The sequence below is a fragment of the Petromyzon marinus genome, chromosome 13 (assembly GCF_048934315.1).
Source record: "Petromyzon marinus isolate PM22_M1 ecotype Great Lakes invasive population chromosome 13, UKy_Petmar_22M1.pri1.0, whole genome shotgun sequence".
NCBI classification, from domain to species: Eukaryota; Metazoa; Chordata; class Hyperoartia; order Petromyzontiformes; family Petromyzontidae; genus Petromyzon; species Petromyzon marinus.
Window position 1 is genome coordinate 14,913,628 of NC_133679.1, and position 288,358 is coordinate 15,201,985.

Consider the following 288,358-nt stretch of genomic DNA (forward strand, 5'->3'; position numbering starts at 1 on the left):
CTCTCGCCCAGGTCCCCGTGCTCCTAGGGCAGTCCGATCGTGACCCAGGTGTGGCAGGCAGGTAGACAAAACACAACCCACAGTTGCAATGTGTGAATTGTACTTGGCAGTTGGTCCGGCAGGCTGGGGAGCTGGGATGGTGCCGTCTGGCGCGGCAACACGAGGCCCCACGCCGGCCTGAGCCGGCCTGGAGCGTGTGGCTCGGCGGGGCGGGTGATGCGGCCGGGCCCACTTCACGAGGCCCGGCCTGGTTCGGAAGGCTGGCTTGGCCCATCACGGCCGACTTTTAAGCCCGATTCGCTCGGTAATCGCACCCCCCCCCAACCCTCCCCCCTCCCACCCTCCCATACCCCCCCCCCCGGACCACCGCCACCACCTCGCCAAGGCCGAAGAGGCCAGACCGGGCCTGCGTCGGCCGACGCGGTGTGGCGGCGATCAGTAGGGGCGGCTCGCGTCCTTGGGCCGTTTGAGCTGCACCTTGAGCCGCTTGGTGCCGACCTGGAAGCCGTTCATGGCCTGGATCGCGGCCTGCGCCGAGCCAGCGTTGTCAAAACTCACAAAACCTAGCGGGGCGGGAGGGGGACGGCACACAGCACCGGACATGTGACTCTGCGCGTAACGATTCACCCCGCTGCCTGTGCCCCCCGCCCTGAACCTTGGATTATGACCCCGGTGTGAGGGGTCAGGAGTGAGAGCCATGGGGTATGAGCCTGGTGTCACAAGAGTGAGGGATGAGCCGTACCGAAGCACTTGCTCTGGTTGGTAGCTCGGTCCACAAACACCTTGGAGGAGATGACGTTCCCGAAAGCGGCGAACATCTGCGTGAGCTCCACGTCCCCGAGCTCCTGCGGCAGGTGGTAGATGAAGAGGTTACATCCCTCGGGGCCTGGGGGGCGGGGGTCAGGGGTCAGGGTCAGGGGTTGAGGTCGGGGAGTGGGGGGCAGGTAGGAGGGGAGGAGTAGGAGTTTGGTGGGGGGGGGGAGGAGGAGGGAGAGGTGACAGACCGTTAACCGTTAACGCCCGTGCGACCTGGCGTGAGGTTTAAACGCAGGGTACTGTGTGCGTGTGTGCGTGCGTATGTATGTATGTATGCACGTGCATGCGTGTGCGCATGCGTGTGTGTGCGTATTCTGCACGGCTGTGTTGGTCGACGGCAGTGCTTAATTTCAGCCGGGTCTGTACGGGCCACGACCCAGGGAAATCCTTATGCACCCGGGACACCACATCCAGTGTACATCCCACAATGGCTGTGGCTACCACTGTTCACGTGCCGCCTAACCCCCGGTCTGACCGAGCGACGCGTTAAACAGTGAGCGAGAAATGAGGCCCCGGTCAACCACGACGGCCGTGCAGATCGACGGGACGCTGCGTCGCACTCGCACGCACCCTCACCCTCGCGCTGGTGCAGCACCATCGGCTGCGGCGGCGGCACCATCTGTCCCACGGGGGTGTACGCGGCCGGGTACGCCGCTGCTCACCGCACGCACAAACGCAGAGCAAGCGCCCGTCGCGCCGCGGTCACGTGCCGCCGTAAAGTTGTCGAGGCCGAGATGTGCGGGCAGGGTGGCGCGAGTGAGTCGAGCGGTGGCGCTGCGATTACGTTTGATGAGTGGTGCTGGAGTGATGAGGTTTGATGAGGTGTGTTGAGCTGGTGCTGGTGTGATGAGGTGTCAGGAATGGTGCTGGAGTGAAGATGAGGTGTGTTGGGTGTTGTTTTAGTGACGAGGTGTGATGAGGATTACCCGTGTATTGGTGCATCCCCGCGTACGCCTGCTGCATAGGGTCCGAATTACTTGGACTGGAGACTACGCGCACACACGCGCACGCATATATAAACACACGTAAATATAAATATGTAAACACACATAACCACCAGTAAACACACATATGCATAAACACATACACACATGCACACATAAACACGCTCGCGGATATATGTGCTTGCATATACACACGCATGTCAAAGACAATGATCACCCATATAGCTTGAACGGACTGTTGGGCCAAGTGCTGTTAGCGAGTAGCACCTATGAAGGCCGGCACGGTACACGAGGGGGTGGGTGGCCAGCACCACGCCCGGCCGCCTTTGTCTCCCCAGTGGCGATGTTTTTACGCACCGCACCAGGTACTCATTTGAGGCTGAGTCGACCTAGGGGAGGCCCAGAACCGGTTCAGATCATCGTCACTGGTGTCGGTGTCCGTGAGCGGGAATCGAACTCGGGTCACCAGGTTTCACCACCGCTGTCTGGGCGCATGTCACCGTGCGGGGGAGGGTGTTACCTGGGTAGGGGTGGTATCCATTGGGGTACACGTGCTCCCCCACCACCTGCCCGCTGGACGGAGGGGGGAGGGGCAGGGCGAACCCGTTGACCCCCATAGGGGTCGGGAGAGGAGGGGCTGGGGGGGCTGCCATGGCTGGGGGGGAGCTGCCTCCTGCATGGGGTGGGGGATGAAACAGGGTTAAAGGGGCGACGTCGGCCTTCATCGTTCAGTCATTAGCGGGGATGGTCATGCAGGCAGCTGCAACGTGCAGGTGTGAGCCGCGCAGGTGGACGTGTGCAGACGCCGTGCTGCGCGTGCTGTGCGTGCTGCGCGTGCTGTGCGTGCTGCGCGTGCTGTGCGTGCTGCGCGTGCTGTGCGTGCTGCGCGTGCTGTGCGTGCTGCGCGTGCTGTGCGTGCTGCGCGTGCTGTGCGTGCTGTGCGGGTGTCGCTCGCCGGCGTGCCGCTCCTTGTCGTGTAGGTGCCAAGCATGCCGACAGGGGACGCTGTGCAGGTGCGTGCTGTACGCCACGTGGGTGCGCCTTGCAAGCGCGTCATGCGGGTGCGAGTCAGGCGAGCGCCGTGCAGCTGTGAAAGTGTGCCGTGCGTGCGTGCCGTGCGGATTACGCGCTGGTGCCACGCTCGTTGACGCTAACCGGGCGACGGCGTCAGGGCGCTGGTGCCCAGGATGTTGAGGCCCAGGCTGGCGCCGTGCTGCATGTGCGCGGGCACCGGCGCGGGCACGAACGCCACTGGCGTCACGTACGCCCCGTGCGCCAGCGCCGACATCAACGCCGCCTGCTGGTGCATCAACTACGCACGAGACAGAGACAAAGATCCCCCGTGTAGCCTTTAACAGACTGCAGGAGCAAGCGCTGTTAGCGAGCACCTGTGAAGGCCGGCACGGCACACGCGGGGGTGGGTGGCGAAGACCACGCCTGGCCGCCTTTGTCTCCCCAGTTGCGATGTTTACGCACCGCACCAGGTAATGATTTGAGACCGAGTCGACCTAGGGGAGGCCCAGGACCGGTTTGCATATGTGCAGCTGGCCGTCCTCACTCCGCCTCCATGACCCCCACCACCGGCGCGAAGACGGTAGCCGCGGCAGCGGCATCATCGCTAACGCCCAACCTCCGCCGATTGACACCGGCCAACGTCGCTCCAACGTTGTGGCATGTGGTTAGAACCGCTGGACCAACTATTGGCCCAATTCTTCTTTGGTTCTTTCGGTAAAGTCACGTAGAATGAGAATAAAATAATAAATTGATAAAATAAAATAACACAAAAATATTCACACGACGTTTCGGCCACAACACAAGCGGCCTTCATCAGGTGAAGGGACGAGACTGTCTGGAGGACAGCGCTGGAGTGAAAGAGCCACGTTCAGAACGTGGCCGAAACGTCGTGAGAATATTATTGTGTTATTTTATTTTATCAATTTATTATTTTATTCTCATTCTACGTGACTTTACCGAAAGAACCAAAGAAGATGAATCATTGCAGTCACGAAAGCTTTAAATCGAAATTTATTGGCCCAATGTTCCACGTTTACTGGGAAGCCCTCGACTTCCAGAGGCAAGCAGGGGCCGCCGAACCGGAGCCCGCGGCCCGAGCGCGGCTCGATGGAGACGTCGATGGTCTCCGTGACCTTTCGAGAGAGATCCGATTTGAAACGGGAAACAAAATCTGCTGGACCAGGAGCAGTGCGGGGTGGGTGGGGGTGAGGAGGTACTCGCCCCCTGCATTAGTACTCCCAGGGCGCTCCCACAGATTTCACAACTCTGCTGCCCACCGACGTGGGCGATAGGGTCACGTGACCCCTTGTGGTCGACCGCCCCCCACGAGTCTTGTGAACGCTGTCGGCCATACAAAGGTTTCGGTTTTGCGGCTCGTAGGGTCGAAAAGCGTGGCCAGCGCTGACGCGAACCACACGAGCGAGGGCCAGAGATGTCGCGCCAGGATCCAACCCCAGGCCGGTGCTCGCTCGAGAAGGGATTCTCGAATGAAGGAGCCGTCCTGCCGGGTTCTCGCGTACGGGGTTGGCATGGCTCACTGGGGGTGTGGCTCACTGAGGGGCGTGGCTTACTAGGGGCGTGACTCGCTCATGGCATGGCTCACTGGGGGTGTGGCTCACTGGGGGTGTGGCTCACTGAGGGGCATGGCTCACTGAGGGGCGTGGCTCACGAGGCGTTACTCACTAGGGGCGTGACTCGCTCATGGCATGGCTCACTGGGGGCGTGACTCACTCATGGCATGGCTCACTGGGGGTGTGGCTCACTGAGGGGCATGGCTCACTGAGGTGCGTGGCTCACGAGGCGTTACTCACTAGGGGCGTGACTCGCTCATGGCATGGCTCACTGGGGGCGTGACTCACTCATGGCATGGCTCACTGAGGGGCGTGGCTCACTGAGGGGCGTGGCTCACTGAGGGGCGTGGCTCACGAGGCGTTACCCACTGGGGGCATGGCTCACTGAGGGGCGTGGCCCACAAGGCGTTACTCACTGGGGGCGTGACTCGCTCATGGCATGGCTCACTGAGGGGCGTGGCTCGCACGTACCACACACTGCACACACACACACGTATGCATGTACACACACACACACATGCACAGGCACATACCGCCTGCGTGTACGCGGCGTAGGGGGACAGGTGCACGGCGACGGGCGCCAGCATGCCCACCTGCCCGGCCACCTGCTGCATGCGCCGCACCGTGCGCTCGCGCTCCGAGTCGGCAAACTTAACCACCAGGCTCGAGGAGGCGCCCTGCGGAGCGAGAGAATGCGCCGGGGCGCAGTGGCACAACGCGCAACATCGTCACCACCGTCACCAGAAACACCCCCGGGGGTCATCATCTGCATTGTCGGGGTCATCATCGTCAACTTAAGGTGCGTTTGCGATTTTTGGATGAGTTCTGAAATTAAATTTGTTGTGCAACTGAAGGAGGACTATTTCCCGAAACGTCACCCGTCACAAATCTATTTGTAGGGCCACACACGCGCGCACGGTGCCACTGACGAATGCGTTGAGGTTTCTCTTTGTCCGCTGTGCTTGTGTGCACTGCCGCAGTAGCGCCGGATGATTTCGAAAAGTCCCAAAAATATTGGGTCTTGATATGAAATTTGCGGAACGATCCGAAAATGCGGCATCGCGGTGAGTGGCACCACTCCGGAGCATTTTACGCCAATCGGGCCGCTGTTATAATGAGGCATCATCCGAACCTGGAATAAATCTGTTTCCTTCTTCAGCACCTCGCTCACACGTACTGCATAGTCAGACGTGATCGCACTCGCCACGATCTCAAACCTGTCAACCAATATGGGTTTGTTTAACACGTAGGATTTCGCGATCAATATCATCCATAATGTAGGTTTTTTGGGTTAGATGGCGTCAGATCTAACCATAAAAACCTATACTATGGACAATACGGGTTACCCCGTATTCTTGTACAGGGAAATTTAGTTTTCAGGTCCATACGGCATACAGCTGTGTCAATACGGGCAAAATCTAGGTTTTTTTTGGTCTATTTGTGTTTCTCCCTTGTGATGGGACTTTGTAGGATGAACGTTGAGCTATATCAGGGCACGGGGTGACCAATAAGGCTGAATTTATTAGTAATAATTAGTAATAAGGTACTGATAAGGGGTTGACAGGCATGCGATGTCACAGTAACACTCTTTAATTGTGGGATTACAGCCCTCAGCAGCACCACCTCATGGCTCTGCCCACACTGCCCCAAAAATAACGGTGGGAAAAACGTAGCTCAGTTATTAGGAACCTGTAGTAGTACATAAGCTGTGTTGTTATTAAGAACCTGTAGTAGTATATGAACTGTGTTGTTATTAAGAACCTGTAGTAGTATATGAACTGTGTTGTTATTAAGAACCTGTAGTAGTATATGAACTGTGTTGTTATTAAGAACCTGTAGTAGTATATGAGCTGTGTTGTTATTAAGAACCTGTAGTAGTATATGAACTGTGTTGTTGTTATTAAGAACCTGTAGTAGTACAGTGAGGGAAAAAAGTATTTGATCCCCTGCTGATTTTGTACGTTTGCCCACTGACAAAGAAATGATCAGTCTATAATTTAATGGTAGGTTTATTTGAACAGTGAGAGACAGAATAACAACAACAAAAATCCAGAAAAATGCATCTCAAAAATGTTATAAATTGATTTGCATTTTAATGAGGGAAATAAGTATTTGACCCCTCTGCAAAACATGACTTAGTATTTCGTGGCAAAACCCTTGCTGGAAATCACAGAGGTCAGACGTTTCTTGTAGTTGGCCACCAGGTTGGCACACATCTCAGGAGGGATTTTGTCCCACTCCCCTTTGCAGATCTTCTCAAAGTCATGAAGGTTTCGAGGCTGACGTTTGGCAACTCAAACCTTCAGCTCCCTCCACAGATTTTCTATGGGATTAAGGTCTAGAGACTGGCTAGGCCACTCCAGGACCTTAATGTGCTTCTTCTTGAGCCACTCCTTTGTTGCCTTGGCCGTGTGTTTTGGGTCATTGTCATGCTGGAATACCCATCCACGACCCATTTTCAATGCCCTGGCTGAGGGAAGGAGGTTCTCACCCAAGATTTGACGGTACATGGCCCCGTCCATCGTCCCTTTGATGCGGTGAAGTTGTCCAGTCCCCTTAGCAGAAAAACACCCCCAAAGCATAATGTTTCCACCTCCATGTTTGACGGTGGGGATCGTGTTCTTGGGGTCATAAGCAGCATTCCTCCTCCTCCAAACATGGCGAGTTGAGTTGATGCCAAAGAGCTCCATTTTGGTCTCATCTGACCACAACACTTTCACCCAGTTGTCCTCTGAATCATTCAGATGTTCATTGGCAAACTTCAGACGGGCATGTATATGTGCTTTCTTGAGCAGGGGGACCTTGCAGGCGCTGTAGGATTTCAGTCCTTCACGGCGTAGTGTGTTACCAATTGTTTTCTTAGTGACTATGGTCCCAGCTGCCTTGAGATCATTGACAAGATCCTTTCGTGTAGTTCTGGGCTGATTCCTCACCGTTCTCATGATCATTGCAACTCCACGAGGTTGAGATCTTGCATGGAGCCCCAGGCCGAGGGAGATTGACAATTATTTTGTGTTTCTTCTATTTGCGAATAATCGCACCAACTGTTGTCACCTTCTCACCAAGCTGCTTGGCAATGGTCTTGTAGCCCATTCCAGCCTTGTGTAGGTCTACAATCTTGTCCCTGACATCCTTGGAGTGCTCTTTGGTCTTGACCATGGTGGAGAGTTTGTAACAATCTGATTGATTGATTGCTTCTGTGGACAGGTGTCATTTATACAGGTAACAAGCTGAGATTAGGAGCACTCCCTTTAAGAGTGTGCTCCTAAACTCAGCTCGTTACCTGTATAAAAGACACCTGGGAGCCAGAAATCTTTCTGATTGAGAGGGGGCAAATACTTATTTCCCTCATTAAAATGCAAATAAATTTATAACATTTTTTACATGCGTTTTTCTGGATTTTTTTGTTGTTATTCTGTCTCTCACTGTTCAAATAAACCTACCATTAAAATTATAGACTGATCATTTCTTTGTCAGTGGGCAAACGTACAAAATCAGCAGGGGATCAAATACTTTTTCCCTCACTGTATATGAGCTGTGTTGTTATTAGGAACCTGTAGTAGTATATGAACTGTGTTGTTATTAGGAACCTGTAGTAGTTTATGAACTGTGTTGTTGTTATTAGGAACCTGTAGTAGTATATGAACTGTGTTGTTGTTTTAAGAATCTGTAGTAGTATATGAACTGTGTTGTTGTTATTAAGAACCTGTAGTAGTATATGAGCTGTTTTGTTGTTATTAAGAACCTGTAGTAGTTTATGAGCTGTGTTGTTATTAGGAACCTGTAGTAGTATATGAGCTGTGTTGTTATTAGGAATCTGTAGTAGTATATGAACTGTGTTGTTGTTATTAGGAACCTGTAGTAGTTTATGAACTGTGTTGTTGTTATTAGTAACCTGTAGTAGTATATGAGCTGTGTTGTTATTAAGAACCTGTAGTAGTATATGAGCTGTGTTGTTATTAAGAACCTGTAGTAGAATATGAACTGTGTTGTTGTTATTAGTAACCTGTAGTAGTTTATGAGCTGTGTTGTTGCTACATCATAGGACCTTCTTTGCCAGTCTCAAACCGTTTGAGACGAGGCTCAAAATAAAGCTGTCTCTGGTGTGGACCAATCAGTTTCACAGACAATGCATATACTATCAGAGTATGTTTTTTGTTTGATTTCTGACCACAAGTATTGTGGTTAATGCACACATGATTCCTCGTAAGAGGTTTCAGTTTGGTGTTTTAACATCTTAACACAGCTGTTTTGTTGCCAGAAAATAGGGGGAAACCTATTTCTCAACTGTATTGCTATTAGGAACCTGTAGTATATGAGCTCTGTTGCATGATGAAAGCATTAGCACAGAGGCGGACCTAGAAGCTTGCCAGTGAAAGGGGGGGGAGATCCCGAAATTTCTAGCTTTTAATAAACAAAATCAAAGACACTCAACGTGTTTTCCCTGGTAACTATTAATAATAAAATACCAATTAAATGTTCAAGGTCTCTTGGGGGGAAGGGGGTGAATTCCACTATCACCTCCTCCCCTTTAGATCTACCACTGCATGAGCAACATCACCACTAGCACCATCATCACTACCATCATCACCACCACAACCACCACATCAGCTGGCGAGGAAACCAGCCACCCTGCACAGGGAGAGGCAACCCCGAGTCTCATTTTCCGACAACAGCTTCCAGCGAAATTCACACCTCGACAAATCCAAAGGGAAGCACTTTGGGCAACTGCGAACATTCCGGGAGGAGATCCGGCTGTGAAATTTGAGATGGCCGTCGAGTGAGCAGCCACCGAATCCCACAGGGCTCGTGGTGGCAAATACGAAACGGAGACGCGACTCTGAGAAACAAGTCCCTGCGTGCCGCAGTCACCCGGCACACACCACTTCCATCGTGCCTCTCGCTATTGTGCCTATGGCTGGCTTACTCGTCACGTGCCACCCACTCCAGTCAGTCTACCCGTGCAACCTGGAAAATATTTAGTGAGAAATTCATCCCTGATGATATACGTCAGTCGGTGGGTCCTGTGTTAGCCTATGGATGTTACTTTTGTCTATACGGGTATTATTTTAGTTTATGCGTCCTATGCTAGTCTGTGGATACGTCGTGGTGCTTAATTTCAGCTGGGTCTGTACTGGTCAGCAACCTGGAAAATATTTCCACACCTGGCACACCACATCCAGTATACCTATCGCTACGGCTGTGGTTACTACGAATAAATAATCACCTGTTTGCCCCAATGCACAGCCACCCAGAAATGATTAAGCAGGAAATTAAGCCTTTAATTGCGCGCTGCCAGCGAGCTACGGAACACGCCACCAAAACAAATTTAACGAAGCTCTGGCCATCGTCCAGTCCTGCCTTAGGGTCATCATTAAGAAGCCGGCCCGTTGTAAAGGTCACGTGACCTGGAGGAGGCCATTTTGGGGTGAATGTGATGAGATGGTGAAGACACGCATGGCAGAACACGCAAAACTTTATATTTTGTGTGTTTTTTATTTCACCGGGATTTTATTTGCTTGGGTCGACTTTATCATATATCTAGGCACGTTCAGCTTGGCTAGATGACGCCGGCTGGCATTTATTATAGTGTTGTTATCTTGCTTTGGTAGCGGTTTATTGTGTTTGCGCTGTCGACTGTTGCTCGCTCGCCGATCACATAAAAATATATTTTGTGGCGCTCAGAAAAAGCCATTGCAGATTTTTAATGCTTGATAAAAAAAAACGATTATCGTTAAAAAAACTCAGTTTTAAATCGGTGCGTAGCACTCGCAGCAACCGATACCACGAACGGAAAATTTAAACAGGGACTCAAAAGTGCGCAAAACATTCGCGGTGAGGCGAATGTTTGGGATCATCAGAGAGAGAAATGGGAAGGCCCGGATCGGAGAGAAAAACGCGAGTGGGGGACGCAGTGTTGACTGTCGAGAAAGGTGAGCAGGGGGGCTTGGGGCAGGGCGCATCGTGGCTTGGAGGGGACGATGGCCGATGGCCCGAGGGGCTGTCGACGTGAATGGCAGCAAAGGGGAGGGAACATTCCAGCTGAGGACGCCCACAGCGGAGATGGAGCGGTGAGATTGGCACGGGCGCAGCAGCGGCGGCGGCTTGACGCATTGCGGTGTCGCGGGAATGTGACAGACGGTTGCCACGTGGTGAGGCCTACGTGCAGCAGTGGATTGACCATGGACGACGATGACGATGATTGGGTGAGCTGGGTATCTGCTACTGCTGTGATCTTCCACAATTTTAGTCACTTGACTTTCATTTGAATGCAAAACTGGGTTCTGAATATTCTTGACAACGGTTTCAAGCCAAATTTCGCTGGTAAATTTAGGTGTGAGAATTACTCTATAACCCATCCACTGTGAGTGAGTGGATGAGTTGTAGAGTGAATGGGTGAGTGATTGGATGAGCGAGTGAGTGAGTGGATGAGTGAGTGACTGATCAAGTGAGCTGAAACGATAGTGATGGACGCGAGGTCAAGCGCTTGTGTACCACGTGACAATTTAATTTCGTTGCGCCGGGTGGTGGGGAGTTTCACGACATAAACTTAGCCAGATCATTATATACGTGGCCTAATGCAAATATGAATCGTATATTATATTGTCTTAATTTTAAATATGACCTTTTTATCATGGACGATATTGTCTTTGTTACGTGAATCTCAATGTCTTGTATGTTGGTAGTGTTAGCGTCCAACAGTCGTGTCAATTTATTTTTTTATGGAGAGTGCTCCGAGACACCTGAAGTGACGTAAAGCACGATGATTCACTGGACAGACCCCCAGCACCCTGCACCCAGCACCCTGCACACAGCACTCTGCACCCAGGATACCAGTACCCAGAACCCTGCACACAGCACCCTGCACCCAGGATACCAGTGCCCAGCACCCTGCACACAGCACCCTGCACCCAGGATACCAGTACCCAGCACCCTGCACCCAGCACTCTGCACCCAGGATACCAGTACCCAGAACCCTGCACACAGCACCCTGCACCCAGGATACCAGTACCCAGCACCCTGCACCCAGCACTCTGCACCCAGGATACCAGTACCCAGCACCCTGCACACAGCACCCTGCACCCAGGATACCAGTACCCAGCACCCTGCACACAGCACTCTGCACCCAGGATACCAGTACCCAGCACCCTGCACACAGCACTCTGCACCCAGGATACCAGTACCCAGCACCCTGCACCGATGCCCTTTGCTGCCGCTCACCGGCAGGGTGGTGCTGCCGTGCAGGGCGGTGATTGCCGATTGGGCCTCGGCGTGCGAAGAGAACTTCACAAATGCACATCCTGGTATCACACGGTGGGGGGGGGGGGGGGGGTTAGAGCAGAGGGGGTTAAAATGTACAACACAGGCGTCAGAATGACAGAATATGCCACCCAGCCAGAATATTTGTTCTCCCAGCCAGAATATTTGTTCTCCCAGCCAGAATATTTGTTCTCCCAGCCAGAAGCGTGGCACGGTTGGCATGTCCGGCACGGGCCCTGGTGCGATGAATTCACTGGCGGTTGCACTGCTCAATTCCGCCCCAATCGTCGCCTGGCACCCCGGGCGCTTTGGCCCCGGTGCGGCTGCACCGTCTGCACGCTCGACAGCGACCGTACCCTTGCTGGCGCCGTCCGGTCCACGCAGCACCGTGCACTCCTCCATGTTGCCGAACGGCTGGAAGAGCCGTGCCACGTCCTCCTCGGTCTGCTGTTTTCCCAGCATGCCCACGAACAGCTTCCTGTCTGCTGGGGACCGGGGGCAGCAGGGGGGGGGGCCAGCAGGGGCAAGTGGGGGGCGGTGGGGGGCGGTGGGGGGCGGTGGGGGTTGCGCGCACGCGTGCGCCCGTGTCACTCACTGCGCGCCGACGCTCCGGTTGCCGTTAGCGACGGTCGCCCACGGCAACCGGAGATGTTCAGAGCTGGCAATTGTCGTAAGATTTGAGTGAATTTGAGTGATTACGTTCAGTCAAAGCCATGAGCGACAAGTCGAGTGACCTTCTGGTATGAGAACATGATACAGATTTAGTTTAATACCTGGTAAATTGTGGAGTGCCATGATTTCAGGTCTGTATTTAGTGTAATCTCTATATCTAAACCAGCTCAAGCAACCCATAAATCACGTGACTCGGAACCCCTGCCCTGTCTACGCCACCCTCTGTCAAAACAGACGCCGCTCCACGGCGCAACAGAATCGAGGCCCTGATGCATCCTCTTCCTCCCAATCCTCATCTCTCCTGACCCTCTACTCCTATTTCTCCGCTCCTTTTCCATCCTTTTCCTCTAATTTTCCATTTCTTCTTTTTTCCCCCCCACGCATTACATCCTTGGCTCCGCTTCCCTTCCCGCGGTGCGCCACGGCTACATAGTTGCGAGTAATAATAATTTAAACTTGTACCCGCTCTCTCTTCAAGAGAGGGAGAGAACCTTCTGAAGAGGTATGATGAACCACAGACAAGCTGGAGCGCAGCCAGGATCCACTGCCAACAATTTCCCAAGCTCTGCGGTCCTTTATTTATTAAAATATGTTCAGCCAATTGATTAGCGTTCATGCACGCGAGAGGAAAACCGGAGCACCTGGAGAAACCCCCCGAGTGTGAGGGGTAAACACTCGGTACCATACAGATGGAACAGGATCACATTTTTCTGTACCGCCTTCTGCTAGCGAGCCAGGGTACGGCTCCTCACGGCATCTGTGTGCGATCCACCACCCCTCGCCACTGCCTCCGCAATGCTGGATCACAGGCAACGTGCAGCGTAGCCAACGCTGCCTGGCTATTGAGGATCCTGCATCGGTTTGCTCCGTGAAATTTTTCTTCTCCGCAAAGTAATCTCCTGCTCACGTGAGCATCGAGCCAATGGCGCTCGCCCCCCAATTGCAGCCCTGCAGATCCTGCGGTGGGAATTTGAGATTATTTGTATGGCGAGGGCGAGTCTGTCCATGGGACAACCATTTGTCGACTTCTCCACAAAGGGGAAATAATTTTATTGAGGGGCTGCGGGAAATGTCGGGTACCCTCGTGACGTTCTGCTTTAAGTAGTTTGCAGAATGTGACACCCGCAGTCACCCTCCCACCCCGTCCCACCCCTCACCCAATGGATTACCCAGCATGCCCTGCAGGTAGCTTGTTGCAGGCAGGTCATGGGGATGGTGGGGGGTGAGGGGAAGTGGATGGGGGGAGTGGGGGCGGAGTGGGGGGTGGGGGGCGGGTGAGGGGGAGTGGGGGGTGAGCGGGTGGGGTGAGGGGGAGTGGGGGGGGGGAGTTGGGGGGGGTGAGGGGGAGTGGGGGGTGAGCGGGTGGGGTGAGGGGGAGTGGGGGGGGGGGTGGGGGCGGAGTGGGGGGTGGGGGGCGGGTGAGGGGGAGTGGGGGGTGAGGGGGGTGAGCGGGTGGGGTGAGGGGGAGTTGGGGGGTGTGAGGGGGAGTGGGGGGGAGTGGATGGGGAGTGGGTAGAGTGAGGGGGTGAGGGGGAGTGGGGGGGGGATGGGGAGTGGGTGGGGGTGAATGGGGGAGTGGATGGGGGGGGGTCCGGCTTGGAGAGGGCGTTCCCATTACCGCGGGGCGTGATGCGAGGCTCTGTAACCGTGGCAACCACTCCCTACGGTTGCCACGGCAACATAATTAGCCTCATTAGCATCACAAAAAAACCCCATCGTCAGGGCTCCTCGCGTGTTCGTGCCAACGGGTTGCGTTTTAATTAGGCCTGCGCGGGGCGTCGTGCCTATCCGACGTGACGAGGTGTGCGGTGTGCGAGGCTGTTGGTGTGACGAGGTTGTGCGGGGTATGCTGAAGTATGCGAAGAGGTACGCGCACGTGGCGTCTGACGATATAAAATATCCCGTGTGTAATTTGGTCTTGTGGCGGTGTGGTTTTTGAGGGGTGTGTGACGAGGTGTGTGACGAGGTGTGTGACGAGGTGTGTGACGAGGTGTGTGACGAGGTGTGGGGATTTGGAGCGGTGGTGTAGCGGTTAGCGCGCTGCGCCACAAACCCGGCAAACCAGAATTCGATTTCCGCTCACGACCAACATCGGTGACGATTATCTGAACCAGTCCTGGGCATCCTCTAGGTCAGGGGTCGCCAACCTATGGCTCGCGACCCCTGCTCTAGGTCGACTCAGCCTCAAATGAGTACCTGGCGCGGTGTGTAAACGTCACCACTGGGGAGACAAAGGCGGTCGGGCGTGGTGCTGGCCGCCCACCCCCTCGTTTGCCACTCGCTAACAGCGCTTGCCCCAACAGTCTGTTAAGGCTGTCTTTGACGAGGCGCGACGAGGTGAATTAAGGCGTGTTGAAGGGTGTGATGAGGTGGGATGAGGTGAGAGAGGTATGACGAAGTGTGATGAGGTCAGGGGTGTGAAGAGGTGAGATGAGGTGAGAGGGGTGTGACGAGGAGAGATGAGTGTGACGAGGTGTGATGAGGTGAGAGGGGTGTGAGGAGGTGTGATGAGTTGAGAGGGGTGTGACGAGGTGTGATGAGGGGTGTGAGGAGTTGGTGATAGGGGTGTGACGAGGTGTGATGAGGTGTCTGAGGAGGTGTGATGAGGTGTCTGAGGAGGTGTGATGAGGTGAGAGGGTTGTGATGAGGTGTGTTCCGGCGTTACCTCCCCGGCTCTCGCAGTCGGCTGGTTTCACCTGAATAGGCCGTGTCATCTGCACACAAGGAGCGACACGGCCAGCCCCACCATCATCATCACCATCATCATCACCATCATCACCACCACCACCACCATCAACACCACCATCATCATCATCAACACCACCATCATCACCACCATCATCATCACCATCATCATCAACACCACCATCATCATCATCACCATCAACACCATCATCACCATCATCATCACCATCATCATCACCATCATCATCACCACCATCATCATCACCATCACCATCATCATCACCACCACCATCATCATCATCACCATCAACATCACCACCACCATCAACACCACCATCATCAACACCACCATCATCAACACCACCATCATCATCACCACCATAATCACCATCATCATCACCACCATCATCACCATCATCATTATCACCACCATCATCATCACCATCACCATCACCACCACCATCATCAACACCACCACCATCATCACCATCATCATCGCCACCACCATCATCACCACCATCATCACCACCACCATCATCATCACCATCATCATCAACACCACCATCATCATCAACACCACCATCATCATCATCATCACCACCACCACCATCATCATCAACACCACCATCATCATCATCACCACCACAATCATCACCACCATCATCATCATCACCACCACCATCATCATCATCAACACCACCATCATCACCACCATCATCATCACCACCATCATCACCACCATCATCATCATCATCACCACCACCACCACCAGCCCAGTATCAGCACCAGAATCGTCACCAACATCATCATCAGCGCCATAACCAACATAATCATCTTCATCATCATCACTATCCACTCCAAACAAAGATCCCCCGTGTAGCCTTAACAGACTGTTGGGGCAAGTGCTGTGAGCGAGCAGCACCTATGAAGGCCGGCACGGCACACGAGCGGGTGGGTGGCCAGCACCACGCCCGGCCGACTTTGTCTCCCCAGTGGCGATGTTTTTACCACCGTCACATTCAATCCCATCAACAAGACAAAGATCCCCCATTTCGCCTGTAACAGACTGTTGGGGCCAGAGCTGTTAACACCTCTTTACAACAACAACAAGAGCCGCCATTCGCCACAGAGCGGCGGACACGTCACCACGGCGCTTGTGCCAGGCTAGGTGCACTCCGAGGCCACGTGAAGTGTCGAAGTCTCCCCGACGAGAGGTCACCCGCACACCTCGGTACACAACGCGACTCACCACGGCACTTGCGCTCCCAAAGGACGTGAGCGTACGGGCGCCCCTACCGCACACCTCACGGCCCGAGCACGGCACGATTCGCACGCAGCCCCCACGAGAATCACCGTGCCGCGGCGCCTTCGCGATGGATACAATAATCGCCGAACGTCGACCCTCGCCGTTCTTGATTACGAATTGCTCCGCGCGCTGCCCGCGAACGCCGAAACGCGACCCGCGTTTATCGCGAGGGGGGGCCACTGGAACGTCGAGGGGACGTCGCGGTTCGCCGTCTGAATTAAGACACGTGATTGCGAGCGGCGCGTGGCGGCGAGGAGGCGCTTTGCCGCCTCTTCAATAAAACATGGACCGGGCGAGGAGGAGGAGGACGACGAGGAGGAGGCACGAGCGGACAGAGACAGGGGTAGGAGGCACGGACAGATTGACAGATGGGTCGAGCTCACGGACAGATGGATGGACACAGAGCGAGAGAGGTGTACGGATAGACGGACAAAGAGGCGCACGGACGGACGGACAGGCGGACAAGCGGACAGACAGGCAGACTGGGAGCCAGATGGACAGACAGACGGGCAGATGGAAATACGGACGAACAGAGGGACAACGCAGATGGACAAAATTGACACGCGGACGGACGGATGGACCGGTGGAAAGAATGGCGGAGATGTTGCATCTCACGACGTCAGGGCGCATGGCATCACACGTGTTTGTGACTGTGTGTGTGTCTGTGTGTGTGTCTGACTGTGTGTCTGTGTGTGTGTGTCTGTGTGTGTGTCTGACTGTGTGTGTCCGTGTGTGTCTGACTGTGTGTATGTGTGTCTGTGTGTGTGTGTCTGACTGTGTGTCTGTGTGTCTGTACGTGTTTGTGACTGTGTGTGTGTGTCTGTGTGTCTGTCTGTCTGACTGTATGCATGTGTGTCTGTGTGTGTGTCTGTGTGTGTGTCTGACTGTGTGTCTGTGTGTGTCTGTGTGTGTCTGACTGTGTGTATGTGTGTGTCTGTGTGTGTCTGACTGTGTGTCTGTGTGTGTGTCTGTGTGTGTGTCTGACTGTGTGTATGTGTGTGTCTGACTGTGTGTATGTATGTATGTGTGTCTGTGTGTGTCTGTGTGTGTCTGACTGTGTGTATGTGTGTGTCTGTGTGTGTGTGTCTGTGTGTCTGACTGTGTGTCTGACTGTGTGTGTCTGTGTGTGTCTGTGCGTGTTTGTGACTGTGTGTCTGTGTGTGTGTCTGTCTGACTGTATGTATGTGTGTCTGTGTGTGTGTCTGACTGTGTGTCTGTGTGTGTGTGTCTGACTGTGTGTCTGTGCGTGTTAGTGACTCTGTGTGTGTGTGTCTGTCTGACTGTATGTATGTGTGTCTGTGTGTGTGTCTGTGTGTGTGTGTCTGACTGTGTGTCTGTGTGTGTGTCTGACTGTGTGTCTGTGCGTGTTTGTGACTCTGTGTGTGTGTGTCTGTCTGACTGTATGTATGTGTGTGAGTGTGTGTGTCTGTGTGTGTCTGGGGAGCGGTAGTGTAGTGGTTAGCGCGCTGCGCTATGAACCCGGGTCGATTCCCGCTCACCGCCAACACCGGTGACGATTATTTGAACCGGTCCTGGGTTTCCCCTAGGTCGACTCGGCCTCAAATACCTGGTGTGTAAACATCGTCACTAGGGAGACGAAGGCGGTCGGGCGTGGTGTTGGCCACCCACCCCCTCGTGTGCCGTGCCGGCCTTCACAGGTGCTCGCTAACAGCACTTGCCCCTACAGTCTGTTGAGGCTACACGGGGGATCTTTGGGTGGGGGGGGGGGCACGTTACGATTCCGGTCGCGATGTTGAGGGACAGCTCCACCAACATTCCTCTCCGTGGCACGGCGAGTTGGGGCGGGGGAATCGCGACGCCTCCCAACCGCGTGGAACAAGAGGTCACGTGGAGCGAGCCTCAGATCTACCTCCGTGGCATCCGCTTCCGCGGATACCGTTCTCTCAAGAGCGCGAAGTCATCGCTCGGCGAGATGTCGGAATGGATGCATCGTCTCGTTACGCAGGATCGATCGGGGATACTATTGGAGAACAACGATGTGATGTCGAGTATTTAATATCTCGATATGTTTACCTGCATAGGGTGCAATAGAGAGACGGACGTCGCGCGGAGCTGGTATTGAGCAAGAGGCGAAATGTTAAGTCTATAAACATATACAGATGCCTTCAGCCGTGGAGATGGAGCGATGTAATCGACTCGCCTAAAAGGGTGCTACGTGCAGAGCAGTCTCTGGGGTACGGCGAATCGGGGCGACCGCCCAGGGCCCCGCGCTTTGGGGGGGGGGCTGCGCTTCGGCGTCACGGTGGTGTCGGATGCGGTGATTCCGGTTAAGTTTGAAGGCGTCGGGGGAGCCCACGCGGTGGGTGATTCGCCCCGGGCCCCACCCCAGGGCCCTCTACCCCGGGGCCCTCTACCCCGGGGCCGGCCCCCTCTACCCCGGGGCCGGCCCCTCTACCCCGGGGCCGGCCCCTCTACCCCGGAGCCGGCCCCTCTACCCCGGGGCCGGCCCTGGCTACGTGGATTATTGCATCGCAGGATCGCAAAAGATGACGGCGGCTTGGGGGGAAGCCTTCATCCAGCAGTGGAGTGACCATGGCTGATGATGAATCTGTACGCTGCATGTAGGTAGAGCACAGCGCGAGAGCGGACGACGCGTGTCATAAGGGACGCTTTTCGTGTACCCAATAGGGATGGCATTTTATATCGATTCGTATCGAGGTCTGTGTGTATCGAGGTGTACGCACGCTATATGTCTTCTAGATGCTGTAATGAGATGTGTACAGCGCTGTACTACGAACCCGGCGACCCGAGTTCGATTTCCGTTCACGATCAACACCAGTGACGATTGTCTGAACCGGTCTTGGGCCTCCCCTCGGTCGACTCAGCCTCAAATGAGTACCTGGTGCGGTGTGTAGTGAACATCGCTAGCACTGGGAGACAAAGGCGGCCGGGCGTGGTGCTGGCCACCCACTTTGTGTGCCGTGCTGGCCTTCATAGGCGCTGTTAATAGCATATGCCCTAACAGTCTGTTAAGGCTAGACGGGGGATCTTTGTCTTGTGTGTGTATAGAGGTGTGTGTGTAGGGGGTGTGTGTAGGGGTGTGTGTGTAGGGGTGTGTGTAGGGGTGTGTATATAGGGGCGTGTGTAGGGGGTGTAAATAGAGGTGTGTGTAGGTGTGTGTGTAGGGGTGTGTATATAGGGGCGTGTGTAGGGGTGTGTACATAGAGGTGTGTGTGTAGGGTGGTGTATATAGAGGTGTGTGTGTAGGGGTGTGTGTGCTTTATTGACCTGGTCAAGGCCTATGATACCATCAGTAGGCCTGGGATCTGGGTTGTTCTTCGTGCTTTTGGAGTCCCTGACCCTCTGCTCACGATCATTAAGGACCTTCATGATGGTGAGCGGGCCCGGGTAAAACTACGTGGCCGGGAGTCAGAGCCATTCCCTGTACACCTTGGGGTGCGACAGGGATGTCCTCTAGCTCCCACATTATTTAACATCTATTTTGACCACGTAGTTCGTGGAGCCTTCAATAGCTGTACCGGGGGAATCTCCATTTGGTACAGATATAATGGGAGGCTGATTGATGCCCGGGTGCAGTCAAGGGATGGCTCCCTATTGCTCAACCACGTTATGTATGCCGATGATTTGGTAATAGCTGCTCATTCAGAGGAAGAGTTGGAGACGCTGCTGCTGAGACTGGAGCGTGCGACTAAGAGATGGGGCTTTACCATCAGCCCCACCAAAACTAAGCACCTGCCTGGGTATTTTGTACCAACGGACACTCCACCCCCACAACTCCCAATCGGTGATGGGGCAGTTGTGGAGAGAGTGGAGAGTTTCCCATACCTGGGCAGTGTGCTTATGACCGGCTCCAGTTTAACAGAAGAGGTCTCACTCCGAATCAGTCGAGCGGCAATATCTTTTCATCGGTTGCGTAACGCTGTGTGGAAGCTACCTGGTCAGTCGATCCGCACTAAGCTTCAGGTCTTCTCGGCCACGGTCATTCCCTCCCTTCTCTACGCTTGCGAAACGTGGACCCCCTTAATGGAGCATCTTCGCCGGTTGGAAACATTTAGGCTGGCCTGCCTACGATCCATCCTGGGTTTAACCAGGCTGGATTGTGTGAGGAGCTCACAAATCCTTGAAAGATCTGGGCAAGGTCCCATCGGTGAGCTCCTCCGGCAGGCAAGCCTGCGTTGGCTGGGTCATGTAGCCCGCATGCCCAGCCACCGCATGCCGAAACAGCTTTTGTTCGGCCGGATCGAGGGGGCTAAACGGGCGCGGCACGGGCTAGAGAAGAGATGGAGTGATGTGGTACAGGAGGACGTGGAGCTGAGTGGACTTGCCGATGACTGGTACCAGCGGTGTCAAGATCGGCCTCTGTGGAGGAGGCTCGTGAAGGATGCTACTGAGCAGTTGGAGGTAGTCGCCCTCCAACAACAACGGAGGGCGGAGGAGCGACGCTCACAACAACGAGCGGAGCGCCGGGTGGCTAAAGCACAGCGGGTTGGCACAGTAGGGGGCACAGGTGGTGCATCAGCCAGTCATCTCAGTCAGTCGACCCGTGGCACCTGGGTCTGCCCCGTGACCTGCCAGCGGGCGTTCGACACTTCACGTGGCCTCAGGGTGCACATAGCCTGGCACAAGCGTCGTGGTGACGTCACCGCCACTTAGTGGCGAATGGCGGTTGTTGTTGTTGTGTCTATATAGGGGTGTGTGTTTATATAGGGGTGTGTGTATATATAGGGATGGGTATATATAGGGGTGTGTGTGTATATAGGGGTGGGTGTATATATAGGGGTGGGTATATATAGGGGTGTGTGTGTATATAGGGGTGTGTGTATATATAGGTGTGTGTGTATATAGGGGTGGGTGTATATATAGGGATGGGTATATATAGGGGTGGGTGTATATATAGGGGTGGGTGTATATATAGGGGTGTGTGTATATATAGGGGTGTGTGTGTGTATATATAGGGGTGTGTATATATAGGGGTGTGTGTATATATAGGGGTGTGTGTATATGTAGGGGTGTGTGTATATAGGGGTGGGTATAGCTATAGGGGTGTGTGTATATATAGGGGTGTGTGTATATATAGGGGTGTATGTATATATCTATAGGGGTGTGTATATATAGGGGTGTGTATATATAGGGGTGTGTGTATATATAGGGTGTATATATAGTGGTGTGTATAAGGGTGTGTGTGTATATATACAGGGGTGTGTGTATATATAGGGGTGTGTATATATAGGGGTGGGTGTAGCTATAGGGGTGGGTGTAGCTATAGGGGTGGGTGTAGCTATAGGGGGGTGTGTGTATATATATAGGGGTGTGTATATATAGGGGTGTGTATATATAGGGGTGGGTGTAGCTATAGGGGTGGGTGTAGCTATAGGGGTGGGTGTAGCTATAGGGGTGGGTGTAGCGGGGTGTGTATATATATAGGGGTGGGTGTAGCTATAGGGGTGGGTGTAGCTATAGGGGTGGGTGTAGCTATAGGGGTGGGTGTAGCGGGGTGTGTGCCCCCACCCTCACACACGGAGCGGCGGCACCACGTGACCTTTAAACGAGAGGGGTGTGGGGGGGGGGCTGAGGAGGAGGGGGGGCCGGAGGAATTGAGGGGGGGACCACATGAGGGGCGGGGGGGATGGGGGAAGGGGACTCACCCAAGCGGAGATGGGCATGGGGAAGGGCCGGGTAGTGAGAGGGAGAAAGTGGGGGAGGGGAGGGGGTGGTGGGGGAGGGGAGGGGGTGGTGGGGGAGGGGAGGGGGTGGAGGAGGAGAGAGCGACCGAACCAGACAGGGGGTGGGGGGAGGGGAAGCTGGGAGCGCCCATTGCCATGGCAACCACCTCCCCTGCGCGCGACAGTTGCCTAGCAACGGCTGATACAAGGAATGCACGGACACGCGCACACACACGTGCATACTAACACACGTGTACACAACACACACACGTGCATACTAACACACGTGTACACAACACACACACGTGTACAGAACACACACGTGCATACTAACACACGTGTACACAACACACACACACGTGCATACTAACACACGTGTACACAACACACACAGGTACACACGTGCATACTAACACACGTGTACACAACACACACACGTGCATACTAACACACGTGTACACAACACACACACACGTGCATACTAACACACGTGTACACAACACACACACGTGTACAGAACACACACGTGCATACTAACACACGTGTACACAACACACACACACGTGCATACTAACACACGTGTACACAACACACACACACGTGTACACAACACACACGTGCATACTAACACACGTGTACACAACACACACACGTGCATACTAACACACGTGTACACAACACACACGTGTACACAACACACACGTGCATACTAACACACGTGTACACAACACACACACACGTGCATACTAACACACGTGTACACAACACACACACGTGCATACTAACACACGTGTACACAACACACACACACACGTGCATACTAACACACGTGTACACAACACACACAGGTACACACGTGCATACTAACACACGTGTACACAACACACACACGTGCATACTAACACACGTGTACACAACGCACACACACGTGCATACTAACACACGTGTACACAACACACACACAGGCACACACGTGCATACTAACACACGTGTACACAACACACACGTGCATACTAACACACGTGTACACAACGCACACACACGTGCATACTAACACACGTGTACACAACACACACAGGCACACACGTGCATACTAACACACGTGTACACAACACACACAGGCACACGGACACACATAGGTACACTCAGACTGCGAATAAAATAACGCGTATTTCATATACATTGTGTTTAAGCACATTTTGATATGTATGCTCTATATATTGATTTACGCACGATATTTCTATATAAATATATAATCTACGCGTGTGTGTGTGTGTCTATGTGCGTCTGTGTGTATGTATAGAATTGTGTGTGTAGCTGTGTATATATCTGTTTGTATGTGTGTATTTATGGTTTATATAAACTAACACAGGGTTCTGTGTAAATGTCACCGCGCGTGCGTGTTGCGGTGTGTATATGTACGCGGGTGCACTACGGTATTGTGCACATGTACCATGATATTGTTTTACTGTGTATACATATATGTATACTTTAAATAAAATATTATATTGCGTGTAGGCGTATGTCTTTATTGGTATTGTGGATGTGTGTTATCATATTATGTAAACGCGCGTGTATACACCAGTGTGTATGCGTGCATCTTGGTGTGTACGTGTGAAATTACGTTGTGTCCACTCAGATGTATTGATGTGTGTGTATACACCATTAGTACAATGCGTTTACGTGTACGCTATTTTTTGTTCGTCATAACGGCGTTATGTAACGTATACAGGTTGTGTGTGTGTATACCCCGTAATGCTTGTACGCACTACACGTGTGTATACGTGTACGATTGTGACCGTGGTGTTGTGTACACGTGTGTGTACATACACGACGCTGGCGAGCACAAAGTAACATTTATTTCAGTGTCAGTAGAGCCCCGTTGATTGTGTCTACACTATTATGTATACACACTGTTGTGTATACGAGCGTGTGCACAGTTGTGTGTATACGATGGTGAATATACGAGTTGATGTGTACACGCTTTTGTGTACACTATATTGGGTATGTGGTCACGATTGTTTGCTTGTGAGTATACTATTGTGTGTATGTACATGATTGTGTGTGTACATGATTGTGTGTACATGATTGTGTATGCACATGATTGTGTGTGTACATGATTGTGTGTACGGTATACAAGTGTGGCGAGCGGTGGTGAAGCGGTTAGCACGCTGCGCTACGAACCTGGCGACCCGGGTTCGATTCCCGCTCAGGGCCAACACCGGTGACGATTATCTGAACGGGTACTAGGCCTCCCCTAGGTCGACTCAGCCTCAAATGAGTACCTGGTGCGGTGTGTAAAAACATCGCCACTGGGGAGACAAAGGCGGCTGGATGTGGTGCTGGCCACCAGCCGGCCTTCATAGGTGCTCGCTAACAGCATTTGCCTCAACAGTCTGTTAAAGACTAGACGGGAAATTTTGATTTAAAGCTTTCGTGACTGCAGGGATTCATATTCTTGGTTCTTTCGGTAAAGTCACGTAGAAGGGAAACAATAAAATATAAAAATATAAAACAATAAAATTCTCACGACGTTTCGACTGCAACACAAGCAACCATCATCAGGTGTGAAAACCACAGCAAGAAAATTTGAAAAAAGTGGCGGGTTTTTTTTAACGTTAGCACCACGGAGAGCGATTTGACAGTTTGTTCAGATGGACGAGTCCATCTATGTTCGGTGGCTTTCAGACCGCATCCATTATTTTTTTCCGAACATAGATGGACTCGTCCATCTGAACAAACTGTCAAATCGCTCTCCGTGGTGCTAACGTTAAAAAAACGCCACTTTTTTCAAAATTTCTTGCTGTGGTTTTCACACCTGAATATGATTGCTTGTGTTGCAGTCGAAACGTCGTGAGAATTGTATTGTTTTATATTTTTATTATTTTTTTGTTTCCCTTCTACGTGACTTTACCGAAAGAACCAAGAATATAGGGAAATCTTTGTCTTTGGTATACGAGTGTTTATATGTCGCACTTCAATGACTGCATATATTAGGGTTTAAACAGAACACATTCAACACACAACACGGATTCCAGATTCTACACAGTGCAATGGTGATTCATCACAGATACACACGCGTCTATCATACACAATCTGCACACACCTGAGGTCGTGTGTACATATAATTCACACTTGTGCGTGCGTGCGTTTATCGGCCAATGCTGCACTGTGTATCTTGATATACAGGATTGTGTTATGTGCGTTTTAGTGTACTTAATGAGTACATAAAGACACACATGTATAGCAGGCAGTGCACTAACTACGACATTTAGTGCACAGAGCACAGTACACCGCCAGCACATTCTGTAAACGTTACGCATATACGTAACGCAGACACACATACAAGATGACACATTATACATGTATGCTGAATACATTAACACACGGATTGTGTTACGGTTGTTTCCACACACGCAACAGACTGGTACACACACACACACATCAGACTCACACACGCACAAGCACCCTCCGTCACAGCCAGCCCACAGGTCGACATTGACTCTTGGGGCTGCACCGACTGAGGGCCTGAACGGTGTGGCCAGCACATGGGCAGGAATCGAACTCGGCCCACCGCCGTTCAGCCACTCAGTAACGGTGCCGTTACCATGTCGCCTGTACCAGGCTAGGTGCACTTTGAGGCCACGTGAAGTGTCGGAAGGCTCGCTGCTGACAGGAGGTCTCGGGACAGACCCAGCAGGTGCCATGGGTTGGCTGACTGGGATGACCGGTAGATGCACCACCTGTTTCTACTTGCTGCGTTTTAGCCGCCCGGCGCTCCGCTCGTTGTTGGGAGCGTCGCTCCTCTGCCCTCCGTTGTTGTTGGAGGGCGACTGCCTCCAATTGACCAGTAGCATCCTGCACGAGCCTCCTCAATACCCGTGAACACACACACGCATCTAAAGCACACATACACACGCATCTAAAGCACACATACACACGCATCTAAAGCACACACACACGCATCTAAAGCACACACATACACACGCATCTAAAGCACACACACGCATCTAAAGCACACACACACACACGCATCTAAAGCACACACACACACACGCATCTAAAGCACACACGCGCATCTAAAGCACACGCGCATCTAAAGCACACACACACGCATCAAAAGCACACACGCGCATCTAAAGTACACACACGCATCTAAAGCACACACACACGCATCTAAAGCACACACACACACGCATCTAAAGCACACACGCGCATCTAAAGCACACGCGCATCTAAAGCACACACACACACGCATCAAAAGCACACACGCGCATCTAAAGTACACACACACACGCATCTAAAGCACACACACGCATCTAAAGCACACACACAGACACCCGCATCTAAAGCACACACACACGCGCGCATCTAAAGCACACACACACATGCACATCTAAAGCACGCAAACACACGCGCATCGAAAGCACACACACATACACGCATCTCAAGCACACACACAAGCATCGAAAGCACACACACACGCGCATCTAAAGCACACACACACGTGCATCTAAAGCACACACACGCGCATCTAAAGCACACACACACACGCGCATCTAAAGCACACACACACGCATCTAAAGCACACACACACGCATCTAAAGCACACACACACGCATCTAAAGCACACACACACACGCGCATCTAAAGCACACGCATCTAAGGCACACACACACACGCATCTAAAGCACACACACACACGCATTTAAAGCACACACACACACGCATCTAAAGCACACACACGCGCATCTAAAGCACACACGCGCATTTAAAGCACACACACACGCATTTAAAGCACACACACGCATCTAAGGCACACACACACGCATCTAAAGCACACACACACGCATTTAAAGTACACACACACGCATCTAAAACACACACACAGACGTATCTAAAGAACACCCACACAGACGCATCTAAAGAACACACACACACACACGCGCATCTAAAGCACACACACACAGACACATCTATCTAAAGAACACACACACACACACGCATCTAAAGCACACACACGCATCTAAAGCACACACACACACGCATCTAAAGCACACACACACGCATCTAAAGCACACACGCGCATCTAAAGCACACACACACACGCATCTAAAGCACACACACACGCATCTAAGGCACACATACACACGCATCTAAGGCACACAACATGCATCTAAAGCACACACACACGCATCTAAAGCACACACACACGCATCTAAAGCACACACACGCGCATCTAAAGCACACACACACATCTAAAGCACGCACACACACGCATCTAAAACACACACGCATCTAAAGCACACACACACGCATCTAAAGCACACACACACGCATTTAAAGTACACACACACGCATCTAAAACACACACACACGCGCATCTAAAGCACACACGCATCTAAAGCACACACACACGCATCTAAAGCACATACACACGAATCTAAAGCACACACACACACACGCATCTAAAGCACACACACACACGCATCTAAAGCACACACACACGCGCATCTAAAGCACACACACACACGCATCTAAAGCACACACACACGCATCTAAGGCACACATACACACGCATCTAAGGCACACAACATGCATCTAAAGCACACACACACGCATCTAAAGCACACACACACGCATCTAAAGCACACACACGCGCATCTAAAGCACACACACACATCTAAAGCACGCACACACACGCATCTAAAACACACACGCATCTAAAGCACACACACACGCATCTAAAGCACACACACACGCATTTAAAGTACACACACACGCATCTAAAACACACACACACGCGCATCTAAAGCACACACGCATCTAAAGCACACACACACGCATCTAAAGCACATACACACGAATCTAAAGCACACACACACACACGCATCTAAAGCACACACACACACGCATCTAAAGCACACACACACGCGCATCTAAAGCACACACACACACGCATCTAAAGCACACACACACACGCGCTTGCTCCGCTTGTCACCGTGATTGGGGGCAGGTGGGAGCCGCGGGGGTAGGGGGACGGGTGGCTGCTCGGGAGGACAAGGGGACTCTCACCACCAACACTATGGTGGAGTGTGCCCACCAACACCATGGAGTGTGCCCACCAACACCATGGAGTGTGCCCACCAACACTATGGTGGAGTGTGCCCACCAACACCAAGGAGTGTGCCCACCAACACCAAGGAGTGTGCCCACCAACACCATGAAGTGTGCCCACCAACACCATGGAGTGTGCCCACCAACACCATGGAGTGTGCCCACCAACACCATGGAGTGTGCCCACCAACACCATGGAGTGTGCCCACCAACACCAAGGAGTGTGTCCACCAACACTATAGAGTGTGCCCACCAACACTATAGAGTGTGCCCACCAACACCATGGAGTGTGCCCACCAACACCATGGAGTGTGCCCACCAACACCATGGAGTGTGCCCACCAACACTATGGAGTGTGCCCACCAACACCAAGGAGTGTGCCCACCAACACCAAGGAGTGTGCCCACCAACACCAAGGAGTGTGCCCACCAACACTATGGAGTGCGCCCACCAACACTATGGAGTGTGCCCACCAACACCAAGGAGTGTGCCCACCAACACCAAGGAGTGTGCCCACCAACACCATGAAGTGTGCCCACCAACACTATAGAGTGTGCCCACCAACACCATGGAGTGTGCCCACCAACACCGTGGAGTATGCCCACCAACACCAAGGAGTGTGCCCACCAACACCATGAAGTGTGCCCACCAACACCATGGAGTGTGCCCACCAACACCAAGGAGTGTGCCCACCAACACCAAGGAGTGTGCCCACCAACACTATGGAGTGTGCCCACCAACACCAAGGAGTGTGCCCACCAACACCAAGGAGTGTGCCCACCAACACCATGGAGTGTGCCCACCAACACCAAGGAGTGTGCCCACCAACACCAAGGAGTGTGCCCACCAACACTATGGAGTGTGCCCACCAACACTATGGAGTGTGCCCACCAACACCAAGGAGTGTGCCCACCAACACCAAGGAGTGTGCCCACCAACACCATGGAGTGTGCCCACCAACACTATGGAGTGTGCCCACCAACACCATGGAGTGTGCCCACCAACACCAAGGAGTGTGCCCACCAACACTTTCCCACCAACACCAAGGAGTGTGCCCACCAACACCAAGGAGTGTGCCCACCAACACTATGGAGTGTGCCCACCAACACCAAGGAGTGTGCCCACCAACACTATGGAGTGTGCCCACCAACACTATGGAGTGTGCCCACCAACACCAAGGAGTGTGCCCACCAACACCAAGGAGTGTGCCCACCAACACCATGGAGTGTGCCCACCAACACTATGGAGTGTGCCCACCAACACCAAGGAGTGTGCCCACCAACACTATGGAGTGTGCCCACCAACACCATGGAGTGTGCCCACCAACACCAAGGAGTGTGCCCACCAACACTTTCCCACCAACACCAAGGAGTGTGCCCACCAACACCAAGGAGTGTGCCCACCAACACTATGGAGTGTGCCCACCAACACCAAGGAGTGTGCCCACCAACACCAAGGAGTGTGCCCACCAACACCAAGGAGTGTGCCCACCAACACCATGGAGTGTGCCCACCAACACCATGGAGTGTGCCCACCAACACTATGGAGTGTGCCCACCAACACGGCTCAGCGCCACCACCGATATGGCGTCCGAGGGCCATCACAATGGAGATTTGTGACCAGTAGAATGGTGGCAGTGACCACCAACCAGGCAGCGAATCAGAATCTTTATTCATACTGGAGGAATCCGATGAGCTATAACGCTCTTTTTCTCAGATTTACCGTAGAATCACCACCGTCACGGTCGAACGTGGCCACTAAGGCCGAGATGTGGGCCCAGCACCAACATGGTGGGCCTGATCGCCAATATGGCGGCGTGCGATGGTATAATTTGATTCCCTTGGTCTGATTTTCGAGGGTGAACGTTTCACTGGCGTGTGTGACGAAGGGCGTTGTTGTGGGGTGCTCGCGAACAGCACTTGTCCCAACAGTCTGTTCAGGCTATACGGAGGATCTTTGTGCTATGTGTGTCGGGCGTGATTCTATGCTTGCGAAACGTGGACTCCTTTAAATGCACATCTGTGCCGGTTTTAAACATTCAGGTAGGCCTGACTATGATCAATCCTGGGGTTAATCAGGTTGCCCTGTGTCCCATCAAGTGAGCTCCTCCGGCAAGCGAGGCTGCGTTGGCTGGGTCATGTAGCTCGCATGCCCAAGCAGCTTCTGGTTGGCCGGATAGAGGGGGCTAAATGGGCGCGGCACGGGCTAGAGAAGAGATGGAATAATGTGGTAATGGAGGATGTGGAGCTGAGTGGACTTGCTAAAGATAGGTACCAGCGGTGTCAAGATCGGCCTCTGTGGAGGAGGCTCGTGAAGAAAGCGACTGGGCAGTTGGAGGCAGCCGCCCTTCAACAACAGCGGAGGAACAATGCTCACAGTGTGGGGAGAACAGGCGGTGCATCTGGCAGTCATCATCTCAGTCAACCCATGGCTCCTAGGTCTGTGCCGTGACCTCCTGTCAGCAGCGAGCCTTCCACACTTCATGTGGCCTCAAAGTGCACCGAGAATGGCACACCCGGCGGTTGCTGTGTGGTGGTGTGTAGCTGTGTGTGTGTGTTGGGTTTCGTGCTGTACCGGCACCATGGAGAGCGGCAGTGTAGCAGTTAGCGCGCTGTGCTAGGAACCTGGCCACCCAGGATTGATGCCCGCTCACGCCCAACACCAGTAACGATTGTCTGAACCGGTCCTGGGCCTCCCCTAGGTCGATTCAGCCTCAAATGAGCACCTGGTGTAGTGTGTAAACATCACTACTGGGGAAACAAAGACGGCCGGGCGTGTGCCGTGCCGGCCTTCATAGGTGCTCGCTAACAGCACTTGCCCCAACAGTCTGTTCAGGCCATACAGGGATTTGCGTGTTGTTTGTGGTGTGTGTCGCTGTGTGTCGCTGTGTGTGTCGCTGTGTGTGTCGCTGTGTATGTCGCTGTGTGTGTGTCGCTGTGTGTATCGCTGTGTGTCGCTGTGTGTGTGTCGCTGTGTGTGTCGCTGTGTATGTCTGTGTGTGTCGCTGTGTGTGTCGCTGTGTGTGTGTCGCTGTGTGTGTGTCGCTGTGTGTGTCGCTGTGTGTGTCGCTGTGTGTCGCTGTGTGTGTCTGTGTGTCGCTGTGTGTGTCTGTGTGTCGCTGTGTGTGTGTCGCTGTGTGTGTGTCGCTGTGTGTCGCTGTGTGTGTCGCTGTGTGTCGCTGTGTGTGTCTGTGTGTCGCTGTGTGTGTCTGTGTGTCGCTGTGTGTGTCTGTGTGTCGCTGTGTGTGTGTCGCTGTGTGTGTGTCTGTGTGTCGCTGTGTGTCGCTGTGTGTGTCGCTGTGTGTCGCTGTATGTGTGTCGTGGCGAGTTAGTGGAACCCCCACGCTGCGCGCACACCCAGCAGGGGTCGCTCGTATGGCATTGGCCGCTTAACATTCACATCTGCAGTCAACTCCCCATCATACTCTTATATAAGCGCACAACTTTATCTGTGAAGAACGCTGCACTTTCCGTCGTCTTCATGCAGGGGGCGCTGCAAACATACGCGCCCCCTGCATGAACGACGGAGGTGCAGGGACAGACGTTCGATTACGTTGGCATCGATCTGCAGACGGCGGTCTCCTCGCACGGCCAGCAGCTCTATGTCGCCTTATCTCGATCCCGCAATCACAAATAGGTGAAAGTCCGCATCAATGAAGTCTTCCAGATGTAAAATGAGATAAGCTTTTAATGAAGAAATAAAATTATCTAATTCAAAACATAATACAATTCAAAGATTTTAAAACTTCAAAACGGAGCATCGGGTGAATGCGTCGTTCGTGTGCAATTTTTTTCGTGATTTTCCTGGCCGAAGGCCGTAAATGGCAACCCCTAATCGTCAAATAATTAATTAACACTTTCACCTATCCGGCCTACGGGGCGGATGGGTGTACCGAGACAAAGACCCCTCCCTATAGCCTTTAACAGACTGCTGGGGCAAGTGCTGTCAGCCAGCACCCATGAACAACAGGGGCAAGTGTTGGTAAGCGGCACACGAAGACACATAACGCATGCTCATTGAAATATTCACGAACATACACACTCGGAACACACACATCGTGATACCCACACACAAATAGTCTGATGTACATTGACACTCGGGCTGAACGGTTAATCGATTTCAAGTCGAAATCGCAATTTGAAACAATGCGATTAGCAAATCAAAAAGGCTGCGATTTTTTGCGATTTGAAAAGTCCTATCACTATGTTATTGGCATGGTTTTATTTTGTATTATTATAACTATATTTATTTAACTTAACAATTGTTATATGTTTGATTGTTCTATTTCAATTAAAACTTTGTAATAAATACATGTTGGAAGCAATTAATATATTTTAAGCTCCCATCCTTGCATTAGAATATATAGAGCAGTTCATATTTTGATGGTATCATGTGGTAATGCTCCATCAAATGTTTTACATCTATTACGAGGTGAATATTGAACTGAAGCTTGACTTTAAAAAAAATGTAATCGCAAATGAAATCGCCATCGCAATGTCAAAAAAAATCGCAATGAGATATTTTCCCCAAATCGTTCAGCCCTAATTGACACACGTATTCCTTTAACACACGGACATTAAACACACGTGAATAATACTGTGAACCCATGTACACACACAGCATACTGTGAAATACCCATAACAATGACACACGCAAAGACAAACGTCTCCCGTAGAGCCTTAACAGATTACTGGGGCCGAGTGCTGTTAGCGAGGAGACACGAGGAGGAGACACAGGAGGGGTCCGTGTCACTAGAACCACGCCTGGCCGCCTTTGTCTCCCCAATGTGTTCATGTTTTATACACACCGGACCAATTCCTAACTTCTAACGCTGAGTTTAACACGTAAGCTTTCTAACGCTGAATCGACCAAGGGGAGCCCAGGCCTGGTTCAGATATTTACCGCTGATATTGGATGTTAGCAGGAATCGAACACGGGTGGCCAGGTTCGAAGCGCTAACCACTGCGCCACTGTTTCCCACTAAAAACATGTACACTGGCACACAGAGATCCACACACCAATTACACACTTACATACAAAGTACCAGGCTTTTTAGACCTCCTTTGCCAGTACCAAAATGTAATAATAGGGTTTTTTTCCCCTTTTTTCTGGCAACAAAACTGAAACCTTTTTACAAGGATTCATGTCTGCATTAACCACAATACCTGCAGTCAAAATTCAAACAAAAAACATACTATGATAATATATGCCAAAAGGCGTCATCTAGTCGAGCACCAATTGGGTCGAGGCTCAAAAGAAAGCCGTCCCTTGGTGTGGACCAATCAGTTTCAAGGACAATGCATATATTATCATAGTATGTTTTTTGTTTTAATTTTGACTGCAGGTATTGTGGTTAATGCAGACATGAATCCTTGTAAAAAGGTTTCAGTTTTGTTGCCAGAAAAAAGGGGAAAAAACCCTATTATTACCACACTTTTTCCTGGTTATAAATAAAATCCATCCATCCACAAACACTCAAACACATCCACCAGACACCACACACGCACGCCTCACAACGCACACACACACTGACACTACACACACACCTCACAACGCACATACACACACTGACAGCACACACACACACCCTGATACCACACGCACAAACACACTGACACTACACACACCCCCTGCCACAAAAAAAAGATAAAAGACAAAGATCCCCCGTGTAGCCTGAACAGACTGTAAGGGCAAGTGCTGTTAGCGAGCACCTATAAAGGCCGGCACGGCACACGAGGAGGTGGGTGGCCAACACCACGCCCGGCCGCCTTTGTCTCCCTAGTCGCGATGTTTACACATTGCACCAGGTACTCACTTGAGGCTGAGTCGACCTAGGGGAGGCCCAGGACCGGTTCAAATATTCGTCACCGGTGTTGGCCGTGAGCGGGAATCAAACTCGGGACACCGGGTTCGTAACGCAGCGCTAACCGCTACACTATCGCTACACTAGACACACACACAGAGACACACACAGAGACACACACACACACAGAGACACACACAGAGACACACACAGAGACACACACACACAGAGACACACACACACAGAGACACACACACAGAGACACACACAGAGACACACACACACACATAGAGACACACACATAGAGACACACACACAGAGACACACACACACAGAGACACACACACAGAGACACACACAGAGACACACACAGAGACACACACACACCCTCATGCCACACGAAGACAAAGATCCCGCTTATAGCCTGAACAGACTTTTAGGGAAAGTGCTGTTAGCGAGCACCACAGCACGCACCACAGCACGGACCACAGCACCCACCACAGCACTCACCACAGCACGCACCACAGCACCCACCACAGCACCCACCACAGCACCCACCACAGTACGCACCACAGCACTCACCACAGCACGCACCACAGCACGCACCACAGTACCCACCACAGCACGCACCACAGCACCCACCACAGCACCCACCACAGCACGCACCACAGCACCCACCACAGCACGCACCACAGCACCCACCACAGCACCCACCACAGCACCCACCACAGCACCCACCACAGCACTCACCACAGCACGCCCCACAGCACCCACCACAGCACCCACCACAGCACCCACCACAGCACCCACCACAGCACCCACCACAGCACGCACCACAGCACCCACCACAGCACGCACCACAGCACTCACTCTCTGACATACGCCCGCCTCGCCCCCCCCCCCACCACCTCCCCCCCCCACCCTCCCCACTTCTTGATGTCGCCTCCGGGGGTTGTGGGGGGCTGGGGTCCCCGCCGGGCTGTGGGGGGCTGGCGGATTGAGCTTCACCGCCGCAGCGGGGGTCCCGCGTTTGATAACCAAATTAGGGCAGAGGGGGGCGAGGGGGCGCGCGCCTAATTACCGCGACGTGTACGTGGCCTGGCACCTCCCTTGTCCCTGCCCCCCCCCCCCCCCGCCCAATATCTCCTCCATATCCCCCAGTCCCCCCTTCATCTCCTCTCGAATATCTCCTCCATACCCCCCCTCCCCTTTCCGCTACATTTCCCGCGTTTCCTTTTCTGACAATCTCCCGCGCATCTCCACTCCGTCCCTCGCCTATCTCCCGCCACCTCCCTTCAATCTCCCTCCCAATTTTACCCTTCACCTCCCCTCCTAATCTCCCTCAAATCCTCCCCGCCCCACCTCCACCTCTCTCTCCCACATCCCCACACCCTCCCGCCCCGATCTCCCCACCATCTTTCTTCCATCTCCCCCATCTCCTCCTAATCAGATCAAGGATCATAGTCCTATCGGCACTCATTATCTCGTGAATCAATCAGGAGGTGGGCGCGCGTGAGCCGCGACCCCCTCTGCTCCCTCCTTGCTCGGCCCCCTCCCTCCCTCCACTACCCAACCCCTCCCCCCACCCCAAAGCGCCCATCCCCCCAACCCCCACCCCGCGTCCCCGTTCAGGTGTATCGCCTGTGGTGGCCGTGTTGGCGCTCCGGGTAATGGTGATGGATATTGGGCTCTGGTGAGGGCTGGGGCCAATGTTGCCGTTACACCCCCAGGGCGACAGGTCGACTGGTGCCTGTGTGAGTGTTGGGGATAGGGTCACTGTTATAGACTAGGGTCACTGTTATAGACTAGGGCCACTGTAATAGACAAGGGTCACTGTTATAGACTAGGGCCACTGTTATAGACTTGGGTCACTGTAATAGACAAGGGTCACTGTTATAGACTAGGGACAATGTTATAGACTAGGGCAACTGTTATAGACTAGGGCCACTGTAATAGACAAGGGTCACTGTTATAGACTAGGGCCAATGTTATAGACTAGGGCCACTGTTATAGACTAGGGTCACTGTTATAGACTAGGGCCGCTGTTATAGACTAGGGTCGCTGTTATAGACTAGGGTCACTGTTATAGACTAGGGCCACTGTTATAGACTAGGGTCACTGTTATAGACTAGGGCCACTGTTATAGACTAGGGTCACTGTTATAGACTAGGGTCACTGTTATAGACTAGGGCCACTGTTATAGACTAGGGCCACTGTTATAGCGTAGGGCCACTGTTATAGACTAGGGTCACTGTTATAGACTAGAGCCACTGTTATAGACTAGGGCCACTGTTATAGACTAAGGTCACTGTTATAGACTAGGGCCACTGTTATAGACTAGGGTCACTGTTATAGACTAGGGCCACTGTTATAGACTAGGGCCACTGTTATAGACTAGGGCCACTGTTATAGAATAGGGCCACTGTTATAGCCTAGAGCCACTGTTATAGACTAGGGTCACTGTTATAGACTAGGATCACTGCTATAGCCTAGGGCCACTGCTATAGCCTAGGGCCACTGTTATAGACTAGGGCCACTGTTATAGACTAGGGCCACTGTTATAGACTTGGGTCACTGTTATAGACTAGGGCCACTGTTATAGACTAGGGCAACTGTTATAGACTAGGGTCACTGTTATAGACTAGGGCTACTGTTATAGACTAGGGTCACTGTTATAGACTAGGGACACTGTTATAGACTAGGGTCACTGTTATAGACTAGGGTCACTGTTATAGACTAGGGCCACTGTTATAGCCTAGAGCCACTGTTATAGACTAGGGCCACTGTTATAGACTAGGGCCACTGTTATAGCGTAGGGCCACTGTTATAGACTAGGGTCACTGTTATAGACTAGAGCCACTGTTATAGACTAGGGCCACTGTTATAGACTAAGGTCACTGTTATAGACTAGGGCCACTGTTATAGACTAGGGTCACTGTTATAGACTAGGGCCACTGTTATAGACTAGGGCCACTGTTATAGACTAGGGCCACTGTTATAGAATAGGGCCACTGTTATAGCCTAGAGCCACTGTTATAGACTAGGGTCACTGTTATAGACTAGGATCACTGCTATAGCCTAGGGCCACTGCTATAGCCTAGGGCCACTGTTATAGACTAGGGCCACTGTTATAGACTAGGGCCACTGTTATAGACTTGGGTCACTGTTATAGACTAGGGCCACTGTTATAGACTAGGGCAACTGTTATAGACTAGGGTCACTGTTATAGACTAGGGCTACTGTTATAGACTAGGGTCACTGTTATAGACTAGGGACACTGTTATAGACTAGGGTCACTGTTATAGACTAGGGTCACTGTTATAGACTAGGGTCACTGTTATAGACTAGGGCCACTGTTATAGCCTAGAGCCACTGTTATAGACTAGGGTCACTGTTATAGACTAGGATCACTGTTATAGACTAGGGCCACTGCTATAGCCTAGGGCCACTGTTATAGACTAGGGCCACTGTTATAGACTAGGGCCACTGTTATAGACTAGGGTCACTGTTATAGACTAGGGTCACTGTTATAGACTAGGGCCACTGTTATAGACTAGGGCAACTGTTATAGACTAGGGTCACTGTTATAGACTAGGGCTACTGTTATAGACTAGGGTCACTGTTATAGACTAGGGACACTGTTATAGACTAGGGTCACTGTTATAGACTAGGGTCACTGTTATAGCCTAGGGCCACTGTTATAGACTAAGGTCACTGTTATAGACTAGGGCCACTGTTATAGACTAGGATCACTGTTATAGACTAGGACCACTGTTATAGACTAGGGCCACTGTTATAGACTAGGGCCACTGTTATAGACTAGGGTCACTGTTATAGACTAGGGCCACTGTTATAGCCTAGAGCCACTGTTATAGACTAGAGTCACTGTTATAGACTAGGGCCACTGTTATAGACGAGGGTCACTGTTATAGACTAGGGCCACTGTTATAGACTAGGGTCACTGTTATAGACTAGGGCCACTGTTATAGCCTAGGGCCACTGTTATAGCCTAGGGCCACTGTTATAGACTAGGGCCACTTTTGTAGACTAGGGCCACTGTTATAGACTAGGGCCACTGTTATAGACTAGGGTCACTGTTATAGACTAAGGCCACTGTTATAGACTAGGTCACTGTTATAGACTAGGGCTACTGTTATAGACTAGGGTCACTGTTATAGACTAGGGCCACTGCTATAGCCTAGGGCCACTGTTATAGACTAGGGCCACTGTTATAGACTAGGGCCACTGTTATAGACTAGGGCCACTGTTATAGACTAGGGCCACTGTTATAGACTAGGGTCACTGTTATAGACTAGGGCCACTGTTATAGCCTAGGGCCACTGTTATAGACTAGGGTCACTGTTATAGACTAGGGCCACTGTTGTAGACTAGGGTCACTGTTGTAGACTAGGATCACTGTTATAGACTAGGGTCACTGTTATAGACTAGGGCCACTGTTATAGACTAGGGTCACTGTTATAGACTAGGGCCACTGTTATAGCCTAGGGCCATTGTTATATACTAGGGTCACTGTCATAGACTAGGGCCACTGTTATAGACTAGGGTCACTGTTATAGACTAGGGCCACTGTTATAGACTAGGGTCACTGTTATAGACTAGGGCCACTGTTATAGACTAGGGCCAATGTTATAGACTAGGGCCACTGTTATAGACTGGGGTCACTGTTATAGACAAGGGCCACTGTTATAGACTAGGGTCACTGTTATAGACTAGGGCCACTGTTATAGACTAGGGCCACTGTTATAGACTAGGGTCACTGTTAAAGACTAGGGTCACTGTTATAGACTAGGGTCACTGTTATAGACTAGGGTCACTGTTATAGACTAGGGTCACTGTTATAGACTAGGGCCACTGTTATAGACTAGGGCCACTGTTATAGACTAGGGTCACTGTTATAGACTAGGGTCACTGTTATAGACTAGGGCCACTGTTATAGACTAGGGTCACTGTTATAGACTAGGGTCACTGTTATAGACTAGGGCCACTATTATAGACTAGGGTCACTTTTATAGACTAGGGCCACTGTTATAGACTAGGGCCACTGTTATTGACTAGGACCACTGTTATGGACTAGGGTCACTGTTATAGACTAGGGTCACTGTTATAGACTAGGGTCACTGTTATAGATTAGGGCCACTGTTATAGACTAGGGCCACTGTTATAGACTAGGGCCACTGTTATAGACTATGGTCACTGTTATAGACTAGGGCCACTGTTATAGACTTGGGTCACTGTAATAGACAAGGGTCACTGTTATAGACTAGGGACAATGTTATAGACTAGGGCAACTGTTATAGACTAGGGCCACTGTAATAGACAAGGGTCACTGTTATAGACTAGGGCCAATGTTATAGACTAGGGCCACTGTTATAGACTAGGGTCACTGTTATAGACTAGGGCCGCTGTTATAGACTAGGGTCGCTGTTATAGACTAGGGTCACTGTTATAGACTAGGGCCACTGTTATAGACTAGGGTCACTGTTATAGACTAGGGCCACTGTTATAGACTAGGGTCACTGTTATAGACTAGGGTCACTGTTATAGACTAGGGCCACTGTTATAGACTAGGGCCACTGTTATAGCGTAGGGCCACTGTTATAGACTAGGGTCACTGTTATAGACTAGAGCCACTGTTATAGACTAGGGCCACTGTTATAGACTAAGGTCACTGTTATAGACTAGGGCCACTGTTATAGACTAGGGTCACTGTTATAGACTAGGGCCACTGTTATAGACTAGGGCCACTGTTATAGACTAGGGCCACTGTTATAGAATAGGGCCACTGTTATAGCCTAGAGCCACTGTTATAGACTAGGGTCACTGTTATAGACTAGGATCACTGCTATAGCCTAGGGCCACTGCTATAGCCTAGGGCCACTGTTATAGACTAGGGCCACTGTTATAGACTAGGGCCACTGTTATAGACTTGGGTCACTGTTATAGACTAGGGCCACTGTTATAGACTAGGGCAACTGTTATAGACTAGGGTCACTGTTATAGACTAGGGCTACTGTTATAGACTAGGGTCACTGTTATAGACTAGGGACACTGTTATAGACTAGGGTCACTGTTATAGACTAGGGTCACTGTTATAGACTAGGGCCACTGTTATAGCCTAGAGCCACTGTTATAGACTAGGGCCACTGTTATAGACTAGGGCCACTGTTATAGCGTAGGGCCACTGTTATAGACTAGGGTCACTGTTATAGACTAGAGCCACTGTTATAGACTAGGGCCACTGTTATAGACTAAGGTCACTGTTATAGACTAGGGCCACTGTTATAGACTAGGGTCACTGTTATAGACTAGGGCCACTGTTATAGACTAGGGCCACTGTTATAGACTAGGGCCACTGTTATAGAATAGGGCCACTGTTATAGCCTAGAGCCACTGTTATAGACTAGGGTCACTGTTATAGACTAGGATCACTGCTATAGCCTAGGGCCACTGCTATAGCCTAGGGCCACTGTTATAGACTAGGGCCACTGTTATAGACTAGGGCCACTGTTATAGACTTGGGTCACTGTTATAGACTAGGGCCACTGTTATAGACTAGGGCAACTGTTATAGACTAGGGTCACTGTTATAGACTAGGGCTACTGTTATAGACTAGGGTCACTGTTATAGACTAGGGACACTGTTATAGACTAGGGTCACTGTTATAGACTAGGGTCACTGTTATAGACTAGGGCCACTGTTATAGCCTAGAGCCACTGTTATAGACTAGGGTCACTGTTATAGACTAGGATCACTGTTATAGACTAGGGCCACTGCTATAGCCTAGGGCCACTGTTATAGACTAGGGCCACTGTTATAGACTAGGGCCACTGTTATAGACTAGGGTCACTGTTATAGACTAGGGTCACTGTTATAGACTAGGGCCACTGTTATAGACTAGGGCAACTGTTATAGACTAGGGTCACTGTTATAGACTAGGGCTACTGTTATAGACTAGGGTCACTGTTATAGACTAGGGACACTGTTATAGACTAGGGTCACTGTTATAGACTAGGGTCACTGTTATAGCCTAGGGCCACTGTTATAGACTAAGGTCACTGTTATAGACTAGGGCCACTGTTATAGACTAGGATCACTGTTATAGACTAGGACCACTGTTATAGACTAGGGCCACTGTTATAGACTAGGGCCACTGTTATAGACTAGGGTCACTGTTATAGACTAGGGCCACTGTTATAGCCTAGAGCCACTGTTATAGACTAGAGTCACTGTTATAGACTAGGGCCACTGTTATAGACGAGGGTCACTGTTATAGACTAGGGCCACTGTTATAGACTAGGGTCACTGTTATAGACTAGGGCCACTGTTATAGCCTAGGGCCACTGTTATAGCCTAGGGCCACTGTTATAGACTAGGGCCACTTTTGTAGACTAGGGCCACTGTTATAGACTAGGGCCACTGTTATAGACTAGGGTCACTGTTATAGACTAAGGCCACTGTTATAGACTAGGTCACTGTTATAGACTAGGGCTACTGTTATAGACTAGGGTCACTGTTATAGACTAGGGCCACTGCTATAGCCTAGGGCCACTGTTATAGACTAGGGCCACTGTTATAGACTAGGGCCACTGTTATAGACTAGGGCCACTGTTATAGACTAGGGCCACTGTTATAGACTAGGGTCACTGTTATAGACTAGGGCCACTGTTATAGCCTAGGGCCACTGTTATAGACTAGGGTCACTGTTATAGACTAGGGCCACTGTTGTAGACTAGGGTCACTGTTGTAGACTAGGATCACTGTTATAGACTAGGGTCACTGTTATAGACTAGGGCCACTGTTATAGACTAGGGTCACTGTTATAGACTAGGGCCACTGTTATAGCCTAGGGCCATTGTTATATACTAGGGTCACTGTCATAGACTAGGGCCACTGTTATAGACTAGGGTCACTGTTATAGACTAGGGCCACTGTTATAGACTAGGGTCACTGTTATAGACTAGGGCCACTGTTATAGACTAGGGCCAATGTTATAGACTAGGGCCACTGTTATAGACTGGGGTCACTGTTATAGACAAGGGCCACTGTTATAGACTAGGGTCACTGTTATAGACTAGGGCCACTGTTATAGACTAGGGCCACTGTTATAGACTAGGGTCACTGTTAAAGACTAGGGTCACTGTTATAGACTAGGGTCACTGTTATAGACTAGGGTCACTGTTATAGACTAGGGTCACTGTTATAGACTAGGGCCACTGTTATAGACTAGGGCCACTGTTATAGACTAGGGTCACTGTTATAGACTAGGGTCACTGTTATAGACTAGGGCCACTGTTATAGACTAGGGTCACTGTTATAGACTAGGGTCACTGTTATAGACTAGGGCCACTATTATAGACTAGGGTCACTTTTATAGACTAGGGCCACTGTTATAGACTAGGGCCACTGTTATTGACTAGGACCACTGTTATGGACTAGGGTCACTGTTATAGACTAGGGTCACTGTTATAGACTAGGGTCACTGTTATAGATTAGGGCCACTGTTATAGACTAGGGCCACTGTTATAGACTAGGGCCACTGTTATAGACTATGGTCACTGTTATAGACTATGGTCAGTGTTATAGACTAGGGTCACTGTTATAGACTAGGGCCACTGTTATAGACTAGGGCCACTGTTATAGACTAGGGCCACTGTTATAGACTAGGACCACTGTTATAGACTAGGGCCACTGTAATAGACAAGGGTCACTGTTATAGACAAGGGTCACTGTTATAGACTAGGGTCACTGTTATAGACAAGGGTCACTGTTATAGACTAGGGCCACTGTTATAGACTAGGGCCACTGTTATAGACTAGGGTCACGATTAAAGACTAGGGCTACTGTTATAGACTAGGGCCACTGTTATAGACTAGGGTCACCGTTATAGACTAGGGCCACCGTTATAGACTAGGGCAACTGTTATAGACTAGGGTCACTGTTATAGACTAGGGCCACTGTTATAGACTAGGGCCACTGTTATAGACTAGGGTCCTTGTTATAGACTAGGGCCACTGTTATAGACTAGGGTCACTCTTATAGACTAGGGTCACTGTTATAGACTAGGGCCACTGTTATAGAGTAGGGCCACTGTTATAGACTAGGGCCACTGTTATAGACTAGGGCCACTGTTATAGACTAGGGCCACTTTTATAGACTAGGGCCACTGTTATAGACTAGGGCCACTGTTATAGACTAGGGTCACTGTTATAGACTAGGGCCACTGTTATAGCCTAGGGCCACTGTTATATACTAGGGTCACTGTCATAGACTAGGGCCACTGTTATAGACTAGGGTCACTGTTATAGACTAGGGCCACTGTTATAGACTAGGGTCACTGTTATAGACTAGGGCCACTGTTATAGACTAGGGCCAATGTTATAGACTAGGGCCACTGTTATAGACTGGGGTCACTGTTATAGACAAGGGCCACTGTTATAGACTAGGGTCACTGTTATAGACTAGGGCCACTGTTATAGACTAGGGCCACTGTTATAGACTAGGGCCACTGTTATAGACTAGGGCCACTGTTATAGACTAGGGCCACTGTTATAGACTAGGGTCACTGTTAAAGACTAGGGTCACTGTTATAGACTAGGGTCACTGTTATAGACTAGGGTCACTGTTATAGACTAGGGTCACTGTTATAGACTAGGGCCACTGTTATAGACTAGGGCCACTGTTATAGACTAGGGTCACTGTTATAGACTAGGGTCACTGTTATAGACTAGGGCCACTGTTATAGACTAGGGTCACTGTTATAGACTAGGGTCACTGTTATAGACTAGGGCCACTATTATAGACTAGGGTCACTTTTATAGACTAGGGCCACTGTTATAGACTAGGGCCACTGTTATTGACTAGGACCACTGTTATGGACTAGGGCCACTGTTATAGACTAGGGTCACTGTTATAGACTAGGGTCACTGTTATAGACTAGGGTCACTGTTATAGATTAGGGCCACTGTTATAGACTAGGGCCACTGTTATAGACTAGGGCCACTGTTATAGACTATGGTCACTGTTATAGACTATGGTCAGTGTTATAGACTAGGGTCACTGTTATAGACTAGGGCCACTGTTATAGACTAGGGCCACTGTTATAGACTAGGGCCACTGTTATAGACTAGGACCACTGTTATAGACTAGGGCCACTGTAATAGACAAGGGTCACTGTTATAGACAAGGGTCACTGTTATAGACTAGGGCCACTGTTATAGACTAGGGCCACTGTTATAGACTAGGGTCACGATTAAAGACTAGGGCTACTGTTATAGACTAGGGCCACTGTTATAGACTAGGGTCACCGTTATAGACTAGGGCCACCGTTATAGACTAGGGCAACTGTTATAGACTAGGGTCACTGTTATAGACTAGGGCCACTGTTATAGACTAGGGCCACTGTTATAGACTAGGGTCCTTGTTATAGACTAGGGCCACTGTTATAGACTAGGGTCACTCTTATAGACTAGGGTCACTGTTATAGACTAGGGCCACTGTTATAGAGTAGGGCCACTGTTATAGACTAGGGCCACTGTTATAGACTAGGGCCACTGTTATAGACTAGGGCCACTTTTATAGACTAGGGCCACTGTTATAGACTAGGGCCACTGTTATAGACTAGGACCACTGTTATAGACTAGGGCCACTGTTATAGACTAGGGCAACTGTTATAGACTAGGGTCACTGTTATAGACTAGGGCTACTGTTATAGACTAGGGTCACTGTTATAGACTAGGGTCACTGTTATAGACTAGGGCCACTGTTATAGACTAGGGCAACTGTTATAGACTAGGGTCACTTTTATAGACTAGGGCTACTGTTATAGACTAGGGTCACTGTTATAGACTAGGGTCACTCTTATAGACTAGGGACACTGTTATAGACTAGGGTCACTGTTATAGACTAGGGCCACTCTTATAGACTAGGGTCACTTTTATAGACTAGGGTCACTGTTATAGACTAGGGCCACTGTTATAGAGTAGGGCCACTGTTATAGACTAGGGCCACTGTTATAGACTAGGGCCACTGTTATAGACTAGGGTCACTTTTATAGACTAGGGCCACTGTTATAGACTAGGGCCACTGTTATAGACTAGGACCACTGTTATAGACTAGGGCCACTGTTATAGACTAGATTCACTGTTATAGACTAGGGTCACTGTTATAGACTAGGGCCACTGTTATAGACTAGGGCCACTGTTATAGACTAGGGCCACTGTTATACACTAGGGCCACTGTTATAGACTAGGGCCACTGTAATAGACAAGGGTCACTGTTATAGACTAGGGGCACTGTTATAGACTAGGGCCACTGTTATAGACTAGAGCCACTGTTATAGACTAGGGTCACTGTTATAGACTTGGGTCACTGTTATAGACTAGGGCCACTGTTATAGACTAGGGCCACTGTTATAGACTAGGGCTACTGTTATAGACTATGATCACTGTTATGGACTAGGGCCACTGTTATAGACTAGGGTCACTGTTATAGACTAGGGTCACCGTTATAGACTAGGGCCACCGTTATAGACTAGGGTCACTGTTATAGACTAGGGCCACTGTTATAGACTAGGGCCACTGTTATAGACTAGGGCCACTGTTATAGACTAGGGCCACTGTTATAGACTAGGGCCACTGTTATAGACTAGGGCCACTCTTATAGACTAGGGCCACTCTTATAGACTAGGATCACTGTTATAGACTAGGGTCACTCTTATAGACTAGGGTCACTGTTATAGACTAGGGCCACTGTTATAGAGTAGGGCCACTGTTATAGACTAGGGCCACTGTTATAGACTAGGGCCACTGTTATAGACTAGGGTCACTTTTATAGACTAGGGCCACTGTTATAGACTAGGGCCACTGTTATAGACTAGGACCACTGTTATAGACTAGGGCCACTGTTATAGACTAGATTCACTGTTATAGACTAGGGTCACTGTTATAGACTAGGGCCACTGTTATAGACTAGGGCCACTGTTATAGACTAGGGTCACTGTTAAGGACTAGGGCCACTGTTATAGACTAGGGCCACTGTTATAGACTAGGGTCACTGTTATAGACTATGATCACTGTTATAGACTAGGGCCACTGTTATAGACTAGGGCCACTGTTATAGACTAGGGCCACTGTTATAGACTAGGGTCACTGTTATAGACTAGGGCCACTGTTATAGACTATGGTCACTGTTATAGACTAGGGCCACTGTTATAGACTATGATCACTGTTATAGACTAGGGCCACTGTTATACACTAGGGCCACTGTTATAGACTAGGGCCACTGTTATACACTAGGGCCACTGTTATAGACTAGGGCCACTGTAATAGACAAGGGTCACCGTTATAGACTAGGGCCACCGTTATAGACTAGGGTCACTGTTATAGACTAGGGCCACTGTTATAGACTAGGGCCACTGTTATAGACTAGGGCCACTGTTATAGACTAGGGCCACTGTTATAGACTAGGGCCACTGTTATAGACTAGGGCCACTCTTATAGACTAGGGCCACTCTTATAGACTAGGATCACTGTTATAGACTAGGGTCACTCTTATAGACTAGGGTCACTGTTATAGACTAGGGCCACTGTTATAGAGTAGGGCCACTGTTATAGACTAGGGCCACTGTTATAGACTAGGGCCACTGTTATAGACTAGGGTCACTTTTATAGACTAGGGCCACTGTTATAGACTAGGGCCACTGTTATAGACTAGGACCACTGTTATAGACTAGGGCCACTGTTATAGACTAGATTCACTGTTATAGACTAGGGTCACTGTTATAGACTAGGGCCACTGTTATAGACTAGGGCCACTGTTATAGACTAGGGTCACTGTTAAGGACTAGGGCCACTGTTATAGACTAGGGCCACTGTTATAGACTAGGGTCACTGTTATAGACTATGATCACTGTTATAGACTAGGGCCACTGTTATAGACTAGGGCCACTGTTATAGACTAGGGCCACTGTTATAGACTAGGGTCACTGTTATAGACTAGTGCCACTGTTATAGACTATGGTCACTGTTATAGACTAGGGCCACTGTTATAGACTATGATCACTGTTATAGACTAGGGCCACTGTTATACACTAGGGCCACTGTTATAGACTAGGGCCACTGTTATACACTAGGGCCACTGTTATAGACTAGGGCCACTGTAATAGACAAGGGTCACTGTTATAGACAAGGGTCACTGTTATAGACTAGGGCCACTGTTATAGACTAGAGCCACTGTTATAGACTAGGGTCACTGTTATAGACTTGGGTCACTGTTATAGACTAGGGCCACTGTTATAGACTAGGACCACTGTTATAGACTAGGGCTACTGTTATAGACTATGATCACTGTTATGGACTAGGGCCACTGTTATAGACTAGGGTCACTGTTATAGACTAGGGCCACTGTTATAGACTAGGGTCACTGTTATAGACTATGATCACTGTTATAGACTAGGGCCACTGTTATAGACTAGGGCCACTGTTATAGACTAGGGCCACTGTTATAGACTAGGGTCACTGTTATAGACTAGGGCCACTGTTATAGACTATGGTCACTGTTATAGACTAGGGCCACTGTTATAGACTATGATCACTGTTATAGACTAGGGCCACTGTTATACACTAGGGCCACTGTTATAGACTAGGGCCACTGTTATACACTAGGGCCACTGTTATAGACTAGGGCCACTGTAATAGACAAGGGTCACTGTTATAGACAAGGGTCACTGTTATAGACTAGGGCCACTGTTATAGACTAGAGCCACTGTTATAGACTAGGGTCACTGTTATAGACTTGGGTCACTGTTATAGACTAGGGCCACTGTTATAGACTAGGACCACTGTTATAGACTAGGGCTACTGTTATAGACTATGATCACTGTTATGGACTAGGGCCACTGTTATAGACTAGGGTCACTGTTATAGACTAGGGTCACCGTTATAGACTAGGGCCACCGTTATAGACTAGGGTCACTGTTATAGATTAGGGCCACTGTTATAGACTAGGGCCACTGTTATAGACTAGGGCCACTGTTATAGAGTAGGGGCACTGTTATAGACTAGGGCCACTGTTATAGACTAGGGCCACTGTTATAGACTAGGGTCACTGTTATAGACTAGGGCCACTCTTATAGACTAGGGCCACTCTTATAGACTAGGGTCACTGTTATAGACTAGGGCCACTGTTATAGACTAGGGCCACTGTTATAGACTAGGGTCACTGTTATAGACTTGGGTCACTGTTATAGACTAGGGCCACTGTTATAGACTAGGGCCACTGTTATAGACTAGGGCTACTGTTATAGACTATGATCACTGTTATGGACTAGGGCCACTGTTATAGACTAGGGTCACTGTTATAGACTAGGGTCACCGTTATAGACTAGGGCCACCGTTATAGACTAGGGTCACTGTTATAGACTAGGGCCACTGTTATAGACTAGGGCCACTGTTATAGACTAGGGCCACTGTTATAGAGTAGGGCCACTGTTATAGACTAGGGCCACTGTTATAGACTAGGGCCACTGTTATAGACTAGGGTCACTGTTATAGACTAGGGCCACTCTTATAGACTAGGGCCACTCTTATAGACTAGGGTCACTGTTATAGACTAGGGCCACTCTTATAGACTAGGGCCACTGTTATAGACTAGGGTCACTGTTATAGACTAGGGCCACTGTTATAGACTAGGGTCACTGTTATAGACTAGGGCCACTGTTATAGACTAGGGCCACTGTTATAGACTAGGGCCACTGTTATAGACAAGGGCCACTGTTATAGACTAGGGTCACTGTTATAGACTAAGGCCACTGTTATAGACTAGGGTCACTGCTATAGACTAGGGCCCCTGTTATAGACTGGGGCCACTCTTATAGACTAGGGTCACTGTTATAGACTAGGGCCACTGTCATAGACTAGGGCCACTGTTATAGACTTGGGCCATTGTTATAGACTAGGTTCACTTTTATAGACTAGGTTCACTGTTATAGACTAGGGCTGCTGTTATAGACTAGGGTCGCTGTTATAGATTAGGGCCGCTGTTATAGACTAGGGCCGCTGTTATAGACTAGGGCCGCTGTTATAGACTAGGGTCACTGTTATGGACTAGGGTCACTGTTATAGACTAGGGTCACTGTTACAGACTAGGGCCACTGTCATAGACTAGGGTCACTGTTATAGACTAGGGTCACTGTTATAGACTAGGGCTACTGTTATAGACTAGGGTCACTGTTATAGACTAGGGCCGCTGTTATAGACTAGGGCCACTGTTATAGACTAGGGCCGCTGTTATAGACTAGGGCCGCTGTTATAGACTAGGGTCACTGTTATAGACTAGGGTCACTGTTATGGACTAGGGTCACTGTTATAGACTAGGGTCACTGTTATAGACTAAGGCCACTGTTATAGACTAGGGTCACTGTTATAGACTAGGGCTACTGTTATAGACTAGGGTCACGGTTATAGACTAGGGCCGCTGTTATAGACTAGGGCCGCTGTTATAGACTAGGGCCGCTGTTATAGACTAGGGCCACTGTTATAGACTAGGGTCCCCGTTATAGACTAGGGCCACTGTTATAGACTAGGGCAACTGTTATAGACTAGGGCCACTGTTATAGACTAGGGCCACTGTTATAGACTAGGATCACTGTTAAGGACTAGCGCCACTGTTATAGACTAGGGCCACTGTTATAGAATAGGGTCACTGTTATAGACTAGGGCCACTGTTATAGACCAGGGCCACTGTTATAGACCAGGGTCACTGTTATAGACTAGGGCCACTGTTATAGACTAGGGCCACTGTTATAGACAAGGGCCACTGTTATAGACTAGGGTCACTGTTATAGACTAAGGCCACTGTTATAGACTAGGGTCACTGCTATAGACTAGGGCCCCTGTTATAGACTAGGGCCACTGTTATAGACTAGGGTCACTGTTATAGACTAGGGCCACTGTTATAGACTAGGGCCACTGTTATAGACTTGGGCCATTGTTATAGACTAGGTTCACTTTTATAGACTAGGTTCACTGTTATAGACTAGGGCCGCTGTTATAGACTAGGGTCGCTGTTATAGACTAGGGCCGCTGTTATAGACTAGGGCCGCTGTTATAGACTAGGGCCGCTGTTATAGACTAGGGTCACTGTTATGGACTAGGGTCACTGTTATAGACTAGGGTCACTGTTATGGACTAGGGTCACTGTTATAGACTAGGGTCACTGTTATAGACTAGGGCCACTGTTATAGACTAGGGTCACTGTTATAGACTAGGGTCACTGTTATAGACTAGGGCTACTGTTATAGACTAGGGTCACTGTTATAGACTAGGGCCGCTGTTATAGACTAGGGCCGCTGTTATAGACTAGGGCCGCTGTTATAGACTAGGGCCACTGTTATAGACTAGGGTCCCCGTTATAGACTAGGGCCACTGTTATAGACTAGGGAAACTGTTATAGACTAGGGCCACTGTTATAGACTAGGGCCACTGTTATAGACTAGGATCACTGTTAAGGACTAGCGCCACTGTTATAGACTAGGGCCACTGTTATAGAATAGGGTCACTGTTATAGACTATGGTCACTGTTATAGACTAGGGCCACTGTTATAGACTAGGGCCACTGTTATAGACTAGGGCCACTGTTATAGACTAGGGCTCGTGTTAGGTCTGAGCGAATGTAAGAGGCTAGGCATAGAGTTTTAGGCTCGTGATCGTGTTATGGGATAGTGTTAATGTTAGAGGATATATATTTATTATTGGAAGATAGAGCTAGCGGATAGGGCTAGTGTTAGAGTCTAGAGCTAGTTGTCGCGGCTGGAGCGAGTGTTATGGGATAGTGCTAATGTTAACGGAGAGAACTTAGTGTCAGAGGTGAGGGATAGTGTATGGCCTAGTACTTAAGGTTTCGGTCCATCGTTTTATCCGCGAGGGATGTAACTGCTCAGACCAGTCGATTAATATTGATTCTCCAAACCCACGGTACACGCTTCTTCTTTTCGCGCGTGTCGTGTGCTATGGGATCGTTCACGTGCACCCGCGCAACCGCTAGAGGCAGCTACATTCTCCATGTGATTCTTCAATCGCTACCGCCACGACCACTGTCCCCGTGAACTTCACTCATTGATTCCTTCACCCACACTCGGTCTGCCAGACACCGACTCGTCTCATCCACACCGTGCTCAACTGCAGGCCACAATAACAACTCGCTCACTCGTCCACTCACTATCACACACAGTCACTCATACACTCACTCACCCACTCAATCACAACAATGCAGGTCACAACATCACACTCACCACATTGCAGGTCACAACAACACATCCACCCACCACACTGCAGGTCACAACATCACATCCACCCACCACATTGCAGGTCACAACATCACACTCACTCACCACACTGCAGGTCACAACATCTCAACCACCCACCACATTGCAGGTCACAACATCACACTCACTCACCACACTGCAAGTCACAACATCACTCTCATCCACCACACTGCAGGTCACAACATCACACTCACTCACCACACTGCAGATCACAACATCACACTCACTCACCACACTGCAGGTCACTACATCACACTCACTCACCACACTGCAGGTCACTACATCACACCCACCCACCACACTGCAGGTCACAACATCACACTCACTCACCACACTGCAGGTCACTACATCACACTCATCCACCACACTGCAGGTCACAACATCACACTCATCCACCACACCGCAGGTCACAACATCACACCCACTCACCACACTGCAGGTCACAACATCACACTCATCCACCACACTGCAGGTCACAACATCACACTCACTCACCACACTGCAGGTCACTACATCACACTCATCCACCACACTGCAGGTCACTACATCACACTCACTCACCACACTGCAGGTCACTACATCACACCCACCCACCACACTGCAGGTCACTACATCACACTCATCCACCACACTGCAGGTCACAACATCACACCCACCCACCACACTGCAGGTCACAACATCACACTCATCCACCACACTGCAGGTCACTACATCACACTCACTCACCACACTGCAGGTCACTACATCACACCCACCCACCACACTGCAGGTCACAACATCACACTCACTCACCACACTGCAGGTCACTACATCACACTCATCCACCACACTGCAGGTCACAACATCACACTCATCCACCACACCGCAGGTCACAACATCACACCCACTCACCACACTGCAGGTCACAACATCACACTCATCCACCACACTGCAGGTCACAACATCACACTCACTCACCACACTGCAGGTCACAACATCACACTCATCCACCACACTGCAGGTCACTACATCACACTCACTCACCACACTGCAGGTCACTACATCACACTCATCCACCACACTGCAGGTCACAACATCACACTCACTCACCACACTGCAGGTCACTACATCACACTCACTCACCACACTGCAGGTCACTACATCACACTCACTCACCACACTGCAGGTCACTACATCACACTCATCCACCACACTGCAGGTCACAACATCACACTCATCCACCACACTGCAGGTCACAACATCACACTCATCCACCACACTGCAGGTCACAACATCACACTCACTCACCACACTGCAGGTCACTACATCACACTCACTCACCACACTGCAGGTCACTACATCACACCCACCCACCACACTGCAGGTCACCTCACTTCGTTTTTCTGCTTCACCCCTCGCACTGCTCCACTGTGGAATTCCCTCTCCCCTTCATTGTCTCTCACCCCCGGCTCTCACAATCACGAACAACCTGTTTGTGGTGGTGGTGATGCTGCGTTGGCAGTGGTGAACAAGCACGCTTAACAACAACGCAACACATTCGTCCATAACACTGCGAATTTGAACGAATACATATCTAGAAATAACAGGCGACGTTTCGGTCCTTCATTGTACATTATATGACTCAGAACATACCACGAAGAAGCCTCATTTCCAAAAACGTCGCCTGTTGTATTTTTCAATGTAAGGCCACCGTGTTATTGGCGAATGTGTTGACGTTTGTTTTCGTCTTCTTCATAATAACCTCGCTCAATTCAACAAATGCGTTCACTGGTATATGTTACGACTCCGAGAACGGTGCTGTTTGTCGCTGGCCGCCTGGTGCTTTGGACCCTGTGCCCATCGACTGTTAAACCCAAGGACCGAATCCACAACCTCCGAACAAAATCAAACAGTTTTAGATTTGAAGCTTTCGTGATTGCAAGGATTCATACTCTTTGTTTTTTTTCGGTAAAGTCACGTAGGTAAAAAATAAAATAAATGAAAAAAACTAAATAAAATCACGACGTTTCGGGCGCAACACAAGCGTCCGTCATCAGGTGGGAAAGCATGGCCTACTGCTGATGCAGACTTTTAAAAAAACAGACACAAAAATAACCCCCCGTCGATTCTGAAATCGAATAAGCGATCCCAGCCAACGACGATTTTAAAATAGACTCGATTCGCCGGGGGAAGTGGGGGAACCGAGGAGGGGGAGGTCGAGGGGTAGGGGGGGGGTGATGACTCATCCCACCGCGCGAGCGAGCGAGCGAGCGGGAGCGCGCCGGAGGGATGGAGGGAGGGGGCCGCTTCAGCACCACGGACAGCGACGCCCGCCGCGCGGGACCCGGGGGAGGCGCGGGGAGCCAGGGTGGGTGGGGGGACAGGGAGGGGGATCTGGGAGTGGCACCGGGACTTGTGGGGGTGCGGACACAGGGACCCAGGAGGGGTCAGGGGACCGGGGAAGCGCAGGGATCAGGTACCCTCGTCTAGAGATCCCAGGTTAGGGGGTTCGAGTGAGAAACCCCTCGTGTAAGGGACCGCTGAAAAAGGGGGTCCGGTTAGGGAGCCCCAAGTCTAAAATCCCCGTGTGCAGAAGCCACCGTTGGGGGGGGGGGGGGGTCGGGAAAAGTCGGGATGGGTTTGGAAGGATCGGGAAGGATCGGGAAGGATCGGGAAGGGTCGGGAAGGGTCGGGAAGGGTCCAGAGTTACCTGCAGAGAAGGTTCCAGGAAGCGGGTCTGGCATAAGTGGTCAGGGTGAAGACCCTCGCATAGGGGTCCCGGGTAGGGGGTGTTGGGTAGGGACCCCTGTGTCGTAGGCCCGGTAGGCGGGGGGAGGGGGGGATAGACACCCTCCTAACAGGGACGTCTGAGTAGTGACCCCCTCACAGGAGACGAGTAGAGATCCCTAGGGAGCGACCCCCCGCTTCGGGGTGCCGCTAGGGAGGGTGTCCTGGTAGCGAGGCCTGGGAGAGAGCCCCGAGTATTGGGGCCTGGTAGGGACCCCTGTGAATGGATCCTTCGGTATGGAACCTCCCGGTTAAATACCCCCAAATGGAGACCCCTTTTAAGTACCCCTCATTGGGGACCCCTCCATAGAGACCCCGGGTTAGGGACCATTTGATAGAGAACGCAGATTGGCACTGTTCTGTAGGACCCCTGTGTGGGGGGCCCTGTGTGGGGGTCTCTGTGTGGGGGTCTCTGTGTGGGGGTCTCTGTGTGGGGGTCTCTGTGTGGGGGGCCCTGTGTGGGGGGCCCTGTGTGGGGGGCCCTGTGTGGAGGTCTCTGTGTGGGGGTCTCTGTGTGGGAGTCTCTGTGTGGGGGTCTCTTGTGAGGGTCTCTATGTGGGGGTGCGTGGTGCAGGGTGCGGGGTGCTCGTCTCACCCCCGGCAGGGTCTTCTGCTCATGCAGGGCGCTCTGAGCCTTGAGCGCCGATTCGCGCGCACAGTACGTGAGGAAGGCGCAGCCTGCGGACAGCACGCAGCCCCCACGCACACAGCCCCCCACACACAGCACGTGAGGCACCCTCCCTCACTCACACATCCACCCCCTGGCTCATCCACCCCCTCACTCCCTCTCGCTCATCCACCCCCTACTCGTCCTCCCCCTCGCTCACCCTCCCCCTCGCTCACCCTCGCTCACCCTCCCCCTCGCTCATCCACCCCCTCACTCCCCCTCGCTCATCCACCCCCTACTCACCCTCCCCCTCGCTCACCCTCGCTCATCTACCCCCTTACTCCCCCTCGCTCATCCACCCCCTACTCACCCTCCCTCTCGCTCCCCCTCCCCCTCGCTCACCCTCCCCCTCGCTCACCCTCCTCCTCGCTCATCCACCCCCTACTCACCCCCTTGCTCACTCATTCCCCCACCACTCACCCTCACCCATCCAACTCCCTACTCCTCCTCACTCGCTCATCCACCCCCTACTCCCCCCCTCCCCCGTACTCCCCCTCACCCCCCCTACCCACAACTCACCTTCCCCCTCACCCAACTTCCTCATCCACTCCCTCCCTTTCATTCATCCACCCCCCCACCCAACCCCATTCTCCCCACCCCCTTCTCCCACGGAGAGGGCGAGCCAGGGATTGCCCCGCGGCGACTTGGTCCGAGGAGGCGGGGCAGGGAGACAACGGTCTGGGCCAGATTTGTAAATTGCCTCTGTTTATGGAGTGGTGGCGCAATGGTTAGCGCACTGTGTTATGGACCTGGCGACCCCAATTCGATTCCTGCTCACGACCAATAACAATGCCAGCGAATATCTGAACCCGGTTTCGGGCCTCCTCTAGGTTTACTCAGCCCTAAACGAGTGCATTGTGGTGCGGTGTGTAAAACATCAGCACTTGGGAGACAAAGGTGGCCGGGCGTGATGTCGACCACACCACCCAATTTCTCGTGTGCCGTTCCGACCTTAATAGGTGCTCGCTGACAGCACTTGCCCCAACAGCCTGTAAAAGGCTCCACGGGGGAATCGTTGTCTTTGTGTGTGCGTGGTCAGCTATGGCCGTGATGTGGCCATGAGATGGATGTACAGCGACGGATTGAATAAATCTATGCGGTGGGGCTTTGAGCGGCTTGGTTTTTTCCCCTCCCGGGATCTCCGGTTTCCTCCCAGTGGCGAAGGCAAACAGCCGTGCACGGAATTGGACAAACGCGCCAGTGTGGCAGGACTCTCCTCTGAACCACTCATACGACTCAGCGAGCCTTTCCTGTGGAGCGGGGAGGAGTAGGAGACTGTGGGATGAAGGGGCAGTGAGGAGGAGGATGATGATGAGGAGGTGGACGTGAGCTCGGTGGTGCAGGTGGCTTCGGGGGTGGGGGGGGGATAGAGGCGGGGGGGGGGGACAAGGGGGACAGAAGGGGGACGAGAAAGGGAGATGGGGAGAGACATTCAGGAAATGATGGTAAACGATGGGGAGCTAGGAGAGACTGGGAGAATGAAGAGGAGACATGGGGAGGCGAGGCGTAGGGAGGTGGGGGATTAGGGGGGGGGGGGGGGAGAAACAAGGAATCGAGTAGAGACAAGGGGTAGGAGAGACTTGGCAGGAAAAGACGAGGAGAGACAAGGGAGAGAGACGGGGGAGACCGCGGACGATAAGGAAGAACCAAGAAGGGAGCAGGGGGCAGGAGGAGGTTAGATAATAAGAGAGGAGGGAGAGCGGGTAAGCAAGGGCGATAGCGGAGCAAGCGGAGAGAGTGGAGAGGCGAGCGCAGAGGCAAGGGAGAGGGAAAGCGAGGCGAGAGACAATGGAGACAAGAGCAGCCGAAGGGAGAGCAGAGGGAGCCAAGAGAGGCACGTGGAGGCAGCGGAGAGACAAGGGAGAGATGGGGGGGGGACGAGAGAGAGAGACTCGAGACAGCGGAGTGAGGGAGAGAGAAGGTGGAGGTAGAGGAGGAATATTGACGAGAAGGGAGAGATAGGCAAGGGAGTGAGAGGGGAGAGAGCGGATAGCGAAAGACGCGAGAGATGAGAAGAGGGGGGGGGGGGATACGAGGGAGAGAGAAGAGCGAGAGGGTAGAGAGATGGGCAAGGGGAGAGGTGGAGATAGAGAGATAGAAGGGAGAGAGAGGGAGAGAGACGGTGGAAATAAGATGTGAGAGACAAGCAGGAGAGAGAGAGAGAAAAGGCAGCACAGACAAAGCCTGAGCGTCGCTACTCTGGGGTCACGGATGATCGCGCCCCGGGTGCCCCCCCACTCCCTCCCCTAATGCCACCATCATTAACATCTCATTAATATTACCATCATCATCAGCAGCATTGTCATCATGCTATTATCATTAATATTCATATTCATCGGCACCACGCTAATGATCGGAGGAGTAGCGCCCTGCTCGTGATCTCGGCTCGTGGAGGCCGCTTTCTGTCCTCACCCCCCGATAGTAATTGACGTGACCGGAGCTACGGGGGCTGCAGGGGTGAAGAGGAGGAGGAGGTAGGGGGGGGGGGCAGTGTAATTATTATTAATTGACACCTCGCCGTCGTCGTATCGATCGATTGTGCGAGCGGCTGCCCGGTGTTTAAATCCCCCCCAAAACCCCCGCGACCATTACCGCCCCGCCGCTTCGGGGCGCACGCGGCACGCGCGCCGCCCCGGCTGCTACCCCGGCTCGAACCCGAACTCGGGAGAGGTGCGCAGGGGCTCGCAATTGTGGGGAGATGTGACCACGGCGTCGTGTCTGTGGCAACGCGGCCACAACCACCGCCACCGGGCCCCGCGCAAACACCTGTCAGAGGTAATGGGGCAGCGCAGGTGAAGGAACCTCGCCCCCCCCCCCCTTCCACCACTCGAGCCACCTGTGGAGCACCGCGCGGCTTCCCCGGCCCTCCCAGGGCTCTTTGGGCCCCGCGCTGTGCGCCAGTTTGACTCTGCGAGCCTCTCCATCGCCACCGCCGCCTCCTCCTCGGCCGGGCATGGAGGGTGAGGTCGTGGTGAGTGACTGAGTTGGTGAGGTGGATGGGGAAGGGGTGAGGTGGGGTGAGTGGTTGGGTGGGTGGGTGGATGGAGTGAGTGGATGGAGTGAGTGGGTGGAGTGAGGTGGGTGGAGTGAGGTGGGGTGAGTTGGTGGGTGGGGTGAGGTAGGGTGAGGTAGGGTGAGTAGGTGGGTGGGTGTGAGATGGGGTGGTGGGTGGGTGTGAGATGGGGTGGTGGGTGGGTGTGAGATGGGGTGGTGGGTGGGTGTGAGATGGGGTGGTGGGTGGGGGTGAGGTATGATTGACAATGGCTGAGGGTTGATAGGGGACTGATGATGGATGATTAGCGATAATGGGGGCTGGCGGGAATGATGATGATGATGGCAATGGTGTGGAAAGATGAGGAATGGATGGAAATTCATGAAGACGATGGAGGAGGAGGATTAGCGATGACGAGGAATCATGAGGGGACAGGACGAATAACGCTGAAGAGAGGTCGTTCGGGATGATGATGGTTTGGGATGATGATCGCAATGATCTTCATGATGACAATGATGAGGAATGATTTCGGATTGGCCAGGATGATGAGAGACGATGGCAGAAGGCGAGGGATGTTGATGACGACGATGAAGCAGAGATGATGAGTGAGCATTGCGATGTTCAGACGGTGTGAGGAAGAATCGTAATCATAACGGCGAGGTGAGAGTGTGGAATAGCGAGGCGATGATGATGGCGATGATGGTGATGACGATGGCTAGGGATTGCGAGGGTGATGGTGTGGCAATGGCCACCATGGCTCCCCCCATCTCTCTCTCACTGTGCCGCTCTCTCTCCCAGCCAGTCACCAACAGGGGACATCAACAGATTGCGGTGGCGATTTAATTTTTATTTAACGAGTTCTGTTTTTCAAAATCTCTCTCTCCCCTCTCTCTACCCGTGTATTTACAACGACACAATGCGAGTTCAACTGTGAATATGATCAGGCTGCTGCTCCCGCTAGTGGACATGTGTGTGTGTCTTTGTGTGTGGATGTCTCTTTGTCTGTATGTGTGTGTGGATGTGTCTTTGTATGTCTGTGTGAATGCGTGTGGATGTTGTTGTTCTTGTCGTGTGTGTGGATGTGTGTGTGTGCATGTATGTCTGTGTGTAGATGTGTGTGTGTGTGGATCGTGTGTGGATCGTGTGTGGATGTGTGTGTGTGGATGTGTGTGTATGTGTGTGTGTTTATTAGCCCTGTCGCCCAGTCCACGCTCCTGACAATGGAGGACTCTGGCTATGGTGGCGGATGTGGCGGGAGTCGCCTGTGCAGCTGATGATGCCCGTGCTGATGGTGACCGTAATGATTTATGATGATGGTGGTGGCATTGATAATGGCATTATCATCCTGATAATCCCTGTGATGATGGCGATGATGCCCATAATGAATTATGATGATGTCCAAGATTACGATGATTACACTCATTATGTCCATGATGATGCTGCTGTTTGTGATATTAATTATGGTGTTGATGTCCACGATAGTGACCTGCCTAATGATTACTCTGATGATATTGATGCTGATGATATCCATGCTGCTGGCTTATATTGTCTATTCTATCGGCGATGCCCATGCTAAACGACCTCCGCGATGCTGCTGATGATAACTAGGTTGACGAAGCTGCTGCTGATGATGATGCCCGTGATGAGGGATAATGGGGGATAGCGACAAATCATCATTGTGGTGATGATGGGAGGATTGTGGATGGCGAGAGATAAAGAGAATGAGCGAGGTATGATGAAACGAATGATGACGATGATGGTGAAGATGAGAGAATATTTCTCATGACAATGATGCTGCTGATGCCACCTATGACGCTGTCCATTCTGATGATGGTGCTGCTGATGATGGTGGTGATGATGGTGCTGATGCTGCTGGTGCTGTCCACGCTACTGGTGGTGCTGATGCCGCCGCCTGCTGCTGCTATCGCTGTTGCTGCCAGGGATGACGATGGTGCTACTGCCCATCATAATGATGCTGATGATGATGAGGCTGATTGTGCTGTCCACGCTGGTGGTGGTGCTGATGCCGCCGCCGCTACTGCTGGTGACGATGGTGCTGCTGGTGATGGTGCTGTTGATGGTGGTGCTGCTGGTGATGATGAGACTGATGGTGCTATCCACGCTGGTGGTGGTGTTGCCGCTGATGCTACCGCTACTCCTAATGCTGCTGCTGCTACCGTTGATGATGATGACGACGACGGTGATGATGTTGACGATGGTGGTCCCGCCGGTGATGGTGGTGCTGATGGTGGTGATGCCGAGGCCCCCTGCCCTGCCCCCCCCCGTCCCCACCTTTGTGCGTGCCCGTGACGCGGTCCTTGAGAACCGTCAGCTCGCGGATGCGGCCGAACTCCTCGAAGAGCGGAGCGAGGTCGCGCTCGTGCAGGTGGCGCGGGATCTGCCCCACGAACAGTTTCATGGCGCCCGGGTGCGCGTCCCTGGGTCCACCTCCTCCTCCACCTCCTCCTCCTCCTCCGTCCCGCTCGGCGTCGAGCGGCTGGTGATGCAGCTGCGCGCCGTTCGTGAGAGTGGACATGTCGGCGCTGCGCTCCGTGACTGAAGGAAGAGGCGGCCTCGCCACCGGCAGCCCGACTCCCCCACTCTCCACCGCCGCTCTCCCTTCCTTCTCTCTCTCTCGCTCTCCCCCCTGTGTCTCCCTCTCTCGATTCTTCTCTCCCTCGCTCGCTCTCCCTGTCTCCCGCTCTCCCTCGCTCGCTCTCCCTGTGTCTCCCTCGCACGCTCTCTGCTGCTCTCCCCGGTATCTCCTTCTCCCTCTCTCTCTCTCCCTCCCTCTCCCTTGCGCTCCCCCGCGTGTGTCTCTGCCCCCGCCGCCCTCCCTCCCTCTCCCCTCTCCCTTGTGTGCGTTTGTCACTCTCCCTGTCGCTCTCAGGCGCTCCCCCTGCTCCTCCTTGTCTGTGTTATTCTCGCTCTCTCCCCTCTCGCTCTCCCCCTGTGTCTCCCACTCTCACTGCTGCCCTCCCGGCCTTCCCCTGACGTATTGTGTTTGAATGGGCGCCCTCCCTCGCTCTCCCCTCGCCTCTCCCTCTCTCCCTAGATCATAATATTCTCGCTGCCGCGCTCTCCCTTGTGTTTGTCTCTCTCCCCGCTCTCTTTCTGTCTCTCCCTTCAGCATCTATCTGTGCGCCTCCCTCTCTCTCGCCCCCCCTCATTAACGTCTCTCCCTTGGAGCGCCTCTCCCTTCGCTCTCCCTTCGCTCCCTCTTCGCCGTGCTTCGCTCTCTCACTTCGCTCTCTCCCTTCGCTCTCCCCTCCAATCTCAGCAGCCACGCCCCCCCCTCGTGACGTAGAACATGAGGACCACGCCCCCTCCGCCCACGCGCCCCGAGACGAGGGGCCGCGCGGTGACGTCACGACGCTGGCGTGACGCAACCGCGTGCGTCTTGACGTCACGACGCACCGACAAAGGGCGCGCGTTTGCCGCGAATTATTATTTTTTTAAAAACGGCGTTGAGAATCCGCTGAAAATCGCGGTGATTATTCGGCGCAAAATTTACCTCATTTAATCGAGGTTCAATCGTTCGTTTTTGAAACGTCGCACGCATTTGATATGGAATTCTTCGCTTTCTCTGTGTAGGTGTCCGATTACACGAAACGTTTGGCATGGCGTGAGTCTTGCCCGCTCTGCACGGAATTTTTCTATACGGCGTTTATCCAACCCCCCCTCCCGATCCACTTAAAAAAATGCGATAAAAGGAAGAGGAAATAACGAAATGAAAACAAAAATAAAATCAGGCAGCGCGCCGGGCGTCAGCCTCGCGTCGTCATGGCGACGCGACCGCGCGAGCCCAGGACCCCAAAGGGCTCGCGCTGTTATGACGTTGCGAGGGCATTATAAAGAACAACCGCCCCGGGGGCAGGAATAGGTTAGCACTGATTTATGGATGTACCAGGCAAGTGCCCTCAAGGTGACTTTACTATTGGTTTGTTTTAACACGTGTTTTCCACGTGTTTGGTGTAATGGTCTGCTGGGAATGTGACAGCAGCGACAACAGCAGCAGTAGACACAACAGCAGCAGTAGACAGACACAACAGCAGCAGTAGACAGACACAACAGCAGCAGTAGTAACGGCAGCAGCAGTAGTAGACAACAACAGCAGCAGTAGACACAACAACAGCAGCAGTAGACACAACAGCAGCAGTAGACACAACAGCAGCAGTAGACACAACAGCAGCAGCAGTAGACACAACAACAGCAGCAGTAGACACAACAACAGCAGCAGTAGACACAACAACAGCAGCAACACTGCATCGTGAGTTGAGACTCGCGCGCCCCGGGCTCCTGGAGGAAGCGGCCGAGCCATGGAGTCCCCGCCTGGGGCGCGTGGAGCCGCTGGCCTCTCATTCACGGGGCCCTCGTCTCTGTGCCTCCACCCCGCGGAGCTCGGCGACTCGAGCAGTCAGCGCTGCCGCCTGGGCCCCGGGGCGCTGCGAGCGCTCGGGGTCCGCCTGCTGGGCGCGCCCCTGCGCCTCTCGCTGGGCCGAGACGCGGTCGGGGAGGAGCGGCTGCTGCTGTGCGCCGCGTGGCCGCGGCCCGACCTAGCAGAGGGCCACGTTGAGGTGGACGCGCGCTGCGGGAGCCTCGCCGCGTTGCTCGAGGCAGACCCCGATGACGACAACGGCGGCGGAGAGGCCGTGGGGGTGGGAGGACGCGACCCAGCGCTGCCCGCGCGGATTCCCCTTCACCGGATCCGCGCACTCCCGCGAGTCCGCGCCAAGCGCCTCTTTGTCACGGCCGTGTGCGCTGCTCCCGAGCCCGGGGGTGTCGGCGTCGGCGGCGAGACCGCGGCCGCCGCCGCCACCTCCGCGTTGCCCAGGGCGGCCGAGCTGCGCGATGTGGCGCGGGAGCTGCTGCGGGGAGCGCTCGTGTTCCCGGGCTGCGCGCTGCGCGTCGCGGGCCACGGCCACCCCCTGCTCTACGTGCTCGTGCGGCGAGCCCAAGCCGAGGCCCAGCGGGGCGGCAAGGGGGGCGAGGAGAGCAGGCCGGCTGATGGGGAGGAGGGACCCCCCGGGGATGAGACGACGGTGAAAAGAGAGGAGCCGGAGGAGGAGACCGCGTGCTCCGTGGCCATGCTCGTGCATGGTCGCACCGAGATTTTCGTGACGCGCGTCTCTCCCGTGCGCCGCTTCCTCTCGGCGCTGCGGGCCAAGCAGAGGAGGCAGCGGAGCCGCCTCGTCGGCTTCCCCCTGGGCGGCCTGGACGCCGAGGCGGAGAGGCTGCGGGAGTTGCTGCTGCTGCCCGCGAGGTTCCCGCGCGCGCTGCGGCGTCTGTGCCTGTGGGGCCCCCCGGGAGGACTCCTGCTGGCGGGGCCGCCCGGCGTGGGCAAGACGCGGCTGGTGCGCGCCGTGGCGGACGAGGTCGGGGCCGAAATGGTGGCGATCAACGCCTCGGACGTCGTGGGACCGCGGCCCGGAGACACCGAGGCCGCGCTGCGCGCCGCCTTCGCGCGAGCCCTGGCGCTGGCGACGCCTCCCGCCCAGGACGGTGGTGGTGGTGGTGATGAGGATGATGATGATGATGGAGGTGCCGGGACGCCGTGCATTCTCTTCATTGACGAGGTGGAGTCCCTGTGCCCACGGCGCGGGGAGGGAGGCGCGGTGGACACGCGCGTGGTGGCGCAGCTGCTGACCCTGATGGACGGGGCCCGCGGCGAGCGAGGGGGCCCCGGGACCGGGACCGTGCTCGTGGTGGCCGCCACCAACCGGCCAGAGGCCCTGGACCCGGCACTGAGGAGACCCGGGCGATTTGACCGCGAGGTGCTCCCTTGTGTGGATGAATGAACGAACGTGGCAGCGATGGTAGTAGTGGTGATGGTGGTGGATGTGATGGTGATCACGATGGTGGTGACGGTTATGATGGTAGCGATGGTGCCGATGGTGGTGGTGGTGATCATGATGATGGTGGTGATGGGGATTTCTGCATTGTTATTGATTGTGATGTTGTGACGTAATTGTTGGTGATGGGCCTATCAATTGTGACGACGTTAATGACGGTGATGATGCTGATGATGGTGGTGGCGGTGATGCGCGTGTCAGCTGGTGCTTGGCGTGCCCACGGAGCGGCAGCGCGTCGCCATCCTCGCGGTGCTCACGCGGGGCATGCCGCTGGCGCCGGGCGTGGGCCTCCAGGAGCTCGCGGCCCTCACGCCGGCGCACGCGGGCGCCGACCTCGCCGAGCTGTGCCGCCACGCGGCCGTCGGCGCGCTGAGACGGCTCCCGCGGGCCAAGCCGCCGGGGGTGCCCGGGCGCGACGGGGGGCCGAACGGGCGAGCTGCGGGCGGAGAGCGCGCGGCGGCGGCGGCGGCGAACCCGGTGGAGCTGGCGGACGAGCGGAGAGAGGGACGGGAGGAGGCGGATGGAGCGGAGGGGGAGGATCCGCAGCGGAGCGACGAGCTGACCTGGCGGGCGCTGCCGGCCGTGCGCGTGGAGATGAGCGACTTTCGCAGCGCGCTGCCCTTGGTGCGGCCGACCGCCACGCGGTGCGACGCCGCCGTGCCGGCCGTGGAGAGCGGTGGGGCCGGAGGCTGGGACCGCATCGTGGGGCTGGATGACGTCAAGCGCCGCCTGCTGCAGGTGATGTCTCCCCTCCTCCAGAGTCACGGTCTCCCGCGTGGGGGGTATGCCAGGAAGGGTGACTCACTCCTCACCCCTTAGAGCGGGGGAGTCGCCAAAACGAGCCTCACCAAGGTGCTGAACGTCGCGGGATGGAGCTCAAAATCTCTCCAGTATGCATTTGGTTCGCTCCGCATGCCGGGACCTTCTTTCGTGAAGAAGCTCCCAGCATCTGCAGCGAAACGTCGGCCGTCATGTCGAACAGAATGCAGCATGACCAGAATACACAGCAGAGAGCTGCACAGCAGCAGCAGCTCAGCCGTGAAAAAACGATTTGTCCGTCTAAAGCCAACAAAAATGTCGCGAGGCAGCTTACCGAGTGTTTCGAGTAGCGGAACTATTGCAGGGTGCGTAGCACAGACCAGGAATCGCTCCTGATTTTGCATCTTGTATACGCCCCAGACATTTGCTAGACTTGTCGCTCCAGCGACGTAAACACGACGACATGGTCGCCCGCTCGATCTCATGACAAACTCGGCGTGGTTGGCGGCACCGGAGCTGGGCGCGCGTCGCGACTCCTCGATTTTAAAAGTCTCAAGCCACTCGCGACGTTTGTGATCTGTGATTTCGCGTGAGGATGTGGCCACGCGACGTGCAAATGTCACAGTAGCGCGACGTCGTGTGGCACCGTGATTGCCACGTGACCTCTGTATTACACATTGGTGGGTGACGTCGTGTGGCAACGCCACGTGATGCGTTGGCGGCGGCGACGTTGGACAGGTCGTGCGACGGGTGTTGGACGCGCGACGACGTTTTGTACATCGCGAAATTCTGCGACGACGTTGGCTCTGTGATGCTGATGATGATGGCGTCTTGCGCTGCTGCTGCTGATGCCGCTGCTGCTCCTCCACAGTGCGTGGAGTGGCCCTTGCTGCACCCTGCGGCGCTGCTGCGTCTGGGCGCCCGCCTGCCGCGAGGCGCACTTCTCTACGGGCCGCCTGGCTGCGCAAAGACCTCGTTGGTGCGGGCGGTGGCGGCGCGCGCCAGCGTCTCCTTTCTCAGCGTGTCAGGCGCCCAGGTGATGTCGCCATACGTGGGCGACACCGAGAGAAACCTCGCGCAGGTTCGACTCCCAGTGCGGGCACGCCACCGCGAGCACCACCGTGGCTCGCCAACGCTCTCACCATCGCTCTCGCCACCGCCCTCACTGCCACACTCACCATTGCTCTCACCATTGCCCTCACCACCGCTCTCACTGCCACACTCACCATTGCTCTCACCATTGCTCTCACCACCGCTCTCACTGCCACACCATTGCTCTCACCATCGCTCTCGCCACCGCCCTCACTGCCACACTCACCATTGCTCTCACCATTGCTCTCACCGTCGCTTTCACCATCGCTCTCAACACCGTGATCGCCATTTTGATCATCGCCGCTCTCACCTTTCCCGCCACACTCACCACCAACCCCCGACCCTCGCCGCCATGCTCCACCCCAGGTGTTCCGTCGTGCGCGGGCTGCCGCCCCGTGCCTGCTCTTCCTGGACGAGGTGGATGCGCTGTTGGGGTCGCGGGGTCGCACCGCCGGGGTGGCGCAGCGCGCCCTCGCCACGCTACTCTGCGAGATGGACGGCGTCGGGGTCGACGCCGGCGAAAGGAGGGGGGGCGGGGGAGTGGACGGCGAGGAGGAGGAGGTGAGCGAGCGAGCGAGCGAGCGAGCGCGAGGCGGCGTCGTCGCCGGCTGCGGTCCCTTGGCCGAGCGGCTCGCGGCGCTGGAGCATCACCGACGCGGCCGAGCGGTCGCACGCTCGCTGCTCGTCCCGTAGGTTTGCCGTTGGAGCACAATGGCTGCTCCGGTTAATATAGCCAGGTCCTGCGATTCGAGTCAGGCCTTACAATTTTCATCTCAGGGCTCAACAACACATTGGGTTACTATTGAGTCGTGACAAAGCCAACACGGTGGCACAGTATCGACAAGGCTCCATTATTGCAACTCACTACAGGACGTCTGGCAAATAACATTAGAAAGCTGCAGCGTGTATAAAAGTCTTTGGCACGTGCCTTGAGGGGCACTGCAAGATCCGACCGTGTCTGTCCGGTGCTCGCCCAGCGGCATTGACTTCCGGTTGCTGAACGAATGCGTTAATGAGGTCGCACTCATTACACACGGTGCTTGTCACAAATGAACCACAATACATTGCTGCTGATCTTATCAAGGAACATAAACCATCATCACGTGAACTCCGGTCATCCTCGCAGTGGATTTTGGCTTACCATCGAATAGAGACGGTCAGTGCATCGCGTGCTTTCAGATGCGCTTCTGTGGCCGTCTGAAGCACATCTGAAAGAACTTTCTTCAAATATTCGGAAGCCGCTTGAGCCAAGCACTTTTAAATACAGCTTGAAAACTTACGTCTTGAGAACTGCTTTTTGTGTTTAGTTTGTTGTCCTTCCGCCATGCCTCCTATTAGCACGGTTGGCTATGTACGGTGTGAATGAAGTTCAACATACACACATTACACTCCCCAGCTGTCGAACGAGCACGTGCTGGTCGTCGCGGCGACCAATCGGCCCGAGGTGCTGGACGAGGCGCTGGTGCGTCCGGGCCGGCTGGACAGCGTCATCTTCGTTCCGCCGCCCGACGCCAAGGTGAAGCGGTGCCCGCCTGCTAGCTTCCAGTGCCGCGCGGCCCGGCCACGAGCGGCCCGGCCACGAGCGGCCCGGCCACGAGCGGCCCGGCCACGAGCGGCCCGGCCACGAGCGGCCGCGTCACACGGACGGCCACGGCCCCAGTCCAAACACGCGCCAGCCTAGAGACTGCAAGGCCAGGCCCCCTCGCCTGGTTGGCCCGGCCCAGGGAGGCCAGCCAGGAGATTTGGGCGTTCATTGGAAGGCCCCTTTTTGGCTGATGAATAAATAAACAATTACGTTGGCATTGTTGAGAAGTCGCTGAAGGCAAGAATAGAGATGTTGATAACGTGAACGGGGAACGAGTGTGAGATGCGTGTAGAGACAGATTAAGCTAGCTCTCTGATCGACATTTCCGTACCTCGGTTTGCGCGAGAGATTCAGCCATGTTGAACCTGTTGCCCCAGCGACCCCGGGACCCCATTCAGACAATCGTGGCGCGAGTTTCGTCGATGAATGGAAACTTTATTTCTTTTAGAGGAGTTTTTTCAAACAGAGGTCCCCCGAACGTAAATTGTGATTCTACAATAAAACATTCAATCCGTGCAATTGGAATGACACGTTGCGTACGGGGCTTAGAGCAAAGATGTTATGGAATCTTGAACAACACCTCGTTCTAAGCGTACATCCATTCCGGGCGGCCTCACGATGAGCTCCTCCCTCCGCCCCCTGCCCACAGACGCGTCTCGCTATCTTGCAGCTGCAACTGGCGCTGGTCCCCTTGGCGGAGGACGTCTCCCTGGCGGAGCTCGCCGACGCGACCCACATGTACACGGGCGCCGACCTCAAGGGGGTGTGCAGCGAGGTAACGCGCGCACGTTCACACGCACATTAACACACACGTTCACACACACACACGCACGTTCACATGCACGTTTACACCCACACACGCACGTTCACACGCACACACGCACGTTCACACGCACGTTCACACGCACACACGCACGTTCACACGCGCGCACGTTCACACGCACACACGCACGTTCACACACACACACGCACGTTCACACGCACGTTCACACCTACACACGCACGTTCACACCTACACACGCACGTTCACACACACGCACGTTCACACACACACACGCACGTTCACACGCACGTTCACACGCACGTTCACACACACACACGCACGTTCACACGCACACACGCACGTTCACACGCACACACGCACGTTCACACGCACGTTCACACGCACGTTCACACACACACACGCACGTTCACATGCACGTTCACACCTACACACGCACGTTCACACGCACACACGCACGTTCACACGCACACACGCACGTTCACACGCACGTTCACACGCACGTTCACACACACACACGCACGTTCACATGCACGTTCACACCTACACACGCACGTTCACACGCACACACGCACGTTCACACGCACACACGCCCGTTCACACACACACACGCACGTTCACATGCACGTTCACACCTACACACGCACGTTCACACGCACACACGCACGTTCACACGCACACACGCCCGTTCACACACGTACATTCACACGGACGTTCACACGCACGTTCACACGCACACACACACGTTCACACGCACACACGCACGTTCACACGCACGTTCACATGCACACACGCACGTTCACACGCACACACGCACGTTTACACGCACACACGCACGTTTACACGCACACACGCACGTTCACACACACACGCACACACGCACGTTCACACGCACACACGCACGTACACACGCACGTTCACACGCACACACGCACGTTCACACGCACGTTCACACCCACACACGCACGTTCACACCCACACACGCACGTTCACACACACACACACGCACGTTCACACACACACGCACGTTCACACACACACACGCACGTTCACACCCACACACGCACGTTCAAACGCACCCACACACGCACGTTCACACGCACCCACACACGCGCGTTCACACCCACACACGCAAATGGGTGCCCAGTAAGTGCACAGGCTGGTGGTGTGGCAACCACCACGCCTGGCCACCTTTGTCTTTCCACTGCTGATATATTTTTTTATACGCACTTCAGCAGGTACTCATTGAAGGCCGAGTTGACCTCGGAGAGGCCTAGGACAGGTCCGGACACGGCTTGCCACCGATGTCAGCCGTGTCTGGGAGCGGAACTTGGCCGTTGCGTTAACCACTGCGCTAGAACGGGCTGGCGATTTGTGTGCCGCGCGTAACGGAAATCGCGTGACCCCTGCAGCCACTAGAGGTGCTAGCTAACGCCGCAACGTTAAACAATGGAACGGACTCTTGAAACGCAGCAAGGAGACGCGCCAATCACGAGAGGGGAGGGCCACGGAGACCGTCGGCACGACGGGTCCGGTCCGATCTGGCGGTCGCCGAAATCTGTCTCTCTTCCTGCACCCCCCCCCCCCGCCGTGCAGGCGGCGCTGCTGGCCATGGCGGACGGGGGTGTGGACGTGGAGCGCGTGCGGCAGGAGCACTTCCTGCGTGCCCTGCGGCTCATCCCGCCCTCGCTCACGGCGCAGCAGGTCGCGCGCTACGAGGCGCTCTACGCTCGGCACGTGCTGGGATGATGGACGCCGTGACCGCAGGCGCCGAGTCGTGATTGGCCGGCGTGATGATGGGTGGCTTGACACGAAGGGCGTCGTGATGATTCATGGCGTGATGACGGGCAATCCGAGCTTACAACGTAACTTTTTATTTGACTAGGTAAGACCTACTAAACCATCGCCATGCGCGAGTTCTGGATTTGCAAGTTGCGCATATTCGCGAGTTACTACTATGGACGTATTGGTGGTATACTGGTGCAACATAACACACTGGTCCTCGTAAAAGCCTGACATCTAAATTTGAACCAGCAAATCTGTTTCAGTCTTTTAAGACCCCGTCGCCAAGTTTAGCGTGATTCAAATGTTTATGCAGTCGACTGAGACTCGCTGAAAAGGTAAATGTTGACCGTTGATTTGGGTCCAGGGTACGCAATTTTTCGGGCGAACCGGGAGGGCGAGCGCCTGGAGCAGCAGCAGCAACAACAGCAGCAGCTTTCTTGCTTTGGGTCACGAGCCTGAGGTGGGACCTGGTGCATCATCTTCGTCGTCTGGAACTGCGGATGGATAGGACGACAAGCAGAACGTTGGGGTCATTAGGGTTAGGTTAGGGTTGTTGTCATGGCAACAATATTAATATTTTGTGAACAAGCAAATGCTATTTAAGGACAAGGTTTTCCAATATAACCCTAACCGTCCGACCAAGTCTTGAGCACAGGTCAAATCTGTCTTGGACACGAGTTAAAACACAGAGCCTACCATCATCACTGTGAAGTTTCCTGTTCAGCTACCCATAACATTAATCTTCTGACTGCTTCGACATCACGAGAACTGATTTTGATGCACCACCTCGCAAGATTTTCTGACCGGGGTTGTGAATTGCAGGAAAATAAAGTAAATTATTGCAAAAAATGTTCCTTTTATTTGTCTATAGCGCGCACCGGTGTACCGCCAATACGTTCAAATGTGTACTCATTCCCTATTCACGACACACCGGGCTCGAGTATTCGCGAGTGAACGTAGTGCCAGACCACCGACACGGGGGAGGTTGCGTGCAGAACGTTGTAACATTGAAACTGTCTGCTACGAAGATTGGGCGCGCCCCCTCGGCTGCCCGCTTTGTTCTCAGTCTGGCAGGAAACCCGCTCTGAACTCGCTGTTGTGCATTTTAACTTTCTACATACTTAGTGGACTCGCCGATACATTTTGGAAGAAACGAGTCGACTGCGAGGTCCATTAAAAGGAACGCGAAGGCATTCGGTGAAAGTGTTGCGGGGCAGCACTGCCCAGAGTGCTAGAATGACAACAGCTGTGCAGAGTTGTTATCAAACACCTGCTTCTCCCTCCTGCATTCCTCACCATCACCACCTCCATAGTATTCAAATCATCAAAGGTGATGGAAACATTGTTATTCACAATTTCCCCCCCGATGTTCACTCGTATTAGGAACCCAAACCCATTTTTCCCATTGGAACAAGGTTTCTGCATTCGCGAGCGTTTTCAAGAACACACTGATTGCGAATAGAGGGGGTTTACTGTATAGCTCTTTTTGAGAAGCAACCTGGCCACAAACGATAGCTCAACGAAGTGAAAATGTATAGCAGCCAAATACTCTAAATGCATGTTTCTAAATGTACATCAAAATCCACGCGATCACGGAGAGAACATGCAAACTCTAAATATACAGCAGGCGTCAGGGCTGGGATCGATCCCACAACCTGTATATTAGGTGAGTTAACATCGCAACACTGAGGTACCCCTATGGGTGACGTCAGCTCCACACGCAGTGGGAGTGTTCACCATTCCTACGCTTGGTCACCCAGGAAAGCCCTGACGAGTCTCAGGAGGGACCAGCCAAGTTTCTTCATTAGAGGGCGGCTGCCAACGTGAGTGACCCCAATGTAGTAATTTGAAGGTGATTTTTCAGCATTGCGATGTTTGGCCAACACCTTGTGTGTTATGGAATGGAAAGTTGAGAACCTTGGAGTAAAAGGAGATACAATGGGCGGCGTTTCAATGACCCATCTTGCGCTATGAAGGACCATCACCCATTATATACTTTTCCTTTTAACTGTGCAGATGTTCGCCGGGCGTACGTACGTGAACTCCTTTCGCGCCGTACGTAGCCAACCCCGCGCTCATCGGAGGTGCGGGTGGGCGACTTTGCCGTGACCAGCGAATAAAACGACGCGACGACGAGGTGTGTGCCCGGCCCTTTTTATTGAAACTGAAATTCCGTCACCGCCGCAGCCACGTGGCACTCGCGATGGGCGGGAGCGCTGCAGCGCACGACGAGGCGTGGCGGCGGCAGCGCCGGGCCCCTTCTCCTCCTCCCGGTACAAAATCTCGTGGTGGGGGGGTGGCGGTGGGGTACGGCGGGAAACAACGGCAACATGAAAAACACGACGGAAATAACGACTTTGGGAACTCACGAGTGGAGCGCATCTGCCTTGACCAGAAAGATGATGCACACACGCACAACTACACACACACGCACAACTACACACACACAACTATACACACACGCGCACACACAACTACACATGCGTGCACGCAGCTACATGTGCGTGCACGCAGCTAAACGCCAACTTTATTCATGTAAAAAAAAAGCCCCATGCCCCCGTTGGTCACAAACAGAAGAGCCCCCGCTCGGATTAAAACTTTGCAGGCGTCTGGGTGGAGGCCCTCGACGACGGAGACGATGAGCGGAGAATACCGGCCCTCACATCTTCTTGACGGCTGCGTCGATGTCGGGCATGAGCTCCTTGAGCCGTGCCCACTGGTCCACGGCGAGAGAAATCCCTGTGTACAGAGAGTGGAGTGCTGAGTGAGACACTCCCGCCGCGCTCGCACAACCGCCAGCACCGCCAGCGTGACCACCACCAGGAAGACCACTCGTGACCAGAAGCACCACCAAGACGACTACCAGTAACACCCAACACAGCCCCCATCAACCCCACTTCAACACCACTCACATAACCAGTAGCACCACCAACACGACTGCCAGTAAAACCCACCACCAACACAGCCCCCAGCAACCCCACTTCAACACCACTCACATGACCAGTAGCACCACCAACACGACTGCCAGCAACATTTGTAGGACCACCAACACAACCACCGGCACCAACTGGCACGGAGCACCAGCAGTAAGATAAAATGATTTTATCAGGTCAGACCCACTTCAGCTATGTAGCTTTTTTTCAGATGAGACCTGGCCACAAATGATAGCCCAATAGAAGTGGTTTTATCGTCATTGGCACCACCTACGGACCCAGCCTGACCTCGTCAGCCCTCAGTGATGCTGCGCTGGCGGTGGTGCACAAGCACGGTTAACATAAAAACACCACATTCGTCAATAACGGTGGCTTCAAATACATACTTATACATAAAATGCGACGTTTGGGGTAATGGCCCTTCTCTTAATGTGCGATGAAGAAGGGCTGACAGAAATGTTGCCTATTATACATGTACCTAGGGGTTGTTCGGGAGCGCCCCCGAACAACCATGTACAGCCTTCTGCCAGGAAAGTCACAACAAAAAAATTGCACACGAACGACGTATTCACGCAACCTACCCGATGCTCCGTTATGAAGTTTTTAAATTAAACATCTTTGAATTGGATTATGTTTTGAATTAGATAATTTTATTTCTTCATTAAAAGCTTGTATCATTTTACATCCGGAAGACTTCATTGAAAAGGACATTTCGTGTGAATTTTCTCTCGTCGTTAAGTAGATGGCCTTGCTGGGGGCTAGGTTCGATGCGGACTTTCACCTTTTTGGAAATTGCGGGATCGAGCTAAGGCGACATCGAGCTGCTGGCCGTGCGAGAAGACCGCCGTCTGCAGATCGATGCCAACGTAATCGAACGTCTGTCCCTGCACCTCCGTCGTTCATGCAGGGGGCGCGTATGTTTGCAGCGCCCCCTGCATGAAAACGACGGAAAGTGCAGCGTTCATCACAGATAAAGTTGTGCACTTATATAAGAGTATTATTTGAAGGCGTGTTTGTATGTGTATGTATGCATGTTGAACTTCTTTCGCGCCGTACGCAGCCAACCGTGCCAACTGTGTTGCGTTTTGTCATCAGAAGTTGCTCGACCTGCGTGTGTGGTGGGGGGGGGGCACCTTTCTTGGTGGGCTTCATGTCCCCGTCCTTGTCGTAGTACTCGCGCACGTCGACGAGCACCTTGCCCTTGAACTCGCGCACGCTCACGTACCGCATCTTGGACAGCTGCGGCGGGCAGGCGGGCACAGGCACACACAACCGCAACCGCCACCACCACCCCATCGCCACAGCCGCGCGAGCGGCAAGCACTGCCGCCGAACAACCGCGTCACGGCCGCGCTACGATGCGTGTATGCTTGTGTGTTGGTGCGTGACGTGTTGGTGCATTGCTATTGTCTGTATATTGTTACACAGTTGCCGAGCGCAGGCCGAGAAAGGCACAAATGTGCCAGCAACAAACAGCACTATCGAAGTTATAATAGATAAGAGTGTAAGACATTTCTTAAATTGAGCAAGGTTATTGCAAGAACTTGGGGGAGGGGGGGAGAGACAATGGGAGGGAAATCCAAAGTGGAGCAGTGCGAGTGAAGAAATAGAAAAATTATGTGACTTCCGGTATGGTGAATGGGGGAAGCGAGTGGGCAAGTGAACAGGCAAGTGAGCGAGCGTGTGGGCGAATGTGTGGGTGAATGGGTGAGCGTGGGTGATATCATGGTGGAGTGAGCGGCCAAACGAGCGTGTTTCACACAGTTCAGATGAGAGTCTGGGGAGACCGAATCCTCGGCAGGTGAGGTGGGGTGGAGGGGAATCTACGAGCGAGGTGTCACCGCACCTGGAACATGTTGTTGTCACTTTCAGACTCCTGGGCACGCGCCGCCGGCTTGGAGGTGCTCGCCTCCGTGCGCGCTTTCTTCGCGGGCTTCGAAGAAACCTTCTCCTTCTTCGATCTCTTCGTCTGCGTGGCCGCGGGGGGCGAGGGAGAGACACAGACTGCGCTGTCGGTGGCACCGATGAAGAGGTAACAGCGGTGACAAGATGTGCGATCGGGATGGAGCAGCATTCATCCAGCATTTGATTGAGAATGATGATGTGCCAATAAATACTAAAGTGGTGTTGATGCTGATGGTATCAATCTTCTTATTTCGTTTGGCTGCTGAAGTAGATGCAGAGCAATAACTACAATTTCACATTCAGGTGGTCAAGCCAGACAACCGCGTCGGGAGCAGCGGAGTGGCTATCGCTGTGACGTCTCCTATTTGTGGATTGGGCATTGTGTCGTTATACGTTTACGGTCTGTTCTGGATGACCACAGTCGCACACTGGAGGGTTTTACATTTAATATTTGTGCAGCAGGTATCCGCATCTGCCATGGTTTGTACAGTGGAAGATCATACCCAGGAATCTTATTCGTTGGGTCTTTCACATTAACACAACATCGCACTCGCCAGCATTTCGGCCCGGTCACCGATGACTGCACAAGGCACCCGTCATTGGTTAAATTATCCCGCTATGAGATAAAGAAATGTCAAATTGGCTGTCGTCCAATGAACATTACTCTCTGTGGAAGGGCGGGTAGGAATCGCTGCCCTCTGCTGTCTGGACCAGAGGTCACTTGAAGGAATCTCGGAGGTAGCTCTGCGGTATCCGTTTAAGCGGGTTGCAGTTTAATGTGGGAGTGCTCCCAACGGACCGTTCCTTTCTTGGCACGACACGGCATCATTGGGATAAAAAAAATAATTGAATATAAGTACAAAAATATAAACTTACAACATTCGATATTAACACTGCCTAAAACAGACAAATGTATATAACAGGCCAACGTTTCAGGTAATGGCCCCTCTTCAGAGCAGAAAAAGGGGCAGAGATTGTCTGACGGGGACCACGGCTCGTCTCCACGGGGAGAAAGTCACAAGATGTGTGTGATCCACAAACTCTTCCTGCCTGCGCAGTGCTGGATCGTAACGTTGTAAAGGTGCCATTCTTTCACCTTAGCACCACTGCTCGTACAGTATTTAGTCGTTATTCACGAACTTGATAGCCACGACTTTGACTATCCGCGAATCGCATTGGGAACTCTACGCGGCAGATAAGATAAAGTGATGAGAGATCAATTGATGAGATGAATAGATGTGTTAACATATTGTTCATGTAATTAAGCGTTGATGTACATATTTAAGGTAATTCATGAGGAATATAGGTGTTCGTAGGCAAATATCATCATCCGCAAAATGTTCGATTCACGAGCATCTCTGGAATGTGTCCCTCGCGAATAATGAGGGAATTCTGTATACACGCTCGTGCCCTTTCGTAGCTGGTGCAGAGAAGCGAATGCGTTCCCTCATCTTCTCTCGACTCGACTACTGCAATGCTTTGCTCGATGGCATACCTAAGAATGTTTTTAAAAATCTGCGGTATGTGGCAGAACTCAGCTGCCCGGGTCTTGATTAGATCTAAGAGATTTGACCATACTTCACCTCTTTTGGCATCTTTGCTGCACTGACACCCAGTGCATTTCAGAGTCTAATTTAAGATGACGCGACGAACCTTTAAGGCACCGAATGATCTCGCGACCTTCTGCATCGCCATGGCGATGGGTGCTCCCTGGACCAGGCTACTCCTCTCCATTATTTCTGGCTTTTATCCAATTTTTTTTATTTTTACTACATTGCAAGCATAATTGTTACTATTATGAGCGTTTCCTGTATTTTAATTGGATTGTATCTATACTTGGGCACGTAGTTTATATACGTAGGTTTTTACGTACAGCGCTTGAAATATTCGTTATGAAAGGCGCTTTATAAAATAAACATTATTATTATCATCAGCGGCATGCGTAGCCACCACCGCCCGGCTATTCATCTTGGCGTCGTAATTGCCGAGGCTGGCAGGAGCCTTCAAAAACTTAGGAACGTGAACCCCACCCCCAGACCCCAGCGCAGTCCCCCCCTGCTGTGGTTAGCGCGGTGAGGCCTTGGTCGCAACGGATCGGAAAAAACACGCGACTCCCGCCTTCCTCGTCGCGGTCAGCACGGCGGTGCATTATGACGCGTGGGCGACATGGGCTGCGTGGTGGCCGTGGAGGAGCAGCTCTCACCACATGGAGGCTAGGGCCACCGGACATCCTGGCCAGGCCGAGATGGACCCGTTGGTCTCAGAAAGGGCAGTCCTAGTGTCCCAAAGGTTTGTGAAAATCTGAATTTAATTTTTTTTATTCAAACACGAGTTGAAAAAGTCCAAGGCCCAAAACGTCCAACGGCCAGAAACAAACAGTACGATAAAAGTTGTAATAGATAAGACTTAACGCGTTTATTGAAATTGCGCAAGGTTATTATGGTAAGAGCATACAGAAGCAGAAACGAAGTATTGTGACCTGCAGTATGGTGGCTGAGGTGTGTGGATGAGACAAAGCAGTCAGTCTGGTAGGCCCAAGTCCTGAATATTATCTAGCTTCCCGTATTGACTCACGATACCGGCAAAGAACGGGGCTACCCGAGCAGGTGGTGGGGTCAATATTACAGCCAATAGGGAGGCTACTCCGTGTGTAGCCGGGCTAGCGGTTGAGTGGGCGTGGATATTTAAAAGTAGGTGCGACTGACGGGTCCGCAAGGCGGTGGCCGTCAGCTCATCGTGTCCAGTGGAGCCTCCCAGAAACGTGGTGGCCTGAGTGGAGACTCACCTGCACGTCGGAGTCGCTGTCCGAGTCGCTGGACTCCACGAATTCACGGGACTTGGGCATGCTGTTCTGTGGGGGGGGGGGGGGGCAGAGGCGGGGAGAGCGGCCGTGAGACCCGGGATGGGGGCAACGCGACTCTGTGATACCCCGACATCTCCATGCCACACAGCACAACCAAAGGCGACGAAGGAGAACCAAATCCTACGCAGGGCAGACCTAGGGGATCAATTATATTATCACTGTCGTTCAATCATTCTATTACATTATTGCCCGTGGCAACTTGTTCATCGGCTAATGTCGAGGTCTGCTGGCCACAACAGGGCTTCGGGAGAGAATTTCTTAAGTGTTTCTATTCCTCCATTTAAGGAGCGCAGACTACTGCGGTTTACTGTGCGGTCCACAGTTAGATTGCATGGCCACAATCACACCACCGTGGCTTGCCTTTCATTTTCCACACTTATTGAAGGAGAAGTGAGCATCACCCTGGCGATGCTCTGATGCGGTTGGGGTGGGAGACGGCAGCGTTCTCCTGCTGGCCTGCGCCTGCTCCGTGTTTCCAATTTCAGAAATCAGAATGTTAATTTATTCCCAGAGAAATCCGTAGAGGTACGAAGCTCTTTCGCAGACGTCCAGTAGGGGGGCACGGGGTCACCCGTCGTCGTTTGGACGAAATGGACGTCGTTCGTTCGAAACCCAGATGCTCGAGACCGAGATGCAACCCACGATGTATTTGCGTCTCAGATAACAACGCTGACACCGCCGTTCTAAGTGCGATTTCTATTAAACCCAGGGGCAGCGCTATGCCCATCCAAAGGAAACGAATTCAAACGCGATTCGCGCCAGTTCCAAGCACCTCGGGGAAACTCAGTGCGCCATCCGCATGGCGCTCACAAGACCAAGTCATTAGTCAAGGCACACTGCGGCCTTACAATGGGGGAGGGGGACGCACACACATAAAGGGCCGTTGCCCGAAACGTCGCCTATTAGATCCTGTTTAATGTCACATGGTTATTGACGTGAAACGTGCGAAGTTGCTGCTGCTACTGCTGTTATTTCTGCTTTGCGCATTCCTGCCAAAGCCGCAGCACAAAAGCCGGGTCACTTTTTGGCTTTTCACGTGGCGGCGATGCCCCCCCCCCAAACCCCGAACGTGGGTGCGGGGTCGCCTCTTCACTGCTCGGATCTGCCGCTGCCGTAGCCTGCCGCTGCCGTAGCCTGCCGTAGCCTGCCGCTGCCGTAGGTCTACGCGGTGGGCAGTGCAACTACGTCCATGTGTTGTTGCGCTGCACCTCCGTGCCCCTGCTCCTTTCGCCAACCCGCAGTGGCGCCGCGTGGTGAAGCATGGACTAGCACAGCCGCAACTCATCCAGCAGTGGAGTGACGCAGAGGGGGGGCGGGGGGCTGTGCATGTGCGATCCCATTCGTGTCACCCCCCACCCCACCTTGAGAAGGCCGCGCGATCTCAGTCGCCACCCCGCAACCTCGCCTGCGTCTCCATTGTTGTGAACACCGAGGGCTTGGCCCGGATATCCCCGATTAGCCTCCCCCTTGCCTAGTCCCCATACCGCCCAAGGAGGCCTCTTCCCGGCGGGTCTGTCGAGGCGGGTGGGGGGGGGGGGTCTGCGAGGGGGGACAGGTCAGAGCCCGGGAATCCACGGTTTTCCAGCGGTGCCAACTTTAGGCGTAGCCTTCGGCGTCCCCTGCCGCGCCGCGAGGGGAGAGCCGAGCGGGGTGAGCGGGGTGAGCGGTGCGCGCCTCCTTACCTCGACTTCGCTCGTCGGGGACGGGATTTTTGGAGTGGAAATGCACGGGAGCCCTGAGCGAGGTTCGTCTCGTGCGCTGATTGGGCAAGGGGGCGGCACGTGACTTCGCCCCGCAGGAAGCTCATTAGCATAACCCGCGAAGTTAATCGACTTTTACGCACCCCCCCCCGCCCACACGGGATAGCGCGCGCCCCCGTTCGAATCGATTATTAAGTCGATTCGTGTAGAGTGTGCGGGCGGGTTAATACAGCCACGAAAAATAATCGATTATTAATTCGCTTGCCCTCCACATGCTTTGTGACGTCACGGCGTGTTTGTGTTACCCCTCCCACGTGCTCCGCCACGACACGCGCTTGAGCCATCGCTCACCAGCCAGAGCCCCCAATTCACGGCTGGATGGAGGCCTCCCGAAGCCACATTCCATTTCTCGCGATGTAACAATTCGCTCCGCTCCTGCTCACGAGCTGATTTACCCCGTGTATCGACGGCTCCATTTTAATGCGCAACTTTGTGGCCTTGACGTGGCCTGGGACTGTTTTTTTTTGCTGTTTCGCTGCCTTGCCCAAGCATGGGAATTGATGCACTCATGCAATTTTAACCTATATACTTAATTTATTGTTCGTGATTTGCTTACCTTAGCCTTACTTTGCGCTCCGATCGTGTTTTTGTATTGTTTTGTTGTTGTTGTTGCAACGTTCTGACCCCGTGCCCCAACTCGACACCTGTGAATAAGAGCTTTATAGCTCATCGGATTCCTCCAGGATAAAGATCCCAGTGGCAGACGACTGTCCAGCACGTTACCTCCCGATCACGCCGTAAGTAGTCGTGACTACCTTCCATGATCCATAACTTTCCTGCCCAAGCACGATTTAATAGGGTTTGAATGATGATGCCATTAACCTGCATATATATTCAAGCCACGTGCTCCTCTGCTGCTCAGTGTACAGTAATTCCAAGCATGCATCTCTCCACGTGTATTTGCACACTCTTCGTTGTTTGTTCATTTGTTTTTGCCACCGTGTTTCTCAGAATCGTAATATTTATGAATACTGGAGGAATCCGAAGAGCTATAAAGCTCTTTTTCACAGATGTCCAGTCGGGGTGGGTAAAAACGTGACAAGAAACAGTACAAAAACACGATAGGAGTGCAAAGTATAAGAAAGTTAAACAAATGACCCACACGCATACAAACTAGAACATCCCCATACTACCAGACAAAGCCCACTGAGGTATTAACTTGTTTTTCAAAAGCAACCTGGCCACAAATTATAGCTCAACAAAGTGGCTTATCACGTGGACATTTATAGCACCAACATAATCTAAATAGTCTAAAGGCATGTTTCGTCGCGCGTAATAAGCACCGAATGACTAACTTTACATATGCTTGAGGCCACGTTAGTTTCACTACTTTTACATCCAAAGATTGAGACATATTTCTATCCTGGAGCCCTCTGCTTTTATCCTGGCATCTTTATACGATGTGTTTCCTGCATTATTCCTTAAGTATTGTTACAACTATTTTAAGTATTATTACTATTATAGCTTGACTGGTGTGAAGTGGCCTTGAACATTGTGGCATGAAAGGCTCTCGTATAAATAAATATTATCAAGTTCAGACTTACACGGTCATCTGGCTATAAAATAAAGTTTCGTAACAAAATAACCACTGGCGTGGTTGTGGATAATACAACAAAATAAACAAGCAGACGCTTCGTGTCTCCTCCTGCTACACATATCCGTCCCTGCACATAACGGGACGTGCCAAATATACCTTTGTGTACTCTTTGTTTTTTTCGGTTAAGTCACGTAGGTAAAATAAAATAAAACAACTAAATTAAATCACGACGTTTCGGAGGCAACACAAGCTTCCGTCTCCAGGTGGAACAGTCACAGCAGAATATCTGTGTCAAGTGGACAGCTCTGAGACAGCCGGGATTATATACAGGGCAGGGGGGGGTGGCTGAGTTAAGCCGCCTTTTGTTATGCTGCAGGGGGTTCGGGGGGAGAGATACACGAGTACACGCAACCCACTGAGAGCAATGGCAATGGCTGTACAATTATAAGGCAGCTAACGTTTGACTTGATTTATAACATCTTTCCAATGGTTGCTCAATTTGAAACCATCCTCTCGGTTGAAGTTTCGTCTGTGTTTGTATATCTGGATGGCCTCATGGACAAATCTCTGGTAATAACAAAGAGGTTTGCAGAGAACTTTGGTATCAGAGAAAACAATGTCATGAGAACCCGCTGTGTTGAAACAATGGTCAGCCACGGCCGAATAATTCGTTCTGCCGTGTTTCAAATCTGATTTGTGCTCGCGGATTCGGTCAAAAATGTCGTTTCGTCTCCCCGATATAGCAGTCAGCGCAGGTACAACTCAATTTGTAAACACCGGGGTACTGTAAGTCAGGAATGAAATACTTTACGGATGGGATCAGATCACGGATTTTGTGTACTGTATTGAACCGGACCTGGATCTTGTTTGTTTAGAATTTTGGAAATCTTTTTAGTAACGCCTGCTATGTATGGTAACGTGATGATTTTGACCGGAGTATCAGGTGGTTGTTTCTGTATGGTGGGAGAAACAGCTTGGCGGATGGTACGGTCAGAGTATCCGTTCATCTTGAGGGCCAGATGTACACGTTTTAATTCACTGGCCAGGTGGTGTTGGTCAGAAATGCAATGAGCCCTATGGTATAATGTTTTGATTAGAGAGTTCTTTTGAGTCGGGTGGTGGTGGGAATCAGGCTTCAAGTAGGAGTCTGTGTGGGTGGACTTCCTGTAAACAGAATGTCCCAATGAGCCATCAGTCCTCCTATCAAACAAAACATCCAAGAATGGCAGCTTGCCATGTTTCTCCACTTCCATGGTGAATTTGATGGATGGGTGTCTGGAATTAATGTGGTCTAGGAAATGGTTCAATGCTGGGAGGCCATGTGGCCAAATGACGAAAGTGTCATCCACATAACTCTTCCACATAGGGAAGGGCGAAGGGTGGATGTCTGGATGGCGTCTGATTCAAATTTCTCCATGAAAACATTCGCTATCACTGGTAACAAGGGGGAGCCCATAGGGGTACCCTCATTTTGTTTGTAGAAGGTACCATTCCAGTGCCTAACCAGCGCAGGGACATCAGGGTTCAGTCCATGTTGGACCAAGTCTTCAATTATAAGCTGCCTTATAATTGTACAGCCATTGCCATTGCTCTCAGTGGGTTGCATAACTCGTGTATCTCTTCTCCCGAACCCCCTATAGCATCAACCATTGAAAAGATGTTATGAACCAAGTCAAAGTTTGGCTGCCTTATAATTATACAGCCATTTCCATTGCTTTCAGTGGGTTGCGTGTACTCGTGTATCTCTCCCCCCGAACCCCCTGCAGCATAACAAAAGGCGGCTTAACTCAGCCCTCCCCCCCCACCCACGTCCCTTCTTGGCTCCTCCCCCCCCCCTCTGACCTGTATATAATCCCGGCTGTCTCAGCTGCCCACTTGACACAGATATTCTGCTGTGACCGTTCCACCTGAAGACGGAAGCTTGTGTTGCCTCCGAAACGTCGTGATTTAATTTAGTTCTTTTATTTTACCTACGTGATTTTACCGAAAAAAACCAAAGAGTATGAATCCTTGCAGTCACGAAAACTTCAAATCTAGAATACCTTTGTGTGTTTATATATACAGACAGATATGCGAAGAGAGGCGTAGAATCGTATTAATGTCATTCCCTGGCTTGTTATTCGTCGACTACTAACAACACGAGAGCAGTCGTGCGTCGTTCACTCCCGTTTATTTTGTAAGAGTACAGCAGCGTGTACACAATGTAACTGTCAATGTTTCACGAGTGTAATGTACAGGCAAGGGTTGCAGGGCAGCAGCATGAGCAGCGCGAGATGCACGGGCCCGGGGCAGACAATCACAGCCACTGTGGATCCACTGCTGGATGAAGGCGCCCCCCCCTCCCCACACGCCTCGCGGGTCGTGGGGGGTGGGGGGTGTTAATACCTCACCATGCTGGTCAGTTCGGTGTTGTAAAGCAAGGGGCTGGCTGGTGGGGGTGGGAGGAGGCTCAGAACGAGTTTTGATATCGCTGTAACTCGAACTCGGCCGATCGAGGTCACAGTGCATTTTGCTCACCGTTGCACCATCGCTCCATCCTACAGCATAAAGTTAAATTGTGCCAAATGCCAGCATATGCGCTGTGAGAGGTGGCGATGGCTTGGCGAGGCCTTCATCCAGCAGCGGATTGATCATCGCCGATTATAACAATTTCAACTTGTAACGCACCGCACACCATTTGCTCACTCTCGAAAACACAGAACGCCGCGGAGAAACGAGGAACCAAAAGAGAGAAGGCAGCGAGTCGGTGGTCTTCTACCTAATTATGGTGTTAACAGCCAATTAATGAGTGTCTGCAAGTGGGAGGAAACTGGAGTATCCGGAGGCAACATATGCCAACGAGGGGGCAACGCTCTTATCCAATAAAGACGGAACATTTTTCCCCATTTTTCTGTACGACCTTCGCCTGGCGAGCCAGGGCATCGCTCCTCCTCAACACCCAAAGGGAGTTTCACAACATGTGTGTGATTCACCAACCCTCGCCTCCAGTGTTGGATTACAGGCGTCCATAGCCGACCGCCGCATGACCAAATGTGTTATCCGCTGGTGGACGTTTGGTAGCAAATTAAATAAGACAAATGTCTCTGTCGTAAATACACACTGCTCCAAAAACCTGGGGGCCTTCTAAAACACTTCCTGCAACAGATGAATCGGCAGATGAATCCTGAACCGGTATTGCCCTTTTGAGTCTCATCAGGTAGAGCACCTGAATCCTAACCGGAGTATGCCCTGCTGATGATATTCAGAGGCGACACCAGCGTAGATTGATTTTAATAACGCCAAGAGGCTGATGAACTCGCATCTTACATTGTTTTTTTATGCTCGTGAAGCAGACCCTTCCACGCATCTTGAATAAGGTTCCAAAAAATGAAATCACGGCCCATGGGTCACAGGAGGCCTACCACTTCTAAATGGCCGCACCAATTGGGTACCAGATGGGACGGTAACATTTTGGCCTGGCAAGATCGCGTGTCCAATTGTAGGGATACGCTCGGTCAAGAGTCGCTCTTGCAAATTAAACTTCTCTTGGTCTCTCGAGTTCTCACCTGCTTAAACAAAATTAAAATAAACTTGAATTGTCACTGCAAGGGCCTCCTGCGGTGACAAGAAGCTGAGGTGTGTGTGTGGGCGTGTTGTGGTTGCCTGCCAAAGGTAACGTGAACAGCGTATTCCGCCCTCAAGAAGGAACAAAGCTCACCCACCAGTTGTTTATAAGCAAAATGCACTTGTTAGGATGAACAATTGCACGTGGATTATATACAAACTCAATGATGCTTCACGTGGGATCAGATTCCATACAGATATTATTAAAACATGGGAATCAAACACCACCTGGCTTGTGAGCATACACTCCCGATTCCGTGGGTGCCCTGGCATGATGCCACGCTACCGAAATTAAGTGTGACATGAAGGGTCATTGCCCAGAACATCACCTATGATATATTTTTAAATATATTTTTTCCCTTAAAAGGGCCAGTATTATTGATTCTATTTTGAGTTTTTTTGTTTAGTGGTAGGCGAATGGTTTTCAAACCATGTCACCGCATACTGATTCTCATTGAAAATCACATCAAATATCCAACTCTCACCAAAGTATTTTACAAGGCAGTACGATTCACGTATTTTACATCCTTGTGCAGTAAACGGTCAAACGTGCAGCCCTGCGATTGCGTGATTGCACCCGTGCTGGTAGAGGGCATCCTACCAAGTACAGGAGTTTAAAAAAAACCTAAAGACTGGCAGCGTGCAAGTCAGATCGGTCCGGTTGGGAAGAGCGTCATTTTGTGAACACTATGGAGATGACTGAACGGATCTGTGTGGCAAAGCGTGGAAAACTGCAGTGTAAATAAACACAAAGCTCCCCCCCCCCCCCAGCCAGTTCGATAAACATGCGACATGCACCGCAGAGGGCACGCGACACGCAAGCACAGGCGTACGCACAAACACACACCCCGCAACCTGGCAAGTGGGAACGCTGCACACACACAGACAGCCCCCTCCCCATCGCCACTCCAGCTCGATATTACAGCCCCTGCACCCTCTCCACCCACAGCACGGAGCTTGGGATGGGACCCAGGACTTAATTTTTCACCGAATATATTTTCCCAGGTCGCTGGGAGTATGGAGCAGGTGGTACATGACTGACTAGTAGTGGTAGCCACAATCATAGTGAGAAGTATCCTGGATGTGGGGTGTCGGGTGTAGAAATATCTTCTGGGTCGCTGACCCCAACAGACACGGCTGAAACTACTTAGGCCCCCATGCACGAGCACGATATATCGCCAGGAGCCATGATGAACGAGGGCAATTTTAGGGCAACCGTAGCCAGCAACTGTCATGGGAAAAAAGATTTCTGAGCGACTGCGGCGGCCTGGCACAGGCAGCGGTATCAAGTGGCAGGATCGTGTCTGGCCAATCTTGCTGAAAAGTACGTTCGACGAACAGTGATTGGTCGAGAGCAGCACACAACCTTGGGCAGGGAGACCTTTGTCTGTGAAGTCAGTGGAAGCTGCCGTCTTTGTTGCGCATTTGTGGGAGCAGCGATCGAATCTATCTCGGTGCGTCAACTGCTGTCAACAACTACCGATGACACATCACGCTAATCTGCTCCAGCCCCATTACGGCCTTGACAGATGGGAAACAATAAATAAGTGGGCTGGGGGCAAGGGGGTCGGGGTCACGGTTAGACTTGAAATTGGGCGAGCATATTGGGCGAGGTCAGGGTTAGGTGATCACGGGGTTGGGTAACGTCTATGTTTGGGCTCCTCAGCATGCCTCTGCAGCATTAGGTAAATACTGCACGCTCAGTAGATTCTTCGGCCAGACCAGCTCTGATGAAGGAACCACGTCTCGGGCTGGATGGCTACTCTCACAATAAATACATCCTTCAATACGTAAAAAAATACGTCAATGTAGGAGACAAAGCTAAAGAGTAAATGTTGTGGAATGTAGTCAGATTAAACACTCAGAACACTGTGCACACGCACACACATGCACACACACACAAAGATTCCTCAACAGACTATAGAGGTAAATGCTGTTAGCAAGCACCTATGAATGACGGCACAGCACACGAGGTGGTGGTGTTGTCTTCACCATGCCTGGCCGCCTTTGTCTCCCCAAATATAGATTTTTACTCACCGCATAAAGTACTCATTTTTAAGGCCGAGTCGACCTCGGGGAGGCCAGGACTGATTCAGATATTCGTCACTGGTGTTGGCTGTAAGAATTGATCTCGGATCGCTAACCGCTGTGCCACCGCTCTCCACACACACACACACACAACAGCCGCCACACACACACACATGCACACACGTGCACACACATGCACAAATACAGCAGCAGCACCGCACGCAAGGCATGGGGCTGCATCACATTATTGCTCAACATCGGCCAGAATTGCAGGCCAACTGACCTTTTCATCTGCACAAAGGCAATAAAATGAAGTGGTAAACAAAAAAAAAGTATCTATATGTCGTCGCAGCACGAGCGCGCTTGTGAAGGTGCGAGCACGCACATGCGCAAGCCCATGACCAAGGTGAGAGGGGGGGCAGCCCAGAACTTGGGGCAAGAAGAGGCGCCGTCGCCATTGCCATCCCGGACGGCTGCTGGAACCCTGACCGGATTGTTCGGCGCTAGAGCTCGCTAAATTGTTGCCGCGGTAACCGGAGACAAGACCCGTGATGGACCGCGTAGGGTCTCCCCTCAGGGGGAGCGAGGCCGCGCGGGGGCCAGCGTGCCGCTCGATTTTGCGATTGTTCGCTCGTCGCCATGACGACCGCAGTCCCCGGTTCATCACCATCACTGTCGCCATGACGACCGTCACCACCGTGACAACCATCACCCCGGTCGTCACCGTCACCACGATGACCGCCGTCCCCGGTCGTGGCGGCCAGCACAGCTGCCCGACCCTCCGCGGTTACTGCACGGTGCACGAGCTGCAGCAGCACATGCAGGCTTGGCCGACGGGTCGCGGCGGGATGAGGTCCAGGTCCTCATCGTCCGGAACCTCGTCGAGCCGGTACCCGTCCTTCAGCAGCTGCCGGCTCAGGTCAGGGTTGATCTGAGCGGGAATGAGAGTAGACGGGAAATCGTTACGAGAACTGAAATTTTTGGACGGCAGTTCTCACAGCGCCCCCCCCTAACCCCACCCTGCCATGGTCGCTCTCAATCTCTTCGCACCATTTGGGGTGGCGAGGACTGCAGTTGGGAAACACGGTTCCATGTATATTGCTGCGTAAAAAGCAACTCATAATAGCCTCAATTTTATAACATGCTGCCACTGCCGCCACTGCCGCCACCGAGTAGTTGCTAGTTAACGAAGAGCGAGAGAGAGAAAACGACTCGGAGGTGCGAGGAAGAACCACAGACAAGCGGGAAGATGGCAACAGCCATGCAGTGAGCCAGTGCCAAATTCCTGCCCCCCCCAACCCCCAAGCTCTGTAGTCCTCTGTATATGAAGGTGTTATCCGATTAATGAATGTTTACATGTGGGAGAACACCAGAGCACACGCAGAAAACCCAAGCGTGTGCAAGGGGGCAACGCTCTATCTCGCACAAATGGAACAGGTGCTGGACTTTTTCTGGCAAGCCAGGGTATACCATCTCCTTGACGGCCATAAGAAGGGTGTTTCACAACATTTGCGCAATCCACCAAACCTGTCCCGCCTCCACAGTGCTGGATTTCGTAGCAGTAGGGCACAACGTTGGTGCTGTTTTGAATCCCAATTGAGTGACTTGCAGGTAATCATATTTTCAACATGGGGATGTTTTGGACAATACCAGTTTTTTAAGCTATGGGACGAAACCCAAGAACATGGAGGAAACCCATGCAGAACAGGGGCACAACATACAAATTCCGCACACTCGCTCGCACTCATTCACACACTACGGAACAGAGGGAGAACAGAGGGAAAACATACAAACTCCACATTCACTCACTGTGAATGACTAAGAGGTAGAACATACAAATTCCACACACTCACTCACACTCATTCACACACTACAGAACAGAGGGAGAACAAACAAACTCTACACAGGAAGGCGCCCGAGTCGGGAATTGAACCCAAACATTTCTCGCTGCAAGGGGCTACGAATGTCATCACTGAGGTGCTACCACCCTGCTGTGGCCTCTGTTTGGGCCGCTCGAGCAAACGAGCCTGCCCACGCAAACCGCATCTCCGATTAGCACGGTCGGCTACGTATGGTGCGGAAGAAGTTCAACGGACATACACACACACACCGCCGAGTGCGGCAATCCCGGTCTCACCTCTGACGAGGAGTACCCCGACGAGTGCTGCGACATGTCCAGCTCCTCCTCACTGCGGGGGCACACGGGCGCCAGCGTCAGCGCAATGAGGACGTTTGACCGTAGGAACATGGCATTGAACTGGTGGGGGTGCGGGGGGTGACAGTCGCAGGCCACCCAACCAATTCACTTCGAATGGCCATGATCTTGGAAGTTAACAATCATTTCAACTTGTAACACTACACCACCGCTGCAAGGTGTTTGCTTGCTCTCGACTTAGAGGCTCGAGGAAGCACGGGCAGCCGGGAAGGAAGCCAGGCAGTGAGCCGGTGCCAAATCCTCCCCCCCCCCACCCAAGCTCTACAATCCTCTGTCGATCAATTAAGTTGTTAGCAGCAAATTAATGAGTGGGAAGAGAGTTTCACTACACCCGTGTACTATCCCACCAACCCTCGCTGCTGCCTCCACAGCGCTGGATCACAGGCAACCACGTGCAGCGTAGCCACCACCTCCCAACTATGATAAGCATGGTTGAGCCTGGTTTAGTAATTCGATGGGCGAGCGCAAACCAGGATTATCCAGGTGAGTATTGTAAGTGTGGAAGTGAGACGGGGCCGGCCGTAGATGACGGTGCTGAGTGCGGCCCCCCCTTCGCCTGCCCGGCAGCGACGACGGCGCCCCATGTGATCTGACGCGTGCCCCGTGCGTGCCCACCTGTCGGAGTCGAACTGCACAAGCGGCCGGTGGTCGGCGCTCTGCCCCACGGCCTCGTAGCCCTTGTTGGGAACCAGCAGCCTAGCAGCGTCACCAGACAGTTACCACAGCATCAAGCAGACGGTTCCATCAGCATCGTACGCACGGCTCCATCAGCATCGTACGCACGGCTCCATCAGCATCGTACGCACGGCTCCATCAGCATCGTACGCACGGCTCTATCACCACTCCGTCTATTCCATTATTTCACGCATGACTTCATAATTCACGCACCTTTTTGCCAATATCACTTTCATTACTCCAATATAAATGTCACACCAGCAGCACAAACACATTGCCCTGTACTCAACGCTTGGCCAGTGCGGCGAGCTCAGTGTGATGGTGGGTGCAGTAGTGCAATTAAGTGGTGGCGCTGTGGTGAATTGGTGTTGTGGCGGTGGTGTAGTGGTGCTGGTGCGGTGGTCCAGTGTGGTGGTGCAGAACGTCGATGGTGGTGCAGTGCTGATGTGTTGGTGCATTTATGTGGTGGCGATGCAGTATGGTGGTGGTGGTAGTGTGGTGGTGGTAGTGGTGATGGTAAAGGCGGTGGTGGTAGTGGTTGTGGTACTCACCGTGCGCGGGACAAGACGGAGCGGCTGTTTGGCGAGCGGCGCACGGGCGTCTTCCCGGCCGTGCCGTTGCGTCCTTCGGTCCTCCGGACTCCCTCCCTCTGACGCTCTGCGAAGACAAAGATGGCACACGAGGGGATGGAAGAGTGGCCAGAACCACACCCCCAGGGCATCTTTGTCTCCCGACTGCTGATGTTTAAACACTGCACAAGGTATTCATTTAAGGCTGAGCCGTCCTTAGGGAGGCTCCGGGACCAGTTCAGGTAATCGTCGCCGATGTGGTTAGTGTGACGGTCTGGCCATTCCACCATCGCTCTGCGCACACACACGCACGTACTGTCACACGCGTACACACATGTGCTAACGATGACACACACCTGCGCAAGCATGCACACATGCATGCACGCGTGTCCACATACTGACACGCGCACACACTAACACATGCACGCACATGCACACGGACACGCCCATCAAAACCCGCACTTCTGCTGTGCATGCAAATGAGCCACCGCTCTCTCCCAGGCGCCCACCAGTGTTACACGTGGCAATTTGCACAAACAAGTCAAACGCAAGCTTGTGCAACTTGGCCAACAGTTTCTAGAACAGCAAGGGGTCCACGGACCCAGCTGTGCAGAAGTTGGGAGTCCTCTTGTCGCCTCGCAAGTGATTTATACATTTCCAGATTTTAGAAAAATGAGGACACTCCTGAAAAGAGGCAGCTTTATGTCCGGAGAGAGTTTCCTGGGTAAATATATGACACTGAAAGACAAAGGGTCTCACCCATCCCCGGGTCTACTAATAAATTAAAGCCACAATCAATGCCCACGCACAATGGACTCAAGATTATAAACGTCCTTGATGCAGCAGTTAGATGTGCAAACGTGCAGGACAAATGCTGACCAGCTGGCATTCCCCCTGGCCACTGTGACATGGAGTAGCTACTGTTTGCTTTGTGAGATTTAGGGATGCAATCATTCACCCCACATCTGTACATCTAAATCAGCTCAAGCCTCTTGCAATCACATGCCTTCTGTGCGACCACCCCCGAGTCTCGAATCAAACAGCAGAAGTCTGAATCATGGCAATTAATGGAATCAGAGGGGAAATAAATCATCATATGCCAAGACTGAATGATGAAGACCTCATTGCAGTTGCCCTTGCCCGAAAGATTGGTAATTCACCACCATCGGTATCAGTAAGCCACCGGGGTGCCGCGGTGGCGAGATTTTAAATACCTCTCCTGGTATGCAGGAGCTCGTGAGTTCGATCCCGACCGTGTGACGTCTGTATATTTGGAGGCTGCATGTTTTCTTTATGGTTGCATGGATTTTATCCGGTTTGCCTCGACATTGAGAAACATGCATTTCGAGTATTTGGCTGCAATACATTTCCACGTAATAAGCCAGTTCGTTGAGTTTTCACTTGTGGCTAGGTCACTTCTCAAAAATAGCTAAATAGCTCAGTGGGTCTTATCTGGTAAAATTAAAATAGTAGTTGTAGAGTATAGTGCTGATCAGACACTATGCCGATACTGGTCCAGGATTTTGCCTGTATTGAAAGAGTGCTGCTGCAATTATGCACTCCCAAAAGGCTGTGGGGCTGGTGGCTTGTGTAAGAATTTTTATGTGGAGACGATTTTTGAGAGACAACTATCGGTTTGTTTATTATGTCATTGAAGATGCAGGTCACTGGGTGCCGGAGTCCCTGCACCATTTAATCCAACAGAAAATCACAAAACACCGAAACAAAGCAACTTCCCTAATCGTGGCACTTTTTCAAAACCCGAATACAACATCCCAAACAATACACCTCCAGAAAGTGTGGACACGTAGCTACACAGTGGAATCTCATAATTGTGTCCACTGAGACTTGTGCAGCTTTTTCCGTGAATTATTAACCAATGTTTAATGATTGCCAACATAAAAAAGGCTCAGCCACCTGCCACCCACCCTCGTGCCACGTGGGGGTGAGCTGCGAGTGAGGCCATGGCCACTGAAGGGTTGCGTAACCCCCGCTCTCACTTGGCTCCAAGTGTCCCCCCCCCCCCCCCCCGCATTTATATAAAAACACAGCCACGGTGGCTATCCTTTTCATCTGATCATTTGAGCGCCCTTTGTCAATCCACTGTTGGATGGTCTATCCACCGTTGCGTTGGGAATGGGGGTTTTGTTTCATCGCATCTCACAGAGCTGGACCATGCGAGTCGGTGAAGCGGCGAGGGGAGGGATGGTGGGTCACAGTGGCTGAGAATCGAACTCAGGTGGCCGAGATCGTAGCACAATGCGCGAACCGCTGCACCACCGCTCCACACTATTTCTGCGTATAAGTTCATTACAAATACAAAATGTCATGCTGCTGGTATCATATTGTTGTTGAAGGAGTAACTTAAAATAGTAACTCTTACAGAAGCAGTGAGACATTGCCTCGTGTTGGAGAATGGCATCTGGAAGCTAATGCCACAGAATTACTGCCGAGGTCACTAACATTGTTTCTCATCTGCACGAGGTGGTGACTCTTTCTCACAATCCAAAAACACATTGTTCTCAAAGCAGGAACAGGTTGAAGACACAGGTCTCCTTCCAGATTTACTTTATTCCAAATTTGTATTCCAATTGCATCATCAGCATCACTTCAAGGGGCAAAGGAACCGTCCATTCGGACCTCTTTCAGCAACCAGTGCAACACGCGATGTCATTGACGTCCGAAAGTATAAGAAGCATTTCTGAAGGGGGCTTCAATGGGTTTCTGATCCACACTTGTGGAACACCTCTTATATTTCCTGCAAATATTTTCCCTTGCATGTCGATCGAACCAAACACGTTTTAATCCAGCGAGAAAACAAATCCTAACACGCAGTTTCTTAATGTGCTGGTTAACAGACTGAGACAATCAACTGGAAACTGTAAAGCCGGTTTAATCACAGGCAATTTGATCCAAGACTTAAGCAAAGCTTGTTCAAGCAGCAGAGAACCCCAGAGACCAGTACGAGTCTCATTTGCAAGTGACCCGGGTCACCAAATGGTAATTAAAAAAAATACGCCGACATAGGATATCTCGCGATGCCGGCTCGGTGTCTCAGCCACAGCCCCCTTGAGCACCCCGATTCTGTGCTCCTCGGTAGATCCGCTCGGCATCCAGGCGCTGATGAGGAGGGGGGCCACTCACGGATTTTGATTTGTAGTGGCGAGGGGCGGTAGTTCACGGAGAGGCCCAGCTTCTCCTTGCTCCTCCTCTCAGTGTCCTCTGCTTTCTGCAGCGGCAGGGTGGGAAAGGTCAGGCAGCCCGGGGGCATTTGTTTGACGAGGCCACGGTATAAAATGAAACCGAGAAAGGTGGAACCGGTCCACAGTTTTTCTGCGTCGACAAACGTCGGTGCTTCAGGCTAATAGACTCACCACGCACGTGTACACTCCACTGCTGGTTGAGGGCTTCCCTCACACCGTGCGGGTCGTGGGGGTTATTTGACCATACTTCACCACCGACTAACATAAACGTTACATTCTACTTTACGCCGAGACAGACCCGTGTACGTTTATAATAACCCACAAGACATCGCAGTGTATCATACATTTCACGTGAAAAGGCGTAAATGACAAAGTGACGCCGGTATAATTAGATTCAAGCGAGTGCGATGAGGTCTCTCGTTGCAGATGCCTGAATCATTTAGCGCTGAAATCATCATCACCACCACCATCATCGTAGTCCTTAATGTCCTCACTGTAATCAACTTCTTACAATCGCCGGCACCACCACAGCCGTCAGAAAGGGACCACGCTGGCAAGCTCGCCCCCCCCCCCCTCTTCCACGTCCCACAAGATTCCCCTCACCCAACTTTCCCATCTCCCCTCACTGCGGTGTCCCGGAGTTCGCCGTCCCTCCCTGCTTTCCCTATTCACTCCCGAATGCCCCAGCAATCCTGGGTTCTGCCACCACCTCTCGAGACGCAAGATTGCCCCTCCGTATGGTCAACTTCTTTCAAACCGTGCGCAGCCAGCCCTGATAAATGGGGGCTCGGGGGGAAAGGCAACAAACTGAACACAAAAAGCAGTTCGAAAGAAATGAGATTTCAATCGAGATTATTTAAAAGTGGATAGCTCCAGTGGCTTCCTCATATCGGAAGGAAGAGCGTTCCAGACGGCCGCAGGTCCCTCTAGATCCCTCTGTCCCCTCTGGACACCCTCACAGGCATCCCCGTCCCCTCTAGGTCCCCTCAGCGGGAATCGCGGGCCGGATCCCCTCACAAAGAGTGTCCCATCATATCCCTGCGTCACATGGAACCCTCTGGGTCCCCTCGCTCCCTCATGAGACTCCCCCCTCCAGTTCCACCCTCTCTCTCTCCCCTGTGTCCCAGCGGGTACCCTCAACGGAGTCTCTGCGTCCCCTCCGGATCCCCCACGTTCCTCCCGCGCGTCCTCCGCACCCCCTCTCGTTTCTGTTCGTCCCCCGATCCCCTCGAGGTCCCGCTCGAGGTCCCCTTACCGGGGGGGTCGCGGGGTCCCCGTGCCGACCCTGCTCCTCCATGGCCCACACTTCCGGTAGGTGCCGCGACGTGCGCGCGCTGCGTTTACATTTCCCAATGCGCACGCGCAAGCCCCGCGCACTCCCCCCGCCCCCCTCCCACCCACACAACGCTTTCCGATTGGATCGGAGGGGGCGACCGGCTGTGGCCAATTAGGGCGACGGCCACGGCACGGGTGACCAATGGGAAGCAAGCGCCGGCGCGCATCCGGACTGGGGAATCTAACGGCAGGGGAGCGGGCGCGGTTCTTCGGCTCCAGCCCCCTCCCAGGGCCGTGGCCGGCTCAGCGCACGACCCCAAATCTCGCGTTCTTTATACTAATAATTACTACTAAGCGATTGTAATTATAATTTCTGAATAATAATGACGCTGACGCGTAGTAATAATACTACTACTACACGAAGATGGTCGGCATGGCCCAGAGGAGACCGCCGTTTGAGATGCTTAGCGCTGTTGAGCAATCTACGCAGTCTACAGCGCCGTACCGCTTCCAAATCACTGAAACTTAACTGATTGCACCATCGTAAAGCACGCGTTAATTAAATGCAGCTATACGTTGGCCCAACGTTCCATGTTCCACCTCCGTGGCCAGTGTTGTCGACGAATATTTTTAATTGCGATATTCATGCTCGTGCTAAATCGCCAACGCGGTCTCGCCAACAGATGTGTAATTGCTATTATAAATATTATAATTATATTATAATTAACCCAAACTTTATTCGGCATTCTCACGTCAAATAAAACACCCCCCCGCCCCGCACGGCGCACAGAATAAACAGTACGTACACAACACACACGCCCCGCGCCTCTAGTCCATCATCATTATGATGGGATTACGAGCCGCGTCATCCTCCACACGCATTAAAGTGCCGCGTGTGCACTTCTATATGTCAGTCTTAAGTCTTGTGTCATCGTTGAGTAGTCAGTCCCGAGGGCTTCCTCCGCCACTCCCTTCCGCCCGTCGCTGCTCATTAACCCCCACCCACTCCGACGACGAACTTGCACGTGTACGTCGTCAGCTTTTCTTCCTATTCCGTTCCGATGACGTACCTGTACAACCGTCAAGACGAAACAGGGATAAAATAAAATAAATGTACCGGTACCGAGGCTCCCCACAAGGCGACGCGGGGAGGGCGTGTGCCAGTTTGGTGCCAGATGTCATAGAGTGTGGTTGTGTCGCTACAGTCCTCTGCGGTGAGTACAACGTATTTATAAACAACGGCTCTTCGCCCCTATGCACGCAATTAACGCCGAGTAACTTACGAGTTCGGAGATTCAGAGGTGAACGGGGCACCCACTAAATTAACTTGCAGACGTCTCTGAAGGGGAGGAGAGGGTTAGTAAAGACCCACTTCTGCTGCCTTGCCGGGTTTAATTACATCATTGACAGCTCCGGTGGCCGAGTGAGCAGTCGCCGATTCAAACACCGCGGTCGGCACCCCCCCGTCCCCCCCCCCCCGTGTCAACTTAATGTATTATATTATAAATTGCATAGTGTAGCGTGTAGTCATTTACACGTGAAGTGAGACATCACAGCGATCCAGTCCGCTGCTCCAGACGCTGGTCGTCTGGCTTGACCGACCCGAACGCGAAATGTAGTTGTTGCGCTGCATCTACCATCAGCCGTGCGAAAGAAGATGTATACAGCTATACATTATAATGGGACATTAAGGGGTTATTTATAAGGGCCCCCACAGGGGTTTGTTTGACCATACTTGACCGCGATAGTTCGGGGCGGATTGGAGAAGAGCTTACAAGGGTTCAGACATCGCACTTTAGCCGCTCTGAAAACTGCTTCGACCTACACGGGAGCTTCAATAACATCACAACAACATTAAATGGTGTAAGTTGTAAAAGTTATTACCAACTTTCCTTCCCGGCCCACGTGGTACCAAGTGGACCCCCACCCCCCGCCCCCCCCGGTTGCTAGGATACGGCCGCGTGGGGACGCCCCGAGGCCCAGCGCAGGCTTCCCTGACAACAACAACAGCAGCAGCAGCCACACAACTTCACACACACACATGCCGCTATTGTTTACTTTTTGTATTCATCTCTTAACAATCAATCTTACACACGCGCCGCTCGCCACGATATGCCCACCAAGGCGCAACAGAAAGTCAAGCAGGTAATGGTGGAGGGGGGGTGGTGGGTAGCCTGGCGCGGTTGGGTCCCGATAGGTCGGCCACGAGGGATAATTGCGAGAGAAGTAATTGGTAATTATTCGTATTGGCTGCTAAATTCGCCGGTTAATTAGTCATTGATTTGTATCGTGTATTGCCTAAATCTACGTTATTGTCTATACACGGGCACGGGGGGAGGTGTTGCCCCGCGGCAGTTTGGTCCGGATCGATTGAGCTATGGGGCTAAATAGCGGAATATAAAGTTAAAAGAATACCCCACGCGTTCAGCGTAATTAACCACTAAGTACGCGAGCCACTTTAAACCGCTATTGGTGACAACAGAGTGATATGGTGTGACCTCGTGATGGAATGAGTATTTGACCATTCTGCTGTGTCTAAACCGTGTCCACCCCATGTCTCCCCATGTCCACCCCATGTCCCACCGTGTCCACTCCGTGTCTCCCCATGTCCACCCCATGTCCCACCGTGTCCACTCCGTGTCTCCCCATGTCCACCCCGTGTCTCCCCATGTCCACCCCGTGTCTCCCCATGCCCACCCCGTGTCTCCCCATGTCCACCCCGTGTCTCCCCATGTCCACCCCGTGTCTCCCCATGTCCACCCCGTGTCTCCCCATGTCCACCCCGTGTCTCTCCATGTCCACCCCGTGTCTCCCCATGTCCACCCCGTGTCTCCTCATGTCCACCCCGTGATTCCCCATGTCCACCCCGTGTCTCCCCATGTCCACCCCGTGTCTCCCCATGTCTCCCCATGTCCACCCCGTGTCTCCCCATGTCCACCCCATCTCTCCCAATGTCCACCCCGTGTCTCCCCATGTCCACCCCGTGTCTCTCCATGTCCACCCCGTGTCCCACCGTGTCCACCCCGTGTCTCCCCATGTCCACCCCGTGTCTCCCCATGTCCACCTCGTGTCTCCCCATGTCCACCCCGTGTCCCTCCATGTCCACCCCATGTCTCCCCATGTCCACCCCGTGTCTCCCCATGTCCACCCCGTGTCTCCCCATGTCCACCCCGTGTCTCCTCATGTCCACCCCGTGTCTCCCCATGTCCACCCCGTGTCTCCCCATGTCCACCCCGTGTCTCCCCATGTCCACCCCGTGTCTCCCAATGTCCACCCCGTGTCTCCCCATGTCCACCCCGTGTCTCTCCATGTCCACCCCGTGTCCCACCGTGTCCACCCCGTGTCTCCCCATGTCCACCCCGTGTCTCCCCATGTCCACCTCGTGTCTCCCCATGTCCACCCCGTGTCCCTCCATGTCCACCCAATGTCTCCCCATGTCCACCCCGTGTCTCCCCATGTCCACCCCGTGTCTCCCCATGTCCACCCCGTGTCTCCTCATGTCCACCCCGTGTCTCCCCATGTCCACCCCGTGTCTCCCCATGTCCACCCCGTGTCTCCCCATGTCCACCCCGTGTCTCCCCATGTCCACCCCGTGTCTCCCCATGTCCACCCCGTGTCTCCCCATGTCCACCCCGTGTCTCCTCATGTCCACCCCATGTCTCCCCATGTCTACCCCGTGTCTCCCCATGTCCACCCCGTGTCTCCCCATGTCCACCCCATCTCTTCCTATGTCCACCCCGTGTCTCCCCATGTCCACCCCGTGTCTCCCCATGCCCACCCCGTGTCTCCCCATGTCCACCCCGTGTCTCCCCATGTCCACCCCGTGTCTCCCAATGTCCACCCCATCTCTCCCAATGTCCACCCCGTGTCTCCCCATGTCCACCCCGTGTCTCCCCATGTCCACCCCGTGTCTCCCCATGTCCACCCCGTGTCTCCTCATGTCCACCCCGTGATTCCCCATGTCCACCCCGTGTCTCCTCATGTCCACCCCATGTTTCCCCATGTCCACCCCGTGTCTCCCCATGTCCACCCCGTGTCTCCCCATGTCTCCCCATGTCCACCCCGTGTCTCCCCATGTCCACCCCGTGTCTCCCCATGTCCACCCCATCTCTCCCAATGTCCACCCCGTGTCTCCCCATGTCCACCCCGTGTCTCTCCATGTCCACCCCGTGTCCCACCGTGTCCACCCCGTGTCTCCCCATGTCCACCCCGTGTCTCCCCATGTCCACCTCGTGTCTCCCCATGTGCACCCCGTGTCCCTCCATGTCCACGCCATGTCTCCCCATGTCCACCCCGTGTCTCCCCATGTCCACCCCGTGTCTCCCCATGTCCACCCCGTGTCTCCTCATGTCCACCCCGTGTCTCCCCATGTCCACCCCGTGTCTCCCCATGTCCACCCCGTGTCTCCCCATGTCCACCCCGTGTCTCCCCATGTCCACCCCGTGTCTCCCCATGTCCACCCCGTGTCTCCTCATGTCCACCCCATGTCTCCCCATGTCTACCCCGTGTCTCCCCATGTCCACCCCGTGTCTCCCCATGTCCACCCCATCTCTCCCTATGTCCACCCCGTGTCTCCCCATGTCCACCCCGTGTCTCCCCATGTCCACCCCGTGTCTCCCCATGTCCACCCCGTGTCTCCCCATGTCCACCCCATGTCCCACCGTGTCCACTCCGTGTCTCCCCATGTCCACCCCGTGTCTCCCCATGTCCACCCCGTGTCTCCCCATGCCCACCCCGTGTCTCCCCATGTCCACCCCGTGTCTCCCCATGTCCACCCCGTGTCTCCCCATGTCCACCCCGTGTCTCCCCATGTCCACCCCGTGTCTCTCCATGTCCACCCCGTGTCTCCCCATGTCCACCCCGTGTCTCCTCATGTCCACCCCGTGATTCCCCATGTCCACCCCGTGTCTCCTCATGTCCACCCCATGTTTCCCCATGTCCACCCCGTGTCTCCCCATGTCCACCCCGTGTCTCCCCATGTCTCCCCATGTCCACCCCGTGTCTCCCCATGTCCACCCCGTGTCTCCCCATGTCCACCCCATCTCTCCCAATGTCCACCCCGTGTCTCCCCATGTCCACCCCGTGTCTCTCCATGTCCACCCCGTGTCCCACCGTGTCCACCCCGTGTCTCCCCATGTCCACCCCGTGTCTCCCCATGTCCACCTCGTGTCTCCCCATGTCCACCCCGTGTCCCTCCATGTCCACCCCATGTCTCCCCATGTCCACCCCGTGTCTCCCCATGTCCACCCCGTGTCTCCCCATGTCCATCCCGTGTCTCCTCATGTCCACCCCGTGTCTCCCCATGTCCACCCCGTGTCTCCCCATGTCCACCCCGTGTCTCCCCATGTCCACCCCGTGTCTCCCCATGTCCACCCCGTGTCTCCCCATGTCCACCCCGTGTCTCCTCATGTCCACCCCATGTCTCCCCATGTCTACCCCGTGTCTCCCCATGTCCACCCCGTGTCTCCCCATGTCCACCCCATCTCTCCCTATGTCCACCCCGTGTCTCCCCATGTCCACCCCGTGTCTCCCCATGTCCACCCCGTGTCTCCCCATGTCCACCCCGTGTCTCCCCATGTCCACCCCGTGTCTCCCCATGTCCACCCCGTGTCTCCCCATGTCCACCCCGTGTCTCCCCATGCCCACCCCGTGTCCCACCGTGTCAACCCCATGTCTCCCCGTGTCCACTCCGTGTCTTCCCATGTCCACTCCGTGTGTCCCCGCGTCTACCCCGTCTCCCCATGTCCACCCCGTGTCCCACTGTCAACCCCATGTCTCCCCGTGTCCACCCCGTGTCTCCCCGTATCTACCCCGTATCCCACCGTGTCCACACCGTGTATCCCCGTCTCCAATCCGTGTCTACCCATGTCCACCCCATGTCCCACCATATGCCACATCCAACTCTGTCCCCTCTCTTTCCCGTGCCCCCGTATCCCACCGTGCCCACCCCATGCCCTGCCCGTGTCGTGTTGTCTCTATGTCCCCTTTATCCCCCTGTCTACCGTCCGTCTTGTGTTGTCTCTGTGTCTTTTCTTGACGATAGGGGGGCCCTGTAGTCAAGGCCCCGAGCAAGCAGGGAAAATCCAAGAAATCCAAGGTACAGTACAGACACCTATCAAAACAACAACACTCAACAACAATGATCATTCATTTACACAGCCTTACACTCTAAAATGCAGTTATCTAGTAGGTCGACGTTTCAGGCAATGGCCTTTCGTCAGAGCACAGAGAGGACAAGTTTATTTACTCAAATTTTACTGTAGACAAAACATGACACTCTGGTGCCTTTGGAAAACTGGGACATTTTAATAGTTAATGCTTCCAGCGTTCAGAACAACATTTATTGTAAGAATTGACTCCCTAATCCTTGAACTGCTGACCCTCCAGGACGAGGAAGAAGGCACGGAGATGGGGGATGGAGATGACTGGGTGCAGCCACGGACCCTCGTGAAGCCTGAAGACCAGCTGGAGCTCACGGAAGCTGTGAGGGCCATGCACTCACTCATTCTAACATCTCCTTGCACTCAATGTTATTTCAGGCATAAAGAGGGGAAATTTAGTATGTGCTCATCTCCTGCTCACAGACATGATGAGCCAGTGGTGGACATTCTGCATTGCTATGGTGGGGGCGAGTATATCCATAGGACAAGCGCTGTTCACATCCCCACAAAGTGGTACTCATTGTATCGACCCCAGAGGGATGATGGGCCAAGTCAATCAACCACCAGCCAGGTTTTTAATAAAATTCACAAACATTATATTTATAGCTGCTCGCTCCGCTGCTGAACCACCACCACTAAGAGCAGCACACAGGAATCCTGTACTGCTATTGCATCAATCTGACATGCATTCCAGACGATTTAACATCTGTATATCACATACAATATGCAAAGCACCAATGATTACTCGAGTTAAAAACAGCACTGGGAGGTGGACCGGTGGCACAGATGCCAGGGCATTGAGCTGCCACTGCTGAGCAGAGACGTCCATAGAGGGGTGTGGAGTCCGGGGAAGACCCCATTGTGTGTGCCCCCCGACGCCTTCAAACTAAACTGGGAGTATTACATCTGACACCCCACCAAAGCTCCGTTCCCGGGGCAGTCACCCCGATTCATCGTACCCTAGGGACGGCACTGCTGTTGAGATCAAGATGGGTTTGAATCCAGGCAGCTGTTGCTGGTGATACCGGGTTCTCAAGTGTAGCGAGTTGACGGTGGAAGAATTGATTTGGAAGTTTGAGATTCATTTTATATGTGTAACTGTATCATCTACACATCACGTATGTATGTTGAAGTTATTTTGCACCAAACGTAGCCAACCATGCTAATTGGAGGTGCGGGGGAAGGAAAAAAAACTAAACACAAAAAGCATTTGTAAAATTACTGGACATGTAAGAAAAGAGCTTAATAGCTCACCTCAAACCAGCTTACAGGAAGCTGGCCAGTTATACATTTTATGTCATCAAACTTTGAATAGAATTTATAGATGGTTGTGCAAGAATCCCTAATTGGCCATCTTCACATAGCTGTTGGTTTGAGAAGTGTAGGTGATGTGATTGAAATATAAAATGTATCTCGAAATCAAAACGGTTTCTACTGCGAGTTGATGGTTTAATCAACAGGGTACACTGAAAAATATAGCATCACTTTCAATTTGGTTCTGCTTTTAATTTGTTTGTCATGGTATAAATATTATGCATGATGGCAGGGTGGGTGGGACACTGCTGCCCCTTGCTTGATTACCAGAGATGAATTGAAAAAGCATCTCAGAGGTAGTTCTGTGATATCTTCTTCCAGAGGTCATTCCATAATATGGGGGGTTGTGCACTGCACTGCGAGATATATGAATGGCCAATTCATATAATAACATGATGCCGCAAGGACAAGCATCATGCAATTAAAGAAAAATATAACGTTTAAAGGAAAACAGCGCTGCTCATTGGAAATAAGCGACACACACTTACATGACATTGTTGGGGGGAAGACAAGAGGCAAATTCTGATACAAGCACACCACTTTGGATATAAGAACACCACTTTGGATATAAGAACACATAGCCTTACCCCATAAGGGGTGTTCTTATATCCAGCTGTATACTGTGTTCTAAAATCAGCACTGGCTGTGCGTGAATTAAAAACACTCCCGCACACTTGCACTTTGTAGCCCGCTTGATGTTGGGCTGCTAAGTCCAGGTTAGATGGCGGCATCACGTGCAGGTGAGCCTGTATGGTGAAGGTGGGGGAGGGGGCGTGGAGGGGTGTAGGTGGGGGTGTACAGGTGTATGCCAGAGCCACCCACCGCACATGCTCACTGGCTGCATTCACACGGCGTGAGTCAGAGCAGCAGACACGCATGTGATTACCCTCTCACCCTTGCGTTGCATTTATTCTATCGGTGTCGTGTCACGAGTCCAAGAGGTCTCCATTTGGAGATGTCACGGCTATCGGTCGCGGCTCCACATTGTGTCAGAGAAAGGCCGCAGAAGATGCCGTCGCAGATCTACGTCTGAAGTCACTTTTCAAGAGGCCTTTTAAGCTACACTCTGTAAAGTAGAGAATGTAAGAGGAAGAAGACTGGCAATTCAGAGTGAGTTCCTGCTCAAATGAGGAATTGGTGCTCATTTCCCGTTTACAGCCATGAGCCAGTGGTGGATACTACACATTTCTACTCAGGACAACCATTTAATCGCACCTCCGATTAGTGCAGTTGGCTACGTATGGTGCAAAAATAAGTTCAACATACATACAGTTTATCGACAACAGAGGTATGCTGGGCTGAGTCAACCCCCAACCATGATTTGAACTTACAACATTCCGATTGCTCACCGCACGCACCACCACTATGGCAGCCATTAACATACCCTGCCAAGAGTGACTGTCGCATTGCAATCAAACTGAAAATTGTAATACTCGGAGCTGGAACATGACAGATTGAGTCACAAACCAAATTCAGCATTGCGGAATATTTAGTTTGTCTTTCTGTGCAGGCATTGTGTCCGGGTTGCAACCATCAACTCACTATACTTGTGAGACTGTGTTTCTGTGTGAGTCTATGGGTCTCTATGTGAGTGTATGGGTCTCTATGTGCAGCCGGGCTGAAGCCATCAACTCGCTACACTTGAAAACCCAGTTTAATCACGGGTGGCTGAAACAAGGCTCAAAACCCAGGATGTTTGCAGAACCAGCTCAGTGTGTCTGGCATTAGCCCTGAGCCAGCCGAGAAGCTTGCACCAGACTCACCGGGCATAAAACCCTACCACTCTTACACCCACACACAAACACGTGCCAGGGCTAAACCCCATGGCCTTTTGTGAGCAGGGATAAGGAAATAGCTTTCTCACTAGACCATTTAGATTTGTGAGCTATATTTCCTCGTACTTGCAAAGTTTTACCCCCTAGTGAAAAAAAATCCAAGATGGAACTGTTTACATATCCCAATTAAAAATTAATGGCATGTTTTTTCTTTTGAAAACCCACGTTTTTGTTTCACTAAAAAAAATTGAACTCACTGGTGCTTTCCTGAATGAAGAAGGACCAATTTTAGCAACGTTATATTAAGAGTTACTGATATAATATAAGACGGCATGTGATATTCTTTCATCGTTCAGCAAAACCCCATTGAGTCTCAGGATTGTTTTATTTTTTCCATTGGTAACTGGTTGGGATGTTTAAGGAATCCAGCGTGCGGATAAGAAACAGATAATCCATGGAAGGAGTTTGTTAAGACGACGCAGTCAGCCTTCTCGAGCGAAAAAACAATATTCGTAATGTAATTAACTATGTTTATAATCATTACTGAACAGCAATAGAACAACTATACCAGGTGCTTTGGAACAAGGGCGGGGGGAGATTCATGCCGAGGATAAAAGGGGGGCGAGGAATGAGGTTTCGGGGCTGTTTGGCGGGGATTCGGGGCCGTCGTTGGGTGATCGTCGTCGTCGCTGCTGTCTCGTCGTCGTTGCTGTCTCGTCGTCGTTGCTGTCTCGTCGCCGCTGTATTCGTGACGCCGGGGTCCTTAGCCGCGTTCAAAGTTAAATAAAAGAACCCTCTACAGTTCGAGTCTGAAGTCATTACACTACCGCTCCCCCATATACACACGCAATCTATCACCACTCCGCCGTGCTTGTGCTGCTACTGTTGTCGTCCGCAGGAGCTCAAGGAGGAGTTCACGCGAATCCTGACGGCGAATAACCCCCACGCTCCGCAGAACATCGTGCGCTACAGCTTTAAGGTGAGCGGTGGTGTGGACACAGGGGCAGTCGCGTTCCCTCCCACCCGTAAGTCTCTGCCGTGGGCACATGGTAAGCACAGGGTCACTCGGAACAGGGGCTTCCTGCACCTTTATCTCTCAGTGGGGCAATTCCATAAATCACAGTCAAAATCACCATAGTTATACATGTAGGTTCATGTATGGCCCTTTTGCCAAGCCACTGCTGGATGAGGGTCTCTCCCCGCTATGCGGGTGTTTTATTTCACCGTCCTTCATGCGGGCGAATATGGGTTGGTGAATGCGGGGAGAATAGCGGTGCAGTCCAACAATACATGTAGCTGCCACTGTCGCCTGTTGCTCACAGTATAGCACAGTTTAACACGTAGGCATTCACGGCCAATATTATTAATAATACAGGTGTTTGGGTTAGATCGCGTTATTTATAAATGTGTCACAACCCTCCATCACCCAACGCGGCCAATCAGTAAAAAAAGTGTCACGTTGACAAAAGACAAATATTTCACTACTTTAGCCCACCGGTGTGTTGAAGAGTGGATTCATAACATTTACAATTTGAGTACGATGTTTCGCTGAAAATGACATCCAGCATCTTCGGGTGATTTGCCAGAATAGTGAAGCCATCCACCTGCTTCCGGTCTTAAATAGTGCAGGATGACGTCATCATTGTTGAACCCCATCAGGATAACCCAAAAAGCCTTTATTATGAAGTATAGCACAGCCTCACAGACGCCTATGACAACCTGGTGGTGGTGGTCATCCCTCCAAGCTCTATCCAGGCTCTGCCATTCCAGGTGATTTGTTAGGAGGCAGACCACGCGTCAACGGTCATGTGCAGCACGTACACAGCACGGTGAGGCAAAGACTACAAAGGACATAGGTTGAGGCTTGCGGGCTGATCAGGCGACGGCCGATACGGCAGTAAGATTGTAGAACCTCGCTTGGGCATGTGTGAACAGCCGCATGCCCGCGCCATGCATGTATGTATGTTGATCTTCTTTTGCACCGTACGTAGCCAACCGTGCTAATCGGAGGTGCCGTTGTTCCCCGTGGCCACCACCCACCCAATCACCCACCCACACAGGAGCGAGTCTACAAACCCATGGGAACCTTGGATCAGCTGGCCGTGCACTTTGCAGTGGACGGGAACCTCTTGCACCGCGAATCAGATGAGGCGCGCCGGCAGCAGCTCAGAGGTAGCGGATGCCTCAATGGTGATGCAGCATGGGGGCCTGGGAGGTAGGTGGGGGGGGGGCGACAGGGGGGCTACTTCCCATTCCTCGAATGTAGCTGTTGGCTTTATACATAGAGTGGAACTCGGTTAATCTACTTCGTTGTTAGTCACATTCCCATGCCCCCTCCACCCGGCATAGCCCCCCCCCCCCACCCATTCTCAGTCGGTTAGCGCCCCCCCACCCAGCCCTACTTGTGTAATGTAAGCGCCAAACAATGGTCTGGTGCTGTGCCCCCCTTGTCGTTTGCCTTACTGCACCGGCATGCACACCGTGCCCCACCAGGTGCACCGCCGGTGAGCGAGGTGGAGGTTGGGGAGAGGCTAACGGATGGAGGGGGGACGCTGTCACCCAACAGGGGCGAGGGAGGAGAGGTGAGAACCCACAAAGACAAAGACGCCCCTATATATATCTTGACATAAAGCTTTCGTGACGGCAGGAATTCATATTCTTTGGGTCTTTCGGTAAAGTCACGTAGATGGGTTCAAAATTAATAAAAATAAACAAAAAACCCACGAGGCTTCGATCGCAACACAAGCGACCGTCTTCAAGAATTGAAGACGGTCGCTTGTGTTACGATCGAAACGTCGTGGGGTTTTGTTTATTTAAATAAATTTTGAACAAATGTGACTTTACCGAAAGACCCAAAGAATATGGACCCCCCTATATAGCCTTTAACAGACTGTTAGGCCAAGTGCTGTTCGCGAGTAGTACCTATGATGGCTGGCACGGCACACGGGGCGGTGGGTGGCCAGCACCACGCCCGGCTACCTTTGTCTCCCAAGTGCTAATGTTTACAGACCACACCAGGTACTCATCTAATGCTGATTCCTCCTAAATATGTCACATATACTGTATACACAAACACACGTATGTATATAGAACTTCTTTCGCACCGTACATAGCCAACCACATAGACAAAACGTACAGGACATGCCCCGTGGGAAAGGGCAACTCCAGACAATACAGACGTGCCACACGACACAACAAGCTTACCAGACTGTTTCATCTCAACACACCGCAGGCCACATTTACACACTCACCCGCTCACTCAACCACTCACCTACTCACTAACCGACTTACCACACTCTAGATCACAACAACACACTCAACCACTCACCTGCTCACTCACTCACCACACTCTAGATCACAACAACACACTCAACCACTCACCTACTCACTCACTCACCACACTCTAAATCACAACAACACACTCAACCACTCACCTACTCACTCACCACACTCTAGATCACAACAACACACTCACCTGCTCACTCACCACACTCTAGCTCACAACAACACACTCAACCACTCACCTACTCACTCACTCACCACACTGTAGATCACAACAACACACTCAACCACTCACCTACTCACTAACCGACTTACCACACTCTAGATCATAACAACACACTCAACCACTCACCTACTCACTAACCGACTTACCACACTCTAGATCACAACAACACACTCACCTGCTCACTCACTCACCACACTCTAGATCATAACAACACACTCAACCACTCACCTGCTCACTCACTCACCACACTCTAGATCACAACAACACACTCAACCACTCACCTACTCACTAACCGACTCACCACACTCTAGATCACAACAACACACTCACCTGCTCACTCACTCACCACACTCTAGCTCACAACAACACACTCAACCACTCACCTACTCACTCACTCACCACACTGTAGATCACAACAACACACTCAACCACTCACCTACTCACTAACCAACTCACCACACTCTAGATCATAACAACACACAACCACTCACCTACTCACTCACCACACTCTATATCACAACAACACACTCAACCACTCACCTACTCACTCACCGACTCACCACACTCTAGATCACAACAACACACTCAACCACTCACCTACTCACTCACTCACCACACTCTAGATCACAACAACACACTCAACCACTCACCTACTCACTCACTCACTCACCACACTCTAGATCACAACACACTCAACCACTCACCTACTCACTCACTCCCCACACTCTAGATCACAACAACACACTCAACTACTCACCTACTCACCACACTCTAGATCACAACAACACACTCAACCACTCACCTACTCACTCACTCACCACACTCTAGATCACAACAACACACTCAACCACTCACCTACTCACTCACCACACTCTAGATCACAACAACACACTCAACCACTCACCTACTCACTCACCACACTCTAGATCACAACAACACACTCAACCACTCACCTACTCACTCACTCACCACACTCTAGATCACAACAACACACTCAGCCACTCACCTACTCATTCACCACACTCTAGATCACACTCACCTACTTACTCACTCACCACACTCTAGATCACAACAACACACTCAACCACTCACCTACTCACTCACTCACCACACTCTAGATCACACTCAACCACTCACCTACTCACTCACTCACCACACTCTAGATCACACTCAACCACTCACCTACTCACTCACTCACTCACCACACTCTAGATCACAACAACACACTCAACCACTCACCTACTCACTCACTCACCACACTCTAGATCACACTCAACCACTCACCACACTCTAGATCACAACAACACACTCAACCACTCACCTACTCACTCACCACACTCTAGATCACAACAACACACTCAACCACTCACCTACTCACTCACTCACCACACTCTAAATCACAACAACACACTCAACCACTCACCTACTCACTCACCACACTCTAGATCACACTCACCTACTTACTCACTCACCACACTCTAGATCACAACAACACACTCAACCACTCACCTACTCACTCACTCACTCACCACACTCTAGATCACACTCAACCACTCACCTATTCACTCACTCACCACACTCTAAATCACAACAACACACTCAACCACTCACCTACTCACTCACTCACTCACCACACTCTAGATCACACTCAACCACTCACCTACTCACTCACTCACCACACTCTAGATCACAACAACACACTCAACCACTCACCTACTCACTCACCACACTCTAGATCACACTCAACCACTCACCATACTCTAGATCACAACAACACACTCAACCACTCACCTACTCACTCACTCACCACACTCTAGATCACAACAACACACTCAACCACTCACCTACTCACTCACTCACCACACTCTAGATCACACTCAACCACTCACCACACTCTAGATCACAACAACACACTCAACCACTCACCTACTCACTCACCACACTCTAGATCACAACAACACACTCAACCACTCACCTACTCACTCACTCACCACACTCTAGATCACAACAACACACTCAACCACTCACCTACTCACTCACCACACTCTAGATCACAACAACACACTCAACCACTCACCTACTCACTCACTCCCCACACTCTAGATCACAACAACACACTCAACCACTCACCTACTCACTCACCACACTCTAGATCACAACAACACACTCAACCACTCACCTACTCACTCACTCACCACACTCTAGATCACAACAACACACTCAACCACTCACCTACTCACTCACTCACCACACTCTAGATCACAACAACACACTCAACCACTCACCTACTCACTCACCACACTCTAGATCACAACAACACACTCAACCACTCACCTACTCACTCACCACACTCTAGATCACAACAACACACTCAACCACTCACCTACTCACTCACTCACCACACTCTAGATCACAACAACACACTCAATCACTCACCTACTCACTCACTCACTCACCACACTCTAGATCACACTCAACCACTCACCACACTCTAGATCACAACAACACACTCAACCACTCACCTACTCACTCACCACACTCTAGATCACAACAACACACTCAACCACTCACCTACTCACTCACTCACCACACTCTAAATCACAACAACACACTCAACCACTCACCTACTCACTCACTCACTCACCACACTCTAGATCACACTCAACCACTCACCTACTCACTCACTCACCACACTCTAGATCACAACAACACACTCAACCACTCACCTACTCACTCACTCACCACACTCTAGATCACACTCAACCACTCACCATACTCTAGATCACAACAACACACTCAACCACTCACCTACTCACTCACCACACTCTAGATCACAACAACACACTCAACCACTCACCTACTCACTCACTCACCACACTCTAAATCACAACAACACACTCAACCACTCACCTACTCACTCACCACACTCTAGATCACACTCACCTACTTACTCACTCACCACACTCTAGATCACAACAACACACTCAACCACTCACCTACTCACTCACTCACTCACCACACTCTAGATCACACTCAACCACTCACCTACTCACTCACTCACCACACCCTAGATCACAACAACACACTCAACCTCTAGATCAACTCTAGATCACACTCACCACACTCTAGACCACCACACTCTAGATCACCACACTCTAGATCACCACACTCTAGATCACACTCACCACACTCTAGATCACCACACTCTAGATCACCACACTCTAGATCACACTCACCACACTCTAGATCACCACACTCTAGATCACCACACTCTAGATCACCACACTCTAGATCACCACACTCTAGATCACTACACTCTAGATCACCACACTCTAGATCACCACACTCTAGATCACCACACTCTAGATCAACTCTAGATCACACTCACCACACTCTAGATCACACTCACCACACTCTAGATCCCCACACTCTAGATCACCACACTCTAGATCACCACACTCTAGATCACCACACTCTAGATCACCACACTCTAGATCACACTCACCACACTCTAGATCACCACACTCTAGATCACCACACTCTAGATCACCACACTCTAGATCACTACACTCTAGATCACCACACTCTAGATCACCACACTCTAGACCACCACACTCTAGACCACCACACTCTAGACCACCACACTCTAGATCACCACACTCTAGACCACCACACTCTAGATCACCACACTCTAGATCACCACACTCTAGATCACCACACTCTAGATCACACTCACCACACTCTAGATCACCACACTCTAGATCACCACACTCTAGATCACACTCACCACACTCTAGACCACCACACTCTAGATCACCACACTCTAGATCACCACACTCTAGATCACCACACTCTAGATCACCACACTCTAGACCACCACACTCTAGATCATACTCACCACACTCTAGACCACCACACTCTAGATCACCACACTCTAGATCACCACACTCTAGATCACCACACTCTAGATCACACTCACCACACTCTAGATCACCACACTCTAGATCACCACACTCTAGATCACACTCACCACACTCTAGACCACCACACTCTAGATCACCACACTCTAGATCACCACACTCTAGATCACCACACTCTAGATCACTACACTCTAGATCACCACACTCTAGATCACTACACTCTAGATCACCACACTCTAGATCACCACACTCTAGATCACTACACTCTAGATCACACTCACCACACTCTAGATCATCACACTCTAGATCACCACACTCTAGATCACCACACTCTAGACCACCACACTCTAGATCACCACACTCTAGATCACCACACTCTAGATCACCACACTCTAGATCACCACACTCTAGATCACCACACTCTAGATCACCACACTCTAGACCACCACACTCTAGATCACACTCACCACACTCTAGATCACCACACTCTAGATCACCACACTCTAGATCACCACACTCTAGATCACACTCACCACACTCTAGATCACCGCACTCTAGATCACCACACTCTAGATCACCACACTCTAGACCACCACACTCTAGATCACCACACTCTAGATCACCACACTCTAGATCACCACACTCTAGACCACCACACTCTAGATCACACTCACCACACTCTAGATCACCACACTCTAGACCACCACACTCTAGATCACCACACTCTAGACCACCACACTCTAGATCACCACACTCTAGATCACCACACTCTAGATCACCACACTCTAGATCACCACACTCTAGATCACCACACTCTAGACCACCACACTCTAGATCACCACACTCTAGACCACCACACTCTAGATCACCACACTCTAGATCACCACACTCTAGATCACCACACTCTAGATCACCACACTCTAGATCACACTCACCACACTCTAGATCACCACACTCTAGATCACCACACTCTAGATCACACTCACCACACTCTAGACCACCACACTCTAGATCATCACACTCTAGATCACCACACTCTAGACCACCACACTCTAGATCACACTCACCACACTCTAGATCACACTCACCACACTCTAGACCACCACACTCTAGATCACCACACTCTAGACCACCACACTCTAGATCACCACACTCTAGATCACACTCACCACACTCTAGATCACACTCACCACACTCTAGATCACCACACTCTAGATCACCACACTCTAGATCACCACACTCTAGATCACCACACTCTAGATCACCACACTCTAGATCACCACACTCTAGATCACCACACTCTAGATCACCACACTCTAGATCACCACACTCTAGATCACCACACTCTAGATCACCACACTCTAGACCACCACACTCTAGATCACCACACTCTAGACCACCACACTCTAGATCACTACACTCTAGATCACTACACTCTAGATCACCACACTCTAGATCACCACACTCTAGATCACCACACTCTAGATCACCACACTCTAGATCACCACACTCTAGATCACACTCAACCACTCACCATACTCTAGATCACAACAACACACTCAACCACTCACCTACTCACTCACCACACTCTAGATCACAACAACACACTCAACCACTCACCTACTCACTCACTCACCACACTCTAAATCACAACAACACACTCAACCACTCACCTACTCACTCACCACACTCTAGATCACACTCACCTACTTACTCACTCACCACACTCTAGATCACAACAACACACTCAACCACTCACCTACTCACTCACTCACTCACCACACTCTAGATCACACTCAACCACTCACCTACTCACTCACTCACCACACCCTAGATCACAACAACACACTCAACCTCTAGATCAACTCTAGATCACACTCACCACACTCTAGACCACCACACTCTAGATCACGACACTCTAGATCACCACACTCTAGATCACACTCACCACACTCTAGATCACCACACTCTAGATCACCACACTCTAGATCACACTCACCACACTCTAGATCACCACACTCTAGATCACCACACTCTAGATCACCACACTCTAGATCACCACACTCTAGATCACTACACTCTAGATCACCACACTCTAGATCACCACACTCTAGATCACCACACTCTAGATCAACTCTAGATCACACTCACCACACTCTAGATCACACTCACCACACTCTAGATCCCCACACTCTAGATCACCACACTCTAGATCACCACACTCTAGATCACCACACTCTAGATCACCACACTCTAGATCACACTCACCACACTCTAGATCACCACACTCTAGATCACCACACTCTAGATCACCACACTCTAGATCACTACACTCTAGATCACCACACTCTAGATCACCACACTCTAGACCACCACACTCTAGACCACCACACTCTAGACCACCACACTCTAGATCACCACACTCTAGACCACCACACTCTAGATCACCACACTCTAGATCACCACACTCTAGATCACCACACTCTAGATCACACTCACCACACTCTAGATCACCACACTCTAGATCACCACACTCTAGATCACACTCACCACACTCTAGACCACCACACTCTAGATCACCACACTCTAGATCACCACACTCTAGATCACCACACTCTAGATCACCACACTCTAGACCACCACACTCTAGATCATACTCACCACACTCTAGACCACCACACTCTAGATCACCACACTCTAGATCACCACACTCTAGATCACCACACTCTAGATCACACTCACCACACTCTAGATCACCACACTCTAGATCACCACACTCTAGATCACACTCACCACACTCTAGATCACCACACTCTAGATCACCACACTCTAGATCACCACACTCTAGATCACCACACTCTAGACCACCACACTCTAGATCACCACACTCTAGATCACCACACTCTAGATCACTACACTCTAGATCACCACACTCTAGATCACTACACTCTAGATCACCACACTCTAGATCACCACACTCTAGATCACTACACTCTAGATCACACTCACCACACTCTAGATCATCACACTCTAGATCACCACACTCTAGATCACCACACTCTAGACCACCACACTCTAGATCACCACACTCTAGATCACCACACTCTAGATCACCACACTCTAGATCACCACACTCTAGATCACCACACTCTAGATCACCACACTCTAGACCACCACACTCTAGATCACACTCACCACACTCTAGATCACCACACTCTAGATCACCACACTCTAGATCACCACACTCTAGATCACACTCACCACACTCTAGATCACCGCACTCTAGATCACCACACTCTAGATCACCACACTCTAGACCACCACACTCTAGATCACCACACTCTAGATCACCACACTCTAGATCACCACACTCTAGACCACCACACTCTAGATCACACTCACCACACTCTAGATCACCACACTCTAGACCACCACACTCTAGATCACCACACTCTAGACCACCACACTCTAGATCACCACACTCTAGATCACCACACTCTTGATCACCACACTCTAGATCACCACACTCTAGATCACCACACTCTAGACCACCACACTCTAGATCACCACACTCTAGACCACCACACTCTAGATCACCACACTCTAGATCACCACACTCTAGATCACCACACTCTAGATCACCACACTCTAGATCACACTCACCACACTCTAGATCACCACACTCTAGATCACCACACTCTAGATCACACTCACCACACTCTAGACCACCACACTCTAGATCACCACACTCTAGATCACCACACTCTAGACCACCACACTCTAGATCACACTCACCACACTCTAGATCACACTCACCACACTCTAGACCACCACACTCTAGATCACCACACTCTAGACCACCACACTCTAGATCACCACACTCTAGATCACACTCACCACACTCTAGATCACACTCACCACACTCTAGATCACCACACTCTAGATCACCACACTCTAGATCACCACACTCTAGATCACCACACTCTAGATCACCACACTCTAGATCACCACACTCTAGATCACCACACTCTAGATCACCACACTCTAGATCACCACACTCTAGATCACCACACTCTAGATCACCACACTCTAGACCACCACACTCTAGATCACCACACTCTAGACCACCACACTCTAGATCACTACACTCTAGATCACTACACTCTAGATCACCACACTCTAGATCACCACACTCTAGATCACCACACTCTAGATCACCACACTCTAGATCACCACACTCTAGATCACACTCACCACACTCTAGATCACCACACTCTAGATCACCACACTCTAGATCACCACACTCTAGACCACCACACTCTAGATCACCACACTCTAGACCACCACACTCTAGATCACACTCACCACACTCTAGATCACCACACTCTAGATCACCACACTCTAGATCACACTCACCACACTCTAGATCACCACACTCTAGATCACCACACTCTAGATCACCACACTCTAGATCACCACACTCTAGATCACACTCACCACACTCTAGATCACCACAATCTAGATCACCACACTCTAGATCACCACACTCTAGATCACCACACTCTAGATCACCACACTCTAGATCACCACACTCTAGATCACCACACTCTAGATCACCACACTTTAGATCACCACACTCTAGACCACCACACTCTAGATCACCACACTCTAGATCACCACACTCTAGATCACCACACTCTAGATCACCACACTCTAGACCACCACACTCTAGATCACACTCACCACACTCTAGATCACCACACTCTAGATCACCACACTCTAGATCACCACACTCTAGACCACCACACTCTAGATCACCACACTCTAGATCACACTCACCACACTCTAGATCACCACACTCTAGATCACCACACTCTAGATCACCACACTCTAGATCACACTCACCACACTCTAGATCACCACACTCTAGACCACCACACTCTAGATCACCACACTCTAGACCACCACACTCTAGATCACACTCACCACACTCTAGATCACCACACTCTAGATCACCACACTCTAGATCACCACACTCTAGATCACCACACTCTAGACCACCACACTCTAGATCACCACACTCTAGATCACCACACTCTAGATCACCACACTCTAGATCACCACACTCTAGATCACCACACTCTAGATCACCACACTCTAGATCACCACACTCTAGATCATCACACTCTAGATCACCACACTCTAGATCACACTCACCACACTCTAGATCACCACACTCTAGATCACCACACTCTAGATCACCACACTCTAGATCACCACACTCTAGATCACCACACTCTAGATCACCACACTCTAGATCACCACACTCTAGACCACCACACTCTAGATCACCACACTCTAGACCACCGCACTCTAGATCACACTCACCACACTCTAGATCACACTCACCACACTCTAGACCACCACACTCTAGACCACCACACTCTAGATCACCACACTCTAGATCACCACACTCTAGATCACCACACTCTAGATCACACTCACCACATTCTAGACCACCACACTCTAGATCACCACACTCTAGATCACACTCACCACACTCTAGATCACCACACTCTAGATCACACTCACCACACTCTAGACCACCACACTCTAGACCACCACACTCTAGATCACCACACTCTAGATCACCACACTCTAGACCACCACACTCTAGATCACACTCACCACACTCTAGATCACACTCACCACACTCTAGACCACCACACTCTAGATCACCACACTCTAGACCACCACACTCTAGATCACCACACTCTAGATCACACTCACCACACTCTAGATCACACTCACCACACTCTAGATCACCACACTCTAGATCACCACACTATAGATCACCACACTATAGATCACCACACTCTAGATCACCACACTCTAGATCACCACACTCTAGATCACCACACTCTAGACCACCACACTCTAGATCACCACACTCTAGATCACTACACTCTAGATCACTACACTCTAGATCACCACACTCTAGATCACCACACTCTAGATCACCACACTCTAGATCACCACACTCTAGACCACCACACTCTAGATCACACTCACCACACTCTAGATCACCACACTCTAGATCACACTCACCACACTCTAGATCACCACACTCTAGATCACCACACTCTAGATCACCACACTCTAGATCACCACACTCTAGATCACCACACTCTAGATCACCACACTCTAGATCACCACACTCTAGATCACCACACTCTAGATCACCACACTCTAGATCACCACACTCTAGATCACCACACTCTAGATCACCACACTCTAGATCACCACACTCTAGATCACCACACTCTAGACCACCACACTCTAGATCACACTCACCACACTCTAGATCACCACACTCTAGACCACCACACTCTAGATCACCACACTCTAGATCACTACACTCTAGATCACACTCACCACACTCTAGATCACCACGCTCTAGATCACCACACTCTAGACCACCACACTCTAGATCACCACACTCTAGATCACACTCACTACACTCTAGATCACCACACTCTAGATCACCACACTCTAGATCACCACACTCTAGATCACTACACTCTAAACCACCACACTCTAGATCACCACACTCTAGATCACCACACTCTAGATCACTACACTCTAGATCACCACACTCTAGACCACCACACTCTAGATCACCACACTCTAGATCACCACACTCTAGATCACCACACTCTAGATCACCACACTCTAGATCACTACACTCTAGACCACCACACTCTAGATCACCACACTCTAGATCACCACACTCTAGATCACCACACTCTAGACCACCACACTCTAGATCACCACACTCTAGATCACCACACTCTAGATCACCACACTCTAGATCACACTCACCACACTCTAGATCACTACACTCTAGATCACCACACTCTAGATCACCACACTCTAGATCACCACACTCTAGATCACCACACTCTAGATCACCACACTCTAGATCACCACACTCTAGATCACCACACTCTAGATCACACTCACCACACTCTAGATCACCACACTCTAGATCACACTCACCACACTCTAGATCACCACACTCTAGATCACCACACTCTAGACCACCACACTCTAGACCACCACACTCTAGATCACACTCACCACACTCTAGATCACCACACTCTAGATCACCACACTCTAGATCACCACACTCTAGATCACCACACTCTAGATCACCACACTCTAGATCACCACACTCTAGATCACCACACTCTAGATCACCACACTCTAGATCACCACACTCTAGATCACCACACTCTAGATCACACTCACCACACTCTAGATCACCACACTCTAGATCACCACACTCTAGATCACCACACTCTAGATCACCACACTCTAGATCACACTCACCACACTCTAGATCACCACACTCTAGATCACACTCACCACACTCTAGATCACCACACTCTAGATCACACTCACCACACTCTAGATCACTACACTCTAGACCACCACACTCTAGATCACCACACTCTAGATCACCACACTCTAGATCACCACACTCTAGATCACCACACTCTAGATCACCACACTCTAGACCACCACACTCTAGATCACCACACTCTAGATCACCACACTCTAGATCACCATACTCTAGATCACCACACTCTAGATCACCACACTCTAGATCACACTCACTCTAGATCACCACACTCTAGATCACTGCACTTCTCTTTCTGCTTCTTCCCTCACACTGCTGCTCTATGGAAATGTCCTCCCATCATCTCTTTCCCCCCAAGTTCTTGCAATGACCTTGCTCATTTCAAGAAACATGTTGCACTCTTAGCCATTCTAAACTTTGGTAGTGCTTTGTAATACTAGACTTTCGCGACCGATATACATACATTATGTATATGTACATAATGTACATACATTATGTACATATACATGTACATACATTATATTTCGATTTAAAGCTTTCGTGACTGCAATGATTCATCTTCTTTGGTTCTTTCGGTAAAGTGACGTAGAATGAGAATACACAATAATATTCTCACGACGTTTCGGCCACAACACAAGCGGCCTTCATCAGGTAGAGACTCGATTAGTTGAGCCTTCTTATCCCGCTTAAGGATGTGTGGAATCCCTCCCCGTAGAGGCGGTTAAATTTCGATTTAAAGCTTTCGTGACTGCAATGATCGTGATAATATTATTGTGTATTCTCATTCTACGTGACTTTACCGAAAGAACCAAAGAAGATGAATCATTGCAGTCACGAAAGCTTTAAATCGAAATTTAACCGCCTCTACGGGGAGGGATTCCACACATCCTTAAGCGGGATAAGAAGGCTCAACTAATCGAGTCTCTACCTGATGAAGGCCGCTTGTGTTGTGGCCGAAACGTCGTGAGAATATTATTGTGTATTCTCATTCTACGTGACTTTACCAAAAGAACCAAAGAAGATGAATCATTGCAGTCACGAAAGCTTTAAATCGAAATTTAACCGCCTCTACGGGGAGGGATTCCACACATCCTTAAGCGGGATAAGAAGGCTCAACTAATCGAGTCTCTACCTGATGAAGGCCGCTTGTGTTGTGGCCGAAACGTCGTGAGAATATTATTGTGTATTCTCATTCTACGTCACTTTACCGAAAGAACCAAAGAAGATGAATCATTGCAGTCACGAAAGCTTTAAATCGAAATTTAACCGCCTCTACGGGGAGGGATTCCACACATCCTTAAGCGGGATAAGAAGGCTCAACTAATCGAGTCTCTACCTGATGAAGGCCGCTTGTGTTGTGGCCGAAACGTCGTGAGAATATTATTGTGTATTCTCATTCTACGTGACTTTACATACATTATGTATGTTGATTAACTCTGAATAACCCAGCTAATAATAGATATCCATTGTAATTTATTTGACTATATTAACCCCCCCCCTACTCTGGTCTTCGCACCTGATTGGATCATAGGGACGACATTACATTTGTACTGTACGACTCCGGAAACAATAAACTGTAGAGGCACCTTCTCATTTATTACTCATACCTCGCAATGTTACACTCGCTAGCACGTAACACAACACTGACCACCTAGCAACGACGGCGCTGTCTGACGAGGTAGCTGGCTATCTAGCAGTGGCGACATCGAGCAACGACAAGGACGGCAGCAGCAACGTCGAGACGACCCTGACTCCCACAGACAGCCTCGAGCTCCCCCTCTCGCCCCCTTTTATCCTAGCCACGCCCCCCTTCTGGAACCATCTAACTGGCTCTGGGAGCTACAAGGTGAATCCCTTCCATGACCCTTGGCCCAAGTTATTATCCTTTCCATGACCCTTGCCTCAGATCTTCCCCTTGGGTGGGTACACCCGTAATTGCTACCCCTGGTCGCCAGTCGGCGCTGATACACTACACATTCATCTCTCTATTTAAGACCAAAACAGGAAGGTTTCTTCACAATTCTGGATTTTGCCTGATGAGGCTGATTGTCACTGGCGAAACGTCGTACTAGAATTGTAAATGTTGTGGGTTTACTCTCCAACACACTGGTGTACTGAATTGGCATGTTTTGTTTGGCAGGTGGTGGTGGTGGGTTTAACGACACATTTATATTTACGCAATCTGACCCAGAGAAAACCTCGATTTTGGTTTTGATATGTGCTATTTGTTGCTGGGCATTTGACGTTTTGGATATTTGGGCCTGTGCTCAGTAACTGTCTTTAAAAAAATAAGCTCCACACTCACGGAGACCTCTACACTCACGGAGACCTTCACGCTCACAGTGACCTCCACACTCACGGTGACCTCCACACTCACGGAGGCCTCTACACTCACGGAGACCTCCACGTTCACGGTGACCTCCACACTCACGGTGACCTCCACACTCACGGAGACCTCCACACTCACGGAGACCTCCACGCTCACGGAGACCTCCACACTCACGGAGACCTCCACACTCACGGTGACCTCCACACTCACGGAGACCTCCACGCTCACGGAGACCTTAACACTCACAGTGACCTTCACACTCACAGTGACCTCCACACTCACGGAGACCTCCACACTCACGGTGACCTCCACACTCACGGTGACCTCCACACTCACGGAGACCTTCACACTCACGGTGACCTCCACACTCACGGTGACCTCCACACTCACGGTGATCTCCACACTCACGGTGACCTCCACACTCACGGAGACCTCTACACTCACGGAGACCTCCACACTCACGGTGACCTCCACGCTCAGGGTGATCTCCATGCTCACAGCGAGCTCTGGACTGCTGCAAAGTGAACTCTACACTCAGAGCGAGCTGCAGACTCACTGTGTAATGCATGCGTGTGATCCTGCGTGCGTCCACGCTGGGCGAGGAGGTCAAAATCCAGGACGACGAGGAGGAGGAGGAGGCCAAGGAGACCAAGGTGGCGTCCAAAAGCGAGCAGAAGCTCACCAACCAGTTCAACTTCAGCGAGCGCGCCTCCCAGACCTTCAACAACCCCTTACGGGTACGTAGCAGCAGCGGTGGCGGGGAAATGTTGATCGTGCCAGCCAGGACAGCTGCTAGTGCTCATTGCTGCTGGCGCCAATCGCATGTTTCACACCAGACAAAGTGGCCGGTGTCACAGATGTGTGTGTGTGTTTGTGTGAATGCCTGTTAACTGCAGGAGAAGAGCAGCCAGACTGAGCCACCACCCAGGGCCAACTTCTCAGCCACGGTCAATCAGGTGAGAGGTTGGGAGTCTGCAGAGAATGAGTGGAAGAGCTGACACGAACCTGGAAATGCACTGCTCATGAAGAAATATGGGTCTTACCTGCCCAGTGGCACTGTAAATATGGTGCCGCTGGGTGTCGTAATTAACGAAACCAGTGTGCCCCAGTGGCTGCGTGGGACGTGGGACTGTGTGATTGGCAGTAAAGCATTCCATCGGTGGGTGGGTGGTAGGGCAGAGCTCAATTGTGGGGTTAGGGCGAGTCAGTGAAGCTACTGACTGGCCTTTGACCTCGACCTCACCCTGACCTCTGCAACTCTGGTTACGCGGGACGTGTGCACGCGCCCAGTGGGAGGTGTACGATGCCTACGGGGAGGAGCTCAAGCGGCAGGAGAAGGCCAAGGAGAAGCAGCAGCAGAAGGGGGGCGGGGGCGGCAGGCGCGACGAAGGGGGGCCCCGTGCCACAAAGAAGTTCACACTCGTCGAGACGCAGGTGAGCGGTGGCCGTCAAAGGGGATTGACGAACGCACAGCGACGGTCGAGGAGTCCGGTGTGAGCTGACGGCTGAGTTGGAATGTATCCACGCTCATCGATGGACTTGATCAAACATCCCAGTGTAGGACTGCAGAGCTTGGGCAACTGTCGGCGCCAGTTCTGGCTGCCGCCTTCCCGAGCACTTTCAATAAATTAGTTAGAGAATTTTGTGATGAAATTTGCATGGACGATGCCGCTTTATACAAATAAAACATTTGTTTTTGTTGTTTGCCTCGAGGTGAGCCAAGTGGCTGGGTGGGCCATAAGGCTGATGCCCTGTCAGAGCACTGAGCTGGAAGCACTTTGAACCTGGGTATGAGTAATCCAGGTTTCAGTCGCCGCTGTTTAAACTGGCTCTGTGTGGCATGTGGCGAATTGATGCTCTCAGCCCCAGTGACCAATGACGACATGAAAAAAGCATGATAGTAAATTTTGGCTTCACACTAAAGTGTGGTGCCCTCCAGCTCTGAGAATTACACTGTCAGTATATTTGACACACGACAAACACTCTCTGCCAGGCATATAAAAGGTGTGCACCTCGTGTGCATAAAGAGCCCTTTTGACGGGATTTAAAAAATAGTTCTGTTACATCATCTTCCCAGGCAATTCCCTGATACAAGGTGGTGCACTGTTCAATGCGAGAGCTCCGATTGGAGATTTCTTAGTACCATTACTTGGCACCCAACTGGAGTTCTTTCCGGACTTTTGAAAAGAGGATGAAAAACACTGGAACTAAATTCTGATGTACCTTTGTCTCTGCGCCCACACGATCTGTTCGCCAAAACACGGGCCCGGTCACGCCGGCCGCTGTGTCTTTCGACACCCCGTGGTTCCCCCCGCAGGGCGATGACATCACCAAGGTGGCCAAGGCAGCGAAGATCATCGAGCGCATGGTCAACCAGAACACCTTTGACGACATCGCTCAAGGTGAGCGCCGTGAGCTGCTGCCGCTGCTGCTGCGGCCCGTGACCTCTCGTTCATCTCGCTCCAACCGCGGCCCTGCAGCGAGAGCTTGTGGTGGCGGCGGCTTCTGGCAGGTTAACTCAGTCTTAAATTAGTGCCTCCTGCAAAGGCGCCTAGGCTTGTTGTTCTGGCCACGCCTCCCCTTCGCGTACTGTGCCAGCTTTCATCGGCACTTCCGCAGCTGCCTATGTCGCGCTACGAATCCAGCAACCCCGAGTTCAATTCCCAGTCACGGCGAATATTTTAACAGGTCTTGGGGCTCCCCTAGGTCAACCCAGCCTGAAATGAGTACCTTGTGTTGTATTTTGTAAACATGAGCACTGCAGAGACCAAGGCGGCCGGGCGTGGTGTTGGCCCACACACCCATTCATAGGTGCTCACTAACAGTACTTGTCCCGACAGTCTGTTAAAGCTTATGCAGGGGATCTTTTTCTCTGTGCGTCTATGTAGATTTCCGCTACTTTGAGGATGCATCAGACGAGTACCGTGAGCAGGACGGGACGCTGCTGCCATTGTGGCGCTTCCAGTGCGAGCAGGCGCGGCGCCTCACCGTCACCGCTTTGTGCTGGTGAGTGGTACCAGCACCAGCAGCAGCACCAGCAGCTACCTACACAGCAATATCGTTACACCGGGTGGAGCGGTGGCGCTGTGGTTAGCGCACTACGCTACAAGTTTGAATCCGTGCCACGGCTAATAATGGCGGTTGCAAACAATGTCTGCAAATCCCCACCTAGGCCATCCATCCCCACCTTCACTAACCCGCACTGACCAGCATGGTGAAGTATAGTCAAACAATACTCATGATCCATGACGAGTGTGGGGAGGCTGTCATCCAGCAGTGGATTGACAAAGGGTTGTAAATTACATTGCATTCTGGTTAAATGCATTTAAATAGTGAAACTCTTAAAGTGGCGCTGGTGACAATAACATCGCCACTTCCAGAATGACAACTATAGCCACAACCCTATCTATTGATTTTCTTCAATTCATATGGATTCTTCTGCTTACATTACACACATCATCAAATCGTGTGCGTGTGTGAATGGATTATTTTCTACTTAGACAAATGATACACAAGTTATCCTCTGATGCTCTTTGGGTATTTTTGTGAAGTCACGTAGATAGAAAAATAAAAAAATAAGAAAAGAATAAAAATCACAAAACATGTTCATTATTATTTTTCTATCTACGTGACTTTACCGAAAGACCCAAAGAGGATGAATTCCTGCAGTCACGAAAGCTTTAAGTCTTATCCTCTGATCTTTCATTGAGGCTAACGGATCAACTAAAGTTGTTCAAACGAGAGACTATGCAAATGAGACAAAAAATATTATTTTCGCCTCTTACATCAAAATGCTGTCCTGGATTTGTGAAGATTAATGGGATCGTCGTGGGTTAAGGTGCAGGGGTGAATCGCTACTCGCCTAATCGCTACCACAGTCACCGCCGCAGGCAGCGTCGTCATCGTGAAATCGCCATCATCGGAATCTCGGGGCTGCCATCGCCACCGTCATCGCCGTCATTGTCCCCACCGTTGCTGTGCCCCATCGCCGGCCGTGCCGACGTAGCGCCGTCGCGACTCGCTCGCTGCTCACCGCCGCTCACGGTGGTGCGTCGTGCGCCGTGTGCGTGTGATCCGTGTGCGTGTGATCCGTGTGCGTCGTGGTCGGTCTGCAGGAACCCCTGTTATCACGACCTCTTTGTAGTCGGCTTCGGCTCCTGTGAGTAACGGTGCATTCGGACACTCGCGTGCGCACGCGCACACACACAGCACAAGGCACACACAGACAAACACACCCCCGATGGCACCTTGGTGACGCAGACGCATCCACGCACACAGCACAAACCCAGCGATTCACACCCACGCACAGCACACACTGGATACACACACACACACAAGCTACGCCGGCATCTCACACACATACGCATGGCACCCCGGTGACACACACACACCGCTCACCAGCTTCGGGGACTGCTCCCTTGCTCAGCCCACAAGTCCACTTGAGAGTTGTATTTCAACTTTGTGGCTACCCACAGCTGAGCTGCACGATGCACTGAGGTGGCCGGGCAACTTGCGGGTTGGCACGCTGAGCCGCCACTGCAGAGCTCCTGGGTTCTGATCTGGGTTTCAGTCGCCCAACCAGTGATGACACCGGGTTCTCAGGTGTAGCGAATCTCAGTCCAAATAAAATATTAAATCGTATAATATTCGGTTCTGCACTTAATTAGGCTAAATTCCATCTGTGAGAGTTAAATGTATTTGTGTGATGGTCACACGGCTAACATTTCCCTGGGGAAGTGCTGCCCCCCCCACGCTGTGTTCTAGAGATCACTTGAACGGGCCTCAGAGGTAGCTCTTTGATATCTACTTCCATGGGACATTCTCTTACACGGGGATGAGAAGGAAGATGTGGGACAGTGTGGAGGAGAGTCGAGTCAGATGAAAGGGGAGAGGTAAGAGAGAGTGCGTGGAGAGTAGTATAGCGAGACTAGAGGGGAGTGGAAGGACAGCACATGGAGGCGTGTAGAGTGATATGGGAGGGGAGAGGCAGGAGAGCTAAGTCCCTGCAGGATCTTGAAGCCAGTGGTGGCTGCTCCCCTCTGGGTGCAGACGAGTTCCAGAAGCAGGGCCGCGGCGCGCTCGTGGTGTTCACCCTCAAGAACCCGTCCTTCCCGGAGTTCGTGTTCGCCACGGAGAGCGGCGTCATGGGCGTCGACGTGCACGACGCACGGCCGCACCTCGTGGCGGCCGGCCTGTACGACGGCACGGTGGCCGTCTACAACCTGGCGGCGCCGGTGGACGCGCAGCCCTCGCACCGCAGCAGCGCCCGCTCCGGCAAGCACACCGACCCCGTGTGGCAGGCAAGCGGGGCCTGGACACCCAGGGGCTGGCAGGGCACCGGCACGCGCTAACGCCGCTTTAACACCATGATCGGCACGGGAGAGAGAGACAAGACAGCTTGCGGGTGTCGCGGAAGATATTTGGTAGCATTTGATTGGTTTAGAGTACATCATCTCACCACAGGAGGACAAGACTGATGATAGTCCAGCACTCACTGATTCACTCCAGTCACTCGCTCGCTCACCCACAGTCAGTCGCCCTCTGATCGCTTCTTCCATCGCTACTTACTGTGGTTACGCTACCCGTGAACTTCACTTACTCATCCACTCACTCAACCGCTTCCCACCCATCGTCTCTTTTCCCCAAGCTCTCGAGTTAGCTCTTATCTGTTACAGCTTTGCGAGTGCCATTTTATTGCTGGCCGCTTGATGTTCTGGGCCTTTGGGCCTGTATGCTTCAGAAACGGTGTTTATTGTCCAGGAAGTTGGCCTTTGTTGAGAGTAACATTACACCTCAACACGTCTGCCAATAACGCTGTGCGGTGACGTGTGTCGGGCAATGGCCCTTTCTCACAGTTCGCCGAGAGGGGCCGGAGAGGTAGAGTGGCAGTGTTCATGTTTGACGAGCGAGTTTGTTCGCCGTGCTTGTGCACCAATGCCAACACAGCAGCAGCAGCGCCAGGTGAGAGTGCGCGGACGAAGGAGATGAATGCGGGGAATGCTGACGTTGACCGAGTGATTACTTTCACGGCTCGTGCCACAGGTCAAGTGGCAGAGGGACGACCTGGACAATAACTTAAACTTCTTCTCGGTGTCCTCGGACGGGCGCGTGGCCTCCTGGACACTCATCAAGGTGAGGCGCACACACATCAAGGTGAGGCGCACACACTTACATGCACAGAGACAAAGATCCCCCAGGAGGCTGAATCGACCTAGAGGAGGCCCAGGACTGGTTCATATGTTCGTCACCAGTATTGGCCGTGAGTGGGAATCCAATTTGGGTGGTGCCACCACTCCCCACGTACACATGTGCGCTGGGACACATACACACGTCCACACGCACGCACGCGTACACACAAATACACATACAAACACGTCACGCACGTTCACACATTCGTGCGTGCATACACAAATGCGCACGGGCACAAACACCCCCGTGAAGGAGTCATGCACGTCTGGCGCACGCGTCTCCTCCGCAGAACGAGCTGCTGTGTATGGACGTGGTGAAGCTGAGCGTGGAGGAGGGGCAAGCGGCGCCGCTCGGCGAGGACCCGGCCTTAGAGACTCTGAGTAGCCACACGCGCACGCACGCATACACGCACGCATACACGCACGCATACACGCACGCATACACGCACGCACACACGCACGCACACACGCACGCATACACGCACGCATACACGCACACACGCACGCACACACGCACACACGCACGCACACACGCACGCATACACGCACGCATGCGCACACACGCGCATGCACGCGCACACACACACACACGTGCACACACACACGCACTTGCTCGCACACACACGCACAAGCACCACCCTCGCGTACAAAGACAAAGATCCCACATATAGCCTGCACAGACTGTTGGGACAAGTGCTGTTAGCGAGCACCTATGAAGGCCGGCACTGCACACGAGGGGTCAGCACCACACCCGGTCGCCTTTGTCTCCCTAGTGGCGATGTTTATCCATCTCACCAGGTACTCAATTGAGGATGAGTCGATCTCGGGGAGGCCTAGGATTGGTTCAGATAATCCTCACTGGAAGTTGGCTGTGAGCTGGAATCGAACTTGGTTCGCTGGGTTCGTAGCACGCCACGCGCTAACCGTCCTCGCCACGCGCTAACCGTCCTCGCGTATACACACTGCCCTCATGTGCACACACGTGCTCGCGCACACACACGCACGCACCTGCTCGTGTGCACTAGCATGCACACGCTCACACGGGGTCGCCACGTGCACACGTGTACACCGAACGCCCGCGTCACGCGTGGCGCGCCTCCCATAACTCTGCCGTGCCCTCTCCCTCCTCCCGCTGCGACGCCAGGTAGCGGGACGTCCTTCGACTTCCACCGGCAGATCGACCACATGTTCCTCGTGGGGACAGAGGATGGGACGATTCTCAAGGTGATGCGCCGCTCGCTCAACCGAGCTCAGTTGCCTACCGTCGCCCGCACACGCGTGTCGCCCACATCACGCAATTCTTCTGACTGGGGGTGTCACACGTGACTGCCGTGCAGTGACTGAACAAAGACGGTCACCGCATCGCGTGCTTTCACATGCGCTTCTGCGACCATCTGGAATGCTCTTCCTTCCAATATTAGGAAGCCACTGGGGCTATGCACTTTTAAATCATCATCTAGATTGAAAACTAATTTCTTTAGAACTGCTTTTTGTGTTTAGTTTGTTGTCCTCCCCTCGCACCTCCGATCAGCTCGGTTGGCTACGCCTGATGACGATTGCTTGCGTTGCGATCGAAACGTCGTGATCTATTATTTTTCTACCTACGTGACTTCACCGAAAGAACCAAGGCGTATATACGCATATATACGTGCGCGCAGTGCTCCAAGGCGTACTCGAGCCAGTTCCTGGACACGTACGACGCGCACCACATGGCGGTGGAGGCTGTGCGCTGGAACCCCTTCCACACGCGCGTCTTCGCCTCCTGCAGCGCCGACTGGAGCCTCAAGATCTGGGAGCACACGGCCAAGTGAGCCCACGCAGACACACGCAGACACACACGCAGACACACACGTACGCGCGCACACACACACACGCATATGTACACAAGATCACTGCACGCCTGTAATCCAGCACTGTGGAGGCGAGAGTTGTTGGATCGCACCAATGATGTGAAACAGGTCCCTAGTTCCTGCCGGTCAGAATGAGCTCTGTACGTCGAAAATTACTCGAGAACACTTTACAAAACACACACTGTGTCAACCGGCGCAGCTGCTGTCTCATCGTACATTCCGTCTCGCCACCTACGATCGGCCTCAAGCGGCCTCCTCGTCCAGCCCCATCCAACCTCGCGCCAGACGGGGCAAACATCCCTTCTCCGGTCGCAGCTCCGGTCGGCTGGAGTTCACTTCCACCTCCTCCTTCTCTCCCACCGCGCCACAAATCGGCTTCGGTGTCGTCACTTCAGTGTCATCACTTCCGGCGGAATTTCACGACTTCCCTCTCTAATTTATTCTCCAACGCCACTGAATGCCCTTTTAAGTTAAATTTGTGCCGCGTTACGAATGCTCGACTGACGATCGGACGTCAGATGCGCTTCAGTCAAATGCAGTTAAGAACTGTTCGTTTTCCCTAAATTTTCCGGGGTAGTCGATTACTAGTCTTGTTGTTGTTTTGCCATTGTCTGGGCTGCGTCATGCTATACGCGTGCGTGCCCGTGTTCCCCGTGTGACCCCAGGGCGCCCGTGTTCACCTTCGACCTGGGAGCTGCCGTGGGCGACGTCGCCTGGGCCCCCTACTCCTCTACCGTGTTCGCCGCCGTCACGGCCGATGGGAAGGTTCGTGACGGCCCGTAGGGCCAGCGTCCATGACGGCCAAGGAGCAAGCATCGGGCTAACGTTCTGACTAACCTATGGGCTAGCCTTTGAGCTCGCCTTAGGGTCAGCATATAGGCGAGCGCTCGGCTAGTATTTCGGGCGACCACTCAATTCGCTCGCGCGCTTTCGGCGTTCCGCCGTGCCGCGGTAATTTCCAGCCTCCCTGCGGTCCCCTCGAGGCAGATGCCCATATTGCTTGTCGCGTGTCTCGTGCGTTGCGGGGGGGATGCAGGTGCACGTGTTCGACGTGAACGTGAACAAATACGAGGCGCTGTGCACGCAGAGCGTGTCCACCAAGAAGCACACGAAGCTCACGCACGTCGCCTTCAACCCCTCGCAGCCCGTGCTCATCGTCGGAGATGACCGCGGCGTCGTCTCCAGCCTCAAGCTGTCGCCCAATCTGCGGCGCGTACCCAAGGTGTGCGGTGCGCGCTAGCGTGCGTTTGTGTGCGTGCGTGCGTGCCGCTCGCAGGCGATCTCACCGACACTAACCCTACCTCGCTAGTAACAGCCAGTTCGAGCCCTTTCACTGACCCCGACCCTACCGCTACCTCTCACCGCCTGCCCTGCGCCAGGCTACCACCCCCCACCCCCGCCGGTCACCCTCCACGCTCACCGTGTCTCTGTTTGTGCCGCTCCACCACCGTGCTCGCCGGGTCCAGCTGGTGGAGGAGGGCGACCCGTCATGCCGGCCGACAGAGGAAGACGTGGGAGTACGTGCGGCGCCGGCAGTGCGCTGCTGCTGCTGCTGCTAACAGTGCAATACATTATATACTGTATACTGTTAACAGTATATGCTGTATACTGTCTACGTGTGTGTGTATACTCTAGACCGGAGCTTAATTTCAACCAAGTCTCGTCTTCGGAGTCAGCGAACCCTGAAATTTTTTTTCATATCTGGCGCACCACATCGATACTTTTCGCTATGGCTGTGGCTACGGCGAGTCACGTGCCACCTCCTCTGGCCAGCGACCCGGAAAATATTTGAATTGAGACATTAAGTCCTATATATATACATATATAACGACATTATTTGGTGATGCCACGTTGGAAGTGTGGTGCAAAAGCACAATTAACTAAAAAATCAACACATTTGTCAATAATAAGTGTGGCCTTGAAAGGAAAAAATTATCTAATCGGTAGCATTTCAGGTAATGGTTTATGTGCTATCAAGAAAGGCCTTTTCCAAAAACGTAGACTTTTATGTTTTGATTTCAAGGCCAGTGTTGACAAAATTGTTGTATTTTTTGCAAAGTGCGTAGATCGAAGGAGCAGGCTCATCTGCTCTGATCCAACACAGCGCAGACAAGAGAGTGTCGTGTGTGGAGTGCGGTCGATGCGTAGACCCACGTCAGCCTCTGGCCACATTGGTCAGGTAGCCAGGCCTCCCCGCACACCGATCGGCTTCGTGTCTCGCTCGTGTCTCGCACGCACCGGTCGCTCCGTCTTGACAATCGCCACGTTGTCCTGCAGGCGCCAGCGATGGTTTGGGTTGGCGCCGCTTTGTGCCTCGATGCCCATGTTTTTTTTTCAATTCCTGGTCACCATTAATTCCTGTGGCCGTGCGCCCACGGTTTCAAAAATCTCGCGACCTGCCACGGCGCGTCTGCCCGTTTTGGCCAGTTTTACCTCCGTTAAAATCCAAAAAGTCACACGCCGCTCGCGCCAGACGATTTTTAAACACATCCCGCTACGTACGCAAGCGCGCCCATTCAAATTGCCGCGCAGAGGGCACAGTCGGCCAACTCGGCGTCACGTGGGAAGAGTTTGGAAATGATCAGGCACAAGTCTTGTGCAACAACACCCAATTCGTACTCGGAACGGAAGGTAAATGGGTCAAATTCGAGACATGCCGAGTGGGGAACCACTAAATGGTGTTCAATGGAAACCCATTGGTTGAGGCTGGAGGTGACCGCTTGGACGCGTGTGCCGCCTGCAGGAGAAGAAGGGCCAGGAGGCGGCACGGGGCCCCGAAGCCGAGACGGCCAAGCTCGAGCGCCTGCTCGCCCTCATCCGCGAGCCCGACGGGAAGTGACATCGCCACGCCCCCGGCGACGGCCGCGCCGCGGCGGTCGCTTTGCCAGGCCAGAGCGCCGTCGCACCGGGCGCACGGCGGCGACGCGCGCGTTTGCTCCGTGCGCCTGAGTCCGAGGTTTTTTTTCTTCCTCCCCCTTTTTCCCAATAAATTAAATCTATGCAACGTTCTGCACCGGCATTCGGCCGCAGTATCTCCGTGTTGTTGCACGCACGCTCACCGACGACACGCCCACGGAAACGCAGACGTGCAGATGGAGCTCTGGGCGGATCGACGTCCTTTATTTACAGCCACAGGTCTAAGACGGAGGCGGGTACAGACGTGCCTGTGCATAAACGCGCGCGTGCATGTGTGTGCGCATGTGTGTGTATGCATGCATGTGTGTGTGTGTGCGTGCATGTGTGTGTGCGTGCATGTGTGTGCATGTGCGTGTATGCGTGCGTGTGTATGCGTGCGTGTCAACAGAGTCAAACGTACATGAACACTCTCACTAGTCCGTCACTCGAATGCGGCCCCGAGATTGCGGCGGAGGCAAGGAAGACCCAATGAGCGTAGGGAGGCTTAAGCCACGCGGGGCACGCAGAGCTTTGTAAAGCATGACAGTGCCTCGACTCGCACGGCGGGGGTCGACTTCCGGGAGGAGGGGTCGAGGCCACGTGTGTCCCCCGCGGTGGCCCCCACCAACCCAAAGGTCACCGGATTCTCACTCCTTGGCGTCCCGCGCCCTGGCCTCTACCCCTGGGTCTCCCTCGCGCTCCAACGCGTTGACTTAGGGCCCAAGAAATGGAATGGAGAGAGGAAGAGAAGGTAACAGACGAATTTAAACGCAAAACTTTACTAAACGAGCACAATCTCGAAAAACGCAACGAGGAAAGGAGACGGTAACGTTACGGTGGGGAACAGAAGCACTTCACGAAATAAAATATCAGACGCAAAACCAAAAGTGTTGAAACGAGACGGGCGCGGTCTCGTTGGGTGCGCACGCGCGACGCCAGCTCGCTAGCGCTCGGAGGCCGAGATGGCCTGTTCACTCATCACATACGCCCTTGTCAGCTTAACATTTTTATTTCTAACTTACTCTTTAAAAGTTTGTTTTATTATTTATATTGCGCACAGGATATTGGGGGGGGGGGGGGGGGGGGAGGAACCTGTGGGCGCTGTAGGCGCCTTGCTGCTACTGCTGCTGTTGTCATGACTGATGGAGTTGCTGGCGAAAATTATAAAAAGGGATTTGAGGTCATTTATTTGGGGGGGGTCAAGGTGGGAGGGGTGAGCTTATGAGAGAGGGGGCAAAGCTACCCTAGTGAATCACGCTGCCCACGCCACCACCACCACTCGCATCGCCTCCTTTGCATCTTTGCCGCTGCCGCCATTCGTTAGCCATCATTACTGTTAGTTATCGCGCAATGTATTTTACAATGGCCGCAGTCGGCCCGGGTTTGGCGGCATATCGGGGGGGATTGTGGGGATTGAGCGCCCTGCGTTGAGAGAGAGGAGCAGGCGGGAGCAGTGGGTGGGGGGGTGGGGGGAAGGAGGCGGAGGGAGGGAGAGGTCGCTGGGTCACGGGGCCGCACTGTCAGGACTCCTCGTTGCCAGAGTCGTTGTTGTCTCCGCCGTCGTAGTATCCGTCCTCGTTGTCGTCGTCGTCGTCGTCCTCATCGAGGTCATCGCAGAAGTCGTCGTAGAGGAGGTCGGAGGTCGAGTCTCGGGGGGGCGGTGCCCGCGGCTTCACGCAGTACTCTGCGAGCGTGGTGGGCACCTTCACGCCATCGCGGTCCGCGTCCGCCTGCGTTGCCAGCACCCGCATGCTGCTCGCGGGCAAAGACACGCGCAGACACACGCGTGGACAACAGAATCGGAACCATTAAAACAATATGAACCAGACGGTAACAAGAGTAACAAAACGTCAAGAACCTCGACTACAAAATTGTGGCGACGAGTAATCAAATCGTATCGGGTGGCTGGCCGATGAATTGCCGCACCAGTACGTACGCACGTGCGTACGTACTGGTGCCAGTAAGCCAGTCAGTTAACCAATGACCTGCCCCGCAGCGAGCCTTCCGCACTTCGCCTGGCGGCCTCAAAAGTGCATCCCCCCACCCGGCACAAGCGCCGGGGTGACGTCACCGCCACTCGGCGGCGAACGTCGATGGTCACCGTGCGTGTACGCAAACCCGTCCGATGCCGTGTGTCCGTGTGTGTCGATGCGCGCATGCGGCTGGCGCTGCGTGCGCGCGCTGTGGGCGGCGGGCACCCGCACCGGATGATGTTCTCGTACTCCTTGTCCTTGGCCCGGCTGTCGCGCCAGCGGCGGTACATGACCGACGCGTCCACGTTGGCTGGCGAGAAGGTGTTGGGCTCCGAGAGCAGCGAGATCACGCTCAGCAGGATCGTCCTGTGGCAGCGCCGCACGGTGGGGGTGGGGGGGGGGGGAGTTAAAACAACCGGACCGTCATCGCAACTCGTATCGACCGCTGGTGTGCCCGCCCGAGTGGGCACAGCGAGAGGGCAGGTGGTGCATCGCCAGTCTCCTCGGTCATCTAACCCAGGGCCCGGAGCCGCAGGCGGTGGCTCTTTAAGGACTGCTTTGTGACGTTTATTTATTAAGTACCACCATCTCTTATTCACGTTTATTTATTAAGTACCACCATCTCTTATTCACGTTTATTTATTAAGTACCACCATCTCTTATTCACGTTTATTTATTAAGTACCACCATCTCTTATTCACGTTTATTTATTAAGTACCACCATCTCTTATTCACGTTTATTTATTAAGTACCACCATCTCTTATTCACGTTTATTTATTAAGTACCACCATCTCTTATTCACGTTTATTTATTAAGTACCACCATCTCTTATTCACGTTTATTTATTAAGTACCACCATCTCTTATTCACGTTTATTTATTAAGTACCACCATCTCTTATTCACGTTTATTTATTAAGTACCACCATCTCTTATTCACGTTTATTTATTAAGTACCACCATCTCTTATTCACGTTGCATGGCGGCTCTTGAAATGTTGCGTTTCTTTTTACCGAATTCGAAAAAGGTGGCTGTTATTTTGGTTGTCAACCCCCTGGTGTAACCCACAACACCTGCCAGCAGCGAGCTTTCCACGCTTCACGTGACGGCCTCAAACTGAACCTTAGTGTGGCACAAGAGCCAGGGTGATGTCACCGCCACTCAGTAGCAAATGGCTGCTGTTGTTGTAGTGGTTGTTACGTCTGCGGCGTCGTGGATAGTGCACTACGGTTTCCCGCGATCCGAGTTCACGTCGCCCAACTGTGACCGAAGCCAAGTGTAACCCATCACTCCCATGACCATCGTATTGTATCGTATTTGGCCTATGGCTCTATGTGCGACTCCCCCCGTAAGTAGGAAAGGAGGAGCTTAACGGCGACTGCAGTCTATCGCTCACCCCCCACATGCTTTGCCGGAGAATCCATCTGAGGACCTCCAACCCCACGGAATAGCTTCGGCAATCTTAGCACAGTTATTGTAAACTCGGTCCCCTCCCAACCGATTCGCCGCATGGAGGGGAAGGGGGGGGTAGGTACCGGACGTTCTGCGTGGGGTTCCACCGCTCCGAGGGCAGCTCCCCACTCTGGGGGTCGTCCACAGGCGGGTGCAGGATGGAGATGCACACGTCTCCATTCTGCCGACACCCGGTGAGCACACAAAGACCCCCCCCCCGCTTAGCCTTTAACCGACTTCTGGGGCAAGTGCTATTAGCACTCACTTTCGAAGGCCAGCACCTATGACGAACAGCCCGGCACATGCCGATGTTTACAACATCCCGCATCAGGTACTCATTTAATGGCGTTAACATAGCACATAGGTACAGACACACGGGTACACACGGGCGCAGACATACACACGGGCAAACAAACACAAACGTACACACAGGCACAGCGAGGAACAGACAGCACGTCACCCACACAACACCACTACATGTCACTAAAACAACTTGCACAGCCAAACTTCCCTGAAACACAGCACACGTGGCTACCAGGCATCGCTCGTGCACAGCGCGATACTGTGACAACACCGAATGTCACAAGTGCACGCAAGTGAGAGAGTCGCGCAGCAACGGAGGCCAAAACAAGTCCGCTCGTCACTTCCCCTGTTTGTTTCCTTTGCCTGCGCCCCCTCGCGGCACCAACTCCCTCCCCCACTCCCCCCCCCCCCCAATGTGTTTCCTCTGACCGGTATGGTGTGGAGTCCCCGCCTCCCTTGGCACTCCCGTGCCCCCCCACTCACCTCGTACACGTTAGGGTGCCACATCTTGGTGAGGAACTTGAACGTGGGGGGCGAGTACGGGTAGTCCTGAGGGAACTTCATCTGGGCCTGGTTCCCATCAGAGGCACACACAGGCAGGCACACACAGTCATAAACACATCAAGTGTACAGACATACACAGTCACACAAACAGAAGCAGGCCCAGACACAGGTATAAACACATACGTAGTTACATAAGCACACACACATGGCACACGCTAGGGTAGACACACTGTTCTGAACTCAGGAAGGCATGGACACACACAAAGAGCCACCAATAGCCGAACGAGCGGTTGGGGCGAGCGCCGTTAGCGGACACCTATTCAGGCTGGCACAATCAGCCTCCTTTATTTAACCGGGAGGTGAAATAAACCCATGGAGACACACGTGTGAAACAAGGAGCCGGTTCTATTGAAGCTCGAACCCTACGATCCGCCCGCCTGGGTTGCATCTTCGGCGCCGCGCTCAACAGTTGCGAACCGGCCGGCGTCTCCTGAGTGTGCACGCGCAGCGGAGCCTGCACAGGTGGGGGGGGAGGGGACGAAGCTACTGCCCTGTGCGGCCCAGCGCACGCACACCAAATAAATAATAATTTGCCTCTTTTGCGAGGGCGATTTGGGATACATAAAAAAAAAACCTCAAACACATTAGTCGATAACACTGCCTGTGTGTGTGGCCTTGCAAATACATAATAGGTGACGTTTAGGGGCATGGCCCCTTCACAACACAGTATACAACTCGTAGATACACTGTGAAGAAGGGTCATCGCTCAAAACGTCACCTATTATAGTTTTCATTTTAAAGGCGAAAGTGTTTATGGCAAATGTGTTGATGATAAAGAGTTGGAGACTGCACTTGCTTACACCATGGGGCTTGATAAGAATGATATTGTAAACATGTAAATTGATGACCAGTTTATAAATTGGCATATGAAGTTACCTAAATCTAAGCCACTGAGTAATACACAAACACCCAAGGCAATTTAAGTACACTATATATTAAGAACTTTTCAAGTATAACATTTTATAATTTGATACAAATAAGGCCAAGTAATAATGTGGAGAAACTTTAAAAGTTTAAATAAACCCCACCCCCTTCCCGTTATACCATCTTCTTCCCCTCCCCCTTAAAATACCCCGCTGCTCCTCCCACCCTGCTGCTCCCACCCTGCTGCTCCTCCCACCCTGCTGCTCCCACCCTGCTGCTCCCACCCCGCTGCTCCTCCCACCCCGCTGCTCCTCCCACCCCGCTGCTCCTCCCACCCCGCTGCTCCCACCCCGCTCCTCCCACCCTGCTCCTCCCACCCTGCTACTCCCACCCTGCTGCTCCCACCCCGCTCCTCCCACCCAGCTGCTCCTCCCACCCCGCTGCTCCCACCCTGCTGCTCCTCCCACCCCGCTGCTCCTCCCACCCCGCTGCTCCTCCCACCCCGCTGCTCCTCCCACCCTGCTGCTCCTCCCACTCCGCTGCTCCCACCCTGCTGCTCCTCCCACCCTGCTGCTCCTCCCACCCCGCTGCTCCTCCCACCCTGCTGCTCCCACCCTGCTGCTCCTCCCACCCTGCTGCTCCTCCCACCCTGCTGCTCCTCCCACCCTGCTGCTCCTCCCACCCTGCTGCTCCTCCCACCCAGCTGCTCCCACCCTGCTGCTCCTCCCACCCTGCTGCTCCCACCCTGCTCCCGATCGTTACCCCGACCGCGGTAGGGCAGCGAGAGCCCGGACGGCCCGGCTCGAACCCTACACTTGGGGGTTTATAGTGCCGGCTTTGTTCAACGTTACCTGCCGTTTTCCTCCTCTTTTTGAAATCTACTCTGTATTCTGACTTCCATGAATGACGATAACATTTTATGTTCAACAAAAGTTGAATATAGGATAAATAGTAAGTAATTGCTGCTGGAGAGGAAAGCACGTATGCATGTATATATGTAGAACTTCTTTTGCACCGTACGTAACCAACCATGCAGTGCAGACGAGAGCACAGAATGGTGACTGATTGTAAGCAGACTGGGTCTCTGCTGGAGAACATGAACACCAAGGCGTCACCAAAACATTTACACAGTGCACATGGGGTGGTGCTGTTGTATATGTGGTGCGGTGAGGACCATACCCGGCCGCCTGCATCTCCCCAGAGAAGATGTTTAATACACCGCCACACCAGCGAACGCATTTAAGGCTGAGTCGACCTAAGCGAGACCCAGGGCTGGTTCCAATAATTGCCGCTGATGTTAGCCATGGCTGGGATTCGAGCCTGGTTCACGGTCACAAAGACAAAGACCCCCTTTGACCGTGTAGCCTACACAGGGCACACACAGGCAGGAAGGCACACACAGCCGCACAGGCAAGCCCACACAAGCAGACATGCGCACAGTGGTAAAGAAACATAGGCACACAGGTACAGATACACATTAAATCACGCACACAGCCATGAACACGCGCACAAAAAACAAAGCGTGACACAAAGAAACAAACACACAGGCACAGATGCACCCATGCGCAAACGCACTGACACACAGGCGCAGATGCACACACACAGGCACCAACGCCGGCTCGACGTCCTTTGTTCTCCGTGTGAGCCATGGGGTGTTGGGCTACTGGCCACAGCATTGAGCTAAAGAGAGACTGCGGTGTCAGGCTAGAGGGACATGATAATGGAGTTACACACAGGTGTAAACACATTGATGGATATACGCAGAGACACGCGTGCACACAGGCGTGAACACAATGGCACACAGCACGCATGCACGGGCAGGCACAGATGAGAGCCGGGCTAGTGGCCGCCCTGTTTGTCTCTCCTCCGAGTAACCCCCTTTGTTCCCCTCGTCCCAGAACACTGCGGTCAACAATAGCAGCAGTAGTAACATAGGCATCGGCTTCATTATTGTAAGCATCGTCCGCAGCAGCATCAGCTTCAATGACTTAAGTATCAGCAGCAGCATCATCATTGTCACCTGGAGGCTGGTGGGTGCGAGGGATACGAGGATAGGCTTGCTACGTAGGGTACGGGGCAGGGTTGGTACGGGGGTAGGGTCGGTACACGGGGTAGGGGGGGGCAGGGTTGGTACAGGGGTAGGGGGGCAGGGTTGGTACACGGGGTAGGGGGCAGGGTCGGTACGGGGGTAGGGGGCAGGGTTGGTACACGGAGTAGGGGGGGCAGGGTTGGTACACGGAGTAGGGGGGGCAGGGTTGGTACACGAAGTAGGGGGGGCAGGGTTGGTACACGGGGTAGGGTTGGTACACAGAGTAGGGGGGGCAGGGTTGGTACACGGGGTAGGGGAGGCAGAGTTGGTACACGGGTAGGGGGGGCAGAGTTGGTACACGGGGTAGGGGGGGCAGAGTTGGTACACGGGGACAGGACAAGGCCACAGAGTCTGTCTCGAGGCCAATCTCAATCCCCCAGCGAGTTCGGAAGGGGTGAAGGAGGCACCGGCAGGACTGGCGAGATGGGATGGAGGGGGCTCTTCGAAATAAACCCGTGAGAACATGCGCGCCACGCTGTTGTGTTGTTACCGGGTCTCTCACAAACAATAGGCACAACACAACACTTACACAGGATACATCACAGACACAAAGCTGCGACCATAATACTGTATACAAAACAAGACTTACACACTGTTCACTGTTTTTTTTCGGCAAAGACACGTCGGTAAAATAAAATAAATGAAAACTAAATTAAATCACGACGTTTCAAAGGCAACACAAGCTTCCGTCTTCAGGTGGAACAGTCACAGCTATTTTGACAGCTATTGTGCAGTCAGCTATTTTGCTGTGACCACAATACTGTATACAAAACTATTTTGCTGGGACTGTTCCACCTGAAGACGGAAGCTTGTGTTGCCTCCGAAACGTCGTGATTAAATTTAGTTATAATTTATTTTACCTACGTGACTTTACCGAAAAAACCAAAGCGTATGAATCCTTGCAGTCACGAAAGCTTCAAATCAAGACTTACACAACACACACATTTAACACACAATACAAACAAAAAATTACACATTCTACAGACACCTTGTACACATCAGATACACGATAAGCACACAAACACACATCCCACACACACTTGAACACAAAGACCCCCCCCCCCCGTATAGCCATAACAGACTGTTGGGCAAGTGCTGTTAGCAAGCACCTTTGTCTGCCAAGTGGCGATGTTTAACACACCTCACCAGGTACTCATTTAAGTCTGAGTCGACCTAGAGGATGGCTAGAACCAGTTCAGATAATCGCCACTGGTGGTGTTGGCCGTGAGCGGGAATCGAACTCGGGTTGCCGGGTTCGTAGCGCGGCGCGCTAACCGCTCCACTACCGCTGCCCACACACAGTCACCATAACACACTACACACACAGTCACCATAACACACTACACACACACACAGTCACCATAACACACTACACACACACACAGTCACCATAACACACTACACACACACACAGTCACCATAACACACTACACACACACACAGTCACCATAACACACTACACACACACACAGCCACCATAACACACTACACACACACAGTCACCATAACACACTACACACACACAGTCACCATAACACACTACACACACACAGTCACCATAACACACTACACACACACAGTCACCATAACACACCACACACACAGTCAGTCACCATAACACACTACACACACACAGTCACCATAACACACTACACACACACAGTCACCATAACACACTACACACACACAGTCACCATAACACACTACACACACACAATCACCATAACACACTACACACACACAGTCACCATAACACACTACACACACACAGTCACCATAACACACCCACACAGTCACCATAACACACTACACAGTCACCATAACACACTACACACACACAGTCACCATAACACACTACACACAGTCACCATAACACACTACACACACAGTCATCATAACACACTACACACACAGTCACCATAACACACTACACACACAGTCACCATAACACACTACACACACACACAGTCACCATAACACACTACACACACACACAGTCACCATAACACACTACACACACACACAGTCACCATAACACACTACACACACACAGTCACCATAACACACCACATACAGTCACCATAACACACTACACACACAGTCACCATAACACACTACACACACACAGTCACCATAACACACCACACACACAGTCAGTCACCATAACACACTACACACACACAGTCACCATAACACACTACACACACAGTCACCATAACACACTACACACACACAATCACCATAACACACTACACACACACAGTCACCATAACACACTACACACACACAGTCACCATAACACACCCACACAGTCACCATAACACACTACACACTACACAGTCACCATAACACACTACACACACACAGTCACCATAACACACTACACACAGTCACCATAACACACTACACACACAGTCATCATAACACACTACACACACAGTCACCATAACACACTACACACACACACAGTCACCATAACACACTACACACACACACAGTCACCATAACACACTACACACACACACAGTCACCATAACACACTACACACACACAGTCACCATAACACACTACACACACACAGTCACCATAACACACCACATACAGTCACCATAACACACTACACACACAGTCACCATAACACACTACACACACACAGTCACCATAACACACTACACACACAGTCACCATAACACACCATACACACAGTCACCATAACACACTACACACAGTCACCATAACACACTACACACACAGTCACCATAACACACTACACACAGTCACCATAACACACTACACACAGTCACCATAACACACCACACACAGTCACCATAACACACTACACACACAGTCACCATAACACACTACACACACAGTCACCATAACACACTACACACAGTCACCATAACACACTACACACAGTCACCATAACACACCACACACAGTCACCATAACACACTACACACACAGTCACCATAACACACTACACACACACACAGTCACAATAACACACTACACACACACAGTCACCATAACACACTACACACACACAGTCACCATAACACACTACACACACACAGTCACCATAACACATTACACACAGTCACCATAACACACTACACACACAGTCACCATAACACACCACACAGTCACCATAACACACCACACAGTCACCATAACACACCAGTCACCATAACACACCACACAGTCACCATAACACACCACACACACAGTCACCATAACACACCACACACACAGTCACCATAACACACTACACAGTCACCATAACACACTACACAGTCACCATAACACACTACACACAGTCACCATAACACACCACACAAACACAGTCACCATAACACACCACACAAACACAGTCACCATAACACACCATACACACAGTCACCATAACACACCACACACACACAGTCACCATAACACACCACACAAACACAGTCACCATAACACACCACACAAACACAGTCACCATAACACACTACACAGTCACCATAACACACCACACACACAGTCACCATAACACACCACACACACAGTCACCATAACACTCTACACAGTCACCATAATACACCACACACAGTCACCATAACACACCACACACAGTCACCATAACACACCACACACAGTCACCATAACACACCACACACAGTCACCATAACACACCACACACACAGTCACCATAACACACTACACACACAGTCACCATAACACACCACACACACAGTCACCATAAAACACCACACACACAGTCACCATAACACACCACACACACAGTCACCATAACACACTATACACACACAGTCACCATAACACACTATACACACACAGTCACCATAACACACTATACACACACAGTCACCATAACACACTATACACACAGTCACCATAACACACTACACACACAGTCACCATAACACACTACACACACAGTCACCATAACACACTACACACACAGTCACCATAACACACTACACACACACACAGTCACCATAACAGACTACACACACAGTCACCATAACACACTACACACACACACACAGTCACCATAACACACTACACACACACAGTCACCATAACACACTACACACACAGTCACCATAGCACACCACACACACACACAGTCACCATAACACAACACACCACACACAGTCACCATAACACACCACACACACAGTCACCATAACACACCACACTACACACAGTCACCATAACACCACCCACACACACAGTCACCATAACACACCACACACACAGTCACCATAACACACTACACACACAGTCACCATAACACACTACACACACAGTCACCATAACACACACACACACAAATGACACACACACTAGGGCTGAACGATTTGGGGAAAATATCTAATTGCGATTTTTCTGACAGATATTGCGATTGCGATTTGATTTGCGATTATTTTTTTAAAAGTCAAGCTTCAGTTCAATATTCACTGCATAATAGACTTAAAAACACGTGATGGAGCATTACCACATGATACCACATGAGCATTAGCAAAATATGAACTGCTCTATATATTCTAATGCAAAGATGAGAACTTAAAAGATATGACTTGCTTCCAACATTTATTTAAAAAATTTAATTGAAATAGAACAATCAAACATGGAACTATTGTTAACATTCTTTGGGTCTTTCGGTAAAGTCACGTAGAACAAAATTTGTTTTAAAAAAAAACTACGTTTCCATCGCAACACAAGCAATCGTTATTTTTAAATCAATAGTTATAATAAATAATAAAACAATTCCATTAAGTAATAGGACTTTTCAAATCGCAACCTTTGCGATTTACTAATCGCATTGTTTCAAAATGCGATTTCGATTTGAAATCGATTAATCGTTCAGCCCCTAACGCACACAATGACACTACACACACACAACACAACGTCACTACACACACAACACAATGACACTACACACACACACAACACAATGTCACTACACACACAACACAATGACACTACACACATACAACACAATGTCACTACACACACAACACAATGTCACTACACACACAACACAATGACACTACACACACACACAACACAACGTCACTACACACACAACACAATGACACTACACACACAACACAATGACACTACACACACACACAACACAGTCACTACACACACAACACAATGACACTACACACACACAACACAATGTCCGCCTATGCTCGTCCCCACCATGAAGAAGGCCGGCTGCTCGGGCAGGCCCAGTATTGGTTGCTGTGGTTGTTGTGTGTGGGTCGTTGTCTGATGTGGTTGTTGGTTTGTCATGGTTGTTGTGGTCGTTGTTGTCGCCGTGTCTAAAGCAGCATGCTACTTTGCATTAAGCAATGTAACGTGTTACTCTACCAACTTACACCCCAATCGAATTAACTCGTTCCACGCTGCACGCGCCCGATGATTGTTAAACACGTCCCGCATGAGGCGCTAAGCAATGAACGCCTCGTTAATGGAGCCGATTCAAATTATTATTGACGTGTGTGTGTACACACGCGAGAACACGTGTGTGTGTGTACACATACACACGCACACACACGAGAACACGTGTGTGTACACACACGCGTGTGTAACGTTGTCATTGTTGTTGTGTTGTTATGAATGTAACCGGAGTGCTGCATAAATGAAACCCTTTGTGTTGTCACGTGCTGCTGCTGCTGTTGTTGTTGATCGATAAATAAAGTGCTTTGTGATTATTTTATTATAGAACTCGTGCTGTATATTTTCATTGTTGTAATGGTTGTGATCGGTGTAATGCGTCCTTCAATCAAGGTGTCCTCTCGACTCTGTGGCGTTGTCCATGCCGTGTTGGTGCCGTCTTTGTTGTTATGGTGGTGACGTGCAATGTGTTCCATCCAATTGATGAATGCCCGTGTACGCGTTGTGTTGTCATGTGTTGTGCGATCGGTGAGTAATCACGTGCTATGTATAAACGGTGCACCCTTGATGCGCTTTGTGTTGTCATTGTTACCAATAGAACAACATTTAATTGTAAACCCTGGTACTCCACTCTCTCGTGTACGTTATTATTGCTTTATGGTGTCATTGGTGTTGTTATCGATCTAGATTGTGAATTCTGCCCGCTTTGTTGTGTCGAACCGGTTGTGTTATTGCGAAGTGCTCAATGTTACGTGCTCTATTTTACACATTAAAATTACGACTCCCCATCGACAAAGCGTGTTGCTATTGTTGTCCATGCTCGTGTTATTGTGACAAATGTGTCAATATCCGATTACACCCCGAGATTCCTTTGTGTCGTTGTGTTAATTATTGTGAACACGGTGTGTAAATAGGTGTGTTTACACACTTGGGTGTATGTCTTGTGTTGTTATTGTGAACACGGCGTGTAAATAGATGTGTTTACACACTTGGGTGTATGTCTTGTGTTGTTATTGTGAATACGGCGTGTAAATAGATGTGTTTACACACTTGGGTGTATGTCTTGTGTTGTTATTGTGATCACGGTGTGTAAATAGATGTGTTTACACACTTGGGTGTATGTCTCGTGTTGTCATTGTGAACATGAATGTGTAAATAGATGTGTTTACACACTTGGGTGTATGTCACGTGTTGTTATTGTGATCACGGTGTGTAAATAGATGTGTTTACACACTTGGGTGTATGTCCCGTGTTGTTATTGTGAACACGGTGTGTAAATATTTGTGTTTACACACTTAGGTGTATGTCCCGTGTTGTTATTGTGAACACTCACACGTGGCGACTTCCTTGCCCCCAATGCTTTGTGTTCCAGTTATTGTTCGTTTGTGGCGGGTTAATGTAACAACCGTTTATATTTAACACAACGCACAATGGACCCAACTCTGTGTGTGTTGTCGTTGCTCGTGATGTGCCGATGAGCTATGCGACTGCTGCTGCTGTGTTAAATGTAACGTGCTTCATAATACATCATTTACACCACTAAAATCAAATCTAGAATGACACCACTAAACCTCGTCTTGTGCTTTGTCTTGTAGTGTACTGTTGTAGTGTACTGGTGAACTCAAGTATTATTGCTTTCAGCAACGTATGCTCTATTGTGTACATCAAACAATAAATCTTTTCTCAGCTTTGTTGTTGTTATTTTGGTCAACGTGGCGTGGTTTATAGAATTGATGATCAAAAACCTCGGTTGCTGTGTTAGGTACTGCGTAGCCTGGTCTACTTTGGTACTGCTGCGTGGGTCACCGTGACATGTGTTTTATTTGGTACTGTACACTACGTGACTAAGTCTCTCTGCTAGTTGGGTGGCTGCTGTTGATGCTGTTGCTTTGACCGCCTCGTGTGACGATCCTCGAAGCCTCATCAAGAGTAAGGTGGCAGGGCATAGAGCGGACACAGCTGATCAGTCCCGACACAGGAAGGCGTCTCGTCTCTCTCACACACAAAGGACCCCACACGTCTCGCTCCGGCCTCAACAAAGGAACCGCGGCGAGGGGTACCCCAGATACCACGCCAATCGGGGGTCAAACCCCAATCTTTCCCTGACACAGGGATACCCCTGAGGCTCGCCCCGCACCCCCTCCTGCTCCCGTATCCCTCCGGTCGAGCCAACTCGACCAAGAACACCCAGACAGGTTGCCTTCTACAAAGACACCCACCGGACGAGGCATGAGGCCTACTTCATCAAGAGGGAGAGTCCGCCTAGTATGATGTCTCTGCCACAAGGACCCCCGATTAAGGATCCTTACCTCCCTGCAGCAGGGACCCCAATCAGGCCCCCCCTTCACAAAGGAGGCCCATGCGGCCCCCCTCCCCTCGCTCGTCCAACAAAGGGGATCTGAGGTAGAAGACAAAGGAACCCCAACTAAGGGGGGGCCTTGCACCCACACCTCGAGATAACCTTGATCCCCAAAATCTCCCTTCCACAACGACTCCCACACGATAGTGGGAGGTGTTAGGGGGGAGGTCTTCTACCGCACCGAGGGCCCCCCTCGGCAGAGCGAACCCTCAAAACCGATCCCCTTCTACAAAAGCGCCCCCCCCCTCTCACAGACACAGGATGGGTTGTGGGGGGGGGTCTCTCCGCTTACTCGTGCCAGCTCCCACTCACCTTAAAGTACCCCCCCTCGTACAGAGTGCTGGGGGGCCCGAAGATGGCCACCTCCCAGCAGTAGAGGTCCGCCTCGTCCACCAGGGTGACGCGGAAGCCCTCCACGGGCTCTTCCTGCAGCCCCTTCCACTCGAGCCAAAGCGCCTTCTGCGAGCTTGACATCTGAGGCGCCGCCATGCGCTCCCCTTCCCCCTTCGTTCTCGGCCCGGCGCGATGCGGCGGGGGCGGCACTCGTGACGACGACGGCGGTGGTGGTTGACGAGGGACGCGGGGGACGGACAGGGGTCGGTCTTAGAAGAGGGGCGGCCCCAGGGAGTTGGGAACGAGGGGGGGGTTGGGGCTCAGGGAAGAGGCGTGAGAGAGGCGAGGAGGCGGTGATGGTGGGGCGGGTGGTGGTGGTGCTGTCGGCTGGTTTCAAGGAGTCCGACGAGAATGAGGTGTTGGTGGTGTAAGAGTACGAGGCGGGAAGATGAGGTGGGAAAGAGGGGACCGAGGGTGGGTGGGTAGGGGGTGGAGGGAAGGGGTGACTGCGCTGGGGTACGCGGAGCTCGAGACCGGCAGGCAGGCAGCGGGACCCGCAAGCAAGGGGGGGCCTCACTGTGGGCGGGCGGGGGGGGGGTACGGCGTCACCTCCCCCTGTCGTCTCCCGCACTGCGCTTCCGCGCGAGGGCCCCGCGAGCTCGACGAGGGCGGTAGCCGCTGCGCGAAGGGCGTCCCGGCAGTAACGGACACAAGCGGGGGGAGGGTGGAGAGCCGCGTCCAGTAGCCCAAAAAGAGAAGGGCAGAGAGTGGCGCGACAGCTCAGGGGAGCCCTGGGGACGCGGTATCTCAAGAGACAGAAAACTGGGGAACCTCGGTCCCGCGGTCCCGCAGCTCCGGGTCCAGTATCCCGGGGAGAGCCTGGGAGAGAGCACGGGGAGAGAGTACGGGGAGAGAGCACGGGGAGAGCCTGGGAGGGAGCACGGGGAGAGATTACGGGGAGGGAGCACGAGGAGAGCCTGGGAGAGAGTACGGGGAGGGAGTACGGGGAAAGAGCACGGGGAGAGAGTACGGGGAGGGAGCACGGCGAGAGCCTGGGAGAGAGCACGGGGAGAGAGCAAGGGGAGAGAGCCTTGGAGCGAGCACGGGGAGAGAGCACGAGAAGAGAGGCAGGCGAGAGCCCGGAGCCCTCTCTGGGTGTACGAGTCGCAAATGGCCGCCGCGTGTTGTGCCGCTGCTGCTGCTGCCCGAGCCCGACGCCACAACACGTGACGTCACGTCCGGGTGGGGGAGGGGACGAGCGGAAGTGATGTAACCGGCAACGGGTTCACGGCGACGACGACGGCGGCTCGGGAGGAGCAACTCGCGTGGCGAAGGCGGCGTTTTATAAATCGCGAACCACGTGCGGCGAGGCGGCACGCGTGGCTGTGGATTCGTCGTCGTCGTGAATGATCATTCCCCGACTCGTTTGTAGTCGCCGGTGAGAGTCGTCGCCGTCGCCCTCCTCCCCCCACCGAGGGGTACAACACCTGCCGCAGGCGAGGACGCGCGGGCGAAGGGTTTTGAAGATGAAGAGGAAAGTGGCGGAGGGGGCCCCGACCCTGAGCGAGGTGCGTTTCACGTGTGTGCTGGGTGGGCCCGCTTTTATTTCCCGTAGCTCGCTTTGCCGAGCACAAGGGGACACCCCCCCCCACCCCCGAAATACGCCAATGATTATTTTGAACGTTATGATAGACAAGAGTGTAACAGGTAATGTTTTAGTCACCGAGCAAGTTTATTGTTGTAATAGCTTGGGGAACAGACACGACGATGGTGATGGGTTGAGAGAATTGCAACGTGGAGCAGTGCGGGGAATGAAGCAGAAATGGAAGTGAGGTGAGCTGAAGTGTGGTGAGTGATGGGTGAGCGAGTGAGTTGTGATCTGAAATGGTGGTGGTTGAACGCGGTGTGGCGGATGAGATGGATCCGTTTCTGGTTTGCCGAGTCTTCAACACGGGTCGGGGGACGAATCGGTGAGTGGAGTTCACCGGAACGGTGACCACGCGATGGAAGATCGGGTGCGGCGCGGGGTTTGTGGAGGTTTTTAAACTCCGCTCGGTTCTTCGTCGGAGAAGCCGAGCTCCGGCCTAGAGAGTTGATCTCCCCATCGCGCATCAACAACGGATGCTGCGTTTGGCAAGAAGGTGGTGCACGGGCACTGTTAAAAAAAAATTACACTGCGTGTGGCCTTTAAAGGGGCGGACAAAAAGACAATAGACGACGTTTCGGGCAACGACCCTTTTTCATTGGAAATATACACGGCCACAAGAGAGATGGAGAGTGGGCAATACGAGGAGGCTGCTGCACTTCTGTGCACCATGTGGGGGTCGGGGGGGGTCTCAAAAAAATGAACTATTTCCCCGCATATAACCCGCAGACGCATATACCCCGCAAAAATGGCGTTTTGTGTAAAACAAATTTCAGGAACATTTGTAAAATCACTTACCAGTTTTTTTTAAGTTGTGCATAGTTACCTATTAGTGTTTATTGGAGTTTGTATTACGAATTTATATACCCCGCGGTGGCGAAAAGTTAATTCCATCGCCTGGTATACAGGAGGTCGTGGGTTCGATTCCCACCCTTGATTGACGCCTGCTGCATATTTGTAGTTTGCGGTGTCTGTATTTGGGTGCTATCCATTACCACGTAATGAGCCACTTCGTTGAGCTATCATTTGTGGCCAGGTCGCTTCTGGAAAAGAGCTATGAAGCTCAGTGGGTCTTACCTGGTAAAATACAAAAAGAGGTCAGTTTATAGGTTAGTTGATGTGCACTCGGATACGTATGTACACTCACGCGTCGAGTTCGGACCCATATCTCAGAGAGGGCCCTTGCCTATAAACATCTGGCATTTCAGCAGCATTGGGTCAAGCGAGCCTGACTGCTGATGGGACACTGAATGTTGAAACTGGTCCAGAGTTTTGCTTGCATAGAACCAATGCGGCTGGGATTCTGCACTCCCATGTGGAAGTGTGGCAGATGGGATGTATTTTTTTTTGTTATGCAGAGAGGCAGATAATGTGAAGGAGACACATTGGCTGCTTATTTATCTTCAGCACGTAAATAAATTAATCCATTAACCTGTGTGGTGTCAAACAGAAAAAGGTGAAAGAAGAGATGGTGAAGGAGGAGGATAAGAAGGAGGTGGACAAGGAGGCGGGACGGTTCGTGCGTGCCCCCAAGGACCCCCCCGCACCCTCCAAACCGGTGAAACAAGACCTGTATCGGCCCCCCACTTCGGAGGAACTTAACCACCTGCGGGAAACCCAGCAGCTGTTCCACTCGGGCCTCTTGCGCATGCAGGTGTGTGCTTGCGTGGGCCTTCCCTAGGTCCACTCGGCCTTGAATTACTACTTGGTGCCGTGCGTGTAAACATCGCCACTGGGGAGACAAAGGCGGCCGGGCGTGGTGCTGGCTACGCACCCCCTCATGTGCCGTGCCAGCTTTCATAGGTGCTTGCTAACAGCGCTTGCCCCAAAAGTCGACAGAGGCTGTACGAGGGATATTTGTCTTTTGGTCTGAGTGTGTGCATGCGAGATGCGTGCGAGCGGTTGCTGTATGTGTTTGGGTCTTGCGTGTACTGTTGTTGATGGTAATGTCGTTGTTGTGGTTGTTAATGTTATTGATGTCCTTGTGGATGCCGTTGTGGTTTTGTAGCTGGATGAGCTGCTGGCCGAGGTTCGGTTGCCACAGAAGAAGCGTGAGATGATCGACGCGTTCCTGCACGACCTCAACGGCCTCCTCGATGGAGTGCCCCCCACTCCTCCGCAGTCCGTGCGTATCCCCACACCCACAGACACAACCACACACGCGACTACCGCCAAGCACACGCAACCACCGACAACCACACGCAACCGCATCCCCTGCCGACCACAACCACGCACAAACACAACCACACACACGCATAATCACGATCCCACGCAACCACCACCAAACATATATGGCCAACTACAACTGCACACGACCACCGCCAACCAGACACAACTACCGACAACGGGACTGCCACAATCGCAACCACATCCACTACCAACCGCACGTCATGCCAGCGGTCCTGAACTCAACGCGAACGGTTATCCGTCAGCCGATGCCACTAGCGGCGCTGGCCACTCGCTTAGCTGGCACCCCCAGCGAACCGGTCCGAGAACTCGACTTTCCAAATCATCGGCCGGGTGCCTGGTGGGGGGAGGGGGGGTGGGCAGCAGTATAAGGTCACATGATCCGTCTTATTTACTGTGCTTGCCTCCCGCTCCCCCAGCTGTCTGAGGAGGTGTGCGTGCCGGATCTGGATTCGGGGGATTCGGTGCAAGTACCGTTCCGGCCAGGACCGGGCCCACTGAAGGGCCGCTTCTGCTCGGGTCCGCCGGCGGCAGTGCGTGTGGTGGGGAGCTACCTCCTGGGCACCACCGTGCGGCCTGACGTGGCCGTTGACGTCGCCGTCACCATGCCGACGGTAACCACGCACATGCTGCTCGTGCTGCTGCCGCCTCTGATGATTGTGCTGTCGCTTGGCAACCAGCTCGCCCATATTCTTCTCACACGTTATTATTATTTTTGTTTACTCGCGAAAGCCTTGCAGAGTCTCAGGACTATTTTTCAGGAGGGTCCTGCCAAGTATTTGCACAAGGGCGCGACGATTGCCGCTGTGTGATCTCAATTGGAGGAATTTGCGGTGTAATTTTTCAAGTTTGGGTCTCGACGCCGGCACACGGTGGCCGACTCTCGTGAAAGACGTCGCCACATTAACCAGGGCGGCCACTGGAATCCGCGACCACGAGACTGCTGGCATATGGGAGCTAAGCAGACTCGAGCCTAGAGAGTGCTTGTGGGCGGCATGACTTGATGATGAAGATGTCCTGGCGATGATTCCTCCGCAGGGAAGCCTGCAGCCCAAGGACCACCTGAACCAGCGCTACCTGCACAAGCGCGCACTCTACCTGGCTCACCTGGCCGCTCATTTGGCCGACAAGCCGGGCGTGGGCGACCTACGTTACACGCTGGCGCGCGCCGCACACACCACGCCCGTGCTCGTGGTGCGTCCGCCCGGTGAGTGGGAGGCTGAGCGGCGGTGAGTGAGAGTGCGTACCTGTGTGGGCATGTGTGTGTGCCTTAAATGAGCACCTGGTGCACTGTGTAAACATCAGTACTGGGGAGACAAAGGTGGCTGGGTGTGGTGCTGTCACTCACCCTCTCGTTTGTCGTGTGGGACTTAATAGGTGACCCGAGTTTGATTCACGCTCGTAGCCAACAACGGTGACGATTATCTGAACTGGTTCTGGGCCTCTCCTCGGTTGACTCAGCCGAAAAATATGTGCCGAGCACGGTGTGTAAACATCGCCACTGGGGAGACAAAAGTGGTCAGGCATGGTCCTGGCCACCCACCCCCTCGTGCCGTTCCGGCCTTCAAAGGTGCTCGCTAACAGCACTTGCCCCAGAAGTCTGCTAAGACTATACGGGGGATCTTTGTCGTTGTACGAGTGTGCGGACTTACATGCTGGTGCGTGCTCGTGCGCAGGCAAGGCAGGGAGGCAGTTCTCCGTGCGTCTCCACGTCGTTCCGCCCGATAACTTCTTCCTCCCGAGCCGGTTCCACCCGGCAAGGAACAACGTCCGGCCCGAGTGGTTCGCGGGAAAAGCGCCACGCGAGGGCGGCAGCGACGGCGCGGCAGGTGAGTGGCGGCCCTGGCGGAATCGCAACCAACCACCCCACCACCCACCACACAACCCACCACACCCACCCCACCACCCACCACACCACCCACCACCCACCCCACCACCCACCACACCACCCACCCCACCACCCACCCCACCCACCCCACCACCCACCCCACCACCCACCACACCACCTACCCCACCACCCACCCCACCACCCACCCCACCACCCACCCCACCACCCACCACCCACCACACAACCCACCTCACCCACCCCACCACCCACCACACCACCCACCCCACCACCCACCCCACCCACCCCACCACCCACCCCACCACCCACCCCACCACCCACCCCACCCACCCCACCACCCACCCCACCCACCCCACCCCACCACCCACCACACCACCTACCCCACCCCACCACCCACCCCACCCACCCCACCCCACCCACCCACCCCACCACCCACCCCACCACCCACCACACCACCCACCACACCACCCACCACACCACCCACCCACCCCACCACCCACCACACCACCCTCCCACCCCACCACCCACCACACCACCCACCACACCACCCCACCCACCCCACCACCCACCCCACCACCCACCACACCACCCACCACACCACCCACCCCACCACCCACCCCACCACCCACCCCATGCGGCAGGACGGCTCGACCGGTCCCCGGCGTCCAACGAGCCGACCCCACATCGTCGGCGTTTCACCGTTGTTGCTGCCGTTTAGACGAATCGATGGAAACGTCGCCCGGAGAGCTCGGGCCAGTTGCAAATATGCAAATGAGTGTCCTCCTGACAGCCGCTGCCCGTCGGCTTCCGTGCTGCCGATGACGTCGCAAGATGGAACCAACATCACGCGTTTAGAGATTTGGCTGCGATAAATTTCCACTTGATAACCAACTTCCTTCAGCTATCATTTGTGGCCAGGTCGCGTCTGAAAAAGAGCTGTATAGCTCAGTGGGTCTTCCCTAGTAACAATAAAAATAGTAATAGATTTCCAAAAAATTGTTGATTAAAAATGTTCTCTTTTGTTTGGGGGGAGCAGCCGCTGACTTCCCCTCCCTTCCTCCTTCCGTCTCAGCGGCCGCCCCCCCGACGCCGCACTACAACGCGGCTGTGCTGTCGGACCTGCTCATGGAGCCGCACCTGCACTTCCTGTTTGGGGTGGCGGCCGAGAGCCCCGCGCTCAGGGACGCGGCGGCGCTGCTACGCGTGTGGCTCCGCCAGCGCTCGCTGCACGCGGTGAGATACCGCGCCGCACCACTGCACACCATGACATCGACACCGAAGATCGGCTGTGCCGTGCCACATCACGTGCATGTACTGTGCCGCGTGTGCGACGCCACTTGTGACGTCGTGTGCCGCTGTGCAGGGTCAGGGCGGGTTTGGCGGATTCCTGGCGTCCATGCTGCTGGCGCTGCTGCTGTCGACGCGGCGGCTGAGTCGCGCCCTGAGTAGCTACCAGCTGGTGCGCGGGGCGCTGCACTTCCTGGGTAACTCGCTCTCCTGCACGCTCGCTCGCCCGCCCGCGCACGCCACTCGCGCTTACCGACCTCGCTCACCTCACCGTGTGCTCCGCGTGCAGCCGACACGGACCTGACTCAGGAGGGCGCGAGTTTCGTGCAGGAGCCTCAGGATGGCACGGTGAGTGGCTGCGCCGGCGCGCGTGGCGGGGCGGGTGCTGGCGACGCGCCGTGCCGAGTGGCGGTTACAGGCCGCGTCGCCTGCCGTGCCGGCGTTGTGTGTGCGACCAGCTCGATTCCTGCTCGCGGCCAACGTCGCTGACGAATATCAGAACCAGTCCTGGCCCTGCCCTAGGTCGACTCAACCTTGAATCAGTACCTGGTGCGGTGTAAATATGAGCACTGGGAAGACAAAGGCAGCCGGGTGTGTGTGGCCGTGTGTGTGCAATTGTGTGTGTTGTGGGGAATTAGGGCGAGTGATAATGTCGCGATTAGCTCGCACTGCACTATGATTCCAGCGACCCAAGTTCGATTCTCACTCAGCGTCAACACCAGTGACGATTATCTGAAACGGTCCTGGGCTTCCCCTAGGTCGACTGGGCCTCCAATAAGTACCTGGTGCGATGTGTAAACATCACCACTGGGGAGGCAAAGGTGGCCGGGCGTGGTGCTGGCCACCCACTACCTCGTGTGCCGTGCCGGCCTTCGTAGGCGCTCCCGAACAGCGCTTGCTCCAACAGTCTGTTAAGGCTATACGGGGGATCTTTGTTTTTGTTATGGGCAACTGGGACGACAGCTCTTGGCCCAACAGCGCACCGTTACCGGGGGATCTGTGGCCGTGTGGGTCTCAGTTGAGCGGTGCTTGCCTTGCGTGCCTGTACGCGGGGGAGCGGTGTTGCGGTTTTCACCACACCGCACGAGCAGCTGATCGGGCGTTCACTTCCCCTCCCGACCTCCCACAGCCATCGCTCGCCGATTTCCACGCCGCCTACGATGTGGTGTTCGTTGACCCCACGGGCCACCTCAACCTGTGCGCCGACATGACAGCCGCCACCTTCCACCGCGTGAGTGGGCCCCCTCCCTCCCTCCCTCCTCACCCCACCGTCCACCCCTCACCCCCTCGCTTCTCGACGCTGCTGTGTGACGCCGCCACCGTTGTGGTCCGCCGGTGTAGGTGCAGCGGGAGGCGCGCGCGTCTCTGGCCGTGCTGGATGCTGGGGCCCCAGACGCCTTTGAGCTGCTGTTCATGCGGCGCGTGCCCTTCGCCCGCGCCCACGACCACCTCCTGCAGTGAGACACCAGTTCACTGCACCGCTCCGCACTACACCGCTCCGCACAACACCGCTCCGCGCCGCCAGTACACCCCTGCGAGCCCTTGCCCCGGCGGCCCCTGTGGGCTAACCGGGTTGGCTTTGTCTCCGTGCGTTGCGCTTGCCCTTGCAGCGTGCGTGCCAGCCGCCTGCAGGCCGTGTGCCGCAAGCTGGCGCTGCTGCCCGCACTGCTGGACCGCGGCGGCGACTACGTGGCCACCGCCCTCCCCTCGCTCGCTCGCCTCCTGCAGCGCGGCCTCGGGGCCCGCGCCCTTGCGGTGGCCCACGCGCCCCGCGCATCCCCGGAGGTACGCGCAGTCGCCCACATACGCACGCATGCACAAAGACAAACATTTCCCGTGTAGCCTTACCAGACTGTTGGGGCAAGTGCTGTTAGCGAGCACAACAGGGTGGGTCTGGCAGCACCTTACCCAGCCGTCTTTGTCTCCCTGTTGGCGATGTTTAAACACCGCACCAAGCTACTCATTTGAGGCTGAGTCGAGGAAACAAAGGTGCCTGTGAAAGTGTGGTGCTGCCCACCCCCACCCCCTCGTGCATGGTGAATGGTGGCTCTTGTTGTGGGTGCAATAAGAGGGGAGGAAGAGGTGTGCGAAGGGATGGAGTGTGCCCTGTACGTGTGTTTGTGTCAGTGTTAGAGGGGTGGTAGTGGCAGTGCGATGGTGGTGACTGCGGTTGATACAGCACGGTTTTCACCACCAGTGGGAGATCACAGCCGAGCCTCCCTTGCACCGTGACCTTGGCCCTGTGACCTTTGGCCTCCTGCTGAACTCTGACCTCTACACCGGCGTCCTGGAGCGTGGACCAGCTGCCGACTCCGCACAGGTCTTTGTGCACTTGCACACGCACAGACGCACGCGCACACGCGCACACGCGCACACACGCACACACGCACACACGCACACACACACAAAAGATGCAGGCTGTTGGGCCATGTGCTGTTGGCGAGCGGCGCCTGTGAAGGCCGGGACCACTCCTCACGCTCGAGCCTGCTTGGCCTTGGCCTTTGCTGTACCAACGTTTTGTGTCCTCCCTCAGCATCGTAATTTTTCCTTCAAAATATATCGTGAAGCAGAGGATCATTGCTGCATACAACTGCGTTTTCAAATGTGAATTGTAATTTTCATCCTTACCCAAGTATTGATAGTGACATTTTAATGTGCAATTTTATTGAGGGACTGTGTGTTGTCCTGGTGTGGTCCAGGACTGCGTTTACTGTTTTTCTTCCTTATGCAATTAAAATGTATATCCTTTATCTATTTCATGTATTTATTTTAGTGATTTGTCTACCTTTCCTATACTTTGCACCCCCTATTGTTTTGTATTGTTTGTTGTAACGTTCTGACCCCATGCCCCTTCTGGACATCTGTGAAAAAGAGCTTCATAGCTCATCGGATTTCTCCGTGCTGCAACGAGACCGTGTGAATTTATGGTGACGTGGGCCGCGCCACCCCGCTCCTGACCGCCTTTGTCTCCCCGTCCCCAGGCAGCGGAGTTCCGAGCGTTCTGGGGTGAGAGGTCGGAGTTGCGGCGTTTCCAGGACGGCTCGATCTGCGAGGCAGTCCTCTGGTCATGTGACTCGGTTGCCGAGCGACGGCTCATTCCCGAGCAAATTATCAAGCACCTGCTGCACACGTGAGTCTACCCACCCCCCCCCCCCCCTCACGTGAGCGCTCCACAGTTAAACTAAGCCCCCTGTGTCCTATACCCTTGGCGCGAACCACTGTTTCACGTCTCCCCATGCAAAAAGACAAAGATCCCCCGTGTAGACTTAACAGACTCTTGCGGCAGGTGCCGTTAGCGAGCACCTATGAAGGCTGGGGGGGACGGCACACGAGGGGCTGGGTGGCCAGCACCACACCCGGCCCATTTTGTTTCCCCAGTGCTGATGTGTACACACACCGCATCAGGTACTCTGTTAAGGCTGAGTAGACCCTAGGGGAGGCCCAGGGCCAGGTTCACATATTCGCTGTTAATGATGTTGGCCGCGAGTGGGAATCGAACTCGGGTCGCCAGATTGATAACGTCAGCTCCAACGCTCCACACGCACACACGTGTACGCGCGCAGGCATACGGACGTGCCACCGGAGTGCGTCAGCTACGTTGGCGGGCAGGTGGAGGCGCTGATCCAGGTCCCACACGCGCGCCCCTCCCAGGTGAGCTCACACACTCGCACGCACACACAAAACAAAGATCCCCCGTATAGCCTTAACAGACTCTCGGGGCAAGTGCTCTTAGCGAGCACCTAAATTAAGGCTGGCACACGGAGGGGGTGGGTGGCCAACACCACGTCCGGCTGCCTTTGTCTACCCAATGCCGATGTTTAAAACACCGCACCAGGTACTCATTTAAGTCTGTGTCGACCTCGAGGAGGGTCCAGGACCGGTGAGCGTGAATCAAACTCGGGCAGCCAGGTTCGTAGCGCAGCCCGTTAGCCGCTGCACCACCGCAGCACACGAGCGGAATGCGGAGCATACGCGCACGTACGTAATGCGCAGCTTCACACACACAGCCGTCGCCCCCTGGTCATCTGGGCGGTGCTCTCAGGTGGCGGGGTGGTGGGGATTACGTTGTTCGCCATGCGTCGTGACCATTGTGCTCCTCCCCCCTCTCCTCTTCCCCCCCCCACCCCCATCGCTCACGCCGTCAGCGCCGCACGGGCGAGGAGGAGCTGACGGCGGCGGTGCAGGCATTTGACGAGCTGGGACGCTGGCTGCGCGGTCTGCAGGGGCTGCCGCTCACGGTGACGAGCGTGCAGGGCACGCATCCCGCGCTACGCCACACCGCGGTGAGACGCGCGCGCGACGCGGCACCGCAGAGAGTCCGATGTGCACGCTTGTCCGCGTGCGTCTGCGCGGTTCTGTACGTGTGGTCCGAGGTGCCCGCTCGCGGCACTTGCCCCAGCGGTCTGTTAAAGGCTACGCGTGGGATCTTTGTCTCTGTGCACGCGTGCCCAGGTCATGCCGCCTGTCCCCACGACCGTGGACCCCGGCTACAGCCGCCCTTGGGAGCACGGCCCCGTCCTGACCCCCGACCCCGAGAAGCCGGCCCCCGCCTACGTCCCCGCGCTGACTGGTGCGTGCGTGCGTGTCGCCCCCCCCGCGCGTCTCGGCCCGGGATCCTACCAGGTCCGCTCATCCAGAAATTAATATCCCGACTTCTTTTAACCCGTTGACAATGTCCATGACCGCTGACCCCTGACCTGCAGTGATCTGCCACATGGAGGGGAGCGGCCGATGGCCCAAGGAGCGCGAGGGGATTCGTCGCATCAAGGCCGCCTTCCACATCCGATTGGCCGAGCTGCTGAGCCGGGAGCACCATGTGACCTGCCAGCCAGGCCAATCGCACGTCGACGTCTACAAGGTACGAATGGGGCAGGGTCACGTAAGGGGGGAAGGGGTGGGGGGGGCTTCACCAGATTGTGATTGCCTTGAATTGCTTCCAGAGCGTTCGGTCTAAACGAGAGGCGCTGCATTCGGCGTGGAGGGGCGAATCGCCGTTTCAGCCGCGTATGGCGAATTATATCGGTCTTGGCCCGGTCACGCAACGTCTCGTAGCTGCCGCCGCTCGGCTTAGTGGGGCCTCCTCACCGGCATCGCCTTCCACTAGCGCCGCGTGCCGCGCGAGTTGTGAAAACCTGGGTCCCGCGGTGCGCGCCTTCCGCCGTGTTGACGCCCGTGCCACCCCCGTGCCGCCCCCGTGCCGCCCCCGTGCCGCCCCCGTGCCGCCCCCGTGCTACCCCCGTGCTGCCCCCGAACCCGCCCCCGTGCCGGCGCGCAGGATGGGTTCGTGTTCCGCGTGCGCGTGGCCTACCGGCGCGAGCCCGCCATACTCAAGGAGCAGCGGGCGCCAGACGGCGCGGTGAAGCTCCGCGACACCGAGGAGTCGCTGGCGCTCGAGAGAGAGACGGTGCACCGCCCGCTCCACGCCAGCCACATCGCGGGGTGAGCTCGCGCACCACTGCCACGTCGTGTCACGGCACCGTGCCGCGACACCGTCACGGCGCCACCGCCCTGCTACGCCGTCGCACCGCAGCGGTCATTTCGTCGTGCCCTCGACCCTACAACACCATCTGCGCCAGCTACACCGACCATGCCATACCAGTGGTGCTCGAAGCTGATGGTGCTCCCTAATCCCCCTCTACCGCCTCCCTCCCCGGCTCAGGCTGCAGCAGCAGTACCCAGCATTCAGTGCGGCGTGCCGCCTCACCGCGCGCTGGGTGGCGGCACAGCTACTGAGTGACTACGTGCGCGAGGAGGCGGTGGAGCTGCTGGTGGCGCGCGTCTTCCTCCAGCCCGCGCCCTACAGCACGCCCAGGTGAGTGAGCGCGCACGTGTGTGTGTGTGTGTGTGAGAACGCGCGTGTGCACGTGTGTGTGGGCGCGTGTCTTAAATATAGGGAGCGGTTGTGCAGTGGTTAGTGCATTGCGATCCGAACTCGGCAACCCTAGTTCCATTCCTGCCCATGACCAACGACACTGATAATGAATATTTGAAATGATCATGGGCCTCCCCTTAGTGGGCTGAGGCTTACAGGACCACCTGGTAAAGTGTGTAAAACATCAGCACTGGGGAGACAAAGGTTGCCATATTGGCTTTAATAGGTGCTCACTTGGGATCTAGGGGGATCTGTGTGTGCGCATGGCTTGCCTGAGCTGTTCAGCACAGCAGTTATCTTGCGTGCGCCTCTTATAACGATGATGGTGATGATGATATCGATGATGATAATGGTGATAATGTTGATGACGATGATGAAGCCGGTAACACTGATGACGATGACATTGATGGTGATGACGATAACTATTATGATGATGTTATCGATGATGATGATAACGATCATGATGATAACGATGGTGTTGCACGTGTCGCGTTCAGCTGCCCGCAGGTGGCGTTCCTCCGCGTGCTCGAGCTCATCTCCTCATTCGACTGGGCCAACAGCGCCCTCGTCGTCAACTTTAACAACACCATGAAGGGTAACGAACGGCTACACCGTGGGGCCGATGGCTGCCGCTGTGTGATCACAATTGAGTTATTTGCGGTGTCGATTTTAAAAAAACTGCCGAATTTGGACCGTGACCTCGTCACACGATGGCCTACTACTCTTGCGAATGACGCCACGGGGATCTTTAAAACAAAGTTTTTATTCCAACTCGCCGCAAGCCCGGTAGAAAACGCCGATCACAGAAAGGAGGTGGAACAGAAACTCCGCGCATGGCGACTCGATTTCGGCCCAATGAAGGGGGGAAAACTGGGATCACTGCCCCCACGCAGGTGGGGACCACGTGTGGGGGGGACGTGAAGATTTATATGGGGAGGGGAAAAGGGATAAGGGGGAAGATAACATACTGGGGGAAGGAAAGGGAGGGAGGGAGGAAGGAAGGGGGGAATCGGGGGAGGTAGGGTGGGAAGGAGAAGGAAAAGGGAGGAAGCGGGGGGAAAAATACCTGCAAATAAAATAATATACACGCGACACGTGAACTTCAGCTCAAACATCCCACCGAACAGTGCTCCGCTCCTGCCCGCCACGGGGATCCACTGTCAGTGATCCAGATGGGGCGTAGTCGTATTACTACGGTTAGTACCACACAGCCGCAGCATTTACCAGGGCGGCCGCTGGACTCGAACCGTGAATCTCTGCAGCAAGCGGCAGGGGCGCTCGCGCTAGGCCGTTCCGGCCCGGTCCTCACCTCTGACTTGCGATGACGACGTTGCCGTGACGATGTTCCCTCGACGATGTTCCCTCGTCCCAGAAGCCGACGTGACGGAGGTCGGCACGCGGCTATCGGCGATGCGGGCCCAGCACCCGGTGATGTTCATCGCGACGCCGGACGACCACCACTCGTCTATGTGGACTCGGGGCACCCCCACAGCACAGGTGTGTGCGCTGACCTCTGTGTGCGCTGACCTCTGTGTGTGCTGACCTCTGTGTGTGCTGACCTCTGTGTGCGCTGACCTCTGTGTGCGCTGACCTCTGTGTGCGCTGACCTCTGTGTGCGCTGACCTCTGTGTGCGCTGGCCTCTGTGTGCGCTGGCTTCTGTGTGCGCTGGCCTCTGTGTGCGCTGACCTCTGTGCGCTGACCTCTGTGTGCGCTGACCTCTGTGTGCACTGGCCTCTGTGTGCGCTGACCTCTGTGTGCGCTGACCTCTGTGTGCGCTGACCTCTGTGTGCGCTGGCCTCTGTGTGCGCTGACCTCTGTGTGCGCTGGCCTCTGTGTGCGCTGACCTCTGTGTGCGCTGACCTCTGTGCGCTGGCCTCTGTGCACTGACCTCTGTGTGCGCTGACCTCTGTGTGCGCTGACCTCTGTGTGCGCTGGCCTCTGTGCGCTGACCTCTGTGCGCTGACCTCTGTGCGCTGACCTCTGTGTGCGCTGACCTCTGTGTGCGCTGGCCTCTGTGTGCGCTGACCTCTGTGCACTGACCTCTGTGTACGCTGACCTCTGTGCGCTGGCCTCTGTGCACTGACCTCTGTGTGCGCTGACCTCTGTGTGCGCTGGCCTCTGTGCGCTGACCTCTGTGCGCTGACCTCTGTGCGCTGACCTCTGTGTGCGCTGACCTCTCTGTGCGCTGACCTCTGTGTGCGCTGGCCTCTGTGGGTGCTGACCTCTGTATGGGCCTCCTATAAATAGAACTTTCACAGCGCTGTGAAGAAGGGCCATTGCCCGAAATGTCACCTATTGTATATGTTTTATTTTAATGCCGCCGTGTTATTGACACGGAACGTGTTGAGTTTTATTGTTGTTGGTGCTTGTGATACCACTGCCAATGCAGCCGCACCCAATAATTTTATAAATCTGTTTCATATTGTAACTTTATTTTGTAATTGTGCTCTGGTTGGTCTAAAAAGAATCTACTCGAGCCGACTTACCCTGCTTTATGTTCCTGCAATATTTTTTAATACTCGTGTGATGAAGTTGCTTTTGCTATTTGCTTCATTGCTGCACTTTATTTTGTGTATTTTGGTTTTGTAATTGTGGTGGCCCAGGTAACTGTTCTGATGATGAGGCCGCTGTCCTGGCCCCGTTGAGTTCTCTCCAGGTCACAACAACATCAACATGGAGCAGCAGCTGCCATTCATCACCAATTTACAGGAATTACACCGCAGCGCTTTGTGGCGGGCTTGGTACCCTGTGAATCATGTGCAATGTCGGAAGCTCCGCTGGCAAGAGGTTACGGGACCAGACCCGGGGGTCCATGATTACTCGACGGCTACAGCAGCACAGTTGGTGGGCTGCTGCTGCTGCTGCTGCTGCTGCGACAACGACGACAGTTCCACTGCGAGTGCGATTCATTCCAATTCGCTCGCCCTTGACCCCCGGCGTGCCTGCGCGGGACGGACCCACGGAGACTCGTGAGTGTCGTTGATCTTCTTTGCTCTGGGCCTGATCTCCCCCCACCCCACCCCTCCCATGTCTCCCAGATCCTGCAGCGGCTAATGGCGCTGGCGGCCGAGACGTGCAACGTCCTGGAGCGAGCGATGATGGAGCCAGAACCGAGCAGCGACATCAGAGTAAGAGACCGCGCAAGCTACGTCTCCGAGCACCGGGGTGGTTTGACCGTACTTCGCCACGCTGGCCAGCGCCAGCGTGGTAAAAGGGGTGTGGGCAGGGGGGGGGGGGGGTTTGGGGGGGGTGGCTGACGCTGGTTCAGATATCACTCGCCGCTGACGTTAGCCGTAATGGGGAATTTTGAACCCATGTCGCCAAGTGGATAGTGCCACCACTGGTAACCACGGCGCCACCACTCCCCACAACACCCAAAGACGAAGGTTACCCCCCCTGCATCCACTCAGACTGTTGGGGCGGGAGCTGTCGCCTCAACTCCCCTGAACACAAACTGCCGTTCGCCACGAAGTGGCGGTGACGTTACCGTGCCGTTTGTGCCAGGCTATGTACATTTCAAGGCCACGTGAAGTGTCGAACGCCTGCTGGCTGGAGGCCACGGGACAGACCCAGTTGCCATGGGTTGGCTGACCGAGAGGACTCGCAGCTGCACCACCTTAACACGCACGCACAAGCGGATGGTTGCCCAAATGAATGCACGTATGTGCGCACACACAGGAGGGGGGTGTGAATCGTTAACGCCACTCTCCACTGCTGGACCCCACCGGCTCGTCGCCCCCCTCCTTCTTCCCCCGCTCGGTTGCCGTGACAACAGAAGGTGTTCCGGCCCTCGCTGGAGGTGTTTGACGTGCTGCTGCGCCTGGCTCCGCGCCACCTGCCCCGCGCCGCCCACGCCGTGGACCGCCCCGCCGTCACGCTGCAGCGGGGGGTGCTGCTGCCCGCCAAGCCCGCCAGGGCGGCCAAGGCGGCCCCCACGTCTTGGCAGGCTCAGCACCACCACATGCCGCCCGTGGAGTACGACCCGGCGCGCCTTTTCCTGCAGGAGCTGCAGGTGAGGCCCTGAGCCCGTGACCGCGTCGGTGTCTTTCGGGGCTGGGGAGCCTCTCGGCCCGGTTGAGGGCCGGGAGTGGCAGGGGGGGGGGACGCCCCGACGGTGACGGCGTCTTTCCGGTGGCCGCGGTCGCTGATCGCCGGCGCCGGGTCCCCTCTCCGCAGGACGCGTTTGGGGAGCTGGCGCTGTTCTTCCACGACCCCCACGGCGGTGACGTCATCGGGGTGGTGTGGCGCCCGGACGCCTTCGCTCCGCAGCCCTTCGCGGTAATCGCTCGCTCGCTCGCACTTGCACCGGCTCACATGCTCGCCCTCTTGATAATATGTTCTTCGCTTCGCGCAAACACACCTGCTCACTCGAGATGCTTACCAGCGCACCCGCACCTCCAATTAGCACGTTTGGCTACTTACGGTGCATACATACATACCCGCTTCCCTGTAAACACCCCTTTTCAAGCGTGCCCGGTCACTTGCAACTTCCTCAGGACCTGCAAGGGACACGAACCCAGCTGGAAGCAGGGGGCCCGCGATGGTGACATTTTATGACATTCACGCCCGTCTGCTCACGTGCATCCGTGTCTCCGTGTGTGTGCGCGCGTGTGCGTGTCCCGTGCGTCCGGCGTGTGCGTGTCCCGTGCGTCCGGCGTGCGCGTGTCCGGCGTGTCTTCTTCCAGACATCCCACGTGGCGGCCCGCCGGCCGCACGGCCAGAACAGCGTCGCAGGCGGCGAGCGGAAGGCCGCCGCCGCGGCCACAGCGCTCGTGCCCAACGTCCCCGCGGTGCTGGGCGACATGGCCGTGCTGGGGCAGGGCCTCGTGCTCAAGGTGGAGCCGCGCACGGAGCGCTGGGGCCACATCGAGTGACAGTGGCGGGCGGCACAGACGCGGTGGCGAATGGCATCGGCGGGGGTTTCACTCACGGTTGAATTTTCAGCATCCGGAACATCACGTCCAGTATATTCCCCTAACTATGCCTGTGGTGGCTGCGAGTCATGTGCCACCTACTCCAGTCTATACCAGCGACCCGGAAAATATTCAGTGAGAGATTAAACCCAGGTTTGACTCCCATATCTGCCCAGCGCTCTCTGAGAGGCATTGCCACAGTGCATTAAAACCACCCACGATCAGTCCACTGCTGGATGAAGGCCAAGCCACCGATTCTCTCGGAGTCTTGTGATGAGCGGATTTTATTGTTCCATCTCTGCAGAGGGAATCCTATCTGGCACATTCCATCCATTGACTCAATGCCCTACAAGGCGTTTAACGGGCCTGTGATGTCGTTTGTAAGAGGGAAGCCATTGTGTCATTGACCTAACGACTGCAGGTCGCTATTTCTTGTACAAGATAACAAAAAAGATATATAACCGTGATTGCGTGGCTCCGTTTGTATCTGTGGAGGGAGATGGACGGATCTGCTGCCTGGGCTTTCGCCCGGTTAAATAAAGGCTATTCTATTCGATTGAGAACGGAGTCAATTCCTCGCATCGCTGCCCTATGGTCTTCACTTGCGCCACACATTCTGCTGCGACAGGAAACACCGCTTCTGTGCGAGGCGGCGCCGGAGCCGGTCGGTAGCCCAAATCCCAACCCTACCACAACGCGTTTCTGTTCCACATTTCCCCACACGTGGTGGTTATGTCGCTACCTGGGCTGCCGTCAGCTGCGACCTGCAGCTGACGGCAGCCGTGTACCTTGGCTTGGCCATTGTGGCTTCAGGCAGCCATGGTTTTTGGGTTCCCTATTTCTTTGAGTACACCATGTGTTTATCCCTCCCCCCCATCTCTTTATGTAGCTGATTTCTGGGTACACCGTGTGTTTAGGTTCCACATCTCTGTGTGTACCATGTGTTTGTATCCCCCCATCTCTGTGTGTACCATGTGTTTGTATCCCCCCCATCTCTCTGTGTGCACCATGTGTTTAGGTTCCACATCTCTGTGTGCACCATGTGTTTGTATCCCCCCATCTCTGTGTGTACCATGTGTTTGTATCCCCCATCTCTGTGTGTGCACCATGTGTTTGTATCCCCCCATCTCTGTGTGTACCATGTGTTTGTATCCCCCATCTCTGTGTGCACCATGTGTTTGTATCCCACATCTCTGTGTGTGCACCATGTGTTTGTATCCCCCATCTCTGTGTGCACCATGTGTTTGTATCCCCCATCTCTGTGTGCACCATGTGTTTGTATCCCCCATCTCTGTGTACACCATGTGTTTGTATGCCCATCTCTGTGTGTGCACCATGTGTTTGTATCCCCCATCTCTGTGTGTGCACCATGTGTTTAGGTTCCACATCTCTGTGTGCACCATGTGTTTGTATCCCCCATGTCTGTGTGCACCATGTGTTTGTATCCCCCATCTCTGTGTGCACCATGTGTTTGTATCCCCCATCTCTGTGTGCACCATGTGTTTGTATCCCCCATCTCTGTGTGTGCACCATGTGTTTGTATCCCCCCCATCTCTGTGTGCACCATGTGTTTGTATCCCCCATGTCTGTGTGCACCATGTGTTTGTATCCCCCCCATCTCTGTGTGTGCACCATGTGTTTGTATCCCCACATCTCTCTGTGTGTGCACCATGTGTTTGTATCCCCCCCATGTCTGTGTGTACCATGTGTTTGTATCCCCACATCTCTGTGTGTGTGCACCATGTGTTTGTATCCCCCCCATCTCTGTGTGCACCATGTGTTTGTATCCCCCATGTCTGTGTGCACCATGTGTTTGTATCCCCCCCATCTCTGTGTGTGCACCATGTGTTTGTATCCCCACATCTCTCTGTGTGTGCACCATGTGTTTGTATCCCCACATCTCTCTGTGTGTGCACCATGTGTTTGTATCCCCCCCATGTCTGTGTGCACCATGTGTTTGTATCCCCACATCTCTCTGTGTGTGCACCATGTGTTTGTATCCCCCCCATGTCTGTGTGCACCATGTGTTTGTATCCCCCATCTCTGTGTGTACCATGTGTTTGTATCCCCCATCTCTGTGTGTACCATGTGTTTGTATCCCCCATCTCTGTGTGCACCATGTGTTTGTATCCCCCATCTCTGTGTGCACCATGTGTTTGTATCCCCCATCTCTGTGTGTACCATGTGTTTGTATCCCCCATGTTTTTGGGTGCACCATGTGTTTGTATCCCCCATCTCTGTGTGCACCATGTGTTTGTATCCCCCATCTCTGTGTACACCATGTGTTTGTATCCCCCATCTCTGTGTGTGTGCACCATGTGTTTGTATCCCCCCCCATGTCTGTGTGCACCATGTGTTTGTATCCCCCCCATCTCTGTGTGCGCACCATGTGTTTGTATCCCCCATCTCTGTGTGCACCATGTGTTTGTATCCCCACATCTCTGTGTGTGCACCATGTGTTTGTGTCCCCCATCTCTGTGTGTACCATGTGTTTGTATCCTCCATCTCTGTGTGTGCACCATGTGTTTGTATCCCCCATCTCTGTGTGCACCATGTGTTTGTATCCCCCATGTCTGTGTGCACCATGTGTTTGTATCCCCCCCCATCTCTGTGTGTGCACCATGTGTTTGTATCCCCCATCTCTGTGTGTACCATGTGTTTGTATCCTCCATCTCTGTGTGTGCACCATGTGTTTGTATCCCCCATCTCTGTGTGCACCATGTGTTTGTATCCCCCATGTCTGTGTGTACCATGTGTTTGTATCCTCCATCTCTGTGTGTGCACCATGTGTTTGTATCCCCCATCTCTGTGTGCACCATGTGTTTGTATCCCCCATCTCTGTGTGTACCATGTGTTTGTATCCCCCATCTCTGTGTGCACCATGTGTTTGTATCTCCCATCTCTGTGTACACCATGTGTTTGTATCCCCCCCCATGTCTGTGTGCACCATGTGTTTGTATCCCCCCCATATCTGTGTGCGCACCATGTGTTTGTATCCCCCATCTCTGTGTGCACCATGTGTTTGTATCCCCACATCTCTGTGTGTGCACCACGTGTTTGTGTCCCCCATGTCTGTGTGCACCATGTGTTTGTATCCCCCCCATCTCTGTGTGTGCACCATGTGTTTGTATCCTCCATCTCTGTGTGTGCACCATGTGTTTGTATCCCCCATCTCTGTGTGCACCATGTGTTTGTATCCCCCATGTCTGTGTGTACCATGTGTTTGTATCCTCCATCTCTGTGTGTGCACCATGTGTTTGTATCCCCCATCTCTGTGTGCACCATGTGTTTGTATCCCCCATCTCTGTGTGTACCATGTGTTTGTATCCCCCATCTCTGTGTGCACCATGTGTTTGTATCTCCCATCTCTGTGTACACCATGTGTTTGTATCCCCCATCTCTGTGTGTGTGCACCATGTGTTTGTATCCCCCCCCATGTCTGTGTGCACCATGTGTTTGTATCCCCCCCATCTCTGTGTGCACCATGTGTTTGTATCCCCACATCTCTGTGTGTGCACCATGTGTTTGTGTCCCCCATGTCTGTGTGCACCATGTGTTTGTATCCCCCCCATCTCTGTGTGTGCACCATGTGTTTGTATCCCCCATCTCTGTGTGTACCATGTGTTTGTATCCTCCATCTCTGTGTGTGCACCATGTGTTTGTATCCCCCATCTCTGTATGCACCATGTGTTTGTATCCCCCATGTCTGTGTGTACCATGTGTTTGTATCCTCCATCTCTGTGTGTGCACCATGTGTTTGTATCCCCCATCTCTGTGTGCACCATGTGTTTGTATCCCCCATCTCTGTGTGTACCATGTGTTTGTATCCCCCATCTCTGTGTGCACCATGTGTTTGTATCCCCCATCTCTGTGTACACCATGTGTTTGTATCCCCCATCTCTGTGTGTGCACCATGTGTTTAGGTTCCACATCTCTGTGTGTACCATGTGTTTGTATCCCCCATGTCTGTGTGCACCATGTGTTTGTATCCCCCCCCATCTCTCTGTGTGCACCATGTGTTTGTATCCCCCATGTCTGTGTGCACCATGTGTTTGTATCCCCCATCTCTGTGTGTGTACCATGTGTTTGTATCCCCCATCTCTGTGTGTGCACCATGTGTTTGTATCCCCCATCTCTGTGTGTGCACCATGTGTTTGTATCCCCACATCTCTCTGTGTGTGCACCATGTGTTTGTATCCCCACATCTCTGTGTGTGCACCGTGTGTTTGTATCCCACATCTCTGTGTGTGCACCATGTGTTTGTATCCCCCCCATGTCTGTGTGCACCATGTGTTTGTATCCCCCCCATGTCTGTGTGCACCATGTGTTTGTATCCCACATCTCTGTGTGTGTACCATGTGTTTGTATCCCCACATCTCTCTGTGTGTACCATGTGTTTGTATCCTCCATCTGTGTGTGTGCACCATGTGTTTGTATCCCACATCTCTGTGTACACCATGTGTTTGTATCCCACATCTCTGTGTGTACCATGTGTTTGTATCCCCCATCTTTTTGGGTGCACCATGTGTTTGTATCCCCCATCTTTTTGGGTGCACCATGTGTTTGTATTCCCCCATCTCTGTGTGCACCATGTGTTTGTATCCCCCATCTCTGTGTACACCATGTGTTTGTATCCCCCATGTCTGTGTGCATCATGTGTTTGTATCCCCCCACATCTCTGTGTGTGCACCATGTGTTTGTATCCCCCATGTTTTTGGGTGCACCATGTGTTTGTATCCCCCATCTTTTTGGGTGCACCATGTGTTTGTATCCCCCATCTCTGGGTGCACCATGTGTTTGTATCCCCCATCTCTGTGTGCACCATGTGTTTGTATCCCCCATGTCTGTGTGCACCATGTGTTTGTATCCCCCATCTTTTTGGGTGCACCATGTGTTTTTATCCCCCATCTTTTTGGGTGCACCATGTGTTTGTATCCCCCATCTTTTTGGGTGCACCATGTGTTTGTATCCCCCATCTTTTTGGGTGCACCATGTGTTTGTATCCCCCATCTTTTTGGGTGCACCATGTGTTTGTATCCCCCATCTTTTTGGGTGCACCATGTGTTTGTATCCCCCATCTTTTTGGGTGCACCATGTGTTTGTATCCCCCATCTTTTTGGGTGCACCATGTGTTTGTATCCCCCATCTTTTTGGGTGCACCATGTGTTTGTATCCCCCATCTTTTTGGGTGCACCATGTGTTTGTATCCCCCATCTTTTTGGGTGCACCATGTGTTTGCGTAAAGCGTCCTCCCCACCCCCACTTCATCGCGCCTCATTTGCATACGGGTGACGTCACCGGATCTACGCTTCCGCGCCGCATCCCCACCATCTTGTTCTCAAAGGGAGCAACCGGAGGTGGCAGCAGCGGCGGCTCTACTCGACTCAGTCCAAGCGACCCCCCCGCTCCACCAGCGTCTTCCAACAGCCGTCATGCTGCGCGCCGCGCTCTCTCGCACTTGCTCGGGGCTCCGGGCCGCGTCCTCGCGCGTCTCGCCGCCCGCGCGTCGCGGTGAGGTCCCGTGCCCTTGTCGCTCCCGCGGCTGTGACCGCGCGTGCCCGGCCCTCTGATTTCCCAGCGCGCATAGGCGCCCCGCTGTTCCCCATTGGCCGTGGTGACATCACGTGGTACCCCGTCGCCCAACGGGGAGGCGTGCGGTGCTGCTGGCGCGCGTATCTGTGGTGGGGATTTGAGAGTGCGGCCTCTGCGTCTTTGCGGGGCCCCGTGGGTCCCCTCGCTAGCCCCTTGGAACCCCTCGCGCTGTCAACGTGACTCTTCTATCCCCTTGAGCTCCTTACTCGCTTGAGTCCCATCCCTGATTCTATCCCGAGTGCCCAGTCTTCCCCAACGTCTCCGTATCGCTTCGGGGTTCCCACTATCCCGTAGGGCCGTTTCCTTTTGGGATCTCCGCAAGTCTCTAACGTGTCCCCTCGGGGTCTCCTTACCTATCCCTTTACGGAGTTCCCCTCGGTGTCCCTTCAGGGTCACCGCTCTGCTCTCTTGTCTTGGAGCCCCCTCAACCCCCGATCTGAATCGGTCTATCCCATCGGGGGGTCTAAACTTATCACCTTGGGGTAACCTCTTATCTCCTCGGGAACCCCATTAATGTCACTAGAGTACCATGTGTCCCTTCTTGAAGTCCTTTTTCACTCTGCCCATGGGAGTCTCGTCTTCCTCATTCCGCCGCGGTTGTGTCTGCCACTGGGTCCCCACTACGTTCAGGGTACCCCGTCGTCCTTGGGTGTCCCCTGTGCGGGCATGGTGACATCGGGGACACGTTGCAGCGCCGGGGATGGGGGTCGATCTTGTGTCTGTGGTTTGATCTTGGAGGTGAGGTCGTCGTCTCACCTTGACGCACGAGGTGGCATTGAACTCAGTCCGGGGCCTCCCCTCTTGGGGCAGTCGGCAGCTGAGTCGCGGAATTGTGCCGAGGTTTCAGGGTCATTGTCACGGTCGCAGAAAGTGGCCTGTGACCAATGACGATTAATCAATTTCATTTGACGTTCACAATGCGGTGTGTGTGGGTGAATCGGTTTTGTAAGGCTTGGTGCAAATTTAGTATTTTTTTTCTCCTTTCATGTAATGGTTTGAACGAGTCGGAAAAAAGACGATACTTTACAAACGAGACAGTACAGGCAGTACCGAGACATGACAGCATAAACGATGCAGTTAAAATACAGTAGAATAGTACAAGTACAAGAATCGATTACTAAATGTAATCCAGACCTCCGATTATGGCGATTCATTGGATCGTGACTTGCGTACGTGACTGAGAACGCGAAGGGATTTTCTCACAGCAGTGGGGGGGAGGTGTAGCCGCACCTGCCCACTCCAGGTGTGCAGCGCGCGGCACCTGTGCGTCTACGTCGGTTGCATGTAACCGGGGCTAGCACGTATAGAGTGGTCAGGTGAAAACAAATCACATCCATAAATTGTGCAACTGAGTAAAGTGTAATTGGCGTGCAGCCCGGCCAGGGATGCAACTCGTCCACGAGTGGGAAGCAGCCTAAGGTTGCAGGTAGTTTCTTGGAGTCCAGCGCGTGACCCGTGTGTCTTCCTCTCCCCGCATGTGTGTATGTACGCTGAACTTCTTTCGCACCGTACGTCGCCAACTGCTAATCGGAGGTGCCCGCTGTGTGTGTGTGCGCCCGCGCATGCGTGTTTTCACGCACAGCAGTAGTGGCCCCGGCCTCGTCCCTGATGGTGGCCGTGCGGCCCTACTCGCACGCCGCGCAGGAAACGGACGAGGAGTTTGACGCGCGCTGGGAGTCGTACTTTAACAAGTCGGACATAGACGCGTGGGAGCTGCGCAAGGGGCTCAACACGCTCTACGGATACGACCTGGTGCCCGAGCCCAAGATCCTGTCGGCCGCGATGCGGGCATGCCGCCGTCTCAACGACCTGGCCAGCGCCATCCGCATCCTCGAGGCTGTCAAGGTGCGAGTTGCGGGGGGTGGCACCCCGCAGCCTTGGGGGGGCCTCAGGAAGAAGCCGTCGATAGTTGAGATGATCGTGTTTTGGGTTTCGCCACGGTTGTAAACCCCAGCCGACACAGGCACGCGTAACAGTGAACATCATTACATTCTTTTTCTGGACGATGAGGTACTCAGAACCTCTTTACAGCTCTTGAGCCAGAGGTGGATGTTCCTCATTCCTATGGTAGAGGAAAGGAAATGCATATGGAAATTGCTGTACGCTTCTGACAATGTCGCTCGCATGTTATTGGAGCTGAATGAAGGGTTCATCTGCAAACTCACCAGGACTTGAAACTCGCAGCCTTGCGAATGTGAGCGGCGTGCTTTAACCACTGCGCCATGCGGCGGTGTGTAATGTGAAAACTCAAGGTCAATTGGCTTATATTTTGATTTAAAGCTTTCGTGACTGCAGTGATTCATATTCTTGGTTCTTTCGGTAAAGTCACGTTGAAGGGAAACAATAAAATAATAAAATATGTCAATAGGCTTCTTGCTCAAAATGAGCGTGCATAGTAACCTATGTTACGTTCTAATTCTGCGCCAGAGGTAGAAATGTCTTTGCTGCAGCCAAGGGATGTCACCTTTCATGATTATCCCTTGGTGTGCTTTGTGGGTTTTCTCCAGGTTTTCCAGTTTATTTCCACATACCAAACATACAGTTGTCTGAACGTCCCAATGTAGGAATAGGACTTCCTCAATAAGAGGCAGTGAGGCTTTCCTGGGGCACCTTCAAGCAATGCTCAATCTACTCCTGGATGAATACATCCCTAACCTGTCACCATTTCTCACGCTCCTGCGATGCAACCAGGATTCATTTCAGCTGGGTCTGTCTGGTTTGGTGACGTGGGAAATATTTCCGCAACTGGCACACCCTATTCAACATACCTCTCATTGTGGCTCTAAGTACTTGTCACGTGACACCTAATCCGGCCTACCAGTCACCCGGATAACATTGAGTGAAAAAATAAGCCCTCGATGCAATAATCTTATCGTGCATCTGCACATTAGCTGATTTAATTGCTCTATTTCTTGCAATCACTCCAAAGTTCGTGTTACCAGTTTACATGCGTAGCGGGCATTGTTGTCTGGATGCTGTTGAGCTAACGCGACGTCGCCCCCCACTGGCGAATGCAGGAAAAGGCCGGCAACAACAAGGACATCTACCCCTACGTGGTGCAGGAGCTTCAGCCAACACTCACGGAGCTGGGGATCAGCACCCCTGAGGAGCTGGGCATTGACAAGGCGTGATGGGGCTTCCCCCCCAGCCTTTCAACTCGCGCCCCCCCCCTGTTCACGGTCGGTGGAAGAAAACCCTCCGCCATACTCACCCCGAAACCCCGTACCATCTCTATCATCATGAGTAGAACTGAATTGCTTTCCAGGCTGTAACGGTTTGGTGATTAAAATCGATTATTATGCTTGCGGGTACGTGCATTGATTCATGCTTGTACTACACGCGTATACGTTAACATGCACACCATACACACAACCAGACACTGTAGTGCTCTCTCACTCCACACTATACATACACCGGCACACACGCCATTCATATCCTCACATGGTTGTTCTTGATCTGTGCACGTTGCATGTGAATGTTACCTGCCCCAAACGGAACGGAAACTCCAAGACAACATATGAGATGGACAATTCAAATGAGGGGAAAAACTAAACTAATGATACAAACGAGATATGAGGACAAAGTATGCCCGAGATGGGCTGTACACATGAGTTAGTAAAAACGGTACAAATCGGACAAAATGAAAGAGGGGTGGAGTGTTGGCTCAGTGATCTGCGCACTTCGCTATGAACCTGTCAACCCAATGTTCGATTCCCGGCAGCGGCTACCACCAGTTGCGAGTGCTATTTCCACACTGACCAGCATGGTGAAGTATGTTCAAACAACCCTTGATCGACAGTCTTGGGGGGGTACCTTTCGAAGTAGAGTAACCCAAAAGCTATACATAAAAATGAGGCCAAATGTGTGTGACAGATGAAAACAAATGACGGTGAAATTTCTGCTATAAATCATTGCGTAGCTACCGGTTCCCCTTCGTTCCCCATGTGGGCGCAGTGCAGTGACAGGCTCGCCGTGATGATCGATGTCTTTCATAGTAATTACTGCAACAGAGGGGTTGGTCCCATCTGTGCGTGATGTTTGAAAATATGTATCAGATTTAATGGATACAATTGTGGTTTTGAAATGTTATTTGCTAATGTCGCTTTGGCACATACATCATCTGTAACACCACTGTCAGTTTATAGTGGACAGTTGAGTACTCTTTTGTAGAATGCGTGTTATTGATATTTGTATAAATTTGGAAGGATACACTATTTTCCTAACAGCCTCTGGCCTTTTGTCTCTGTAAAAAGAGCATCCAGTGATGTAAAAATAAACTGATGTAGTTGTGGGTTCTGCTGTAACGAGAAAACAGTGTGTTAAGTTGCTGTACTGTGCTGAACGGGCCCCATGCTGTGACATTTCAGGCAGCCCAGCAGAACTTCGCTCTGAGTAAATGTTCATTTATTTTTAAATGGTGAAACAAGACCCGTGTGTATGACATTAAACTAATCCTTTAAATGGGTTTGGCTTCACAAACTGCCAGGTCAACCTGCGACATTCACAAGTGGTCAAGCCTAATTACTTTTTCTCGCTCTTGTGCCCCCCCCCCCCATCTTGTACCACCCCCCCCCCCCATCTTGTACCACCCAGGTTTCTGTTGAAGTCGACTCGGGTCCTTGACTTTCTGACTGCGTGAATTGGACCCCCCACGTCTGTCTCACCCTCGCCAACCTCGACGGGCCCTCCTGTGCAGTCCCTCGCGGTGTGGCCACTCCGTCCCAGCAGCCGTGTGTGTGTGTGTGTTCCTGCGGTTGTTACCGTGGGCCTCAAATTGTGTTGTCTCCTCCCCGCCCGCCTCCCCCCGACCTGGACACGCGCTGTGTTGTCTGGCACCCGCCAAAACATGTACATTGCATCTGTACCTCCCGAGCACAGAATAAACAATCCACTTTGAGACTTATAGCCTCGCTCATGGCTTGTGTGTGTATTTGAGTGTGGAACTGTTTGAGGGAGTGCGCATTGTGAAATGGTGCCAGGTCGACACTGGAAATAAGAGGACTGCCAACACGAGAATGGCTGAGGAGCTTTGGGGTGGAGCACGGGCCAATCAAATGCTAGCAATACAGTCCTCCCACTGACCTGAACCTACCCAATCAGCCACTGGAACTCGTCCTCCCACTGACCTGAACCTACCCAATCAGCCACTGGAACTCGTCCTCCCACTGATCCACAACGTGCCAATCAACCACTAGTACAAGCTCTTATCTCTAAATGTAGCCAACCAACGATTGTTATCTTCTTTGGTTCTTTCGGTAAAGTCACGTAGAATGAGAATAAAATAATAAATTGATAAATAAAATAAGCGCTGTCCTACCAGACAGTCTCGTCCCTTCACCTGATGAAGGCCGCTTGTGTTGTGGCAGAAATGTCGTGAGAATATTGTTATTTTATTTTATCAATTTATTATTTTATTCTCATTCTACGTGACTTTACCGAAAGAACCAAAGAAGATGAATCCTTGCAGTCACGAAAGCTTTAAATCGAAATTCAACGATTGTTATTTAAACATTCTTTCCCGACCTCACACCAGCTAACCAGCCATAAGTATTAAACTAGCAAACCGTACCGTTTTAAACTTACCGCACGCTGATTTTCAAAGTTGATCACACTGCCTTATAAGATTTGTGATACAAAAAAATGCTTTCACAATCGGTACGTCATTAAAAAAAAGTTTAAATATTGATCGGGCTGGCAGGTATGTAATACCGGAGGTTGTGACCTACAACTTTGACCACCAAGTACCTCTTGCCCACGTACCCAAAGATCCCCGCGTGGCCTGCACAGGCTGTTAGGGCAAGTGCTGTTCGCGAGCAACGCCTACGAAGGCCGGCACTGCACTCGGGGCGAGGGTGGCCAACACCACGCCCGGCCGCGTTCGTCTCCCCAGTGCTTAATGGGCATGGGGATCGGGGCCCATTCAATGTCACTTCTTGCAGCAACAGAGCCCGTGCCAGCCCCCTGCGATGTCGTTGGCCAGTGGAGCTGCCAAAGTGGGACCTCATCGCCCCCTCTCGTCGCCCGCCTGAGCGGCTGCCCGAGACGTCAAGGGCGTTTGAGCCACGGCATCATTGACGCTGAGCCGGCGACCCCTGCAGGGTCGCGTTGGCGCACAAAGTCATGTCTGTGTTGTTGCTGCCCGATGGGGAGAGGGACGCAGAACAGAGTGGGGACCCCCTCCAGGGGAGGTGGAGCGAGAAGAGCGGGGCAGGCGACCTGTCCGAGGAGGCCAGTGATCGGCTTAAGTGGACTTCAGTGTTGACATTTGAAGTGACGCGAGGTGAAGTGTTATCAATTGTCCACCACATTGAAGTGACATGCTAGTGGCAATACATCATCATATGCAGGGTCCGCCATCCAGCAGTGGATAGAGCCTGAGCCGTGTTAACCCAGCAGTGGATAGAGCCTGAGCCGTGTTAACACATCAGTGGATAGAGCCTGAGCCGTGTTAACACAGCAGTGGATAGAGCCTGAGCCGTGTGAGCCCAGCAGTGGATAGAGCCTGAGCCGTGTTAACACAGCAGTGGATAGAGCCTGAGCCGTGTTAACACAGCAGTGGATAGAGCCTGAGCCGTGTGAGCCCAGCAGTGGATAGAGCCTGAGCCGTGTTAACACAGCAGTGGATAGAGCCTGAGCCGTGTTAACACAGCAGTGGGTAGAGCCTGAGCCGTGTGAGCCCAGCAGTGGATAGAGCCTGAGCCGTGCTAACACAGCAGTGGATAGAGCCTGAGCCGTGTTAACACAGCAGTGGATAGAGCCTGAGCCGTGTTAACACAGCAGTGGGTAGAGCCTGAGCCGTGTGAGCCCAGCAGTGGATAGAGCCTGAGCCGTGTTAACACAGCAGTGGATAGAGCCTGAACCGTGTTAACTCAGCAGTGGATAGAGCCTGAGCCGTGTTAACACAGCAGTGGATAGAGCCTGAGCCGTGTTAACACAGCAGTGGATAGAGCCTGAGCCGTGTTAACCCAGCAGTGGATAGAGCCTGAGCCGTGTGAGCCCAGCAGTGGATAGAGCCTGAGCCGTGTTAACACAGCAGTGGATAGAGCCTGAGCCGTGTTAACACAGCAGTGGATAGAGCCTGAACCGTGTTAACCCAGCAGTGGATAGAGCCTGAGCCGTGTTAACACAGCAGTGGATAGAGCCTGAGCCGTGTTAACCCAGCAGTGGATAGAGCCTGAGCCGTGTGAGCCCAGCAGTGGATAGAGCCTGAGCCGTGTTAACACAGCAGTGGATAGAGCCTGAGCCGTGTTAACACAGCAGTGGATAGAGCCTGAGCCATGTTAACACAGCAGTGGATAGAGCCTGAGCCGTGTGAGCCCAGCAGTGGATAGAGCCTGAGCCGTGTTAACCCAGCAGTGGATAGAGCCTGAACCGTGTTAACACAGCAGTGGATAGAGCCTGAGCCGTGTGACCACAGCAGTGGATAGAGCCTGAGCCGTGTTAACACAGCAGTGGATAGAGCCTGAGCTGTGTTAACACAACAGTGGGTAGAGCCTGAGCCGTGTTAACACAGCAGTGGATAGAGCCTGAGCCGTGTTAGCCCAGCAGTGGATAGAGCCTGAGCCGTGTTAACACAGCAGTGGATAGACTCTGAGCCGTGTGACCACAGCAGTGGATAGAGCCTGAGCCGTGTGACCACAGCAGTGGATAGAGCCTGAGCCGTGTTAACACAGCAGTGGATAGAGCCTGAGCCGTGTTAACACAGCAGTGGATAGAGCCTGAGCCGTGTTAACACAGCAGTGGATAGAGCCTGAGCCGTGTTAACACAGCAGTGGATAGAGCCTGAGCCGTGTGAGCCCAGCAGTGGATAGAGCCTGAGCCGTGTTAACACAGCAGTGGATAGAGCCTGAGCCGTGTTAACACAGCAGTGGATAGAGCCTGAGCCGTGTTAACACAGCAGTGGGTAGAGCCTGAGCCGTGTGAGCCCAGCAGTGGATAGAGCCTGAGCCGTGCTAACACAGCAGTGGATAGAGCCTGAGCCGTGTTAACACAGCAGTGGATAGAGCCTGAGCCGTGTTAACACAGCAGTGGGTAGAGCCTGAGCCGTGTGAGCCCAGCAGTGGATAGAGCCTGAGCCGTGTTAACACAGCAGTGGATAGAGCCTGAGCCGTGTTAACCCAGCAGTGGATAGAGCCTGAGCCGTGTTAACCCAGCAGTGGATAGAGCCTGAACCGTGTTAACTCAGCAGTGGATAGAGCCTGAGCCGTGTTAACACAGCAGTGGATAGAGCCTGAGCCGTGTTAACACAGCAGTGGATAGAGCCTGAGCCGTGTGAGCCCAGCAGTGGATAGAGCCTGAGCCGTGTTAACACAGCAGTGGATAGAGCCTGAGCCGTGTTAACACAGCAGTGGATAGAGCCTGAACCGTGTTAACCCAGCAGTGGATAGAGCCTGAGCCGTGTTAACACAGCAGTGGATAGAGCCTGAGCCGTGTGAGCCCAGCAGTGGATAGAGCCTGAGCCGTGTTAACACAGCAGTGGATAGAGCCTGAGCCGTGTTAACACAGCAGTGGATAGAGCCTGAGCCATGTTAACACAGCAGTGGATAGAGCCTGAGCCGTGTGAGCCCAGCAGTGGATAGAGCCTGAGCCGTGTTAACCCAGCAGTGGATAGAGCCTGAACCGTGTTAACACAGCAGTGGATAGAGCCTGAGCCGTGTGACCACAGCAGTGGATAGAGCCTGAGCCGTGTTAACACAGCAGTGGATAGAGCCTGAGCTGTGTTAACACAACAGTGGGTAGAGCCTGAACCGTGTTAACACAGCAGTGGATAGAGCCTGAGCCGTGTTAGCCCAGCAGTGGATAGAGCCTGAGCCGTGTTAGCCCAGCAGTGGATAGAGCCTGAGCCGTGTTAACACAGCAGTGGATAGAGCCTGAGCCGTGTTAACACAGCAGTGGATAGAGCCTGAGCCGTGTTAACACAGCAGTGGATAGAGCCTGAGCCGTGTTAACACAGCAGTGGATAGAGCCTGAGCCGTGTGAGCCCAGCAGTGGATAGAGCCTGAGCCGTGTGACCACAGCAGTGGATAGAGCCTGAGCCGTGTTAACACAGCAGTGGATAGAGCCTGAGCCGTGTTAACACAGCAGTGGATAGAGCCTGAGCCGTGTTAACACAGCAGTGGATAGAGCCTGAGCCGTGTGACCACAGCAGTGGATAGAGCCTGAGCCGTGTTAACCCAGCAGTGGATAGAGCCTGAGCCGTGTTAACACAGCAGTGGATAGAGCCTGAGCCGTGTTAACCCAGCAGTGGATAGAGCCTGAGCCGTGTTAACACAGCGGTGGATAGAGCCTGAGCCGTGTTAACACAGCAGTGGATAGAGCCTGAGCCGTGTTAACACAGCAGTGGATAGAGCCTGAGCCGTGTGACCACAGCAGTGGATAGAGCCTGAGCCGTGTTAACCCAGCAGTGGATAGAGCCTGAGCCGTGTTAACACAGCAGTGGATAGAGCCTGAGCCGTGTTAACCCAGCAGTGGATAGAGCCTGAGCCGTGTTAACACAGCGGTGGATAGAGCCTGAGCCGTGTTAACACAGCAGTGGATAGAGCCTGAGCCGTGTTAACACAGCAGTGGATAGAGCCTGAGCCGTGTTAACACAGCAGTGGATAGAGCCTGAGCCGTGTTAACACAGCAGTGGATAGAGCCTGAGCCGTATGAGCCCAGCAGTGGATAGAGCCTGAGCCGTGTTAACACAGCAGTGGATAAAGCCTGAGCCGTGTTAACACAGCAGTGGATAGAGCCTGAGCCGTGTTAACACAGCAGTGGATAGAGCCTGAGCCGTGTTAACACAGCAGTGGATAGAGCCTGAGCCGTGTTAACCCAGCAGTGGATAGAGCCTGAGCCGTGTTAACACAGCAGTGGATAGAGCCTGAACCGTGTTAACACAGCAGTGGATAGAGCCTGAGCCGTGTTAACACAGCAGTGGATAGAGCCTGAGCTGTGTTAACACAACAGTGGATAGAGCCTGAGCCGTGTTAACACAGCAGTGGATAGAGCACAGCAGTGGATAGAGCCTGAGCCGTGTTAACCCAGCGGTGGATAGAGCCTGAGCCGTGTGAGCCCAGCAGTGGATAGAGCCTGAGCCGTGTTAACACAGCAGTGGATAGAGCCTGAGCCGTGTTAACCCAGCAGTGGATAGAGCCTGAGCCGTGTTAACCCAGCAGTGGATAGAGCCTGAACCGTGTTAACCCAGCAGTGGATAGAGCCTGAGCCGTGTTAACACAGCAGTGGATAGAGCCTGAGCCGTGTTAACACAGCAGTGGATAGAGCCTGAGCCGTGTTAACCCAGCAGTGGATAGAGCCTGAGCCGTGTGAGCCCAGCAGTGGATAGAGCCTGAGCCGTGTTAACACAGCAGTGGATAGAGCCTGAGCCGTGTTAACACAGCAGTGGATAGAGCCTGAGCCATGTTAACACAGCAGTGGATAGAGCCTGAGCCGTGTGAGCCCAGCAGTGGATAGAGCCTGAGCCGTGTTAACCCAGCAGTGGATAGAGCCTGAACCGTGTTAACACAGCAGTGGATAGAGCCTGAGCCGTGTGACCACAGCAGTGGATAGAGCCTGAGCCGTGTTAACACAGCAGTGGATAGAGCCTGAGCCGTGTTAACACAGCAGTGGATAGAGCCTGAGCCGTGTTAACACAGCAGTGGATAGAGCCTGAGCCGTGTTAACACAGCAGTGGATAGAGCCTGAGCTGTGTTAACACAACAGTGGGTAGAGCCTGAGCCGTGTTAACACAGCAGTGGATAGACTCTGAGCCGTGTGACCACAGCAGTGGATAGAGCCTGAGCCGTGTGACCACAGCAGTGGATAGAGCCTGAGCCGTGTTAACACAGCAGTGGATAGAGCCTGAGCCGTGTTAACACAGCAGTGGATAGAGCCTGAGCCGTGTTAACACAGCAGTGGATAGAGCCTGAGCCGTGTGAGCCCAGCAGTGGATAGAGCCTGAGCCGTGTGACCACAGCAGTGGATAGAGCCTGAGCCGTGTTAACACAGCAGTGGATAGAGCCTGAGCCGTGTTAACCCAGCAGTGGATAGAGCCTGAGCCGTGTGACCACAGCAGTGGATAGAGCCTGAGCCGTGTTAACCCAGCAGTGGATAGAGCCTGAGCCGTGTTAACACAGCAGTGGATAGAGCCTGAGCCGTGTTAACCCAGCAGTGGATAGAGCCTGAGCCGTGTTAACACAGCGGTGGATAGAGCCTGAGCCGTGTTAACACAGCAGTGGATAGAGCCTGAGCCGTGTTAACACAGCAGTGGATAGAGCCTGAGCCGTGTTAACACAGCAGTGGATAGAGCCTGAGCCGTGTTAACACAGCAGTGGATAGAGCCTGAGCCGTGTTAACACAGCAGTGGATAGAGCCTGAGCCGTGTTAACACAGCAGTGGATAGAGCCTGAGCCGTGTTAACACAGCAGTGGGTAGAGCCTGAGCCGTGTTAACCCAGCAGTGGATAGAGCCTGAGCCGTGTTAACACAGCAGTGGATAGAGCCTGAGCCGTGTTAACACAGCAGTGGGTAGAGCCTGAGCCGTGTGAGCCCAGCAGTGGATAGAGCCTGAGCCGTGTTAACACAGCAGTGGATAGAGCCTGAGCCGTGTTAACCCAGCAGTGGATAGAGCCTGAGCCGTGTTAACACAGCAGTGGATAGAGCCTGAGCTGTGTTAACACAACAGTGGGTAGAGCCTGAGCCGTGTTAACACAGCAGTGGATAGAGCCTGAGCCGTGTTAGCCCAGCAGTGGATAGAGCCTGAGCCGTGTTAACACAGCAGTGGATAGAGCCTGAGCCGTGTTAACACAGCAGTGGATAGAGCCTGAGCCGTGTTAACACAGCAGTGGATAGAGCCTGAGCCGTGTTAACACAGCAGTGGATAGAGCCTGAGCCGTGTGAGCCCAACAGTGGATAGAGCCTGAGCCGTGTGAGCCCAGCAGTGGATAGAGCCTGAGCCGTGTTAACACAGCAGTGGATAGAGCCTGAACCGTGTTAACACAGCAGTGGATAGAGCCTGAGCCGTGTTAACACAGCAGTGGATAGAGCCTGAGCCGTGTGAGCCCAGCAGTGGATAGAGCCTGAGCCGTGTTAACCCAGCAGTGGATAGAGCCTGAGCCGTGTTAACACAGCAGTGGATAGAGCCTGAGCCGTGTGACCACAGCAGTGGATAGAGCCTGAGCCGTGTGACCACAGCAGTGGATAGAGCCTGAGCCGTGTTAACACAGCAGTGGATAGAGCCTGAGCCGTGTTAACACAGCAGTGGATAGAGCCTGAGCCGTGTTAACACAGCAGTGGATAGAGCCTGAGCCGTGTGAGCCCAGCAGTGGATAGAGCCTGAGCCGTGTGACCACAGCAGTGGATAGAGCCTGAGCCGTGTTAACACAGCAGTGGATAGAGCCTGAGCCGTGTTAACACAGCAGTGGATAGAGCCTGAGCCGTGTTAACACAGCAGTGGATAGAGCCTGAGCCGTGTGACCACAGCAGTGGATAGAGCCTGAGCCGTGTTAACCCAGCAGTGGATAGAGCCTGAGCCGTGTGACCACAGCAGTGGATAGAGCCTGAGCCGTGTTAACCCAGCAGTGGATAGAGCCTGAGCCGTGTTAACACAGCAGTGGATAGAGCCTGAGCCGTGTTAACCCAGCAGTGGATAGAGCCTGAGCCGTGTTAACACAGCGGTGGATAGAGCCTGAGCCGTGTTAACACAGCAGTGGATAGAGCCTGAGCCGTGTTAACACAGCAGTGGATAGAGCCTGAGCCGTGTGACCACAGCAGTGGATAGAGCCTGAGCCGTGTTAACCCAGCAGTGGATAGAGCCTGAGCCGTGTTAACACAGCAGTGGATAGAGCCTGAGCCGTGTTAACCCAGCAGTGGATAGAGCCTGAGCCGTGTTAACACAGCGGTGGATAGAGCCTGAGCCGTGTTAACACAGCAGTGGATAGAGCCTGAGCCGTGTTAACACAGCAGTGGATAGAGCCTGAGCCGTGTTAACACAGCAGTGGATAGAGCCTGAGCCGTGTTAACACAGCAGTGGATAGAGCCTGAGCCGTATGAGCCCAGCAGTGGATAGAGCCTGAGCCGTGTTAACACAGCAGTGGATAAAGCCTGAGCCGTGTTAACACAGCAGTGGATAGAGCCTGAGCCGTGTTAACACAGCAGTGGATAGAGCCTGAGCCGTGTTAACACAGCAGTGGATAGAGCCTGAGCCGTGTTAACCCAGCAGTGGATAGAGCCTGAGCCGTGTTAACACAGCAGTGGATAGAGCCTGAACCGTGTTAACACAGCAGTGGATAGAGCCTGAGCCGTGTTAACACAGCAGTGGATAGAGCCTGAGCTGTGTTAACACAACAGTGGATAGAGCCTGAGCCGTGTTAACACAGCAGTGGATAGAGCCTGAGCCGTGTTAACACAGCAGTGGATAGAGCCTGAGCCGTGTTAACACAGCAGTGGATAGAGCCTGAGCCGTATGAGCCCAGCAGTGGATAGAGCCTGAGCCGTGTTAACACAGCAGTGGATAAAGCCTGAGCCGTGTTAACACAGCAGTGGATAGAGCCTGAGCCGTGTTAACACAGCAGTGGATAGAGCCTGAGCCGTGTTAACACAGCAGTGGATAGAGCCTGAGCCGTGTTAACCCAGCAGTGGATAGAGCCTGAGCCGTGTTAACACAGCAGTGGATAGAGCCTGAACCGTGTTAACACAGCAGTGGATAGAGCCTGAGCCGTGTTAACACAGCAGTGGATAGAGCCTGAGCTGTGTTAACACAACAGTGGATAGAGCCTGAGCCGTGTTAACACAGCAGTGGATAGAGCCTGAGCCGTGTTAACACAGCAGTGGATAGAGCCTGAGCCGTGTTAACCCAGCAGTGGATAGAGCCTGAGCCGTGTGAGCCCAGCAGTGGATAGAGCCTGAACCGTGTTAACACAGCAGTGGATAGAGCCTGAGCCGTGTGACCACAGCAGTGGATAGAGCCTGAGCCGTGTTAACACAGCAGTGGATAGAGCCTGAGCCGTGTTAACACAGCAGTGGATAGAGCCTGAGCCGTGTTAACACAGCAGTGGATAGAGCCTGAGCCGTGTTAACACAGCAGTGGATAGAGCCTGAGCTGTGTTAACACAACAGTGGGTAGAGCCTGAGCCGTGTTAACACAGCAGTGGATAGACTCTGAGCCGTGTGACCACAGCAGTGGATAGAGCCTGAGCCGTGTGACCACAGCAGTGGATAGAGCCTGAGCCGTGTTAACACAGCAGTGGATAGAGCCTGAGCCGTGTTAACACAGCAGTGGATAGAGCCTGAGTTGTGTTAACACAGCAGTGGATAGAGCCTGAGCCGTGTGAGCCCAGCAGTGGATAGAGCCTGAGCCGTGTGACCACAGCAGTGGATAGAGCCTGAGCCGTGTTAACACAGCAGTGGATAGAGCCTGAGCCGTGTTAACACAGCAGTGGATAGAGCCTGAGCCGTGTTAACCCAGCAGTGGATAGAGCCTGAGCCGTGTTAACACAGCGGTGGATAGAGCCTGAGCCGTGTTAACACAGCAGTGGATAGAGCCTGAGCCGTGTTAACACAGCAGTGGATAGAGCCTGAGCCGTGTTAACACAGCAGTGGATAGAGCCTGAGCCGTGTTAACACAGCAGTGGATAGAGCCTGAGCCGTGTTAACACAGCAGTGGATAGAGCCTGAGCCGTGTTAACACAGCAGTGGATAGAGCCTGAGCCGTGTTAACACAGCAGTGGGTAGAGCCTGAGCCGTGTTAACCCAGCAGTGGATAGAGCCTGAGCCGTGTTAACACAGCAGTGGATAGAGCCTGAGCCGTGTTAACACAGCAGTGGGTAGAGCCTGAGCCGTGTGAGCCCAGCAGTGGATAGAGCCTGAGCCGTGTTAACACAGCAGTGGATAGAGCCTGAGCCGTGTTAACCCAGCAGTGGATAGAGCCTGAGCCGTGTTAACACATCAGCGGATAGAGCCTGAGCCGTGTTAACACAGCAGTGGATAGAGCCTGAGCCGTGTTAACACAGCAGTGGATAGAGCCTGAGCCGTGTTAACACAGCAGTGGGTAGAGCCTGAGCCGTGTGAGCCCAGCAGTGGATAGAGCCTGAGCCGTGCTAACACAGCAGTGGATAGAGCCTGAGCCGTGTTAACACAGCAGTGGATAGAGCCTGAGCCGTGTTAACACAGCAGTGGGTAGAGCCTGAGCCGTGTGAGCCCAGCAGTGGATAGAGCCTGAGCCGTGTTAACACAGCAGTGGATAGAGCCTGAGCCGTGTTAACCCAGCAGTGGATAGAGCCTGAGCCGTGTTAACACAGCAGTGGATAGAGCCTGAGCCGTGTTAACACAGCAGTTGGTAGAGCCTGAGCTGTGTTAACACAACAGTGGGTAGAGCCTGAGCCGTGTTAACACAGCAGTGGATAGAGCCTGAGCCGTGTTAGCCCAGCAGTGGATAGAGCCTGAGCCGTGTTAACACAGCAGTGGATAGAGCCTGAGCCGTGTTAACACAGCAGTGGATAGAGCCTGAGCCGTGTTAACACAGCAGTGGATAGAGCCTGAGCCGTGTTAACACAGCAGTGGATAGAGCCTGAGCCGTGTGAGCCCAACAGTGGATAGAGCCTGAGCCGTGTGAGCCCAGCAGTGGATAGAGCCTGAGCCGTGTTAACACAGCAGTGGATAGAGCCTGAACCGTGTTAACACAGCAGTGGATAGAGCCTGAGCCGTGTTAACACAGCAGTGGATAGAGCCTGAGCCGTGTGAGCCCAGCAGTGGATAGAGCCTGAGCCGTGTTAACACAGCAGTGGATAGAGCCTGAGCCGTGTTAACACAGCAGTGGATAGAGCCTGAGCCGTGTTAACACAGCAGTGGATAGAGCCTGAGCCGTGTTAACACAGCAGTGGATAGAGCCTGAGCCGTGTTAACACAGCAGTGGATAGAGCCTGAGCCGTGTGAGCCCAGCAGTGGATAGAGCCTGAGCCGTGTTAACACAGCAGTGGATAGACTCTGAGCCGTGTGACCACAGCAGTGGATAGAGCCTGAGCCGTGTTAACACAGCAGTGGATAGAGCCTGAGCCGTGTTAACACAGCAGTGGATAGAGCCTGAGCCGTGTGAGCCCAGCAGTGGATAGAGCCTGAGCCGTGTTAACACAGCAGTGGATAGAGCCTGAGCCGTGTTAACACAGCAGTGGATAGAGCCTGAGCCGTGTGAGCCCAGCAGTGGATAGAGCCTGAGCCGTGTTAACACAGCAGTGGATAGAGCCTGAGCCGTGTTAACACAGCAGTGGATAGAGCCTGAGCCGTGTTAACACAGCAGTGGATAGAGCCTGAGCCGTGTTAACACAGCAGTGGATAGAGCCTGAGCCGTGTTAACACAGCAGTGGATAGAGCCTGAGCCGTGTTAACACAGCAGTGGATAGAGCCTGAGCCGTGTGAGCCCAGCAGTGGATAGAGCCTGAGCCGTGTTAACACAGCAGTGGATAGAGCCTGAGCCGTGTTAACACAGCAGTGGATAGAGCCTGAGCCGTGTTAACACAGCAGTGGATAGAGCCTGAGCTGTGTTAACACAGCAGTGGATAGACTCTGAGCCGTGTGACCACAGCAGTGGATAGAGCCTGAGCCGTGTTAACACAGCAGTGGATAGAGCCTGAGCTGTGTTAACACAGCAGTGGATAGACTCTGAGCCGTGTTAACACAGCAGTGGATAGAGCCTGAGCCGTGTGAGCCCAGCACGCTGCTGCCTCCCATCGCTTTTGCGTGGTGGAGCTGGGCAGGCGATGCGTGTACTGGCGCCGATATGGGGGCAAAGTGAGCGTTTAGAATAACGCGTTTTAAAATTGCGGTTCGCGGGTGGCAAGGGAAGGGGGGAGGGGGAAATGAAGAGGGGGAGTGAGGGGAGGGAGGAGGGGGAGTGAGGGAAGGGAGGAGGGGGAGTGAGGGGAGGGAGAATGAGGAGTGAGGGGAGGGAGGAAGGGGAGTGAGGGGAGGGAGAATGAGGAGTGAGGGGAGGGAGGAGGGGGAGTGAGGGGAGGGAGAATGAGGAGTGAGGGGAGGGAGGAGGGGGGGTGAGGGGAGGGAGGAGGGGGAGTGAGGGGAGGGAGGAGGGGGAGTGAGGGGAGGGAGAATGAGGAGTGAGGGGAGGGAGGAAGGGGAGTGAGGGGAGGGAGAATGAGGAGTGAGGGGAGGGAGGAGGGGGAGTGAGGGGAGGGAGAATGAGGAGTGAGGGGAGGGAGGAGGGGGGGTGAGGGGAGGGAGGAGGGGGAGTGAGGGGAGGGAGGAGGGGGAGTGTGATTGAGAGGAGGTAGTCGCGGTAGTGAGGGATGGGTGAAGGCGGAGTGAGGGGAAGGAGAGGGGGGAGTTAGGGGAGGGATCAGGGGGATTGACGGGTGGGTGAAGGGGGAGTGAGGGGAGGGAGGAGGGGGAGTGAGGGGAGGGAGGAGGGGGAGTGAGGGGAGCAAGATGGGAGGGTGAGGCGAGGGAGGGCGGAGAGATGAGATAAGGGGGAGTGGGGAAAGTGAGAAGGGGGAGTGAAGGAGTGATCACTAAGGTTTTTACCGAGAACACCAGTAACTGGGAAATTGTGAGGGGCATTAGTCAATAGGACGTCAAGCAGAGATGACTGTCCCGGATTTTTTAGGTTGGGTCTGGTGGGGACATTTATTAATTGAAATAGGTGAAATTCATCTGCAAAATTTGTCGCCACGGCCGGTAGGTTTAGCCAATTCCAATTCAGGTCACCCATTAAAATTATTTCACCCTTTGGGAGGCCCCCAAGAAGCTCCCTCAGTGTAGGTGCAGCTTCAACATCATTACCACTAGGTGGTCTATAGCAGCACACTACCAATATCTGTTGATTTTTAGGGAGAGTGATTCTGAGAGCCAGATCTTCAAAGAAATATTTTTTTAAACATGGGATGAGCTGGTGAACATGCAATAGCACTACGAACATATATGGCAATTTCCACCTCATTTAGACCCTCGGTCAAGTCGAAAAAGGTTGTAGCTGTTAATCGTAATCTGCAAGTCATTGACGGCCAGAGTGAGAAATGTTTCTGTAAGGCAGAAAATGTCCGGGTCCAGATTTGCCACTTCTAGTTTTAGTTGACAATTTTATCACAAGCCCTCTGATGTTGACGTATAGAACACCAACACCTTTTCTGCCAGAAAAATCTACAGAGTTAAATGAGTTCTTTACATTTGGGCCAGGGTGAAGCTCAATACCTCCCAGAAATAAGAAAAGTAGACCTAATAGTTTGCACAAGTATTTTCTGTAAAAGGATGAAGAGCGGCGAACCTTGGACGAATAGCAGCAGCTTGCAGATGGCGACATTTTAAAGAGCAGAATGAAGTTATGAAGGAGTGCTGGTGAAGAAATACCACAGAGATAGGGTTTAACAGGATACAATGATGGAGTGTAGAAGTGGCTGTAAGCTGTTTCACTAACGAGGGCTCCCAGTGGTGGAGTTGTGTTTGGCGCTAGATACACAGCAGAACTGCTATCTTTAAAAAAACCAAGATCCACAACAGTTAAACACACAAGTGAAAACGTACAGGTAGGCCGAGCGCGAGAAATGTCTGGGTTGGTCGCATCAGCTCGCCCGCGTGCTTGAGTTTGTGGTGGTGGTTAGCTCCAGGTCACGAAGTTGAATAGTCGTTCAAGCGTTTAATTGTTGGTGTTTAAGGGTTGGTGATTAAGCGTTGGGCTTTTCAGGGTTGGCGTTTAATGGTTAGCTTTTAAGGGTTGGTTTTTGAGGGTTAACGTTTTAGCGTTGCGTTTAAGGGCTGCGTTTAAGGCTTGGCGTTTAAGGATTGGTGTTTATGGGTTGGTGTTTAAGGGTTGGTGTTTAAGGGTTGGAGTTTAAGTGTTGGTGTTTAAGGGTTGGCGTTCAAGGGTTGGGTTTTAAAGGTTGGTGTTTAAGGGTTGCCGTTTAAGGGTTGGGTTTTAAAGGTTGGTGTTTAAGGGTTGATGTATAAAGATTGGTGTTTTAAGGGTTGGTATTTATTGGTTGGCATTTAAGGGTTGGTATTTAAGTGTTGGCTTATAAGGGTTGGTGTTTCAGGGTTTGGCATTTCAGGGTTGGCGTTTAAGGGATGGCATTTAAGTGTTGACGTTAAAGGGTTGGTGTTTAAGGGTTGGCGTTTAAGGGTTGGCGTTTCAGGGTTGGTGTTTAAGGGTTGGCGTTTCAGGGTTGGCGTTTAATGGTTAGCGTTTAAGGGTTGGTGTTAAAGGATTGGTGTTAAAGGGTTGGTGTTAAAGGGTTGGCATTTAAGAGTTGGCGTTTAAGTGTTGGTGTTTAAGGGCTGGTGATTAAGGGTTGGGCGTTTCAGGGTTGACGTTTAATGGTTGGCCTTTAAGTGTTGATTGTTTAAGGGTTGGTTTTTTAGGGTTGACATTTTAGCATTGCCTTTAAGGGCTGCGTTTAAGGCTTGGCGTTTAAGGGTTGGTGTTTAAGGGTTGGTGTTTAAGGGTTGGTGTTAAAGGGTTGGTGTTAAAGGGTTGGCATTTAAGGGTTGATGTTTAAGCGTTGGCTTATAAGGGTTGGTGTTTAAGGGTTTGTCATTTCAGGGTTGGCGTTTAAGGGTTGGGTGTTTTAGGGGTTGCCGTTTAAGGGTTGGCGTTTTAGGCTTGGCGTTTAAGGGTTGGCTTTTAACGGTTGATGTTTAAGGATTGGTGTTTAAGGGTTTGTTTTTAAGGGTCCGTGTTTAAGGTTTGACTTTCAAGGGTTGGTGTTTAAAGGTTGGTGTTATAGGGTTTGCGTTTAAGGGCTGGTGATTAATGGTTGGCGTTTAAATGGTTGGGGTTTAAGGGTTGGCGTTTAACGATTGATGTTTAAGGGTTGGCGTTTTAGGGCGATTGTTTAAGGGTTGACGTTTTAGCATTTAAGGGTTGGTGTTCAAGGGTTGGCGTTTAAAGGGATGCTGTTTAAAGGTGGGTGTTCACGAATTGGTGTTTAAGGGTTAGCGTTTCAGAGTTGGTGTTTATGGTTGGGGTTTAAAGGGTTGGTGTTAAAGGGTTGGCGTTTCAGGGTTGGTGTTTTAAGGGTTGGTATTTATTGGTGGGCATTTAAGGGTTGGTATTTAAGTATTGGCTTATAAGGGTTGGTGTTTCAGAGTTTGGCATTTCAGGGTTGGCGTTTAAGGGATGGCATTTAAGGGTTGGCATTTAAGTGTTGACGTTTAAGGGTTGGTGTTTAAGGGTTGGTGACTAAGGGTTGGCGTTTAAGTGTTGGTGTTTAAGGGTTGGCGTTTAATGGTTGTCATTCAAGGATTTGTGCTTAAAGGGTTGGAGTTTAAGGGTTGCCGTTTAAGGGTTGATGTTTAAAGGTTGGTGTTTAAGGGTTGATATTTAAAGATTGGTGTTTTAAGGATTGGTGTTTATTGGTTTGCGTTTAAGAGATGTCGATTAAAGAGTGGTTTTTAAGGGTTGGCGTTTAAGGGTTGGTGTTTAAGTGTTGGTGGTTAAAGGTTGGTGTTCAAGAGTTGGTGTTGAAAGGTTTGGAGTTTAAGGGGTAGCATTTAAGAATTGGTGTTTAAGGGTTGGATTTTAAAGGGATGCTGTTTAATGGTTGGTGTTTAAGGGTTGGTATTTGAGGGTTGGCGTTTATGGGGTGGCATTTAAGAATTGGTGTTTAAGGGTTGGCGTTTAAAGGGATGCTGTTTAAGGGTTGGTGTTTAAGGGTTGGCGTTTCAGGCTGGGCGTTAAGGGTTGTCATATAATGGTTGGTGTTTAAGGGATGGTGTTTGAGGGTGGGGTTTAAGGCTTAGCGTTTCAGGGTTGACGTTTAATGGTTGGCCTTTAAGTGTTGGTTGTTTAAGGGTTGGTTTTTGAGGGTTGACATTTTAGCATTGCCTTTAAGGGCTGCGTTTAAGGCTTGGCGTTTAAGGGTTGGTGTTTAAGGGTTGGCGTTTAGGGGTTGGTGTTAAATGGTTGGTGTTAAAGGGTTGGCATTTAAGGGTTGATGCTTAAGCGTTGGCTTATAAGGGTTGGTGTTTAAGGGTTTGTCATTTCAGGGTTGACGTTTAAGGGTTGGGTGTTTTAGGGGTTGCCGTTTAAGGGTTGGCGTTTTAGGGTTGGCGTTTAAGGGTTGGCTTTTAACGGTTGATGTTTAAGGATTGGTGTTTAAGGGTTTGTTTTTAAGGGTTGGTGTTTAAGGTTTGACTTTCAAGGGTTGGTGTTTAAAGGTTGGTGTTAGAGGGTTTGCGTTTAAGGGCTGGTGATTAATGGTTGGCGTTTAAATGATCGGGGTTTAAGGTTTGACGTGTAACGATTGGTGTTTAAGGGTTGGCGTTTTAGGGCGATTGTTTAAGGGTTGACGTTTTAGCGTTGCATTTAAGCGATGCGTTTAAGGGTTGGTGTTCAAGGGTTGGCGTTTAAAGGGATGCTGTTTAAGGGTAGGTGTTTACGAATTGGTGTTTAAGCGTTGGCGTTTCAGAGTTGGTGTTTCAGGGTTGGTGTTTAATGGTTGGCGTTTAAAGGGTTGCTGTTTAAGATTTGACTTTCAAGGGTTGGTGTTTAAAGGTTGGTGTTAGAGGGTTGGCTTTTAAGTTTTGGTGTTTGAGGGTTGGTGTTTAATGGTTGTCGTTTAAGGGTTTGTGTTTAAAGGGTTGGAGTTTAAGGGTTGCCGTTTAAGGGTTGATGTTTAAAGGTTGGTGTTTAAGGGTTGATATTTAAAGATTGGTGTTTTAAGGATTGGTGTTTATTGGTTTACGTTTAAGAGATGTCGATTAAAGAGTGGTGTTTAAGGGTTGGCGTTTAAGGGTTGGTGTTTAAGTGTTGGTGGTTAAAGGTTGGTGTTCAAGAGTTGGTGTTGAAAGGTTTGGAGTTTAAGGGGTATCATTTAAGAATTGGTGTTTAAGGGTTGGATTTTAAAGGGATGCTGTTTTAATGGTTGGTGTTTAAGCGTTGGCGTTTCAGGGTTGGCGTTTAAGGGTTGGTGATTAAGGGTTGGTGTTTAAATGGTTGGCATTTAAGGCTTGGCGTTTAACAGTTGGTATTTAAGGGTTGGCGTTTAAGGGCAAGTGTTTAAGGGTTGACGTTTTAGCGTTGCGTTTAAGGGATGCGTTTAAGGGTTGGTGTTAAAGGGTTGGCGTTTAAAGGGATGCTGTTTAAGGGTTGGTGTTTAAGGGTTGGCGTTTCAGGCTGGGCGTTTAAGGGTTGTCATATAATGGTTGGTGTTTAAGGGATGGTGTTTGAGGGTTGATGTATAAAGATTGGTGTTTTAAGGGTTGGTGTTTACTCGTTGACATTTAAGGGTTGCTATTTAAGCGTTGGCTTTATTAGGGTTGGTGTTTCAGGGTTTGGCATTTCAGGCTTGGTGTTTATGGTTGGTTTTTTAAGGGTTGCCGTTTAAAGGTTGGCGTTTTAGGCTTGGCGTTTAAGGGTTGGCTTTTAACGGTTGATGTTTAAGGATTGGTGTTTAAGGGTTTGTGTTTAAGGGTTGTTGTTTAAGGTTTGACTTTCAAAGGTTGGTGTTTAAAAGTTGATGTGATGCTCATGATGGTTGTGATGTTGATAGTGATGATGGTTGTGATGTTGCCGATTGTTGTGATGCTGATGGTTGCGATGAGACCCATAGACTCATCACACAGAGACCCATAGATTCACCACACAGAGACCCATAGACTCATCACACAGATATCCATAGACTCAATCACACAGAGACCTATAAACTCATTACACAGACCCATAGACTCATCACACAGAGACCCATAGACTCATCACACAGACCCATAGACTCATCACACAGAGACCCATAAACTCATCACACAGAGACCCATAAACTCATCACACAGAGACCCATAAACTCATCGCACAGAGACCCATAGACTCATCGTACCGAGACCCATAGACTCATCACACAGAGACCCATAAACTCATCACACAGAGACCCATAAACTCATCACACAGAGACCCATAGACTCATCACACAGAGACCCATAGACTCATCACACAGAGACCCATAGACTCATCACACAGAGACCCATAGACTCACCACACAGAGACCCATAAACTCATCACACAGAGACCCATAGATTCATCACACAGAGACCCATAGACTCATCACACAGAGACCCATAGACTCATCACACAGAGACCCATAGACTCACCACACAGAGACCCGTAGACTCATCACACAGAGACCCGTAGACTCTATGCAACCAACTTAATGCATTCAAAGGGTGCAACCAAAGCTGTGCCCGACCGCCTTTGTTTTCCCAGTGGCAATCCTTACTTGCCAGACCAGGCATTCATATTCAGGCTGAGTCGACCTAAAGGTGTAACTAAGGCCCTTTCACACTTAATCACATGGACTGCACACACCCACCACACCACGGGACCAGTGAGTGTGTCCGTGTCCACACCCGCTAGATGACCTCCGACTGAAGTGAGGGCGACATCTGGTGCGAGGATGGCTGTGGAGGCAGAGCAAAAGGTGACCTAAGACTGACCGGATGAATGCTCGAGGGGCGTGAAAGTAGGAGTAGCTTTTGACGTACCTTAGGGAACTAATTTAACGAGCTAGAAACTACATGACAGTAGACAAAAGTTACGCAAACAAGTCCTGCATAGATTTGAAGCTTTCGTGACTGCAAGGATCCATACTCTTTGGTTCTATTCGAACAGAACCAAATAGTATAAAGTCCTGCATAGGCAGACTCCGTGGTCTGGCCCTGGTAATCAGCCGTGAGTTGAGCTGTGCAGAGGCAACAGCTCTGAGTCTCTAAACGTGAGTTCTTGCTCAGGCAGAATATAAGTGTCGCTGAACGTTTTATTTTACATTTTATTTCGTATTTTGACTCACTCGCAGTGTCAAGAACTTCGATATAATTCTGTGATAAGCTGAGACGTGTGAGAAGTTAAGTGGAGATTTGAGTTATACACCATTATCGAGTGTGCATGAAATATTATCCAAGCTATAGGCTGGAAAAGTTATGTTGGTCAAGTGGATCTGACATTGTACGAGAGTTGTCGAGAGAAAGTGTTGGAGTGCGTGTGGACACAGCGGGGGTTCTAGATTTGAAGCTTTCGTGACTGCAAGGATCCATACTCTTTGGTTCTATTCGGTAAAGTCTCGTAGGTAAAAAAAATAAAACAACAAAAATCACGACGTTTCGGCCACAACACAAGCGGCCTTCATCAGGTGAAGGGACCGGACTGTCTCGAGGACACTCCAGTGCTGTCCTCGAGACAGTCTGGAGACAGTCTCGTCCCTTCACCTGATGAAGGCCGCTTGTGTTGTGGCCGAAACGTCGTGATTTTTTTTTTTACCTACGTGACTTTACCGAATAGAACCAAAGAGTACAGCGGGGGTTCTCTTGAGAGTGAGGTACCAAGGGTGGTCACCAAACCAATCAGCTCTGCGGACAGGCAGCGTGCTGGCCCAGCGTAGCAGCAGATCGAGCCTGGCGTGCAGACGGCTGCGAGGGTGTCGCGTGGCAGGCAGTCGGCGTCTGCCTGGCAGCCTGCTGACTCGAGAGTCGCGAGAGCAGTCGACCTGTGGATCGAGCACCATGCACAGACAACGCCGCGAACGAGCGGGGGGCAGAGTGGCCGCGAGCCCACTGCAGCTGTGGATCAAGCCTGCCGTAGTACACATCGTTGTGGGACTTGGGGTACCTTGTGTACAGGTTGCGGGCCAAGAATAATCTCAGCTTGCATGCATCACGCACCATAACAAACGAATCGTGTATTCATATGCCTGGTTCTTTCGGTAAAGTCACGTAGAAGGGAAACAATAAAATAATAAAAATATAATACAATACAATTCTCACGACGTTTCGACTGCAACACAAGCAGTCATCAGTAAGAAAATGTTCTTGCTGTGGTTTTCACACCTGATGATGATTGCTTGTGTTGCAATCGAAACGTCGTGAGAATTGTATTGTTTTATGTTTTTCTTATTTTATTGTTTCCCTTCTACGTGACTTTACCGAAAGAACCAAGAATATGAATGCCTGCAGTCACGAAAGCTTTAAATCAAAATTGTAATCGTGTATTGTTGCGTTGCCATGAGAGAGCCTATTTTATTTCTTTAATCACGTGATCGTGAGATGGGATGCTTTTACGATCATCCAGTACGGATTGACGAGTACGAATATTTGCATGGCTACTGTTGTTTCTATTTTGATGGCACGTGTTTTTGGTTACGAGATTAAGTTGATATTTAAGTGGCTTAGATTAAAGAAGAGTGAGTGCTTCTTTCCTAACGCATGCATCATCTAGATTACGAGAATTGTATCCTGTGGTGAGATCTGAAGCGTGAGACCTGTCACAATTAAAACACATACATTTTATAGCAGGAATCGTGGATAAAATCACGATTGATAATACAGATCCCGAGACAACGAGAGAGCCAAATAATAACATTCATAATTCATTTTTATTAAAATAAAACACGCATTTTACACTTAAACACACTTTTAATGATATTAACATTACACGATAATTTTTATTAATATTTTACTTTTAAAAAATCACAATATGTATAACAGAGTCTATTGCTCTCTAATAGAGTTTTTTTGGGGGGTTAAATCGCGTAAATATATAAATGTGTCGTTAAAACCCGCCACCACCCGACACAGCCAAAGAGTAAGGGTTGTCACGTAAACAGAACGTGCCAATTCGTTACGAGTGTGGTGATGTAAAACGGATCACTCCGGCGCGTAGCATTGAGTGCAGTGTAACAAGTCAATGTGTGGACAGGGGTGAGCCCAGCGTGCAGGACCACAGTGCCTCACTGGGGGCGTGGTGCCGGCCGCGAGCAGAAAGAGGCAAAGGAGCCCGACCGACAGAATAGGGAATAGCAGCAACGCCGCTAGCACGGCGAGAAATTGCCGCATAATTGGTCACGAGTGAGGGGAGGGAGGAGGGGGAGTGAGGGGAGGGAGGAGGGGGAGGGAGGGGAGGGAGGAGGGGGAGTGAGGGGAGGGAGAAGGGGGAGTGAGGGGAGTGAGGGGAGGGAGGAGGGGGGGTGAGGGGAGGGAGAAGGGAGAGTGAGGGATTGGTGAAGGAGGAGGGAGGGGGAGGGAGGAGGGGGGGTGAGGGGATGGAGGAGGGGGGGGTGAGGGGAGGGACGAGGGGGAGTGAGGAGACGGGGTGGGGGGACGCGAGGGGGTAATGAGCCGAGTGAGAGAAAAAGGAGGAGGGAGGAGGAGAGAGGGGAGGGAAAGGGGAGGAGGAAAGAGGGGTGAGGGGAGGGGCGCTGCTCGCTGGGTCCGCCTCCATTGTGTTGCATCCCTGGCAGGAGCAGAGGGAGCTGCGGAGACACAGGGAGACAGAGGGAGACACGGGGAGACACGGGGAGACAGAGGGACACACGGGGAGACGCCGGGAGACTGGAGCCCCAAGACTTCGTCTCCGCCGCGTGAAATGGCGGCAGCCGCAGCGAACGCGGGTGAGGGTGGTGGTAGTGAGGGGCGAGGATTTGGTGGGGAGAGAGGAGCGTGCGTGAGCGGAATGGTGATGAGAGGAATAATGGGAACACGTCCCATTCGTCTTGGGGTGTGGGTGGGTGGGGGGTGGGGCTCTGTGTGTGTCTTCCTGTGGCTCGGTGATGGGGGATGATGATGGGTGGTGGTAGGGGGGGGGATTATGGAGGGTGCTGATGAGAAAGAACGATGCAGGAAGGTGATGATGGAGATGACGGGGGGGATGGCGGTGATGATGGAGGGTGGTGAAGGTGCGTGTGTGATCGTGAGACGTGCGTCATGCCGTCGGTGATGATGGCAGGTGTGAGGTGGTCATGGTGACAGGTGTGCGATGAGGTTGTCATGGTGACAGGTGTGCGATGAGGTTGTCATGGTGACAGGTGTGAGGTTGTTATGGTGACAGGTGTGTGATGAGGTTGGTGATGATGACAGGTGTGAGGTGGTCGTGGTAACAGGTGTGCGATGAGGTTGTCATGGTGACAGGTGTGAGGTTGTTATGGTGACAGGTGTGCGATGAGGTTGTCATGGTGACAGGTGTGAGGTGGTCATGGTAACAGGTGTGCGATGAGGTTGTCATGGTGACAGGTGTGCCATGAGGTCATAGTGACCGGTGTGAGGTTGTCATAGTGACAGGTGTGCTATGAGGTGGGTGATGATGACAGGTGTGAGGTGGTCATGGTGACAGGTGGGTGATGAGGTTGGTGATGATGACAGGTGTGAGGTTGTCATGGTGACAGGTGTGTGATGAGGTTGATGATGATGACAGGTGTGAGGTGGTCATGGTGACAGGTGTGTGATGAGGTTGGTGATGATAACAGGTGTGAGGTTGTCATGGTGACAGGTGTGCTATGAGGTGGGTGATGATGACAGGTGTGAGGTGGTCATGGTGACAGGTGGGTGATGAGGTGGGTGATGATGACAGGTGTGAGGTCATGGTGACAGGTGTGTGATGAGGTGGGTGATGATGACAGGTGTGAGGTTGTCATGGTGACAGGTGTGCGATGAGGTTGATGATGATGACAGGTGGGAGGTTGTCATGGTGACAGGTGTGCTATGAGGTGGGTGATGATGACAGGTGTGAGGTTGTCATGGTGACAGGTGTGTGATGAGGTTGGTGATGATGACAGGTGTGAGGTTGTCATGGTGACAGGTGTGAGGTGGTGACCGGAGTGATGACCCCATTCTCACCATGCCCCCCCCCTCCCCCCTTACTCCCCCCTCCTCCTCCCTGTGACCCCAGCGGCTGAAATGACTGACCAAGCCGTGCCCGCCGGGGTCACTGGGGTCACGGGGTCAGGGACCCCTGCCGGGGTCACCGCCTCAACCCAGGGCTGCGTCGCTGCAGGGCAGAGGGGCAAGCGGCGCCCAGGGTGTGACACCTCGTCTCACATCACCTCGTCTCGCTCACCTCGTCTCACATCACCTCGTCTCGCTCACCTCGTCTCACATCACCTCGTCTCGCTCACCTCGTCTCACATCACCTCGTCTCTCATCACCTCGTCTCGCTCACCTCATTTCACCTCGTCTCGCTCACCTCGTCTCTCATCACCTCGTCTCGCTCACCTCGTCTCACATCACCTCGTCTCGCTCACCTCGTCTCACATCACCTCGTCTCGCTCACCTCGTCTCACATCACCTCGTCTCGCTCACCTCGTCTCACATCACCTCGTCTCGCTCACCTCGTCTCACATCACCTCGTCACGCTCACCTCGTCTCACATGACCTCGCCTCGCTCACCTCGTCTCGCTCACCTCGTCTCTCATCACCTCGTCTCGCTCACCTCGTCTCGCCTCACCTCGTCTCACATCACCTCGTCTCGCTCACCTCGTCTCGCCTCACCTCGTCTCACATCATCTCGTCTCGCTCACCTCGTCTCTCATCACCTCGTCTCGCTCACCTCGTCTCGCCTCACCTCGTCTCACCTCACCTCGTCTCACATCACCTCGTCTCGCTCACCTCATTTCGCTCACCTCGTCTCGCCTCACCTCGTCTCGCCTCACCTCGTCTCTTCTCACGCATCTCACCTGGTATCTGTCATCTCCTCTCACCTCACACACATCGTCTGACTCGCCTCACTAACCTCGTCTGACTCGCCTCACTCACCTCGTCTGATTTATTTCACTCACCTCGTCTGATTCACCTCACTCACCTCGTCTGATTCGCCTCACTCACCTCGTCTGACTCGCCTCACTCACCTCGTCTGATTCACCTCACTCACCTCGTCTGATTTACCTCACTCACCTCGTCTGATTCACCTCACTCACCTCGTCTGACTCGCCTCACTCACCTCGTCTGATTCACCTCACTCACCTCGTCTGATTCACCTCACTCACCTCGTCTGATTCACCTCACTCACCTCGTCTGATTCACCTCACTCACCTCGTCTGATTTACCTCACTCACCTCGTCTGACTCACCTCACTCACCTCGTCTAACTCGCCTCACTCACCTCATCTGATTCACCTCACTCACCTCGTCTGACTCGCCTCACTCACCTCGTCTGATTCACCTCACTCACCTCGTCTGATTCACCTCACTCACCTCGTCTGACTCGCCTCACTCACCTCATCTGATTCACCTCACTCACCTCGTCTGACTCGCCTCACTCACCTCGTCTGATTCATCTCACTCACCTCGTCTGATTCACTTCTTTCACCTCGTCTGACTCACCTCACTCACCTCGTCTGACTCGCCTCACTCACCTCATCTGATTCACCTCACTCACCTCGTCTGATTTACCTCACTCACCTCGTCTGATTCACCTCACTCACCTCGTCTGATTCACCTCACTCACCTCGTCTGACTCACCTCACTCACCTCGTCTGATTTACCTCACTCACCTCGTCTGATTCACCTCACTCACCTTGTCTGACTCGCCTCACTCACCTCGTCTGACTCGCCTCACTCACCTCGTCTGATTCACCTCACTCACCTCGTCTGATTCACCTCACTCACCTCGTCTGATTCACCTCACTCACCTCGTCTGACTCGCCTCACTCACCTCATCTGATTCACCTCACTCACCTCGTCTGACTCGCCTCACTCACCTCGTCTGATTCATCTCACTCACCTCGTCTGATTCACTTCTTTCACCTCGTCTGACTCACCTCACTCACCTCGTCTGACTCGCCTCACTCACCTCATCTGATTCACCTCACTCACCTCGTCTGATTTACCTCACTCACCTCGTCTGATTCACCTCACTCACCTCGTCTGATTCACCTCACTCACCTCGTCTGACTCACCTCACTCACCTCGTCTGATTTACCTCACTCACCTCGTCTGATTCACCTCACTCACCTTGTCTGACTCGCCTCACTCACCTCGTCTGACTCGCCTCACTCACCTCGTCTGATTCACCTCACTCACCTCGTCTGATTCACCTCACTCACCTCGTCTGATTTACCTCACTCACCTCGTCTGATTCACCTCACTCACCTCGCCTGATTCACCTCACTCACCTCGTCTGATTCACCTCACTCACCTCGTCTGATTCACCTCACTCACCTCGTCTGACTCGCCTCACTCACCTCGTCCGATTCACCTCACTCACCTCGTCTGATTCACCTCACTCACCTCGCGCATCTCGTCGGATTCGCCTCACTATCCTCGTTTCAAAATTCCAAAACGTGAAGCCGCCAGCAACAAACGGCGACATTATCAGCGTTGTAATAGATTGAGAGTGCAACGTGAGTCTTTGAATCGAGCGAGGTTATTAGTGTAAGAGCTCAGATAATGATGCATGTTGAACTTCTCTCGCACCGTACGTAGAGCCAACCGTGATAAATGATGATGATGATGGAAGGAGGAGATTCGAAAGTGGAATCGACTCCTCCCAGACAGAGGGAGAGGTGATGTGACAGGGATGATGGGGTCCAGGGGAAGTCGCAGCAGCAGCAACAGCCTGAAGAGCAATGGGAACGGTACCGGATGAGATGGAGGCATTGACCAAGCTGATAATATAAACTAAACTATATATTTTTTTTATTTTACCAGGTAAGGCCCACTGAGCTACAGTGAGGGAAAAAAGTATTTGATCCCCTGCTGATTTTGTACGTTTGCCCACTGACAAAGAAATGATCAGTCTATAATTTTAATGGTAGGTTTATTTTAACAGTGAGAGACAGAATAACAACAACAAAATCCAGAAAAACGCATGTCAAAAATGTTATAAATTGATTTGCATTTTAATGAGGGAAATAAGTATTTGACCCCTCTGCAAAACATGACTTAGTACTTGGTGGCAAAACCCTTGTTGGCAATCACAGAGGTCAGATGTTTCTTGTAGTTGGCCACCATGTTTGCACACATCTCAGGAGGGATTTTGTCCCACTCCTCTTTGCAGATCTTCTCCAAGTCATTAAGGTTTCGAGGCTGACGTTTGGCAACTCGAACCTTCAGCTCCCTCCACAGATTTTCTATGGGATTAAGGTCTGGAGACTGGCTAGGCCACTCCAGGACCTTTATGTGCTTCTTCTTGAGCCACTCCTTTGTTGCCTTGGCCGTGTCTTTTGGGTCATTGTCATGCTGGAATACCCATCCACGACCCATTTTCAATTCCCTGGCTGAGGGAAGGAGGTTCTCACCCAAGATTTGACGGTACATGGCCCCGTCCATCGTCCCTTTGATGCGGTGAAGTTGTCCTGTCCCCTTAGCAGAAAAACACCCCCAAAGCATAATGTTTCCACCTCTATTGTTGACCGTGGGGATGGTGTTCTTGGAGTCATAGGCAGCATCCCTCCTCCTCCAAACACGGCGAGTTGAGTTGATGCCAAAGAGCTCCATTTTGGTCTCATCTGACCACACCACTTTCACCCAGTTGTCCTCTGAATCATTCAGGTGTTTATTGGCAAACTTCAGACGGGCATGTATATGTGCTTTCTTGAGCAGGGGGACCTTGCGGGCGCTGCAGGATTTCAGTCCTTCACGGCATAGTGTGTTACCAATTGTTTTCTTGGTGACTATGGTCCCAGCTGCCTTGAGATCATTGACAAGATCTTCCCGTGTAGTTCTGGGCTGATTCCTCACCGTTCTCATGATCATTCCAACTCCACGAGGCGAGATCTTGCATGGAGCACCAGGCCGAGGGAGATTGACAGTTCTTTTGTGTTTCTTCCATTTGCGAATAATCGCACCAACTGTTGTCACCTTTTCATCAAGCTGCTTGGCAATGGTCTTGTAGCCCATTCCAGCCTTGTGTAGGTGTACAATCTTGTCCCTGACATCCTTGGAGAGCTCTTTGGTCTTGGCCATGGTGGAGAGTTTGGAATCTGATTGATTGATTGCTTCTGTGGACAGGTGTCTTTTATACAGGTAACAAGCTGAGATTAGGAGCACTCCCTTTAAGAGTGTGCTCCTAATCTCAGCTCGTTACCTGTATACAAGACACCTGGGAGCCAGAAATATTTCTGATTGAGAGGGGGTCAAATGCTTATTTCCCTCATTAAAATGCGAATCAATTTATATCATTTTTTACATGCGTTTTTCTGGATTTTCTTGATGTTATTGTCTCTCACTGTTCAAATAAACCTACCATTAAAATTATAGACTGATCATTTCTTTGTCAGTGGGCAAACGTACAAAATCAGCAGAGGAACAAATACGTTTTTTCCCTCACTGTATATAGCTCTTTTCAGAAGCGACCTGGCCACAAATGATAGCTCAACGAAGTGGCTTATCATGTTGAAATGTATAGCAGCCAAATACTCTAAACGCGTGATGTTGATTCTAAATGTGGAGGAGAAAAAAAACGGAGGACCCGGAGAAAAATCGACTCGACCAGGCGGAGAGAAACATTACAAACTCCAAATATACAGGCGCAGAGTTGGGATCGAACCCACGACCTCCTGCATACCAGGCGAGGGAGTTAACACCTCGCCACCACGGCGCCCAATATATTGATGTGCTATGAAAGAGGACCATTGCCAGAAACGTCGCCTAGTTATATTTGTTTCCTTTCAAGGCCACGCATACGCACACATACACGGGGTGTTGTTGACAGACGTGTTGAGTGCTGTTGCTCAATATGTGGGTGGTGTCAGAGCCCTTGGCGAGGGGGTGAGTTGAGAGTTTGGTTTTGGAAGAGCATCGAGGCTGGGAGGAGACCTTGCTCAGGCTTGGAGATGGTTGTCGTGGTGTTGTTGAGAATTGTGACTCGGTCGAGGGGGGGATGTAGATGGTGGGTGGAAGACGTGGACAGGCAACGGGAGCTGGGAGCCACAATAACGGAGGCTGAAACAATGAACACGCAAATCCACCAGGGCCAGTGCCGCGCTACGGAATTAATCAACAGACGCATAGACAATGACATTAAATAATTGAGAGACAGAGACACATAGACACACGGACGCCAACATACAACTGTCAGACAGACACACGGACAGTTAAATTAAACGGTTAAAGGTGCTGTCTAAAACGACATCATTGCAGCAATTGTCATATTCTTGCACTTTGTTACCACGACGTACATGCCCCACCCCCCGCACTGTCAGCAGATGACGTCTGGCGTGCAGGTAGTGTCGTCTCACCATCGGTCGAACGCAATTCTTCTCTACATTGTGCTAACGCTTGTCAATGGAGCCGGTCGAGTATCACCCATTATAGAACCACGGAGCTTGGGCAATTGTTGGTAGCGCCGGTTCTGGTCGTATTTGTCCCATGCGCTTGTGGTTACCCACGCCTGGCGTGCAAACACCGTTACAAATGCTTCCGCGGTGTTTTGAGATGCCATTTGCTTCAATCGCACCACTAAATGCAAATAAAACATTGTATGTAGTTATTATTAGTATTATAATTTGAGATAATTTATGCAGCTGGCCCGCTGGCCTCAGTGGGCAGTGGATGAGAGGTGGCGGGGCCACGGTTGGACTCCTCTCCCCTGTGCCCCTGTGCCGTCCCCCCTAGGCTGGAGTTTGACGACGAAGGGCAGGGATCCGGCAAGTTTCCCCGGTGAGCACCCTCCGCCTACCACTAACCACACTAACCAATCACAGGCTCATCGTGACACGACCGTTAACCACACTAACCAATCACAGGCTCACCGTGGCCCTACCGCTAACCACACTAACCAATCACAGGCTCACCATGAATTTACCGCTAACCACACTAACTATTCACAGGCTCACCATGACTTTACCGCTAACCACACTAACCAATCACAGGCTCACCGTGGCTGTACCACTAACCACACTAACCAATGACAGGCTCACCATGACTTTACCGCTAACCTCACTAACCAATCACAGGCTTACCGTGGCTCTACCACTAACCACACTAACCAATGACAGGGTCACCATGACTTTACCGATAACCACACTAACCAATAACAGGCTCACCATGACTTTACCGCTAACCACACTAACCAATGACAGGCTCACCATGACTTTACCGCTAACCACACTAACCAATGACAGGCTCACCATGACTTTACCACTAACCACACTAACCAATAACAGGCTCACCATGACTTTACCGCTAACCACACTAACCAATCACAGGCTCACCGTGGCTCCACTGCTAACCACACTAACCAATCACAGGCTCATCATGGCACTACCGCTAACCACACTAACCAATCACAGGCTCATCGTGACACGACCGTTAACCATACTAACCAATCACAGGCACACCATGACTTTACCGCTAACCACACTAACCAATCACAGGCTCATCGTGACACGACCGTGAACCACACTAACCAATCACAGGCTCACCATGACTTTACCGTTAACCACACTAACCAATCACAGGCTCACCGTGGCCCTACCGCTAACCACACTAACCAATCACAGGCTCACCATGACTTTACCGCTAACCTCACTAACCAATCACAGGCTCACCGTGGCTCTACCACTAACCACACTAGCCAATGACAGGCTCACAGTGGCTATACCACTAACCACACTAACCAATCACAGGCTCACCGTGGCTCTACCACTAACCACACTAACCAATGACAGACTCACAGTGGCTATACCACTAACCACACTAACCAATCACAGGCTCACCGTGGCTCTACCACTAACCACACTAACCAATGACAGGCTCACCGTGGCTCTACCGCTAACCACACTAACCAATCACAGGCTCACCGTGGCTCTACCACTAACAACACTAACCAATCACAGGCTCACCGTGGCTCTACCGCTAACCACACTAACCAATCACAGGCTCACCGTGGCTCTACCACTAACCACACTAACCAATCACAGGCTCACCATGACTTTACCGCTAACCACACTAACCAATCACAGGCTCACCATGACTTTACCGCTAACCACACTAACCAATCACAGGCTCACCGTGGTTCTACCACTAACCACACTAACCAATCACAGGCTCACTGAGGCTCTACCACTAACCACATTACCCAATTACAGCCTCACCGTGACTCAATATCTAACCACACTAACCAATCACAGGCTCACCTTTGCTCTAAAGCTAACCATACTTACCAATCACAGCATCTCCATAGCTCTAGTGCTAACTCTACTAATCACTAAAACCCAATTCCTAACCACACTAGCCAGTCGGATCAGATCTGTAGCTCCACGAACCGATTAAAAATTTATCACAGATTCATTCATAACCACAACAACCAATCACAATTTCATTATAGCTCTGTCCCTAACCACAGGAAGCAATTAGACCCTAAAGTTAACGTCACTATCATTATCCCTACCACGCTAGCCAATCAGACCCTAACGCTAACCACGCTGGGCCAATCAAGGTCTTCATGTCGCCGTACCCCTAAGACGCACGTTGGACCCTGCCATGACCCCCAAGTTATCTTCTCCATTGTCGCCATCATCATCATCAACATCTGTTTCTTTATCGGAATGGTCACGTCTTCTGCATTGATTTTGTTGTCCATGTTTCCACTTGGTGGTGCGCTGTGTTGTGCTGTGCTGTGGCCTGGCATGGCGTGGTGTTGTATGTTGTGGTATGGGGTGTTTTGGTGTATTGTGGTGTGGGGTGTCGCGGTATTGTGTGTCGTGGGTTGGTGTGTCGTGGTGCGGTGTATCGTGGTGTTGTGTGTCGTGGTGTGTCGTGGTTTGTTGTGATGTTCCGTGGTTTATCTTGGTGTGGTGTGTCGTGGGGTGGTGTGTCGTGGGGTGGTGTGTCGTGGGGTGGTGTGTCGTGGGGTGGTGTGTCGTGGGGTGGTGTGTCGTGGGGTGGTGTGTTGTGGTGTGTGCTCGGCCCCGCCACGTGTGTAGGTGTGCGGAGGAGGCCTCCGTGGAGAGAGACTCGTGTGCCAGGTATCACTGCTTCCCGCACACCTGTGTTTTAATTTATGACATCATTTTTTTGTATGATCCATGCGGTCATTTCCATCCCTATCCCGAACACCGTCACACTCCAATCCTCGTGAGAATGCACCACATTCCTGCACACCTGCCCAGGGTCTGTGCAAGCTGTTCACACCCCGTTCACCCGCTCACGCGCACCTGTTCCCCTAAACGCCTTCACACCTGCCGCACCTGCCCACCTGTACACCCTGATGTGTACCTGCACACCCCGCCTGCCGCTGTAAGTGGCTGTGACCCGAGGTGGGGGAATGGCTCAGAAGGGTGCTTCGTAATTATAAGTATTATAATTAATTGAATAGAACGTTCAACCCGTAACGCGCCGATGCAGTTTCAGCGCTCGCAGAGAGAGAGAGAACGACTCAGAGGCGCGAGGAGGAACCACAGACAAGTGGCAACAGCAGCAGCCACACGATGAGCTGGCGCCAGAAATGTCCCCAAGTTCTGCGGTACTCTACACATGAAGGCGTTATCGGCCCATTAATGAGTGTTCATACACGTTGGAGGAAAACCGGAGCACCTGGAGAAAACACCCAGTACCATACAGATGGAACAGTGGAGTCCACATTTAGACTTTACGCTAAGTTGGGCTACGTGCCAGCCTGAGAAGTGAACGTTTCGGCTCGGCAGACGATGCGCCCAACACTCTTTGCGGGGCACAATCTGTGTGTGCCTCTCTCTAGCCGTGGATAAATATCGTCGCGATTTCAGACAGCGTTTTCTGAGATCTCAACTTCCCTGGGCCATCCCCCCCCCCACCCCGGTCGCAAGGCAGTTGCACTGCTTCGCTGCAATTATTCCAAGCAGAAAATGTTCGCGTCTCGTACACTTTCATACGGAGGGGAATCTCAATGTTAACATGGGTTTGCATGGGGCTGTGGGTGATTCGGGTGGTCTCAATGCGTGTGGTGGGGTCTATGGGGATGGGAGAGTGAGCAGGGTGTTGTGTATATGGGGTGTGAGCATCTATTAAGGTCCGGTCGGCACACGTGGGGGTGGGGTTGAGTTGGCCCCAACCACGCCGTGCCGGCCTTAATAGGTGCTCGCCAACAGCACCAGCCCCAACACTCTGCACTACGGTTCTAGTAGGGGCGGGGGGAGGGATACTGGATCTGTGCCTCTGTGCGGGGTGTGCGTGTGACGGTGTGCGTGGGTGTTTGTGTCGGGTGTGGCACGCGTGGGCAGACGGACGGACAAACCAATCACCCTGCCTGGGCCTGCCTGTCTGTGTGTGATACCACCACACACACACACCACCTCCACACACACACTCGCACACACACACACCTGCACACACACACACCTGCACACACACATGCCTACACACCTGCACGACTACATACCCACACATCCGCTACTTGTCCGTGTGTGATACCACCACACACCCACACACCACGATGTGCGTGTTATACCACTACCGTACACGCGCACACGCATCCGCATTGGCTGCACCCTACTGCCTGTCTGTGTGTGACACCATCAATGCAAACACCCGCATGGCTATACACCACTGCCTGTCTGTGCAACACCACAACAACACACCCCCATTGCACGCCCCCACGCACACGCGCACACTCCCCCCACACGCACACTCATACGGCTACACTCCCCCTGTCTGTGTGTGCGTGACACCCACCACCGCACACTCACACAATCACACAATACGACTACACACTCCGGGCCTGTCCGTGTGTGACATCTCTGTCGCACACCCGCATGGCTACACACCGCGGTTGCATGGCCCATGAGCGAGACGCACACCCACGCACACCCCCTACACACACACCCACGCACACCCCCTACACACACACCCACGCACACCCCCTACACACACACCCACGCACACCCCCTACACACACACCCACGCACACCCCCTACACACACCCACGCACACCCCCTACACACACCCACGCACACCCCCTACACACCCACGTATACCCCCTACACACACCCACGCACACCCCCTACACAAACACCCACGTACACCCCCTACACAAACACCCACGTACACCTCTTACACACACACCCACGTACACCCCCTACACAAACACCCACGCACACCCCCTACACACACCCACGCACACCTCCTACACGCACGCACACCCCCTACACACACCCACGTACACCCCCTACACACACACCCACGCACACCCCCTACACACACACCCACGTACACCCCCTACACACACCCACGCACACCCCCTACACACACCCACGCACATCCCTACACATACCCCCTACACACCCACGCACACACTCCCTACACACACACCCACGCACACCTCCTACACAACCCACGCACACCCCCTACACAAACACCCACGCACACCCCCTACACACACCCACGCACACCCCCTACACACACCCACGCACACCCCCTACACACACCAATACACACCCCCTACACACACCCACGCACACCCCCTAAACATACACCCACACCCACGCACACCACCTACACACACCCACGCACACCCCCTACACACACACTCCCCACACACCCACGCACCCCCTACACACACCAATGCACACTCCCTACACACAACCACGCACCCCCCTACAAACCCACGCACCCCCCTACACACACCCACGCACACCCCCTACACACTCCAATGCACACCCCTACACACACCCACGCACACCCCCTAAACATACACCCACACCAATGCACACCCCCTACACACACCCACGCACACCACCTACACACACCCACGCACACCCCCTACACACACTCACTACACACCCACGCACCCCTCTACACACACCCACGCACACCCCCTACCCACACCAATGCACACCCCCTACACACACCCACGTACACCTCCTAAACATACACCCTCACCAATGCACACCCCCTACACAAACACCCACGCACACCCCCTACACATACCCACGCACACTCCCTACATAAACACCCACGCACACCCCCTACACACCCACGCACCCCCTACACACACCCACGCACACCTCCGACACCCACACACCCTACACACACACCCCCTACACACCCACGCACACCTCCTACACACACCCATGCACACCCCCTACACACACCCACGCACACTCCCTACACATACACTCCCTACACACACACGCACACTCCCTACATACCCACGCACCCCCTACACACATACACCCCCTACACACACACACACCCCCTACACACACACGCACACCCTCGACACACACACACCCTATGCACACACACACCCCCTACACACACACTACACACACACCCACTACATACATACACACACCCCCACCACACACATACGTGCAATTCACCTACACACACATTTCCCCTCTCTTCACACACCTGTTCCCTAAACCCTCTCCACGTGCACACCCTGACATTCAAGCACATACACTCACTGCACACAAAGCAACACACCACACACATACCTACCCATCTCGTAAGCCCACACCCCACACATACACCACACACAAACAACACACACATACCTAACCACACCTCATACACACTCACACACACACCTCACACACAATACACACACATACACCCATCGCCCTCCACTCTAAACAAAACAACATCCTACCTGCATCCATGCACACTCACCTACACACACGCATGCACACCATGCCCTTACCCTCCTCCCATTACCTACCCTCCTCATACCTTACATACACATACACCATACACACCTACCTACCTACCCTACGCATAACCTACACAAACACACCGCTGCCAACCTTCCGTCCTTGCCTCTCCACAATCATGAACACACAACCTCCAAACACACACAACCTCCACACACACACCACACACACACCACACACACACACCACACACACTACACATCTATGCCACACACCCACCAACACCGTCTTCCCTCCCTCTCCTCCTCACATACACACACTCCCTCCACATACACATACACACACAACCACACACCGCACACACACACACCGCCAACACTACACCCCCACACCGCGCACACACACACCGCCAACACTACACACACACACACCGCCAACACTACACCCCCACACCGCACACACACACACCGCCAACACTACACCCCCACACCGCACACACACCGCCAACACTACACACACACACCGCCAACACTACACACCGCCAACACTACACCCCCACACCGCACACACACACCGCCAACACTACACACACACATCGCCAACACTACACACACAATCCACACCACACACACCGCCAACACTACACACACACCGCACACACACACCGCCAACACTACACACACACACCGCCAACACTACACACACCGCACACACACCGCCAACACTACACACACACACACCGCACACACACCGCCAACACTACACACACACACCGCACACACACACACACACTGCACACACACACACCGCACACACACACACCGCCAACACTACACACACACCACACACACACACCGCACACACACACACACACCGCCAACACTACACCCCCACACCGCGCACACACACACCGCCAACACTACACACACACACACCGCCAACACTACACCCCCACACCGCACACACACACACCGCCAACACTACACACACACACACCGCCAACACTACACACACACACCGCCAACACTACACCCCCACACCGCACACACACACACCGCCAACACTACACACACACATCGCCAACACTACACACACAATCCACACCACACACACCGCCAACACTACACACACAACGCACACACACACACCGCCAACACTACACACACACACACACCGCCAACACTACACACACACACCGCACACACACACACCGCCAACACTACACACACACACCGCACACACACACTGCACACACACACACACCGCACACACACCGCCAACACTACACACACACCACACACACACCGCACACACACACACACCGCCAACACTACACCCCCACACCGCGCACACACACACCGCCAACACTACACACACACACACCGCCAACACTACACCCCCACACCGCACACACACACACCGCCAACACTACACACACACACACCGCCAACACTACACACACACACCGCCAACACTACACCCCCACACCGCACACACACACACCGCCAACACTACACACACACATCGCCAACACTACACACACAATCCACACCACACACACCGCCAACACTACACACACAACGCACACACACACACCGCCAACACTACACACACACACACACCGCCAACACTACACACACACACCGCACACACACACACCGCCAACACTACACACACACACCGCACACACACACTGCACACACACACACACCGCACACACACCGCCAACACTACACACACACCACACACACACCGCACACACACACACACCGCCAACACTACACCCCCACACCGCGCACACACACACCGCCAACACTACACACACACACACCGCCAACACTACACCCCCACACCGCACACACACACACCGCCAACACTACACACACACACCGCCAACACTACACACACACACCGCCAACACTACACCCCCACACCGCACACACACACACCGCCAACACTACACACACACATCGCCAACACTACACACACAATCCACACCACACATACCGCCAACACTACACACACAACGCACATACACACACCGCCAACACTACACACACACACCGCCAACACTACACACACCGCACACACACCGCCAACACTACACACACACACCGCACACACACACACCGCCAACACTACACACACACATCGCCAACACTACACACACAATCCACACCACACACACCGCCAACACTACACACACAACGCACACACACACACCGCCAACACTACACACACACACACACACCGCCAACACTACACCCCCACACCGCGCACACACACACCGCCAACACTACACACACACACACCGCCAACACTACACCCCCACACCGCACACACACACACCGCACACACACACACCGCCAACACTACACACACACACCGCCAACACTACACACACACACCGCCAACACTACACCCCCACACCGCACACACACACACCGCCAACACTACACACACACATCGCCAACACTACACACACAATCCACACCACACATACCGCCAACACTACACACACAACGCACATACACCCCCGCCAACACTACACACACACACCGCCAACACTACACACACCGCACACACACCGCCAACACTACACACACACACCGCACACACACACACCGCCAACACTACACACACACACCGCACACACACACACACTGCATACACACACACACCGCACACACACACACACCGCTAACACTACACACACACCACACACACACACCGCACACACACACACCGCCAACACTACACACACACCTCACACACACACACACCGCCAACACTACACACACACACCGCCACCACTACACACACACACCGCCACCACTACACACACACACCGCACACACACACACCGCCAACACTACACACACCGCACACACACACACACACCGCACACACACACACCGCCAACACTACACACACACACCGCCAACACTACACACACACACAAAACCGCACACACACACCGCCGCCTTCCCTTGCTCACCTCCCCACATTCATGCACACGCCCCCCACACACACACACCACACACACACACCGCACACACACACACACACACCGCATACACACACGCACCGCCAACACTACACACACACACACCGCACACACACACCGCCAACACTACACACACACACCGCCAACACTACACACACCGCACACACACCGCCAACACTACACACACACACCGCACACACACACACCGCCAACACTACACACACACACCGCACACACACACACACTGCATACACACACACACCGCACACACACACACACCGCTAACACTACACACACACCACACACACACACCGCACACACACACACCGCCAACACTACACACACACACCTCACACACACACACACCGCCAACACTACACACACACACCGCCAACACTACACACACACACCGCCACCACTACACACACACACCGCACACACACACACCGCCAACACTACACACACCGCACACACACACACCGCACACACACACACCGCCAACACTACACACACACACCGCCAACACTACACACACACACAAAACCGCACACACACACCGCCGCCTTCCCTTGCTCACCTCCCCACATTCATGCACACGCCCCCCACACACACACACCACACACACACACCGCACACACACACACACACACCGCATACACACACACACACACCGCATACACACACGCACCGCCAACACTACACACACACACACCGCACACACACACCGCCAACACTACACACACACACCACACACACCGCCAACACTACACACACACACCGCACACACACACACCGCCAACACTACACACACACACACCGCACACACACACACCGCCAACACTACACACACACCACACACACACACACCGACACCACACACACAATCCACACCACACACACAATCCACACCACACACACCAACACCACACACAATCCACACCACATACACCAACACCACACACACACACACCACACACACAATCAACACTACACACACACAATCCACACCACACACACCAACATCACACAAAATCAACACCACACACACCAACATCACACACACAATCCACACCACACACACGAACACAACACACACAATGCACGCCCCAAACAATATACCACATAAAACATACCACACACACAACCCACACCACACAACCCACACCACACAACCCACACCACACAACCCACACCACACCACTTCAACCACACAACCCACACCACTCACACCACACAACCCACACCACAACCCACACCACACAACCACACCACACACCCACTCAACACCACACACAACAACACCACACACACAATGCACGCCCCACACAACATACCACGTAAAACATACCACACACACAACCCACACCACACAACCCACACCACACACCCACTCCACACAACCCACCCCACACACTCACACCACACAACCCACACCACCCAACCCACACCACACAACCCACACCACACAACCCACACCACACCACTTCAACCACACAACCCACACCACTCACACCACACAACCCACACCACACAACCCACACCACACAACCACACCACACACCCACTCAACACCACACACACAATGCACGCCCCACACAACATACCACATAAAACATACCACACACACAACCCACACCACACAATCCACACCACACAACCCACACCACATCACTTCAACCACACAACCCACACCACTCACACCACACAACCCACACCACACAACCACACCACACACCCACTCCACACAACCCACCCCACACACTCACACCACACAACCCACACCACCCAACCCACACCACACAACCCACACCACACACTCACACCACACAACCCACACCATACAACCCACACCACGCAACCCACACCACGCAACCCACACCACACACACATCACACAACCTACACCACACAACCCACACCACACCACACACTCACACCACACAACCAACACCACGCAACCCACACCACACAACCCACACCACACAACCAACACAACCCACAACCCACACCACACAACCCACACCACGCAACCCACACCACGCAACCCACACCACACAACCAACACAACCCACAACCCACACCACACAACCCACACCACGCAACCCACACCACGCAACCCACACCACGCAACCCACACCACGCAACCCACACCACGCAACCCACACCACGCAACCCGCACCACACAACCCGCACCACACAACCCACACCACACAACCCACACCACACCACACAACCCGCACCACACAACCCACACCACACAACCCACACCTACCCCCGCCACCGCCCTCCCCTCCTCCCCGTCCCCAAACAAACCCCGCCACCCGCCCCCTCCCGCCCAGGGAGAATCACAGCGAGATCGAGCGGCGGCGTCGGAACAAGATGACGGCGTACATCACGGAGCTGTGCGACATGGTGCCCACGTGCAGCGCTCTCGCGCGCAAGCCCGACAAGCTCACCATCCTGCGCATGGCCGTGTCGCACATGAAGTCGCTGCGCGGCACGGGCAACACTCCCACGGAGGGCGCCTACAAGCCCTCCTTCCTCACCGATCAGGTCCGTGCGTGTGTGTGCGCGCGTGTGCGCGCGTGTGTGTGTGCGTGCGCGCCTGTGTGCGCGCGTGTGTGTGTGCGCGCGTGCGTGCGTGAGTGCGTGTGTGTGTGCGTGCGTGTGTGTGTGTGGGGAGCGATAGTGTAGCGGTTAGCGCGCTGCGCTATGAACCCGGCGACACGGGTTCATTTCCCGCTCACGGCCAACACCAGTGACGATTTTTTGAACAGGTCCCGGGCCTCCCCTAGGTCGACTCAGCCTCAAATGAGTACCTGGTGCGGTGTGTAAACATTGCCACTAGGGAGACAAAGGCGGTCGGGCGTGGTGCTGGCCACCCACCCCTTCGTGTACCGTTACCGGCCTTCATAGGTGCTCGCTAACAGCACTTGCCCCTACAGTCTGTTAAGGCTATATGGGGGATCTTTGTCTTTGTGTGTGCGTGTGTGCGCGCGTGTGTGTGTGTGCGTGCGCGCGTGTGTGCGCGCGTGTGTGTGTGCGTGCGCGCGTGCGTGTGTGTGTGCGCGCGTGTGTGCGTGCGTGCGTGAGTGTGTGTGTGTGTACGTGCGTGCGTGTGTGTGTGCGTGCGCGCCTGCGTGCGTGCGTGAGTGTGTGTGTGTGTGTGTGCGTGCGTGTGTGTGTGTGTGTGAGCGGAGAGCGGCAGCGTTGGCGGTCGGTGCGCTGCGCTACGAACCCGGCGAACCCGATGTTGTCTGAATCGGGTCCTGGGCCTCCCCTAGGTCGACTCAGCCTCAAATGAGTACCTGGTGCGGTTTGTAAAATCATCGTCACTGGGAAGACGAAGGTTGTCGGGCGTGGTGCTGGCCACCCACTCACTCGTGTACCGTGCCGGCCTTAATAGGTGCTCGCTAACAGCACTTGCCCCAGCAGTCTGTTAAAACTAGACGGAGAATCTTTGTCTTTGTGTGCTACGCCCGCCACCCACACATCCCCGTCGCACGCACGCACGTGCCCCCAGCCAGGTGTGTGCGTGTCTACTGGCCTCACACCACAGACATGTCCCCACGACATCTAGCCCATGTATCCCATAGGTGTCCCGTGTCTTCCATATCCCAAGTCCCTTATGTTCTGTGTCCTGTCTCCGTGGTATGTCCCATATTGTGTACATTCCGTGCTCTGTGTTCTGTGCCCCGTTGTTTGTCTACCATGTCCTCTGTGTTCCACGTCCTCTGCCTCGTGTGCTCCCTGTGTCCCCGTGTCCCATGCCCCCCCCCCACCTCCTCGCCGGCCCGCAGGAGCTGAAGCACCTGATCCTGGAGGCGGCCGACGGCTTCCTGTTCGTGGCGGCGTGCGAGACGGGGCGGATCATCTTCGTGTCGGACTCGGTGACGCCCGTGCTGAACCAGCCGCAGTCCGAGTGGTTTGGCGGCACTCTCTACGACCAGACTCACCCCGACGACGTCGACAAACTCCGCGAGCAGCTCAGCACCTCGGAGAGCGCCATGACGGGTACGGCGCGCGCGCCAAGGGACCGGGCCACGGGAGCCGCGGGGGGCGGGGAGGGACGGGAGTGGGGAGCGGTGGCGCAGCGGTTAGCGCGCCACCCGCTCTTGAAGCCGGGTTCGATTACCGCTCACGGCCAACACCGGTGACGATTATCTGAACCGGGTCCTCGGCGTTCCCCTAAGATCGACTCGGCCTCAAATGAGTACCTGGTGCGGTGTGTGAATATCGCCACTGGGGAGACAAAGACGGTCGGGCGTGGTGCTGGCCACCCACCCCCTCGTGTACAGTGACGGCCTTCATAGGTGCTCGCTAACAGTACTTGTCCCTACAGTCTGTTAAATTTTATATCTTTGCCTTTGTGGGAAGAAGTGAGAACTAGCGGAGGGGTAAACAGGGCAGCCTCGGAGGGAGTCGGGGCTGGAGGTCGGGCGTGAGGAGGGAGAGTGGAGGGAGGTAACGAGTCATGAAGCTATTGTTGATGAATTCACCAACCAGCCCGTGGCCACACCGCCTCAACTCCCTACCTCGGTGGCCACACGTTCAGTTCTCTTGAGCCCATGGTCTGGACAAGGACTGAGAGCTTGAGCCCGTGCCACGCTGCCGCGCGTCGCCTGCGTGTTGAGTCGTCTCGCTCCCGGTTTGCCGCGCTCAGTTCGCCTGCTCTCATGGGATCTCCTCGCCGCTGACAACGTCAGGGTCGCAAATGAAGAGCCAAGCTCACCGTGTGCGTGCAGTGGGACTCTCCAAACTCGCCCAGTGGTGGTGAGACGTTTGACGGCTCGAGAAGAAGCCCTGTCCAACGTCTTGAGCGAGGGAGCGTTTGCCGGCTTCCGGCTGAAAAGGGGATGGAAGACACTGCCCGGCACGGAATAGTGGCCCGAAGGGAGTCGCGAGGCGAGTGAGGCGACGAAGTGCGGAGTGAGGAGTGGGCGCTAGAGGGCATCCTCATCACATCGCTTGCAGACAGACGCGCGCACACGCGCATGAACCCCAAACCCCCATCCCCTTCCTTCCTTCCCTGAGCTTTTGCCTGTCTCACACTCCCTGTCTCACACTCTCTGTCTCACTCTCCCTGTCTCACTCTCCCTGTCTCACACTCCCTGTCTCACTCTCCCTGTCTCACTCTCCCTGTCTCACACTCCCTGTCTCACACTCCCTGTCTCACACTCCCTGTCTCACTCTCCCTGTCTCACACTCCCTGTCTCACACTCCCTGTCTCACACTCCCTGTCTCACACTCCCTGTCTCACTCTCCCTGTCTCACTCTCCCTGTCTCACACTCCCTGTCTCACACTCCCTGTCTCACTCTCCCTGTCTCACACTCCCTGTCTCACTCTCCCTGTCTCACACTCCCTGTCTCACACTCCCTGTCTCACACCCCCTGTCTCACACTCCCTGTCTCACACTCCCTGTCTCACACTGCCTGTCTCACACCCCCTGTCTCACACTCCCTGTCTCACACTCTGTCTCACACTCCCTGTCTCACTCTCCCTGTCTCACACTCCCTGTCTCACACTCCCTGTCTCACACTCCCTGTCTCACACTCCCTGTCTCACTCTCCCTGTCTCACACTCCCTGTCTCACACTCCCTGTCTCACACTCCCTGTCTCACTCTCCCTGTCTCACACTCCCTGTCTCACACTCTCTGTCTCACACTCCCTGTCTCACACTCCCTGTCTCACACTCCCTGGCTCACACCCCCTGGCTCACACTCCCTGTCTCACACTCCCTGTCTCACTCTCCCTGTCTCATACTCCCTGTCTCACACTCCCTGTCTCACTCTCCCTGTCTCACACTCCCTGTCTCACACTCCCTGTCTCACTCTCCCTGTCTCACTCTCCCTGTCTCACACTCCCTGTCTCACACTCCCTGTCTCACTCTCCCTGTCTCACACTCCCTGTCTCACTCTCCCTGTTTCACACTCCCTGTCTCACACTCCCTGTCTCACACCCCCTGTCTCACACTCCCTGTCTCACACTCCCTGTCTCACACTGCCTGTCTCACACCCCCTGTCTCACACTCCCTGTCTCACACTCTGTCTCACACTCCCTGTCTCACTCTCCCTGTCTCACACTCCCTGTCTCACACTCCCTGTCTCACACTCCCTGTCTCACACTCCCTGTCTCACTCTCCCTGTCTCACACTCCCTGTCTCACACTCCCTGTCTCACACTCCCTGTCTCACTCTCCCTGTCTCACACTCCCTGTCTCACACTCTCTGTCTCACACTCCCTGTCTCACACTCCCTGTCTCACTCTCCCTGTCTCACTCTCCCTGTCTCACTCTCCCTGTCTCACTCTCCCTGTCTCACACTCCCTGTCTCACACTCCCTGTCTCACTCTCCCTGTCTCACTCTCCCTGTCTCACTCTCCCTGTCTCACACTCCCTGTCTCACACTCCCTGTCTCACTCTCCCTGTCTCACTCTCCCTGTCTCACTCTCCCTGTCTCACTCTCCCTGTCTCACACTCCCTGTCTCACACTCCCTGTCTCACTCTCCCCGTCTCACTCTCCCTGTCTCACTCTCCCTGTCTCACTCTCCCTGTCTCACATTCCCTGTCTCACTCTCCCTGTCTCACACTCCCTGTCTCACTCTCCCTGTCTCACTCTCCCTGTCTCACACTCCCTGTCTCACACTCCCTGTCTCACTCTCCCTGTCTCACACTCCCTGTCTCACTCTCCCTGTCTCACTCTCCCTGTCTCACACTCCCTGTGTCACACTCCCTGTCTCACTCTCCCTGTCTCACTCTCCCTGTCTCACTCTCCCTGTCTCACACTCCCTGTGTCACACTCCCTGTCTCACACTCCCTGTCTCACACTCCCTGTCTCACACTCCCTGTCTCACTCTCCCGTCTCACACTCCCTGTCTCACTCTCCCTGTCTCACTCTCCCTGTCTCACATTCCCTGTCTCTCTCTTCCTGTCTCACACTCCCTGTCTCACACTCCCTGTCTCACACCCCCTGTCTCACTCTCCCTGTCTCACACTCCCGCTCCCTCTCCCTGTCTCACTCTCCCTGTCTCACTCTCCCTGTCTCACACTCCCTGTCTCACACTCCCTGTCTCACTCTCCCTGTCTCACACTCCCTGTCTCACACTCCCTGTCTCACTCTCCCTGTCTCACACTCCCTGTCTCACTCTCCCTGTCTCACACTCCCTGTCTCACACTCCCTGTCTCACACTCCCTGTCTCACTCTCCCTGTCTCACACTCCCTGTCTCACACTCCCTGTCTCACTCTCCCTGTCTCACACTCCCTGTCTCACACTCCCTGTCTCACACTCCCTGTCTCACTCTCCCTGTCTCACACTCCCTGTCTCACACTCCCTGTCTCACACCCCCTGTCTCACTCTCCCTGTCTCACTCTCCCTGTCTCACACTCCCGCTCCCTCTCTCATCTTTTCGCCGCAAGACAAAAATAATCAAGACGGGGCGGGGGAGGGAGAATTGGAGGAAACCGCCCAAGAAATGTGGCCCGACAAAAAGACACAAAATAATCCCGAGCAGCGCGGAGCGAAGGGTTCCCGGAATCGCGGGGCCGCAACGCCGCGCCGAGCCGAACGCCGCCGCTTTCCAAGAATCCCACTCATTAGGGCGCATTCCTCACCCGGGGGGGGGGATGGAGGAGGAGGTAAACGGGTCAGACTGGGAGGGAGGGAGACGAGGGAGGGAGGGAGGGGATGAGGAGCAGAGGGGGGTATTGAAGCGATCTATTATTTGTCTACTTACGTGACTTTACCGAAAGACCCAAAGAGTAGGGGATTGGAGTGGAGGAGGGATGGGAGAGGGAGCCATGCACGGATCACTGCGGAGAGGGAGTGGAGGGGTGGAGGGACGAAGGGATAATGGGAAAGATGAAAAGCCAAAGTGATTTCATCACACGACCGTCGAGGCGGTGGCCCCGACCCAGTGCAGAAGATTACACGTTCCTATGGCGGGGGCGAGTCTCTCCATCGGACAAATACTGATGGAAACAAGAGGTGGGGGGGGGGGGGGATAATGTCGTGCGTTGTGCATGATGGTCTCGCTGTGTGCGGGGTGTGTGTATATATACCGGGTGTGTGTGTATAGGTATTTAAGTGTGCGTGTATAGGTCAGTGTGTATAGGTGTATGTGTGTATAGGTTGGTATGTTAGGTGCGTGTGTATACCGGGTATGTATAGGTGTGCGTGTGTGTATAGGTGTGTGCGTTTGTGTACAGGTATGGGTGTGTGTGTACAGGTGTGCGTGTATAGGTGTGTGTATAGGTGTGTGTATAGGTGTGTGTGTACACAGACACACACACACCTATACGGTAGTGTAGCGGTTAGCGCTACGCTGCGCTATGAACCCGGCGACCCGAGTTCGATTCCCGCTCACGGCCAACACCGGTGACGATTATCTGGACCGGTCCTGGGCCTCCCCTAGGTCGACTCAGCCTCAAATGAGTACCTGGTGCGGTGTGTAAACATCACCACTGGGGAGACAAAGGCGGTCGGGCGTGGTGCTGGCCACCCACCCCCTCGTGTACCGTTTCGGCCTTAATAGGTGCTCGCTAACAGCACTTGCCCCAACAGTCTGTTACAGGCTATATGGGGGATCTTTGTTTTGTGTGTCTATATACGGGATGTGAGCCTCTGAGAAGGCCTGTCTGGTGCCTCACAAGGGGGTGATGTTGTGAGGCCTCAACAACGCCATTCAGGCCCCAACACTCTGCACTACGGTTCTAGTAGGGGCGGGGGGGGGATACTGGATCTGTGCCTCTGTGCGGGGTGTGCGTGTGACGGTGTGCGTGGGTGTTTGTGTCGGGTGTGGCACGCGTGGGCAGACGGACGGACAAACCAATCACCCTGCCTGGGCCTGCCTGCCTGTGTGTGATACCACCACACACACACACCCGCACCTACATACACCCACACACACACCCGCACACACACACACACCCGCACACACACACCCGCACACACACACCCGCACACACACACCCGCACACACACACCCGCACACACACACCCGCACACACACACCCGCACACACACGCACACGCACACACACACACACCCGCACACACACACACCCGCACACACACACCCGCACGCACACACCCGCACACACACACACACACACCTGCACACGCACACATCCGCACACACACGCACACACCCCCCCACACACACACCCACACACACACCCACCCGCACACACACACTCTCGCACACGCACACACATCCGCACACACCCGCACACACACACACACACACACGCACACACCCGCACACACACGCACAAACACACACACATACCCGCACACACACACACCCGCACACACACACACGCACACACCCGCACACACACACACACACCCGCACACACACACACCCGCACACATTCGCACACACACACACGCACACACCCGCACACACACGCACAAAAACACACACACACCCGCACACATTCGCACACACACACACACCCGCACACACACACACGCACACACCCGCACACACACGCACAAACACACACACATACCCGCACACACACACCCGCACACACACCCACCCGCACACACACACACCCGCACACACACACGCACAAACACACACATACCCGCACACACGCACACACCCGCACAGCTACACACCACCGCTGGTTGTGACACCACCACCGCATACCCATACTTACACACACACACGCTTACACCCACACACCTGTACACACACACATAATTACCTATGTGTGTGTGACACCACCACTACAATTACTGCACAAAATACCACGTCACGTTAAAAGTTTGTTCACTAAAATTTTGCAAAAATTCGAGCTCTGAGAAAGTTTTTATTATTATTATTATTACAATTAACACCGCCCCCACCCCCCCACCCCCCCACCCCGGAGTGAGTAAACGAGGAGGTCACTCGAGATGTCAGAAGTAGTTCTGCGATATCTCCTTCAGCGGACCGTTCTCAACACGGGGTGACGCAGCGCTCGCTGACCGTGAGAGGTTTTCGAACGGAAACTGGTCTCGTGCCGTCACTGCGCACAGCGCGGTTGCAATGAATTTGGTGAAGGTTTAAAAACATAAACCTGACACGCATGTTAGTTGTGTTGTGCACGCGCCTGCGGCACGTGCGCACTACGTCTACACGCACGTCGAGTATGCGGGGAGCGGTGGCACGCTGGTTCAGCGCCACCACACCGCGAACCCAAGCGGCCAGGGTTCGTTTCCCCGGCTCTCGTCAGCGGCGAGTGACAGCCCAGGCGGACTCGGTCGGCCAGTGCCGCGGTGCGAAGCGCGAGCGCCGGGGGAGACAAAGGCGGCTTGGGTACGGCGGTGCTGATCCACCCCCTCCCTCCCCACGAACCGGGTTCGTGCGGCAACGCCGGCCCCTTGATAGGCGCTCGCCGGGGGCACTTGTCCTAACGGTCTTTAGAGGCCGGCCTGGGGGACCTTTGTCTCTATGCACAAACACGTGCCGGCGCAGCCAATGCGCAGAGGCGATGCGACTGAAACAATGAACGCGGGATTCACGGCCTCGTCGCCGCCGGCGGGCAGAGCGAGTCGTCCCCTTGTCGACGCCGGATCCCCCCCCAACACGCAGGGGGTAGTGGCAGGAGGGAGACCGTCGGGGTCAAGGGTGAAAGTGACCCGCCCCAACTGGACACCTCTGGGAAACATTCTGATTGCGAAGTGGCCGGGGACGCCGTGGGGTTTCAGATGCAGGCAGCCAGAGGGGAGTCTCGAAGCAGGTGGCCAGAACGATCCAGCGGGGCAACGTCCAATTCTGAAGCCCTCCCAGTCAATCTCTGCTCAGTGGGGGGTCGCTCCTTCTGCTCTGCTGGCCCCCTCTCGAGCGCACGGTGTAGCCGTCACACCCTGGGCGTGCCGCGCACCGCGCGCTTGACCTGCGGCCGTGTGCTAGACGCTACGCAAACCCACACCTCGGTGATGGTACCTCGAGCGTATCGGCCGGGGGGTGGGGGGCAGCTGAGAGGACATGGGGGGTGGGGGGGGGGTAAATTTAGGGGTGGTCGTGGTGGCTCCCCGGGATGGGGGGTTCCTTTGGGGTAACCAAGGATGCCCAGGGAGGGGACAGCCAAGGGACAACAAAGGGGTCGTCGTCTGCGGGTGGCCAGGGGAGTGACTGAGGGGGGTTCAGGAGTAACCCCCCCCCTCCCATGCCATCCCCCCCACCGGCCCCCTCCCCGTGCTGTTGCTTAGGCCGCATCCTGGACCTGAAGACGGGAACGGTGAAGAAGGAGGGGCAGCAGTCGTCCATGCGCATGTGCATGGGCTCACGGCGCTCCTTCATCAGCCGCATGCGGTAGGGGGCGGGTGGCGTGACCCCCACCCCAACACTACTACTACACTACACTAACACTACTACACTAACACTACTACACTAACACTACTACTACACTAACACTACTACTACACTACTACTACACTAACACTACTACACTAACACTACTACTACACTAACACTACACTAACACTACACTATCACTACACTAACACTACTACTACATTAACACTACTACTACTACACTAACACTACACTAACACTACACTAACACTACACTAACACTTCTACTACACTAACACTACTACTACACTAACACTATACTAACACTACACTAACACTACACTACTACTACACTAACACTACTACTACAGTAACACTACTACTACACGAACACTACACTAACACTACTACTACACTAACACTACTACTACACTAACACTACACTAACACTACTACTAGACTAACACTACTACTACACTACAACTACACTAACACTACTACTACACTACACTAACACTACTACTACACTAACACTACACTAACACTACTACTACACTAACACTACACTAACACTACTACTACACTACACTAACACTACTACTACACTAACACTACACTAACACTACTACTACACTAACACTACTACTACACTACTACTACACTAACACTACACTAACACTACACTAACACTACTACTACACTAACACTACACTAACACTACACTAACACTACTACTATACTACTACTACACTACTACTACACTAACACTACTACTACACTAACACTACTACTACTACTACTACAATAACACTACTACTACACTACTACTACACTAACACTACACTACTACTACACTAACACTACTACTACACTACTACTACACTAACACTACTACTACACTACTACTACACTAACACTACACTACTACTACACTAACACTACTACTACACTACTACTACACTAACACTACTACTACTACACTAACACTACTACACTAACACTACTACTACACTAACACTACAACTACACTACTACTACACTAACACTACTACTAGACTAACACTACTACTACACTAATGCTACTACACTAACACTACTACTACTCTAACACTACTACTACACTACTACTACACTAACACTACTACTACACTACTACTACACTAACACTACTACTACACTACTACTACACTAACACTACTATTACTACACTAACACTACTACTACACTACTACTACACTAACACTACTACTACACTAACACTACTACTACATTCACACTACTACTACACTAACACTACTACTACACTACTACTACACTAACACTACTACACTACTACTACACTAACACTACACTACTACTACACTACTACTACTACACTACTAGTACACTAACACTACTACTACACTACTGCGACACTAACACTACACTACTACTACACTAACACTACTACTACACTACTACTACTACTACACTAACACTACTACTACTACACTAACACTACTACTACACTACTACTACACTAACACTACTACTAGACTAACACTACTACTACACTAACACTACTACACTAACACTACTACACTAACACTACTACTACACTAACACTACTACTACACTAACACTACTACTACACTGCTACTACACTAACACTACTACACTACTACTACACTAACACTACTATTACTACACTAACACTACTACTACTACACTACTACTACACTACTACTACACTAACACTACTACTACACTAACACTACTACACTAACACGACTACCATACTAACACTACTACACTAACACTATTACTACACTAACACTACTACACTAACACTACTACTACACTAACACTACACTAACACTACTACTACTACACTAACACTACTACTACACTAACACTACTACACTAACACTACTACTACACTAACACTACTACACTAACACTACTACTACACTAACACTACTACACTAACACTACTACTACACTAACACGACTACCACACTAACACTACTACACTAACACTACTACTACACTAACACAACTACCACACTAACACTACTACACTAACACTACTACTACACTAACACTACACTAACACTACTACACTAACACTACTACTACACTAACACTACTACTACACTAACACTACACTAACACTACTACTACTACACTAACACTACTACTACACTAACACTACTACACTAACACTACTACTACACTAACACTACTACACTAACACTACTACTACACTAACACTACTACACTAACACTACTACTACACTAACACGACTACCACACTAACACTACTACACTAACACTACTACTACACTAACACTTCTACTACACTAACACTACTACACTAACACTACTACTACACTAACACTACACTAACACTACTACACTAACACTACTACTACACTAACACTACTACTACACTAACACTACTACACTAACACTACTACTACACTAACACTACTAATACGACAGTACTACGAATGCTATCCCTAACACTATTCCCTAACACCAACGCTGCTCATCCTTATACTACCAATGCACATACCCTGACACTAACCCTGTTGCCTCTGATACTTACACTACCCCTACTAGTGGCCGACCGAAATTCGGTTTCAGTTTCGGCGCCGAAAGTTGGCAAATGGCCACTTTCGGCATACTTTCGATTTCGACCAAAAGTCAATTTTTTACTTTCGATTTCGGCCGAAACTGATATTCACTTTCGGTTGTCAACCGAAGATCTATTTTTAGAATATTACGCTCGTGCTAAGTCTATCAGCCGGTCCGTCGGCGCTAGGCAATCCTATACGATAGGCTGCATACACACACACACACGTACACACATACACACGTACACACATACACACACACATACGCACACACGTACATACATACACGCATACACACACATATACACGCATACACACACGTACACACATACACGCATACACACACATACACACATACACGCATACACACACATATACACACACGTACACACATACACACACGTACACACATACATACACATACGTACACACATACAACAACAACAACCGCCATTCGCCACTAAGTGGCGGTGACGTCACCACGGCGCTTGTGCCAGGCTATGTGCACCCTGAGGCCACGTGAAGTGTCGAACGCCCGCTGGCAGGAGGTCACGGGGCAGACCCAGGTGCCACGGGTCGACTGACTGAGATGACTAGCTGATGCACCACCTGTGCCCCCTACTGTGGCAACCGGCTGTGTTTTAGCCACCCGGCGCTCCGCTCGTTGTTGTGAGCGTCGCTCCTCCGCCCTCCGTTGTTGTTGGAGGGCGACTGCCTCCAACTGCCCAGTAGCGTCCTTCACGAGTCTCCTCCACAGAGGCCGATCTTGACACCGCTGGTACCAGCCATCGGCAAGTCCACTCAGCTCCACGTCCTCCTGTACCACATCACTCCATCTCTTCTCTAGCCTGTGCCGTGCCCGCTTAGCCCCCTCAATGCGGCCGAACAAAAGCTGTTTCGGCATGCGTTGGCTGGGCATGCGGGCTACATGACCCAGCCATCGCAGCCTTCCCCGCCGGAGGAGCTCACCGATGGGACCCTGCCCAGATCTTTCAAGGATTTGTGAGCTCCTCACACAATCCAGTCTGGTTAAACCCAGGATGGATCGTAGGCAGGCCAGCCTAAATGTTTTCAACCGGCGAAGATGTTCCATTAGGGGGGTCCACGTTTCGCAAGCGTAGAGAAGGAAGGGAATGACTGTGGCCGAGAAGACCTGAAGTTTTGTGCGGAGCGACAGACCAGGTAGCTTCCACACAGCGTTACGCAACCGATGAAAAGATATTGCCGCTCGACTGATTCGGAGTGAGACCTCTGCTGTTAAACTGGAGCCGGTCATAAGCACACTGCCCAGGTATGGGAAACTCTCCACTCGCTCCACAACTGCCCCATCACCGATTGAGAGTTGTGGGGGTGGAGTGTCCGATGGTACAAAATACCCAGGCAGGTGCTTAGTTTTGGTGGGGCTAATGGTAAGGCCCCACCTCTTAGTGGCACGCTCCAGTCTCAGCAGCAGCGCCTCCAACTCCTCCTCTGAATGAGCAGCTATTACCAAATCATCAGCATACATAACGTGGTTGAGCAATAGGGAGCCATCCCTTGACCGCACCCGGGCATCGATCAGCCTCCCATTATATCTGTACCATATGGAGATTCCCCCGGTACAGCTATTGAAGGCTTCACGAACTACGTGGTCAAAATAGATGTCAAATAATGTGGGAGCCAGAGGACATCCCTGTCGCACCCCAAGGTGTACAGGGAATGGCTCTGACTCCCGACCATGTAGTTTTACCCGGGCCCGCTCACCATCATGAAGGTTCTTAATGATCGTGAGCAGAGAGTCAGGTACACCAAAAGCACGAAGAACAACCCAGAGCCCAGGCCTACTGATGGTATCATAGGCCTTGACCAGGTCAATAAAGCAGAGATGTAGGTCTTGTTGGATTTCCCTACACCTCTGCTGTAGCAGACGGACAGAAAATATGGCATCTGTGCAGGACCGCCCTTTCCTGAAACCGCATTGGGGCTCCGCAAGCCTCTCCTCAGCGTGCCTGGCAAGGCGATGCTGAATAATCCTTGCCAGGACCTTTCCCGGCACACTGAGGAGTGAAATGCCCCTGTAGTTGTTACAGTCTGTGTGGTCCCCCTTCTTAAAAAGGGGACCGCCAGGGCATCCTTCCAATCCTGCGGAACCCGTCCAGTGGTCCAGACTGTTGTTATGATGTCATATAGGGCATTCTGTGCACAAACGCCACCCTCCCTCAGCATTTCGCTTGGGAGATCATCTCTGCCCGCTGCCTTTCCTGGTCTCAGAATCCGGATTGCCTTCAGTACTTCCTCAACAGATGGCACCTCAGCCAGCCACTCACAGGGGGTGACTTCTTCCAATATTTGAGGCACCGCAGCCTCAGCAGGGTCATCCTTAGTTTGTGCCACGATGTATTCCTGGATGAGGGATTTTCCCTCCCCTAGGACCTCACAGAAATGCTCAGCAAATCTGCAAACCTGTTCCTGGGCGTCGGAGATTGGATCACCGTTTTTTCCCCTAATGATTGTAATAGGTGTGGTGCTGCAGGTTACTTTTTTGATGGAGTTAAATAGAGATTTGTGATCACGGGCCACTGAGGCAGACTCCATCTCCTCAGCAACCCGCGACCACCACCCATCCTTGCAGCGCCTCACGGCTCTCCGAACCTCCGAGCGAAGGCTGCGGTAAGCCTCCTCATTCTCTGACGTAGGATTCTGTAGCCGATGACAGTGGGCCTGTCGCTTTTTCTCAACCATCCTGAACACCTCCTCTGTCAGCCAGGGTCTCTGGGGAGGTCTGGACCGCGTACCCAAAGCAGCCATTGCAGCTGCATGAGCCACAGTCCTAAACCTCGCCCATTTACCCTCGACATCAGGAGGAGTCGGGGACGATGCCAATCCCAGCCGCAAGCGATGATGAAATTCTCGCTTGCAACTTTCATCAGATAACTGAGACCAGGCCACTTTAGGTTGGAATGGGGTCCACCACCGGAGTGGAAGAATGGCAGGCGCATCTTACAGATGACTAGTCGATGGTCAGAGGGCAGATCAGCTCCACGGTAGGTCCTGGTGTCAAGGACATGGGCTCGCATCCGCTGGTCCGTCACTATGTAGTCCAGCAGATGTTCTTGCTTGGACTCGGCATGTATCCATGATGTTGTGTGGATGTGCCAATGCCGGAACAGCGTGTTGGTAATTACAAGCCCATGGCTGCACAAAAATCTAGCAGCCTCCTACCGTTGTTATTGAGCTGATCTGGCCCATGCCCTCCAATCACTCCAGACCAGGTGCCAGCATCATGACCAACTCGGGCATTGAAGTCACCCAACATGATGACTCTATCCCGAGGGGCCACTTTAGCCAGCACCTGTGACAGGAGGTCATAGAATGCATCTGACTCATCGGCTTTGCCTGCATCCCTCCACGGATGTTCATCTTCGGTGGGGGCATAAGTAACCACGACCACCATTCCTCGCCTCCGGTTGATGGGAAGGCGAGCCCAAAGTAGCCTGGGGCTTACAGCTTCCCACACCTCACCGCCGCGCTCCCACGCCCCCTTCATTCTTTTGTTCACACACACGTACACACACACGTACACACATATATACGTACACACACACACATGCACACACGTACACACACACATACACACGCGTACACACATACGTACACACATACACACACGTACACACATATACGTCAGCAGCAGCAGCAGCAGCTTACGAGCGAGGTTACAGCCGCAACCAATGGGCTGGGCCCGTCAATAAATGACGTCACCACCTGGGGTGGGGGGTGGGGGGCAGCGACTGCGTAGCGATTGGCGCGCTGCGCTACGAACCCGGCGGCCCGAGTTCGATTCCCGCTCACGGCCGGTGACGATTATTTGAACCGGTCCTGGGCCTCCCCTAGGTAGACTCAGCCTCAAACGAGTAAGTGGTGTGGTATGTCAACATCGCCACTGGGGAGACAAAGGCGGCCGGCCGTGGTGAATCTAAGTCCCGAGCGAAGCCAGGTAGTAAAGCTAGTAGTTTATAAATCTTGTGTTCAGTAACTTCGGTTATAAACCTTTCGGTTTTGGCCGAAAGTAAATTTTTACTTTCGGTCTGGTTTGGGTTTTGACTGAGACCAGAAATTCAGTTTCGGTCGGCCTCTAACCCCCACTACTTCTCACACTACCCTAATCCTGTCCTTAACACGAATACCCCTAAACCTAGCCCTCTCCTTAACCATAAGCCTATCGCTGATCCTAACCCTGTACCCAACTCTTATTCCTGATTCTGACTATAAACCCATCCCTGACCCTGTGTTGAACCCTGCCGCGTGCTAGGTGCGGCACGGCGCCCGTGGACCCGGTCACTGCCAACCGCCTGGGTCACCTCCGCAACCGCTACCGGTGAGTGGGGGTCACAGGGTCACGATGGACACGGGGGTCACCGTGGGGTCACAGGGTCACGGTGGGGACACAGGGTCACCGTGGGGTCACAGGGTCACCGTGGGGTCACAGGGTCACCGTTGGGACACGGGGTCACCGTGGGAACACGGGGTCACCGTGGAGTCACAGGGTCACCGTGGGGACACGGGATCACGGTGGACATGGAGGCGAACCCGTGGTCAGTCCGTAAGCTCCGTCGCGGGCTGCGAAACCCGACACTCCCCCAGCGGCAGGTTCCTTAGAAATAAATGAACATTATCAGAATCTACAACAATCATAATCCCTGCATTCCAGCGTCGTCGGAGAGACGGCGAGAGACATCCTCGTGTGTGGTATGTGTAATGTGTGTGTAGTGTGTGGTGTGTGTAATGTGTGTGTAGTGTGTGGTGTGTGTAATGTGTGTGTAGTGTGTGGTGTGTGTAATGTGTGTGTAGTATGTGGTGTGTGTAATGTGTGTGTAGTGTGTGGTGTGTGTAATGTGTGTGTAGTGTGTGGTGTGTGTAATGTGTGTGTAGTGTGTGGTGTGTGTAATGTGTGTGTAGTGTGTAATGTGTGTGTAGTGCGTGGTGTGTGTAATGTGTGTGTAGTGTGTGGTGTGTGTAATGTGTGTGTAGTGTGTGGTGTGTGTAATGTGTGTGTAGTGTGTGGTGTGTGTAATGTGTGTGTAGTGTGTGGTGTGTGTAATGCGTGTGTAGTGTGTGGTGTGTGTAATGTGTGTGTAGTGTGTGGTGTGTGTAATGCGTGTGTAGTGTGTGGTGTGTGTAATGTGTGTGTAGTGTGTGGTGTGTGTAATGTGTGTGTAGCGTGTGGTGTGTGTAATGTGTGTGTAGTGTGTGGTGTGTGTAATGTGTGTGTAGTGTGTGGTGTGTGTAATGTGTGTGTAGTGTGTGGTGTGTGTAATGTGTGTGTAGTGTGTGGTGTGTGTAATGTGTGTGTAGTGTGTGGTGTGTGTAGTGTGTGGTGTGTGTAATGTGTGTGTAGTGTGTGGTGTGTGTAATGTGTGTGTAGTGTGTGGTGTGTGTAATGTGTGTGTAGTGTGTAATGTGTGTGTAGTGTGTGGTGTGTGTAATGTGTGTGTAGTGTGTGGTGTGTGTAATGTGTGTCTAGTGTGTGGTGTGTGTAATGTGTGTGTAGTGTGTGGTGTGTGTAATGTGTGTCTAGTGTGTGGTGTGTGTAATGTGTGTGTAGTGTGTGGTGTGTGTAATGTGTGTGTAGTGTGTGGTGTGTGTGGTGGTTGGGTAGTGGTTAGCGCGCTGCGCTATGAACCTGGCGACCCGGGTTCGATTCCCGCTCACGGCCAACACCGGTGACGATTATCTGGACCGGTCCTGGGCCTCCCCTAGGTCGACTCAGCCTCAAATGAGTGCCTGGTGCGATGTGTAAACATCGCCACTGGAGAGACAAAGGTGGCCGGGCGTGGTGTTGGCCATCCACCCCCTCGTGTGCCGTGCCGGCCTTCATAGGTGCTCGTTAACAGCACTTGCCCCGACAGTCTGTTAAGGCTATAGGGGGATCTTCGTATTTTTTTGCGTGTGGTGTGTGCATGCGTGTGTTGTGTGCGTGTGATGTGTGTGGTGTGTGTGTGTGGTGTGTGTGATGTGCGTGTGTTGTGTGTGCGTGTGGTGTGTGTGTAGTGTGTGTGTGATGTGTGTGATGTGTGTGGTGTGTGTGATGTGCGTGTGTTGTGTGTGTGGTGTGTGTGTTGTGTGTGTGGTGTGTTGTGGTGTGTGTGTTGTGTGTGTGTGTGTGGTGTGTGTGTGGTGTGTTGTGTGTGTGGTGTGTTGTGGTGTGTGTGTTGTGTGTGTGTGTGTGGTGTGTGTGTGGTGTGTTGTGTGTGTAGTGTGTGTTGTGGTGTGTGTGTAGTGTGTGTTGTGGTGTGTCTGTGGTGTGTGTTGTGTGTTGTGTGTGTGGTGTGTGTGTGTGTTGTGTGTGTGTGGCGTGTGTTAGGAGCAGTAGTGTTGTGTGTGTGTGGTGTGTGTGGTGTGTGTGTGGTGTGTGTGTTGTGGTGTGTGTGTGGTGTGTGTTAGGAGCAGTAGTGTTGTGTGTGTGGTGTGTTGTGGTGTGTGTGTTGTGTGTGGTGTGTGTTGTGTGTGTGGTGTGTGTGTTGTGTGTGTAGTGTGTGTTGTGGTGTGTGTGTGGTGTGTGTTGTGTGTTGTGTGTGTGGTGTGTGTGTTTGTTGTGTGTGTGTGTAGTGTGTGTTGTGGTGTGTGTGTGTTGTGTGTGTGTTGTGTGTGTGTTGTGTGTGTGTGGTGTGTGTGTTGTGTGTGTGTGGTTTGTGTGTTGTGGGGTGTGTGTGGTGTGTGTAGTGTGTGTTGTGGTGTGTGTGGTGTGTGTTGTGTGTGTGTTGTGGTGTGTGTGTGGTGTGTGTGTGATGTGTGTGTGGTGTGTGTTAGGAGCAGTAGTGTTGTGGTGTGTGTGTTGTGGTGTGTGTGTGGTGTGTGTGTGCGGTGTGTGTGGTGTGTGTGTGGTGTGTGTGGTGTGAATGTGGTGTGTGTGTGGTGTGTGTGGTGTGTGTTAGGAGCAGTAGTGTTGTGTGTGTGTGGTGTGTGTGTGTGGTGTGTGTGGTGTGTTTGTTGTGGTGTGTGTGTTGTGTGTGTGTTGTGGTGTGTGTGTTGTGGTGTGATGTGTGTGTGTGTTAGGAGCAGTAGTATTGTGTGTGTGTGGTGTGTTGTGGTGTGTGTGGTGTGTGTTGTGTGTTTGTGGTGTGTGTGTTGTGTGTGTAGTGTGTGTTGTGGTGTGTGTGTTGTGTGTGTGTGGTGTGTGTGTGGTGTGTGTGTGTGTTGTGTGTGTGTTTGTGGTGTGTGTGTTGTGTGTGTAGTGTGTGTTGTGGTGTGTGTGTGTGGTGTGTGTGTAGTGTGTGTTATGTGTGTGTTGTGGTGTGTGTGTGGTGTGTGTGTGGTGTGTGTGTTGTGGTGTGTGTGTGATGTGTGTGTGGTGTGTGTGTGTTTTGGGTGTTGTTGTGTGTGGTGTGTGTGTGGGTGTGTGTAGGGGAGGGTGTGTGGTGGTGTGTGGGGTGGTGTGTGTGTGTGTGTGTGTGTGTGTGTGTGATGTGGGTGGGGTGGTTGTGTGTTGTTGTGGTGTGTGTGTGTGGTGTGTGGTGTGTGTGTGTGGGTTGTGGTGTGTGTGTGTGTAGTGTGTGTGTGTGTGTGTGTGTGGGTTGTGGTGTGTGTGTGGTGTGTGTGTGGTGTGTGTGTGTGTGGTGTGTGTGTGTGTGTGTGTGGTGTGTGTGTGGTGTGTGTGGTGTGTGTGGTGTGTGTGTGTGTGTGTGTGTGTGGTGTGTGGTGTGTATGGGTGTGTGTGTGTGTGTGTGTGTGTGTTGTGGTGTTTGTGTGTGGTGCTGCCTCAGTGGCCCGTGATCACAAATCTCTATTTAACTCCATCAAAAAAGTAACCCGCAGCACCACACCTATTACAATCATTAGGGGAAAAAACGGTGATCCAATCTCCTACGCCCAGGAACAGGTTTGCAGATTTGCTGAGCATTTCTGTGAGGTCCTGGGGGAGGGAAAATCCCTCAGCCAGGAAAACATCGTGGCACAAAGTGAGGATGACCCTGCTGAGGCTGCGGTGCCTCAAATATTGGAAGAAGTCACCCCCTGTGAGTGGCTGGCTGAGGTGCCATCTGTTGAGGAAGTACTGAAGACGATCCGGAGTCTGAGACCAGAAAAGGCAGCGGGCAGAAATGCTGAGGGAGGGTGGCGTTTGTGCACAGACTGCCCTATATGACATCATAACAACGGTCTGGACCACTGGATGGGTTCCGCAGGATTGGAAGGATGCCCTGGTGGTCCCCCTTTTTAAGAAGGGGGACCGCACAGACTGTAACAACTACAGGGGCATCTCACTCCTCAGTGTGCCGGGAAAGGTCCTGGCAAGGATTATTCAGCATCGCCTTGCCAGGCACGCTGAGGAGAGGCTTGCGGAGCCCCAATGCGATTTCAGTAAAGGGCAGTCCTGCACAGATGCCATATTTTCTGTCCGTCTGCTACAGCAGAGGTGTAGGGAATTCTAACAAGACCTACATCTCTGCTTTATTGACCTGGTCAAGGCCTATGATACCATCAGTAGGCCTGGGCTCTGGGTTGTTCTTCGTGCTTTTGGAGTACCTGACCCTCTGCTCACGATCATTAAGGACCTTCATGATGGTGAGCGGGCCGGGTAAAACTTCGTGGGCGTGAGTCAGAGCCATTCCCTGTACACCTTGTGGTGCGACAGGGAAATCCTCTGGCTCCCACATTATTTAACATCTATTTTGACCACGTAGTTCGTGAAGCCTTCAATAGCTGTACCAGGGGAATCTCCATATGGTACAGATATAATGGGAGGCTGATCGATGCCCGGGTGCGGTCAAGGGATGGCTCCCTATTGCTCAACCACGTTATGTATGCTGATGATTTGGTAATAGCTGCTCATTCAGAGGAGGAGTTGGAGGCGCTGCTGCTGAGACTGGAGCGTGCCACTAACAGGTGGGGCCTTACCATCAACCCCACCAAAACTAAGCACCTGCCTGGGTATTTTGTACCATCGGACACTCCACCCCCACAACTCCCAATCGGTGATGGGGCAGTTGTGGAGAGAGTGGAGAGTTTCCCATACCTGGGCAGTGTGCTTATGACTGCCTCCAGTTTAACAGCAGAGGTCTCACTCCGAATCAGTCGAGCGGCAATATCCTTTCATTGGTTGCGTAACGCTGTGTGGAAGCTACCTGGTCTGTCGCTCCGCACTAAGCTTCAGGTCTTCTCGGCCACGGTCATTCCCTCCCTTCTCTATGCTTGCGAAACGTGCACCCCCATAATGGAACATCTTCGCCGGTTAGAAACATTTAGGCTGGCCTGCCTACGATCCATCCTGGGTTTAACCAGACTGGATTGTGTGAGGAGCTCACAAATCCTTGAAAGATCTGGGCAAGGTCCCATCGGTGAGCTCCTCCGGCGGGGAAGGCTGCGTTGGCTGGGTCATGTAGCCCGCATGCTCAGCCACCGCATGCCGAAACAGCTTTTGTTCGGCCGGATTGAGGGGGCTAAGCGGGCGCGGCATAGGCTAGAGAAGAGATGGAGTGATGTGGTACAGGAGGATGTGGAGCTGAGTGGACTTGCCGATGACCGGTACCAGCGGTGTCAAGATCGGCCTCTGTGGAGGAGGCCCGTGAAGGACGCTACTGGGCAGTTGGAGGTAGTCGCCCTCCAACAACAACAGAGGGCGGAGGAGCGACGCTCACAACAACGAGCGGAGCGCTGGGTGGCTAAAGCACAGCAGGTTGGCACAGTAGGGGGCACAGGTGGTGCATCAGCCAGTCATCTCAGTCAGTCGACCCGTGGCACCTGGGTCTGCCCCGTGACCTCCTGCCAGCGGGCGTTCGACACTTCACGTGGCCTCAGGGTGCACATAGCCTGGCACAAGCGTCGTGGTGACGTCACCGCCACTTAGTGGCGAATGGCGGTTGTTGTTGTTGTGTGTGGTGTGTGTGTGTTGTGTGTGGTGTGTGTGTTGTGGTGTGTGTGTTGTGGTGTATGTGGTGTGTGTGTGTTGTGGTGTGTGTGATGTGTGTGGTGTGTGTGTGTGTTAGGAGCAGTAGTGTTGTGGTGTGTGTGTGTGTGGTGTGTATGTGTGTGTTGTGTGTGGTGTGTTGTGGTGTGTGTGTGGTGTGTGTGTTGTGTGTGTGTGTTGTGTGTGTGTGTTGTGTGTGGTGTGTATGTGTGTGTTGTGTGTGGTGTGTGTGTGTGTGGTGTGTGTTGTGTGTGTGTGTTGTGTGTGTGTGGTGTGTGTGTGTTTTGTGTGTGTGGTGTGTGTGGTGTATGTGTTGTGTGTGTGTGTTAGAAGCAGTAGTGTTGTGGTTAGCGCACTGCACTACCAACCCGGCGAACCGAATTCGATTCTCGGTCGCGGCCAATAAGAGTGACACGAAATATTTGCACCGGTTCGAGGCCGTCCCCTAGGTCGACTCAGCCTTAAACAAGTTACCTGGCGCGGTGTAGAAACGCATCAGCACTGGGGAGACAGAGATAACCGGGCGTTGGTGGCCACACCACCACAACGATGTTGATCATTGGTGATCAAGTAATGGTGATGATGCTGTGCGAGTGCTGATGGGCGATGACGATCTTGGCAGTGATGGCGATGATGATGATGATGGCGACAGTGCCGGATGATCCTCGTAGCAAAAGTAGCTACATATGTAGTAGTAGCTACTACTACATATGTAGTGGTGTGTGTGTGTTGTGGTGGTGTGTGTGTGTTGTAGTGGTGTGTGTGTGTGTTGTGGTGTAGTAGTAGCTACTACTACATATGTAGCTACTACACATGTAGTGGCTATATATGTAGTAGTAGCTACGGGCCCCGCACTTTCAAGGGCCCCGCGCTAAATGCTTTCAAGCTATCAATTCCGGTTCACTGATTCTGCACTTGCTCTATTACTATAGTACTATACCGCCTTCAACTTTTATGAACGACTGGGTGTTTACGGTTAGAGATTTGTCGTGTTATCTGGCTGTATAGCAAATGAAAAAATACAATTACTTTACTATGCAAGCTAAACATGTTATGTTTTAATATTTACGTGTTTTTTTTACGTAAGGCCTCTTAATACCATATGCTACAGGCCCTGCACTAGCTTAATCCGGCACTGGATGGCGATGATGATGATGATGGCGATGATGGTGATGGTGATGATGGTGGTAATGGTGATGATGATGGTGATGGTGATGATGGTGGTAATGGTGATGATGGTGATGATGATGATGGTGGTGATGATGATGGTGGTGGTGATGATGGTGATGGCGATGGTGATGATGATGGCGATGATGGTGATGATGATGGTGGTGGTGATGATGGCGATGATGGTGATGGTGGTGGTGATGATGATGATGGTGATGATGATGGTGGTGATGATGATGATGGTGATGATGATGGTGGTGGTGATGATGATGGTGGTGGTGATGATGATGATGATGGTGGTGATGATGATGGTGGTGGTGATGATGATGGTGATGATGATGGTGGTGATGATGGTGGTGGTGATGATGGCGATGATGGTGATGATGGTGGTGGTGATGATGGTGATGATGATGGTGATGATGATGGTGATGATGATGATGGTGGTGGTGATGATGGTGGTGGTGATGATGGTGATGATGATGGTGGTGGTGATGATGATGATGATGGTGGTGATAGTGATGATGGTGGTGGTGATGATGATGGTGGTAGTGATAGTGATGATGATGGTGATGATGGTGGTGATGATGGTGGTGGTGATGATGGTGGTGATGATGGTGGTGATGATGGTGATGATGGTGGTGATGATGGTGGTGGTGATGATGGTGGTGATGATGATGATGGTGGTGATGTTGACGAGGTTGTGGCACTGACGAGGTGTCTCCGCCACACGCAGGAACAGCCTGGGCCCAGCGAAGGAGGGTGAGGCGCAGCACGCCGTGGTGCACTGCACCGGGTACATCAAGGCCTGGCCGCCAGCCGGTGAGACGCTTAAGAGCCCCCAGGGCAGCCCTATCACACACTGCCAGTTTGCCCAACGCAATGCCCGGCCGCCTTTGTCTCTCTCTCCCAGTGCCGATGTTGACACACGACGCACTGTGTGTGAACGTCAAGGCCGAGGCGACCCAGGGGAGGGCCCGCTGCCGTTGCCCGTGAGTGGGAATCGAACTCGGGTCGCCGGGTTCGTAGTGCCGCTCCCCACGCACTCGAAGACATCGATCCCATCGATCCCGCCCCGTGCAGCCTTTGCCAGGCTCTTCGTGAGCGTGGTCAGCGCACAAAGACAATGGTGCAGACACTCTCACACACGCGGACACACGCGGACACACACACACCAAGATGAGGTCACCCACCCCTCGTGCTCACTCACACCACTTGCCCCACTGGTATGACGTGAACACAAGATCCCCATGTAGCCTTAACAGACTGTTGGGGCAAGTGCGGTTAGCGAGCACCTATGAAAGCCGGATACGGCATGCGAGTGGGTGAGTGTCCAGCACCACGCCCGGCCGCCTTTGTCTCCCCAGTGGCGATGTTTACACACCGCACCAGGTACTCATTTGAGGCTGAGTCGCCAAGGATCCGGTCCAGATACTCGTCACCGGTGTTCGCCGTGAGCGGTATTCGAACTCGGGCCGCCGGAGTTCGTAGCTCAACGCGCTAACCGCTACGCCACCGCTCCCCACAACACACGCACACAACCACGTGCACGCACACAACCACGTGCACGCACACAACCACGTGCACGCACACAACCACGTGCACGCACACAACCACGTGCACACACACACACTACCGCGTGCACACACACACTACCGCGTGCACACACACACTACCGCGTGCACACGCACGCAGACACGTGCACGCAGACACGTGCACGCAGACACGTGCACGCAGACACGTGCACGCAGACACGTGCACGCAGACACGTGCACGCAGACACGTGCACGCAGACACGTGCACGCAGACACGTGCACGCACACACACAACCACGTGCACACAGACACGTGCACACGCGTCCTGCACGCGACTCTCATAATGAAGAGCTTCCTCTCGGGAGGGGGGGGGGGGTGCGAGATCTTTAACCATGCACGGTTTTTTTTCTGGTATGTATCAATAAAATACCGATTTCCGAGGACTCAAGGGGTAGGCAGTGGTCGGGGGGGGGGCGCTCATTCCCCCCCTACCACCACCCCTCCATTGGATCCGCCACTGCAATATCTGCAGGTGCACACAAACACACAAAGCTAAAAATACGAAGGTCCTCCGTATAGCCTTTAGCAGACTATATCGTGGCAAGGGCTGTTCGAGAGCTCCTATGCAGATCGACATGGCAGACGAGGGAGGGGCGGTGTGGCTAGCGCCACGCCCGCCCGTCTTTTGCCTGACGTTCACACACACCGCATCAGGTACTCATTTAAGGTTGAGTCGACCTACGGGAGGCTCAGGACTAGATCACATCTTTCGGGAATCGAACTTGGGTTAACCCCGGGTTCATAGCACAGTGCGCTAATCACTGCGCCACCGCTCCCCCCCCCCCCCACACGCGCGCGCACACCGCACTCTGCCAAACTCTCCTCGATCGCGTGATTCGCTTCTTCCTGTCCTCCTCTTCCCCCCATCGTTCCCCTCCCCCCCCCTCTCCCCTCCTCCCTCTCCATCGCCCTGTTTCCCTCCCCCCCCCCATTTCTCTCCTCGTCTCCATCTCCCTTCCTATCTCCCCCCATCTCCCTCCCCATCTCCCTCCCCATCTCTCCGTCTCCCTCCCCATCTCCCCGTCTCCCTCCCCGTGTCCCTCCCCTTCTCCCCCCATCTCCCTCCCCATCTCTCCGTCTCCCTCCCCATCTCCCCCATCTCCCTCCCCATCTCCCTTCCCATCTCCCCCCATCTCCCTCCCCATCTCTCCGTCTCCTTCCCGGTCTCGCTCCCCATCTCCCCGTCTCTCCCCCCGTCATCTCCCCGTCTCTCTGCTCCCGTTCTATTCTCCCTCCGCACGTCCCCCGCCTCCGTCCCTGCTCCCCCTCTCTCCCCTCTGCCCGAATAGTTGCGAATGTTGCTGATTTTCTGCCAGGGCGCCGCAGCTGACGATGCTGCCTCGTGTCACTTTGTTTTGACGTTTTATAGTTTCATAGTGCGCCGCACAGGCACACACACAAAGACAAAGACACCCCATATAGCTCACGCAGGGTGTTGAGGAAAGTGCTGTTAGCGAGTAGCCATCCATGAAGGTCGGCACAGCGCTCGACGGGCTGGTGTGGACAGAACCATGCTTCAACGAACGCCTTTGACTTCACAGTGCTGAGGTTTACACATCGCACCAGGTACTATTTATTTTCAAGGCTGAGTCCACCTAGGGGAGACCTTGGACCGCGATCGGGACTCGAACTCGGATCGCCGGCTTCGTCAGCGCGACACGCGAACCGCTGCACCACCGCTCCCCATACGCGCGCGCGCACAGACACGTGCGTATTTTAATAATGCAGCTCATGATGCGTGGCGGTGTGTGTGCCTGTCAGAGGACACGTGCTGTATGTGTGTGTTGCTGTTGATGTGTGCAGCTGTGTTTGTTGGCGTGTGTAGGGAGCCGTGGCGCAGTGGTTAGCGCACTGTGCTACGAACTAGCAGACCCGAGTTAGATTCCCCGCTCGCGGCCAACACCGGTGACGAATAAATTAACCATTCCTGGGCCTCCCCTAGGTCGACTCGGCCTTAAAAAAGTGTACCCGGTGCGGTAAACATGAGCAAGACAAAGGCGGCCGGACGTGGTGCTGGCCACACCACCCCTCGTGCACTGTGCCGGTCTTCATCGGTTCTCGTGAACAGCACTTGCCCCATCGGTCTGGTAAAGGCTATGCAGGGGATCTTTGTCTGTGTTGTTGTGTGTTGGTGTCTGGGTCATGTAGCCCGCATGCCCAGCCACCGCATGCCGAAACAGCTTTTGTTCGGCCGGATCGAGGGGGCTAAACGGGCGCGGCACGGGCTAGAGAAGAGATGGAGTGATGTGGTACAGGAGGACGTGGAGCTGAGTGGACTTGCCGATGACCGGTACCAGCAGTGTCAAGATCGGCCTCTGTGGAGGAGGCTCGTGAAGGATGCTACTGAGCAGTTGGAGGTAGTCGCCCTCCAACAACAACGGAGGGCGGAGGAGCGACGCTCACAACAACGAGCGGAGCTCCGGGTGGATAAAGCGCAGCAGGTTGGCACAGTAGGGGGCACATGTGGTGCATCAGCCAGTCATCTCAGTCATCTCAGTCAGTCGACCCGTGGCACCTGGGTCTGCACCGTGACCTCCTGCCAGCGGGCGTTCGGCACTTCACGTGGCCTCAAGGTGCACATAGCCTGGCACAAGCGTCGTGGTGACGTCACCGCCACTTAGTGGCGAATGGCGGTTGTCGTTGTTGTCTGGCGCAGCGGCTCGCACGTTGCGCAATGAACCCGGTGACCCGATTTAAATTCGGAGCTAAGGGCAACGTCGGTGATGAGTGGCGTCTGCAGACCCGGGCCTCCCCTACGTCGACTCGGCCTTAAATGGGTACCTAGTGTGGTGGTAAACACCGCCATTGGGGAAACAAAGGCAGTCAGGCATGACGCGTCCTGGGAGCTTCTGCAAAAACCGACAAATGCTGTTCACGAGCACTGGGCGGGCAGGTCACACCACGCGCGGCCGCCTTTGTTTCCCCTGAGTCGACCTGGGGGATTGTTAAAATACTCTTCGCTGTTATTGGGCACGAGCAGGAATGGAACTGGGGTCGCCCGGGTTCGTAGCGCTGCGTCACCGCTCCCCACCCCGAGGCCGAGTCCACCGCGTGCCCAACAGCTCCCGGAGGAGGTCCCGGCACCTGGCGGGGCACGGCCTGAGGGCCGGACAGAGCGACCCTCGTGGTGCCCCCCCAGACCAGACCCCCCCCCCCCACCCCGTGTGCGATCACGGGGGGCTCACGCCGCCAAGGGCAGTGGCGGTAACGCTCCGGTTTGATGTCCCCGGCCAAAACATGGCGCACGGTGCCTGACGAGCCCGACCCAAGCTCTACGCGCAAATGTGTTTTTCTGTGTTCGTGTTTCCGCTTCAGGACAGTGTGGTTCGCTCTCCTGTGGTTTTCGCGCCAGCTGCGGTCAGCGGCGGACGGCTCTGAGCCAGCGCTTGCGAGCGCAGAGGGCCGGCGTATCGCGTGGAGTCTCCAGAATCCCTCCCGGGCTAAGCGACGGCAGCGCGGCGCGTCGTGTTGGCGAGGATCTTGCGAGCGCTGCGCCCTCGTGCGGCCACGGGGGGCTTTGCGGTTTTTCCCCCGCCACGGAGCGGAACTCTCGTCGTGATAAATGTAGAGGAGCGCTCCACGCCGTGAGTCATCCTCCCGTGTCGGTCGCCCCCCCCCCCCAAGTCACGCTCGCCACGCGGAGCCGAGGAGCGACGCTAGGTATGGAGCTGTACTTGAGCGGCACGAGCGCCTGATCTCGTGTGAATCTGTCGGCTCTGAGCGGGTTTGCTCGGCCTCCGCCAGGTGTCTACGCACAGGCGCGCCACCTCCCTTCCGCGCAGGCGAGAGCCGTTCCGCGTGGCGTCGACGCGTGACGGGGTGCTTCCCTCTCCTCCTCCTCCCTCCTCCCCCTCCTCCTCCTCCTCACCAGGCATGACCATGACGGAGGAGGACTCGGAGGCGTCGCAAGGGAGCAAGTACTGCCTGGTCGCCATCGGCCGCCTCCAGGTGAATTCGGACGGGGCACCGCGTCCAGTAGACCTCTCGCTATGGGCCGTGCCTAATAGTCACGCGGCACCTACTCCAGTCGACAAGCGACCCGGAAAATATTGAGTGAGGACTGAAGCCCTCGTGCAAAGTGCCCCGGCACCCACTGGGGCGGCGTCTTCATCCCTTGTCCGGCGGCGATGTTGTGCCCACGTTGTGCCAATGCTGTGCCCGCCGCCCATGTGGTGTGAACCCCCCACTCCTTTCGTGTGGCACTGTTGGCAACTCGCCGTGCAAGCTGTTAAAGCACACACGCACGCACGCACACGCACCAATAATAACCAATAACCGCGATTGGCCACTAAGTGACGGTGACATCACCACGGGGCCTGTGCCAGGCTGTGTACACTTTGAGGCCGCGTGAATTCTCGAAGGCTCGCTGGCAAGATGTCACGGGACAGACCCTGCAGGTCCCGTGGGTTGACTGACTGAGATGGATGGCAGATGCACCAGTTGCACCTCCTACTGTGCCTGCATTTTATCCGCTCTGCTCGTTGTTGTGAGCGTCGCTCCTCTGCCTGCATCGTTACTGTAGGGCGACCGCCTCCAACTGCCCAGTAGCGTCCTTCACGAGCCGATCTTGACACCGCTGGTACCAGTCTTCTACAAGTCCGCTCAGCTCCATATCTTCTCCAGCCCGCGTCGCGCCCTTCTAGCCCCCCATATCCGGCCAAACGCACGCACGCGGACAAACTGGCACGCGGGCACACTGGCACGCGGGCACGCGGGCACACTGGCACGCGGGCACACTGGCACGCGGGCACACTGGCACGCGGGCACACTGGCACGCGGACACTGGCTCTCGTGGGCGCGCCCATGCCAGCGTGTCGCTTCCTCGCGGGGTGCGCGCTCACACAACCGGTTGCTGCCCCGGCAACCGGGCAGAGGGGCCAAGAGCTCTCGCGCGGCACAACGGCCCCGCGCCCAGACCCGGAGCTGCAACGCGTGTTTTGTTGTTCCTGTTGAGCATCGCGGCTGTTGCCGCGTCGCCCTGGAGCCGACTGCCAGCTGTGCGGTGGAGGTGGGAGGGGGGGGGCAGAGAGCCGCCGCCCGTCTCCAGTGATGACATCTGGAAGTTTAGACGCGGGGTGCGTGGTTCACCGGGGGCGAGCGAAGGAGCGATTGTAGCCTGGGGTCCAGGAGTGCGTGGAGTCGTGATGCTGTAACAGGATTGGTACCCTGGGGGCTCACGTGACGTACACTGGAGTGTCGTGACCCAGGGAGTCCTAACTGACGCGCGCAGGTGACGAGCTCGCCAAACTGCGGGGACATGGCGGCCTCCTCGCTGCCCTCCGAGTTCATCTCCCGCCACAACATCGACGGCGCCTTCACCTTCGTGGACCACCGCTGCTCCGGGGTGCTGGGGTACCAGCCGCAGGTGGGGACCGGTGCCCACCCCCCCCGTCGCGTCGCACCGCCGCACACGCCGCACCACCGCGACGACGTCGATGGCCATGTTGACGGCGATGGTGGCGATGTCGTGCGCTGTGCGCCAGGAACTGCTCGGCAAGGATCCCGTCGGATTCTGCCACCCGGAGGATCAGAGCCACGTGCGCGACAGCTTCCAGCAGGTGAGCCGCTGCTCCTGCAGCTACAGTAGCGGAGGCAGCAGCAGCAGCAGCAGCAGTGCTACTTGTGCCCGTGCCGTATGTATGTTGAGCTTCTCTCCCAACGTACAGAGGCAGCCGTGCTAATCGGAGGTGCGGGGAAGGGAAAAAAAGGAAGGCACTTGCCCCACAAGTCTGTTAAGGCTACACAGGGGAGCTTTGCCTCGTGTTTGTGGCCTTTTGCCGTGCGTGCGTGCGTGCAGGTGCTGAAGCTCAAGGGCCAGGTGCTGTCGGTGATGTTCCGGTTCCGCAGCAAGGGCCGCGAGTGGGTCTGGCTCCGCACCAGCAGCTTCACATTCCAGAACCCCTACTCCGACGAGGTGGAGTACATCGTATGTACCAACACCAACGTCAAGTGAGTGCGCCCGCTCGCTCCCTCCACTCGCCCACACGCTCGCTCATCCGCCCGCTCGCCCTCTCGCTCGCCTGTCTGCTCGCTCACCCGCGAGTTCATCCATTAACTCGCCCGCCCACGCACACGGCCACTTGCTCACCCACGAGCACACCCGCACGCCTTCCGCTTGTCCCCTCACCCTCTCACCCGTGCCCTCGTGCGGGACCACTGCTCACCGAGCCCCCGCCTGCTCACCCCCTACCTGACACTCTGCACTCGTCCCAGCTCCCCGCTCACCCTCGTGTCTGCGCTCCCATCATGCAGTGCGCAGATTCGCCCTTCTGCCCTCGCACGCCTCAATCTCCCTGATCGCCCGCACACCCGCTCAGCTACCCAGCCACCCACTACTCCCACGCCCATTCGCTCGCCTTCCCACCTGCCGTGCCTGCTCAGCCTCCCACTCGCTCGCTCTCCCACGCTCCCGCTCGCCCTCCCTCCCACGCGCTCGCCCGTCCGCCCACACGCCAGCGACCCAGCGAGCGGGAGGAAAGTTGGCCGCGGTCTCGGCCGCTGGAGCCACAATGGCAGGAAGCGCTCGCGCTGGGCCCTCCACGCCGCGCCCGTGCTGGGCCCTCCACGCCGCGCCCGAGCTGGGCCTCGCTCTGTCTATCGGGTGGCGCGTACGACCCACGGGAGACGGGGTCACGAGGTCACGGGAGACGAGGACGAGGGGGGTGGGGTGCTGCCTCGTGCTGTCCGGGTGTAGGTGCAGGATCCTGGAGGCGTAATTGCATCTAGCAGGCAGCTCCCACTCACCACAACATTCAGTTCCCACTCACCACAACATTCAGCTCCCACTCACCACAACATGCAGCTCCCACTCACCACAACATTCAGCTCCCACTCACCACAACAATCAGCTCCCACTCACCACCACATTCAGTTCCCACTCACCACAGCATTCAGCTCCCACTCACCACAACATTCAGCTCCCACTCACCACCACATTCAGTTCCCACTCACCACAACATTCAGCTCCCACTCACCACAACATTCACCTCCCACTCACCACCACATTCAGTTCCCACTCACCACCACATTCAGCTCCCACTCACCACCACATTCAGTTCCCACTCACCACAACATTCAGCTCCCACTCACCACCACATTCAGTTCCCACTCACCACAACATTCAGCTCCCACTCACCACAACATTCAGCTCGCACTCACCACCACATTCAGCTCCCACTCACCACCACATTCAGTTCCCACTCACCACAACATTCAGTTCCCACTCACCACTACGTTCAGCTCCCACTCACCACAACATTCAGCTCCCACTCACCACTATGTTCAGCTCCCACTCACCACGACGTTCAGCCTTCACCACAATATGCAGCAGAGCGAGAACGAAGGGGAGAGGCAGGAGACCGCGAGTGGAGAGGCGTAGAGTGAGATGAGAGAGCAGAGGCAGAGGTGTGAGTGTGTGGACTTGAGATCGACCACGGAGTGGATCGGGGGTGGTTGAGTGGTCTGGGGGTGGCGCGCTGGAACACCCGGAGTCGCGATCCGCGGGATTCCTGATCCACGAGCTCGTTCTCACGGAGACCGCTCCGCCGCGTGCGTGCGTTCGCGCCGGCCCGGCTGCTGAGGATGCGGGCCGTTGCCATGGCCACTGCCGGCCGGTTGCCGTGACGACGGTGGCCTGGTTGCCGTGACGACGACGGCCCGGTTGCCGTGACGACGACGGCCCGGTTGCCGTGACGACGACGGCCCGGTTGCCATGACGACGACGGCCCGGTTGCCGTGACGACGGCGGCCCGGTTGCCGTGACGACGACGGCCCGGTTGCCGTGACGATGGCGGCCGGTTGCCGTGACGACGACGGCCCGGTTGCCGTGACGACGGCGGCCCGGTTTCACGCTTGGAGCACCGCCGCAACGCCGGCGGCCGGGAGACTCCGGGCCGGTCGCTTCCTGCGATTGTGCCGCTCAGATTTATTGGGGGGGGGGGATGGGAATTGAACTTCGCGGGGCCAAGGCCGCCCCGTGGCCTCCGTGCAACTGAGGCGTCGCGAAGCCCCGCACACTCTCCCATTCACACGGAATGAGAATCACAATGTTGATTGAGACTGGAAGAAATCCGACGAGCTGTGACGTTACAACAACAGACAATGCAAAAAATACGACCGGAGTGTAAAGTGTAGGAAAGCGAAGCGAGTCACTGAATGAAGAAAGTATTTAAGTAAAACATCGCATAAGCACATCCATTCCTGCCGATATTTCAACCCCAAATGCAATCTTGGGCAAGCTACCAAGACAACACAACAGTCCCTCGATAAGTGCACATCAAAGCTGAACTATCGATGCATGGGTAAGGATCATAGCTACACGACAATCACGTTTGCAAATGTGATTTGTTGCATCTGGCACTCATCATCTGCCTTACGACCGCTTTCTAGGGGGGGGAGGGACCCTGCCACGTTGGGATGCGGGATGACCCACGCCCCAGTGGTGTGGGCTCGTACGGGGGGGGGGGGGGCATGGACTGAGAGCTCACAGCGTCGTGCGTGCACATCGGGAGAGATTCGGTGAGGAGTCACCGGGCAGAGAGAGGCCACAGAGAGAGAGAACCAGAGAGAGAGAGAGAACCAGAGAGAGAGAGAGAGAACCAGAGAGAGAGAGAGAGAACCAGAGAGAGGCCACAGAGAGAGAGAACCAGAGGGAGAGAGAGAAACCAGAGAGAGAGAACCAGAGAGAGAGAGAGAACCAGAGAGAGGCAATTTTGAACAGCTGAGAGAGGGTAACACTCAGAGGGTAACGCTCAAGAGATCCACGCAAGTGGATTCATTAATCCATTGTTGCATTACCGGATCCTGGCCACCTCGTAGGCCAAGCCTACACCGCCTGCTTCTCCCCAGGCAATCTCCCATTGAGACATTGACATAAGTTCAGTTCCACTTACCTTCTGGGATCACAGTGGTATAGTATTTGTGTGCTTGTGCTAACACGTGCTTATCAATCAATCGTTATTTATATCTCGTGCCAATGTCGCCCTAAGTGACGTAGGCATCAGTGCACGATTATCTGAACCGGTAAAACCATCGCCACTGGGGGAGACAAAGGCGGTCGGGCGTGGTGCTGGCCACCCACCCCCTCGTGTGCCGTCCCGGCATTCGTAGGTGCTACTCGCTAACAACACTTGCCCCGACAGTCTTGTTTCTGCTGTACGGGGGATCTTTGTCTTTGTGCATCATTCAATCAATCAGTCGGTGCGTCGTGCACAGACCACGGAACTGAGAGGCGCTCGGCGCATTGCGAGCGTCCGGTGGCAGGCGGGCAGCGGGGAGTGCCACGTGCTCGGGGCTGTGCGGGAGCAGGCTCCGTGCACCCCCAGCTTCGGGTGAACAAGCCTGGGGAGTCTCGCCGTTCCCGTGGAGCGGTTTGTACACAACGAGCTGTACTACCCGGCTTCGCCCGGGACTTGGATCCACCACGCCCGACCGCCTTTGTCTCCCCAGTGGCGATGTTCACACACCACGGCAGTTACTCGTTTGAGGCTTAGTCGACTTAGGGGAGGCCCAGGACTGGTTCAAATAATCATCACCGGCGGTGGCCGTGAGCGGTAATCGAACTCGGGTCGCCGGGTTTGTAGCGTGGCGTGCTAACCACTACACTACAGTGCGTTACGCTTCCACACACACAGATACAGACACCCACACAGACACAGACAGACAAACACACAGACACACACACAGACACACACACAGACACAGACAGACACAGACAGACACACACACAGACACAGACAGACAGACACACAGACACATACACAGCGCGCTAACCACTACACTGCAATGCGTTACACTTCCACATGTGCGGGTCACATGACAGATTTGACGTCACAGCTCACTTGCCGTGCAAAAAATATATACATTATTGAGCTCCCCCCCCCCCCCCCCCAAATGTATTTTTATAATTTTTGCATAGTGTACAGTCTGGAAAGTACCCACATGGCAAATTTCAAGTTTGTTGTATGTAGGGAAGTATGCTAAACATTTTGAACAGACACAACTTTGCCTTTTACAGTGAGGGAAAAAAGTATTTGATCCCCTGCTGATTTTGTACGTTTGCCCACTGACAAAGAAATTATCAGTCTACAATTTTAATGGTAGGTTTATTTGAACAGTGAGAGACAGAATAATAACAACAACAAAAATCCAGAAAAACGCATGTCAAAAATGTTATACGTTGATTTGCATTTTAATGAGGGAAATGAGTATTTGACCCCCTCTGCAAAACATGACTTAATACTTGGTGACAAAACCCTTGTTGGCAATCACAGAGGTCAAACGTTTCTTGTAGTTGGCCACCAGGTTTGCACACATCTCAGGAGGGATTTTGTCCCACTCCTCTTTGCAGATCTTCTCCAGGTCACAAAGGTTTCGAGGCTGACGTTTGGCAACTTTAACCTTCAGCTCCCTCCACAGATTTTCTATGGGATTAAGGTCTGGAGACTGGCTAGGCCACTCCAGGACCTTAATGTGCTTCTTCTTGAGCCACTCCTTTGTTGCCTTGGCCGTGTGTTTTGGGTCATTGTCATGCTGGAATACCCATCCACGACCCATTTTCAATTCCCTGACTGAGGGAAGGACGTTCTCACCCAAGATTTGACGGTACATTGCCCCGTCCATCGTTCCTTTGATGCGGTGAAGTTGTCCTGTTCCCTTAGCAGAAAACACCCCCAAAGCATAATGTTTCCACGTCCATGTTTGACGGTGGGGATGGTGTTCTTGGGGTCATAGGCAGCATTCCTCCTCCTCCAAACACGGCGAGTTGAGTTGATGCCAAAGAACTCCATTTTGGTCTCATCTGACCACAACACTTTCACCCAGTTGTCCTCTGAATCATTCAGATGTTCATTGGCAAACTTCAGACGGGCGTGTATATGTGCTTTCTTGAGCAGGGGGACCTTGCGGCGCTGCAGGATTCCAGTCCTTCACGGCGTAGTGTGTTACCAATTGTTTTCTTGGTGACTATGGTCCCAGCTGCCTTGAGATCATTGACAAGATCCTCCCGTGTAGTTCTGGGCTGATTCCTCACCGTTCTCATGATCATTGCAACTCCACGAGGTGAGATCTTGCATGGAGCCCCAGGCCGAGGGAGATTGACAGTTATTTTGTGTTTCTTCCATTTGCGAATAATCGCACCGACTGTTGTCACCTTCTCACCAAGCTGCTTGGCAATGGTCTTGTAGCCCATTCCAGCCTTGTGTAGGTCTCCATTCTTGTCCCTGATATCCTTGGAGAGCTCTTTGGTCTTGGCCATGGTGGAGAGTTTGGAATCTGTTTGATTGATTGCTTCTGTGGACAGGTGTCTTTTATACAGGTAACAAGCTGAGATTAGGAGCGCTCCCTTTAAGAGTGTGCTCCTAATCTCAGCTCGTTACCTGTATAAAAGACACCTGGGAGCCAGAAATCTTTTTGATTGAGAGGGGGTCAAATACTTATTTCCCTCATTAAAATGCAAATCAATTTATAACATTTTTGACATGCGTTTTTCTGGATTTTTTTGTTGTTATTCTGTCTCTCACTGTTCAAATAAACCTACCATTAAAATTATAGACTGATCATTTCTTTGTCAGTGGGCAAACGTACAAAATCAGCAGGGGATAAAATACTTTTTTCCCTCACTGTATATATATGGAGATGTACCTGAGGATTGGAGGGAGATGCGATTTTGGAGGTAGATAGGGGGCCAAGCCATGCAGCGCTTCGTAGGTTTGAAGAGCAGCGACCTTGAATTGGATGCGGAAGTTGACCGGTAGCCATTGCGAGCTGCGGAGGGTGACCCGTGATGTCTTCAGTTCGGCTAACCCGCCCCATCATCCGGGCAGCTGCATTCTGCACAAACTGGAGCCTCTATGCACGTCCATATGTTCACCCCATCTCTACCACCCCCCCCCGCGGTCTCCCCGGTCTCCCCCATCTCTCTCCATCTCCCCCATCTCTCCCCCATCTCTCTCCATCTCCCCCATCTCTCCCCGGTCTCCCCCATCTCTCTCCATCTCCCCCATCTCTCCCCGGTCTCCCCCATCTCTCTCCATCTCCCCCATCTCTCCCCCATCTCTCTCCATCTCCCCCATCTCTCCCCGGTCTCCCCCATCTCTCTCCATCTCCCCCATCTCTCTCCATCTCCCCCATCTCTCCCCGGTCTCCCCCATCTCTCTCCATCTCCCCCATCTCTCCCCCATCTCTCTCCATCTCCCCCATCTCTCCCCGGTCTCCCCCATCTCTCTCCATCTCCCCCATCTCTCCCCCATCTCTCTCCATCTCCCCCATCTCTCCCCGGTCTCCCCCATCTCTCTCCATCTCCCCCATTTCTCCCCCATCTCTCTCCATCTCCCCCATCTCTCCCCGGTCTCCCCCATCTCTCTCCATCTCCCCCATCTCTCCCCCATCTCTCTCCATCTCCCCCATCTCTCCCCGGTCTCCCCCATCTCTCTCCATCTCCCCCATCTCTCCCCCATATCTCTCCATCTCCCCCATCTCTCCCCGGTCTCCCCCATCTCTCTCCATCTCCCCCATCTCTCCCCCATCTCTCTCCATCTCCCCCATCTCTCCCCGGTCTCCCCCATCTCTCTCCATCTCCCCCATCTCTCTCCATCTCCCCCATCTCTCCCCGGTCTCCCCCATCTCTCTCCATCTCCCCCATCTCTCCCCCATCTCTCTCCATCTCCCCCATCTCTCCCCGGTCTCCCCCATCTCTCTCCATCTCCCCCATCTCTCCCCCATCTCTTTCCATCTCCCCCATCTCTCCCCGGTCTCCCCCATCTCTCTCCATCTCCCCCATCTCTCCCCGGTCTCCCCCATCTCTCTCCATCTCCCCCATCTCTCCCCCATCTCTCTCCATCTCCCCCATCTCTCCCCGGTCTCCCCCATCTCTCTCCATCTCCCCCATCTCTCCCCCATCTCTCTCCATCTCCCCCATCTCTCCCCGGTCTCCCCCATCTCTCTCCATCTCCCCCATCTCTCCCCCATCTCTCTCCATCTCCCCCATCTCTCCCCGGTCTCCCCCATCTCTCTCCATCTCCCCCATCTCTCCCCCATCTCTCTTCATCTCCCCCATCTCTCCCCGGTCTCCCCCATCTCTCTCCATCTCCCCCATCTCTCCCCCATCTCTCTCCATCTCCCCCATCTCTCCCCGGTCTCCCCCATCTCTCTCCATCTCCCCCATCTCTCCCCCATCTCTCTCCATCTCCCCCATCTCTCCCCGGTCTCCCCCATCTCTCTCCATCTCCCCCATCTCTCTCCATCTCTCCCATCTCTCCCCGGTCTCCCCCATCTCTCTCCATCTCCCCCATCTCTCCCCCATCTCTCTCCATCTCCCCCATCTCTCCCCGGTCTCCCCCATCTCTCTCCATCTCCCCCATCTCTCCCCCATCTCTCTCCATCTCCCCCATCTCTCCCCGGTCTCCCCCATCTCTCTCCATCTCCCCCATCTCTCCCCCATCTCTCTCCATCTCCCCCATCTCTCCCCGGTCTCCCCCATCTCTCTCCATCTCCCCCATCTCTCCCCGGTCTCCCCCATCTCTCTCCATCTCTCCCATCTCTCCCCCATCTCTCTCCATCTCCCCCATCTCTCCCCGGTCTCCCCCATCTCTCTCCATCTCCCCCATCTCTCCCCCATCTCTCTCCATCTCCCCCATCTCTCCCCGGTCTCCCCCATCTCTCTCCATCTCCCCCATCTCTCCCCCATCTCTCTCCATCTCCCCCATCTCTCCCCGGTCTCCCCCATCTCTCTCCATCTCCCCCATCTCTCCCCCATCTCTCTCCATCTCCCCCATCTCTCCCCGGTCTCCCCCATCTCTCTCCATGTCCCCCATCTCTCGCCGGTCTCCCCCCATCTCTCTCCATCTCCCCCATCTCTCCCCGGTCTCCCCCCATCTCTCTCCATCTCCCCCCATCTCCCCCATCTCCCCCATCTCTCTCCATCTCCCCCATCTCCCCCCATCTCTCCCCATCTCCCCCATCACTCTCCATTTCCCCCATCTCTCCCCATCTCTCTCCATCTCCCCCCATCTCTCCTCGGTCTCCCCCCATTTATCCCCTATCTCCCGCATCTTTCTCCATCTCCCCCATCTTCCCCCATCTCTCTCCATCTCCCCCATCTCTCCCCGGTCTCCCCCATCTCTCTCCATCTCCCCCATCTCTCCCCCATCTCTCTCCATCTCCCCCATCTCTCCCCGGTCTCCCCCATCTCTCTCCATCTCCCCCATCTCTCCCCCATCTCTCTCCATCTCCCCCATCTCTCCCCGGTCTCCCCCATCTCTCTCCATCTCCCCCATCTCTCCCCCATCTCTCTCCATCTCCCCCATCTCTCCCCCGTCTCCCCCATCTCTCTCCATCTCCCCCATCTCTCCCCCATCTCTCTCCATCTCCCCCATCTCTCCCCGGTCTCCCCCATCTCTCTCCATGTCCCCCATCTCTCCTCGGTCTCCCCCCATCTCTCTCCATCTCCCCCATCTCTCCCCGGTCTCCCCCCATCTCTCTCCATCTCCCCCCATCTCCCCCATCTCCCCCATCTCTCTCCATCTCCCCCATCTCCCCCCATCTCTCCTCGGTCTCTCCCCATCTATCCCCTATCTCCCGCATCTTTCTCCATCTCCCCCATCTTCCCCCATCTCTCTCCATCTCCCCCATCTCTCCCCGGTCTCCCCCATCTCTCTCCATCTCCCCCATCTCTCCCCCATCTCTCTCCATCTCCCCCATCTCTCCCCGGTCTCCCCATCTCTCTCCATCTCCCCCATCTCTCCCCCATCTCTCTCCATCTCCCCCATCTCTCCCCGGTCTCCCCCATCTCTCTCCATCTCCCCCATCTCTCCCCCATCTCTCTCCATCTCCCCCATCTCTCCCCGGTCTCCCCCATCTCTCTCCATCTCCCCCATCTCTCCCCCATCTCTCTCCATCTCCCCCATCTCTCCCCGGTCTCCCCCATCTCTCTCCATGTCCCCCATCTCTCCCCGGTCTCCCCCCATCTCTCTCCATCTCCCCCATCTCTCCCCGGTCTCCCCCCATCTCTCTCCATCTCCCCATCTCTCCCCATCTCCCCCATCTCCCCCCATCTCTCCCACATCTCCCCGGTCTCCCCCCATCTCTCTCCATCTCCCCCCATCTCCCCCATCTCTCCCCCATCTCTCTCCATCTCCCCCATCTCCCCCCATCTCTCCCCATCTCCCCCATCACTCTCCATTTCCCCCATCTCTCCCCATCTCTCTCCATCTCCCCCCATCTCTCCTCGGTCTCCCCCCATCTATCCCCTATCTCCCCCATCTTTCTCCATCTCCCCCATCTTCCCCCATCTCTCTCCATCTCCCCCCATCTCTACCCGGTCTCCCCCCATCTATCCCCTATCTCCCCCATCTCTCTCCATCTCCCCCCATCTCTGCCCGGTTCCGGCAGCCGCCAGCTGCAGCAAGGAGGAGGAACGGCCGAGTTGGAGTCGGGCCCGGGGCGTGATGGTCTGGGCTTCGAGCACTCGCAGGTGCAGCTTAGTGTCTCCCACTTTCTGTGTTGTGTCTCCCACTTTCTGTGTTGTGTCTCCCACTTTCTGTGTTGTGTCTCCCACTTTGAGTTGTGTCTCCCACTTTCTGTGTTGTGTCTCCCACTTTCTGAGTTGTGTCTCCCACTTTGTGAGTTGTGTCTCACTTTGTGAGTTGTGTCTCCCACTTTGTGAGTTGTCTCCCACTTTGTGAGTTGTGTCTCTCACTTTGTGTGTTGTGTCTCCCACTTTGTGAGTTGTGTCTCCCACTTTGTGAGTTGTGTCTCCCACTTTGTGAGTTGTGTCTCCCACTTTGTGAGTTGTGTCTCTCACTTTGTGAGTTGTGTCTCCCACTTTGTGAGTTGTCTCTCACTTTGTGAGTTGTTTCTCCACTTTGTGAGTTGTGTCTCACTTTGTGAGTTGTGTCTCTCACTTTGTGAGTTGTGTCTCTCAATTTGTGAGTTGTCTCCCACTTTGTGAGTTGTGTCTCCCACTTTGTGAGTTGTGTCTCCCACTTTGTGAGTTGTGTCTCTCACTTTGTGAGTTGTGTCTCCCACTTTGTGAGTTGTGTCTCTCACTTTGTGAGTTGTGTCTCTCACTTTGTGAGTTGTGTCTCCCACTTTGTGAGTTGTGTCTCCCACTTTGTGAGTTGTGTCTCTCACTTTGTGAGTTGTGTCTCCCACTTTGTGAGTTGTGTCTCCCACTTTGTGAGTTGTGTCTCCCACTTTGTGAGTTGTGTCTCTCACTTTGTGAGTTGTGTCTCACTTTGTGTGTTGTGTCTCCCACTTTGTGAGTTGTGTCTCCCACTTTGAGTTGTGTCTCCCACTTTGTGAGTTGTGTCTCACTTTGTGAGTTGTGTCTCCCACTTTGAGTTTTGTCTCCCACTGTGTGAGTTGTGTCTCTCACTTTCTGTGTTGTGTCTCCCACTTTGTGAGTTGTGTCTCCCACTTTGTGAGTTGTGTCTCCCACTTTGTGTGTTGTGTCTCCCACTTTGTGAGTTGTGTCTCTCACTTTGTGTGTTGTGTCTCCCACTTTGTGAGTTGTGTCTCTCACTTTGTGAGTTGTGTCTCCCACTTTGTGAGTTGTGTCTCTCACTTTGTGAGTTGTGTCTCTCACTTTCTGTGTTGTGTCTCCCACTTTGTGTGTTGTGTCTCCCACTTTGTGAGTTGTGTCTCCCACTTTGTGAGTTGTGTCTCCCACTTTGTGTGTTGTGTCTCCCACTTTGTGAGTTGTGTCTCCCACTTTGTGTGTTGTGTCTCCCACTTTGTGTGTTGTGTCTCCCACTTTGTGAGTTGTGTCTCTCACTTTGTGAGTTGTGTCTCTCACTTTGTGTGTTGTGTCTCCCACTTTGTGAGTTGTGTCTCACTTTGTGAGTTGTGTCTCTCACTTTGTGAGTTGTGTCTCTCACTTTGTGAGTTGTGTTTCTCACTTTGTGTGTTGTGTCTCTCACTTTGTGAGTTGTGTCTCCAACTTTGTGAGTTGTGTCTCCCACTTTGTGTGTTGTGTCTCCCACTTTGTGAGTTGTGTTTCCCAGTTTGTGAGTTGTGTCTCCCACTTTGTGAGTTGTGTCTCCCACTTTGTGAGTTGTGTCTCCCACTTTGTGTGTTGTGTCTACCACTTTGTGAGTTGTGTCTCCCACTTTCTGTGTTGTGTCTCCCACTTTGTGAGTTGTGTCTCTCACTTTGTGAGTTGTGTCTCCCACTTTGTGTTGTGTCTCACTTTGTGTGTTGTGTCTCACTTTGTGTGTTGTGTCTCTCACTTTGTGAGTTGTGTCTCTCACTTTGTGTTGTGTCTCACTTTGTGTGTTGTGTCTCTCACTTTGTGAGTTGTGTCTCTCACTTTGTGAGTTGTGTCTCCCACTTTGTGTTGTGTCTCACTTTGTGTGTTGTGTCTCTCACTTTGTGAGTTGTGTCTCTCACTTTGTGAGTTGTGTCTCACTTTCTGTGTTGTGTCTCCCACTTTCTGTGTTGTGTCTCCCACTTTGTGAGTTGTGTCTCTCACTTTGTGAGTTGTGTCTCCCACATTGTGAGTTGTGTCTCCCACTTTGTGAGTTGTGTCTCACTTTGTGAGTTGTGTCTGCCACTTTGTAAGTTGTGTTTCTCACGTTGTGAGTTGTGTCTCTCACTTTGTGAGTTGTGTCTCACTTTGTGTGTTGTGTCTCCCACTTTGTGAGTTGTGTCTCCCACTTTCTGAGTTGTGTCTCTCACTTTGTGAGTTGTGTCTCTCACTTTGTGAGTTGTGTCTCCTACTTTGTGAGTTGTGTCTCCCACTTTTTGAGTTGTGTCTCCCACTTTCTGAGTTGTGTCTCCCACTTTGTGAGTTGTGTATCCCACTTTGTGAGTTGTGTCTCACTTTGTGAGTTGTGTCTCCCACTTTGTGAGTTGTGTCTCTCACTTTGTGAGTTGTGTCTCTCACTTTGTGAGTTGTGTCTCCCACTTTGTGAGTTGTGTCTCCCACTTTGTGAGTTGTGTCTCTCACTTTGTGAGTTGTGTCTCTCACTTTGTGAGTTGTGTCTCTCACTTTGTGAGTTGTGTCTCCCACTTTGTGAGTTGTGTCTCTCACTTTCTGAGTTGTGTCTCCCACTTTGTGAGTTGTGTCTCTCACTTTGTGAGTTGTGTCTCCCACTTTGTGAGTTGTGTCTCCCACTTTGTGAGTTGTGTCTCTCACTTTGTGAGTTGTGTCTCCCACTTTGTGAGTTTGTCTCCCACTTTGTGAGTTGTGTCTCTCACTTTGTGAGTTGTGTCTCTCACTTTGTGAGTTGTGTCTCTCACTTTCTGAGTTGTGTCTCCCACTTTGTGTGTTGTGTCTCCCACTTTGTGAGTTGTGTCTCTCACTTTGTGAGTTGTGTCTCCCACTTTGTGAGTTGTGTCTCCCACTTTGTGAGTTGTGTCTCCCACTTTGTGAGTTGTGTCTCCCACGTTCTGAGTTGTGTGTCTCCGGGTTTTGCGTCTCTGAGGGGGTGACACTTGAAGCTCTGCCCGGATGGGCCACCATTCTCTCCTTCATAAGTGACCCCGGGGCTTGGTGGCCACGCAATGTAGTGGTGCCCTCCACCACCCAGCACAGCCAATCGAATGAAGCGGTCACGAGTGTTTGATGGCGTACCGATTGTATCTGTTTAAGCTCACTCACTATTACTGTATCTTGTTGACTGTTGTTGTATCTTGTTGACTGTTGCTGTGTCTTGTTGATTGTTGTTGTATCTTGTTGACTGTTGCTGTATCTTGTTGACTGTTGTTGTGTCTTGTTGACTGTTGTATCTTGTTGACTGTTGTTGTACCTTGTTGACTGTTGTATCTTGTTGACTGTTGTATCTTGTTGACTGTTGCTGTATCTTGTTGACTGTTGTTGTATCTTGGTGACTGTTGTTGTGTCTTGTTGACTGTTGTTGTGTCTTGTTGACTGTTGTTGTATCTTTTTGACTGTTTTTGTGTCTTGTTGACTGTTGTTGTATCTTGTTGACTGTTGTTGTGTCTTGTTGACTGTTGTTGTGGCTTGTTGACTGTTGTTGTATCTTGTTGACTGTTGTTGTATCTTGTTGACTGTTGTTGTGTCTTGTTGACTGTTGTTGTGTCTTGTTGACTGTTGCTGTGTCTTGTTGACTGTTGTTGTATCTTGTTGACTGTTGCTGTATCTTGTTGACTGTTGTTGTATCTTGTTGACTGTTGTTGTATTTTGTTGACTGTTGCTGTATCTTGTTGACTGTTGTTGTGTCTTGTTGACTGTTGCTGTATCTTGTTGACTGTTGTTGTGTCTTGTTGACTGTTGGTGTGTCTTGTTGACTGTTGTTGTGTCTTGTTGACTGTTGTTGTGTCTTGTTGACTGTTGTTGTGTCTTGTTGACTGTTGTTGTGTCTTGTTGATTGTTGTATCTTGTTGACTGTTGTTGTATCTTGTTGACTGTTGTTGTATCTTGTTTACTGTTGCTGTATCTTGTTGACTGTTGTTGTGTCTTGTTGACTGTTGTTGTGTCTTGTTGACTGTTGTTGTATCTTGTTGACTGTTGTTGTGTCTTGTTGACTGTTGTTGTATCTTGTTGACTGTTGTTGTGTCTTGTTGACTGTTGTTGTGTCTTGTTGACTGTTGTTGTGTCTTGTTGACTGTTGTTGTGTCTTGTTGACTGTTGTATCTTGTTGACTGTTGTTGTGTCTTGTTGACTGTTGTTGTGTCTTGTTGACTGTTGTTGTGTCTTGTTGACTGTTGTTGTATCTTGTTGACTGTTGTTGTATCTTGTTGACTGTTGTTGTGTCTTGTTGACTGTTGTTGTATCTTGTTGACTGTTGTTGTATCTTGTTGACTGTTGTTGTGTCTTGTTGACTGTTGTTGTGTCTTGTTGACTGTTGTTGTATCTTGTTGACTGTTGCTGTATCTTGTTGACTGTTGTTGTATCTTGTTGACTGTTGCTGTATCTTGTTGATTGTTTTTGTGTCTTGTTGACTGTTGCTGTGTCTTGTTGATTGTTGTTGTGTCTTGTTGACTGTTGTTGTATCTTGTTGACTGTTGTTGTGTCTTGTTGACTGTTGTTGTGTCTTGTTGACTGTTGCTGTATCTTGTTGACTGTTGTTGTGTCTTGTTGACTGTTGTTGTGTCTTGTTGACTGTTGCTGTATCTTGTTGACTGTTGTTGTGTCTTGTTGACTGTTGTTGTGTCTTGTTGATTGTTGTATCTTGTTGACTGTTGTTGTATCTTGTTGACTGTTGTTGTATCTTGTTGACTGTTGTTGTGTCTTGTTGACTGTTGCTGTGTCTTGTTGGCTGTTGTTGTGTCTTGTTGACTGTTGCTGTGTCTTGTTGACTGTTGTTGTGTCTTGTTGACTGTTGCTGTATCTTGTTGACTGTTGCTGTGTCTTGTTGACTGTTGCTGTATCTTGTTGACTGTTGCTGTGTCTTGTTGACTGTTGTTGTGTCTTGTTGACTGTTGCTGTATCTTGTTGACTGTTGTTGTGTCTTGTTGACTGTTGTTGTGTCTTGTTGACTGTTGCTGTATCTTGTTGACTGTTGTTGTGTCTTGTTGACTGTTGTTGTGTCTTGTTGATTGTTGTATCTTGTTGACTGTTGTTGTATCTTGTTGACTGTTGTTGTATCTTGTTGACTGTTGTTGTGTCTTGTTGACTGTTGCTGTGTCTTGTTGACTGTTGTTGTGTCTTGTTGACTGTTGCTGTGTCTTGTTGACTGTTGTTGTGTCTTGTTGACTGTTGCTGTATCTTGTTGACTGTTGCTGTGTCTTGTTGACTGTTGCTGTATCTTGTTGACTGTTGCTGTGTCTTGTTGACTGTTGTTGTGTCTTCTTGACTGTTGCTGTGTCTTGTTGACTGTTGTTGTGTCTTGTTGACTGTTGTTGTGTCTTGTTGACTGTTGTTGTGTCTTGTTGAGTGTTGTTGTGTCTTGTTGACTGTTGCTGTGTCTTGTTGACTGTTGCTGTATCTTGTTGACTGTTGCTGTATCTTGTTGACTGTTGCTGTATCTTGTTGACTGTTGCTGTATCTTGTTGACTGTTGCTGTATCTTGTTGACTGTTGCTGTATCTTGTTGACTGTTGCTGTATGTTGCCGGCGATGGCCGTGCTAGGTGGCGGGCAGCGTGGCTGAGCACAGCAAGATCCTGGACAAGAGCGAGGGGCTGTTTGGGCCGGAGCGAGACCCTCACTTCACCGAGGTGTACAGTGGCCTGGCGTCCGGTACGATCACCCACACACGCACATACACACACACGCACACACCCACGCATGCACATGCACGTGCACGCACACACGCACACACACATGCACGCACGCACACATGCACGTACACACGCACACACGCACGCACACACGCACACATGCACACATACACGCACGTACACACGCACACACACACAACACAACAACAACCGCCATTCGCCACTAAGTGGCGGTGACGTCACCACGACGCTTGTGCCAGGCCATGTGCACCTTGAGGCCACGTGAAGTGTCGAACGCCCACTGGCAGGAGGTCATGGGGCAGACCCAAGTGTCACGGGTCGACTGACTGAGATGACTGGCTGATGCACCACCTGTGCCCCCTACTGTGCCAAACTGCTGTGCTTTAGCCACCCGGCGCTCCGCTCGTTGTTGTGAGCGTCGCTCCTCCGCCCTCCGTTGTTGTTGGAGGGTGACTGCCTCCAAGTGCCCAGTAGCATCCTTCACGAGCCTCCTCCACAGAGGCCGATCTTGACACCGCTGGTACCAGTCATCGGCAAGTCCACTCAGCTCCATGTCCTCCTGTACCACATCACTCCATCTCTTCTCTAGCCCGTCCCGCGCCCGTTTAGCCCCCTCAATCCGGCCGAACAAAAGCTGTTTCGGAATGCGGTGGCTGGGCATGCGGGCTACATGACCCAGCCAACGCAGCCTTGCCTGCTGGAGGAGCTCACCGAGGGGACCTTGCCGAGATCTTTCAAGGATTTGTGAGCTCCTCACACAACCCAGCCTGGTTAAACCCAGGATGGATCGTAGGCAGGCTAGCCTAAATGTTTCTAACCGGCGAAGATGTTCCATAACGGGGTCCACGTTGATCACTAAGGTTATTACCCAGAACACCAGTCAGTGCGAAATTGTGAGGGGCATTTGTCAATAGGACGTCAAGCAGAGTTGACTGTCCCGGATTTTTTAGGTTGGGTCTTGTGGGGACATTTATTAATTGAAACAGGTTAAATTCATCTGTAAAATTTGTGGCCATGGCCGGCGGGTTTAGCCAATTCCAATTTAGATCACCCACTAAAACTATTTCACCTTTAGGGAGGACCCCAAAAAGCTCTCTCAGTGCCGATGCAGCTTCAACATCCTTCCCACAAGGCGGTCTATAGCAGCACACTACCAATATCTGTTGACTATTTGGGAGAGTTTAACCAAGGAGTGAGCTGGTGAACATGCAATAGTATTACGAACATAGATGGCAATTCCACCTCCTTTAGATCCTCGGTCAAGCCGATAAAGGTTGTAGTTTTCAAACTGGAGCCGGTCATAAGCACACTGCCCAGGTATGGGAAACTCTCCACTCTCTCCACAACTGCCCCATCACCGATTGGGAGTTGTGGGGGTGGAGTGTCCGATGGTATAAAATACCCAGGCAGGTGCTTAGTTTTGGTGGGGCTGATGGTAAGGCCCCATCTCTTAGTGACACGCTCCTGTCTCAGCAGCAGCATCTCCAACTCCTCCTCTGAATGAGTAGCTATTACCAAATCATCGGCATACATAACGTGGTTGAGCAATAGGGAGCCATCCCTTGACCGCACCCGGGCATCGATCAGCCTCCCATTATATCTGTACAATATGGAGATTCCTGTGGTACAGCTATTTAAGGCTTCATGAACTATGTGGTCAAAATAGATGTTAAATAATGTGGAAGCCAGAAGACATCCCTGTCGCACCCCAAGGTGTACAGGGAAATACTCTGAGTCCCGGCCACGTAGTTTTACCCAGGCCCGCTCACCATCATGAAGGTCCTTAATGATCGTGAGCAGGGGATCAGGGAATTCAAAAGCACGAAGAACAACCCAGAGCCCAGGCCTACTGATGGTATCATAGGCCTTGACCAGGTCAATAAAGCAGAGATGTAGGTCTTGTTGGAATTCCCTACACCTCTGCTGTAGCAGACGGACAGAAAATATGGCATCTGTGCAGGACCGCCCTTTCCTGAAACCGCATTGGGGCTCCGCAAGCCTCTCCTCAGCGTGCCTGGCAAGGCGATGTTGAATACTCCTTGCCAGGACCTTTCCCAGCACACTGAGGAGTGAGATTCCCCTGTAGTTGTTACAGGGCATCCTTCCAATCCTGCGGAACCCATCCAGTGGTTCAGACTGTTGTTATGATGTCATATAGGGCAGTCTGTGCACAAACGCCACCCTCCCTCAGCATTTCGCTTGGGAGATCATCTCTGCCCGGTGCCATTCCTGGTCTCAGACTCCGGATCGCCTTCAGTACTTCCTCAACAGATGGCATCTCAGCCAGCTACTCACAGGGGGTGACTTCTTCCAATATTTGAGGCACCGCAGCCTCAGCACACACAGACTCACGTACACACACACGCACACACCCACGCACGCACACACGCACCCACACACGCACCCACACACGCACACATGCACACGCACACACGCACGCACACACCTACGCACGCACACACACATGCACACATACACGCACACACGCACACACATGCACGCACACACGCGCACGTACACACACGCACGCACGCACACGCACGCTCACACGTGTATGCACACGCATGCACACATACACACACACGCATGCACATACACGTACACGCACGCGCACACACGCAAAAACATGCACGTGCACGCACACACGCGCACGTACACACGTATACGCACGCACACGCACGCTCACACGTGCAGGCACACGCATGCATACATACACAAACAAAGACAAAGATCCCCCGTATAGCCTTAACAGACTGTAGGGGCAAGTGCTGTTAGCGAGCCCCTATGAAGGCCGGAACGGTACACGAGGGTGTGGGTGGCCAGCACCACGCCCGACCGCCTTTGTCTCCCCAGTCGCAATGTTTACACACCGTACCAGGTACTGATTTGAGGCTGAGTCGACCTAGGGGAGGCCCGGGACCGGTTCAGATAATCGTCACTGGTGTTGGCCGTGAGCGGGAATCGAACCCGGGTCGCCAGGTTCATAGCGCAGCGCGCTAACCGCTACACTATCGCTCCCCACAAACATACACACGCATGCACATACACGTACACGCACGCACACGCACGTGCACACACACGGACAAAACAAAGATTCCCCGCATACAGCCTTCGCGGACTTTGGAGCAATTCCCATCAGCACCGATGAATTCTTTCCGGATCGCATCAGCGCCTTCACCGGAACGATTTTCACGACCCTGGCCGTGGCGGTGGCGCCCACCCCCCACCCCCACCCCCCACCCCCCACCCCCGACGCCCCGGCACAGGTCAAGTTCCACTGCAGCACCCCCCCCCCCCCCCACAAACTCCTCTCAACTCCGAGCCTCCCCCACCCTCCCGCTTGAACTTGCTCGGCGTTTGGGTGTCACGGTTCGCCGCCCGAGTGAGCACGCGGCGGACGATTCGCGTTTGGAGCACGCCGAGCATCTGGTGCTCGTTTAGCAGCAGGCCCACACCCCCTTCACAACCCCCTCCCATTCCCCTGGCTGCCTGCCCCCCACCACAGCCAATCCACCCGCCCCCCCACCCCAGCGATGCTGATAACGCAACACGTGCGCACGCACACAGACACACGTGTACGTGAGCGCACACAGACTCACTCACTCACTCGCTCGCTCACTCACTCGCTCGCACACTCACTCACACACTCGCTCGCACACTCACTCACACACTCGCTCGCACACTCACTCACGCACTCGCTCGCACACTCATCCCCCTTTTTAGCCTTTAACAGACTATCGGGGGCAAGTGCTGTTAGCGAGCAACCACGAAGGCGGGCACGGCACACGAGGAAGTGGCCGGCCTGCACCACGCGCGGCCGCCTCGTCTCCCCGGGGCTGTTGGCCGGTCAAAACTCCGGGTCGCCGGGTCCGTGGCGCAGCGCGCTGACCGCTGCGCCACCGCTCCCCGTACGCGCACGCAGCCCTTCTTCCCCGCCTAGTCGCTGTGCCGCGGTTGCAGGGTCAGGTGCACGGTTGCGTGGAGGTCACCAAAACTGTTTCCAAGCCCACTCAGCCACAACACCCACAACCGCTCCGCCTCGCCTTAGAGACACCGAAAATATTTCCGCCCCAGCATGCCTCGCATCGCACAGAGCCACGACCCTGCTCCACCAGCGATGATATCCATTGAGAAACGAATTCCCGAGTGGATGAGGGGACGGGGGGGGCGGGGGCAGAGTGCTTCGCAGGGAGCCCCCTCCCCCTGGCCCTCTACGCGGGGCCTCGTGGCGCGGGCCACGGGACGAGGCTGGAGGGTGATGCACGTGCCGTGGGTGGCCGGGCGGGCGGGCAGGGGTGGCATTGACAACCGGGGTTCCCTGCCAAGCACAGCACGGCGTTGCAGCAACCGCCATCCTGAGGATATTGGAAATTGGCGGTGACGGCAGAGATGACGGCGATAGCGGTGACGGCGGTGGGGGCAGTGCTGCCCCTGTGTGTGTGGAGGAAGTGGCGGTGTAGCGGTTAGCGCTATGAACCCAATGACCCGCTCATGGGCCAACACCGGTGACGGTTATCAGAACCGGTCCTGGGCCTCCCCTAGGTCGACTCGGCCTCATGCGGTGTGTAAACTTAGCACTGGGGGAGACAAAGGCGGCCGGGCGTAGTGCTGGCCACAAACCCCCATGTGCGCCACAGTGGCGACCTTCATTGGTGCTGCTCGCTAACAGCAGTTGAGGCGACAGGGGGGATCTTGATTTTACGCTCTGTGTGTGTGTGTGTGCGCAGACCAGAAGCTCGGCTCCAAGAGCGGCCTCGTGTCGCCGTCGGCCGCGGCAGGGCAAACCATTTTCCAGCAGGGGGGCACGGCCAGCTTCCCCCGTGCGGGGCAACCGTACAGGTACCGACCAGCAGCGAGAGGCGGTGGGGGAGGGGGTGCAGAGGGGGAAGGTAGGTGCGGTGGGTGGTAGGTCGGTGTGTAGGGACATACAGTACGCGCACGCCGCCCTCCACGGGTGCTCACTAACAGCACTTGTCCCAACAGTCTGTTTGAGGCTACACGGGGGGGGGGGGGGGGGGGTCTTGAGTCCCTGGCTGGATTTCACTGAAAGTTGTGGTGGGGGGGGTGGGGGGGGTGTCACGGTCGTGTGATGAGGGTCAGGGACATCTGAGGGTCAGGGTCACATGTTTGGGGTCACGTGTTGGAGGTCAAGATGATCGTGGAGCTTCAGATGATGTTGTGTAACCAGGCGACAGCTCAAGAGACCGGGACGGAGGCACGTTCTCCAGAGAGACCTGGGGCGCGGGAATCACGAGAGGGTAACGCAAAGACGAGGCACAGCGACGAAGCAAATAGAAATCGGAGCAAAAGCAACCAAATAGAACATTATAATGGGAGGTGGGTTGTGTCACGTGTGGCTCAAGGTCACCTGTTGAGGGAAAGGTCACCCTGCAGAATCAGGGTCACTTGGCCATGGTCATCATCACATGCTGAGGTCACATGTCAGGGAGGGTCAGAGTTCAGACACCCTTGCTGCTGACATATGCGGGGCTTTAATGTCCAACAGAAACTCGCGCCTGCCATCTTTCTGTATCCCTCCAACCCCCCCGTGCTCAACTCGCCTTCCCCGTCATCGCCTGGCGGCTGCAGCCCGAGCCTGGCGCTGGTGCAGGCGCCGTCGGCCGGGCAGATCTTGGCCCAGATGTCACGGCAGACGTCGGCGTCCGGGGCCAGCCAAGCATCGGCCACCACCACCTGGGTGCGGCAATGTCGCTCGCCACCTCCTCCACCGCACCGCCTCGACCACACCACCTACACTGCAGGACGGCGCTCATCACGCACCGCTTCCGCTGCCCTGCGGTGCGCCGCACTGTGCCGCAGAGCGGTGCGCGTCACCGCACCGGGTCACGGTGTCGGCATCGGCGCCTGCCAGCGCACTAACGCAGCAACACTGCTGCCGTGCGTGTCCCTCTGCGTGTCTCTGTCTACCGCTGTGCACGCTCCCCTGTGCGCGTCTGTGTGTCCGTGCCCCTGCGCGCGCGAGTGCCTCCATCCCCGTGTGCCTGTGCGCGCTGTGTGCGTGTCTGTGCGCCCCTCACCGCGCAGCCCGGCAAGGCTCAGTCTCCGCCGTTTGGCCACAGCTTTGCGGCGAGCCCCTCGTCCTTCAGCCCCCTCTCCAACCCGGCGTCGGCGCCGTCGCCCGGCGCGCCCACCTACGCCAGCATCGGCACGCGCACCACACCCTACGGTACGGCCAGCGCGCTCCAGTGGTGGCGGGGAGTGAGGGGGGAGTGAGGAGGGGACCACGGCAGGACCGAGGCGCCCTGGCGGGGCCACAGAAGGTCGCGGGCCCCACGGCGGGGGAGACCCAGGAGGGGCGCGGGAGCCGTGGGATTCGGGAGCCGCCGGCGGGTCGCCTCCCTCCTCCCCGTGCGGTGACAGCCGCCACGCGGCGCCGCCATTGCGCTGCGCGGCGGTGACGCACGGTGATGGGACTCACCGGGCCCGGCAGCAGTGGCGGTTCCCGTGCGGAGCCGGGATATCCGATTGTTCGAGTCAATGATACGTCGACCCAATATCCACTCCGCTACTCGACCAATCGGAGCGCACGGAATTTTTTTTTTTACTAAAAAAATAGGGTCTTCGCCTCTGTTCCCACGTGTGCCGTTGGACGGGAGGTTGGTGGGCGGCCAGGTTTCGATGACGCCGATGTCGTTGGCGATATCTGCGGGGCCGCGGCTCATGGTGGGGAGGGGGGGGGGTCCCCGCCTTTGACAGGGCAGGATTTTGGCACGGTCACCGCGTTTCAAGGAGCCCGAGCCACCACCAACAGCAATAAAATCAGCGCTGACTGCAACGCGAGGTCTCGACCGCTCTCGGCGGCGGCGGCGTGGCCCCGTTGGCAGGGCGCCCACCGCTTGTTGCAGCCGTTCACGGTTCGAATCCAGCGGCCGCCCTGGTAAGCACTGCGGTTGTATTAACTGTAATTACTCCTCCACGCCGTCCGCCTCACAGCGGACGTCATTGGCAACAGTCGACCACCTCCAGATCCTTCCTCTCCTTCGCACGGCGTCTGGCAAGCGCCTGACGCCTTAGTTGCGTGCCGCGTCCTCGTGATCCGTCCGCTGGCGTGAGCGGCCGAGCGGGGCGTAGCGGTGGGGGGTGCTGCCCCCCCCGAGTAGGCGCACGGCGGGCGGCTGTGCGATGGACGGACCGCACCTCGCCGCGTTCGCCATCGCGCCGCTCCGTCGTTCTCCGTTTGTTGTCGTTGCGCTTGTAGAGCCAGGAAAGCCTGAGCCCCAAGACGTTTTTGCACGGGGGTCCTGCCAAGTTTGTTTCAATAGGGGGTGGCGATTGTAGCTCCCTAAATTCCAATTGGGTGATTAGCGGTGTCATTTATCGCAAGGGCCTACTGCCAATGACGTCACCGGATCTTGAACCCCCACTGCGAGTGAAGCAGAGGGGCGCAGAGTATCGTCTTGCGCCGTTTAGATGCGAGCCGCAGGATAAGCCAGGGGCGGGCGCTGGATTCGAACGGCGAAACCTCTCGGCGAGCGGCGAGCGCGCTACCGCCAACGGCTTGCGCGATGGCCGAGTCGGAGGGACACCGAGGGCGGCGACCACCGAGACCCTTGGGTTCGAGCCCGGGTGCCGGTGCCGGTCTACCAGTGCGGGGGGGGGGGGGGTCTCGCGTGTGGCGAGCCGGCGGTCTCAGTGGCCCTAGCAACTCGCGCGTCGTCCGATCCTGACCGCAGCTCGAGACTCGCGGCGAGTCTCACCGTGACGGAGAGGGAAAATACGCGGTGACGGAGACTCGCCGCGAGCCTCAACGCCTCGGCTCCGCTCTCGCCCTTTAAGGGGGCCGGGAGGTTTAATTCGCCGTTTGGAATTTGTGATGTTTATTTTTTTATATACTTTTTTTTTGCAACTTCCTCGCCAAATTCCTGCGCGCGCTTCCCCGGGGCCCGGCCCTCGCCGCCTCCTCCTTCTCCTCGCCCTCCGGCCCTCGCCTCCTTCTCCTCGCCCTCCCCTCCTCTTGGCAGTGGCGGCGGCGGCGGCGGTGGCGGCGCCGTGCGGGGTTTTCGAGGGATTCTTATTTTAGCGATTAAATTAAAACCAGCGGCAGCCGTGCTCCCATCCAAAACCTCCGCTCTCCTCTACAGCTCCACTCTTTGTTTATCCGTCGTGTTTGTAGAAGCTGGGGGGCGGGCGGGGGTGGTGTGGGGGGGGGCGAACAGGGAGGGGTGGTGGCCGAGGCTGGGTAGCGGCAGCAGGTGCTCAGTGACACTGCGGGGTTGTGGTGAGGGTGTTGTGTCGAGTGTTGCAGTCTAACTGTTGCCGTGAGTATGGGCCCCCAATGGCGGGGACGCTAGAGGCCACCGTGACTGCTGCCACAGGGCCCCGCTCGCCGTCGGCTCCCGTCCGAGTGCTCCGCAGGGCTCCGCAGGGCCCTAATGAGAGCCCACAGGGGCCCACACTGCGCCTTTCATTCACTCGGAGAACAAACGGGGACTGTGCCGCCCGGTCCCCACCCCTCCCCCAGCCCCCCATTGACACAGGGAGCTGTCGGAGTGGCGGGAGGGGGGCACGCGGACCGCGGAGTGAACGCGGGGTCACAGTCCAGGCCGCGGAGGGGGAGCGGCCACTGCAGACAGCTCCCCGAGCCTCACTGTGACCCCTTGACGCTGACCCCACCTCTGACCCTAACCCCCAACCTGATCTCACACCGCGACCGCGACGCTCACCTCTCTGAAGCCCATGCCAGGCTGCGTCATGAGCACAAAATATCTCGGCAGACAATCCTCCTCCCTCCTCCTCCCTCCTCCTCCCCCCTCCCCCTCCCCGTCCCTCCACGTAAACGACGCGACCCTTTCTGACACATCCCGTCAGCACACGCACGGCCTCCCTCCTCGACCGCTCTCGGTGGCGGCGGCGTGGCCCCGTTGGCAGGGCGCCCACCGCTCGTTGCAGCCGTTCACGGTTCGAATCCAGCGGCCGCCCTGGTAAACACTGCGGTTGTATTAACTGTAATTACTCCTCCGCGCCGTCCACCTCACAGCGGACGTCATTGGCAACAGTCGACCAGCGCGTGCCGGGCTCACAGACAACATTTGCCATATTTAGACAAATTGCCTCGCAAATATGACTTAATTGCAATCAAACATATAGCAGCAATCACCCCCCCCCCCCGCCTGCCCTCCTGAGAAAACCTGGCAGGATCCTCCTGAAAACGAGTCTTGAGGCTCAGAGCACTCGTCCAGTGTCTTATCAGCACAGTCAGGTCCGGCAGTACCAACGCCGCAGGTGCCCCGTATCTAACAGAGGGAGGAGCATCCGTCGGACCATTCCGAGCAAACAAATGCGGGGACACAGAGCCGTCCCTACGGTACGGCGAGTCGGGGCAATCGCCTTGGGCCCCGCGCATCGATGCCACGGTGTCAGATGTAATACTTCTGGTTTAGTTTGAAGGCGTCGGGGGGGTCCACGCGGTGAGTGATTTGCCCCGGGCCCCGCACTCCACCCACGATGGACGGCCCCGCCTGTGCATGAACGGCAGCGACGGTGGTCGTGGAAATCGCACGGGTCACGCGGTGCACACGCGCCGCACGGGGGAGACCTCTTGACAGCAGACGGCAGCTGCTGGGAAGAGATTGGGGGGCCAGGGTTTGGCAAGAGCGGCGCGGGGCACGAGGAGCTGCCTGCTCGCTGGATGAACGGAGGCTCCCAACGGAGGCTCCCAACGGGGGAGCGTGGCGTTAGGTTCGACATTAGAAGTGGACACACAGCTGGACGACCTGGGCAGTTTCAAGATGTGGTCGTGGCTACGGAGGCATCGTAGAAGACGCTCGGATTTGTTTGCTCTGCCAAAGCCGCCTTTAACGCCAAGAAATGCTGCTGCTGCACGCAGCACAAACTTGGCCCAAGTTAGACTCCAGCTGCTGCTGCTGCATCTGGGGGTGGAGCGCCCAGCTCCTACCTCACTGCTTCAGCCAACTGAGTTCAGCGTGAAGCAGCAGGCAGGGAAATCGACGATCACCGCACTCATTGACTCACTCGGCTCGCTCCCCCACCGGCGGTCAGTCACCTACCTATCACTCTCGTGACACTGCTACCGTGGTCGCTGTTCCCGTGAACTTCCCTCGGTGATTCCTCCTCCCATGTTGAGGACTCGGTCAACTTAACGCTGTGCCATCTCATCCACACTGTTCAACCACCTCCACCACCAACACTGCAGGTCACAACAACACACCCCTCATCCACTCAATCACCTATTCACTCATGCACTCAAAGACAGAGACTCCCCCCCCCCCCCCCGTATAGCCTTAACGGACAGCTTGGGCAAGTTTTGTTAGCGAGCACTTATGAAGGCCGGCATGGCACACAAGGGGGTGGGTGGCCAGCACCACGCCCGGCCGCCTTTGTCTCCCCAGTGGCGATATTTGCACACCGCACCAGGTACTCATTTGAGGCTGAGTCGACCTAGGGGAGGCCCAGGACCGGTTCAAATAATTGTCACTGGTTTTGGCCGTGAGTGGGAATCGAACTCAGGGCGCCAGGTTTATAGCGCAGCGTAGCACTAACCGCTGCACTACCGCTCCCGACTCACACACATTTACTCACTCACACTGTCACCCACTCCCACACTGACTCGCTCATTCACTCACTCACTCACCCACTCAACCACTCACCCCACTGCAGGGTCACCGACTCACACATTCACTCGCTCCGCTGTCACCCACTCTCATACTGGCCCACCCACTCACCCACTCAACCACTCACCCCACTGCAGGGTCACCTCTCTCTGCTTCTTCCCTCGCACTGCAATCCCCTCCTCCCATCGTCTCTTCTCTTTTATCTCCAAACCTCTTACAACAATAACCTGGCTCAATCAATAACTTCGCTCAATTCTGCAAACGCGTTACACTCTCATGATCTCTTCCGACGTTTATAATGCTAACGTTAAAAATAACCGCCACTTTTTTCAAATTTCCTTGTTGTGGTTTTCACACCTGATGATGATTGCTTGTGTTGCAGTCGAAACGTCGTGAGAATTTTATTGTTTAATATTTTTATTATTTTGTTTCCCTTCTACGTGAGTTTACCGAAAGAACCAAGAATATGAATCCCTGCAGTCACGAAAGCTTTAAAACAAAGTTTATAATGCTTTTTGTTGCTGTTTTTTGGCGTTCTGGGTCTGCGTTTAATAATGGTGTTGAATTCAAGTGGGGGCATCAGGACGAGATGTTGTTGACAAAAACGTGTACAACAACATTCAGGACCTACTTAATGATGGTAGCTACACAACAATTTAAAGAGATCCCACCAACTGCCTCGTTACAAAAACGAACAGTATCATCACTGATTCAGCTTCATTAATTGAACAGACCAAACGGTTTTCCTGAAAACCCTCTGCTGCTAAACCACCCAGACTATATGGCTTACCAAAAATCCATAAAGAGGGTGGACCCCTTCATCCCATCGTCTCCACCATTGGCTCAGCCACCTACAAACTGGCCCGGTTTCTGTCTGAGACCTTGCAGCCATTCACTGGTAAGACCACCTCTTCTGTTCTTAACTCAGCTCACCTGGTATCGTCAATTAAAGACATCTCACTGTCCCCAGGTGATTTGCTCGTTAGTTTCTACGTAGTTTCTTTGTTCACCAAAGTTTATGTGCGTGATACCATTGCAATCATTGAAGATCTGGTCCAACATGGATTGAATGCTGATGTACCGGCCTTGGTGAGACACTGCCTCACCAATACATACTTCACCTGGGGTGGAATATTCTACAAACAAACTGAAGGCACCCCAATGGGTTCTGCCTTATCTCCCGTTGTGGCCAACATTTTCATGGAAAAATTTGAGACGGACGCCATCCAGGCATCCACTCTACACCCGTCCTTGTGGAAGAGATACGTGGATGACACGTTTGTCATCTGGCCACATGGCCGACCGGCTCTGAAACAATTTCTCAACCACATCAATTCCATTCACCCAGCAATCAAATTCACCATGTAGGTAGAAAAGGATGGCATGCTACCCTTCTTGGTAGTCTTAATCAAAAAGAGACCAGATGGCTCAATGAGCCATTCTGTCTACAGGAAAGTAACCCATACTGACGCCTACCTAAAACCTGATTCCCACCACCATCCATCCCAGAAGAATTCCCTCATCACAACGCTACACCATAGAGCTCAATGTATCTCCGACCATGAACACCTAACCAGTGAACTCAAACACGTACACCAAGCTCTCAAGCGAATGGATATTCTGACTACACAATCCGCAAAGTCATCACCCCAACCATGAGGAAGGAGCCATCTGAAGATCCAATAAAAACCATCACCTTGCCTTACATAGCAGGGATAACCAAAAATATTTCCAAAATCTTGAACAAACACATGATCCAGGTCCGATTTAACAGTGCATAAAATTCGTGATCTGATCCCACCTGTGAAGGACAAGATTCCTGACATGCAATATCCCGACGTCTACAAACTAAGCTGTACCTGCGGCAGCAGTTACATTGGGGAAACTAAGCGACATGTCTTGGACTATGTTCGTGAACATGAGGCAGATGTGAAACACGGCAGGACCAACACTTATGCCGTGGCTGATAATTACTTTAATGTGGCTGGCTCACGTGAAATTGATTTCTCTAAGACGATGGTACTTTGCAAGCCGACTGGGTATCAACAACGGTTCGTTCATGAAGCCATCCATGTATACAGACAGTTTCAACCGAGACGATGGTTATAAACTCAGCAATCATTGGAAAGATGTCATCAACCACTTTGGGTCATGACTTGATTTGTGTTTTCTTGTTGACCTCTCCCGTCAGCAGTGTGGGTGGGTGTAGCGAGGTGCAATGCCCCCCCCCCATCTCTACCCCCTTTCTCCCCCTATCTCTACCCCCTCCCTCCCCGCATTGTCTCACGCACTTGGACCACGCCCCTCGCCCTCAGCTCCTCCTCCGTCTCGCGCTTTACTCCCCCTCTCTCCCCCTATCTCTAACCCCTCCCTCCCCGCATTGTCTCACGCACTTGGACTCCGCCCCTCGCCCTCAGCTCCTCCTCCGTCTCGCGCTGTACTCCGACATTAGCATTGGCTGCCCCGCCCCTGCTGTTTACGCCGCCGCTTTCCTTGCTGCTGCCTCGCAACTCTCGGCCCCCCGTCCACTCACAACTTTGGAAGCCCTTCTCAGCTGTTGCATTTGGATGCTTGTCCCCTCTTTTCTCTTCGCCTGATGAAGACCGCTTGTGTTGCGATCGAAACGTCGTGGGGTTTTTTATTTGATGTTTAATTTTATTTGTAATTTTATTTGCATTTTCTATCTACGTTACTTTACCGAAATAACCAAAGAATATGACTTTGAAACCTTTGCCGTGACCTTGACCAAGTTGTTTTGTGACCCAGACGTCACCCAGTCGTGACCCAGTCGTGACCCATTCCATGACCCAGACGTGACCCAGACGTGACCCAGTCGTGACCCAGACGTGACCCAGACGTGACCTAGATGTGACCCATTCGTGACCCAGTCGTGACCTAGACGTGACCCAGACGTGACCTAGACGTGACCCAGTCGTGACCCAGTCGTGACCTAGACGTGACCCAGTCGTGACCTAGACGTGACCCAGTCGTGACCCAGACGTGACCCAGTCGTGACCCAGACGTGACCCAGACGTGACCCAGTCGTGACCCAGACGTGACCCAGACGTGACCCAGTCGTGACCCAGTCGTGACCTAGACGTGACCCAGTCGCTCTGCGTGCGCGTCGCTGTCCCCTGTCTCGACCGCGAGCAGAGGGGGGCCAGGGAGGGGGTCCCGGCGGAGGGGGCTGGCCCCAGTGGCAGCACGGGGGCCAGGGAGGAGAAGGGCACACTCACCCCCCTGCAGGGCAGCCCGAGGTGTTCCAGGTACACACATACACAACAACAACAACCGCCATTCGCCACTAAGTGGCGGTGACGTCACCACGACGCTTGTGCCAGGCTATGTGCACCCTGAGGCCACGTGAAGTGTCGAACGCCCGCTGGCAGGAGGTCACGGGGCAGACTCAGGTGCCACGGGTCGACTGACTGAGATGACTGGCTGATGCACCACCTGTGCTCCCTACTGTGCCAACCTGCTGTGCTTTAGCCACCCGGCGCTCTGCTCGTTGTTCTGAGCGTCACTCCTCCGCCCTCCATTGTTGTTGGAGGGCGACTACCTCCAACTGCCCAGTAGCGTCCTTCACGAGCCTCCTCCACAGAGGCCGATCTTGACACCGCTGGTACCAGTCATCGGCAAGTCCACTCAGCTCCACGTCCTCCTGTACCACATCACTCCATCTCTTCTCTAGCCCGTGCCGCGCCCGCTTAGCCCCCTCGATCCGGCCGAACAAAAGCTGTTTTAGGATGCGGTGGCTGGGCATGCGGGCTACAAGACCCAGCCATTGCAGCCTTGCCCGCCGGAGGAGCTCACCGATGGGACCTTGCCCAGATCTTTCAAGGATTTGTGAGCTCCTCATACAATCCAGTCTGGTTAAACCCAGGATGGATCGTAGGCAGGCCAGCCTAAATGTTTCTAACCGGCGAAGATGTTCCATTAGGGGGGTCCACGTTTCGCAAGCGTAGGGAAGGGAGGGAATGACCGTGGCCGAGAAGACCTGAAGCTTAGTGCGGAGCGACCGACCAGGTAGTTTCCACACAGCGTTACGCAACCGATGAAAAGATATTGCCGCTCGACTGATTCGGAGTGAAACCTCTGCTGTTAAACTGCAGGGCAGCCCGAGGTGTTCCAGGTACACACATACACACACACACGCACACACACATACACACACGCACACACACGTACATATGCACACACACACGTACACATACACACACGCACACACACACGTACACACAAAGATAAAGATCCCCCGTGTAGCCTTTAAACAGACTGTTGTGGCAAGTGCTGTTAGCGAGCACCTATGAAGGCCGACACGGCACACGAAGGGGTGGGTGGCCAGCACCACGCCCAGCCGCCTTTGTCTCCCCAGTGGCGATGTTTACACATCACACCAGGTACTCATTTGAGGCTGAGTCGAGAACCACACCCTACACACATACAGTGAGGGGAAAAAAGTATTTGATCCCCTGCTGATTTTGTACGTTTGCCCACTGACAAAGAAATGATCAGTCTATAATTTTAATGGTAGGTTTATTTGAACAGTGAGAGACAGAATAACAACAACAAAATCCAGAAAAACGCATGTCAAAAATGTTATAAATTGATTTGCATTTTAATGAAGAAAAACAGTATTTGACCCCTCTGCAAAACATGACTTAGTACTTGGTGGCAAAACCCTTGTTGGCAATCACAGAGGTCAGACGTTTCTTGTAGTTGGCCACCAGGTTTGCACACATCTCAGGAGGGATTTTGTCCCACTCCTCTTTGCAGATCTTCTCCAAGTCATTAAGGTTTCGAGGCTGACGTTTGGCAACTCGAACCTTCAGCTCCCTCCACAGATTTTCTATGGGATTAAGGTCTGGAGACTGGCTAGGCCACTCCAGGACCTTAATGTGCTTCTTCTTGAGCCACTCCTTTGTTGCCTTGGCCGTGTGTTTTTGGTCATTGTCATGCTGGAATACCCATCCACGATCCATTTTCAATGCCCTGGCTGAGGGAAGGAGGTTCTCACCCAAGATTTGACGGTACATGGCCCCGTCCATCGTCCCTTTGATGCGGTGAAGTTGTCCTGTCCCCTTAGCAGAAAAACACCCCCAAAGCATAATGTTTCCACCTCCATGTTTGACGATGGGGGTGGTGTTCTTGGGGTCATAGGCAGCATTCCTCCTCCTCCAAACACAGCTCCACGTCCTCCTGTACCACATCACAACAACAACCGCCATTCGCCACTAAGTGGCGGTGACGTCACCACGACGCTTGTGCCAGGCTATGTGCACCGTGAGGCCACGTGAAGTGTCGAACGCCCGCTGGCAGGAGGTCACTGGGCAGACCCAGGTGCCACGGGTCGACTGACTGAGATGACTGGCTGATGCACCACCTGTGCCCCCTACTGTGCCAACCTGCTGTGCTTTAGCCACCAGGCGCTCCGCTCGTTGTTGTGAGCGTCGCTCCTCCGCCCTCCGTTGTTGGAGGGCAACTGCCTCCAACTGCCCAGTAGCATCCTTCACGAGCCTCCTCCACAGAGGCCGATCTTGACACCGCTGGTACCAGTCATCGGCAAGTCCACTCAGCTCCACGTCCTCCTGTACCACATCACTCCATCTCTTCTCTAGCCCGTGCCGCGCCTGCTTAGCCCCCTCAATCCGGCCAAACAAAAGCTGTTTCGGCATGCGGTGGCTGGGCATGCGGGCTACATGACCCAGCCATCGCAGCCTTGCCTGCCGGAGGAGCTCACCGATGGGACCCTGCCCAGATCTTTCAAGGATTTGTGAGCTCCTCACACAATCCAGTCTGGTTAAACCCAGGATGGATCGTAGGCAGGCCAGCCTAAATGTTTCTAACCGGCGAAGATGTTCCATTAGGGGGGTCCACGTTTCGCAAGCGTAGAGAAGGGAGGGAATGACCGTGGCCGAGAAGACCTGAAGCTTAGTGCGGAGCGACAGACCAGGTAGCTTCCACACAGCGTTACGCAACCGATGAAAAGATATTGCTGCTCGACTGATTCGGAGTGAGACCTCTGCTGTTAAACTGGAGCCAGTCATAAGCACACTGCCCAGGTATGGGATACTCTTCACTCTCTCCACAACTGCCCCATCACCGATTGGGAGTTGTGGGGGTGGAGTGTCTGATGGTACAAAATACCCAGGCAGGTGCTTAGTTTTGGTGGGGCTGATGGTAAGGCCCCACCTCTTAGTGGCACGCTCCAGTCTCAGCAGCAGCGTCTCCAACTCCTCCTCTGACTGAGCAGCTATTACCAAATCATCAGCATACATAACGTGGTTGAGCAATAGGGAGCTATCCCTTGACCGCACCCGGGCATCGATTAGCCTCCCATTATATCTGTACCATATGGAGATTCCCCCGGTACAGCTATTGAAGGCTTCACGAACTACGTGGTCAAAATAGATGTTAAATAATGTGGGAGCCAGAGGACATCCCTGTCACACCCCAAGGTGTACAGCGAATGGCTCTGACTCCCGGCCACGTAGTTTTACCCGGGCCCGCTCACCATCATGAAGCTCCTTAATGATCGTGAGCAGAGGGTCAGGTACTCCAAAAGCACGAAGAACGACCCAGAGCCCAGGCCTACTGATGGTATCATAGGCCTTGACCAGGTCAATAATGCAGAGATGTAGGTCTTGTTGGAATTCCCTACACCTCTGCTGTAGCAGACGGACAGAAAATATGGCATCTGTGCAGGACCGCCCTTTCCTGAAACCGTATTGGGGCTCCGCAAGCCTCTCCTCAGCGTGCCTGGCAAGGCGATGCTGAATAATCCTTGCCAGGACCTTTCCCGGCACACTGAGGAGTGAGATGCCCCTGTAGTTGTTACAGTCTGTGCGGTCCCCCTTCTTAAAAAGGGGGACCACCAGGGCATCCTTCCAATCCTGCGGAACCCGTCCAGTGGTCCAGACTGTTGTTATGATGTCATATAGGGCAGTCTGTGCACAAACGCCACCCTCCCTCAGCATTTCGCTTGGGAGATCATCTCTGCCCGCTGCCTTTCCTGGTCTCAGACTCCGGATCGCCTTCAATACTTCCTCAGCAGATGGCACCTCAGCCAGCCACTCACAGGGGGTGACTTCTTCCAATATTTGAGGCACCGCAGCCTCAGCAGGGTCATCCTCACTTTGTGCCACGATGTTTTCCTGGCTGAGGGATTTTCCCTCCCCCAGGACCTCACAGAAATGCTCAGCAAATCTGCGAACCTGTTCCTGGGGGTCGGAGATTGGATCACCGTTTTTTCCCCTAATGATGGTAATAGGTGTGGTGCTGCAGGTTACTTTTTTGATGGAGTTAAATAGAGATTTGTGATCACGGGCCACTGAGGCAGACTCCATCTCCTCAGCAACCCGCGACCACCACCCATCCTTGCAGCACCTCACGGCTCTCCGAACCTCCGAGCGAAGGCTGCGGTAAACCTCCTCATTCTCTGACGTGGGATTCTGTAGCCGATGACAGTGGGCCTGTCGCTTTTTCTCAACCATCCTGAACACCTCCTCTGTCAGCCAGGGTCTCTGGGGAGGTCTGGACCGCGTACCCAAAGCAGCCATTGCAGCTGCATGAGTCACAGTCCTTAACTTCGCCCATTTACCCTCGACATCAGGAGGAGTCGGGGACGATGCCAGTCCAAGCCGCAAGCGATGATGAAATTCTCGCTTGCAACTTTCATCAGATAACTGAGACCAGGCCACTTTATGTTGAAATGGGGTCGTGGGTGTACACCCACCACCGGAGTGGAAGAATGGCAGGCGCATCTTACAGATGACTAGTCGATGGTCAGAGGGCAGATCAGCTCCACGGTAGGTCCTGGTATCAAGGACATGGGCTCGCATTCGCTGGTCCGTCACTATGTAGTCCAGCAGATGTTCTTGCTTGGACCCGGCATGCATCCAGGATGTTGTGTGGATGCGCCGATGCCGGAACAGCGTGTTGGTAATTACAAGCCCATGGGCTGCACAAAGATCTAGCAGCCTCCTACCGTTGTTATTGAGCTGATCTGGCCCATGCCCTCCAATGACTCCAGACCAGGTGCCAGTATCATGACCAACTCGGGCATTGAAGTCACCCAACATGATGACTCTATCCCGAGGGGCCACTTTAGCCAGCACCTGTGACAGGAGGTCATAGAAGGCATCTGACTCATCGGCTTTGCCTGCATCCCTCCACGGATGTTCATCTTCGGTGGGGGCATAAGTAACCACGACCACCATTCCTCGCCTCCGGTTGATGGGAAGGCGAGCCCAAAGCAGCCTGGGGCTTACAGCTTCCCACACCTCACCGCCACGCTCCCACGCCCCCTTCATTCTTTTGTTCAAAAGAAGAAGAGAAGAACGTACACACACACATGTACACACATGTACACACACACACGTACACACACACACGTACACACACACGTACACACACACGTACACACACACGTACACACACACACGTACGCACACACACACACACGTACACCCACACACACGTACACACACATGTACACACACACACGTACACACACACACGTACACACACACACACGTACACACACACGTACACACACACGTACACACACACATGTACACACACACACACGTACACACACACGTACACACACACGTACACACACGTACACACACACACGTACACACACACACACGTACACACACACGACGACTCGTGCTGTCTTGGCCCGCGTCCTGTCCCTGGCAGTGCGACCCAAGCCATTTGATGACATCAAATGGCAGCGCTGCTGTTGCTGCTACTATTGTTGTCATCGGACAACACGAATAGCCTGAGAGTTGGACCTGAACCAGTCCCCCCTCTCCGCGTTGCCCACCAGGAGATGCTGTCCATGCTGGGAGACCCCACGCAGGGAGCTGGGAACTACAACAACGAGGACTTTGGAGACCTTGGAATGTTCCCTCCCTTTTCCGAGTGACCTAATGACCTGGGTCACCTCTTCCCCTCCCCCCCGTCTGCGTGACCATGTGACCTGGGTTATATCCCCCCCCCCCTCCATCGAGTTGTTCATTGTGAAAACGCCCCATTGATTTGGTGACCTGAGCCAATTTGGTTCATTGCTGAGAGGTGGATTAATGGAGCGGAGGGGTTCACGAGTTTATGGATTCATTCATTGCTTGAGTCATGAATGCATTGATGGGTTCATTCATCGCTTGAGTCATGAATGCATTGATGGGTTCATAGGCAGAGAGGGGTTATGGGGTCACTGGCTTAACGAGGTGAAACGTTTCTAAGCAAGCGGATCATAATGCCAATGGATTGATGCATCGGTGAGTGGTTTAGTTAATGGGTAGTTGGCAGGTCAATGAGTTGATGGATTAATGAATCGTGGGGTTAATTAGTGGGTTCCGTAATGAGTCGACGTGTTAAACGAGGAGCGATTGAATTAATACGTCAATGGGTTAACGAGGCCGTGTGTAATGAGTCGATGGTTTAGCCCGTTAATGAGGGTGCGGTTTTAAAATATCAGTGGGTCAAGGTAGGCGCTGCATAATGGGTCGGTGAGTTAACTAATGAATAGTTAACGAGCCGGTGAGTTAACGGGTTGGTGAGTTAGCGGGGCCGGTGAGTTAACGGGGCCGGTGAGTTAATGAGTCAGAGGGTTAACAGGGCCGGTGAGTTAACGGGTTGGTGAGTTAATAGGGTCAGTGAGTTAATGAGTCAGAGGGTTAACGAGTCAAGAGGGTTAACGGGGCTGGTGAGTTAACGGGGCCGGTGAGTTAATGAGTCAGAGGGTTAATGGGGCTGGTGAGTGAACGAGCTGGCGGGTAAATTAATGAAGCTATTAACTTTGTCTCCGTTCCGCACCCCACCCCCTCCCCCCATTCGTGCTGTGGTGGTGGAGGGATGGGGGAGGGGGTAGCGGGTGGGGGCCGCGTGCCAAACGTCGTCTCTCTGTGCGTCTCGTGACTGTGATTAACTCCGCCGCGCAGTCTTCGTCGTTATAATTATTGTTGTTGATGTTATTGATGATGTTGTTATTGACGTTGTTGATGTAATGATCGTCGTTGTCGTCGTTAAAGTCGCCACGCGTTGGTCGTGTGAGCACGCGCTGCGTGGCCATCGCCGCAACAACAAAAACACCACGAGGAGCGGCCCGCCACTGATCGTCGCTGGTCGCGAACGTCGCCAATTTATCCGGGAAAGCCGCAGTCCAGCGACTCGCTTTGCGGGAGGGAGGGAGGGTCCTTGCTGCTGCGTTGAGGTTTTTTTTTATTTTCAAGATGTTCTCAGCCAATTAATGATGAGTCGTGTTTGTTTGTTATTCACGTTGGGGGGAGGGGGGGGTGGAAGCGGAGCAGCCGGAGAAAACCCACGCCTTGGTCGAGAGGGCAACGCTCTATCCCCGTACAGATGGAAACGGGTGGAGGTTCGTCCGCAATTTTCTGTCCCGCGTTCTCCGAGCAAGCCAGGGCATGGCACCTCCTCGACGCCCGATGGCGAGGAAGTTTCACACCATCCGTGTGTGGTCCTCCAACCCTCCTTGCTGCTGCCTCCGCAGCACTGGATGACAGCAGTCACGTGCCACACAGCCACCACCACTGTCCGGGGAACCGAGCAGCAGTTCTGCCTCTAACCCTCTCATCACCCAGCCACGACTACGAACCCTAACTAGCCAACCAATCAGATACAATCACAACCCTACCACCAACCCTAACTAGCCAACCAATCAGATACAATCACAACCCTACCACCAACCCTAACTAGCCAACCAATCAGATACAATCACAACCCTACCACCAACCCTAACTAGCCAACCAATCAGATACAATCATAACCCTACCACCAACCCTAACTAGCCAACCAATCGGATACAATCACAACCCTACCACCAACCCTAACTAGCCAGCCAATCAGATACAATCACAACCCGACCACTATCCCTAATTAGCCAGCCAATCAGATACAATCACAACCCTACTGCTATCCCTAACTAGCCAACCAATCGGATACAATCACAACCCTACCACTATCCCTAATTAGCCAGCCAATCAGATACAATCACAACCCTACCACCAACCCTAACTAGCCAACCAACCGGATACAATCACAACCCTACCACCAACCCTAACTAGCCAGCCAATCAGATACAATCACAACCTGACCACTATCCCTAATTAGCCAGCCAATCAGATACAATCACAACCCTACCACCAACCCTAACTAGCCAGCCAATCAGATACAATCACAACCCTACTACTATCCCTAACTAGCCAGCCAATCAGATACAATCACAACCCTACCACCAACCCTAACTAGCCAGCCAATCAGATACAATCACAACCCTACTACTATACATAACTAGCCAACCAATCAGATACAAAAAAACACAACCCTACCACTAACCCTAACTAGGCAGCCAATCACACAAACACAATCCTACAACTAACCCAACTAGCCAGCCAATTGTATACAATCACAACCCTACCACTATCCCTAACTAGCCAACCAATCGGATACAATCACAACCCTACTACTAACCCTAACTAGCCAGCCAATCAGACACGAACACAACCCTACAACTAACCCAACTAGCCAGCCAATCAAACACAACCCTAACCATAACTAGTGGGCAAACTTGATATGATCACGTGCTTGTCCACTCACCAAGCCAGCCAGACAATACAGCTCATATCCCCTACCCAGCCAGACAATACTACTCATATCCCCTACCCAGCCAGACAATACAGCTCATATCCCCTACCCAGTCAGACAATACTACTGATATCCCCTACCCAGTCAGACAATACTACTCATATCCCCTACCCAGCCAGACAATACTACTCATATCCCCTACCCAGCCAGACAATACTGCTCATATCCCCTACCCAGCCAGCCAATACTGCTCATATCCCCTACCCAGCCAGACAATGCTACTCATATCCCCTACTCAGTCAGACAATACTGCTCATATCCCCTACCCAGTCAGACAATCTGCTCATATCCCCTACCCAGCCAGACAATACTACTCATATCCCCTACCCAGCCAGACAACACTACTCATATCCCCTACCCAGTCAGACAATACAGATCATATCCCCTACCCAGCCAATACAGCTCATAGCCCTACCCAGCCAGACAATATAGCTCATATCCCCTACCCAGTCAGACAATACTACTCATATCCCCTACCCAGCCAGACAATACAGCTCATATCCCCTACCCAGCCAGACAATACTACTCATATCCCCTACCCAGCCAGACAATACTACTCATATCCCCTACCCAGCCAGACAATACTACTCATATCCCCTACCCAGCCAGACAATACAGCTCATATCCCCTACCCAGCCAGACAATGCAGCTCATATCCCCTACCCAGCCAGACAATACTACTCATATCCCCTACCCAGCCATACAATACAGATCATATCCCCTACCCAGCCAGACAATACTACTCATATCCCCTACCCAGCCAGACAATACTACTCATATCCCCTACCCAGCCAGACAATACTACTCATATCCCCTACCCAGTCAGACAATACAGATCATATCCCCTACCCAGTCAGACAATACAGCTCATAGCCCTACCCAGCCAGACAATACTACTCATATCCGCTACCCAGCCAGACAATACAGATCATATCTCCTACCCAGCCAGACAATGCTACTCATATCCCCTACCCAGCCAGACAATACAGATCATATCCCCTACCCAGCCAGACAATACTACTCATATCCCCTACCCAGCCAGACAATACTACTCATATCCCCTACCCAGTCAGACAATGCTAACTCCGTCCCTAACCAATTGGCCAATCGACCAGCACGAGTCCCAGCCATTCCTCTGGCCCTAACCCTCACCCTAAATGTGCCCAGGGTTCACATTTCTCACGCAGGACTCTCCGGTTCGAGTAGACTTGGCTCGAGGGGTGGCACGCGGCAAGCAGTCGTCGTGGTAGCCGTAGCGAGAGGGATACTCGACGTGATGTGCCGGATGCGGAAATCTTCCCCCCCTCCCCCACCCTCCGGTGTTGGCGCGCGCGCGTGGTGCAGGTGTGGTCACGTGGAGGCGTCGTGAGTAAAAGGTGCGCGAGCCCACGTGGTGGTGGATAACGGCGTGAGCTGCGAGTGGATGGGTGGGGTGACCATTGCGAGTGAATGGGTGGGGCGGGGGAGCGTTGTGAGTGAGTGTGCATTGTCAATGATCGTGCATTGGCAATGAGCGTGCATTGGCAATGAGCGTGCATTGTCAATGAGCGTGCATTGGCAATGAGCGTGCATTGTCAATGAGCGTGCATTGGCAATGAGCGTGCATGGTCAATGATCGTGCATTGTCAATGAGCGTGCATTGGCAATGAGCGTGCATTGGCAATGAGTGTGCATTGTGCATTGGCAATGAGCGTGCATTGCCAATGCGTGTGCATTGGCAATGAGTGTGCATTGTCAATGAGTGTACATTGTCAATGAGTGTGCATTGTCAATGAGCGTGCATTGTCAATGAGTGTGCATTATGCATTGTCAATGAGTGTGCATTGTGCATTGTCAATGAGTGTGCATTGTCAATGAGTGTGCATTGTCAATGAGCGTGTATTGTCAATGAGCGCGCATTGTCAATGAGTGTGCATTGTCAATGAGTGTGCATTGTGCATTGTCAATGAGTGTGCATTGTGCATTGTCAATGAGTGTGCATTGTGCATTGTCAATGAGTGTGCATTGTGCACTGTCAATGAGTGTGCGTTGTCAATGAGTGTGCATTGTCAATGAGTGTGCATTGTGCATTGTTAATGAGTGTGCACTGTCAATGAGTGTGCATTGTCAATGAGTGTGCATTTTCAATGAGCGTGCACTGTCAAGGAGTGTACATTGTCAATGAGTGTGCATTGTCAATGAGTGTGCGTTGTCAATGAGTGTGCATTGTCAATGAGCGTGCACTGTCAAGGAGTGTACATTGTCAATGAGTGTGCATTGTCAATGAGTGTGCGTTGTCAATGAGTGTGCATTGTCAATGAATGTGCGTTGTCAATGAGTGTACATTGTCAATGAGTGTGCATTGTGCATTGTCAATGAGCGTGCATTGTCAATGAGTGTGCATTGTGCACTGTCAATGAGTGTGCGTTGTCAATGTGTGTGCATTGTCAATGAGTGTGCATTGTTAATGAGTGTGCATTGTTAATGAGTGTGCATTGTCAATGAGTGTGCACTGTCAATGAGTGTGCATTGTCAATGAGTGTGCATTGTGCATTGTCAATGAGTGTGCGTTGTCAATGCGTGTGCGTTGTCAATGAGTGTGCATTGTCAATGAGTGTGCATTGTCAATGAGTGTGCATTGTCAATGAGTGTGCACTGTCAAATGAGTGTGCATTGTCAATGAGTGTGCACTGTCAAATGAGTGTGCATTGTCAATGAGTGTGCATTGTGGGTTTGTTAGTGAGTGGGGGGGGGGGGGGCTGTGCACTGTGGGTGAGTGAGCGTGCGGTGTGTGTGTGTGCGTTGTGAGCGTGCGGTGTGTGTGTGTGTGTGTGCGTTGTCCGTGAATGTGCACCTCTGATTTGCACGGTTGGCTCCGTACGGTGCGAAATAAGTTCAACACATTCCATACAATTTGAGTGTGTGAGTGTGCAGTGTGAGTGTGTGAGTATGCATTGTGAATGTGTTAGTGAGTGGGGTGTGCATTGTGAGTGTGTGTGCATTGTGTGTGTGTTGTCAGTGTGTGCATTGTGAGTGGGGTGTGCGTTGCTAGTTTGTGAGTGAGTTGGGTGTGAATTGTCAGCGAGTGTGCACTGTTAGTGAGTGCGGTGTGGGATGTGTGTGTACTGTGAGTGTGTGCATTATGAGAGTGTGTGCATTATGAGTGTGCGTGCATTGAGTGTGCGTGAGTTAGTGAGCATTGTTCGTGAGGATTGTAAGTGTGCATTGTGAGTAAGTGGGCATTGTGAGTTAGTGTGCATTGTCAGTGAGTGTGTACATTGTCAGTGAGTGTGCATTGTGAGTGTGTGAGAGTGAGTGAGCGAGTGGTTGTGCATTGTGAGTGGTGTGTGCATTGTGAGTGAATGGTGTGTGCATTGTGAGTGTGTGAGTGAGTGGTGTGTGCATTGTGAGTGTGTGAGTGAGTCGTGTGTGCATTGTGAGTGAGTGGTGTGTGCATTGTGAGAGTGTGAGCGAGTGGTGTGTGCATTGTGAGAGTGTGAGTGAGTCGTGTGTGCATTGTGAGAGTGTGAGCGAGTGGTGTGTGCATTGTGAGTGAGTGGTGTGTGCATTGTGAGTGAGTGGTGTGTGCATTGTGAGTGTGTGAGTGAGTGGTGTGTGCATTGTGAGAGTGTGAGCGAGTGGTGTGTGCATTGTGAGTGTGTGAGTGAGTCGTGTGTGCATTGTGAGTGAGTGGTGTGTGCATTGTGAGTGTGTGAGTGAGTGGTGTGTGCATTGTGAGAGTGTGAGCGAGTGGTGTGTGCATTGTGAGTGTGTGAGTGAGTCGTGTGTGCATTGTGAGTGAGTGAGTGAGTCGTGTGTGCATTGTGAGTGTGTGAGTGAGTCGTGTGTGCATTGTGAGTGAGTGAGTGAGTCGTGTGTGCATTGTGGGAGTGTGAGTGAGTGGTGTGTGCATTGTGAGAGTGTGAGCGAGTGGTGTGTGCATTGTGAGAGTGTGAGTGAGTGGTGTGTGCATTGTGAGTGTGTGAGTGGTGTGTAGATTTGTGAGAGTGTGAGTGAGTGGTGTGTGCATTGTGAGTGTGTGAGTGGTGTGTGCATTGTGAGTGTGTGAGCGAGTGGTGTGTGCATTGTGAGTGTGTGAGTGAGTGGTGTGTGCATTGTGAGAGTGTGAGCGAGTGGTGTGTGCATTGTGAGTGTGTGAGTGAGTGGTGTGTGCATTGTGAGTGTGTGAGTGGTATGTGCATTGTGAGTGTGTGAGCGAGTGGTGTGTGCATTGTGAGTGTGTGAGTGAGTGGTGTGTGCATTGTGAGTGTGTGAGCGAGTGGTGTGTGCATTGTGAGTGTGTGAGTGAGTGGTGTGTGCATTGTGAGTGTGTGAGCGAGTGGTGTGTGCATTGTGAGTGTGTGAGTGAGTGGTGTGTGCATTGTGTGTGTGAGTGGTGTGTGCATTGTGAGTGAGTGGTGTGTGCAATGTGGGAGTGTGAGCGAGTGGTGTGTGCATTGTGAGTGTGTGAGTGGTGTGTGCATTGTGAGTGTGTGAGTGGTGTGTGCATTGTGAGTGAGTGGTGTGTGCAATGTGGGAGTGTGAGCGAGTGGTGTGTGCATTGTGAGTGTGTGAGTGGTGTGTGCATTGTGAGTGTGTGAGTGGTGTGTGCATTGTGAGTGTGTGAGTGGTGTGTGCATTGTGAGTGAGTGGTGTGTGCAATGTGGGAGTGTGAGCGAGTGGTGTGTGCATTGTGTGTGAGCGAGTGGTGTGTGCATTGTGTGTGAGCGAGTGGTGTGTGCATTGTGAGTGTGTGAGTGAGTGGTGTGTGCATTGTGAGTCAGTGGTGTGTGCATTGTGAGTGTGTGAGCGAGTGGTGTGTGCATTGTGAGTGAGTGAGTCGTGTGTGCATTGTGAGTGAGTGGTGTGTGCATTGTGAGTGTGTGAGCGAGTGGTGTGTGCATTGTGAGTGTGTGAGTGAGTGGGGTGTGCATTGTGAGTGAGTCAGTGGTGTGCATTGTGAGAGTGTGAGTGAGTTGTGTGTGCATTGTGAGTGTGTGAGCGAGTAGTGTGTGCATTGTGAGTGTGTGAGTGAGTGGTGTGTGCATTGTGAGTGTGTGAGCGAGTGGTGTGTGCATTGTGAGTGTGTGAGCGAGTGGTGTGTGCATTGTGAGTGTGTGAGCGAGTGGTGTGTGCATTGTGAGTGTGTGAGTGGTGTGTGCATTGTGAGTGTGGTGTGTGCATTGTGAGTGTGTGAGTGAGTCGTGTGTGCATTGTGAGTGAGTCAGTGGTGTGTGCATTGTGAGTGAGTGGTGTGTGCATTGTGAGTGTGTGAGTGAGTGGTGTGTGCATTGTGAGTGTGTGAGTGAGTGGTGTGTGCATTGTGAGTGTGTGAGCGAGTGGTGTGTGCATTGTGAGTGTGTGAATGAGTGGTGTGTGCATTGTGAGTGTGTGAGTGGTGTGTGCATTGTGAGTGTGTGAGTGAGTGGTGTGTGCATTGTGAGTGTGTGAGTGGTGTGTGCATTGTGAGTGTGTGAGTGAGTGGTGTGTGCATTGTGAGTGTGTGAGTGGTGTGTGCATTGTGAGTGTGTGAGTGAGTGGTGTGTGCATTGTGAGTGTGTGAGCGAGTGGTGTGTGCATTGTGAGTGTGTGAGCGAGTGGTGTGTGCATTGTGAGTGTGTGAGTGAGTGGTGTGTGCATTGTGAGTGTGTGAGTGGTGTGTGCATTGTGAGTGTGTGAGTGAGTGGTGTGTGCATTGTGAGTGAGTCAGTGGTGTGTGCATTGTGAGTGTGTGAGTGAGTGGTGTGTGCATTGTGTGTGAGTGGTGTGTGCATTGTGAGTGAGTCAGTGGTGTGTGCATTGTGAGTGTGTGAGTGAGTGGTGTGTGCATTGTGAGTGAGTCAGTGGTGTGTGCATTGTGAGTGTGTGAGTGAGTGGTGTGTGCATTGTGAGTGTGTGAGTGGTGTGTGCATTGTGTGTGAGTGGTGTGTGCATTGTGAGTCTGTGAGTGGTGTGTGCATTGTGAGTGTGTGAGTGAGTGGTGTGTGCATTGTGAGTGTGGTGTGTGCATTGTGAGTGTGTGAGTGTGTGAGTGAGTGGTGTGTGCATTGAGAGTGTGTGAGTGGTGTGTGCATTGTGAGTGTGGTGTGTGCATTGTGA

At 53.1% G+C, this 288,358-nt stretch overlaps 10 protein-coding genes across 32 annotated transcripts; 6 read left to right on the forward strand and 4 right to left on the reverse strand.

The window, feature by feature from the left end:
* Positions 1–347: 347 nt before the first annotated feature.
* Positions 348–60,354, reverse strand: LOC116942096 (CUGBP Elav-like family member 3). 8 transcript variants are annotated; one of them, XM_032953676.2, is made up of 12 exons: positions 59,892–60,353; positions 54,536–54,618; positions 14,943–14,991; positions 11,962–12,087; positions 11,567–11,646; positions 4,879–5,022; positions 2,916–3,072; positions 2,281–2,433; positions 1,743–1,805; positions 1,387–1,470; positions 743–886; positions 348–563 (listed from the first exon to the last, which is right to left on the reverse strand). In XM_032953676.2, exons 1-12 carry the CDS (start codon positions 60,133–60,135, stop codon positions 436–438), a joined length of 1,455 nt encoding a protein of 484 aa, XP_032809567.2. In that variant the 5' UTR covers positions 60,136–60,353; the 3' UTR covers positions 348–435. The 8 variants fall into 8 exon arrangements, with proteins under 8 accessions (XP_032809567.2, XP_032809570.2, XP_032809566.2 ...); XM_032953679.2 differs by having other exon boundaries at positions 4,939–5,022; positions 11,962–12,090; XM_032953675.2 differs by having other exon boundaries at positions 11,962–12,090; positions 59,892–60,352.
* Positions 60,355–60,404: 50 nt separating this feature from the next.
* On the forward strand, positions 60,405–71,589 carry AFG2B (AAA ATPase AFG2B). Its single transcript, XM_032953658.2, has 7 exons — positions 60,405–63,373; positions 63,653–64,189; positions 65,082–65,291; positions 65,669–65,863; positions 66,699–66,818; positions 67,537–67,662; positions 69,265–71,589. The coding sequence occupies exons 1-7, from the start codon at positions 61,919–61,921 to the stop codon at positions 69,415–69,417; spliced, it is 2,796 nt and encodes a 931-aa protein (XP_032809549.2). The 5' UTR covers positions 60,405–61,918; the 3' UTR covers positions 69,418–71,589.
* A 2-nt stretch (positions 71,590–71,591) lies between these two features.
* On the reverse strand, positions 71,592–78,985 carry SUB1 (SUB1 regulator of transcription). Of its 3 annotated transcripts, none has more exons than XM_076066735.1 (5): positions 78,836–78,985; positions 77,076–77,141; positions 74,232–74,354; positions 73,520–73,625; positions 71,592–72,192 (listed from the first exon to the last, which is right to left on the reverse strand). In XM_076066735.1, exons 2-5 carry the CDS (start codon positions 77,133–77,135, stop codon positions 72,113–72,115), a joined length of 369 nt encoding a protein of 122 aa, XP_075922850.1. In that variant the 5' UTR covers positions 77,136–77,141; positions 78,836–78,985; the 3' UTR covers positions 71,592–72,112. The 3 variants fall into 3 exon arrangements, with proteins under 3 accessions (XP_075922850.1, XP_032809586.2, XP_075922851.1); XM_032953695.2 differs by having other exon boundaries at positions 77,076–77,136; positions 78,836–78,964; XM_076066736.1 differs by lacking the exon at positions 78,836–78,985 and adding an exon at positions 78,515–78,639.
* A 3,619-nt stretch (positions 78,986–82,604) lies between these two features.
* Positions 82,605–94,111, reverse strand: LOC116942109 (protein FAM219A-like). The gene is made up of 6 exons (XM_032953694.2): positions 93,999–94,111; positions 92,685–92,769; positions 89,523–89,628; positions 88,912–88,992; positions 88,219–88,270; positions 82,605–87,012 (listed from the first exon to the last, which is right to left on the reverse strand). The coding sequence occupies exons 1-6, from the start codon at positions 94,038–94,040 to the stop codon at positions 86,869–86,871; spliced, it is 510 nt and encodes a 169-aa protein (XP_032809585.1). The 5' UTR covers positions 94,041–94,111; the 3' UTR covers positions 82,605–86,868.
* An 809-nt stretch (positions 94,112–94,920) lies between these two features.
* On the forward strand, positions 94,921–131,494 carry DNAI1 (dynein axonemal intermediate chain 1). Of its 2 annotated transcripts, none has more exons than XM_076066723.1 (20): positions 94,921–95,232; positions 100,062–100,115; positions 100,406–100,501; positions 104,167–104,247; positions 105,329–105,440; positions 105,762–105,850; positions 121,054–121,185; positions 121,345–121,404; positions 121,739–121,882; positions 122,766–122,850; positions 123,337–123,454; positions 124,564–124,607; positions 125,498–125,748; positions 126,491–126,580; positions 126,927–127,017; positions 127,781–127,860; positions 128,295–128,443; positions 129,152–129,251; positions 129,523–129,708; positions 131,230–131,494. In XM_076066723.1, the coding sequence occupies exons 3-20, from the start codon at positions 100,427–100,429 to the stop codon at positions 131,323–131,325; spliced, it is 1,983 nt and encodes a 660-aa protein (XP_075922838.1). In that variant the 5' UTR covers positions 94,921–95,232; positions 100,062–100,115; positions 100,406–100,426; the 3' UTR covers positions 131,326–131,494. The 2 variants fall into 2 exon arrangements, with proteins under 2 accessions (XP_075922838.1, XP_075922837.1); XM_076066722.1 differs by lacking the exon at positions 94,921–95,232 and adding an exon at positions 95,950–96,163.
* Positions 131,495–131,579: 85 nt separating this feature from the next.
* Positions 131,580–146,891, reverse strand: LOC116942105 (ubiquitin-conjugating enzyme E2 R2-like). Its single transcript, XM_032953691.2, has 5 exons — positions 146,715–146,891; positions 135,592–135,678; positions 134,889–134,986; positions 133,586–133,720; positions 131,580–133,133 (listed from the first exon to the last, which is right to left on the reverse strand). The coding sequence occupies exons 1-5, from the start codon at positions 146,889–146,891 to the stop codon at positions 132,902–132,904; spliced, it is 729 nt and encodes a 242-aa protein (XP_032809582.1). The 3' UTR covers positions 131,580–132,901.
* Positions 146,892–148,163: 1,272 nt separating this feature from the next.
* NOL6 (nucleolar protein 6) lies at positions 148,164–165,040 on the forward strand. Of its 3 annotated transcripts, none has more exons than XM_032953655.2 (26): positions 148,164–148,303; positions 149,831–150,034; positions 150,389–150,505; positions 150,987–151,181; positions 151,606–151,774; positions 152,244–152,396; positions 153,450–153,646; positions 153,777–153,897; positions 153,990–154,048; positions 154,830–154,931; positions 155,042–155,157; positions 155,311–155,485; positions 155,898–156,020; positions 156,682–156,830; positions 157,264–157,351; positions 157,846–157,983; positions 158,153–158,270; positions 158,404–158,558; positions 158,976–159,139; positions 159,360–159,512; positions 160,070–160,167; positions 160,945–161,069; positions 162,612–162,701; positions 163,349–163,585; positions 163,750–163,851; positions 164,259–165,040. In XM_032953655.2, the coding sequence occupies exons 1-26, from the start codon at positions 148,262–148,264 to the stop codon at positions 164,445–164,447; spliced, it is 3,579 nt and encodes a 1,192-aa protein (XP_032809546.2). In that variant the 5' UTR covers positions 148,164–148,261; the 3' UTR covers positions 164,448–165,040. The 3 variants fall into 3 exon arrangements, with proteins under 3 accessions (XP_032809546.2, XP_032809547.2, XP_032809548.2); XM_032953656.2 differs by having other exon boundaries at positions 153,486–153,646; XM_032953657.2 differs by lacking the exon at positions 148,164–148,303 and adding an exon at positions 148,387–148,568.
* Positions 165,041–169,780: 4,740 nt separating this feature from the next.
* On the forward strand, positions 169,781–174,983 carry COX5A (cytochrome c oxidase subunit 5A). 2 transcript variants are annotated; one of them, XM_032953697.2, is made up of 4 exons: positions 169,781–169,997; positions 171,661–171,923; positions 173,096–173,257; positions 174,672–174,983. In XM_032953697.2, exons 1-3 carry the CDS (start codon positions 169,919–169,921, stop codon positions 173,207–173,209), a joined length of 456 nt encoding a protein of 151 aa, XP_032809588.1. In that variant the 5' UTR covers positions 169,781–169,918; the 3' UTR covers positions 173,210–173,257; positions 174,672–174,983. The 2 variants fall into 2 exon arrangements, with proteins under 2 accessions (XP_032809588.1, XP_032809589.1); XM_032953698.2 differs by having other exon boundaries at positions 169,783–169,997; positions 171,664–171,923.
* Positions 174,984–196,232: 21,249 nt separating this feature from the next.
* Positions 196,233–283,684, forward strand: LOC116942090 (aryl hydrocarbon receptor nuclear translocator-like). Of its 10 annotated transcripts, none has more exons than XM_032953660.2 (22): positions 196,233–196,425; positions 197,700–197,829; positions 203,362–203,406; positions 205,674–205,715; positions 206,949–206,990; positions 214,667–214,880; positions 216,128–216,341; positions 221,138–221,179; positions 223,529–223,631; positions 230,523–230,588; positions 238,015–238,100; positions 242,745–242,821; positions 244,104–244,238; positions 244,357–244,431; positions 244,671–244,822; positions 254,261–254,342; positions 259,905–260,013; positions 264,743–264,854; positions 265,605–265,713; positions 266,061–266,202; positions 273,761–273,873; positions 279,444–283,684. In XM_032953660.2, the coding sequence occupies exons 1-22, from the start codon at positions 196,401–196,403 to the stop codon at positions 279,540–279,542; spliced, it is 2,214 nt and encodes a 737-aa protein (XP_032809551.1). In that variant the 5' UTR covers positions 196,233–196,400; the 3' UTR covers positions 279,543–283,684. The 10 variants fall into 10 exon arrangements, with proteins under 10 accessions (XP_032809551.1, XP_075923013.1, XP_032809554.1 ...); XM_076066898.1 differs by lacking the exon at positions 206,949–206,990 and adding an exon at positions 209,123–209,176; XM_032953663.2 differs by lacking the exon at positions 206,949–206,990.
* LOC142924443 (uncharacterized) lies at positions 249,954–254,252 on the forward strand (the record flags this gene model as incomplete). Its single annotated transcript, XM_076066936.1, has 1 exon — positions 249,954–254,252. A coding segment is annotated over exon 1 (3,597 nt), but the record flags the coding sequence as incomplete, so codon positions are not given.
* Positions 283,685–288,358: the final 4,674 nt, after the last annotated feature.

Coding starts and splice junctions, on each gene's coding strand:
- DNAI1 (XM_076066722.1), top strand. CDS start 96,131: ATGCCCACCAAGGCGCAACAGAAAGTCAAGCAG. Junction 100,502..104,166: donor AGCTGGAGCTCACGGAAGCT/GTGAGGGCCATG, acceptor TGTCGTCCGCAG/GAGCTCAAGGAGGAGTTCAC. Junction 128,444..129,151: donor ATCTGGGAGCACACGGCCAA/GTGAGCCCACGC, acceptor GTGTGACCCCAG/GGCGCCCGTGTTCACCTTCG.
- LOC116942105 (XM_032953691.2), bottom strand. CDS start 146,891: ATGGCGGCGCCTCAGATGTCAAGCTCGCAGAAGGCGCTTTGGCTCGAG. Junction 133,721..134,888: donor AACCCCACGCAGAACGTCCG/GTACCTACCCCC, acceptor GCGCTGCCACAG/GACGATCCTGCTGAGCGTGA. Junction 133,134..133,585: donor GAGTACGAGAACATCATCCG/GTGCGGGTGCCC, acceptor GCCCGCGAGCAG/CATGCGGGTGCTGGCAACGC.
- SUB1 (XM_032953695.2), bottom strand. CDS start 78,960: ATGAGCTTCCTGCGGGGCGAAGTCACGTGCCGCCCCCTTGCCCAATCA. Junction 77,137..78,835: donor CCCCGACGAGCGAAGTCGAG/GTAAGGAGGCGC, acceptor CCCACAGAACAG/CATGCCCAAGTCCCGTGAAT. Junction 72,193..73,519: donor CATGAAGCCCACCAAGAAAG/GTGCCCCCCCCC, acceptor CTCTGTACACAG/GGATTTCTCTCGCCGTGGAC.
- NOL6 (XM_032953655.2), top strand. CDS start 148,262: ATGAAGAGGAAAGTGGCGGAGGGGGCCCCGACCCTGAGCGAG. Junction 151,182..151,605: donor TCGCCGTCACCATGCCGACG/GTAACCACGCAC, acceptor ATTCCTCCGCAG/GGAAGCCTGCAGCCCAAGGA. Junction 158,559..158,975: donor CGCACGTCGACGTCTACAAG/GTACGAATGGGG, acceptor GCCGGCGCGCAG/GATGGGTTCGTGTTCCGCGT.
- LOC116942090 (XM_076066898.1), top strand. CDS start 196,401: ATGGCGGCAGCCGCAGCGAACGCGG. Junction 244,239..244,356: donor TGCTGGGGTACCAGCCGCAG/GTGGGGACCGGT, acceptor GCTGTGCGCCAG/GAACTGCTCGGCAAGGATCC. Junction 273,874..279,443: donor GGCAGCCCGAGGTGTTCCAG/GTACACACATAC, acceptor GTTGCCCACCAG/GAGATGCTGTCCATGCTGGG.
- LOC116942096 (XM_032953675.2), bottom strand. CDS start 60,135: ATGTCCACTCTCACGAACGGCGCGCAGCTGCATCACCAGCCGCTCGAC. Junction 5,023..11,566: donor ACGGCAGCACCACCCTGCCG/GTGAGCGGCAGC, acceptor CTCGCTCCGCAG/GGCGCCTCCTCGAGCCTGGT. Junction 1,806..2,280: donor TGGATACCACCCCTACCCAG/GTAACACCCTCC, acceptor GTGTGCGCGTAG/TCTCCAGTCCAAGTAATTCG.
- AFG2B (XM_032953658.2), top strand. CDS start 61,919: ATGGAGTCCCCGCCTGGGGCGCGTGGAGCCGCTGGCCTCTCATTCACG. Junction 64,190..65,081: donor TCAAGCGCCGCCTGCTGCAG/GTGATGTCTCCC, acceptor GCTCCTCCACAG/TGCGTGGAGTGGCCCTTGCT. Junction 65,864..66,698: donor TGGACGGCGAGGAGGAGGAG/GTGAGCGAGCGA, acceptor TACACTCCCCAG/CTGTCGAACGAGCACGTGCT.
- COX5A (XM_032953697.2), top strand. CDS start 169,919: ATGCTGCGCGCCGCGCTCTCTCGCACTTGCTCGGGGCTCCGGGCCGCG. Junction 169,998..171,660: donor CTCGCCGCCCGCGCGTCGCG/GTGAGGTCCCGT, acceptor TTTCACGCACAG/CAGTAGTGGCCCCGGCCTCG. Junction 171,924..173,095: donor GCATCCTCGAGGCTGTCAAG/GTGCGAGTTGCG, acceptor TGGCGAATGCAG/GAAAAGGCCGGCAACAACAA.
- LOC116942109 (XM_032953694.2), bottom strand. CDS start 94,040: ATGGAGGAGCAGGGTCGGCACGGGGACCCCGCGACCCCCCCG. Junction 88,271..88,911: donor GTGCAGTTCGACTCCGACAG/GTGGGCACGCAC, acceptor GTGCCCCCGCAG/TGAGGAGGAGCTGGACATGT. Junction 87,013..88,218: donor CGGGGTACTCCTCGTCAGAG/GTGAGACCGGGA, acceptor ATTCCCGCTCAG/ATCAACCCTGACCTGAGCCG.